Source organism: Geotrypetes seraphini, chromosome 4 (genome assembly GCF_902459505.1).
Source record: "Geotrypetes seraphini chromosome 4, aGeoSer1.1, whole genome shotgun sequence".
NCBI lineage: Eukaryota > Metazoa > Chordata > Amphibia > Gymnophiona > Dermophiidae > Geotrypetes > Geotrypetes seraphini.
This window is the reverse complement of record NC_047087.1, coordinates 133303420-133591777: the sequence shown is the minus strand read 5'-3', so window position 1 is coordinate 133591777 and position 288358 is coordinate 133303420. Positions and strand designations below refer to the sequence as shown.

The window sequence follows — 288358 nt, the reverse complement described above, 5'->3', positions numbered from 1 at the left end:
GGTCAAAGTCTCTACTCTCATTGCTAAGAATAATTTTCTTCGCTCCTGCGTTGTTCTCGTGACATCTGGAAAAATCCATACTTTCTTTCCTAGAAACATTTGTTGAGGATTTCGGAAATATAAACGCATAATTGCATTCATATCTTGTTTGAAAACAAAAGATATGAACATTGTGGCTCTCTCTGTGGATTCGGAAAGAGTAGTTTCTAATAGTTCAGTAACATTTAAAGCGTCTATTGTCAAACGTTCCTCTGCACCTGGGTCGGTTTTCTTTTTCGGCAAATAATAAATTCTATTAAGTGGAGGTATATGTTCAGGGGAAAACTTTAATACTTCAATTAAATACCTTTTCCACATATCAATAGGTGTAACCCCCAAGGCCTTAGGAAAGTTCAAGAGACGCAGATTCAATCTTCGGTTGTAATTTTCTATTTGTTCAATTTTTTTTACTCAAAATTGTTCTTTCCTTTATCAAATTATTAGTTATAGCTTGAATATTTACCACATTGTCCTTAACCTCTTATCTCCGTTGAAAATTCACCTTTAGTTTTCTCCAAGGATTTCCCCAAAGCGTCCACAGTACTTACAAGGATTGTCAAATCACGTGAAAATCTGGCTACCTGGTTGTTTAGCCTCTCGATAGAGTCCCAAATCTTCTCGAGGGTAATCGCCTCCGACTTAGCTGGTTCAGAGCCAGTAACAATACTGGCTCTCACTTCCCCCTGCTCTCCTCCTGTTCTTGAGAATCCGAGCCCCTGATACGGGGCCTCCCCAGCGTTCACTTCCGCAGAGGAAGCCTCCATTCGGGCCGCGAGTTGAGCAGGGTGCGGGGGCGGAGCAGGCTCCGGAGGGGAGAGAGAAACCTCCTGCCCGAAATCTCTAGCCGCTCTTCCGGCCGGAGAAAGCCCGAGTCTGCCTCCTGGAGTTTCGGGGCCAAAAGAAGCTGCAGCAAAATCCAGGATAGAACGTTGAACTGGGGTAGGCGTCCAGGCCACAGATGGCTCAGCTCAGACGCTACCCTTCCGTTTTGAATGGGGCATCACGAGGTAGGAGAAAGAAAATTTCATGGACCGCTGGTGTAATCGCAGACTTCACACTGCCGCCATCTTAACTCCTCCCCCCTTAAATGGTCAGAGCAATTATTTTTATAGGCCTGAGCTGATGCAGGGATCATATTAATTTAGATGCTGGTGCCAGAGTTTAAATTAATACATATATTCAGCCCTGCTATATGTATAAGCAGCAGTGCAAAATATACTTAGAATGCAGTAACAACACTAGTTGGTACCCATTTAGTTTAGGCCTGGAATGAAAATCAGCTTTCTAAAATAGCCTTTTTCATTGGCCATTTACACATGTAAAGTCATGCAAATCTTCTAAAATGACCTCTTACATATATAGGCCCTCTTTTACTAAGCCATGGTAGAAACCTCTACCTTGGCTTAGTAAAAGTTGAGGGGGGGGGGATAGTTAATAACTATAATTAGAAAATGTCTTTGGTATACTGTGCATTAGGTGAAAAGTATACGTGGAGGGGCATAATCGAAAGGGACATCTAAGTCCGTTTACATCCATATCGCAAGTCGTCCAAAGTTAAAAAGAATCTAAGACATATTTTCGAAAGGTACGCCCAATTTTTTTTTACTTTCGAAAATCATTTAATTATACATCCTGCCGATCTGATCGTCCAAGCAACTAAATCGTCTATCTTTATACCACATTTCCATCCAACATTCTGTCCAAGTCCAAAATGCCTAGAACAAGCCCTGTTGGACGTGGGAGGAGTCTGCAAAGTGATGGACTGCACACCCAGACATGCTACCTAAATAGTGGGGTACCTTACAGAGCACCGCTGTGAACTTCACAAAAAGGGTGCCATGGTTTCTCCTCACTACAGCTCCCTTATAGGTGACGGTGAGCCCCCAAACCACCTCCAGAATCTCCTAGACCCACTTATCTACCACCCCAATAGCCTGTATGGCTGCAGGAGCCACTTATATGCCAGTAAAAAAGGGTTTTGGGGGTGTATAGGGCAGTACACATGTTTCAGTATCAATGCAGTGATTACAGGGGCTTATGGCATGGGTCCTCCTCTCCATGGGTCCCTAACCCACCCCCAAGATGACTTAAGCTGCCTCTGGGCTGGATGACTAGGCTTTCCAGGTGGCCAGGTGATGATGGTCTGGAGGCTGAAATTTAAAGTTGTGAATAAAATTTTTATGGGGGTTGGTGATCACTGGGGTAGTGTGAGAGGGTCTGTGTTATGCGTTTGCAGTGCTTATCTGGTGAGTTTAAGTGGGTTTTTGTGACTTAGACCATGTTTTACATGGTCTAAGTCACAACGTCCAAGTTCCGTCTAGGCTCTGTTGTTAAACTTTCAGTTATACATGCTGTATGACTAAGTCTAAGCCGGCCCACATCCTGCCCAACTCCCGCCCTCAACACGCCTCCTGAAATGCCCTGTTTAGCTTTGGACATTGAGTGGCACTATGAAGGCCTAGGTCATTTTTAAATACCCGGTTTTATTATCCAAAACCCGGTTTTATTATCGGCACTTGGACGTTTTTGAGAAATGTTCGTCCAAGTGCTGACTTAGGCCAGTTTTTGGACATTTTTCTCTTTTGATTATGAGCCCCATAATGATTAAATATGTCCACCTTATTTATTTAAAAATTTTCTATTCTGCTTAAAACCTAAGTAGATTATAATAAAACTTACATAACTTATCACATCAATAAAACATTAGTACATCACAAACATTAAAACTACATGTCTATAAGATGCTCCCCTTTATCTGTAGGAGATTACAGATTTGAGAAAATCACCTAGACACCCTGGTATATGATTGATTCAGATAGCATGTTGTGATCTTATTTTATAATATCTTAACTAATATGGACCATTAGATATAACGTATAAAGGAAGTAGAACAAGCCAAAATCTCTACACCTGCTTCTGGACACAAGATGGTCGCAACCATCAGTCATGAAATGGAAACTGGCTTTTTTTGTGAGACCAGGTTACTAGGTCTCAGCAGCTGCAAGGTTCTTAGCAATCACAGTTGATCAGATGGTATTGTGTGCACAGTTGACCAAGCCCTTCTTACAGTAGCTGTTCTGTAAGGCATAAACTTGAAATGTATTTCAGGAACCCTATTAAAATATTACTAGCGTGTTCTCTATGTTCATGCAAAGCATTGCTAAAATGTGTTGTTTCTTCTTTTTAAATATTGCTAAAATCTAGCTCTTTCTTTCTGAGCTTGCTACCAAAATGTTCATCCACTGTCTCATCTCTTTCCACTTAAGACCCATTTATGATTATGTATCAGCTTGACTATATATTTAAGTATACATTATTATAGGTTTGTAATTGTTAAATATTGCTTTGTTTATATTTTTTGTACTTTTGTTATTAACTTTTTAAATACAATAAAATTTATTGAAGAAAAAAAAAAAAGACTACTGCAACTCAGTCCTTGCAGATCTCTTGCAAAACTCATTCTCCACTACAATCTATTCAAAATGCAACTGCATAAATTTTCTTCTTTCAAAGTGTTTATAAGAATAATCATACTGGGTCAGGCCAATGGCCTTTTAGCCCAGTATCCTGTTTTCACAGTGGCTAATCCAGGTCACAAGTATCTAGCAAAAACCCAAAGAGTAGCAACATTCCATTCTACTGATCCCAGGGCAAGCAGTGACTTCCCCAATGTCTGTCTTAAAAGCAGACTATAAACTTTTCCTCAAGGAAATTGTCCAAACCTATTTTAAAACCAGCTACATTAACCGCTGTTACCACATCCTCTGGCAATGCGTTCCAGAACTTAACTATTATCTGAGTGAAAAAAATATTTCCTCCTATTTGTTTTACAAGTATTTCCTTCTAACTTCATCAAATGTCCCCTGGTCTTTTAATTTTTGATGGAGTAAAAAAGTGATTTACTTGTACCTATTCTATATCACTCAGGACTTTGTAGACTTCAATCATATCTCCCCTCAGCCATCTTACATTACATTACATAAATTCTTATATACCGCAGCTACCTTGTGATTCAGTGCGGTTAACAGCCAAGAGATACTAACTATATGTAGTATGATCATAATAAATAAATCAAAATATTTTCCAAACAAGTGGGTTTTCAACAATTTTCTAAAAACTGGGTAAGAGGTTGAGACAAAAGTACTAATTTTTTTGTCCCACATAGCTGCCAAATACGCCAAAGTTTTACTAAGAAATTGTTTGCAAACACATCTCTTTACAGATGGAAAATCAAAAAGTCATCTCTTTTCCAAGATGAAGAGCCCTAAGTTCTTTAGTCTTTCCTCATATGAGAAAAGTTCCATCCCCTTTATCATCTTGGTCACTCTTTGAACCTTTTCTAATTCCGCTATATCTTTTTTGAGATACAGTGACCAGAACTTAATGTAAAACTCAAGGCGAGGTCACACCATGGAGCAATACAGAGGCATTATATTCTTAGTCTTGTTTAACATTCCTTTTCTAATAATTCCTAGCATCTTGTTTGGCGCTTGGATGCTGCCGCACATTTGGCGGAATGTTTCAGCATATCGTCTATGATGACATCTAAATCTTTTTCTTGGGCACTGACCTCTAAAGTAGACCCTAAAATCTGGTAATTATGATTTGGGTTGTTATTCCCAAGGTGCATCCCATTGCATTTGTCCACTTTAAATTTCATCTGCCATGTAAGCCCTCTTCTCAAGACTCCTCATTCACTTCTACATACAGTTCAACTTTCTGTTGCTGACCAGCAAGTGCCTTCATTCTGAAGCTTCTCCTTTCTTATATTTTCTCATTTCTCCCTACATCCTTTCTTGCCATAGGTGCTAGTGCTATGGGTGCTGTGGGAGCCTGAACATCTCCAATATTTGTTCCTATAAATCTGGGGCAGAAAGCTCCATGTTGTACAGTTATAGTGAAACTCAGGAAGGAAATGCTTCTGTACCCTAGTTACTGCTACCCCTCCCTCTGCAGTGGAAGGGGGGAGTTGCTAAAGCAACTGCCAATGAAGAAAAGGGCAGGAGACAAACACTGAGAAAAAGAAGAGACAGATTCAGATAACTTTATTGGCATGACAATTTTGCATATGTTGCCAAAGTAGAACCTATAGTTAAGGTTACATAAAAAGACAAATATTGGGCGAGAAATAAAAGAGGCAGGGAAGGAGTGAAAGGGATTTAAAGGGTTTATTGGCTGGGTAAGAGAATACTGCTTTGAAATGCTGAAGGAGGCAGGTGGGAGGTGTATGGATGTATGGGATAGTAAAACAGGCTAGGAGGGACAGGTGAGAGGAACAGAGGGGATATAGGCTTTGTGGGGGAAGGTTGATAACAGAAGGAGACAAAGAGATACCAAGTTAACCAGTTCCAAGCTGGAGCCTGCAATAGTCCTGGTGTTGAGCTTACATCCCAAAGCAGCATGGGATTTGTAATGCCTGATCCTGTCCATTGAAAACAATGCTGGAGGTTCCATAATTAGGGTTACCATATTTTTCTCTGGGAAACCCTGGTCAAATGACCCCACAGCGTTCTGCCTTCCTAAATAAGTGATCCATGGAAGACATATTGCATAAAATGCTGCACTCACTTGGTATCCAGTCTATTGAGCTATGAGCATATAGCACAGTTACTTACCGTAACAGGTGTTATCTGGGGACAGCAGGCAGATATTCTCACATGTGGGTGACATCATCCACAGAGCCCAATACAGACAGTGCTAAAGTATACTGGCACTTTAAGCTTTGCAAAGCTTTGAGACTGCCCGCACCATGCATGTGCAAGTGTCTTCCTGCCCGACGTTGGCTCACGGTTCCTCAGTTCTATAAGCAAACTAAGAAGCCAACTAGGGGAGGTGGGAGGGATGTGAGAATATCTACCTGCTGTCCCTTGATAACACCTGTTACAGTAAGTAACTGTGCTTTATCCTAGGACAAGCAGGCAGCATAGTCTCACATGTGGGACTCTGTAGCTTACTGCAATGGGATGGAGGGAGAGTTGGTCATTAAGATGAAAATTAATTCTGTAACACTGCTTGGCCGAAACATATTTGCATAGGGGTTATCTGTGTTCTACATGTGTGACCAAGGCCAGGTGTTCTGGTAGGAATGAATGCTGAGAAGCATAGTGTGCTTTGGGTAGTTTAATTTTGTGGTTAACCATTATGTGTTGTTAATAAGATTATATTGTGTATATATATGAAAAATGAATGGAACTACTACAGCAGATAATAGCGGAACTACTACAGCAGATTTGTAATCTATCCCTGAAAACAGGCGTGATCCCGGAGGATTGGAGGATAGCTAATGTTACGCCCATCTTTAAGAAAAGATTGAGAGGTGACCTGGGGAACTACAGACCGGTAAGTTTGACTTCGATTCCGGGGACGATGGCGGAAGTACTGATAAAAGACAGTATCGATGAGCATCTAGAAAGGAATAAACTGATGAAAACAAGCCAACATGGCTTCTGCAAGGGAAGATCGTGCCTAACGAACTTACTGCACTTCTTTGAAGGAATAAACAAACGGATGGACAAAGGGGACCCCATAGACATTGTATACTTAGATTTTCACAAAGCCTTTGACAAGGTACCCCATGAACGCCTACTACGAAAACTGAAGAACCATGGGGTGGAAGAAGTACACAGATGGATCAAAATTTGTTTGGCGGGTAGAAAGCAAAGGGTAGGAGTGAAGGGCCACTACTCGGACTGGAGGAGGGTCAAGAGTGGTGTTCCGCAGGGGTCGATACTTGGACCGCTGCTGTTCAATATATTTATAAATGATCTAGAAATAGGGACGAAGTACGAAGTAATAAAATTCGTAGATGACACCAAACTATTTAGTGGAGTTGGGACTAAAGAGGACTGTGAGGATTTACGAAGGGACCTGAACAAATTAGAAGAGTGGGCGACGAGATGGCAGATAAGGTTTAATGTAGAGAAATGTAAAGTCTTGCATGTAGGAAACAGTAACCTAAAGTACAGCTACACGATGGGAGGGCTGGTAATGGGTGAAAGTACCCTAGAAAAGGACTTGGGGGGTAATAGTGGACAAGACAATGAAGCCGTCGGCACAGTGCGCAGTGGCTTCTAAAAAGGCAAATAGAATGCTAGATATTATCAAGAAAGGTATTACAACCAGAACGAAAGAAGTTATCCTGCCATTGTATCGGGCGATGGTGCGCCTGCATCTGGAGTACTGCGTCCAATATTGGTCGCCGTACCTTAAGAAGGATATGGCGATACTCGAGAGGGTCCAGAAAAGAGCGACACGATTGATAAAAGGTATGGAAAACCTTTCATATGCTGAAAGATTGGAGAAATTGGGGCTCTTTTCCCTGGAGAAGCGGAGACTTAGAGGGGATAAGATAGAGACTTACAAGATCATGAATGGCATAGAGAAAGTGGAGAGGGACAGATTCTTCAAACTTTCGAAAACTATAAGAACGAGAGGGCATTCGGAAAAATTAAGAGGGGACAGATTTAGAACCAATGCTAGGAAGTTCTTCTTCCCCCAAAGGGTGGTGGACACCTGGAATGTGCTTCCAGGGGGTGTGATAGGACAGACTATGGTATTGGGGTTCAAGAAGAGATTAGATGATTTCCTGAAGGAAAAGGGGATTGAAGGGTATAGATAGATGATTACTATACAGGTCCTGGACTTGATGGACCGCTGCGTGAGCAGATTGCTGGGCATGATGGACCTCTGGTCTGACCCAGCAGAGGCACTGCTTATGTTCTTATAGTATTACAATTAGTACTATTATGGGAGTGGGGTCTGTGGAGGAGCTTTCAGGCCTCCCCAAACAAAAGAGCGTTTTGTTGCTTATGCCTAGAATGACTATTTGAAAAAAGTTGGTATTAAGGCCTAGATTATTTTAAAAACGTGTTTAAAAAAAATGGGTTACTATCCGTTCTGGTAGCAAATTTAAAAAAGCGAGTCATTCTCCAAAAAAACGCTCATGTAAATGAGGTCGGTGGAGAGTAAGACTTGCTAAATTTCCATGTGCTCAACGCTGGGGACAGCGATGGGCACATGCACAGAAAAAATGCAAAAAGAACCCCTTCCCCCCCTGCAGCGGGAGAGATGCTCACTCTTTCCCGCTGCTACACCCAGCTTGGAATTATCAACTACAAAATCATCACACTGATATCAGTAGGTACTGTAGCTATTGCAGTCCATGCAGACTGTATGCTGTATTTTTTTCTTCTCTCAGACTTTTCTCTTTTTATGGTTGGTTAAAGGAATCTGTGCATCTTCATAATGTCTCTTTGCATGCCCATTCACATACCTTCCACAGTGTACACTTAAACATGTCAGACAGACCCAGGGACTTTTGTTTGATTGATACACACTGCAGCACCATGAGGACAGCGAGCCGCTGGGGAACCCGGCTCGCCGTTCTTGTGGTGCTGCAGTGTGTGTTTGCAATTGCGACGCTAGAAGAATGGGCTAAGAAATGGCAAATGAACTTTAACGTAGGGGTTTAAGGATTGGACAAATTCCTGCTGGAAAAGGGGATAGAGGAGTATAGATAAAAATTTACTGCACAGGTCCTGGACCTGTTGGGCCGCTGCGTGAGCGGACTGCTGGGCGCGATGGACCTCAGGTCTGACCCAGCGGAGGCATTTCTTATGTTCTTATGTTCATGCATGTAGGGAAAAAGAACCCGATGTTCAGCTACAAAATGGGGGGATCACTGCTAGGGGTAAGTAACCTTGAAAGAGACCTGGGAGTGATGGTAGACACATCTTTGAAGGCGTCGGCACAGTGCGCCACAGCCTCAAGAAAAGCAAACAAAATGTTGGGTATCATTAAGAAGGGTATCACGACCAGGACAAAGGAGGTCATCCTGTGCGACCGCATCTGGAGTACTGTGTCCAGTACTGGTCGCCGTACCTCAAGAAGGACATGGCGGTACTTGAGGGAGTCCAGAGAAGAGCAACTAAACTGATAAGGGGTATGGAAAACCTCTCATATACTGACAGACTGAAAAAGCTGGGGCTGTTCTCCCTGGAAAAGCGGAGACTTAGAGGAGACATGATAGAAACCTTCAAAATCCTGAAGGGTATAGAAAAGGTAGACAGGGACAGATTTTTCAGATTACGGGGAACCACAAGTACAAGGGGACACTCAGAGAAATTAAAAGGGGACAGATTTAGAACAAATGCCAGAAAGTTCTTTTTCACCCAGAGGGTGGTGGATACATGGAACGCGCTTCCGGAGGCTGTGATAGGCCGGAGCACGTTACAAGGCTTCAAAGAAGGTTTGGATAGGTTCCTAGAGGATAAAGGAATTGAGGGGTACAGATAGGAGTAGCGGTAGGTTATAGGGATAGTCTGGGACCATTGCTCAGGCAATGGGCCTGATGGGCCACCGTGGGAGCGGACCGCTGGGCGAGATGGACCTCTGGTCTGCCTCAGCGGAGGCAACTTCTTATGCTCTTATGTATAATTGTGTAATTGTTTAATATTTTATTAATTAATATGCCAGCTTTTTCACCCTGTATATATATTTCTGATTTATTAGTAGTGTAAGGTGTGTTGGGATATATTGCTTGGATTTACAGTAAGACCTTGCATAAATTGATATTATTATAACTTAAATATTGCAGCTATCTAAATATATGATCAGCTTTCCAGCACAATCCCAACTGTTTGCTGTATTCCAGTAATTTCATACTGCCTACCAAGGACCCCTTAGCATCCCCACTCCAAATGTGCTATAAATGTCCACAATGTCTCTGACCCTTGGGTAATTAGTGCATTCCTGTAAACAATCTACATCTACAGAGCAGCTGTTGTCACTGGGATGGAACAAAAAGGAAAAAAAGCCTTTCCCATGGAAGCACCGATAGTAGTTCAATTGAATATATGCTAGATTAAGGCATGGCTGTATTGAAAAAATTGAGACTGTGAAGATTGGTTCAAATAGAAACAAATTCAAAGTTTTGTGGTTTCTAAAAATTAGTACAAAACACCAGCAATCCAAAAAAGCTACTCAAGTGTTTATGTGGAGTTTAAATTGATAAGGGGAAAAAAGCCTCGGAACCTCGTCTGTAGCCATATTTTATTTACTCCCAGACTGGATAGGGTAAATCACTTCATCGGCATAAAAATACCCCCTGTTGCTTAAATTAAAAAAAACCCAAAACTTCATAAGTGAGTTATTGATGTCAAGAAACTATCTTAATGTTAAACTCATCCATTGATCATTAACAGTGCTGTACTAATGGCCCCAAAGCCCATAGAGATTTAAAGGGCTTCGGGGCTGTTGCCGCGCAGCAGCCGCTAGCACGGCTTTGTAAAAGAGGCCATAAATTCATGTAAAAAATACACTGATCTGTGAGGTCCCATTACAATGGCCAGCTAGTGTTTCATTTGATGCTGCATCATGGACAGGACCTTCTCAACCTCTAAACAAAAAACACTGGTAATAGGCAAATTCTTGTGAATGTTATCCAATATAGGGCCGCACATTGATTAAAAATTTTAAATCACATGATTAATTGCATAAAGTGCCCCCTCTCATTTCCTCTTGTACAGTGCAAAATATAGAAAGCAAAAGTAAATTATCAGAACTAACATGTTTCAATTACTACACTGAAAATAAAATAATTTCTCTTATCTTTGTTGTCTTTTGTTTTATTTTTCTAATCATTTGTTCCCTGTTTCTGGTGCTGCTTCCCTCTCTCTGTGCTTTGAACTCTTAGGCCCTGATTCTGCAAAGTGTGTCCCGATTTTAGGCAGCTGTAGGCGTTCTAGAGCTGTCTAATCAGCCAATCTGGATGCACGTTTAAAAAAAAAAATGCTCCCCAGGCAGGTCGCCTATATTGAAGGCGCCTCTGGGAGCCTAGGGAGGCCCACAAGACGCCTAAGCTCGCCTAAGGGCCTTAGGCGAACCTAGGCGGCCCTACGCGTCTCCCTAGGAGAAGAAGAGATGCTTACAATCTAGGCCAGCAAAATGCTGGCCTACATTGTAAGAAGACGCGGTCCATCCCATTAACCCTAAGGCCTGATTGGCCCAAGCTTCTAGAGTCTGGGCCAATCAGACCTTAGACTTAGCGGGGATGGGCAGGCCCACTATGCCTAAGGCCTGATTGGGCCGGGCCCGCCTCATTTCGACAAGGCGGGCCTGCCGGCTAGACGGCAGCAAGACCTGTCAGGCCGGCCAACACTTTAGAGGTTAGTTGGGGGGGGAGGTTAGTTCAGGGGAGGGGAGGGGGTCATCGGGGGGTAGCGCAGAGGGGTCGTTAGTGTGGGGGGTCCGGAGGGGGTGCGGCTTTCCGGCAGGAAGGGTTGGGCACCCTCCTATCGGCGATCAAGAGTTTCGGGGGAGGGGGCATTCTGGCAGGAGGGGTTCGGCACCCTCCTGCCGGCAATTGGAAGTGTCGGGGGGGCATTCTGGCAGGAGGGGATGGGCACTCTCCTGCCAGTGATCGAGAGTTTCGAGGGGGGGCGTTCCGGCAGGAGGGGTTCGGCACCCTCCTGCCGGCGATCAGCAGTATGGGGTGGCAGCCTTCCGGCAGCAACTAAGAATATACCTTATCACCCCGAGTAACTTCACATCTCCTTATCCTGAACCACAATAGAATTCTTTTATCTAACCCCAGCTGATAGACAAATTCCTTATTCTCACCATCCAATTAGGCCAGGTGAAAGGGAAGACGTCTTCTACTCAGCACTGAAGATAAGAATTCTTTTGGTACAGGACCAAGAGTCTATTAGTCACTGGAACAGCTGTAAATTAGGTTGGCAGCAAAGGTTTCCTTTATGTGATGAAATCCAGATCTGTTTAAAAGTTCGGTTCTCTCTCTCAGGCAGAGAGTCACAAGAGGGAACTTTCCAGGTCTTAATTATTATAGAAGATGTGCAGAAAACACCTATGATAAGATGCGAGCTCCCTCACATCCTAATACAGCCTAAATTAATAATTAGCACATTTCACTTGGATCTCGTCAGATGACCTCTCCGGACCAACCAGAAACATAACTTAGATAAATAGCCTTTCTGTATAGAGTCTCGCTCAGGCCGTGAAACAGAGGCACCTTCATTAGATAAGAAGCACAGGAGCAATTCCTCCCCCAAGATTCACACAGGCTGAGCATGTAGGCATAGCTGGATGTCCTTGACTAGAATACAGTTCTGGTACATACCCAAAATGCATCAGGCAGAAACAGTAAAGATGTATTCTTCTTTCTCTTCTTGCAAGGTTTAGGCTGGAATGATTTCTTGCAAACAATGGTTCAGGCTTGATGATGTCAGAGAGGTCTAACCTTCAGGTGCAAATAAGGAAACACCCCTACATATCATCCCTTTCTCTCTTCCCCAATCATGCAACATTACTCGTCTCTCTCCATTCAGCATCACACTTCTGTCTGTCTCTCCCTCCACCATCCAGTATCACTCATCTCTTTACACAGTATCACCAGCATTGTCCTATCTTTCTGTCCTGCCTCCTAACTATCTAGCTTGACTCTCTCTCATCCTCTCCCCATTACCATAAAAACAAAACCATCATCCCTCATTGCCCCATCTCACTCCCCCACCCCAACCATCTAGTATTGCATTGTCTCCCCTTATACACTGCTTTGTCTTCACCAGATCCCACCCATATTCTGCATTGACCCATCTTTCTCCCCTCACATGGTCTGCTCTGCTCCATCTCTGCACCCTGAATGGAGTAGAACAGGTAGAAGTGGATCAATTTTTCGCTCCGTCAAAAATTACAAAGACTAGGGGACACTCGATGAAGTTACACAGAAATACTTTTAAAACCAATAGGAGGAAATATTTTTTCACTCAGAGAATAGTTAAGCTCTGGAATGCGTTGCCAAAGGATGTGGTAAGAGTGGATAGCATAGCTGGTTTTAAGCAAGGTTTGGACAAGTTCCTGGAGGAAAAGTCCATAGTCTGTTATTGAGAAAGACAAGGGGGAAGCCACTGCTTGCCCTGTATCGGTAGCATGGAATATTGCTACTCCTTGGGTTTTGGCCAGGTACTAGTGACCTGGATTGGCCACCGTGCGAACGGGCTACTGGACTTGATGGACCATTGGTCTGACCCAGTAGTCTAGTACTTATCCCTCATTTGACCATCTTTTCTTCTTCCCATAGTATGCACTGCTCTGTCTCTCCCCACCCCCATGTCCTGCATTGCTCCATTTCTTCCCACCTCCCCCATATTCTAAATTGTGCCTTTTTGTCTCCTGTCTTCTCCCCCTCCCACAGGCTCACCCATTTTCTGTGATTTCAAGCTCCTGATGATCTGCTGCTTGTTTTAACCACATTTATTTTATTTATTTATTCAATTTTCTATACCGTTCTCCCAGGGGAGCTCAGAACGGTTTACATTAATTTATTCAGGTACTCAAGCATTTTCCCTGTTTGTCCTGGTGGGCTCACAATCTTATCTAATGTACCTGGGGCAATGGGGGGATTAAGTGACTTACCCAGTGTCACAAGAACAGCTTGGGTTTGAACCCACAACCCCAGGGTGCTGAGGCTGTAGCTTTAACCACTGCGTCACACACTCCCCAGCAGATGCAAGAACAGTCCCCTCTGCATCCTTCCACTGGCTCTGTTGGGTCCAAACATAGGTAGTTACAGCCCTGATTTAATTTCATGTTTTGGGGGTCTGGCAAAGCCAGCAGCAGCATGCAGTGGGGAACATTTTCTATGATACCACTCGGAAACTAATATTCTCTGTTACCGCCCCTACCCTTTGAACTCATTTTTACTATATTTACAGGATAAAACAAATCTTGACAAATTTAAAGCAAACTTAAAAACCTTCTTATTTAAGGATGCTTACAACCTTTGACATCCTTACTCCTCCCGATTCCATCAAAGGAAGGGCATAGCTACCCCTTCCTAATGTACCATCCATTTTGGTTCTTCTGTCCTATCTCAATAGTAGAACAGCCCTCCCCTCCATTTGTTCCAGTGTGTCATGTTAAGTCTTATGTCCTTGTTTTGATCCTTAAAAATTTTAAACTTTTTATATTGTAACTTTGTACACTGCTTAGACAGCTATTATAAGTGGTATGTCAAATTTTAATAAACTTGGAAACTTGCCAATTCAGCCGCAATGAAAACAAGCTTAGACTGGCAGGAGCTTGAAATTAAGAAAATGGGTAAGCCAGTGGAAGGGGGAAAGGACAGGAGCAAAATGGCACAATTTAGAATGTGGAGGAGGGGAAGAGAGCAATGCTGGATGGATATGGGTGGGGGAGAGACAATGAAGCCATTATTTGTGTTAAATTTTTATTTAATGCTGTTAAGCATTTAACCTGTTAAGTATACAGCCCTACTTATTAAAGAATTACAACAGGTGGAATATATTTTATAACAGCAGATCTTTGGAGCGGCATACCAAGAGCAGTGCAGTTTTCTTTGCATGACTGTTCATCACATAAACAAGGAGACATTGTCATGCCATTCCCATGTTTTAGCTGTTCAAAAGTTTAAATATTCCTACACTGGGGAGAAGATTTTGAAATGATGGCTGAAGTCCATATAACAACTAAGATTATCTACTGTGTTACCACCAATGCAGCAAATATTACAGTAGAATCTCGGTTAACCGGCACTTGTGCCAACCGACAAAAAAATTGCCGGTGCAAAAAAAATTTAAAAATTACCCGAAGCACCAGCGGCAGCGGCATTGAGCCAAAACCCCCTGCCTTCAAGCCCCGAAGCAGCTGAAACACAAGCCCACCTCCCTTCCACCCCGAAGCACCAGCAGGGCAGCGTTCCTGAGCTGCAAAGCCCTCCTCCCACCCTCAAGCCCTGAAGTGGTAGAAGAGGGGGCAGTCCTGAGCCACATAACCCCTTGCTCCCTCCCTTCCTTACCTGAAGTACAGCTGATCATCATGAGGCAGCCTCAAAACAAGCTGTTCACAGGCAGCCCCGGCAAGGCCTTTCATCTGTTACGATTAAAGGAAAGAAAATTAGCAGGTAAGAACATAATTTTTCCTTTAAGTATCTGGTGCCCAGCACTGTTAACTGGTCCAAATGCTTATTCACACCTCCAAAAAAATTAGCAGATTGGTTAAATCCATGTTGACTTAGCCTATTAATAATAATAATAATAATAATAATTTTATATACCGCCTGACCAGGAATGGTTCTAGGTGGTTTACAACTAGTAAAACTGAACATACAGCGAAGAATACAATTTAAAAATGGAAATACATCAGATAGTAAAACATAAGAAATGCATAAAATTTTAAAAGACAACAGAATGCATTATGATACAAATTTATCAAATAATTAGGTCTTCAATAATTTTCTAAAATCAAGATAGGAGGAAGCTCCTAGCATAATTTTCCCAAACCAAACATTCAATTTAGCAGCCTGAAAAGAGAGAGTTCTCTCAAGAAACCTTTTATAACAACATAATTTAACAGAAGGGAATGTAAACAAATAAACTCTACGTGTAAATTTATGTGAGTGGTTCAAAGAAAAATGGGAAACAAGGTAGCTAGGTGACAAGCCAAAGATTGATGTATAACAAATACAAGCAAACTTAAACAAAACTCTGGCCTCAATCGGCAACCAATGAAGTTTCTGATAATATGGAGTAATATGCTCCCATTTTTTTAGACCAAAAATCAGTTGAACTGTGTGTCTCAATATACAGTGAAACACTGCTTGTATGAACATAAGAACATAAGAACTGCCATCTCCGGATCAGACCCATGGTCCATCGAGTCCGGCAATCCGCACACGCGGAGGCCCAGTCAGGTATACACCTGATGTAGTTTTAGTCACCCATATCCCTCTATGCCTCTCATAAGGAGATGTGCATCTAATTTGCCTTTGAATCCCAGCACAGTGGATTCCTTAATAACCTCCTTTGGGAGAGCATTCCAGGCGTCTACCACTCGCTGCGTAAAACAGAACTTCCTGACATTTGTCCTGGACTTGTCCCCCCTTAGCTTCAAACCATGTCCTCTTGTCCGTGTCGCGTTGGACAATGTAAATAATTTATTTTCCTGCTCTATTTTATCGATGCCTTTCAGCATTTTGAACGTCTCGATCATGTCCCCTCGCAGCCTCCTCTTCTCAAGGGAGAACAGTCCCAGTTTCTTGAGTCGTTCCTCATATTCCAAGTTCTCCATACCTCTTATTAACTTCATTGCTCGTCTCTGCACCCTCTCCAACAGTTTTATATCCTTCTTTAGGTTGGGAGACCAATGTTGGACACAGTATTCCAAGTGTGGTCTGACCATTGCTCTATAAAGCGGTATTATGACTTTCTCCGATCTACTCGTGATTCCTTTCTTTATCATGCCTAACATTCTGTTTGCTTTCTTTGCCGCTGCCGCGCATTGTGCCGACGGCTTCAGGGTCCTATCTATCAGTACACCCAGGTCCTTTTCTTGTTCGCTCTTACCCAGAGTTGCGCCTGACATTCTATACTCGTATTCCTTATTCTTACTACCTAAATGCATTACTTTGCATTTCTCCACGTTGAACTTCATCTGCCATTGATCTGCCCATTTCTCTAACTGATACAAGTCGCTCTGGAGTTCCTCGCTATCCTCCTGCGATCTGATTGCCCGGCATAGCTTTGTGTCGTCTGCAAACTTAATGATGCACACTGATATTATGAGGGTCTGGATTATATGTGACAGCAACAAGCCTCCCAACGACTCTGGGTTGGTATACAGCAGTGGTGTCCAATCTGTGGCCCGAGGGCCGCATGCGGCCCCGTGAAGTATTTTGTGCGGCCCCGGTTGAGGGCGATGCAGTGTTTTCCTTTGCTACCCCTGGGTGTTTATTGTCTTGCCGGCTCCCTCCTCTGTCTTGCTGCAGCATTTGCCCGTTTGTACAGCCTCAGAAAAATTTTTTCAGCCAATGCGGCCCAGGGGATCCAAAAGATTGGACACCCCTAGTATACAGGATTCCTTGATGCCAAATTTTTATTTTTTTAAAATCAGTGTCCTCCTCCCTGCCTCTGGAGTTGTCTTACAAAGCTGCCAAAAATGCACACTTACAACCAATGGGAGAATGCACATGTCCATGCCCTCCAAAGCAGAACAGGAAATCCCATACAATAATTACCTTTCTGTGAAGTCCCTCTTAGTTAGGGTTACCAGACGTCCGAATTTCTCTGGACAAGTCCTCCTTTTTGAGGACATGTCCAGGCGTCCGGACGGCTTTTCAAAATCCTGGCACTTTGTATGGGTTTTGAAAACTTCTAATAATGAGCGACATTAGGATGGCATCTGCGCATGCAATATGGTGACGTCACGTTCATGCGCATGACATCAGTGCGTCACACCAGCGCAAGCGCAGATGCTGTCCCAATGAGCAAACAGGTCAAAGGGGTGGAGCTGGGGGTGGAAGAGGACATGCCTGGGGGCGGGGACATGGGTCCAGATTTTTGTTCCTGAAAATATGGTAACCCTACTCTAGTTGTACTCCTTGCTGTTCCTGCTCATGAGACAGACCGTTTGTGCCACTTACAGGACTACAAGATTTAGCAAACCTTCAGCTATACAACAGCTAAAGTGAAAAAAAGTCATCAAATTCTACTTTGTTAAAAATTTAAATACTGAAATATAAACTCCAAACCAATGCTGTTTACAATTAAAACATTCAAAATAATATGAGGGTCATTTCATAAATAATGCACACTATTTTTTTTTTTTTTTAAATTTACGTTTTATTTTTTTTTTCCAAGTATTTCTTTACAGTCCTTCAATATAGTCTCCCTGCTTTGCAATGACGAGTCCCAACGTCCGGGAAGTTTCATTATTCCATCCAATTCACCATTTTGTTTAGTTGACGAATGGCTCGGGTACCAGCGGAAGAAAGTTTGTCCAGAGATACAAAACAATGTCCACGCATAGGTTGTTTCAACTTTGAATAAAGGTCAAAGTCTGGTGGACTCATGTCTGGACTGTAGGGAGCATGAGGTAACAACTCCCAGCCGTATTTGCGTAGTTTTTCAATGACAAGTAGAGAGTTCCATCTTCCCACGACCAAAAAAATTTTGATGAGCTCAATCAAAAGTAAAAAAAATGATGATTTTTGCTTATGATCATGAAGGCATCATCATCACAGACAAAGTTCCATGTGGAAGAAGTGTCACAGCAGTGTATTATTGTGATTTTTTGCAGAAAAATGCACAAAACACAACCTCTGTTGCTCATGGCTGGGCCACTCATTCTTCATGACAACGCTCGCCTGCACAAAGGGAATGTCATTGAAAAACTACATGTACATTAAAAAAATAGTGTGCATTATTTATGAAATGATCCTCGTACTTTAAACCAGACAATAAAAACAATAAATCACTTATCTATTTCTTTGATTAATGTAGATGAAAAACTTCTGGCTGTTATTGGCTTTACGCTTAGCCAAGGGTTTCCCTTATATTATCAGTATGCACCAAATGGGCTTCGTTGCTCAAAGACATTCATCAAACAACACTAGATTGGCTTTTCATATGTTAAATTTAACGAAAGCCATGGAAAATCCGGCCTTCTCTGTGTCCTTGGATGCAAAGAAGGCCTTTGATCGTGTAGAATGGACCTTTATGTATCAAGCAATGGATTGGTTTGGTATTGGTTCTGGATTTATACAAATGATTCAAACCTTGTATGGTTCCCTTTCTGCCAGATTATATATCAACTAGTGTTTAAGCCCGTTAAATTAACGGGTGCTAGAATAGATGTGGAATCTTAATATTTTATAAAATTTGCAGAAAACTTAACATGATAGCTTTAAAATGTTCTACCCTCCCCAAGCAACAATGCATACAAACATGTAGAGCAAAGTTTAAACTATGTAAAAACTCAGTCAACTGAATATAACAGACATACTTCCCAGGCAACATAATAAACCCTGAGAAATTAAAGAATGTAAAGGAATGTTTGGTGCTTAGATGTTTATATTTTTGGTGGTAATAGTATATTGTACATGTGCAGGAATGGATGTTAAAAGTGTGCATGTGTATGTAAGGGTTTTATTGGTATTGTTATTATTAAGAGAATTTTAAGATTTTTTTTTTTGTAAATTGTGTATATCTATAAAATGTCCTTATAAACAATATTTCTTGTGAAAATTCTGTTTGAGTTAGGTAATAGTTTTCCTTGGTTAGGGCCATCTACTATTGTCATCATAATGTCTGAAAAACTTCTAACTCTAGAAAAAGCTACATATAAATGGCCATGGCTGAATACTGGTTCTTGTAAGTAAATGCCCACTTTTTCTAAAGTTTGGCCTTGAGATTTATTGATTGTCATGGCGAAGGCTAATGTGACTGGAAATTGTCGTCTTCGTAATGTAAAGGGCAAATCAGTGGATGTTGGAGCCAAATCAATACGTGGAATAAAAACTAATTCTCCTTCTGCTGAACCGGTTATTACTTGAGCAATGATGAGGTTGTTTTTTAAGTCATTAATGATGAGGCGGGTACCATTGCACAATCCTCTTTTAGTATTTAGATTTCTCAGCAACATAATGATTGCTCCTTTTTTAAGGTTGAGTTTATGTTTTGGCATACCTGTTGGAGTTAGTTCATTAAGGAACTCTATGGGATAATTTTGCATGTCTTCCTGAGTGGAGTCATCAATTGAGGTGGAGCTGAGATATGTTACAGTTTGTCCTTCCAAAATGTTAAGTACCTCTTCATTTATGGAGTTTACATCAGAGTTTTTTGCACAAAGTATAGATTTCTTAGTTAATTTTGGAATATCTGTAATAGTAATTTTTTCTCCAAAAAAGTCTTTGATCATATTTTCCGTGGTTAAAATTTTGGAAGGAATTTCAATAATGTCATCAGGCAAGCCTTCAATGTGTGGTGTGTCACCATTACCAACTTTGATAAGCCAAATGCTGAAATCTGTGTCTATTGATCGAATATTGTTTTTAAGGCTTAGGACTCTGAATTTTGGCCAGAGGTTGTTATTCTTTATACATGCTTCTAAAATTTTTGTCCGGTCTCCATGAGGCACCACAGGAAGTGTTTGACGGAAATCTCCACCAAGTAAGAGAACTTTTCCTCCAAAGGGTTTATTGTTATCCATTATTTCTTGTAGTAGTTTGTCAACCACTGTAAGAGCTATAGAGGGGGCCATAGTACATTCGTCCCAAATGATTAGTTTAGCAGATCTTAAATTGTCAGCATCATTTGAATTTATACGCATATTTGATATTGAGTTTTCAAGTATAGGTACGGGTAATTTGAACTGGGAGTGATATGTTCTCCCACCCTTAAGAAGATTTGCTGCTATACCTGTTGAAGCTACAGGAAGTGCAATGTTACCTTGAGCACGAAATGTACAGAGAAGTGTTGTGTAAAGGTAGGTTTTACCACTACCTCCTGGGCCATCTAGGAAGAAACAACGGTGGGAGAGTTTGTTATTTTTGGTTGCTGACAATATTTCTTGTAAAGCTGTTTTTTGTTCTAAGTTTAAGGTTGTAATCATTTGTTCAGCTGTTTGTTTTTCAAAGTTTTGGTCGTAGTTATTTGTTAGTATGTTAGTATTTTGTAGTGTGTATGGTAATTCAAAATCTTCACATTTTTTTCCATGGAGTATTAAAACGTTGGATATGTGTTTGAGTGCTATGTTACGACATAGAGTGCATTCATTATTGTGAGTGATATGTGTTTGTACTAAATCTTCAATAAGGTATTGTTCATATTTTAGGAAAAGCTCATTCATATTTTGTAGGGAAGCAAATATGCAGATGTATGCAAATAATTCCCTTAGTTGTTTAGGCATGCTGTATTGCACTGCATCTTCCAGAGTGCTGTCCCACACTTTATCATCGTTAATCAGGCCTCTATGTTTTGCAGCCTCTTGGAAAGTGGGGTAGATATTTCCATTTACTGTTCTCAGATGTTCAAAGGATTGTGCACCTGAAACATTGAGCAATAGTAGTCGCAGAGAGTAGCGTTCTGGATCAGATAGTAAGTTCACAGAATACACGCGTCCAATAACTTTTTCAGCACCCCGTTGACGTAATTTCCAAGTGCAATGGTCAGAGTCAAAGACATAGTGTGAAGGAATGTCTGGGTATAATATAGTCCTTGCTTCTTCATGGTCTTGATTTAGTTTGAACCAAGCTGTCAACTGAGTATTGCGTTGTGAAGCTATCTGTGCTGCGGCAGAAATATTATTTGGGTTGAAAAATATACTTTGTTCGTCTGGAAGATGTACTGCTAATCTGTGTATGGTATGTGATTGATAATGCATTTCAAATCCATTCAAACGCCATGCTGCTTCTGGAGCACTCACATATCTTGAATTAATAAAAGTTTTAATTTCATCATGATTTAAACTACCGTGTTCTTGAATGACAACATTTGCACAATCATGACCTTTGTATACATATTTAAAGAGGTATTTGATGCTTTTCACAGAAGCACAGACTTCAACATTAATGTGGCAATTGTACTTTAGGGCTAGATATGGATTATATGGTACAACCCAACTATTATCAATTGTCTTGCCATTAAAATTTGAAATTTGGCCTGTGTTTTGTCTTCTGTATTTGGGATAACCATTAATATTTGCAATAGTTTGATGTTGAAATGGTTTTGGGTAATCCTTAGTGCATTTGCCATTTGTCATACATGGAGAATTAAGATTGTGTACGCCACATGGTCCATGAATCATATGTTTTGTTACAATTGCATATAAGTGAGGATTGTTGGTTATATTTGGAATTTCTGCAGATACAATTTTGTCTGTTTTAGGTTTATTATCATCTTTAAGAATGAGTAGTATATGTGCATGTGGTAATCCCCTTTTTTGAAATTCAATCACATATACAAAGGCTTTTGTTGTGCCAAAAATTTTTTTTTTAAAGATATCATTGATCAGTGCTTTTAGTTTTATGTGAAATACTCTTGAAACTAAATCTGGGCGTGCATCAGCAGTTTGACCATAGTGTAAGTTTTTAACAATTTCTTCCCATTTTGGGTTGCACGTCATTGTAATGAAAAGATCAGGCTTGCCATATTTTCTGACAATTGCCATTGCATCTTGATAATTTTGTAGCATGTTTCTGGGGCTACCTGTAAATGAGGAAGGTAAAATGTAAGTTTTTCCAGGAATTAGGCCTGCATCGTTGGCTTCATTAATTAAATAGTCCATTAATCCTGAGTATTTTTCTACTCTTAATTTTAGTTGATTTTGGCGTGCGTAATTTAGTCTGTTAGCTTCAGTTTTGACATATGCATCTACAATATATTGTTGTGTAAGTCGGCCAGCATGTAAGAAGGGATTAAATTCATCTCTGATGGAAAGACGGTACCCATAATATTGCATTTGTGTTACCCTAACTCTAGGATTTCGAGATTGATTTGTTAAGCCTACTAAGGCTTGTGGTCTGTGCTGCAAAGGTATGTCAATGCCCCAGCTTTGATCCCCATATGGGAAGAGTAATGGGTAAACCATGGGTTCCAGATTAGGATCAAGGACACTAATTTTTTGTGTTATCCTTTGTGTTGGGTTGTCGGCATTTGGTTTGCAGTGTATAAGGAGATCTCGTTCAAGTGGTGGTTCTCCGTCATTATTTTGAAAAATAAATGCAACTTCATTATGTGTTGGTGCGTTATAGCGTCTTTGATCATTTTTACGATCTTGTACTATTGTCATAGTGACCTCCTTAGTAACATTGCCTGTTGTGATGGTATCATCTTCATATTCTTTTTCAACCTGTTGCAACATTTTACAGGCCTCTGCAAATGGATTGTATTGTGACATAAGTGTGCTTAGTGTGTGCATAAGTTCTGGGTTTATTCCTGAGTTTGGTGAAATGTGCATTCTCTGTTGTGCAGCTTCTGAGGGATCTAAAATATATAATTGTGCATATTGTCTGTTTTGTCCCTCTTGTGGATGCAGTGTGCCTATTCTGTGACAAATGGAACCATGTATGCGGAAACAGTATGGGCCATGGCCAGGAGGTGGAGTAATGTTTGCTCCCATGGAGGCAAATGCTAGGGCACTATTTATAGAGCGTATATTTTCAAAAAAATTTTTACTATAATGATGTTGCCTGGTCATGAGTTGCTGGATGAAAGGATTGGTAGTAATTTGAGGAAGATATACTTTTCCCTTTGAGCAACACTGTGAAAATTTTAAATCTGAAGGTCTTTCTGCTTCAAAATGTTTAGCATTACAAAAGTTGCAGATGTGATCTAAATATCCACATGTGTGTGTTTGAATGTTTTTTTCATAAATATTTTGCATGTCGTTTATAAGTGCAATTGGTTGTATTACGGTCATTGTATGTTGTATATGGGTTTTTTTTTTATGTGAGATATGTTTTATAATGGGTTTGTATAGGTTGTTGTGTTGCTGACTTTGTGATTGTTGTTCTTCTGAAGTCAGTGTTGCTGTAGTAGATATTTGGGGTTTTTTTTTTTGTTGTGCAATAATTATATTTTTTCGCCTTTTTTTTTCTGTTTTGGCATGTTTATGACGCAGTAATTGATGTTCTTCTGGAGTTAGAGTTGATATTTTAGTTCTTTTTCTTTCTGTGTCTTTTAGACGTTGTTTTTTTTTTTTCTATAGATATAATTGCTCGTTTTTGTTTTTCTCTTTTGGCATGTTTTATACGCAGTGATTGCTGTTGTTTCGGAGACAGACTGGCTATTTTATTTCTTTTTTGTTCTGTGTTTTTCTGACGTTCTTTTTTTTTTCTTCAATAGATATACGTGATCGTCTTTGATGTTGTGTTTTTGCAAGTTTCTGACGCAGTGATAGTTTTTCTTCTGGAGTTAGAGTTGCTCTTTTTTTTTTTTTTTTGTGCTGCATTTTTTTTTCGTTCATCTTCCTGTTGTTGCACAGTTTTATTTTTTCGTCTTTGTTTTTCTCTTTCTGCCTTTCTCCTCTTTAATTCTACCTGTTGAATTGAGTGTTCTTCCTGTAGATGTCTTTTTTTAAGCATGTTGTATTAATTTTTGAGAATGTTATTTTAATTATGTTTGTTTAATGCGATGATTGTAGTAATGGAATGTTGTTGCTATTGGTTTTTTTTGATCCACTAATTGGTTTTTTGTTGCACACTGAGTGCTCACAATGGTTGTATAGGCTAACTGTGGCAGTGGTTGGTTTTGGTACACTGATTGTTGGCAATGATTGTGTAGGTTTTTTGAATTTTTGAACTATTTTTTTAGGCCCCTTCCAACAACACCTTTCCCCTGAAACCAAAGCAAGATCACTACCTATCCCAACCAAGCACACCCCGTTCCTTACCAAACACACCCCTCCCCTAAAAGCAAAGCAAGATTGTTGCCTATTCCCCTTCTCAGCACACTCTGTTTACTAATTGCTTCCCAGAAACAAAAGGTTTTGGCTTATCTGAGAATTATCCGTTTTTGTGAATCAGCTCTGACAGGGTCCAATGCAGGCTCTTTGTAGCGATATAAAAAATGCCACACGCACACCGCCGTAGGCTTCTTAGTGAGATGTAGGAAACAGCCACACACAAATATCAGCAGGTGCTAGAAGAGATGTGTAGACTTAGACATTGATAAATTTATTTATTTGTGTAAGTCTGTCTTTCTTTCTCTGCTTCCTTTCTTTGTGTATGTGTGTCTCCCTGTTTGTGTGGGGTTTTTTTTCCCTGGGTGTCTCCTTGGCCACTGTCTATCTCTCTCCTTGGCCGCTGTATGTTTTTTTGGTTTTTTTTTTGTCTGTCTGTCTCCTTGGCCTCTGTCTGTTTGTGTCCTTGGTTACTGTCTATTTTGATTTATTTATTTTGTTATTTGTTTGTCTCATTGGCTTCTGTATGTTGATATATGTATTTCTCATTGTCCACTTTTTGTCTCCTTGCCTGTTATTTGATTGTCTATATTTTTTTAGCTGTCTGTCTTGCTGCCCACTGTCTATCTGTCTATCTCCTTGATTGCTGTTTATACGCCTTTGTTTAATTTGGTCTGTTTTTTTTTTTTGCTGCCTGTATGTATTTTTTTGCTGTGTGTCTCATTGATCGCTGTATGTGTCTTGTGGTTATTTTCTTTATTTTGCCTTGTCCACTGTATGGTTTTTTTTGTATTTTTTGCTCTATGTCTCCTTGCACACTGTCTGTCTGTGTATGTCCTTGGTCGCTGTTGTTTGATTGTCAGTATTTTATTGTTCTCTGTGTCCTTGCCCACTGTCTTTTTTTTTTTTTTTGCTGACTATCTCCTTAACCGTTGTCTATCTGTCTATCTCACTTGGTTGCTGTTTGGTTACTTTTTTCCCTGTGTATGTACTTGTTCGCTGTCTGTCTGTGTGTTTGGTTGCTGTATGTCTGTATATATATTTTTTTACAGTCTAACTCCTTGGTCACTGTATGTGGGGGGGGGGGGGGGTTCCTGTATTTGTCCTTGGGCACTGTATGTTTTGTAATTTTTTTTCAGTCTTTCACTGCCAACTGTTTGTCTTTCTATGTGCTTGGTCGCTGTCTGTGTGTGTTTCTTATTTTGGTCTGTGTCATTGGTCGCTGTATGTTTATATTTTTTTGCTTTCTGTCTCTTTAGCCTTTGTTTGTGTGTATTTTGATCGCTGTATGATTGTTTTTTGTTTTGCTGACTATCTGTCTTATTGGCTGCTGTATGTATTTCTCTAACCCCCTGTCCTTATGTGTGTGTGTGTGGAGATCTCAGAGGGATGTTAGGGTAATGTAATGTGTGGAGAAGTCAGGGGGCTTTGGTGAGAATATGGGGCTTCTCCCACCTACCTTTTTTTTCTTTATCAGGAAAGTTGAAGAGAGTAACTTCAAAGTTGCACAGAGAAAGTACTAAAAAGTAAATTCTCACAGAGTAAATGTTTAAAACTCGTAAATTGGCACAGAGTGAATTGTGTAGGTTAAACCGGCACTGAACACTCGTTGTTATGCGAACGTACGCATGCGGAAAATTGCTTTGACAACCTTGGAACACGCATGCTATTAGCTCGCGGGAAATAGCTTTGACAACCGAACGCGCATGCTATTACCCCGACGGGAGTTTTATCTGCAAACTTGCATGGGCTTTGTTCAGGTGAAAGGAAGAACTACATACCTGTTTAGCTCGTGGTTTTAAAGTTAGACGGCCAGGCCAGGTCTTCAAAGCAGCTGCAACCGCGGGTTTAAAGTTAGCCGGTCAGGTATTCAGAGCGGCAGGGGGAGGCAACCTTTTATTCAATGTCTGCCGGGTAAAGCGCCGTGCCGAGTAGAGGAAGCAAACGCCGTGGCAGGAGAGCAGGGAGTGAGTTTTTCCTTTGCGGTTGTTGGGGGGGGGGGGGTTGTGAACAGGAAGTAGAGCAGAGGCGTGAGTGAGCTGTTCAGCTTCCCCTATCTGGGCAAACCGCTCTGGCGAAAATGGAGTGAAGTGCCGTGTGGGGCCGTAGAAAGAGCGGGGCATGCTGCAGTCTTGGCGGCCACGGACATACGGCAGGGGGAGGCAACCTTTTATTCAATGTCTGCCGGGTAAAGCGCCGTGCCGAGTAGAGGAAGCATTGATTGAGTTTTTCCCTATGTGGAGAAACCGCCGTGGCAGGAGAGCAGGGAGTGAGTTTTTCCTATGCGGTTGTTTGGGGGGGGGGGGGGGTTGTGAACAGGAAGTCGAGCAGAGGCGGGAGTGAGCTGTTCAGCTTCCCCTATCTTGGCAAACCGCTCTGGCGAAAATGGAGTGAAGTGCCGCGTGGGGCCTTAGAAAGAGCGGGGCATGCTGCAGTCTTGGCGGCCACGGACATACGGATCATGGAAGCACGCTGATAAGACTGCGCATGCGCCGCCTACGGTTTTATATAGATAATACTTTTTTAGAATGTTTCCGTCTGGAGAGGGGAGTTAGACAAGGATGTCCATTATCCCCTTTGCTTTTTGATATTGTTTTGGAACCCTTGCTATTCAACAGGCAAAGGAGATTCAGGGTATTCCTTATGCAGGTCGGGAATATAAGGTCTTTGCTTACACAGATGATATTTTGTTTCATTTGAGGAATCCAGAAACAACCATTCCACATTTATTAGATTTGATTGACATATTTGGGAAATTTTCTGGATATAAAATAAATTGGAGTAAATCGGAGGTTCTTACGCTAAATATACATTGTCGAAAAAGATTATTTGACACGTTCCCTTTTCTTCGGAAAGAGGGTATAAAATATTTAGGTATTTGGATTCAAAAAACATTGGAAGACACGATGAAAGTAAATGAGAAATCTTTATTTCTAAAGGTCTCAGAAAAGTGTGAGCAATGGAAACCCCTACATCTGTCTTGGTGGGGGATTTTACCTGTAGTTTGCTACCAAATGGGTATGCTGCCAATTTATTTTCAGGGGTCCTTGTATAAGAAATTAAATAGTATTCTTACTAAATTTATTTGGCTGGGTAAAACTACTCGAATTGCTTTAGTATCTTTACAATAACCAATTGAGATGGGTGGTGTAAATTTTCCCAATTTTTATAGGTACCATCAGGCTTATAAACTGCATCAGGGTATGTATTGGATCCTTCCTGAGCTCATGGAACATCTCTCTGATTTGCTTTATTTAGAATGGCAACTCATGTCTCCAATGTGATTGTGTCATGTTTTAAGTATCAAGTTACCCAAATATGTTAAGGACAATAGTATTTTATTTGATACCTGGAAAACTTTGAAATTTATTAACAACTTAACAGATGTTCCAGTAGAGAAGTCTACATGTCAATCCTTATGGCTAAACTCCAAGATTCAAATTGGTGAGTCTAAGATCTGGAAGCATTGGATGCAGGCTTGTATACGTACACTAGATGATGTTTTATCAGATGGGAAAATGCTTGATTTTTCACGACTGCAACAATCATTTGGCATAGCAAAGTCTCCTGATTGGCGAAATCTAAAAAAATCAGTATAGCTTGCCAGTCCTATGCTTCCAGACAGATTTCCTAGGGCATCAGGCTGCCCAGTGGTATAAATTAATATCTGGTTATATAAATAAGAAACCAAAAATGAGCCTTCGGATATTTGAAGCATTGAGATTATGCAACAGATTTCTGCTACTCAATGGCCACGAATTCGGTCTTGGAGGATGAGATGTACAGCGTCAGCATCAATGAGACAAACTTGGTTTTTCTTGTTACATAGAAGCTTTTGGACCCCTGTTCGTTTACAGAAATTAGATAGTTCAAAATCCAATAGATGTTGGCACTGTCATCTGGACATAGGGACACTGGATCACCTACTATTCTATTGTCCTTACCTTCTGGAAATCTATTTGGGGACATATTAACTTGATTTTAGAGACTGTGATTCCGTTATCTTATGAAACGATAATCTATGGGTCATTATTATCCCTTAAGCCACCAATAGATAAACATAAAATCAGACTGTTGGGTAATATGACTGGGGTAGCCATCCAAATGGTCACAAAAAATTGGAAAAATTTTGATTGTTTGAATTTTACTTTTTGGTGGCACTCATTATGTTTAGTTATGGATATGAAAAAATGATATTTATGCAAGGAGGTAATAAATGGGGGTCCATTGACTAACTTTATTGATACTACTTGAATGATGTTTCCCTTTATTCCTGATTAGAATTTACACAACCAGGGAAGGGGGTGGAAGGGAGTGAGTGAGATATTATATTGGGATTGTTTTTTTGATTATATTGAAAATATTTATATTTATGAAAATATTTATATATTTTATTGAAAGTTGTAAGTGCCATTTTTTAATATATTCTGTAATGTGTTCATGTATGCACTATTTTAAGTTTCAAAATGAATATAGAATTATAAAAAATAAAAAAATAAATCACTTTTTCTTTTCAGTCAGCCAAAATGAATACTTGGTTTGCTAAAATTGCTTTAGACGCATCCTCCTATCTAGACTTTAGAAAACAGATAAAAACCTATCTATTTAACAAGCTAGGATCCTAAAATTGTTTCTTAATTCATTACTATCCTTAAATCTTTCTTATTTCTCAACATAGTTCAACTTTTATCATGTAGGTCCTTCAGAACTTCAAATCTGATGTTTGCATTTGTACTGTTTATATTGCATTGTATGTATTTGCATTTGATTGTTGTAAACCGCCTAGAACTTTCAGGTATGGCGTATACAAAAATAAAAATTATTATTAGTATGCATCTCCTTCTATCCTGGCTATATCTATTAAAGTGTACATACTGCCAAACTAGCCTTCATTATTCACAGTAGTTTACAAATAAGAACATAAGCAATGCCTCTGCTGGGTCAGACCTGAGGTCCATCGCGCCCCGCAGTCCTCTCACGCGGCAGCCCAACAGGTCCAGGACCTGTGCAGTAATCCTCTATCTATACCTCTCTATCCCCTTTTCCAGCAGGAAATTGTCCAACCCCAGTACCGTACTCTGCCCTATTACGTCCTCTGGAAGTGCATTTCAGGTGTCCACCACACGTTGGGTAAAGAAGAACTTCCTAGCATTCATTTTGAATCTGTCATACCAGTTAATATTAACAGCGGGATTTGTACTGGCCCGATTGTCCCCCGAACCAGACAACACTCTTCTTGGTATAAATAGGCGCAACTCTGTTTATTAATAACCAGTTAAAATTAACACACATAAAACTGTTTTCCAAGCTACATGTAAATCATAACCAATAGTATTTGGCCCCTGACCCTGCCATGCAAGCAAAGGCCTGGGGGTGGCATGTCCCTACATGCCCTTTAACCTGAGACACCAGAACCCTGGGCATGGCTCCCTGCTAGCCCCCACTCATCTTCCGATGAGCCCCAGCAGCCAGTAGCTCTGGATAACTGGAATCTCGAGCCACACCTCAGCAACCTACCCAACTAGTGGGCGGGAAAAAGCCACCTCAGAGGACCCAGGAAAACGCCAAGTCCTCTGAGGTCCCGGCTTTATAAGCTCTGCCCGGCCGTTAACCCTGCACCCCTCTACCCATCGGGAAGCTGCTCAGCCTATTTGTGTTAATTTATTTACAAGATTGTTTATTTTTCTAATAGGAAACAAATTATGAACCATATGATTTTCTTGGCCCCCTATTGAATTTTTCATTACTTTATACAGTAGATGGTTCACATTAGAGAAAACATAATGACTTACTTTTGTTATTCTTTGAAGACAGAATCATAATAGCCACACTGTTCCCTTACAGTTTAGCCTTTTTAAAGGCAAGTCTTCCATATTCTGCTCAATTTGAATCCCTCTTCCCTTATACAAATACTCAGTCCATTGCAGATTTTTTTTCTTCTAAATTCCCCTTTAAGTTAGGCACTGCACTGCCCTCTTGTGACTGAGGGAGCAAAATAACTTTCTTTTTACAGCACTTCATACTCTCGCCCTTTTACCTGAGGCAGTGATATGCAGTTCAAGGATATTCCACTTACATGAAATAGTTGAAGTAGGATACAGGCGTGCAGTATATAGATTGTTTTCAAAAATTTAAGACATATCTATCTCAAGGCACACAAAGCAGCTCCTCCTTGGGCCCAATTTTGTAGCATACTGTACTGTATTGTCCAGTGAAAGCTTGAGAAAAAAGAAAAACTCAACTGTCTTGAAAACTTGCAGCTCTATTCAAATTTTATTGTTTGTTCTTTAATTTTACTTATAATCAATAAGAAGTGTTATGCTAAGTTAAGCTATACATCCATCAAACCCAGCATCCTGTCTTCCACAGTGACTAATCTTGACTAGGAAACACCCAGCAGATTCCAAAAGTAAATCTATTCCTTATTGTACACTGTCGAGAATAAGTGGTGGCTTTCCTCAAGTCTTCCTGGTAAAGAATCTTTTAATGAACCTCCAAACACCTGCCCACACTTCTTTTAAACCCTGCTCTAACTTGATTACATCTCTTGGTGACCAACTTGTGTGCTGTGTAAAAAAAAAAATATATATATATATAATATAATACTTTCCCCAATTTGTGTTAAATCTGCTATCAGTTAATTAGTGGATATGTGCCCTAATCCTAATATTTGAAAGATAAAGGTTCCCTTTTTACCTGTATATCCTATTCATTATTTTATAAACCTCTTACAGCCCTTCTGTTTTCCCTTTTCCAAACAGCTAGAAACATAGAAACAGAAAAAAATAAAGGCAGATAAAGACCATATGGCCTATCCTTAACGTGACCATTTATTTTTTTTCCCTCAAAACAGAACAGGACACTCCCCCGGACCCCTAGATCCTCCTCTCCTCCCCTTCCCTGGACCCCCCCAGATCCTGTTAAATATAGTGCAAAATATAGATAGAAGATATAAATTATCAAAACTGATACATTTTGATCACTAAATTGAAAATAAAATCATTTTTCCTACCTTTGTTATCTGGTAATTTCATGAGCCTCTGGTTGCACTTCCTTCTGACTGTGCATCCTTTTCTTTCTTTCTCTCTCCCTGCCCCCCCCCTTTTTTTTTCTTTACTGACACTCCTCACATGCACCCTACACTGTCCACCTCACTCGTTCACTACAGAGATGATTATCTTTCTGGCCATCATGTTTTCTCTGTTCCATAAAGCTGCAGTATGAAGCTGAACAGAAAACCATTATTGTAATCACCCTTGTTGCGCAGCTCTAGAGACCAAATCTCCTGTGGATCCTTTCTGTCTCCCTGCCCCCCTATAAATGGAACATTTTGGCATCCCGAAGTTATGCATGGGGACAATGGGATAGGTGACTTAAAAACAGGATGTATGGTCACATTACCTATCCTGTGCATTTATACCACAGAGGTATTTAAAAGTCTCTATCATATTTCCAACCTTTCTTCCAAAGTACATATAATAATAATAATAATAATTTATTTCTTATATACCGCTATACCGTGAAGTTCGAAGCGGTTTACAATAAAGATACATTTGACAGTACATGGGATAGAAACGGTTTACGATAAAGATACATTTAGTCAATACATGGGATGCAAGTGGTTTACATTAAAGATTCATTTTGTCAGTACATGGGATACAAGTTACAGTAAAGATATATTTTGTCAGTACATGAGATGCAAGTGGGTTACAATACAAGTGGTTTACTATCAAGGTGCATTTTGTCACTGTATATTGAGATCTTAAGTCTGTCCCCATTGCTTTATGGCAACCACTATGGACCATTTTAGTAGATGCCCTCTGGGTCAACTCCATCCTGGTTATATCTTTTTGAAAGTGCATTTTCCAAAATTGTACTAGACCCCTCTCTCCTTCTTTACACATAAGGAAAAGGTACCAGTAACTGCATCAGTGCAAGGCCCTGTATGTAGAGGTCTGCACTAGAGGAATTCAATATCATGCCTCCTCCTTCAGGGGGAACTCCTTTTTGCAGGACGATCCACGATACAGCAATACTTCAGAGAGGGTCTCTTTTTATAGGGACCGCATACTGCTAATGGTTCTTTTATTTTGTGGAAACTGAAAAGGAGGTAGGGGGTAAACCTTGACACCAGACTCTCTACTGAACAGAAATGTGGATATGCTGGATGTAAAATAGGGATAAGGAAGGGGAGCCGACATGCTGGCCACTTCAGAGATTGGGGCAGGCGAGAGGAAGGAGAGATGGCAAACTTTAAATGGGGATAGCCTACATGGTCTAACTTTTACCTAGGGCATCCAGCCTTTGGAATACTTAGATGACTTCTGTCACTACTGTAGATTCAAGCTGCACTTTATGGTTACAATGATTACCAGTACAGTTGGCTTTTTTAAATTTTTTATTGTATGCTTGATGCAGTTTGGATCAGCTGGAAGTCTGCTCAGCCAATCAATAAAGCTACATCAATCAAAAAGTTTGTTTACATTTTGCTTTGATGCAGTTTGATTGGTCGAACAGGCAGCCTGCTCAACCAATCAATCAAACTGCATCAAGCAAAAGGTTAAAAAAAAAAAAAAAATTACCAAGACATGGATACTCATTTTCAGGTCCACCCACTTCCACCTGAGGCCCACCCAGAAGCAGTGCCCCCCAGCCATCAGCACCTCTTGGTCTTTTTCTTTCACCACTCCACTGTGGTGCTTCCTGTTATAGGCACCAAGCCCACCAGCAATGATGCACACAGACCTGCTCCAGGGCCTTCCATGTGTCTTCATGATTGTGGAGATGAGGGAAGGAAAAGGCCCAAGAAGTGCTGGATCTGCACAGGAGAGGAGATGCGCTACATTTACTGGGGACATGAAGGAAAAAGGGAAAGACACAGCATTTACCAGGGTTTTTAGAGGCCGAAGGGAAGGGAGAAAGATGTTGGATCTGCAGGGGGGCTTGTGGAAGGAAAAGAGGTTCTGGACTAACAAGGGCCTGGAAGCTGGAGACAAGAGAGATATTGGGCCTGCAAAAGGGGTGGGTGGGGTGGGGGAGGCTAGATGAAAAGGAGATGCTGGGACATGCTTGCGGGGACTGGACACTGGAGGGATAGGAGATGCTGGACCTACCGGGGGGGGGGGGGGGGCAGAGGCAAGGACTGCAAGTGTGGGGGGCCAGAGAGAAGTATTAGTCACTCTGTTGTGCTCACACATGCCCATAATGGGGAAGAACTTTAATGCCTCACTTCTTCCTCACACTGGGTTATGCTGCCCTGCTGCTGCCACAGGAGTCTTAGTCCTGTATCATGACCTGGATGGCTAGGCATGGGGAGGAAAGCATCCTCCATACATTATTGCCCCGGGACTGATCATCTGCCCTGCAGCCTCATATTTCTGCTTCTTGTCACCCTCTGCAGCCACCCAGGTACCAGTCTACGCCCTTCCACTCGGAAATGTAAGCAGGACTGTGGGCTGAGTGCATGCAGCTTCTGATGGGACTTTGGCAGGATGAGTAACCATTTTTCACTTGCAACTTGGGTTTTTGATGCCTCCCCGCTGCTCTGATTATGGGAATAGCGCTAGGGTGTTGCAGAACCTAAGGGTCTTTTTTTATTTCTCTAATCGGAGCCCCAGGGTGGTATGTATATATGTGTTCACAGCTGTAATTTCTTTTTTCCCCGTTGCAGTGATGTTCCCAGCCTGTTTTTGTTTTTCCATCTCCTGATTTGCCAAAGGTGGGATGCTTGTTCCACACTTAGTTTTCTTCTATCAAAAGGGAGCTCTAAAGTCTGCCAGATTGGAGGTTTGGGGGGGAAATACTGGCTAATATTAGCTGAAACGAAAGAAATGTAGTTATTGTCTAGAAGCAGAATGTGAGAACTTGGTGGTGGAAATAATCTTCAAAATAAGCTAATAGAGAGAAATGTCCAGAACAAAACTAATGACTGAATCAATCCAAGTTTTCTTACAAATTTCCTAAAAATGTTTATTTCGGTGGAGGTAGGGGACAGCATGAAGCATTTCTCATGTCCATAAAATTAATATGAGAACTTGACCCTGATAGCTTATGCATGCAATTAGATAGGGGGATTAGTTTACTATCTGCCATTCCTCTGATAATTCAATATCTGCCCTCAGATATTTTATAAGATTGACTCATATGGATACAGAGGGGATTTTATTAGCTTTTGTCCTAAAGATGGTAACATATAATAAATATATTTAATATCCTTCCTAGTTCAAATATCCATTAAGATATTTAACCTCTATTATTACTATTGCTGTTATTTTACAAATGCCAAAAATGAAGACCAAAATGCAGAAAACGCGGGGTTAAATAGATGCATGCAGATTTGAGGCCTTTAAATAAATTTAATTTCAGTGTTGAAAACTTCTGGATGCTGGAATGGAACTGATCTTTCATTTAGTTAAAGTGGGGTATGGGTAAGATCTAGATTCCATTAGCAGGCATCTAGTCAGCCAATAAGTAGAAGAGTTATGAGTATGCATACAGATTAAGACCTAATAATTTTATTTTCCTAACGAAGTGACCACCTCTTCAGTTTTCAGCACCTGTGTGAAAAGTCCCACTGTTGAGATGGAGCATAAGTTGTGTATATTGTAAGAGCATGGCTTATAGCCTTTTGCAGATGGACAATCATATATTATAACTGTGCCTGTAGCCTTAGCTCAGCACTCATATGTCTTCATTTGTTCTTTAATATTTCCACCTAACATGCTGAATACTTTCAGCTTGTCAGATCATATGAAAGAAACAAGGCAGAGGTCAACAGAACACTGAGTTGTGTAGAATTGGTAAAAATTAATCTTTTTTTATTTTTTTTTACTACTATTACTATTTATTATTTCTAAAGTGCTGAAAGGTGTATGCAGCGCTGTACATGTTAACATACAATAGACAGTCTCTGCTCAGAAGAGCTTACAATCTAATTTATACAGGACATTTCGGGGTTGGGGAGATTATGGTAGAGGAAATGATACAAGTAGGTATAGGTATCTGACAGCAGTGACTGGGAGTTAGGAGTTGAAAACAGATTTTAAAAAGGTAGGGAGAACAAGAGGCACTGTCTAAAGTTGAAAGGGGATAGATTCCGTACATAAGGAAGTTCTTCACCCAGAGAGTGGTAGAAAACTGGAATGCTCTTCCGGGGTCTGTTATAGGGGAAAACACCCTCCAGGGATTCAAAACAAAGTTGGACAAGTTCCTGCTAAACTGGAATGTACGCAGGTGAGGCTGGACTCATTTAGAGCACTGGTCTTTGACCTGGGGGCCGCCGCGTGAGCAGACTGCTGGGCATGATGGACCACTGGTCTGACCCAGCAGCGACAATTCTTATGTTCTTATCTGTCCCAGTGCGCTCACAATCTCATGTACCTGGGGCAATGGAGGATTGAGTGACTTGCCCAGGGTTATAAGGAGCAGTGCGGGGCTTGAACCCACAACCTCAGCTGTCGCTCTAACCACTAGGAGGTAGAGATACAGGGCTGGAGAGAGATGAGGGAGGGAGAAATGTTGGCTGTAGTGGTGGAGAGGGAAGGTTGGGACAGATTTTCATAAGAATAGAAAGGGAGACATATTAGACGTGGTGGAGGGAAGAGAAGGAAAGAGGCGGTATGGGGCAAGAGAGAGGAAATAGGAGAAATATTGGGCATGGGACTGGTGGGGAAAGGCAAGAGATGCTGCATTGTGTGTGTGTGTGGGGGGGGGTAGGAATGAGAAAGGGAGAAATGAGGAATGTTAGACATAGGGGTATAGAGAGAGGAAAAATGCTGTACAGGAAGGGGGAGGGGAGAAAGGGAAATGTTGGATCCATGGGCAGAAGGGAGTGAGGATGCTGTACAAGGGGAAAGGAGGAAGATAGAGCAGGAGAAATGCTGAATAATGGTGGGAGGGACATAGGGAAGCTGATGAGGGATGGAGTGGAAAGAACAGGGAGATTTTAGGCTTTGAGGGTGGGGAGGGAAGAAAGAGGGAGCAGATGCTGGACAGGAAAGGTAAAGGGAGGGAAAAAGCTAGGGATGATGGCAACGTGTGTGTGTGTGTGTTGGGGGGAGTTGGCAGGGAGATGAATGAGCAGAGGATAGTGATCACAGTGGATAAAAATATGGTAATAGGGAGTAGACTAAAGATAGAAGGGAATGGAAGAGGTAGCTGAAAAGTAAAGAGAAGAAAGGAGAAAAAGGGTGAAATTTGAGTGGACTGAGGTAGAAACAAGGGAGGAAAAAGTTAAATGGAAAGGGTAATATATCAGAGGCAGTGGTAGTAAGGGAATGGGACAATAGAGGAGAAAAGAAATGGCCAGCAGCTGCTTGAATGAGAATTTGCAGAAGACTGGAAAGCCAAAAAGAAAAACTGGAGCCAAGTTGATGGAAAAATAAATGTCCAGACAACAAAGGTAAAAATAGCATTTTAGTTTGAATTTATTGATTGAAATTTATTGTTGTAGCTGGTGGGGATCCTCAAGCAATACTAGCTCAGGGCCTCCTCCAAAGGGTGGTTAGAACTCCCTTCTACCAAGCACAGCAGCATCCTTGTGCCACTGAGGTGCCAACATCTATGCTGCCTACCAAACCTACCTCCGATTTTACAAAACCGTGCAAGAGGTTTTGAGCACCAGTCAGCGTGCTGAATGCTCTGCACTACTCTGATGGTCATAGAGTTCCTATGAGTGTCGGAATAGTGCAGAGCATTCCATTCGCCAGTTAGCATTAAAAACCTCTACTGCGTTTTGTAAAAAGGTGTGTGTGTGTGTGGGAGGGGGGGGGAGTTAGTAAAAGGGAGTTTTGGACAACTTCAGCAGTCTTGGAAGTCTTCAGCAGACAAAGCTTGAGGATCCTCATCAACTAGACTATTTATATTTTACATTAACATTCGAGGCTCTGGCAGCGACCTATTTACAAAGATGTATTCTTCCCATTAATATTTCCAAATTAATGAAGTGCCTTTGCTTATTTGGAAATGTTAATTAGGAAGAATACATACTTCGTAAATGAGTCTCTACCAGAGCCTCTAACATATTTTAGTAGCATAATTAAATGAAATAACTACCTCTGGTGCTACTTTTATAGATTGCCATCTTTCTCTCTCCCACACACAGCATGAGAGCATGCTAATGTACACAGTACAATAAAAATTTTTTAAAAATATTCAGCTATCGAGCCTCTAATTTCTGATGCTGAGCAAATGCAGCTTCCAAGAGCAGAGCTAGTAGCAGACAGTGGCTTGAGTTTAGTGAGAAGGTGGGGGGTTTGAGGCAATGAGAGAAAAGTTGTTGATAATGGGGGGGAGGGGGATACAGAGATGAGAAAATTTTACTTTTTATGGGATAATAGAGAGAAGGGAGGAACAAAAAGAGGTGCCGAGTGAGGATCTGCTTAGGAGGAAAAAACTCCATTGGAATATCTTACCTGCTGGCAAACTTGGGAAAAGGTAAAACTTGGGTTTCAGTGAGTTGTTTCATTGTCCTTCTCTTACTTTTTTTAGATCAGTATTCTGCTTTTTCAGCAAAGTTGGTTTAGGCAATAGTGTAGACTTTAGAGTCTCTGTTAGAGTTTATATATATATAAGAACATAAGAATAGCCCTATTGGGTCAGACCAATGGTCCATCAAGCCCAGTAGCCCAATCTCACTGTATTTTTCGCACTATAAGACACACCTGATCATGACGCACCTAGGTTTAGAAGAGGAAAATAAGAAAAAAAAAACATTCTGAACCAAATTGTGTACTAATATATTTAATAAAATATGCCAGACTGTGCACCCTGTCCCTCCTCCCTGCTAGGCTCAGAGAGCGCACCAAAAAGGTATGACAGAAGGCAAGGGACATACATGGCAAGGAGAGAAGTGGGGAATGAGCAAGTGAGTGAGCAGGGGGATGGGGTCATCTTGTTAGTTTAGTCATCTTTGGAGCCCTTAGACCTGTTTTACATTCATCTAAGTTCCGCTTGGATATCCTGGGAAAGCTTTGATTATTGCTTCAGGATGTCCAGGTTTATGCCCGTCCGATGCCTGCCCATAACACACTTCCCAACATGCCCAACTGAGCTCTGGAAGCAGAGCAGTTTAGACATGCTGCTGAACATCCAGAAAGTTTGCTTTGATTATCGGCACTTGAACGTCTCTGCTATTAGGACGTCAAGTGGCAACTTAGGCAGGTTTTTGGACTTTTAAAGTTTTGATTTTGAACCCTCAAAGTGTTTTAGTCTAGATTAGTATTTTAGGTTGCATTTCAGAGCATAAGATCAGATCAGATTAGGGCACAGATAGCGAGATTGCTATATAGGCTACAGTACAACAGGTTTCCGTAAATACAGAGCAGGCTGATTGTAAAGATTATAAATGATCCATGCCAACTGCTATGAAAATTATAAATAGATATGACCCGTTTGAAATGTCTGTATGAAAATGCCAGAAGTCTAACAACATAACATTTTTTTATCTTTAATTATTTATTTTCAACAATTTACAAGAAAATTAACTTCTTCTTAGAGAAATACAACATACATATATATTATACATTCAAAAAGGAAAATAAAACCTAGTGGCATATCTGATTATCCTTCCTTAGACCACAAGCAAAGGAGGAGTTGGCTCAGAATTAAAAGAGGCTTAATAAATAAGAAGAAAAACAGTTTATAAAGAAAGGCTATAACGCAATTAACTTGCCTCCCTAATTACACTGGGTCAAAACTTCAAGTCATCTTTTTCAACTCCAGAAAGGACTTTAGCTAGTCAGGAAGAAAAAATACATATTTAGCTTGTGGATACTTTACGACACATTTACTGGGGTATGCCAACAGGAAAGAGGCTCCTAATGCAATTGTTTCCTGCCTTAATGATAGAAACTGTTTGTCTTTCCTGTGTTATTTTTGAAACATCCATGTAAGCCCATATTTTTTTCACATAAAATAAAGATTTTGAAGATCTAAAGTATTGTTTCATAAATGAGTCCAAGTCCTGTTGAAAAACAAAGAAAATCAATAATGTAGCTCTCTCCGCCACTTCAGAAATAGATTCTTCTAAAAAAGCGGATATATTTTCCATATCAATTTGCGGAGCCTGTTTAATTTCACCCTTTCCTTCCTTCGGCTCCTGTAGATTTTTTGTGAATGGTGGAATAAATTTTATTCAATGGGGATATATGTTCAGAAGAATATTTCAAAATTTCTACCACGTATTTTTTAAACATTTCATATGAAGAAATTCCAGGAGTTTTCGGGAAGTTTAAAATCCTTACATTTAACCGGCGATTAAAGTTCTCTATATTTTCTATTTTCCGTTGTAACATAGCACTGTCTTTTATCGCAACGGTTCTATAAACTTGTAAGATTGGACTTCATTTTGTAATTTAGTTATGGAGTTCTTGGTTTCAAAGTTTGTCTGTTCAAAAACCTTTGTAAAATTATCCATTTTCTTCGCCAAAATCTTTACCTCATCTGAAGTCTTCCTGGTCGCAACTTCTACTCTCTGGAGTGCTTCCAAGATGACTCATAAAATGTCCTCTCTGTCAGGAGCCAAGTTCCCAGAGCTGGTTAACACCAGCAGGGGCTCCTCTGTCATGGGTCCTTCTTCCATAGAAGCATCGGAGGCATCTCCAACCACCGTGCTCTCGTCCTCCAGTACAGCTGCCTCTGCCGGACAGGAGGTGGGACATCCGGTGCAGGCAAGAGATCTCATGCCCCGGCAGGATTGAGCGCCTCTGACTCTCCCTCGGTGCAGGGCTTAACTTGCCCGATCTCGAGGCAAGTATTGCTAGGCATTGCTCTATCGTCAGTTGATTTGAGGGTGCCGAGGAGGAAAACACCCTCACGGTATCCTTTCGTTTTGTGTGCGGCATACTTGAACTTGTGGAAAAAACTCCTCCAAACGAGAGCAAGTCTGAAGACTCCTAGCACAGCACTGCCATCTTGGTCAACTCCCCCCAAGATGCCCATAATAACTGATTTCTATACCGCTTAACCCTTAGTTCAATGCGGTTTACAAAAGATTACGTTATGAGTAGAATAGAGATAATATAATACGCAAAGAATTAGCTAGCCAAAAATTTAGAAAAAAGGAAAGTTTTCTATGTTTATAGGATGCTGATCTGATCAATAATGGGCAAAATTCTTTGTTGAATTGAGCTGCTTGATAGGAAAGACAATGCCCATGATGTTTCTTACTTTTACAGCCCTTAGCAGAAGGGAACGTAAATAGGGCATGAGATTTTCTACTGTTCCCATGAGTCATAATAACAAATCTACCAACAAGATAGAGAGGGGCAACACCAAAGGCGACTATATAATATAAACATCCCAACTTAAAAATCACCCGGGCACTAAATGATAGATATAATAGGTATCTCTGAGATCTGGTGAACACTGTCATACCAGAGTACAAACTATATTGCAGTGATAGGGTGGATCGAATTGGTAGAGGCATGGCATTATATGTTAATGAGGGCCTTGAATCAGACTGAAAATTTACAGGAGCAGAAACACACTTTTGAATCCCTATAGGTAGAAATTCCATGTGTAAAGGGGAAAAGAATAGTGAAAGGACTGTACTACCATCCACCTGACCAGGATGAACGGACAGATGCTGAAATGTTATCAGAAATTAGGGAGGCTAACAAACTGGTAACACAATAATAATGGGTGATTTCAACTACCAAAATCTTAAGTTGGGCAGAATACACACTTTATCTATTCTCTTCTATTGGGGAGCAGGTACCAAACCCCCCTCCCCCAAAAAAACAACTCCACAATCTAGTACTGGAGAAAAAATACCTCACAATTTATCAAGGAGCTTAACATAACAATAAGTGAGTAAGCTCATTCTTCATCATAGGTCAAAGAAAAAAAACTTAAAACTAGAATAGCAGAAACTGTATATGCTCCTCCTCTACCAATAGGAAAAAGACACACAGCAATATATCATACAAGTTCATGTCAGGTATGTCGCCTATATATGCGGTTCAAAGGAGCACAGTTCCAAAACTCTTAAAGTACTTAGCTCGAATCCAGCAGCACTTCACTGTAGCATACTCTGTCCTCCCAATTGAGAAAATGTTCCATGTGGCTTAGTCCGCTGTAAGAAATAAGCCAAAGCTCGTTTACAGTCCAAAACATGAAGAGCTGTTTCTCCAGGGTGAGAATGAGGCTTGGGAAAGAACATTGGAAGCACAATTGATTGATTAAAATGAAATTCTGTGACTTATGGTAGGAATTTAGGATGGGTGTGGAGAACTACTTTATCATGGTGGAAAACTGTAAAGGGTGGGCCCGCCACCAATGTTTGAAGCTCGCTCACTCAATGAGCAGAAGTGATGGAGATTAGAAATATCACTTTCCAAGTGAGATATTTAAGATGAGCCAAAGACATTGGTTCAAATGGAGGCTTCATCAGTCTAGTGAGATCTCAAACTACTGGAGGCAGTTTGAGAAGTGGTTTTATATTGAAAAGTCTTTTCATGAATCTGAAACAAGGGGATGAGCAGTCAGATTTATCGTTGACTGGCCCATGAAAAGCACTAATAGCACTAAGATGAACTCTGACTGAAGTGATTTTAAGACCCAAGTTGGATAAGTGGAGAAGGTAATCCAATATTGAAGATATAGAAGAGGATGAAGCATCCTGATGATGATTACACCATGTTGAAAACCATGTCCACTTCTGCTGGTAACACTGCTGTGTAGACTGTTTTCTGGATGCATGTAAGACGAGTTTGACAGGATCAGAAAGATCAGTGTCAGGTGCAACGACTGAAGGTTGGGATGTAAGAGAGCCCCTTGATTCTGCGTGAGAAGAGATGGAAAAATCTGCAGAGGAAATGGTTGTCTGGGCCACTGAGAAGCTATGAGGATCATGGTGGCTGACTGCTGCTTGAGTTTGACCAATGTATTGAGTATAAGAAGAATCAGTGGAAACGCATACTGGAACTTGTGCGTCCAATCTAGGAGAAAGGCATCTGCCTCTAGGCAATGAGGAGAGTATTGTCTGGAACAGAATTGAGGCAGTTTGTGATTGAGAGGGGACACAAACAGGTCTTAGGAGTCCCCCAAAAAGAGAATATTTGATGCAGTATTGAGGAGTGAAGCGACCACTCGTGTGGTTGACGAAACCTGCTGAGTTTGTCGGCCAGAGTATTCTTCTCTCCTTGGACACAGACTGCTTTGAGGAATATGTTGTGAGCAATAGCCCAGTTCCAAATATTCTCAGCCTCTTGACAAAGAATGAACCTGTTCCTCCTTGTTTGTTGATGTAATACATTGCAACTTGATTGTCTGTATTAGTAGGATTTGATTGAATATAATGTGTTGAAAAGGCTTGAGATCATTGCGAATTGCCCTGAGTTCCAAGAGATTGATGTGACATTGTTGCTCTTGGGCGGACCAGTGACCCTGTGTGCGAAGACCATCCAGATGAGCTCCCCAAGCATATTTGGACAAGTCTGTGGTCAGAACCTTTTGATGTGGAGGGATCTGAAACAAGAGCCCTTTGGAAAGATTGGAGGAATTCATCCACCACTGCAGAGACTGACAAAGTGATGATGTGACTAATCTCTTGTGAATGTGGGTCAAGCTTGAGACCATTGAGGTGTCCTGAGATGGAGCCTCACAAAGGGAGTAACATGGACTGTTGGCACCTTGTGACCTAATAAGATCATCATTTGTCTGGCTGAGATGGACAGATGATAAACTTGATTGCAAAGTTGAATCAAATTCTCATCTTTGCTTAGGTAGAAACACCCTGAATTGAATCGTGCCTAGCAGGGCTCCTATGAACTGAAGAGTCTGAGAGGGTTGAAGTTGAGATTTGGGAAAGTTGACTTTGAACTCCAACTGCTGAAGAAACAGAATCGTTGACTGTCGTTGCTTAGAACAACCCTTGAGGAGAGGCATTCTTTAGGAGCCAATCATTGAGATAAGGAAAAACTTCGAGTCTTTGAGCACTTAAAGCTGCTGCCACTATTACTAGGCACTTGGTGAATATTCTGGGTGAGGATGCCAAACTGAAGGGCAGAACTTTGTACTGAAAGTGTTGATGGGCTACCTGAAACCTTAGAAATTTTCTGTGGGCAGGAAGAATTGGTATGTGGGTATAAACTTCTTTAGATCCAGAGAGTATAGCTAATCGTTTTGATCTAAGAGGGGATATCAAGTCATTAAGGACATGCAAAACTTTTTTTTTATTATTAAGAATTTGTTCAGATCTCTGAGGTATAGAATTGGATGAATACCTCCCATCTTCTTTGGGATGAGAAAATACCAGGAGTAGAAGCCCTGATTCTTTTGAGCAGGGGGTACTATCTTTATGGCATTCCTAAAGAAGCTACTGAAGGTTGAAAGAGGACTCTCTTGGAGGAATAATGACATAATGAAGAGAGTAACCCCGTTGAATGACTTTGAGAACCCACACATTGGTTATCAGCATCCAACATTGATGATATAATTGGAGCTGACTTCCGATTGGCTGAGGCTGAGAGGAACAGCGGCTATGCTCTCCGTTAGCACATCAAAAAGACTAAGCAAGTTTTTGAGGAGCTGCTGGTTGAGATTATTGAGGCCGCTGTTGCTTTTGTTTCTTCTGCTGAGGTGGACTATTCCTTATACACCAACTTGGATCATTCCATCAGTATATAAAACAAAATGGGAATCAACACACAATAAAACATTTTTCTATCTAACTCCTACTTCCAAAAGACATTCGCACTGAAATGAATCATAAGACGTTTAAAAAATTACTGAAAACATATTTTTTCAAGAGGCATTTGGTGGCTTGGTTAGAAAACTTTCAACAAAACAAGCAGTTTTAAAGTCAGTAGGCTTTGCAAGCTATCCCAACCTCCATAGCTTCTGCTGCTGGAATTACCTCCTCACAAAATTCCATCTGCTCCTCCTGGGGTAGAGCTTCAACTTCCAGGCTTGGAACTATTTCATCCACTTCCGTAAATTCCAAATTATTAGCTTATCCTGAGCTGGCTGGCTGAGCAGTAGAGAACCATCCCCACTCCCTGTCCTCTCTGGCTGTGGAACACTGCTGACTTTTCATGATGAGAGCCATGTCCTACCCTGTGCCTTCTGTGACTCTCCTGGGCTCCCCCTGTGGATGTCTGGGAAAGTGCAAGGCTTTATAACAGAGGCATTTTGCCTGAACTTTAAAATGTTGATAGGTTTGGAGACAAACCTTCTAGTGTTAGGTAGAGCCTTCATTTCTTCTACCTCTGAGCTATCAGAGTGGAACTCATTTTCCTCAGTGTACTTGGGAAACCTAGGCTGCTGTACTTTTCTGGGCTTGGGAATAACATTTCTGGCCTCAGTTCTGCCTTTCCTAGGGTTTTTAAATGGGACCATGTCAGGTACAGCGTCCAACTGGTCACAATCTAGATGTTTTTTTTTAGAATTTCTCCAATGAATACGCATGAGATTATTTGTATCCACTGTCTCCATTGAATGCAAATAGATCTCATGCATATTCACTGTAGACATTCTGAAAACCTGACTTGGAAAAGGCTGAGGTTGGTCACCTCTGATTTAGCTTATCTACTGTATCTCCTGCTATAAATGTCACTGCACACCACTTGATTACTGATATTCTACTGTAAGAAACCATCCAGGATTTGCAGTATGAATACATGCACACACACAGTGGCATCAATATAGCACTTTATGCAGCAGTCTTACACCATATTCCTGTCATATTTCCTAAGCACTGTACCCACTTAACTTACAGGGACGTTGCTGCTAATGGTGGAAAGGGTCAATACCTCCAATGTACTTCATTGATACAAAGCACTACCATTATTGATGGTGTTTTGAACAGCATCCTAAGAAGGCACATGGTCCCTGAGTACAATACCACTGTGCACTCAAGTCTCAGCATCCTGGCAATTGCACCTATCTTCTGCTCTGAAATAGTCATTGGGCCAAGTCTTAGCGAAAGACTCCACAAAAGCTAGTTGCATAGCAGCTGGACCATATGCAGCCATCATTCCACGTCCCCATGAAAGATCTTTCCAACCATAAATGTAGAGTCTACAAGGGTTATCTGAAAGTGAATGGGCTTAGGTCAGCGGTCTCAAACTTGCAGCCCATGGGCAGCATGTGGCTCCCCCCAGTGCTATTTTGCGGCCTGCAGTCTTGTACGTGATCTCACACTCTGGGCAGGAAGAGAGGCTCCGGCGCCAGATGACTTGCAACTTACAGCTGCCATTGCGTATGCTGGGACTCTTGCCTTCGCGTATCCAGCAGATATGCGAAGGCAGGAGTTCCGGCATAAGCGACAGTAGCAGGAACAAGTCAGCTGACGCTGGCTGATCTCGCACACTGGGCAGGAAGAGAGGCTCCGGCGTCAACTGACTTGCAATTTCCTGCTGCTATTGCATGTGCCATGACTGCTGCCGTCGCGTATCTGCTGGATACATGAAGGCAGGAGTCCTGGCATACGTGACGGCAGCAGGAAGTTGCAAGTCAGCTGATGCCAATGCCTCTCTTCCTGCTCAGTTTGTGAGGTTGTGTACAGACCGCGGCAGCAAAATACAGGTATTGCTGGACAGGGGAGAAGGGGAGGAAGGAAGGGAGAAGGGGTACTGCTGGACAAGGGGAGCAGGGAAGGGAGAAGGGCTACTGCCGGACAAGGGGAACAGGGAAGGGAGAAGGGGTACTGCTGTACGGGGGGAAAAGGGATACTGCTGGACAAGGGGAGGGGTAAAAGTAAGGGAGAAGAGGTGCTGCTGGACCTGGCAGAAAAGGAGGGAAAGGAAAGGTGCTACACACTGGGAGGGTGAGATAGTGCATGGGGAGAGAGCATGTTGGGTTGGGGGGTGGGAAGGAGGGATGTCACTGAGGTAAGAGGCAAGGACAGAGAAAGAAAGCGTGCAGGAGGCAGAAAGTGTTGGATTCATGAGAGGGAGAGATGGATGGGGAGGACTGAAAGGAGGGAAGGAGAAATGTTACACTTTGGGGAAGAGGGAGAGGGCAGAGAGTGAAAAGTTGGATTTATGGAGGGAGAGATATTTGGTTGAGGGAAGGACCAGAGCAGCATGCAGGAGGAAGAGAAAAAATGTTGGACTGGTGAAAAGGAGGGAGAAATCTTGGACTGGGAGGGGGGCCAGAAAGGAGGAAGGGAAGGGAGATGGACTGCAGGGGCAGAAAGGAAGAAGGGAAAGAGAAATGTTATACTGGGGGGAAGGAGATATAGGAAGGGAAGACATGGAAAAGTAGATTTTGAGAAGCAGAAAAATTGAATGTTAAATTAATGCCAAAGATGGATGCAAGGCAGAAAGTGAATATGGAGAGAAAACCAGTCAGTGGACAATAAGGCCCTGGAAACATAGTTAAAAGCACAGAAAAATAAAGTCTCCAGACAACAAAGGTAGGGAAAATATTTTATTCTCAATATAGTGATTAAAATGTGCCAGTTCCGAGAAAGGAAAGATGCTAAACTTTAACTGTGAGGGCCGCAGAAAAAATAGTACTTACAAATCCAAAATGTGGCCCTGTAAAGGGTTTGAAGTAGAGAATGACACGGTGACAAAATTCATCACCGTCCCCGTCCCCGCGGGAAACCATCTTCATGTTTTTGTTTCTGGTTGTTCGTGTGGGGTTGTGTAGGATGAAGTGAGTTTGCAGGTATGAAGGTGCTAGTCCCCAGACTTGTTTGAAACAGGTGCAAGCAAATTTGAATAGTATTCACGCTTCTATTGGTAGCCAATGCAGTTTTTTATAGTAGGGGCTAATGTAGTCATTTTTTCTTAGTCCAAGATTAGGCGAACGACGGTGTTTTGTACTAATCTCAGTTTTTTAAACTGTTTTTTGTGGGATACCCAGGTAGATGATGTTGCAGTAGTCAAGAATGGATAGGATCAGCGCCTGCACCAGCAACCTGAAGGATGTTGGGTCGAAGTATTTTTTAATGGTCCATAGCGTGAAGAAACATTTTTTCACTAGTGAGTTTGTGTGGTCAGTCATGGTTAGGTGTGTATCTAGAGTGATACCGAGTATTTTTATGTTTTTGGATATTGGGTATTCGTGATTGTTTATTTTTATCGATGTTCTCGTAATTTTGTCATTAGGGCTTGCCAAAAAGACTTTTGTTTTCTCTGCGTTTAGTTTCATTTTTAAATTGGTGGTCCATTTTTCGATTTCTGTTATTATGTTTGAGAGGTTGTCTACAATTTCATTTGTGATGTCGTTTAAGGGGATTAGAATGGATATGTCGTCTGCGTATATGTAGTGCTTTAAGTTTAGTTTTTGTAGGAGGTGACCTAAGGAAGCGATATAGATATTGAAAAGGGTGGGCGATAGGGGGGAGCCATGAGGCACGCCTGACGGGTTTTTCCATGGGTTGGAGTAATTTCCATTGCTGATTACTCGGTAATTAGGAATTCTTGGAACCATTTCTTTACCTTTCCAGAGATTCCCATTACATCAAGGCACAGTAGCATGATTTCATGGTCTACCAGGTCGAACGCGCTGCTGAGGTCTAGTTGTAGGATCAGTGCGCTTTTGCCTTTGCTAAAGAGAACATAAAGGTGGTTCAGTAAGGAGGCTAAGACAGTTTCTGTGTTGTATCCTTTCCTGAATCCTGATTGGTGTTCACTAAGGATGTTAAATTTGTCTAGGTAGTTTTCTAGTTGAAGATTGACCAATCCTTCCTGTATCTTTGTGAAAAGGGGAATGCTTGCTATGGGTCTGAAATTGGATGTCAGTGCTGTAGAGGTTTTCTGATCTTTAGGATGGGAGTGATTAGTATGTGTCCCATTTTTTTGTTTAGTGTTCCGCTTGTAAGGGCAGTTGTTAGCCATGCGAATAGTTCCTTTTTAAATTCTGGTGGGGCAACTGTCATGATTTTGGGGGGACATACGTCAAGTAGATAGTTAGATTTGGTGTAATTGTTGAATAAATTTAGGAACTGATGCCAGTTTGGGTATTCGAAGTGGTCCCATATCATGTCTACTTTGGAGTCTTGGTCATGGGGTTCGAGGTAGTGAAGTGCATTTGTTGTGGTTATGGGTAGAGAGTTGCTCTTAGATCAGCGATTTTATTTTTAAAAAAGTTGGCTAGGGTTTGTGCCGATGGAGTGCGCTCATTGTCCTTTTTCAGGATTTGTGTTGTATCGGTTAGTGTTTTTACCAGTTTGAACAATTCTTTGCTGTTTATTTTTGAAGTACCAATTTTTTTTTGCAAAGTGCTTAGTGCGTTTTTCTTTGATCAGATTTTTGTATATTTTCATTTTTTGTTTCCAGCTTGTCTTGTCTGACTCATTGTTTGTTTATTGCCAGATTCTCTCCAATTTTCTTAGTTCCTGTTTGGTGGTTAGTAGTTCACAATCAAACCATTCATTTGGTGGTCTATTTTTCTTTTTGTATGTTTGATATGGGGCTATTTGGTCTAGAAGTTCTTTGCTGTAATTTTCCCATCTTGTAGGGAAGTCCTGAATTTCTTTGGTTATGGGACGTAGCTCATGGTGAGTCCAGAATTCGGTTGGGTTTATAATGCTATGGCTGGTTATTGTTTTCGTGTTGTCGCTTTTGTGTTTTTGTTGTGTACTCTGTTTTAGCCAGTGTAGATTGAATTTGCCAATGTAGTGATCTGACCAAATGCATTTATCCCAGGACCCTGGATAATATTGTATTTTGGGGTCTATTGTTTCTTTGTGGGAGAAGGTGATTATGTCTAGTTTGTGTCCTTTTTCATGGGTTATTTCTGCATCTGGATTTGGAAAGTCAAGTGACATTAGGAAGTTGGCGATTTCAGATACTTCTGGTTTTGTTTTTTGTTCTAGGTGAGTGTTTGTCTCCCAGAAGTAGGTTATATGGTCCTTTTAGGGTAATTACGGTAAGGAATTCAAAGAATTCTTCTTTTGCGTTTGACCATTTTTTGGGTGGGATATAGAATAGAGTTGTAATTAGTGATTCTTCTAACTGTGCGTTAGTGATTTTGCAAGTTAGTATTTCAAGGTTTTCTGAAGTTTTGGAGTCGGTCTTGATGTAGTCAAAGTGTTCTTTTAAGATAATCGCTAGGCCTCCTCCTTTTTTCCTGCTTCTTGATAGAGGGATAATTTTGTATCCCTGAGGTAGGATTTCTTTCATGATAGTGTCTGTGTCAGAGATCATCCATGTTTCTGTCAGAAACAGGAGATCAGGTTTAGTATCCAGTCATTTATTATGTGTGCTTTGTTTCTCACGGAGCGGGTATTTAGGTAGTATCCCTTAATCTTTTCGTAGCTGTTTGGTGTAGGGATTTCAGAATATGTTAGCTTTTTTATGTTTCTGTTGAACACTGTGATTTGATGAAGGTCTTGTTTTGGCTGGTTTTGTAGGAGTTGGAGAGGGTTGGTGGATTTAGTTAGTTCGACTGGTCTGTGCCAGGAGGGGTAGGTGTGCAAAGGTTGGGGGGGGGGGTTGTCTTCATTGCTCCAGCATTTGGAGCATATTAGGTATAGTATCCCTAATAGTAATTGCTGTTTGTTACTGATTGCCATGTTGTGTGATGAGATGTGAGATTCGAGTTGTGAGAAGTAGGGACTGTTGCCTGGCTGGGCGTGGCAGATAGAGACAGTCAGCGATCAATAGAAATAGGTAAAGGTAGTGTGAAACTGGTTGATTTAAGGACTATGTGTAGTCAGTATAAGTTGTACGTGCGGTAATGAGTTATAATTGAGGAAGCATAGGGAGAACTTACAGTGTAAAAGTAGAGACAGATTATATCTGGGGTAGAAGGATCATCATACAGTACATAATGGTAACAGGTTAAGTATATGGAAAAGACAGCTTGTGGCTAGTTATGCAAGCAGTAACAGGTCATGCAGTGACAGGCAGTAATTGGTCATGCAGTAACAGGCTTTTCATGCAATAGCAGGTTATACATGCGGCTACATGTTATACATGCGGTATCAGGCTGTACATGCTGACTATACATACTGGACAGGCAATATACGTTTTTTATTCATGTGGTAATAGGCTATATGAACTGGCTATGTGTGCAGTCTATACATGCAGATTCTAATTGTACATTAAACAGTTAAGGAGTACTTATCGTTTGTTCTGGGTTTGGACGTTTCGCACAGATGCTTCGCAAAGGTGCGCGCCATTCTCTCAGGGCAAGATATTTGGTTTTGCTGAAGGGGGGGCAGAGCTGGCTCACATGCCTGGGTTGGAGGGGGGCAGTTTCACTGGAGGCTCCATGGAGGAGCCGGCCCCAAGCTGAATTTGCTGCCGATTGCAGCTGTAGGTGCCTGCCGAGGTTCTGAGGAGGAACCGGCCCGAAAGCTGAAAACTCTGCCGGCTGCAGGTTCAGAACTGAGAGTGGGTCTTGTGACCCGGTCGTTGGAGGTCGCTGTATTCGTGGAGATGAAGGTCTCCTTCTCTCCAACCTCATTCTCTGGGATGTCTGGCAAAGATGTAGTTTCAGTTCCCTGGAGGTTTCAGCCTGTCTTTTTTCTTCTCTTTCCAGGACTTCTTACCCATCTCCTATCTTTAAGGTTTAGCTTTAGATTGGGCTTGGAAAAAGGCCTCAGCAGCCTCCAAGGCACCTTCTGGTGTCAATTTAGAATAGTGCCTCACCCACTGTTTCATGGACAGAGCTAGCCCTTTCAAAGAATTGTTCAAGGACGGTGGCTCTTGCTAACTCCAGAGCTGTCTTCACCTCCACTTGGAGCAATCTCCAGGCTACTTCTTTGAGCCTGTAAAAGAAACTTGGGGGATTCTCTTTTGCTTTTAGACAACACCCCCTTTGAAATCACTGCTAAGAGGCTTCTGGTGTACAGCCTGCCCTTTCTAGAATGGCAGCCTTCACTTCTGCATACATGGTCATCTCACTAGAAATTATGTGCTGAAAGGCAGTCTGGCTACAGGCAATTAGAAGGTTCCCTACATTTGCTCTCCATGCTGTTTCTGGCCAACCAGATAGGTGAGCAGTTCTTTCAAGTTCATCAGAAAGTAGTTTGGATCATCTAGTACCATTTCTTTCAGTACTGAAACGGAGATAGCGGCTTGCACCCTGGAGGCCTGTAGTATTTGGGTCACTTGTACCAGGAAGTTGCACTGTAACTCAGGTGAATCTTGCAGTTGTCCCCTGTTGTTCTCATTGCCTCTGTACAAAGTCCTGCAACTCAGGTGAATCTTGCAGTTGTCCCCTGTTGTTCTCATTGCCTCTGTACAAAGTCCTGCAGCAGCTGCAGTTATTGTTGCCCCTCCACCAAGCCCTGGAATAGCTTTTCCATATTTTTTGAACACCGCAGCGGGTGCATGCCAAAAAACCAACCAATCAACCCTGTTTTCTGGCACCAACTACACTGCTTCTGGGTCTATCTGAAGGTGAAGCTAACAGCCTCAAATTCTGTGCAGATATCAGTTACAGACCCAAAGCCCTGGAGACTTTGGGGTCTGGCTTCTTCAGGCAGGATGAATGTGAATCTCACCACTCCCACGATATGTGATACCATGAATGAGGGCAGGTTTGGAGTCTGAACAAAAAGACACCACATAGCAGGTTAAGGGGTCTTGTTTGATTCACAGGTGAAGGAGAAATCAAATACAAAACCATATCTTAAATATAGGAATGTCTTCAGTGGCCTGCTTTAGCAGGGCCTCTAAAGGCACTGTAGTCTCTCAATAAAGTAATACCTTCATGAGTCTGGTCTAGCAGAAGAGACATCAGTAAATTTCTAAGCGCATCAGCCAGCCAGCCTGCCTTACGCTAGGTCTAATAACTCAAACTACAAGGTTCCAGTTAAACTGGGCCTACCCTCTGGCTAAGGGGGGGGGGGGGCGAGATGTGACAGAAGAAAGGCTTCAGGGTTAGCGGAATGATAGGTCACCTGTTTTAACTATTAGGCTACTTCATTTGCTACATAGCTGTAGCTTATAGGCATTTGTACTGATGCCTTAGGAGGACAGCATGTATATCTCTGAGTGAAAAAGTGCATATATCTCTGAAGAAAGATGACTGTTGGCTGCAGAAACAAATGAGGCTCTCTAAATCTGAGAGACCAACCAACTTGTGTTACAGTTCAAAACCCATCCTTCTATAGCCAAAGACCATTTTGCTCACTCCTAATATTCAACTTTAAACACTTTTTCCTCAAAGCAGTCACCTGTAGCCAAGATCTATGCAACCACCACAATAGCCTCTTCCCAAGGTCTGGTCGCCAGTCCCAAAACACTAGTACAAGGTTGGGTTTGTGGGTCACCTGTAAATGAGGTGGGAATTGAATCCTGCTCACCTGACTACCAGTCCCAAGATGTTACCACTAGACTACTGGTCTGCACACAGCTCTTTAATGTTCCAATGAGGGACCAATAACACTGAATAAGCCAGATATCCAAAACCTTTGGCCAAGCACAAAGCACCCTGGTATGGGATGAGATTTACAATACAGGCTCTAGCATGTCTATACTGTGGCACAATAATCCTGATTTAGAGAAGCACCCTATACAAGTGTTTCCCAAGTCAGTTCTGGAGTACTCCCTTGCCAGTCAGGTTTTCAGGATATCCTCAATGAATATGCATGAGAGAGATTTGCATACAATAGAGGCAGTGTATGCAAATGAATCTCATGCATATTCATTGTAAATATGCTGAAAACCTGACAGGCAAGGGTGAACTCCAGGACTAACTTGAGAAATACTGCCCTAGACCAGTGGTGTAATAAGGGGAGTGGACCACCTCGGGCACCATCTTGATGGGTGTGCTAGCACCTTTCCTCCTCTCTGCCCCCCCTTCCTACTCCTCCTCTGCCATGCATGCATGCCTTCCCCACACTCCCATACTTCTAGCTCTCCGCCGGCATGAGCAATAGCTCCAACCTGCTACTTGTGCCAGTGGCCTCGGCTCTCCGATGTCATTCCTGGTTGCAGGACCAGGAAGTGATATCAGAGGGAGAGCTACACCTGTACGTGAAGTAGGAGATTCTGCTCATGCTGGGAAAGTTAATAGGTACGGGGGAAGGGAATGGAAGGGGCATACATGTGTATCAGGGAAGGCAGGCCAAAGTGGAAAAGAGGGCTGGGGGCACCACCACCCCAGGCACCTCCCACCCTGGCTATGCCACCGCCCTAGCCCATGGGTAGGTAATTCCAGTGCTCGAGAGCCACAGGCAGGTCAGGTTTTCAGGATATCTACAATAAACATGCACGAGATAGATTTGCATCTCAAGGAGGCATGCAAATCCATTGCATACCTATTCATTGTGGATATCCTGAAAACCTGACCTGCCTGTGGTTCTTGAGGACCGGAATTGCCTACCCCTGCACTAGACCATCCAAGCACACTTAATAGAAGCATCCATTCTAACCATTGCAGTCCACACTGCATCTAAAGTCACAGCTCTTACCACTCTGGGAACCCCAACAGCATCATGGATATCTTGAACTCCAGCAGTAGCACCGGCGTAATGATCTTTAGGAGATCCACTAGTCACTCCCACACTTTTTAATACTGTTCCGATGATATTCCTCTCAGGTTTTGACATCTGCGTAGGCGAGGAAAACCCTTCACCCACTCTGAACAGCAACAAACTGATCTCATTGGCACTCAATTGTATGCCCTGCGTCAAGACTGACCTGGAACTCAGTGGAGGTGGAGTTCTTTGGGCTATTGGGCTTAACAAAGCTTCGAGCAGCTGCTGAGCCAAAGCCTCCTCATTCAAAGGCTCAGTAAACGCTGCTTGCCCCAATGCTGTGGAAGAGATGAATGCTGTAATCAGCAATTGTTGTTTGACCTCTGGTATGACTGGAGGCTTGGAGGGATAACTCCTAATTAAAGAATGACACAGGGACAAATTTTTCCCCGTCCCTGCAGGAACTCAATTTCCCCATCTCGTCCCTGTGAGTTTTGTTGCTGTCCCTGTCTCTGCCCATTTCCTGTAAGCTCTGCCTTAACCGCACAAGCCTCAAACACTTATGTTTGAGGCTTGTGCAGATGAGGACAGAGCTTGCAGGAATGGAGTAGGGACAGGCAAAGAACTCGCCGGGACGGGAAAATGAGTTTCTGCGGGGATGGAGAAAAATTTGTCCCCTTGTCATTTACTACTCCTAATCTTACCCTTACGCTTTGGAGTCATAATTAAGAGCAAAGAATAGTTACCAAGGTAAACTATTTCAAGAAATAACAATGGCTCAGAGCGCTGCTGAAAACATTAATTCAGGTAGATGCCATCTTGGATTCCTTTGCCAACTTTTAGTTTACCAGACATGTTGGATCTGAGATGTAATTAGAAATGGGAGAAGTGAGTGGAAAGGTGATTCAGAGAACCCTGTAAAGACGTTATCCTACAAGATCATCTGTGGACCTTTGAAGTCCTTTTTTTGTTGTGACAGATGGAAGGATTTGTCCTTCCAATTTTAAATTTATGAACTTGTTTAGTCGCATGAGGTGTTCCCAGATGATTTAAAGGTAGCTACTTTATGCTCTGTATTTTGTATTTCTTAAACTGGTTGGGCTTTGGCATCCCTGCCAGCAAAGGTATATCTAATCTTGTACCTCCCCAGTAGACTGCTGGCCAAGCTCCTGCCTTTAATTGCATGATTAACAGTTTAAGTGTTTTAAATAGGACCGCATTTCAATTCAAAGGATGAAAACATTTAATTTAATGTGGTGTCTTATATACTTGCTAAATCTCCCAAAAGATTTAAAGCGGTTTACAAAACAATTGACTTAAATAATGGCCAAAAATCTAATCAGGTATTCTGAATTTCCCTCTGTCCCAACGGGCTCACAATCTAACTATAGTGCCTATGATAGAAATAATTGCTTACACTTACCTATATAAAGAGAAGGAAGAGGGAAAAGTTAATACAATACATTCAATACTATAGGTGCGTGAAAGGCACAAGAGAAGGGAAAAATTCAATATAAAAGAACCCCCAAAGAAAAATCCTAAAAATAAAAGCAGGAAAAAAAATAGCAAAATTAAACAAAAATAAAATAAAAATAAACCCCCGTCATTCTTACTACCTTCAGTGAAGTTGAGCTTCTAATTCCATGTCCCAATCGAGCCAGGCCAGCCCGGGCCGGTATCACAAAAGCAACTGCTCCACTTTAATTTCCCTGCACCTCAAAGCCTGGAACAAAACACTGCAGCTCTGCCAGCCCGCTCTGAGATAGCAGAATGAAGAGAGGTGGACCATCCACCCATGGGATTCCAGAAGAAGTCATGGACTGCAAGGGGTAAAGACCACACCTAACAGCAATACAAGACAGATAATTCATACTGAAGGAACCTGCTGTCATCTTTCAGTCATGGGGATAAGTGCTCCTTTTTCTTGTTTGTTTTATAAACTTTTTCTGCTTATAATAGAGGAATATGGTATTTTCAGTATAGCCTGGGATGTAAGAGCAATACAATACTTGTTTAATATAGATAAAGGCTCGCTCTCACTTTAGTGAGACAAATAAATTGCAATCGTATATAAGAGAACATGCTAAACTAAAATCCTTAGGGCCCATGTAACATAGTAAATGACGGCAGATAAACCAATCCGTGGCCCCTGAAGTCCTCCATTGCAGCTCTCAGTTAGCTGAAATGCTCGTCAAATCCTGTAAATGCATTAATTTCAATCTTGCACATTTGATATAGTAACTGCAAACAATCTTTTAAGTGTGTTAGGTATCTCATTTAAGGAATTTGCTACTGTTGACAACCCAAACTACCCAAGGATGGAGGAGTAGCTTAATGGTTGCAGCAGTAGCCCGAGAATTAGGGAAACTGGGTTTGATTCCCACTACAGCTTCTTACGACTCTGGGCAAGTCACTTAACTCTCCACTGCCCCAGGTAAATAAGTACCTGTATACAATATGTAAACCATATTGATTGTAACCACATTAAGGCAGTATATTAAATCTCATTTTCATCCAAAGTGAGTTTTTGAAATATATCATTGTGTTGTAGAATTAATATTAGTATTAATTTTTAATGCTTAATATCTAGGCTGAACAAGCAGGTCAAGGAGGTTTACAAAATTAGTAGTATATATGTGTAAAACTGAAAGCTTTCAGTGGCCCTCAGAGCTTTCTCATATTAAACTAAACTAAAACTTAACCTTATATACCGAGTCTTCAACCAAAGGAAGCTCGACATGGCTAACAATAATTTTTAAAAAAAAGTAAACTGAAATACAATTTAGTTTTCAAAGTGTTTAGCGAATAAAAAAGTTTTTAGAAGTTTACGGAACAGTTGGAAGGAACTGGGACACCTCAAAATTAGGGGAAGTTCATTCCATAGTTGGGGAAATTTAAACGCCAGAGAGCTGCTAAAATTCTTAACTCCTTGAATTCCTTTCCTAGAAGGAAGAGAAAGTTTAAATCGATGAATGCCTCTCGCATATGAAAATCTATAAACATTCCAAAGCAGAGGAAGAAGAGGAGCAAAGATACCATGTAAAATCTTAAAAACAATACATAAACACAAACTGAATTCTAAAATAAACTGGGAGCCAATGGAGAGAGAAAAGCAAAGGAGTCACATGGTCGAATTTGCTCTTTCCATGGATCAACTTCGTGGCGGTATTCTGAATCAATTGTAGTCTTAGTGATGCCAAGATAAATGGTGCTTCAATAATCTAACTGGGATAATATAATAGATTGGACCAAAACAGAAAAATGATGTTGATGGAAAAGAGATCTGACCTTCTTCAACATTCGTAAGCTGAAAAAACTTTTCTTAACCAGAGAGTTTATTTGATCCTTAAAAGTAAGAGAAGAATCAAAAAATATTCCCAAAATCTTAGAGGAGAATTCAATTTGTAGGGAGGCTCCAGAATCCAAAAGCACAGTGGAAGGAAGATGATCCAATTTTGGGCTTAACCACAGAAGTTTAGTTTTAGCTGCATTTAGCTTCATCTGGACAGTCATAGCCCAAGTTTGAAGTTTAGATATACAGTGATTTATTTTAAAAGTTAAATTGGTAATATTTGGGTCAATCTCAATCAGTATTTACATATTTACATTGCAGCCCTTTACATGAAAGGGCTGGAGACTGCTGGTCTCAAGTCAAAATAAATCTAAGGTTTTTTTTTTTCAATAGACTCATTTCATGCTGCACTCATTCAACTGTTTGCAATATATATCAGTAAATATGACAAAACAAAGGATACAGCCATCATCTATCTGAAACATGAAAATCTAGAAATCCAGAGTTAGTGCACAATAGGAGAAAAAAGGTTACTTAATCCCTAGACAACATTTAAATAAAGTAGCATCACATTGGTTGTTCTACGAGGTAGCTGTTCTGCTTATCACTTAAATATTGTTATAGAAATCAGGCAACACAGATTCATAACTAAGTGCAAAATATAATAGAGATCATCTAACCCTCAAAAATTTAGGCACAGAGGGTCTGATTCTATAAACGGTGCCTAGCTTGTAGATACCAATCAATATGGTTGTCAACCACCTTTATAGAATCACGCCTAGAAGCACCTACCAGCGCTTAACTACAATGCCTAGTAACACCTAAGTCAACTATACCTATTCTTTGCCCCTAACCACATCTACTTAAATCGTTCAATTAGGTTGAGCGCATACCTAAGTTAGATGTCTCTAAGCGTCCGTGATTAGGGTGCCTAACCCAAGCACTGTTTATAGAATCAGGCCTTATATGTGCATATTAGTTATATATTTACAAAGGACTTTCCTCTATTCACTTATCACAGGACAAAGACAAAATAACTTTTTTAAATGTTGGGTTTTTTTTTTTTGCAAAGCAATTTTTGTAGAAATCTGGCAAAAAGGAAAAATCTGTTCTGGCAAAAGGTTTCGCAGCAAAATCAGGAGTGAACATGTTCTTAACTCTCTCTCTGGTTCTTGAAAAGATCCATGCGTAGAGATTTGCAGACTTTAAGAGAAAACACACAGAGACCTTTCCAAACGTTGGTCAATGGAATGTAAATAACTCACTATTACATAAAGCAGATTTGAGAACACTGAATGTAAACTGCATTTCCCATAGACTATTTCTGTTTAATACATGACAGTGGAAGCACAGTTATTTAAAGCATGTAAAAATGTATTTAACTTAATTTATAATAACTTTATAGGGAGTTCTGCATCTTTTCTCTTTACCTTCCATTACTCAGAAACATAGCTTGAGTAAAGGACATAAAACCCTTATTTTTCTTGAGATAGCAAGCGTAATATAAACCTTGGTCCCATTGTTTGCCCTATAACTATCAGGAAAGGGGATCTAATGTCTGTCTGTCTATCTATCTATCTCACTCTCTCTCCATATAGCCAACATACTTAGAGACAGTGAATTAGAATTCATATACTTTAAATTATCTCAGATATACACAACAGCTTTACTTTGGTGAGCTTTTTCTTTGCAAACTGAACTGCAAAAAGATGAACTCTACTAAGGGTACATATGTAAATAACCGTGAGAACATTTGGAAAAGTTCTTGAAGCTTTTAATCTAGTAAGCAAATGCTGAGAGGATAGTCGATACCTTAAGAGTTTTTATCAGAGTGATCCCTCCTACTTATTATAAGCAAATATCCAATCCAATCCTTAGTCTTATATACCAGGTCATTCCCCTGAGGGACTCGAACCGGTTAACAAAAGTTAACTGAAGGAAACATTAAAAAATAGTAATTGTGAAGACTACAAGAGCACAGTTTAACCAGATTAGAAAGGAAGAGTTTACAAATTTCTTTATATCTAAGGTTTTGTGTTCAAGAGAACAGGAGAGAACTGGCTAACAGTTTATATAATCAGGTACAGACTCTCTGTTACAATGGTACTCTGGAGATAAAACTTTGTTGGTATATAGCTTGACTGCTGGCGGTAAGCAGGGATTTTTTTTATAGACAAAGGATCTATGGAAACAGCTATTGTAGAACTCACTACTGGGGTTCAAGGGATTTAAGTATTCACCAGCAGTACTCTGTTCTTTTTCTTCCAGCCAGATTCTCTCACCTGGTATCCAACTCCTTTGGACCATTTCACAGCCCAAAACTAAAATCACTGTTTCTCCAAGTGATTTTTTTTTTCTCTTGTCCTGTTTTTCCCTAAAAATCAAAATGTACTAAATGGAGCCAACAGTATCATCTGTTTTGGAGGAGTTTTATCAGTCCAGATCTCTCTTTTTCATTTCCTGGTTTAGGGTTCATCCTCACAAATGGTCCTTTTCTATGATCAGGAAGAGAAAACTTTGTATTCTGGTAAGCCAGCAACACATGGAGTAACATAATCAAAAAAAGTCTAAGTCCCCTTTTGGCCTAAGCCAGTAGACGCTAAAATTGGCAGATTAGGCATCTCTCCTGCCGCGATCATTGCAGTGGGCAGGGATGCTGAGCTGATTGCAGCAGCCGCGATCAGCTCAGCTGCCCCTATTCAGAACTTATACCTCTTTTGACTTGGTCTACGTCAAAACGTATAAGTTCCGACTGGGCAATCTCCCTAGACTTTGGTTATACTTGCAGTACGACTAAGTCTAGGTTGGCCCACCTCCTGCCCTTTTTCCTCCTCTAAAAATGCCTCTTTTCGCTCTAGGCCAGTGGTTCCCAACCCTGTCCTGGAGGACCCCCAGGCCAGTTGGGTTTTCAGGATAGCCCTAATAAATATGCACGGAGCAGATTTGCATGCCTGGCACCTCCATTATATGCAGATCTCTCTCATGAATATTCAGTAGGGCTATCCTGAAAATCTGACTGGCCTGGGGGTCCTCCAGGTCAGGGATGGGAACCACTTCTTTAGGTATTCAGAGGCAGGGTAAAGGCCTAAGCTGGCTTTGAATATCGGTACTTGGACAATCTATCTTTTTGATCATCCAAGTACCAACTTAGGCCACTTTTGAATGGTTGTTTTTTTTTTATTATTATGAGCCCCATATTGTTTAAATACTTAAAAGGAAGAAAAATGATGAATACCCTCTGTTAGTAAGACTCAGAGTGTCATTTCCATATAACATATCCAAGTGGGCTATTGTTAAGACATGTTATTTTACAACTAACTCATATTATTTTAGCACAAGTCCCATTTTAAGCAGTGAGACCTTAGCATTAACAGAAAAATAACATCTTAATGGTAGCTTACTTTGATAATTATGCCATTAATTAACAAGTAGATTCACATAATGAATACATAATTACATTACTTACAAAACTCATAGCAGCTGAAATTTAGATGTTGTATATTACTGTATTTATATGATTAATTTTTGATATGGAAAAACAATTTAACTGTATGTATTAATTATGGTTTACTGAGATTTGATTGCTTGTTTTTATTAAAAATGTTATTAGAATTATTATTATGTAGATGTTGATTGCTTAGTATTTTAGGAAAAAAACTTTTTTTAACTTTTGCTTTTACTCTTTTCTATCCTATTTTTAAATGGAGTTCCTTTCTTGATGAATGTGTATTATATATTATACACTTCTTGAATCCTTTTTAAGGCTGTTCTGCATAAATAAAGAATTATTGCCCTCTAGAGATGAAATTTTCAAACCAGTCCTCAGGCACCCGCCTGGCCAACTGAGTTTTCAGGTTATCCACAATGAATATATATGGAAAAATTGTGTCTTACCTGAGAATTTTTTTTTTCCTTTAGGCGCAGCAAATGACTAGTGGGTTGTACCCACTTTGGCTTATTGGATGTCATGCCTCCTGGTCAATTCGTAATACTCGTAACAAAGCATGCAAAACTGATGCTGCTATAACTCCTTTCACATAATGAACAAAGAAAAAAACCAACACAAAAACTAATTAAAACGCAACATACGAGCCCCAAAACCTGAACTGATACTAACAGTAGGATGGGACCCTGGATTCATCTGCTGCGCCTAAAGGAAAGAAAATTATCAGTTAAGACATAGCTTTTCCTTTCTTAGCATCAGCAGATGAATTCAGAGACTAGTGGGATGTAGTAACACATTCCTTATGTTGGGAGGTATCCAGAAAGTACCCTTGACAGGACTGACTTCAAAAATAGCATTTGCTCGCACCGCCACATCCAACCAATGTTTAGAGAATGTGTGTCGAGAACACCAAATTGTTGCCTGACAAATCTCCAGCAAAGAAAAACACTGCACCTCCACCCAAGAGGTTGCCACATTATCTCATAGAATGCACTTTAAATGCTGCCAGAGGCGCCTGATCTGTCAAGATGTATGCTGAAACAAATGTCTAAATGTATATTTATTTTATTCTGTTGTAACTCGCTTAGCAAATTTGAATAAGCGATTCATCAAATCTAAATAAACTTGAAACTTGAATCCACCTTGTCACCATTGCTTTAGAAGCCGTGGTTCCTTTCTTAGGGCAACATAATGGAACAAAAGGGTGATCAGACTTCCAGAAATCATTGGTGACCTGCAAGTACCAAATAAGCACCCGCCGAACATCCAGGAACCTTAAATCCTGGAATTGCTGTCCATAATCCTCCTCCTTGAAGGAGAGCAAAAACAAAGATTGATGTGAAAATTCAAAAGGACCTTTGGGAGGAAACAAGAACTGTGCAAACTGTAACTCCTGCATCTGAAAATTGTAAAAACTGATCTCTACAAGACAATACTTGCAACTTAGAAACCTTTTGGGCTGAAGCAATTGCTATGAGAGGTAATGAGGATAAGGATGAGAGTCATAGCAGTGCACTCAGAAAGGAAGGGTCTGATTTTAGCGATATTGTAAAGAAAGAATGACAAGTTCTGTAAGTCTGTCGGATATGTGAAGAGGAGAGAAATGAGGTCAAAGATTACCCCGAGGTTGCAAGCCAACAAGACAGGGTGGATAAGGGTGTTGTTCACAGAAACAGAGAATGGGGGAAGAGGAGAGACAGGTCTAGGTGGAAAGATAATGAGCTCAGTCTTGGCTATGTTTAATTTTAGATGGCAGCGAGACATCCAGGTAGCAATGTCAGACTAGCAGGTTGAAACCCAGGATTGAATGTTTGTCGATATTTCAAGTGTATAGAGATAAGATCTGTGAGTTGTCAGAATAGAGGTGATAATGAAAGCCATGGGAGGAAATCAGAACACCAAGGGCAGAAGTGTAGATGAAAAAAAAGCAGTCGCTCCAGGACAGAACCCTGAGGTACACCGACTGACAGTGGGATGGCAGTAGAGGAGGATCCACCACAGTATACACTAAAGGTGAGATGGGAAAGGCAGGAAGAAAACCATGAGATAACAGAGCCCTGAAATCCAAGCGAGGACAGTGTATCAATGAGTAGGTGGTGATTTATCATGTCAAAAAGCTGTGGATGAAGACAGAGTAGAGGCCATTGGATTTGGCTAGGAGCAGGTCACTGGAGATTTTTGTAAGGCAGTTTCTGTAGAATGAAGAGGGTGAAAGTCCAATTGAGGAGGGTCAAGGATAGCTTGAGATGAAAGAAAGTCAAGATAATGGTGATGAACAGCATATTCAAGTATCTTGGATAAGAAGAGGAGAAGGGAGACATGATGATAGTTGGAAGGGCAGGTAGGGTCCAGTGAGGATTTTTTGAGGAGTCGTGTAACAATGGCATGTTTGAAGGTGTCGGGCACAGTTGCAGAGGATTGTGATAGGTTGCGGATATAGCAGATAGAGGGGATGACAACAGGAGAGATAGTGGTAAGTAGATGAATGGGGATGGGATCAGAGGAACAGGTGGTGAGTTTGGAGGAAAGAAAATGTGCAGTTTCCTCCTCAATAATTTCAGGAAAGGAAGAAAAGGTGGCAATGGTCAAGGGTGGGGGTGTTGGTTGGTAAAGCAGGCTGGGGGAGGTGGCTCAGTTGAGAATTCTAGGTTAATTTTGTGAACTTTGTCTTAGAAGAACTCGGCCATAGCCTGGGGGAGAGTGACAGAGGGGTTGCAGATGGTGGAATCTTGAATAAGGAGTTCAGTGTGGCTAGGGTTGGAGCCAAGAGTTAGGCGGGTGTATTAATCTTGTTTGGCAAGTGAGAGCGAATTGGAAGGTCAGGAGTAATTTGAAATGAATGAAATTGGCATGAGAATGGGATTTGAGCCAGAGCTGTTCAGCAGACCTAGCACAAGAGCGTAAGTAGCGAATTTTAGAGTTTAGCCTGGGGTTGGGGTGCTTTATAGAGTATAGGGTGGGGGAAGCGTGGGTATTTAGAACAGAGGAGAGAGTGGTGTTATAGGAGGAGACATAGAAACATAGAAAGATGACGGCAGAAAAGGGCTACAGCCCATCAAGTCTGAGTGCTAATGACCCAGATCCTTAGCTCGACCCCCATAGGGATCCCACTGGATGTCCCATTTATTCTTAAAGTCGAGCACGCTGGTGGCCTTGACCACCTGCACCGGAAGTTTGTTCCAGTGATCTACAACCCTTTCTGTGAAGAAATACTTCCTGGTGTCACCATTAAATTTCCCTCCTCTGAGTTTGAGCGGGTGCCCCCTTGTGACCGAGGGTCCCCTGGGGAAGAATATATCGCTTTCCGCCTCGACACGACCTGTGATGTACTTAAATGTCTCAATCATGTCTCCCCTTTCTCTACGCTCCTCAAGAGTGTATAGCTGTAGTTTGCCCAGTCTTTCTTCGTATGAGAGACTCTTGAGTCCGGAGACCATTCTAGTGGCCATTCGCTGGACAGATTCAGCTCGAAGCACATCTTTTTGGTAGTGTGGTCTCCAAAATTGCACACAGTATTCCAGGTGAGGTCTCACCATGGTTCTGTAAAGCGGCATTATGACTTCAGGTTTGCGGCTGATGAAGCCTCTATTCATACATCCCAACATTTGCCTTGCCTTGGATGAGGCCTGCTCCACTTGTTTGGCAGCCTTCATATCTGCACTGACGATTACTCCCAAGTCCCGTTCTTCTGAAGTCCTAGCTAGTGTTTCCCCGTTTAAGGTGTAAGTTTTGCATGGATTTCCGCAGCCGAGATGCATGACCTTACATTTCTTAGCGTTGAAGCCCAGCTGCCATGTCGAGGACCAGTTTTCCAACGTGATCAGATCCTGCGTCATACTATCCTTGAGATTGCTTTCACTTACTATATTACACAGTTTGGTGTCGTCGGCGAACAGTGTTACTTTACCCTGAAGCCCTCGGGTCAAGTCCCTTATGAATATGTTGAAAAGGGATGGTCCCAGGATTGAGCCCTGTGGTACTCCGCTAGTCACCTCCGATGTCTCAGAGAGGGTGCCGTTGACCACCACCCTCTGAAGTCTTCCACTCAGCCAATCACTGACCCATGCAGTTAGCTTCTCGCCTAAACCCATCGATTTCATCTTGTTTAGTAGTCTACGGTGTGGGACACTGTCAAACGCTTTGCTGAAATCCAAGTATACTATGTCCAGAGACTCTCCCGAGTCCAGCTTTCCTGTCACCCAATCAAAGAAGCTTATAAGATTGGATTGGCATGACCTGCCTCTGGTGAATCCATGTTGACAGGGATCCCTTAGATTCCCTTCATCCATTATCGTGTCTAATTTACCTTTAAGTAGAGTTTCCATGAGTTTACATACTATTGATGCGAGACTCACTGGTCGGTAATTCGCAGTCTCTGCTCTGCATCCCTTTTTGTGCAGAGGAACGATGTTAGCTGTTTTCCAGTCCAGGGGGACTCTCCCCGTACTTAGGGAGAGATTGAAGAGCATGGCCAGCGGTTTCGCTAGAACATCGCATAGCTCTCTGAGCACTCGTGGGTGCAAATTGTCCGGTCCCATGGCTTTGTTCACCTTGAGTCTTGACAGTTCTCTGTACACATCAGCATTTGTGAACTCAAAATTCTGAAATGGATCTTCCATGCTTTGCTTTGTTTCCAGCCTTGGCCCGTGCCCTGGTGCCTCGCAGGTAAAGACCGAGACAGCCTCATTTAAAAACGTGTTGCATAGAGGAAGAAAGTATTGTTGAAACACGGACCGTGTTGGGTCCACATCTCCCAGAGAATTGGGTCTTTGTTGTTTTTATGTGGATTACAAAGTTGTATTTTTAATAAAAGTTTTCATCTTGGACATCAATTCTCTACAGAGTTTTTGGTTTCTTCTGGATTTTTTCTTCTGTGGAATCATCAGGGTCAGTTCTTTGTTTCTTCTATAGGATTATCACTCACAAGCATCTTGTGAAGCTGGTCCACTCTATGCCCAAAAGGTGTTGGCTTGTCCACAAATATTGAAAGCAGTAGACGGACAAAACAGCTCTCTTCAGGGCTAACTGTAGAAATAAAAGTAAAACTAATAGTAATATAACAGAATCTGTTACTACAATATAATATCATACAGCCATACGAGCATAATACATTATCATTGCCAATGTTCAACATTTCTCTGGACTGAAAATGTATTTACATTTATTTAAAGGCACATCTTTATCAAATATACATGTACAGTAGCTGAACATATGATAGAATGGAAAATTAAATAAGATAATACATAAATGGTTACATAGCTTAAAATGCATCAAACAAGTCAAGAGATGCAGGACATTTGCATACCACTATAGCTTAGTGGGGTTTAAAAAAGGCTTGGATAATTTCCTAAAAGAGAAGTCCATAGGCCATTATTGAGATGGCTTGGGGAAATTCATTAATTATTCCTAGGATAAGTAGCATAAAATCTGTTTTACTACTTGGGATCTAGCTAGGTACTTGGGACTTTGGTTGGTCACTGTTGGAAACAGGATACTGGTATTTATGGACCTTTGGTCTGTGTCCCAGTATGTCAATTCTTATGTTCTTATGATGTACTCTGGCCCGGAAGCATGAAAAACTAGCTACTTGTGCTTAGAGATCCAATTGTCAAGCCCTTCTCCAATCCTTCCTGTAGGAACGAGAGGACCTCAGGAATGGAAGCCTAGAAAGTATCCAACAGCTTATCTTTACACTAATGCTGAAAAATTTTCAAATCTTTAGCATAGGCCATCATTGTCACTGGCTTTCTAGAACTGAGGAGAGTCGATATCGCCATCTCCGAATATCCTTTTTGTGCTAAGGTTGCATGCTCTAAAGCCAAGCCGTAAGACCATAGCATTCTGGATTGTTTCATACTTTGGGCCCCTGTGACAGAATACTGTGATGCAGCGGTATTCTTGAGTCTTGAGGCAGCTGTCCTCCTGCAAGTGGACCAGATCTGCTTAGCAAGGGGGATGTGGCCAATCTAGGGCGATGAGGACTACCAATCTCTGATGGGTCACTATTCTGAAAATGACTTGGCCCATCATCGGCCATGGTGGGAATATGTACAGCAGTTCTCTTGCTGGTCAAGTTGCACAAGAGCGTCCATTCCGACACTTCCTAACTCGAATCTTTGCCAAAAAAACTTAGGGGCTTTCTTGTTGTCTGCCAACGCCATGAGATCAAATATTGGGTGCCCCCAGAGTTTCGCAATGCAGTTGATTGCTCTTTGAGACGTTGTCTAACCCTGCTATTGCCTGTAGGTGGACTTCCGGCCACTGAAACAAGTGGGCTTCCAGCTTCAGAGAAGAACTCTTGGTTCTCCCTTGCCTACTGACATATGCCACTCTGTAGCATTGTCTGAAAATACTCTGACTTTTTTGCCTGTCAGTCATGTTTGGAAAAAGTGGAAAGTCAACCGAATAGCTCTCAACTCGTTTGTTGATGGACCATGTTTTCTGCAATGGCAGCTATTGGCCTTGCACTGGGTGACCCTTGCAATGACTGCCCCAGCCGTAGAGACTGGCATCCATTGTTAGTATTACCCATGACTATATGGAGATGAAGGCCTCTAGATAATGATTCTGACTGGAGCCACCATTGTAAGCCCTGTCACACCTCTGTTGTCTAGGCTAACTCCTTCTGGAGCAAGTCCAACTGAGGAGATCAACGTGCTTGCAGCGAGTTCTGTAGGGGGTGCTGGTGTGCTCTTATCCATGGAATCACTTCTATGGTTGCCACCATGGACCCCAGAACCTGCAGGTAATGTCAAGTCATAGGAACCGGCTTCACCAAATTGTCTAGGATCTGGCATCTGTGCTTCAGTTTGCATGGCTCTGGAAGAAACACTCGGCCCTCTGCCATGTTGAACAGGATTCCCGGATATTCCACACCGAGGTGGTTCTAGGTGGCTCTTTCTGAAATTGATAATCCACCTGAGATCCTGTAAGAGCTGGAATATAAGAGCAACTGCCTGGTGGCAGTCCAGCAAGGACAGTGCTCTGATCAGTCAATCGCCCAAGTAAGGATGAACCTGGATTCCTGCCTTATGCAGGTGGGCTGCTGCTATCACCATTACTTTGGTGAAGGTGCGTGACGCAGTGGCAAACCTAAAAGGCAGCACTATAAACTGAAAGTGCTTCTTTAGCACATGAAACCTGAGAACTTTTCTGTGATCTGGGAATATGCAAGTAAGTCTTTGTCTGATCCAGAGAGGCCAAAAATTTGCCAGGAGCCACTGAAGCAATGATTGATCTCACAGTTTCCATCTGGAATCTAGAAACTTTCAATGCAGCACTGACCACCTTAAGATCTAGGATTGGCCTCCAATCATTTGTGTCTTTCTTGGGCACAATGAAGTATATAGAGTATCTTCCTGGAACTTGCTCTATGATTCCTATTTGTAACGCCCTTTGCCTCATCGCTCTGATTTTGGCAGCCTTCTCCAGTCTTCTTGCCAGAGAGTCCAAAAGGTCCTGGAGTGCGTGATAAAATTAGAGCTTGTAGCCCTCTTGAATTATGTCCAGCACCCATTGGTTTGAAGAAATCAGCTCTCAAGTGTCCCAGAACTCTGAAAACCGTCCTCCAATGCGGTGGAGCTTGGAGGCCAACCTAGCGCCACTGGGTCTTCTTAGAATTGGCTGCTGAGCAGCAGCTGGATGTCTGGGCTCTCCTGAAGCTACCAAACCTTTGTCTAGATCCTTGATAGGACCTTTCTGATGAGGATCCTGTAGACCCATAACACTGTCTTCTGTAGCCATGAAATGAACCACCTAATTGTGGTTTACTGTCTGGCAAGGATTTAGGATGACAATCTTTTGCCAAAGAGCATTTGCCACTTAAAGGGGAGTCTGCTCAAAGTAGCTTTACACGCCAAATCTTTTGCACACTGTCTTATTCAGAGCAATATGCGGGTGGAGATTGTCTAAGCTGAGACTTTTCTCATAACTCTAAGCATATTGTAGATAGCGCCGGCCACATAATCCACCCCTGCCAGGACGACAGGGAGGCATACTGCCTCCTCCATGTCTGGATTCTGGCATAGCATTTTGTGACAGGCTCACACCACAAAGGATGCTGCGACTGTTGCCTTAAGGCTTAATGCCAGCACCTCAAATTGTCTTTTAAGGACCAAATCCACTCTGTGATCCTGTGTATCCTTCATGATCACACCCTCTTCACAAGGCAGCGAAGACCGTTTAGTAACCTATGCTATCAGAGAATCCACCTTAGGTGGTGTAAACAATTGTTGAAATTCTGAAGCCATGGGTGCAGTTTTGTCATTGCCCTTGTTAAGGGACCTTCTGGCGTGTTCCAATGCTCCGTTATCATCCTGATAATCTCTGGGTGAGAAGGGAAGCACGTGGACTGTGACTTGGTACTACATAACAGTGAAAGCTAAGTAGTTGAGACCTGCGGGGACTCTACATACAACTCCTTCAAAGAAACTATAATAACTTCAGCTAAATCTGAGAGTTTGAAAAGTCTTCACACCGTTGGATCCTCTTCCCTGGTCTAGGGCTGCCACTGATTCCTGGTTGTCTACCCCAAACTGTGAAAAAAATCCTCCAAAGAGGATGTTTTCTTGGAAAGCAATAGCATAGTGTCTGACCCCAAATCAGACTAGTCCTATATTCCACACAGCAGCGCTTTGCTGCAGATGCATAGTCGCTGTTTAGGGGCTCTAACAGGGTTTTGAGACCCAGTCCTTGCATTTTCTGTAGCTCATGACCCGCAGAAGGAATAGAGGGGCTAATCCAATGGCTCCTGTCCCCTACGCGGTACATGGCACATGAACACTAATCAGGTGCCCATCTACCACAAACTTGTTATAATATGGGGTAAAACCACCTGAGGAGTCCATTACAATCGATTTAAACTAAAATTTAGGTTTTGGAGGCTTTTAAAATAAAATTGAGAAATCCAAGAAGGCCACAGCGGCAGTGTTTTGGTGCTAAAAAAACGGCCCACAGGGCAAAACCAAAAGTTCAAAAATGCTTAGGATATGGGAGACCCTTGGAATAACTCCAGAAAATCTTAGTTTTCTTAATTTCTGACTCACCCTGATTTGCCCAAAGACAGTAACGAGCTGTACTCACAGAACTGCCATGTGCTTTGCCTGCATCAGCTTCTCATTGAAGCTGGAAATGGAGAAGGAATTTCTGCCTCAGACAAGCAAGGGTAGCTCCAACGGCTTGTTTCTTTGGGCTGCCTTTTATTCAGATTCCAAAACCTGAAATCCTCACTCTCCCACGCAATTCTTGAGGGGGAGGGGGGAATGCAGCTGACCAGTCACGGGGCCAAATCAGCCTGCGCTCAAGCGCCTGACTCTGCAGGGGCGAGCACCACTCTAAGGGAACCTATTCCCGAGCTCTTTTAAAAGTGTGGTCCTCCTGGCTTCAGACCCGAACATCTGACCTTTCTCCCAGGCAGAGCTGTCCCAGGACTACTGGGAGCCTCTTAGCACATGGAAGCCTCGAAATTGGATTAACACTTAGAAATAACAAATCTAGTTCAAAGCAGAGGAAAAGACACCTTCTTAACATGCTTGTAGAAGTTAAGACTGAAGAGAGAAGGCACTGCCCAGGGAGACAAGGAGGCAGAGCTGAAAAAAATGATTGAGGCCTTTTACAATCCAACTTGCAAGCTGGAGTACACAACCCATCCATAAGAAATCGTATCTTGTTTGCACAGGACTAGGGAATTTATGCATTCATTAGCCCCCAGAAAACAACTTCCTTTAAATATTGCCTTATATATTTTGGGGGGAGGGTGGGTATGGGTAGGATAGTGTTTTCTCAAATTCAGCACTGCATCCTACCTTCTTTGTCCTATGCACCTGTCCTAGCTCCCATGCCAACTGGATTATTCTAGCAAGGGAGCTGACCTGCAATTCAGGAACAAAATCTCACCTCAACCTTATAAGAAACAATATATTTTATTTATCCAACACCACAGACCTTGCAAGTGGTTTTGTACCAAATTTAATGGAGGATACACGATGCAAAAGGGAAGGGGACATAAAAGTAACCATCACAAAATATAGGGAAAACTCCATTCCCACATTAAAAGTCATTTGGGATTCCTATTAAAAATAACATAAAAAAACAAAAGCAAACTATAAACCATTATAGAAATATTACTGCATATATGAGATAACAGGGCCCAATCTTAACTTCTTCTCTAAAGCAAGGGGACCATTTCCCAACAAAGGTAAACTGCTTTGTGTTTTTCATTTCCCCATTATATACAAACATATAGCAGCTACCAGTAAAGGAGAGAAAAAAGGAAGAAAATGAGAGAAAAATAGATAATATTCATCTGCTCCTCAAACTGAAAAAAAAATTCTCTTTTTCTTTTAAACAAATAATTCCCTTAATTGGACTCAATAGTTCATTTTTGTGCTTTTCAATAATACTCTGTCTGAGGTCAGAATTTGGCTTACTATACATTGGAGTTTAAAGGAAAATCGTAGCAAGTTCTGAAGATTACCCACATGAAGAAAAAAACATCACTGAATCACAAACTTCTTTTACCCCAAAGACTAAAGTCCCTGCTAAATTCCCTTTTACAATATACTACAGTACATAAAAACAAAAACAAAAATAGTGTCCTGGGAGAAGTCAGTTAAAAAATGTAAACATAGAAAACGGTGCAACTCATGACAAATGGCAATTCTCAAAATACAGCTACAAGGATTTCTAAAGAGGTGCCATTGTAGGATACTCAAGCCACAAAAATAATTTTTTAAAAATAAATGTTAATGTTAAAAAACACACATCTTGAGTAAATACAAGTAAATCTTGGATAATTTCATACATTCTCGCATTTTTTTTTCTAATACATTTGGGTCTTTTATATTCTACCTCTTGCATGGCCAGCCAGTACTTCTCAGATCCCAGAAGATTCTGTGGGCACACAAATCCCACTTATCCAGGTGTCAGTTATGTTGAGTCTTAGCAGCTTTAAAACATGTTTCCTGGATTCCCAGGTCCTTGACTAAAACCACCCATTCCCACATCAACAGCCATACCTCTGGGTCTCATCTGTGGGAGAATCATAAGGTTCTGTTGTGGTCCCATCATCCCTTGCATTGACATCAGCATATTAGGAGAGCCCATAGGGCCTGGGTGGTTGTACAGCCCTGCAGGTATCCTTTCTTTGCCTGCCATCATACTCACTGTTGCAGGGTTACCCATCATAGCTGGCTGGCTGGGTATTCCTGCTTGTGCTGTTGACATCATCCGATGGTGAGGACCGATTAATCCTTGTTGCATAAAAGTAGGCAGCCTCATGGGATTATGACCTGGCATGGAAGGAGCAGCTATGGGCATATCTGATGTAACTACTGGCCCAGGGCCACCCATGCCAGGTATTGGAAGTCCTATTCTTGTATTCTGCTCTGTCATCATTCCTGGCACGTGTGAAAATCCAGGCCCAGGGCCTGGTGGTTGCTTTCTACCTTGAACTTCCCCACGAGGGAAATACTGCAGTGTTTGGCTGGGTTTCTCAGAGGGAATAATCCTGGACAGATCAAACTCAGGGATCCCAGAAGCCCCTGGTCGGATGACTTCCTGTAAATCTGGGTCAGTGAAGACTGAAGGCATGCTATTTCCCATGATATAGGAGTCTGGCCCCACTGGGCCTCCTGGCTTACAAAGTACAGGATCTGTGGAGCTTTGGGGAAGATTGTTTGGATGGCTCAAAGGTCCATCAGGGAAGCCAATTCCAGTTGGAAAGTGTCCATGCCCTCCACTGGGACCACTGTGTGGAAAGGGGATCTGCTGTGGAGGAGATGACACTGGAGGAAAACCCTGGGAGAAGGCCATGCGTCCTTGAGGTACCACTGAAGAAGGTTCTTGAGAGCCATGAATCATCATGGGATTATGTGGCAGCATCCCAGATCCTATTGGAGCCCCATGAGATGGTAAACTTGGTCCTATGGTATTTGGAGACGGCATCTGGTTAGTGTGAGAAAGAGTCTGGGTCATCCCCATTGGACTAAGTGTTGGCATTGGAGCTACAGGATGTGGGCCTGGCAACCTGGGAGGATTTTGGGAGTTCATGGCCATTCCTATAGAAGAGGAGAAAGGAAGATATTAAAGAAATGTAAGAGACAAAGATTAGCCTGGTATAAAGAAACATTTATACTTTTTTTTTTTCTCAGGCTAGGACAGACCACCAAATAATCAGATGAAACTACCACACTGTCAAACTGCTGTGAAGCTAATGAGATCACAAATTTGCATTTGCTGTGGCATATCCATGCAGAGAATGACACAGGGACAAATTTTTCCCTGTCCCCGCGAGTTTTGTCGCTGTCCCATTCCGGCAAGCTTTGCCTTAACCGCACAAGCCTCGAACACATGATTTTAAAGTGTTTGAGACTTGTGCAGATGAGGACAGAGCTTGCAGGAATGAGGCAGGGATAGGAAAAGAACTCGCGGGGACGGAAGGGATAAAAATTTGTCCCCGTGTCATTCTCTAGTTCCATCTCAAGAGTAACCCTTTGCACAATATGAATCAAATTCTATGGCAAATTTCAATCATGAAACTTTTATCTTAGACATAACATTTGCAGTAAACATATATCAATACTAAACCCACAGGAGACTGCCATGACCCAAGGTAGTGAAAGAAATGTTCCTCAGGGCTCAGGTCTCACATCCCTCCTTTTTTTTTTTTTAATTCTTTATTCATTTTTCCATCTTACAACAAGTGCACAACATTACATCATTTAAAACTTTTACACATCACTTGAATTTTTTTCTGTTATCGTAAATACGTAAATTTATTCCCTTCCCACCCACCCTTCCCTCAATTATTTCAATCAAAAATATCATATAAATATTGTATTCTTATTTATTAATTAACCTTTAAATAAAATTTCATACCATCCCCCCTCCCCTTATGTATAAATATACTGTCAGTGGAAAATGATGTCTACTCATTACAATAATTTGCCAATGACCCCCAGATCTTTTTAAAATTATTATAATTCCCTTTCTGCAAAGCAATTATTCTTTCCATCTTGTAAATGTGACACAATGAATTCCACCAGAATGTATAACTAAGATTATTGTAATTTTTCCAATTACTGGTAATATGTTGCATGGCGACTCCTGTCTTAATCAATAGAAGTTTGTTATTGCTTGATGAAATTTGACTTTTTGTTCTCATTGACATACCGAACAGAATAGTATCATATGATAACGCTACATGGTTTTCTAATAAACAATTTATTTGAGACCAAATTGATTTCCAAAAGGCCATGATACAGGGACAATAAAATATTAAATGATCTAGGGTCCCTGCTTCCAGATTGCAATGCCAGCATCTATTAGACTTAGAGCTATCTAACTTTTGTAATTGAACTGGGGTCCAAAATGCTCTATGTAACAAAAAGAACCAAGTTTGTCTCATAGATGCGGACACTGTACATCTCATTCTCCAAGACCAAATTTGTGGCCATTGAGATGCAGAAATTTGATACTTAATCTCAATGCTCCAAATGTCTCTAAGACCAGTCTTTGGTTTTTTATTCATATATCCAGATATCAATTTATACCACTGTGTGGCCTGGTGTCCCAGGAAATCCGCCTGAAAGCATAAGAACTCCAGACTATACTGATTATTAAGATTTTTCCATTCAGGGAACCCCTCCTGAATAGCCTGCTTCAGTTACAACCATTTAAAACTTTGTGATTTATTAAGACCATATTTATGTTGCAACTGTGAAAAATCAAGCAGTTTACCATTTGAAATATCATCTAAAGTCCGTATACCTGCAATAATCCAATGCTTCCATACGATTTGACATCTGCCAATTTGAATCTTGGAGTTTATCCATAAAGATTGATTTGTTGATTTATTTATTGGAATAGGTGTTAAATTACAAACATATCGCAATGTTTTCCATATATCGATCAATATTCTGCTCTCTTTATATTTTCTAGGCATCTTGATACTGAGAACATGAGATAAATTTAGAAGAAATAAGAGACGCCATTCCAAATACAACCAATCCGGGGTATTTTCCTTGAGTTCAGGGAGGACCCAATACATACCCTGGTGTAAAATATAGGCTTGATGATATCTATAAAAGTTTGGAAAATTTATCCCACCCTCCTCAATTGGCTTTTGTAAAGATACTAAAGAAATTCTAGGCATTTTACCCAGCCAAACAAATTTTGTAAGAATACCATTTAGCTTTTTATAAAAGGACCCTTGAAAAAAAACTGGTATCATACTCATTTGATAACAAACCACAGGCAATATCATCATTTTAATAGTTTGGACTCTCCCCCACCAAGAAAGATGTAAAGGATTCCATTGCTCACACATTTCTGTTACTTTTTTTAATACAAATTTTTAATTCTCTTTCATTGTGTCTTCCAGTGTATTTTTTTATCCTAATACCTAAATATTTTAATCCATCTTCTTTCCATACGAATGAGAAAGAATCAAATAATCCTTTAGTACAATGCACATTAAGTGGAAGAATTTCTGACTTACTCCAAGTTATTTTATAATCTGAAAATTTTCCAAATGTATCTATCAACTCTAACAAGCATGGAATGGTAGTTTCTGGATTTCTCAAATAAAGCAGTATATCATCTGCATACGCTGAAACTTTATATTCCCAATCTGTATAGGGAATACCCTGTATCCCCTTTGCTTGTTGAATGGCTAATAACAAGGGTTCTAATACAATATTAAAAAGCAAAGGAGATAATGGACAGCCTTGTCTAACCCCCCTCTGCAAATTAAAATGCTCTGATAAATTATTATTAATATGCAATCTTGCAGCAGGGGAGCTATACAACCTCTGAATCATTTGTATAAATCCTGAACCTATACCAAACCAATCTAATGCTTGATACATAAAAGTCCACTCAACCCGATCAAAGGCTTTTTCCACGTCTAAAGATACAGAGAAAGCCGGATCTTTCATGTCTTTTGTTAAATTTAACATATGAAAGGCCAATCTGGTATTATTAGAGGAATGTCTCTTAGCAACAAATCCTGTTTGGTGCATATCAATAATAAAAGGGAGAGCCTTAGCTAAGCGTAAAGCCAATATCTTAGCCAAAAGTTTTCCTTCAACATTTATTAACGAAATAGGCCTGTAGTTTGAAACCAAAGTGGGATCTTTGTTTGGCTTTGGCAAAACGATTGTTAATGATTCAGCCATAGTACCTGTAATGCAACCATTAGTTAGTTGGGACTGATATAAATTTAGTAAATGAGGTAATAGGGTAATTTGAAATGATTTATCAAATTCTACTGTGAAACTATCACCACCTGGAGCGGATCCAACTCGAAGAGATTTCAACGCTGTTTCTAATTCTTTTAGTGATATAGGCTCATCCAAACTTCTTTTTATATGTTCAGGTACCTTCGGTCCAATAATTAGATTTAAAAATTTCAAACCATCTTTTTCCCTATCTTCATAAGGCTCAGAAGAATATAGATCTTTATAAAAATTTAGAAATTGACTTAAAATATTTTCAATTTGATTATGTGTAACTCCTTTCTCATCCTTTATTGCAATAATTTTTGTCCTTCTTTTCTTTAAGATAATTTGGCAATAATCTTCCTGCCTTATTTGAGTTTCCATAATACAGAGTTTGTTGGGAGAACAAATCTTTCCTTACCAATTTTGAAGATAATTCATTATATTTACCTTTTGCTTTTAATAGAGCCTGTAGAGTGCCATGCTCCCATTTATCAATCAATTTAGATTCTAAATATTTAATTTCTTTTTCCAAATTAGAATATTGCTTTTTAATTTGTTTTCTAATATAAGCAGAGTATGAAATAATATTACCTCTCATGGTAGCCTTAAAGGCATCCCATAAATTCTCCATGGAGATTTCATCTGATAAATTAAATTGAAAAAATTCATTAATTTTAATTGAAATTCTTCAAGGAATTTTGTATCCACAAGCAATGTATTATCAAATCTCCAAACAGATCTGCTATACTCTTGTTCATCTAATTGAAGTTCAATCCATACACCCGCATGATCAGATAAAATAATTGGATCTATGGATGCTTTAATCACCCGCTGAACTATTTGAGTTGAGACAAAAATATAATCGATTCTTGAAAAGGACTTATGAACATGTGAACAAAAGGAAAATTCCTGATCATTAAAATGAAGTATTCACCAAATATCTTTCAAATCACATGAATGTACCAAATTGTCTAACCCTAATGATTTTATACATTTACTCGGTTTTTTATCCATTAATGGATCCATAACAGTGTTAAAATCTCCAGCTACAACAATTTTAGAAGCAGCCAGTTGGAGTAGCAATTGTTGTAATGTTTTAAAAAATTCATTTTGATTCGAATTAGGGGCATACACATTGAACAATGCTAGGGTATTATTTCCCATACTCATATCCACATGTATCCATCTACCCAGGGGATCTGAATCTATTAATTGAAAATTAGCTGTACATTTCTTATTTATAAGAATAGCTACCCCTGTTTTTTTCCCTATAGCTGGGGCAAAAAAACATTGTTTCACCCATCCCCCTTCCAGTTTTTCTGACTCTTCCACAGACAGATGAGTCTCTTGTATAAAGTAGATATCAGCATTCTGTTGTTTTTTTCCCTTTTGATCTGATGATTGAGGCTATTAACATTCAGTGAAAAAATTTTAAATGCCATCATAAGCTTTATAATCAAAACAACTAATCAAAATCAAGTAACTAAAATCATTCTGAATCTCATGAACAGACACCATATTTTCCTTAATTTAAATTTTTGAGCCTGAAATTTGCCCCTTTTTAACCCACCCAATCCCCCCCCTTCCATCCATCCTATCCCCCCATATTAATGGTAAAAGTGAAAACTTGAAAACACACATATTAGATCAGGTAAAGAGAATATCCCCAATAGACAAATTATTAACTTTTGTTCCCCAATAATAAGTTACATTAATAATATATTTATAAATAAATTAATCTATTTCAAATATACCCCCAATAGACAAATCATTCCCCCTATAAATAATTATAATTAATTGTGCCTCTGAATTATATTTAACATCAAATATTTTCATCATTGTATTATATTATACTGATATGAGCACTCATATTAAATGAATAATAAATAAATAATGAATGAGTGAAGAAATTAATATCTTGCTCAAATTTTTACCTTGTAAATCAATAATAAATTGATCAATGACATTTCAATTAACAAACTTCTAAACTAAATACATTCCAAAATTAATTAGTAAATCACGTTTTATATAATGTTATACCAACATACATAGTAATAACTACCCATAAATCTAATCTAATCTAAACCTTAAGTTTATATACCGCATCATCTCCATAAATCACATCTATTACCAGATACTTTAGCAATAATGCCTTGTAATACATTTATTTCCACATTCATATTAATATTATAAAATAATCAATCATGTGATTTCTTTCATAACAACTTTCCTCTGCTTCCGTTTTTAAAATCCGTTGTCACGGTAACGTTTCGTACACCCACAGATTTCAACATTCTAGTTTCAACGTTTCTTTCATGAGCCGTTAAACTTTTAGATTAAACTTTTATAAGTTTCATATCAAATTTATACTATTAACACCTTAAATAAGTTATATGGGCTAACTCATTTTCCTAGGTAACATATATCATAATGAAAGTATTTATAAATTCATAGGTTCTTCCCATTTTAAAAATTCTTGCAGATCTCCAGGTTCTTTGAAATTAGATATTTTATTTCTATACGTCACCCTCATAATCATCGGGTAAATCAAGCCGTATTTTGCTCCGATGTTTCTCACTTGCGGCCTTAAATCCAGAAAACTCTTCCTCTTAGCTGCAGTTGCTGGCGTAAAAGTCCTGAAATTGTAAATTTTTGTTCTCTTTAGCGAGGCGACATAATTCCAATGCTTGTTGGTGCCTTAAGAGCTTAAAGATTACTGGACGCGGCCCCTTTTGGTTGTCAATCCTTTTTGAAGGTATCCTATGGGCTCTTTCTATTTCTAAAGGATACTTCGTTTTAATTGGGAGGAGGTTCTCTAAGAAGGAAGTCATATTGTTTTTCTCTGCCCCTTCCGGAAGCCCTAATAATCTCAAGTTGCTCCTTCTCTCCCTATTACAGCAATCTTCCAGCATCTGTGTAAGTATCTCAATCTTCTTATGATCAGGCTTCATTTGAATTACTTCTGTTTCAACTGTCTCCATTCCATTCTCCAGGTTCTCCATTTTGTTTTCATCTATCTCCATTTTTTTGTTAAGAATAGAGATCTCTTCCTTCACCTCTTGGATTTTCTTTGAGTTATCCGATACAATTTCTCTAATTGCATGCAGCTTAAGAAGGATCTCATTATTATCCAAGTTGTCTTTCGATGTTAGATTTTTCGAGGTGGTCGCTGGCTTGGGTTTCATTCTTTTAGCACTTTCCGTTGCAATAAAAGCTGAATCAGCTTTAATTTGCTTACTGGACACCATAGGTTAACAAATCCTCCTTTTTGAGTCGGATAAAAACAAATTTTTGTAACCTATTAATCTTTAAAAAGATTTATCGGGACGTTGCTCACCGTTTACCCGAACGTGCTCATGCGCTTCCAAGCCATGCCCCCGGCCTTACATCCCTCCTGTTTAATATCTTTCTTAATCCAATCAAAACTTTGGGTCAATAGCTTTTATTTTGCTGAAGATATTCCACAAGGTTCATTATTTTCATAGCTCCACTTTTGACCCTGTTGCAATCAATTGGACTCACGTGCTATACCTACACAAACGACATTCAGATTCTTGCCCCCATTGACCCCTCAAACCCTAGTGAAATCCACACAATCAATGTCAATCTATCCAAAAGTGACTACCTGGTTAAATAAACATAAATTAAATTTAAACCCATCCAAATCTTCTATTCTCTTGTATGGCTGACTTGGCCTTGGCGATACCCTTACTTCTCTGTAACACACCTGGATTTGTGATCGACTCACTGAAAATTTTAAGTATTCACCTTGATCATGCCCTTACTTTGTCCCTCAAATCTTTATATTATGTCAACAAGCTCTTTACAGAACTGCGACAAATATGCTTAATCTGATCCATACTGCACCTCCCTGTTCTTCAAATATTAACACTATTTAGTTCTTTCTCTTTACAAGGGCCTCAGACAAGAGGATCTACATCTCATTCTGCAGAATATCACTATTAGATTAATAACATACTTTATTTAATGCCTGTACACTTGATGAAAGTTTGAAAATGAATAAAGATTAAAAAACAAAACAAAAAACAAACAAACAACAACATACTTCCAGAGATTTGACCATATTATCCTTTAATTGAAGCATTTTCATTGGCTGTCAGTTACCCACAAAATAAAATACATACAACTGGCTTTCCACTCTTTCTGGCCCAACATTTGACTCCTTATCAGCCCTTCTGCACTATCCCCTATGCCCAACATCTGTTAACAGTTCTTAGGCCACCTCATCATCGATCCCCTGCATATTGGAGCTCCAACCCAAGTTATCAAGGTCATCGTAGCTTACCGAGATGCTCCTTGACGTGCTCCAGGCACTCATCTCGGCGCTCCTTCCGATGTTCTCATTCCCAATCATCACAAAAAGACTATGATCATCTGTCTCATCTGTTCCTTGCTTAGATTTGTGGATAAGTGGGTTATAATTTTTTTTTTAAATAAATGCTCCAGCGGGGACATTTCACAATTTTCTACCAATGAATCATACGACATACCTTCAGACCCATCTCCAATAATGCCTCAGTCTCCTCCAGATCCTAATTTTTTTTAGCATTAAATTTCTGCCTAGATAAATTAAAGCTCAATGCCCTTAAATCACAAGGTATGTCATCACTAGAAAAACCTTCATACCTAGCATAGACCTAATCTTTTAGAGACATAATTTCACTTCAACAGTGCTATGATGGGTATTGGACATTATTCTGGAGCAGTACAAGCTAGAGTTCTTTCGTCCCCTTCCAGACCTCTTTGTGGATTCTTCAGCAGGAAAACAAGAGAAAGAGGTCAGAGTCTGAGCTACAGTACAGAAGCTAATAGATCTAGCAGCCATAGAACCTATACCAGTGAAGAGTCAGGCTTAGACAGATACTCCATATACTTTATTATGCCCCAAAAAAGACTCGGAAGACTGAAGACCAATTCTAGATCAGAAACCGGTCAGTGCAACCTTCAAGATATCATGTATGAAAATGGGGAGGTCAGGGAATTTCTTCAGCTTGTACTCACTGTGCCTTGATGTGCTGGGAGCTGCATAGGCTGGAACTGCAACCAGGGAGAAAGGAAGGACTTCTGCCTTAGTGAAGCCTGGAAATTGGATAGCTTGTTTTTTTGGACTGCACCACAGGACCAGACTGGGACCTCTATCCCCACTGGAACCAGCATGCAGGCAAACGGGGAGGAGGAAAAGCAATCAGCCCCGATCCCAGCTAAAACCCTCTACGGAGCTATTCAGCCTGTGCTCATGCTCTCTGCAGACAAAACCTGGGGTGAGCCTTGTTCCCAAGGTAACGGTCCCAGCAAAACAGGGTGCCCCTTGGCTGCAGAGTACTATCCTTAGATTATGTATCCTTCCGCAGCCAGAGATGTCCCTGAACTGGGCACCTCTGTAGCACCAAAATGCCTCGCAACCAGATAATAAAACCCAAAATGAAAGAAAAATAAATATGATCAGGAGAGGCTCCTACCATCTTGCACATAGAGAAACTGAGGAATTGAACGACAGACCAGAGTGAAGAGAGGCGGAGTGGAAAAATGTAAATGAGGCACTCTACACAGGATCTTGCGACCACGGATTGACAACCCAAGTGTTCAAGAATGATGTGCCTATTACACTAGAAGCTTGATAAAATACTATCCGAGCACATTCTATGAATGCCAGAGAGTACTATGGCAAGCATTAGCAAAAAAATTTGAGAAATTGCCATCATATTCCACATACATGCAGCTTGGGAATGGGGTTATTACTGCTACAGTATGTGCAAGACAAATCCATTTGGATACACTGCACCCTGAAAAAACAAACAAACATTAAATAATACTTTCTAAAGGAGACAAATGCAGTAGCTAAGCAGTCAAAAAGCATTCATGGCTCTCAGCAGAAGAGAAATTGCACTTGCTGTAGGTTCCTAGAGGGATCTTTGGTTTCTTCCTGGAAAACTTTCAAAACATGTGCTGTGCTTGTGCTACTAAATTACATTACCCATGGGCGGCAGAATGGGGGTAGCTAAAGGGGCCATGCCCCCCCTCAAAAAAATAATAAATTGGCAGTCGGTCAGAAGAGATAGCTCTCCTACCTAACCCCTGGCCACTCTTATTTTAAACCTTCAAGCAATGGCAACGAGTGAGCCTGCTGCAGTCAACCTGCCTTGAAAATCTTCATTCTGCAGCATGCCATTGCAAGTGCAACACTACTACTAATTATTTCTGTAGCACTACCAGACACACGCAGTGTTGCACAGAGTCAAAAAGAGTAAGAAAACAGTCCCTGCTCAAAAGAGCTTACAATCTAAATAGGTAAGACAGACAAATAGGATTTCATGGATACAGTTAAAGGGAACGGTTAATCAGTGGGCTGGGTTGGAGGGCAGAGGTGTAGTTGCTGCAGAATGAAGACTTCTGGGGCAGGCTGACAGCAGCAGGCTCACTTGTTGCCACTGCCTGAAGATTTAAAATGAGGTGAGCCGGGAGTCTGAGAGAGGTCCAGGGCAGAGCTTTGCCCCCCCCCCCCCTCAACAAAAAGAATTCTGCTGCCTATGAGTCACCCTGTGTCAAATGATAAGAACTTGCCAAGACACTTTTTGTTTCCTACAGTCTCTCAAACTCCAGATACATTCTGTCAAAGCAGCATGCAGAATATGAAGGTATTGTTATATATTGAGGATATGAACAAAACCAAAATATAACATACACCAAATCCACGGGGCCAGCTTAGAAGTCTCTATATACACATCAAACTCTCTTAATTACCAAAATGCCTTATGCCATTTTGCATTAACTTGCATTAACAGAAACTTCTCAAGCAAATTTTCAAGGGTGCAGCCTCATTTTGAACTTTGTGCTATGGTACACTTTTAGAAACCCACTTTTGAAGGAATTTGATCCTATCCTGGAAGTTCAAGTCATATTGTACCTCAAGACACCCACTGTTTCCTTTTCCCTAATCCAATTGCAAGAAGATGCTTTATATTTCCAAAACAAGAGGGAAGTGTAAAGGATAGTAATTGCCAACTTCAAAGGGTTAACAATTATTAGAGTAACAATGAAGTGGCACCCTATTCACTCTTGATAAGTAGCCAAAGAAGTTCAATTGCGTTCAGAACAGTGCTCAAAGGATTCTTATATATCAGATCAAAACAGCGGGACGAACCCAAGTGTTTAAAAGGCTGTGGCAAAACTCTCAAGCACTGCACATGTTCCATATCAAAACTGATCTCCAACTTTAAAGTACAGTAAAAACTTGGATTGCAAGTGTTTTGCAAGACAAGCAAAACATTTTATTAAATTTTAACTTGATATACAAGCAGTGTCTTGCAATACAAGTACACATACAATATACACATACCCATATCATTACAACTGAGCCGATGGTTCTTCTCTCTCCGACACTGCGGGAGTGTAGTGACTGTTCTAAATGAGTAAGGTCTTGCAATACAAGTACGTATAGTATTTTGTATTAAAGGTTTTGGGTTGTGGAACGAATCGTCTGAGCTTCCATTATTTCCCATGGGGAAATTCGCTTTGATATACCAGTGCTTTGGATTACAAGCATGCTTCTGGAACGAATTATGCTCGCAGACCAAGGTTTTACTGTATTTTAAAGCACTTATCTGATAATTGTAGATGTAAAAATGTTTCTTGCTGCTTTAGGGTCCCTATGTGTTTTTGCGGATGCTGCCTCAGAAAACCCGTAAATAGATAGTTCCAATCCAACTTCAAACGAAATATGGTCTGCCCATCGTACTCCCACTCTTCAAACTCGCAGTGGATAGACCATATTTCATTTGAAGTTGGATTGAAACTATCTATTTATGGGTTTTCTGAGGCAGCATCCGCAAAACGCGTCAGGACCCTAAAGCAGCAAGAAATATTTTTATATCTACAATTATCAGATAAGTGCTTTAAAATGCTTTAAAGTTGGAGATCAGTTTTGATATGGAACACGTGCAACGATTTGAGAGTTTTGCCACAGCCTTTAAAACACTTGGGTTTGTCCCGCTGTTTTGGTCTAATATATAAGAATAACTCTGAGCACTGTTCTGAACGCAATTGAACTTCTTTGGTAACTTATCGTGAGTGAATAGGGGGTACCACTTCACTGTTACTCTAATAATTGTTTGCTCTTTATATAGTAGCTTACCTGGCATATTGTTCATGGATGATAAATTTGGAGAGCGGGCAGGTGGGGAATCATCATCAGAGCTCGCTACAGTCTTGATGGCATCATGATAGAGAGGTGTGGAGCTCGGCATAGCAAACTTGGACATCCTGGACATCATAATGGAGAGAGGATTTTGTGAGAGGGTGGGTTCAGCAGGCACTGTGTAGTTGTTGCTGGAGGGAAGACTTCCTTGGAGATTGATGGAAGTTGGCTGACTGGAAGTTGGGGTAAGTGGGCCTCCTAAAGGAGTACAGTTAAGTAGTAATCAGGATACAGAAAATTCTGCTATTATCTATCACATTTTATATGACATCTTAGTGAAACAATTTCATTCAAAATAGTTTACAATTGATTAAACACCCAAACCTTAAAAGTCTCTGACTATTCACTGTAAAAAATAGATGGACTTAGCATGAAAGTATTCCTCCTTCTAATAATCAATATGATACTATTTTTATATATCTATTAGTTTGGAGAGGGGTACCTCAAGTGCCTGTGGCTGTTTTAGACGTTGGAACTTGTCCTGTCTATATAGCCTTAACGCAAGCTATCATTGGTCTCTTGAACTCTAGTTGCTTGTTAATTCAAACTATTGTTTTACTTATAAATATTGAAATTCATTATAATAACGTTAGTAAACAGTGTTAAAACATGCACGCAGTTGGTTTAACTTTTGTACTTAGCTTTTGCTTTTTCAGCCTCAAATATGGGGCAGTTGATGAAAAGTTGTTATGTATAGGTTAAACCAGAGCCTCGCAGTGCTCAAGTGTTGACCTGAAAGTGCTCAAGTGCTCTTTAATGTGCTCAAATGCTCTACGGAGCGTCTCCGTTTCACTCTATATGGAACTTCTTCAGGAGAATTATGGCTGTAAACTTGAATGCTAATACTATAACAAGACAACAAAAAAGAAGAAGAAAGGAATGCCAGTCCTTCCTCCCATCTTCTTCCTGACTTCCCGAATCAATCTGATCTACTCTTTACCCTCTCTGGAAATGACCAGAGATCTTCCTTTGTAACCCACCTTCTATACCTCTTTTGTAATCCGCCTTGAACCGCAAGGTAATGGCGGAATAGAAATCTCTAATGTAATGTAATGTAAAACAGCCGCAGGCACTTGAGGTATCCCGTCTCCAAACTAATAGATATATAAAAATAGTATCATATTGATTATTAGGAGGAATACTTTCATGCCAAGTCCATCATCAGAGGCATTAACCTTGGAACACAGGGCGAGGAGTCCAAAATAGTGAAATGTCTTCCAGGATCCTCAGCTACCAGGAGTTCCAGGCAAATACTGACTATAATTAAGGAAGAAACTAAGGATTTTAACACTGATGTTGTTATCCATCTGGGAACAAATGACCTGGCCAACAACTCCACACTTGCAGCACAGAAAGCTTTTCGGGAGCTTGGTGAGGGCGTGAAACCTTTTGTAAAGACTTTAGCTTTTTCTGAAATACTGCCTGCATATGGAAAGGGAGAGCAAAGAATGAAAAACACAGAGGACTTTAATAGATGGCTCAGAGCCTGGTGTCATCAAGAAGGCTTCAGGTACATAGGAGGATGGGGAAATACATGGAAGGACAAGAAGCTATATTGCACTGATGGGCTACATATTACTACAGCAGGAAAAAGAAACCTTGCAGAGAAATTTAGACAATATTTTTCTAGGCATTTAAACTAGAAGGTGGGGGTGGTGTATGTATGAAGGACAATTATAGAGACCACCCCCGGCAAAAGAAAAGATGTGATAGTAGTAAAGGCTGCAACATAAGCAATATCAGCAACTCATTTCTTAGTATTGCAACGGAAAGTGAAACGACACAAAAATCCATACGAAAAAGGAGATTATCGCTGAAAAATAGCTGGAAAGCGATGACCACAAATGCTCGCAGTCTAAGCAACAAAGTTCATGATCTGCAAGCCCTGATATTAGAGGCAGATCTAGATATTGTTGCTATCACAGAGATATGGTTCAGTGAATCACATGGATGGGATGCAAACATACCGGGATATAATCTTTTTAGGAAGGACAGAGATGGTCATAAAGGTGGAGGAGTAGCTCTCTATGTAAAGATCAATATCCAAGCGACCGAAATGCAAGGGACCTGGGGAGAGGAAGAAGCGATATGGATTGCTCTGAAAAGAGAAGATGGAACTTCTATCTACGTGGGTGTAGTCTACAGACCTCCGACTCAATCGCAGCAAATTGATAAGGATCTGATTGTGGATATCCAAAAGTTTGGAAGGAAAGAGGAGGTTCTGCTGTTGGGAGATTTCAACCTGCCGGATGCGGACTGGAATGTTCCGTCTGCGGAATCGGAAAGAAGTAGGGAGATTGTGGATGCCTTTCAAGAGGCTCTGCTCAGACAAATGGTGACGGAACCCACAAGGGAAAAAGCGATATTGGATCTGGTCCTCACAAATGGAGAGAGTATCTCTAATGTTCGAGTGGGTGCTCACCTGGGTAGTAGCGATCATCAAACGGTTTGGTTTGATATAACGGCTAAAGTGGAGAGCGGCCGCACGATACTTAAAGTCCTAGATTTCAAACGTACGGACTTTAATGCAATGGGAAAGTACCTGAAGAAAGAGCTGTTAGGATGGGAGGACATAAGAGAAGTGGAAAGACAGTGGTCTAAGCTGAAAGGAGCGATAAAAATGGCTACGGACCTTTATGTGAATAAAATCAATAAAAACAAGAGAAAAAGGAAGCCGATATGGCTCTCCAACCTAGTGGCTGAGAAAATAAAGGCGAAAGAGTTGGCGTTCATGAAATATAAAAAAACCCAAGAAGAGGAGAGCAGAAAGGACTACAGGGTGAAATTGAAAGAAGCCAAGAGAGAAATACGTTTGGCGAAGGCACAGGCGGAAGAACAAATGGCTAAAAATGTAAAAAAGGGAGATAAAAATTTTTTCAGATATATTAGTGAAAGGAGGAAGATAAAAAATGGAATTGCTAGGCTAAAAGATGCTGGGAACAAATATGTGGAGAGTGATGAGGAGAAAGCAAATGTGCTAAACAAATACTTCTGTTCTGTGTTCACAGAAGAAAATCCTGGAGAAGGACCGAGATTGTCCGGCAAAGTTACACGAGAAAATGGAGTAGATTCTGCGCCGTTCACGGAGGAGGGTGTTTATGAGCAACTTGAAAAACTGAAGGTGGACAAAGCGATGGGACCAGACGGGATCCATCCCAGGATACTAAGGGAACTCAGAGAGGTTCTGGCGAGTCCTATTAAAGACTTGTTCAACAAATCTCTGGAGACGGGAGTGATTCCTGGGGATTGGAGGAGAGCGGATGTGGTCCCTATTCATATAAGTGGTCACAAGGATGAAGCAGGAAACTACAGGCCGGTGAGCCTCACTTCAGTTGTTGGAAAAATAATGGAAGTGTTGCTGAAAGAAAGGATAGTATATTTTCTTGAATCTAATGGGTTACAGGATCCGAGGCAACATGGCTTTACAAAAGGTAAATCGTGCCAAACGAACCTGATTGAATTTTTTGATTGGGTGACCAGAGAGCTGGATCGAGGACATATGCTAGATGTAATTTACTTGGATTTCAGCAAAGCCTTTGATACAGTTCCTCATAGGAGGCTGTTGAACAAACTTGAAGGGCTGAAGTTAGGACCCAAAGTGGTGAACTGGGTCAGAAACTGGCTGTCGGACAGACGCCAGAGGGTGGTGGTTAATGGAAGTCGCTCGAAGGAAGGAAAGGTGACTAGTGGAGTCCCTCAGGGTTCGGTGCTGGGGCCAATCCTGTTCAATATGTATGTAAGTGACATTGCTGAAGGGTTAGAAGGAAAAGTGTGCCTTTTTGCAGATGATACCAAGATTTGTAACAGAGTAGACACCGTAGAGGGAGTGGAAAATATGAAAAAGGATCTGCAAAAGTTAGAGGAATGGTCTAATGCCTGGCAACTAAAATTCAATGCAAAGAAATGCAGAGTAATGCATTTGGGGATTAATAATAGGAAGGAACCGTATATGCTGGGAGGAGAGAAGCTGATATGCACGGACGGGGAGAGGGACCTTGGGGTGATAGTGTCCGAAGATCTGAAGGCGAAAAAACAGTGTGACAAGGCAGTGGCTGCTGCCAGAAGGATTCTGGGCTGTATAGAGAGAGGCGTAGTCAGTAGAAGGAAGAAGGTGTTGATGCCCCTGTACAGGTCTTTGGTGAGGCCCCACTTGGAGTATTGTGTTCAGTTTTGGAGACCGTATCTGGCGAAAGACGTAAGAAGACTTGAGGCGGTTCAGAGGAGGGCGACGAAAATGATAGGAGGCTTGCGCCAGAAGACGTATGAGGAGAGACTGGAAGCCCTGAATATGTATACCCTAGAGGAAAGGAGAGACAGGGGAGATATGATTCAGACGTTCAAATACTTAAAGGGTATTAACGTAGAACAAAATCTTTTCCAGAGAAAGGAAAATGGTAAAACCAGAGGACATAATTTGAGGTTGAGGGGTGGTAGATTCAGGGGCAATGTTAGGAAATTCTACTTTACGGAGAGGGTGGTGGATGCCTGGAATGCGCTCCCGAGAGAGGTGGTGGAGAGTAAAACTGTGACTGAGTTCAAAGAAGCGTGGGATGAACACAGAAAATTTAGAATCAGAAAATAATATTAAAGATTGAACTAGGCCAGTTACTGGGCAGACTTGTACGGTCTGTGTCTGTGCATGGCCGTTTGGAGGAGGATGGGCAGGGGAGGGCTTCAATGGCTGGGAGGGTGTAGATGGGCTGGAGTAAGTCTTAACAGAGATTTCGGCAGTTGGAACCCAAGCACAGTACCGGGAAAAGCTTTGGATTCTCGCCCAGAAATAGCTAAGAAGAAAAAAAAAAAAATTTAAATTGAATCAGGTTGGGCAGACTGGATGGACCATTCGGGTCTTTATCTGCCGTCATCTACTATGTTACTATGTTACTATGTATCTACTTTTTGGAGTGATTACAATTGATTAAACCATTAATAAAAGTAAAAGGTAGAAACCCATAACAAGATTGAAACCAGTTTATTCATCTTTTCCATTAACCCTACTACTAAGTACCATACCTTCTATTCAAACAGAGCAAACCTCATTATTCTCTTCAATTAGAACCCCCCAAAAAAACATTTCCAACATTTATTTTTGCAAAGACAAAATATTTCCTGTTATTAAATCAAAGGGCAGTTTGTTCCAATATTCTGGGCTAGGGTTTCTCAACCCAGTCCTCAGGACACACTTAACCAATCAGGTTTTCAGGATATCCACAAGGAATATGCATGAGACAAATTCAGAATTCGGTTTGATATATTACTAAGTAAAATAATACTGTTAATATATTACTTATAAGTCTAGGTAGGTTACTGTGAAAAATAATGTATTACTTGTATAAGTAAAATAATACTGGTAATATATTACTTATACAAGTAATACATTATTTTTCACAGTAACCTACCTAGACATATAAGTAATATATTCTTGTTTCCTAATGAAACTAGTGACTGTTTTATATTACTTTTGGAAAGTAACTTACTCAACACTGGTTACTCATTACTTTAACAATAATATATTACCTGTATATACCATATATGTTGCCAATAATATATTACCTGTATATGTATATATTACCAATAAACTTTTCTTACCCTTTCCTTCAATTTATTTCCTTTCTTTTCACAATTAGCATTCTTTTGTCTCAGATTTAGATTTATTGTCTACTGTTCACTGCTTTATCATCTCCTCAGGAAAGATGGTATATTAAATTATAATAAACAATAAACCATAAGCTATTACTTAGTAATATATTACTTGCCCAACACTGGACAAATTTGTATGCACTGCCTCCACTGTATGCAAAACTCTCATATGCATATTCATTGTGGATTTCTTGAAAATCAGATTTACATATTGAGAACCCTGCTCTCGGCCAACACTGAACACTTGATAACAATTTCCAAAAATCTGCCCAATGCAGGATCTCAAAAGAGATCCCCTGTGACTATCTTAAATGGTTCCTCAATACATACTTTTCAATCTTTCTAGTACAGTACAACAATTTCTGAGTATTCAATATTTTAAAAATTAATACAAGTAATTTGCAGAGACATCATTTTTAATTGGGAACCAAAGTAATTTTCGGAACAAAAAGACAACTACTTTCTTCATGTCTCCACCTCTTCCCCCCCACAACCACCTTGCTGTTACATTCTGCATAATCTGCAGCCTTATATATTTTGCCAACAAACCCACAAATAACACTATAGTAATTTAAAGCACTTAACATTAAACAATGAACTCCCATGACCTATGCTTTTTAATCTAAGTTCAGATTCAGCTGAAAAAGTTTTCAGTTTTTAAACTGTTTTTTATTGAAGAAAAAATGACAATACACAAGAAAAAAACTAAATAATAAAATGAGCAACCACCAAATACAACAAGTAGAGCTTGAACTCTTATTTCCACTCCATTGAAATAGCCAGTCAATTATCATTCCTTCAGTCTTTATATAACATAATATAAACCAGTCCCTCCCTACCAACCCCCCCAACCGTAACCTCCTCAAATTCCCCCAATGGAAGATGACCTTTGACAATAAGAGAGAAAACAAGTGAAAAGGATAACTCAACACATCAATGTAAATCATTGAGAATCAAACTGCGATCTCTAGGAGGGATAGACTGAAAATATAGGTCCCAGGTCTACAGAAAAAGGCGTATATGTTTAGGAGTCCTATGAGCTTCCCAAACCACACAGAGCAGCAAGTGATGGAGTTGATTCCTCCAATGCCAAAAACTCAGAGGAGCATCCTGCACCCAATGCTGCACGATGATACATTTATGGCCCACCATAAAGGCTATTTGAAATAACAAGCTTTTTCCCATTCCTAAAATCCCACAAGAAGCCACCCTACCAAATAAAGTACCCACCGGGAAGCCTACCACTGGAATGCCCCACAATGTGCCCAAATATTGAAAAATGTGGTTCCAAAAAGATTTGATTGTGGGCCATTACCATAGAGCATGCGAGAACGTGTTAGGTCCATGAGCGCATTTAGTACAGGAAGGAGACGTAACCAAGCCTGCATGAAAAGCCTGCACTTGCGTGAAGTATGCCTTATGTAAAATTCTATACGTGTACTCCCGCCACACAGCTCCCATGATAATGTAAGTATCTTGTATAGGGATCCCTAGATGTGCACTCCATTTCTGTATCAACCCAGTATAGGAACGGAATGGGAGGAGATTCCACCACAATTTGCGTAAAGAAGAAATTGAAAGAGGAAGTCCCTCTTCCTGTTCAAAGAAAATGTTCAGCCATTCGCGGACTCCTAAAGAGAGATCCACCTGAGGTAAAAGAGTCACATAGTGTACCAGCTGTAGATAACCACAGAAGTCTCCAGTCAACATATTAGATAGCATGGGGAACCCTTGAACAACCCCAACCCCATCCAATACTTGCACAATGAATCAAATACCCTGTGCACCCCAGTTGCAAAAAAATCTGGCATGTCAAACCAATTTCGAAGTCTCCGTTACCCTGGATGGGCAATAAATCCATGACATTGGGGTTATAGGTCAGAAGTTTCATCAAGCGGCCCCAGACTAACTGTAATGGGTCCAGTATAGAGTTATGGCGAAACAGGATGGATAGGCGATGGCGGGGTGTATGGAGCAAATAAAGCAGATGGTACAGTTGAAACAACGCTTGTTCATAAGGCAAGGGGATAAATATAGAGATCAGAAGTCCCATGCCTTCACTGTTCTCCAGGCCCAGCAAATTATCAAAATGCAATTTTGGCTTCTTCCTTGTCCAACAAAATTGAATAAGTTCTTTCTTTAAGCTGTGCCAATATCTGTTAGTTAACCATAAGGGAAGCAGCTGAAAGATAAAGAGCCACTTAGGAATTAGCACCATATTGAAAAGAGCAATGTGGCCACCCAAAGATAAAGGTAAAGCCTGCCATTTAGTCAATTGATGTTTGGTGTAACTAAGCAAGGCAAAAAAAATTAGTAAAAAAAAATCTAGGATTCGAAGGCAAACTAATTCTCAGGTCTCTGAAATCTCTATCCACCCGATGTAAGGGGAAATCCGGACACCACTATCAGGGCAGCTCAATGTCTGTGGCTAAAGCCTTCGATTTATCCATATTAAGTTTAAATCCTGAAAAGTCCCCATATTCCGTTAAGGCTCTCCTACAGAGTGGGTAGGGACAATTGTGGCCTAGTCAAATGGACCAATAAGTCATCCGTAAAAGCAGCAATTTTAAAAGAATGGGCCCTGATATCCACCCCCAATATTTCCAGGTTAGAATGTTTCTAATTAGCAGATCCAAAATGAGAATAAAGAGTAATGGTGACAGTGGGCAACCCTGCCTAGTACCCAGGCAAATAGGAAAATAATCAGACTGGGTCCTATTGACACTCACTCTTGCCCACAGGCCCGAGTATAAGGTTTGAATAGCATCTCGAAAGAAGCCGTCAATACCATATTTATCTAAAACTCCAAATAAGAATTCCTACCGAACTCTGCATCAAAACTAATCAGTAGAAAAGGTTGTTTCTTAAGATAAACCCATTCCAAAGATGACAATATCAAACAAATATTTTTAACAGCCATTCTACCCCGCACAAAACCCACTTGGGAACTCGCTATCAAGTCGGGCAACAGCTTGGTCAATCTATTAGCCAATATTTTAGCTAGCAGTTTGGCCTTGCAACAAAGAAGGGAGATAGGTTGGTAGGATTCCACCTTAGTGGGATCTCAGTCAGGTTTCGGAAAGACCACAATTTGGGCTTGTCTTCTCCTGTATCTGGTGATTAAACAGACATCAAAGGATTCAAGACCTCCCATCACCAGAATTTTGTAGAATTTGGCCCTAAATCCATCCAAACCAAGAACCTTACACAGCAGACTTTGCTGTATTGCCAGTAACAGTTCATCTTGCATAATGGGAATATTTAAGAGATGGCTATTTTCTGGACTTAAACTAGGTAAATCAAGACTAGACAAATAAGAATCGCTAGACAGGCCAGTATCGCTGTCCTTAGAGTATAGCTTAGTATAATAGTCCTGAAACAACCGACAAACATCCCTATCCTGCCTATGAAACTGTCCCTCTGGAAATAGAACCTGGAAAGACTTGCTTCTGCCCCTTGCTAGACGAGCCAACAGTGTGCCCACCTTGTTACCCTGCTTGTAAAGTTGATATTGATAGTATTTCATAGACTTAAGCTCTGGTAAAGAAGCTCGTTCAACTGAAGCTGTATAGCTAGTAATTGGGTTTTATTGTTGGCACTAGGCTGGCGGCCATGTCGCCGCCAAATTTCAATGAGTTGTTTTTTTCTAAATGTAAAATGGCTCTATCGGGCTCTCTTTTTATGGCTAGAGTAGGCTATGATATCCCCACGTAAAACTGCTTTTGCAGTTTCCCAAAAAAGGGTGGGGGGTCTCTCTATGTTGGGCATTTGTGAGCTGATAAGTTTGCCAACATCCCTGAATATAGTTTTCAATTTTAAGAAAGCACTTCTGGTCACATGGGAAGATTAGTTTTTACCTCAATAATCTTTTTTTCTAGTAGAAAGGCATACGAGTCTTGTGTTAGTCTCCTTTACTCGCAAGTTTGTAGAAGGCACATCTACTTTTTCTCTCAGCTCCGCCTCCTGCATCTCTGGGTTATGCCCCATCTTCTCAGTTCATATCAAAGCAGTTGACAATTCCTTTAAGAGGAGAGATAAGGAGGTGGGAAATGGGGTAATCCCTGACCAGCCAATTCTGTCCTGATCTGCAACAATCAATGCCAATAGAATTATAACAGAAAACAAGGTGGAAATGAACAAGTCACCTACCTGAGTGCAACCAGCACTAACACTTATGTAGCTCTCAAGCTTCTTGCTTTTCTCATTGGAACAGAGAGATCAGATCTGTCTGGCAACAACATCTAGAAATACATACATGTCTGAGACAGCAAGCAGGCTAAATGAAATCTGACAGGGCAGGCCTTCAAGACTTTTATAAACCTTTCTACTAGAAAGAAGATTATTGAGGTAAGAACCTAATCTTCCCTTCTAGTGCAAAAGGCAAATGAGTCTTGAACCAGTGGGACATACTAAAGCAGTCCCCTGAGTCTAGGGTGGGGTAGATAAGCCTGCTATGAGCACCGCAGACCCCAAAGTGGCATCCTTTCATGCCACATAAAATTTCTTGAAAGTATGAAAGGTGGACCATGTAGCTACTCCTACAGATTTCCTTGGGTGACACTGCCTGGGACTCTGCCCCTGAAGAAGCCACACCTGTCATAGAGTGTGGTCTCCCAATATAACCTGAAGCAATAGCTGCGTGAACCCACCTGGAAATAGAAGCCTTAGAGGCTGACTTACCCAGGCAACTAGGACTCGTTAATATAAAAAGATAATATGAGAGATGAAATTCATTTGTTCCTCAAGATAACATAGAAAAACTCTTCTAACATCCCACAACCCCAAAATTTTGTCTTTTTTTTTTTTTAAACCCATGAATGAAATGCAGGTATTCGAACTTCTTGATCTACGTGGAAGGCTGAGACCACTTTTGGTAGAAAATGAAGGGACCGTGTGGAGGGAGGCCCCTGCCTCTATAAACCTGAGGAAAAGCTCTCTCTCTGTACGACAGAACTTGCAGCTCCAAAACCCTTCTTGCTGAAGCAATTGCTATTAGAAAAACCATCTTAATGGTTAAGATCCATCAGGGACTCCTTTTTCAAAGGCTCATAAGGAGTCTTACTGAGGGCCTGCAAACAGAGGATGCAGCCGAAATGCTCCTTTCCAAAAACTGGAAACATCTGAGAGGACAAAGAAACATTTTCTACCAGCCAAACATTTTCTACCAGCCAAACCCTTCTCGAGACCATCCTGAAGAAAATGCTAAGACCACATTCTCCTTAGTACACCAACGCTGAAACACCTTCCAGGCCTTAGCTTAGGCCTCAACAGTTGCAGGTTTCTTAGATCTTAGAAGGGTAGCTATAACCACTTCCGAATAGTCCTTTCATGATAAGACTGCACACTCAAGAGCCATGCCTTATGCCCAAAGCGTTCCGGATCCTCCAGGGCAACTGGACTCTGAGAGAACAGAATCAGATGCAGGGGATGGTTCAGATACGAGGGCTGTTCAAAAAGTATCAGACCTTTATTCATAAAAAATACTCGCATTCAGACACAACAATCTTATACTAATCTCCTTCAAAGTAGTCCCCTTGAGCACACTTCTTCCAACGGTTCTGCCACTGTCGGAAGCAGTGCTGGAATGCCTCTTTTGAGATTGCTCGCAAATGGTCCGTCTGATACTTTTTGAACAGCCCTCATATTCTCTAGATGAACCAGATCCACGTACTGCAGCCAATCTGGGGCAACCATAATTACCAACCATTGATGGTTCACTATTCTTCAAATTCCCCGGCCCTCAATGGGCCACAGAGGAAAAATGTACAAAAGCCCTTTGAAATGAAGAGAAAGCTGCTGATTCTCTAAACCAGCAGCTCTAGATTTTGTATATAGAGTTGACCTTCTTATTAATAGGACAATATGAGGATATTTTAACCAAAAAAAAAAATCCACCATCCGGAATCTGTCAGAAGTCATGGTCAACATGGACCAACAACAAGAACAGAAAAAACATTCACTGAATAACTGAGAGTAAAAATCACTAAGGTACCAGCCTGAAAAAAAAAGGTTTAAAAAAATCCAATATAGTTTAAAGGAGCTAGCTGCAACAACAAATAAATGATGATATGGTGAAAAAACATCTAACACTACACTAAATAAAGAATTGAGGCATGCTGTATAGGACTGAAGTAGTATTAAATGAATATGCCAGCTCAAAACAATCTCCAGAAATTTCCTAGAAAGTTACAGAAAATGTATCCATGGTGCCCCGTTGGTCATCTGTTTGTTTGATACTACAGTGAACCACTTGCCTTTAGCCAACAATTTTTTTCAGTTAACTACGAAAATAAGAACATTAATGACAAGTAAGTTCTGGGTGTAGCTTAAATACTACCCAAGCTAATACAGGCAATCCCTGGGTTAAGAACAAGTTCCATTTTTTAAATTGTTCTTAAGTTGAATTTGTATGTAACCCGGATCCTGAACAGTACACAGTCTATAAAAACATTAAAGAAACAGTCCTCAAAATAAAGTACTGTAGTTTAAATAGAAAGAGAAGATCTGTCCCACTATTCCCTCTCCACTACCAAATCCAACATTTCTCCCTCTCATCCCCATGCATCTGTATCTCACACCTCTCCCACCATCATGTCCAATATTTCTCTTTCCCTCCCTATGCCCAACAATTCATCCCTTTTTTCATTTCACCATGTGCACCATCTCTTTCCCTCTCACTCAGACATCCATACCCAACAATTTTCCCTTTCTATTCCCTCCCCATCTCAGCATCTCTCTCCCTCACTCCCTCTATTCTTCCATCCAATGCCCCTCTATTCTTCCATCCAATGCCCCAAGTTCATGCTCCTTTCCCTTCCATCCATTCTGGGTCCCAAGTTCATGCTCTCTCCCTACTTCCTTTGTCTGAAGTTTGTGCTCACTCCCTTCCTTCTGTGTCACAATGTGATCCTCCTCCTCCCTTCCCTCCCTCTGTTCTGCTTCCCAAATTCATGTCTCCCTCTTGCAGATGTTTACCTCCGCTAGCTGGCTGCTTCCACCCAGCCCCACTTCTCTTCACAAAGCCATGGCCGCAGTTCCTACACACGGCTGACCTGGAAGCCTTCCCTCTGCCATCAGCTTTGCCAAGAGAAGTGCAGCTGGGAGGAGGTAGCCGGCCATTGGAGGTAAACAACCGCGAGAGGGAGGCACAAATTTGGGATGTAGAATGGAAGGAAGGAAGTTGAGGAGTGCATAGGGACATGGAAGGGAAGAGGAGGGTCGTGTTTGGACAGGAAGGGAGGAAGAAGCAGCGCGTTGGCAAAGGAAGGGAGAGGTAGGACCCCGGTTCATATGAGCATGAGTCCGACGAAAGTCAGATGTTCTTAGCCCGGGGACTGTCTGTACTTATATCTCAAAGGACAGACACATTTGTAGCTGCTAGATAGAAAGAAGCCTCTATAAAGAGGTTGGTGATTTGAACCTAAAAAAGATTCCTTAAAGCAGAGGTGTCCAACCTTTTGGCTTCCCTGGGCCGCATTGGCCAAAAAAAATGTTTCTGGGGCCGCACAAATGTGCAAATGCTGCAGCAAGACAGAGGAGGGAGCCGGCAAGATGGTAAACACCCGGAGACAGCAGAGGAAAACACTGCATCACCCTTGACTAAGGCCGCACAAAATATTTCATGGGGCCGCAGGTTGGACACCCTGCCTTAAAGTCTGTTATCTTGGTTTTTATTGTTTTCCTAGAATATGCTTTGCTCCATAACTCCTAAATTTACCCTATCTCAGTAATAAAACAGAAGACATAGCAACTGACCTGGGTCAGCATTCCCCATCATGGCTGGTGAGGTCATGCCAAGAGAAGGTTTGAGGGAGCTTGGAGGGATCCCTGGACTTTGCATGGGAGGCTTTGGGGATGATGTCCATCCTGGAGAAGGTACAGGGAGAGATGGAGACTTAAGATGGACAGGGGAAGCAGCAGCAGATCCCAAAACTGGAGGAGACTTTATGGAAGAAGCAGCAGTTGGAGCAGTCAGAATCCCTGCCAGCTGGGATGGAGTCTGGGGAGATTTAAGGTTGCCTGATGGAGACCCCAGCATGGGTGACTGAACTTGACGCATAGTTGGAGACTTCAGTGGATTGACACTTGGAGAGTTTACCTGACTGGTTGCAGCAGAAACATTATCCAAGGGTTTGCGACCCAAGCTGCGCTGAACTGGAGGCATAGCACTAAGGTTGTTTGGATTACTGGCAGAGTTAAGAGGTAGTGGTGGCATGTGGCTGAGACGGGTATTAGTCCTTTGGTCAGGCCCAATCTGTTCTCGGGAATGTCTTAGGGCTCCACCTGGACTTTGAGACATGGGAATACAAGGCCTTGAACTCATGCCATACTCCTGCTGAGGGTGTTCAGCAAAATAAGACGAAAGAATCATCTTCTGCTGGGGGGTCAACATTTCAGAAGTTCCAGACCTTATTTTCATTATCTCTTCTGGCCCCACACCAGCCTCTCTCAACTTTTGAGACATCAATTGAGAGCTGGAGTTCATGCTGATATTCAAGTTCATATCCACTTTCATATTCATGTTTCTGGGACTCAGTCCAAACTCCACCTCCCTGCTTGGGACCAATTGGGGTGGCATTCCTTTATGGAACTCTGCCCTTGAGGGACTCAAGGGCCCATCCCCTGGCATCCGAGGAAAAATGACACCACCTGGTTCCATGTGTCTCTGTGGCATTGCTGGCCTATTTATTTCCACACCAGTTCGATTACCCTCCATGCCCATCCCAAGTTGCTTTTCAGACATCTGTTGAAATATCTCCTCTGGTAAACCTCGAGAATTGGAGAAACGTTCACCTCGCCCAGGGCCGCTGAAGATTCCTTGTCCTGAAGGGAAGCTTCGACCATCTGGAATTTTTGGTATTTCCTCTGGCCAGCTAACTCCTGAAAGTCCGGATCTGCACACAGTGCTGGGGATACTATGAACTTCCATATCAGGATTCATCATCCCTACAAATGTAGGGAGGCGTGATACCTGACTGCCAGTTACATTGGGATGTGGTGCCATGCCCTTGGAAGGCAGAGAATGTGGTATATTCATTCCATCGGAAAATGAAGCTGGTCCTCCAGGACCCCAACCTTCTCCAGAGTTCATCTGGTAAGGAGGTGGAGGACCTCTGCCCATTCCTCTAGGCCCGTGCTGGTGCATCATCATATCCTGTAGGGAACGCTGCTGTACCACTGTCTGCACTGTCTGTTCTTGCTTTCTCCTCTTTTCCTCATAAAATTCCTGCTGAAGCTTCAGCCACGCAACCTGTTCTGGTGTCATATGATCCAAATGGTCTTGTCCATTTGGTCCAGGCTGGGGATTCATGGGTGGAGGTACCATATCCTCTGGAGAAAAAGGCATCTCTCTCTGTCCTGGGGGACCAAATGAAACTCCTCCCTCTGTCTGAGGTCCAGGCCCTTTGCTTACACTTTGGGACTGAGCCATCATAGCCTGTACTGGCCCTTCAGATTTCTTTTGAGGACCATCCAGTAGAACAGAGTTCTGTTGAGACCCTTCATTTTGGCTTGTATTTTCTTTCAGGGCAAACTCCTTCTCATCTGGGAACAGCATACGCTGGATATCCCGAAGAGTCTGCAGGGAGCGTTCTCTATGCTCTAGCTGCTCTTGTGATAGACCACCAACACTGTCTCCTAAACTCAAAGCATCCCTACTAGATGTCTGTTGAGAGGTACTGCTACCTTTCAGTTCCACTTTTGGGTCTCCTGGGAGGGTGCTGTCCTGGGGAAGGGGGCTGGCTGCTTGATTATTCGGGGATACACTTTGAAGCGATGCTTCCATTGTCAGTGGGGTGCTGCTGGCAGGGCTATATGCGGTTCCTACTTTACTTTCCACCTCAGCACTGTCCTGGCTGATTGGACAACAGGAGGCAATGGCTTTGGATGTGGCAGCAGGATTTGACTGCACTGTGGTTGTCTGTGAGTGGATCTGCTCTTGAGGGATAGATGACTGAGGTTTGGGTTCATTTCGTATTGCAGAGAGCTGGACATTCTGAAAATAAAGAGAAAAAAAAATCATAAGACACAGTTTCAGTTTAAAGACTTACATTACCAGTGTTAATTTTTTCTTTCAACAAATTCATATTAACATTACATATGCAAAAGTATTTTGGCTGTATGCACATGACCTCCTGAGCAGAGCTGGCCAGTTCTGGCTGCCACAAATTAAGCACCAAAATCCCACCCATTAGTACCTCAGGCACTTCATCTTGACAATAATGCTGAAAACTCAAAGCCAATTGCAGAAATTACGTATTTTAACTTAGAGAAGAAATGCTGAATAATGCTTCTTTGCTCTAGTATCACCACCAGTGCAGTACGGCCGATCTGGTCCCAAGATAGAGCCCTGCTCACCTTATGTCAGTGCTTCTGGGACCAAAACAGTTGAAAATGCCTCCTTTAAGGCAGCATTGTGTGCCACCAAAGGGACAGAGCATAAGGAGCATACTCCTAAGCAAGCACCTTTATAAAATCCTCGGTGAAACTATTGAAAGAAGTAGAAAGAAAATAAATAGAAGTTATTTTTGTGTATGTGACTGTTGCGCTATTGCAGAGTTCTTCAGTGCAAGGTCCAGGGGCCAATAGTGGTCATTAAAGACCTCTAGGAAGGCCCTCATTCTTCTGGCTTTTGTTTCTATTTTTGTCTGGTTCAGAAAAAGGTGGTCTAGAAAGTTTGATTAAACATTTTCTATTTATACTCTGCCTCTCTACCCAAGTTCATGACAAAAAGGAGGAAGTGGATGAGTGGAAGAGCTGCATGCATGAAGGACAAAGCAATTCTTAACAGATGAAGAGCATGCATTTGGAAATGCTCACGTAATGTATTTGAGGATGCACCCAATACAAAGTTTAAAGGTGGCTAATAGGGTAGATGTCATATTGTGGTCTCACATGAAAGATTTGTTGGCTATCCTTCAGCTTATTTGCATCCTAAGTGGTCCAAGCTTATTTATTGAAAGGGTCTGCTTTTCTGAGTTTTTTACAGCATGTTAGTACTGAATGTTGGCTAAGAAAAATTGGGTTGAAGCTATTTATTTAGTTTTTAGATAGGACATGTAATAGATGCTAGAGAGGTAAGGTGTGGCCCACCTATTGCCATTGAATATTGTGAGAATATATGTTGTCTAGGGACACTTATTCCATCATGTGAACTGGGGCAGCTTACAGCATATTCCTAAGCTTCCTAATGAGTTGCATTTGCAGTAGACTTTTACTTGACCTAGATCAGTGGTCTCAAACTCAAACCCTTTGCAGGGCCACATTTTGGATTTGTAGGTACTTGGAGGGCCTCAGAAGAAATAGTTAATGTCAATTACATTTTCTGACAGTAAAGCCTATTACTGTTGAATATAATGCTTGTAGGAGTAGGATGAATATGTCACAGTAGCAGTGTTCTCCCTAGGGCCTTTTAGCTGGGCGGTCCGCCCGGATAATTTAGATGACCGCCCGGCTATCATCCGCTGTGAATTCTGCTGCTGCCGCCGGTGCTGCTCAACACCAAAAAAAAAACCCAAAAAACGGCTTGGAAATTTCATGCCTTAGCCCATAGAGAACTTATGCTCTAGGGCTCTAATGTGTGTATGCCAGCTTCCCTTCTCTTCCCTCGGAAACCGGAAGTTATGTCCGGGGAAGGGGGGGGGAAGGAAGAGAAGAGAAGGGAAGCCAGCACACACACGTTAGAGCCCCGAAGCATGCATTCGCTACGGGCTAAGGCGGGAGACAAGTCAGTGAAACTTACAATTTGCTCTTCTTGTCTTTGAGCTACTATCGGCTTATGTTTTCAAGATACACTGTATTATCAGCTGTTCATTTCCCATACGTTTACTTTTGCCCTGTTTAGGTCTATATAGTCTAGGCATACTGTTTGTAACCAGCCATCATTTTAAGTATGTATATGCCCTATTTTGGGGGGGAGGGATAAGTTCTTTTAGCATGTTATTTCATTAATTCTGAGTTCGGTGTTACAATATATTGTTCTTGGTTTTTAGTTTTCACATTATTTATTCTTTTCTATGACATGTTCGCATCGCAATTTTATTCAAAAGTATAAATAGGTATCCATATTTCCATTCAAGTTTTATCACGGTGCTCTGGTTTTGGCTCCAGTATTTGTCACTTCCATACACGAGGTCTGGCTATCCATTACCATCTCATATTTTAAAGACTCACTCGTTATAATTAGCGGTGATCCACACATCTCTTCATAATGGACATGTCCGATTTTAGCATTTGGATCTTAGTACTATGGGTTTGGTCTTTTCTGGTTTCCTTTCTACAGTCTGCTTTTCGTCTGGAGTCTTTTGAGTTTAGAATTACATTTTATGACATATTTTTGGGGTTATAATTGTATGACATGTCTAAATCAGTCAATTTATCCATTCTTTTTATTATTTTTTGTCCCCTCATACAGTGGCAGACCGCCCCAGGTGCCAGCCCTAGGGGGGTACAGAGCCGGCTGGATCCAGAACTTTCCGAGCTGCTCTAAATGGCACCTGTACCTCAGCGCGGCTGCCGTACTTATTCTGAAGCAGAGTCGGCAGCCGCACTGAAGTGCAGGAAGGTCCCGCGATGACTGCATATGCCACCTCTGCCTCCGGAAGATGTAAGTGACGTCGGAAGGGGTGGACCGGCAGCTGCAGTCATTGCGGAACCTTGCCGCAACTCCCTGCATCTGCTGGCCCACACCCTCCAACGTCACTTACATCTTCCAGAGGCAGAGGCAACAGAAGCAGTCATCATGGGACCTTGCCGGTTTGGAGAGAGAGAGGAGCATAGAAGGGTGGTGGAGGGAGAAAAAGGGGGTCAGGGTGGTATGGAAGGGTGGTGGAGAGAGAGAAAGGGGGCAGATGCTGATGGAATTGGTGTGCAGGGAAAGGAGAGGGAGACATAAGGGGGAAGGATACTGGAAGGAATTGGGTTGGAGGGAAAGAAAGGGGCAGATGCTGATGGAAGTGGGGGGAAGGGAGAGGAGAGAGTGAAATGCCAGACCATGGTGGTGTGGGAGAGGGAAGGGAAGAAGAGGAGAGAGATGCCAGACCATTGGAGGAGGGAAGGGAAGAAAATGGATGCCAGAATAATAGGGGTGAAGGGAGAGATGAAAGTGGAATACAAGGAAAGAAGATGCCATATAGAAGGGGCAGAGAGAGGGTAGACAGTGGATGAAAGGAAGAGAGTGACAAGACTATGAGGAAAGCAGAAACCAGAGAAGACAATGTAGGAAAAAATTATATTTATTTATTTTTTTTGCTTTAGGGGGGAGATGCATCGCTGTTTCTGTGGTGTTGCATTGTATGCAGAGTCCAGCTTCTTGGTGGTTCAATTTAACTTTTGTCTACGTTTTTCTATTTTATCCTCCCTTTTACAAAACTGTAGAGCGTTTTTTAGCACCAGCCATGGTGGTAATTGCTCAGAATTCTATGAGAGCCTGAGCTGTTACCACCATGGCTAAAAATCACATTGCAGTTTTGTAAAAGGGAGAGGGGTTAGTTTGTGATTACATATTCCATACTAGGCGAAGGTGTTTTCTGTGTTCTGTGTGTTCGAAAGACATGGTTTTCAGTTAGGATTCACTGTGTAGGATTGATCTGTACTAGTCTGGCTTCTTTAGTTTTACAATGGGTGTATTGATGTACTGCTCACTGCAGTATGTAAGATGCTGCCTTTTCCACATCCTCTTGTGTGATGTGTGGATTGTTACTAAAAATCATGTTTTTCATACAGATGGGGGGGGGTGTCAAAAAATGATGGGCCTCGGGTGTCACATATGCTAGGTACCCCACTGCCTTCATAGTTTATATCTAATCCACAAGCCTGCTTTTAGGACCTACAAGGTATGTATCCGTCTGATTCATGACAATTTCACTTCTCATGTTATCTTATCCATTCTTTTTATTATACAACTGCCCAGATAAGCATCATTCTTTGACATGATTGAACCTTGAAAACTAACGGCAACAGTGTTCTCCCCAGAAATTTTTTCTAGCCATGAAAAACATTTGCTCCGTTTAGTGTGCCAGAGTTAAAAAAGTTTGAGAGACGCTGCTCTATACCATTTGAAAGAGGGCAAATCTCTAATTATTCACTTCTAGAACTGGATACTTATTAAATTTAATAAAAAATTATGGAACAAGTGTCAAACCTTAAGAAAGGCAGTCATATTGAGCATTGGAAAATAACTAATATTAATTAACTAATACAAATAGTACACATTTAGGGCTCCTTTTACTAAGCTGCGATAGCAGTTTTACCGCACGCTTAGCTCGCGCAGAATTGCCGCACGTGCTAGATGCTAACGCCAGCATTGAGCTGGCGTTAGTTCTAGCCATGTAGCGCGGCAATTCTGCACGCGCTAAAAACGCTATTGCAGCTTAGCAAAAGGAGCCTTTAATTTTCCCCACCACAAAATTTCCCCGTCCTGCCCCACCCGGCTACTTTTTCATGCCACCTGGCTGGAAAAAATTTCTGAGGAGAACACTGCAGTAAGATAAGATTACTACTCTACCATTCTTTGGATGAGATTGTGGAACCATTCTTTGGATGAGATGATGGAAAGCTGGAATAAAATAAGTACATCATTTGATGTCTTGGGGCCAGGATCTATGCATAAAATACAAATTGAAGGAAGCACTGGTTGCCATATATGAAGAAGGACACGGTACTACTCGAAAGGGTCCAGAGAAGAGCGACTAAAATGGTTAAGGAGCTGGAGGAGTTGCCGTACAGTGAAAGATTGGAGAAACTGGGCCTCTTCTCCCTTGAAAAGAGGAGACTGAGAGGAGACATGATCGAAACATTCAAAATACTGAAGGGAATAGACTTAGCAGATAAAGACAGATTATTCATCCTCTCCAAGGTAGGGAGAACGAGAGGGCACTCTCTAAAGTTGAAAGGGGATAGATTCCATACAAACGTAAGGAAATTCTTCTTCACTCAGAGAGTGGTAGAAAACTGGAACGCTCTTCCGGATTCTGTTATAGGGGAAAATACCCTCCAGGGATTCAAGACAAAGTTGGACAAGTTCCTGCTAAACTGGAACGTACGCAGGTGAGGCTGGACTCATTTAGAGCACTGGTCTTTGACCTGGATGCCGCTGCGTGAGTGGACTGCTGGGCACAATGGACCATTGGTCTGACCCAGCAGCGGCAATTCTTATGTTCTTATGAAGGGCTCTTAATATCATTCAGGGCTGCAGGTCTTAAAAAGGCAACTGAGAAATGCAAATAGAAGAAAAGTAAGGTAATAGTAGGGGTGTAGATGAACACCCAATTTTGGGTGGGCCTGGACCCAAGTTGAATGGGGCAGGTCTCTCCCGGCACTCCAGTGTCTTAGCCACCTCTCTCCCACCCAGGTGAGCTGCTCCTCCAGCATTCTGTTGTCTCAAGCCTGCTGCTGCTGCTGCATATCTTTTAGAGAGCCAATCTTCGCCAGCAGCAAGCAGTGTGACCGATACATGCTGCCTTCCTTCTGACGTACTCTGCCTATACAGAACAGGAAACTGCGTCAGAAGGGAGGCTGTGGGGCGGGCATGAGCAGCATATGTTTGGTGAAAATCAGCTCAATAAAAGATGCATGGCAGGAAAGATTTAGGGAGTTTTAGCTGGTGGGGCTTGGAGATCCTTACCAGTTATATGTAGATGTGTTGCTACTGGCTGGGCCTGAAGCCCACCTTTGGCTATGCCACTGGGTAACAGAAGGCCTTATGAAAACAGCAGCAAATGGATTATTATACTTCTGTTTTGAAGAGGTCATTAAATAGGCCCAGGGAATTTTATGGATTGGTTTGTGAACTCACTAATGTAAACATAAGGCATTATAATAGTTGGTAGTGAAGTTCGAACTGTGGATGAATTAAGATTACTTTGTGCAGATAGTTGGATAGAGTAGCTTAGATATGTGCAAGAATGATAAAATAGATACTTGGTGCAGCTTAGGTTAATTTCTGTTTTCAAGCTTGATTATACCGTATAATGTTTAAATCCTATTATTCCTTGGTTTGATAAAATCCCTTCAATTTGGATAAGGAAAATTGAAGAGATATTGCTTTCTGTGCTCTGAGTTAGTAAATACTTCTCAGTGGGTATTTCCAGGTTTTTAAAAACATGCCTTAAGATCATATTGGAAGACATAGGCAGCGGAACACTTTTTTGGTTTTTTTTTTGGGGGGAGGGGGCCAAAAGCTCCACCCTAGACGGCACCTAACCCTGCCCAAACTCCACCCCAGACCCCACCCCATAATAGTACTAATTGTAATGCCATTTCTTCCATTTATTCTTCATATACACACAATATAATCCTATTATCAATACATAATGGTAACCACATAATTAAACTACATAAAGCACACTGTATGCAGAGAAATTTTAATTAACTATCATTTATATTCTGCTTTCTTTCAGAGAGGTCAAGGCATATGCACTATCACCTTACTAACTGCTAAAGAAAACTCCCCTTTAATGTCAAAGAAGTACATCAAGAAGTGATACAAAACCCTGCAAAGACCATAAGAACAGCAATACTGGGTCAGACCAATGGTTCATCTAGCACAGTATCCTGTTTCTTTTTTTTGTAACTATTTAATTTTCATAAACAACAAACTGTGAAGTGTTGCGAGTTCTTCAATGACCACTCTCAACACAAATCACTGCAAAAATACAGTAAGCGGTAGGACAGTGGTCTTTACTAATTTTAAGTTGGGGCTGTTTTGAGTCCAAAAAAAGCTGAAGCAGAGCCAACAAATATCTTCTTACTTAGGACCACGACACCAACCAATGTTTCTGGACTTCCATCCCCACCAGAATACCTGGTCTAAGTCACACATGCAGAAAGCAGAAAACCCCTTTTCAAATATACTCTGAACGGTGAGACCTTAACTAGAACTGTTACAGAACGGGACCTGGGAGTAATCATTAGTGAAGATATGAAGACAGCCAATCAAATGGAGAAAGCTTCATCCAAGGCTAGACAAATGCTGGGTTGCATCTAGAAAAGTTTCATCAGCCGAAAGCCCGAAGTGGTAATGCCGCTGTACAGGTCCATGGTGAGAACACATCTGGAATATTGTGTTCAATTTTGGAGGCCACACTAGGATGTACTGGATGTACTGGATGTGTGGATGTACTGGATGTAAAGGATGTACTGGATGTGCTGAGAATGGAATCGGTTCAGCGAATGGCCACTAGGATGGTCTCAGGACTCAAGGATCTCCCATATGAAGAACGCCTAGGTATGTTGCAGCTATACACTCTCGAGGAACGCAGAGAGAGGGGAGACATGATAGAGACGTTCAAATATGTTACTGGCCGTATTGAGGTAGAAGAAGACATCTTTTTCCTCACAGGACCTATGGCGACAAGAGGGCATCCGCTAAAAATCAGGGGTGGGAGATTTCATGGTGACACTAGGAAGTATTTCTTCACCGAAAGGGTGGTTGATCGATGGAATGATCTTCCACTTCATGTAGTAGAGGCCAACAACGTGCTCAATTTTAAGAATAAATGGGATAAACATGTGGGTTCACTTCAAGGAAGTGCTTAGGGGGGTGGGTTATTCGAGTGGGCAGACTTGTTGGGCCGATGTCCCTTTTCTGCCGTCATACTCTATGTTTCTATGTTTCTAACCCACAAACTAAAAGTACTATTGTACACAAACGAAACCCTAATATGACAGATTCTGCATATAGTACACTACAAAAGAAATGAAAAGGACTGCATTTCTTCCTGAACAGTTCAAAATATAAAAAACAGATGTAAATTTTCAAAACTGACATATTTAAATCACTAAGGGCTCCTTTTACTAAGCTGCAATAGTGGTTTTAGTGCGTGCTAAATTGCCGTGCGCACTAGACGCTAACGCCAGCATTGAAACCTGGCTTATTTCTAACATGATCCTGTTATCAATGATTTACTTCCTACTCATTACAAAATTGTTCCTCTCTGCTGTAAGGAAAAAGAGGTGGCGGAATAGCTATTATACTACATGACAGGTTTAATTTTAAAATGCAAGATTCACTGATAATAAACAATTTGGAAATTTTATGTTGTACACTTAACAGAATGGATCTTTTAGATTCTTTAAATTTCATTCTTTTTTATATGCCTCCCAACTCTTGGGCTGGGGCCAAAAAATATTTTTATGAATTTATTCTTACTAATTCCCTTGTGACCTCACAATGTCTACTGTTAGGTGACATTATTCTTCACTTAGAAGCAAAACCTGACAAGGATGTAGCTGATCTAATCTCCTTTCTATCTTCCCTAGAATATTTTCTTCCACAACCATCTCAAACGGATACAGGGGGGTCATCATCTTGACCTGGTTACATTAACTACTAAATCGGAACTTACCCCCCAAATCTTGCTAAGGAATGATAGATACCTTGGTAAGAATCATTTCATTTATTATTTTTCATTGAGATGGATTAAGCAATAGAGCCTAGGCTGCGAAGTTTGCACAACTGCCGCCACTGCTCTTTCTACCTCTTCTCGAGAGTGGACTCTGATGATCCAGTCATCTAGATAAGAACTAGTTAGCCCTGTAGCGATGAGCTGCTACCATCACCTTGGGGAATGCCCAGGGTGCCATTGCCAGCCCATATAGTAGTGCTGAGAATTGATAATGATTCTCCAACACATGAAATATCAGGAACTTTCTTTGTGCCGGGAAAATTAGAATATGGAGATAAGCCGCCATCAAATCCAGGGCAGCCAGAAATTCTCCCAGCTGGACCACTGCAATAACAGATCTCACTATCTCCATCCGGACCCTCAGGACTGTGCTGACATGTTTGAGATCCAGAATGGGCCCCCAGTTGTCAGAATCTTTCTTGGACATGACAAAGAAAATCGTGTATTTGCCTGAGCCCAAGTGTTCTTCCAGAACTGGTTTAAGGCTTGAATATCCAAGCAATCTCTTTAACACGGGCAAATGATACCGGAGATTCGGAAGAGTATACGGAAGTTATGGCCGCTTTTGCACTTTCATCCTCGATTAGTGGAAATGCCTAGGTTCGCTTATACTAGGAGTAGGAACTTGAAAGAGTTGTTTTCTAATTCAGTTATTTCGTTGAGCGAGCCTATGGTTGCATTGGGGTATTTTAAATGTGCAGGGTGTATACTATCAGTTTGCTATGGTAACTGACAGAGTTAGGGTTCCTGGGAGTAATTGAGAATTTGTACTGAGATCGCATACAGACTGTGAATCTAAGCAGGCCATTTATGGTATCGTTTGCCTGTGTGGCAAATGGTACCTCGGGCAAACGTGACAGAAGATAAAACTTAGAGTGGCCCAACATCTTTAAGATTGGGTAAGGAGGATACCCCGTTGGTAGCACACTGGCAAATTAACGCACATACGGTTGAGCAAATGCGATTTGTAGTTTAGATTCAAATTTCTGTGTCAAATGGCGGCAATGTTTCAGAGATACTACTGAGGAGCGATTGATTTATGAGTGGAATACTGTTGAACCTTATGGACTTAACAAAGACGTGGAATGGAATTCGCTTTAATTGAAAATCTGGAGTTAGTTTAAAGGGGATATAAAGGGTGAGTAGAGGAAGTGAGATCATGCAGCCTCATTGCTCTGGTGAACGACGTGCTTCCTGTTTGAGTTACGTTAATTTTACTAGTAGGTGAAAAGTTTGTTAATGTTTATGGAGGGTTTTTAAGTGTGAATGGAAGTATATGTATGTGAATATTTGTATTACAGGTAAGGTCATGTGGTTGGTGAACCTTGCAAGTACAGCTCCTGAAGACGCCGAGAGGCGAAAAACAGTCTTGTGTTGGGCTGAATGCTTTTCTAATTGGAGAACGGGAAAATCATGAAGACAGAGGGGATATCCGGATGCGAATGAAGATTAAAAACTGATGATTAACTGTTATTGAACTGTAATGCATCTTCCGGATTGAAACTCCTCTGACTTGATATACATGGTATAATGAATTAAGATTCAGTTTTGAATATAAGTGATCACATTGATTGTAGCATGTGTGTGAATGGTGAGAGGTGTGTATGTAAGTTATTGATGTATGGTATATGGATTTGGTTCACTAACTAAAAGATTTTGAATATTTATATATAAATTATTTGTAACCTGTGAAAAGTATGTATTATGAAGTCTTAAAGACAAAATATGTGGTAGACATATTAAAATAGCTGATTAAAATAATATTTGTTGGTATTAATGACCTAAATAGCTGATTTTATAATTTGAGTTATTTAATTGGAAGCTATTTAATTAAACATTGAACTCCAAGCTTTGGCTTTATACATATTTCTAAGGGATATCCTGAAAACGCGACTGGCTGGTGGTCCCCAGGACAGGGTTGGGAACTACTGATATAGAGCTAGAGCATGACACGGGGAAAATTTTTATCCCTGTCCTTGGTTGCATCAGAGGAAAAGCTTCCGCCCGCTGCTGAATGCGACTTCAGGCAGGCTTCGACGGCTTGAACAAATTACCCTGTAAAGTAAAACGCGTCACGAAGGTAAGAGGGAGAGAGGGAGATAAATGCAGCCGGTAGGTAGGAAAGAGGGAGGTGACCGCGCGTGTTCCCTCCCTTAACTGCGATGACAAGGCCATTCACCGCTCCACGGGGTGGTGGATGGCCTTGTCCCCGTACCCGCAGTGAGCACTTCCCCCCCACCCCCAATTTTGATGGGTTACTCGCGGCTACCGGCAGCTAGCAATGGGTAACAGCCACTGTGTCATTCTTTATATAGAGCATCTGCCACATAATCCATCCCCTCCAGCACCAGCTAGGTGCAGATGTCCTCCCCCACAGGACTCCACCTTAACTTGGTATGGCAGGCATGTGTCACAAACAAAGCTTCCGCTGCAGCTTTAATCCCCAAAGCTAGCAAATTGCCTCTTAAGAACCACATCCACCTTGCGATCTTGTACATCCTTTAACAACATTCCTCCCTCATGTTTAGTTACTTGAACCATAATAGAATCCATCTTCGGCTGACTAAACAGCTGTTGAAATTCCGGAGCCATAGGGTAAAGTTTGGTGATAATATTTGCCACCTTTAGGGAACCTTCTAGAGTCTCACACTACTCTGTGACCCGCATGGTGATGTCTGGATGTGCAGGAAAAAAAAGTGGTCTAAGCATTTGTGCCACTCATGACCGTGTACTGCGATGAGGATGGCTGTTGAGGCTCCAACTTCAACTCCCTAAGTGCATCCATAACAACATGTGGGATGCTATCTGACTTAAAAGGCACCACATCAATGGTCATGGGTCTCCCTGGTCGAGTGCAACTATCGTCTCTTGACTCCTGGTCTCTGACAGGGAGCTAGAATCCTCAGGAAAGCAGCTGAGCCCTGGAACAATAAAGGAATGGAGTCTGACCTCTAATCCTCCCAATCCTGTTCCGCTTGGTCACTTAGGCTGGGAGCTGGATTTTTCACCAGCGGAGAGACATCCAAAAGAGGTAACTCTCCCTGGTCCAATATTGGTGTGCCTCCAGGCAGCACAGTGCAATTCAGACCCATTCAATAAGATTTCCACAGGAGATTTACAAACTCTGGGGTAAAGCCTTGAACAGATGGCCCCATAGACCCCTGCAGGACCTCAGACTGGCTTCTCTTGTGCTCCGCAGCATCCATGCACTTGTGTTTTGTGCCTTTACTGTTTGTGGCCTCTGGAAGGGATTTTCTCTCTACCATTCAGAGCCCCTGCGGTTCACCAGTCCTAGAGGACTCAGAGAGGGCTGAGCCTGAAGCTCCCACCTCGCTCACGTGCCCCACAACATGTGGTACACAGACTCTCCTCAGACGACCATCCAGCGCAAAACTTGTATGATATAGGGGAAGAACAGCCTGAAGAGTCCATCCCAGTTGATTTTGAGCCAAATCAAGGGGTTTTGAGGTCGTCACCAGCGAATTAATGCTAAAAACAGTCTGTGGGGACTTCCCTGAAATTCAAAATATTCAAGGAAAGGAGTTTTGGAGAAGGAGGGGAGTGCCCTAGCTCTGGCCCCAGAAATCCTTAAAAATAACTTTTTCTGACACACACACTCCCCTCGATTTTCCCCTAGGGAATAATGGGCTGTACTCACTGTGCTTTGCTGGTGCCTGCCTGTGTCAGCTTTGTTGCAGCCTGACTGGAGAAGACTTTTTGCCTCAAATCCTTGTTGGAAACAATCCACAACTGGAGATCTTTGGGCTGTCAGTAGGTCAGAGACAGACTGAGGACACATCCCCACAGATCCTCGTGGTACAACAGCGGTAGATTAAAATGCAGCTGGCTCCCTGAAACCCAAAGGGATTCACACAGGGGCTCCACAGTCTGCACTCAAGCCTCTGATAAATCAGAAGGTGTGATGGCTCCCGGGGGAATGGCCCCTGAGCCTTAAAGGAGCACAACAGGTAAACCTGGGGGTTGCTCTGTGAAGTACAGCCTACCCTTGTGGAATCTTCTTCCTCTCCCATGCAGATTAGCACCCAAAATGGGGTCCTCCTAGCACCGAAGCCTCCTGAAATGGATAAAAAATACCCCCAAATAATAAAAACCAAGCAGAGCAAATCAGAACACAACTTCTCAGTTCACTATCAGAAAGAAAAACTGAAGAGGACACTGTACTCTACTGGTGAAGGAGGAGCTGAAAGATGTGATTGACACCCTTTTGCAACAGTTCATGAGCATGGATTGATCACCTAACGTACAGACTCCTATGTTTATGTAACAGCATATTAGCTTAGCATCAAAACTAACTAGAGTGTTCAATACTTTTTTCACCTATTTAACTTCCTTTGTCTTATGTACCACATTTTAATTATCTAAGCTCAAGTTTAAGTTTCTTAAAAATTTGATGAAACACTAATCATAAATTCTAAGCATTTTACAATAAAAATGGGGGGACACGCAATGTACTTAAAATGACTGAAAACATGACAGCTCCCAGATGATTAGTATTTTCCCAGCCATTTTGACCAGTTTTGTTAAGTTTTAGGTGCAATGTTTCCATTTAGTATTACAGCATGTTCATTGGTCAAAAGTATTGCCCATCATTTTATAAGTGTAACAGTGTATTCCAGTCAGTGCAATTGTAAAGAAAGTCACACATTCAAAGCATTAACACCTATCCATGGCATGTAAATATATTCTTATTGCACATGATGCCTCTTCTTCATGTATTTACCCTGAAAACAAACAGTTTCCATCCTCACAATCCAAGCTTGAAAATTCAGATCTACCATACCACTACTATATATCTTGTATTAATTTCCATAATATCAGTTTCTGAATACACAGTTTTTCTAGGTTCCTCTGAAAGCTGGTGATAATGTGGCTATCTGGCACGCAGAGTTTCTGAAGATGAATAAACGATTTGCCTTTGTTGCTATTACCGCATTTGATCTATAACTTAATCGTGGTTTATACCTAGTTACTTGATTGTCCCCTGAAGAAGGCATTCCAGATTGCTGAAACTGGGATCCTAGTCGGGATCTATCTCCAAGTAAACATACTGGGACTTTATGTTTCATATTTTAATTTGGTTTTTATGAAAATAAATGTAACTGTTGATATAGACATCTCTTTTGCCTTTTTGTGCTGTATATTAAATGCATTCCCATACCACTACTATATATATCCCTTATTAATTTCCATAAAGCACAGTTACTTACCGTAACAGGTGTTATCCAGGGACAGCAGGCAGATATTCTTAACGTATGGGTGACGTCACCGACGGAGCCCCGGTACGGACCTTTTTAACTAGAAAGTTCTAGTTGGCCGCACCGCGCATGCGCGGGTGCCTTCCCGCCCGACGGAGGAGTGCGTGGTCTCCAGTTAAGATAAGCCAGCTAAGAAGCCAACCCGGGGAGGTGGGTGGGTCGTAAGAATATCTGCCTGCTGTCCCTGGATAACACCTGTTACGGTAAGTAACTGTGCTTTATCCCAGGACAAGCAGGCAGCATATTCTTAACGTATGGGTGACCTCCAAGCTAACAGAGAGGGAGGGGGGATGGTTGGCCATTAGGAAAATAAATTTTGTAACACAGATTGGCCGAAGTGTCCATCCCGTCTGGAGAAGGTATCCAGACAGTAGTGAGTAGTGAACGTGTGAACTGAAGACCAAGTGGCCGCCTTGCAGATTTCCTCAATAGGCGTGGAACGGAGGAAAGCCACAGAAGCAGCCATAGCTCTGACCCTGTGGGCCGTGACAGCTCCTTCCAGTGACAGGCCGGCCCGAGCATAACAGAACGCAATACAGGCAGCAAGCCAATTGGACAGCGTTCGTTTAGAGACAGGACGACCCAGACGGTTGGGATCGAAGGTCAGAAAAAGTTGAGGAGAGGATCGGTGAGCCCTGGTACGGTCAAGGTAGTATGCAAGGGCACGTTTACAATCCAGTGTGTGTAACGCCTGTTCCCCAGGATGAGAATGGGGTTTCGGGAAGAAGACAGGCAATACAATAGATTGGTTGAGGTGAAAAGCCGAAACCACCTTGGGAAGGAATTTAGGATGGGTACGCAGAACCACCTTGTCATGGTGAAAAACAGTGAACGGTGGATCGGCGACCAGTGCATGCAGCTCACTGACCCTCCTGGCAGAGGTGATGGCAATGAGGAAAAGCACCTTCCATGTGAGAAGTTTGAGCGAAGTAGTAGCAAGAGGCTCAAAAGGAGGTTTCATGAGGGCTGACAAAACCACATTTAGGTCCCAGACGACAGGAGGAGGCTGTAGAGGTGGTTTGATGTTGAAGAGGCCTCTCATGAAGCGGGAAACCAGAGGGTGAGCCGTGAGAGGTTTTCCGAGGATAGGCTCATGAAACGCAGTGATGGCACTGAGGTGGACTCTGATTGAGGTAGACTTGAGACCAGCCTCGGACAGAGAGAGCAGATAGTCCAGAATGGTCTCTACCGCCAATGAGGTGGGATTGTGATGATGCAGGAGGCACCAAGAGGAAAACCGGGTCCACTTCTGATGGTAACATTGGAGCGTGGAGGGTTTCCTGGAGGCATCCAGAATGCGACGGACAGGCTGAGACAGGGTATCTGGAGAGGTCAGCCCGAGAGAAACCAAGCAGTCAGGTGGAGGGAAGACAGATTGGGGTGCAGTAGAGACTGATGCTGCTGTGTAAGCAGAGTAGGAAACACAGGAAGAGGAATGGGCTCCCTGGAGCTGAGCTGGAGCAGGAGGGAGAACCAGTGCTGTCGGGGCCACCGGGGGGCGATGAGAATCATGGTGGCCCTGTCCTTGCGGAGCTTGAACAAGGTCCGCGACATCAGAGGGAGTGGAGGAAAGGCATAGAGGAACCGATCCGTCCAGTCGAGTAGGAATGCATCTGGGGTCAGACGATGCGGAGAGAAGAGTCTGGAACAGAACTGGGGCAGCTGATGGTTGTGAGGAGCTGCAAATAGGTCCACTTGCGGGGTGCCCCAGCGAGCAAAAATGGAGTGGAGAGTAGGAGGGTCCAGGGTCCACTCGTGAGGTTGCAGGATGCGGCTGAGCTGGTCGGCCAGGGAGTTCTGTTCGCCCTGGATATAGACAGCCCTGAGGGACAGATTGTGGGCTATGGCCCAGGTCCAGATTCGGAGGGCCTCCTGACAAAGGGGACGAGATCCGGTGCCGCCTTGCTTGTTGATGTAGTACATGGCGACTTGGTTGTCCGTGCACAGGAGAAGAACCTGAGGGTAGAGGAGATGCTGGAAAGCCTTGAGAGCATAAAACATGGCTCTGAGCTCCAGGAAGTTGATGTGATGTTGACGCTCCTGAGGGGTCCAAAGTCCCTGGGTGCGGAGATCGCCCAAGTGGGCCCCCCATGCATAGGGGGAAGCATCCGTGGTTATGACCATGGAATGAGGAGGCGGATGGAAGAGAAGTCCCCTGGAGAGATTTGAGGAGTTCAACCACCATTGAAGAGATTGCTGAAGAGACGATGTCACAGAGATGGAATGAGAAAGAAGATTCGTGGTCTGTGACCATTGGTTGGCAAGGGTCCATTGAGGTATCCTGAGGTGGAGTCGTGCCAGAGGAGTCACATGGACTGTTGAGGCCATGTGGCCTAGAAGGACCATCATCTGGCGAGCAGGGATGGATGGATGAAGGAGCACCTGCCGGCAAAGGTGAAGTAGCGTCCGGTGCCGGTCGGCAGGAAGGAACGCCCTCATCTGATTGGTATCGAGAACTGCTCCGATGAACTGCAGGCGCTGCGTAGGAAGCAGATGTGACTTGGGATAATTGATCTCGAACCCCAAGAGATGGAGGAAAGAGATGGTTTGATGAGTGGCTTGCAGCACAAGCGGAGATGTAGGTGCTTTCACCAACCAATCGTCCAAGTATGGGAACACTTGTAGGTTGTGGGACCTGAGAAAAGCCGCTACCACAATCAGGCACTTGGTGAACACCCTGGGTGATGATGCGAGACCAAAGGGCAGCACCTTGTACTGATAGTGGTGATTTTGTATCTGGAATCGGAGGTAGCGACGCGAAGCCTGATGGATTGGGATGTGAGTGTAGGCCTCCTTGAGGTCCAGGGAACATAGCCAGTCGTGTTGAGATAGAAGAGGATAAAGCGTGGCCAGGGAGAGCATTCTGAACTTTTCTTTGACCAAACACTTGTTGAGGTTCCTGAGGTCTAAGATGGGACGAAGATCTCCCGTTTTCTTGGGTACCAGGAAGTAGCGGGAGTAAAATCCCTGACCCCTTTGGTCTGGAGGAACTTCTTCGATGGCATTGAGGAGGAGGAGGGATTGGACCTCCCTGAGGAGGAGAGGAGTTTGGGAGGAGTGAGAAGCAGACTCTACGGGAGGATGATCTATGGGAAGAGTCTGGAACCTTAGTGAGTATCCGTGGCGGATGATGTTGAGAACCCACAGGTCTGATGTGATGGCCTCCCAGCGTTGGAGAAAGATGGTGAGGCGGCCTCCGATAGGTTGAGGAAGAGGCATCGAAGGGTGGAGACTGGCTATGCCCTGGAGAAAGGAGTCAAAAGGGCTGAGGAGGTTTAGTCTGAGGGAGAGGCTTGGTCGCCTGGTGAGACTGAGAGCGAGCCTGAGTGTGCTGTTGTTGGCGAGGACGGCGAGATTGCTGCTGAGGAGGATTCAGCGGCCTGGCAGAGAATCGACGTTGATAAGAGGACTGAGGCCTGTATGGTCGTGCCGGTGGAGTTTTCTTTTTGGGTTTAATGAGGGTGTCCCATCTGGTCTCATGAGCCGAAAGTTTTTGTGTTGTGGTATCAAGAGACTCCCCAAAAAGTTCGTCACCAAGACAGGGCGCGTTGGCGAGACGGTCCTGGTGGTTTACATCAAGGTCAGACACCCTCAGCCAGGCTAGGCGTCGCATGGCCACAGCCAGTGCGGAGGCTCGTGAAGTAAGCTCGAAGGAGTCGTAAATCGAGCGCACCATAAACTTTCTGAGCTGAAGGAGGTTGGAAATCTGCTGTTGGAAGAGTGGGACCTTACGCTCAGGTATATATTTTTCTAGAGCAGAAAGTTGTTGGACCAGGTGTTTCATATAAAATGAAAAATGAAAGGTGTAATTGTTGGCTCTGTTAGCCAGCATGGCATTCTGGTACAGGCGCTTTCCAAATTTGTCCATTGTCTTTCCCTCTCTGCCAGGAGGGGTGGAGGCATAAACGCTGGAGCCTTGAGATTTTTTGAGAGTGGACTCTACAAGGAGGCTCTCATGGGGCAATTGGGGTTTGTCAAATCCCGGAATAGGGATGACCCGGTATAAGCTGTCCAGTTTTTTAGGGGCACCTGGAACAGTCAATGGAGTCTCCAAATTTTTATAAAATGTTTCCCGGAGGATATCATGTACAGGAAGTTTAAGAAACTCCTTGGGAGGTTGGTCGAAGTCCAAAGCTTCTAAAAAGGCCTGGGACTTCTTAGAGTCGGACTCAAGGGGGATGGAGAGAGCCGCTGACATCTCCCGAAGGAACTTCGTGAAGGAGGATTGCTCAGGCTTAGAAGTGGTTTCAGCCATGGAGGGTTCCTCATCTGTAGAAGAGGCATCCTCCTCGGTACCGAGTGGGGATTGTTCCCATAGGTCTGGGTCCCTGATAGCCGGTTCAGTATGGCGGGTTTTAGAAAGGGACTTGCCAGATCGCATGGATACGGTGCCGGGGGATGAAGACCGGCGTCGATCTCTGTCCCTGGAGGAATGGTGCCGATCCCGGTCCCGAGATGACCGGCGTCGATCTGGGGCCTGGGAAGGGTCCTCTGCCGAGCAAGTCTGAAGTGCAGGCTGAGCAGATAAGACCGGCATGGATGTGTTCAACGGTACCGAGGGGGTGGATACCGGTGGAGCGGTGCGAAGCTCGGGCTGGACCGGTACCGGAAGGAGCGGTGCCAGTAAAGTTGGAAGGAGCAGTTGGAGTTGCTTCTGTAGCTGCTCCTGAAGCTTGTCCTGGAGGATGGCCGAGATTCGGTCCTCCAATGGGGGCACCGGTACCGCTTTATATTTCTTCGGTACCATAGGTGCTGCTCGACGCTCCGGCGATGAGGAGGCCGATGACGAGGCACTCACCGTGATCGGAGCGGAGCGTTTACGGGAGCGGCGGGACGTCGGAAGAACCGGGGTCACCGCTGTAGCTGGAGGTCGCTCAAGGGAAGTGGAAGGCTTCTTAGCCGGCTTACCTGGCGCTATCGACCCCGAAGGAGGATCAGGCGGTGTCGATGTGGTCGGTGCCGATTTAGGCGGTGCCGTCGACGTCGGGGCCTGATCCATGGTAGAACCGGTACCGAAAATAATATTTTGCTGTATTTGCCGGTTCTTAAGAGTGCGTTTCTTGAGAGTAGCACAGCGGGTGCAGGTGTCAGCCCGATGCTCTGGACCCAAACACTGAAGGCACCAGTTGTGTGGGTCAGTTAAAGAGATCGGGCGTGCACACCGCTGGCACTTCTTGAAGCCCGGTTGAGGGGGCATGAAGGGAAACACGGCCTCCGCGAAATCAAACCCGGAGGCTTGGATGATTACAACAGGCCCCGCCGGGGCCGGCTGCAAAAATAAGGAAAAAGACACGAAAATAATTTTTTTTTTTTTTTTTTTTAGAAGAATGAAGTCGAAAGACAAAAATAGAACCAAAATTGGATCAAAAATCGCGAGCGGGAAGGCAAATTGAGAGTTTTCAACGGCCGTTGAAAAGCACATGCGTCTTCTTCGCTCCGCGGAAACGAAGAAACTGGAGACCACGCACTCCTCCGTCGGGCGGGAAGGCACCCGCGCATGCGCGGTGCGGCCAACTAGAACTTTCTAGTTAAAAAGGTCCGTACCGGGGCTCCGTCGGTGACGTCACCCATACGTTAAGAATATGCTGCCTGCTTGTCCTGGGATAATACCAGTTTCTGAACACACAATTTTTCTAGATTCCTCTAAAAGCTGGTGACAATGTGGCTATCTGCATAAAAAAGGGGGAAATATGTTTTTCATCAATTAGACACTGATCCCATAGTTTTCCACAAGAGAAAAGCCTTGCTTAACATTCACATAATTAAGTCTGTATTTGCTAGGAGATGCCTGGCATAAAACTAATGAAAGTAAGTACCTAACGGGAAAACCAATCCTTATTCCTACTGGTATCCATCTGCCCCTCTTCCCTGCCTTTTCAGCTTACCATGGAGTGAGAGAACCCATGTACCTACCACAGGTGGAGATGTGGCCTCAGCTTTGCTGTTTGAGGTGCTTTGAATGTGGAACAAAACAATGGATTCAGCCTGTCCCTTTATCACAGCTTCCGCAGCTCTGCACAGAGAAAGAAATTATATCAGATACACACACTGAGGTTTCATATTTCTATCCAGTCTTCCAACTTTGACTCCATACCACCCACTGGAGTGAAGAGTACAGATAATAATCATTCAGAATAAGAAGTTATTTGGCCTTCCCTTTATTGGTAGTTAACTGTGGCAGTTACTCACCTGTAGCAGATGCTTGCTGAGGACAGCAGAACATATATTCTCACTTGTAGGTAACTATCTACAGAACCCCAATGCAGACACTGCCCAACATAGTGATGATTCCAGACACCTTTGGCGGGCCTGACTATGCATGTGCCTCTGCCTGCCCACTTGACTCATTTGACACCCGCAGTTGGATAAAAAGCATAAAAATTCAACTCCTAGGGGAGATGGGCGAGTATGTGACAATGCAAGTCATGCTGTCCTTGAACATCTGCTACAGGACACAGTTTTCTCATGAGAGAAACCCTAGCTACCAGAGGCTCACCAAAAACAACGGTCCACATGTACTTGCAATGGATAGGCCAACCAGAATGAACAACACTAACAACAAAAACAGACCTGTTGTGCAGCCTGGAACAGAAAAGAATGAGCCTAGGAGGGTGTAGTTAGATTCTAGACTCTAAACAAATTCTACAGAACACTCTGACCAAACTGGCTGTCATGTTGGGATATTCTGCTCAAAGCAGTGGTTTGCTTAGACTGGCTTTTAGACAGCTCTCAGTTCACTGATGTAGCTTTGGAGAAGGATTACTTCTTTCCCTGGAATTTGGTGTATCTTTTACATTGGAAGGGTACGGTTCTGTTTGGCCCAGGGACAGGTAGTTGTTTGGTCTGGCTGCTTCAGCATGCTTGGAGATGTTTGTTGTCTCTCTGGGGCCATTCTCCTTATAGTACAGCCGTTTTGCCTTTGGTAGGTAAAGCCGGACTTTGGGCTGGGACAGGACAGAGTAGCATTTAAATCCTTGGCTAGGGAGGAATTTTGTTGCTTGGACCAGTTTGTTACTGTAGAGCAGTGGTCTTAAACTCAAACCCTTTGCAGGGCCACATTTTGAAGTTGTAGGTACTTGGAGGGCCTTAGAAAAAATAGTTAATGTCTTATTAAAGAAATGACAATTTTGCATGAGGTAAAACTCTTTATAGTTTATAAATCTTTCCTTTTGGCTAAGTCTTAATAATAATATTGTAATTTATAGCTAAAGAGATAAATGATCAAGAAACTGTTTTATTTTACTTTTGTGATAATGATAAACATACCGAGGGCCTTAAAATAGTATCTGGCGGGCTGCATGTGGCCCCAGGGCTGCATGTTTGAGACTACTGTATCTACTCTTTTCTGGCTCTCCAGGCGTCCTGGTCCTTGAGTATGGCCAATCACTTTTGGTTCATTACCTGTGGGGTCTGTTGCCATGGAATTTCTGAGTAAATTACAGGGTTTCTTCATGCCAACTGGGAATGGCTTTTAGGCGTGATTCTTGACACCAACCTAAATTTTCATAATCACATTAACCAAATTGTTAAATCCTGCTTCTATAAACTCCGTCTCATACGATCCATTTCCTCATTTTTAGAGCCAAAATCTATTAACATACTTATTCATTCTATGATAATTTCAAAACTAGATTACTGCAACTCTTTGCTGTTCAATGTACCGCAAAAAGAAAAGAAGAGACTTCAAATAATTCAAAACACCGCAATAAAACTAGTCCATAAAGCAAAAAAATACGACCATGTAACTCCTCTACTGATCAAATCCCATTGGTTGCCTATTAATCACCGAATCACTTTTAAAATAGCATTCTTAGTCTTTAAAGCTCTGTTATTTAATGAACCACAATTCATTTCCAGAATGATTATTCCTCATCATTCTCCCCGATCTCTTCGGTCACTATCTCAAGATCTATTGTCAGTCCCTTCTTTGAAAATAGTGGGTACAAGAAGAAATGAGATGTTTTCCGTTTTAGCTCCTCAAACTTGGAACGCTCTGCCACTCTATATTAGAAAAGAAAAGGACCTCATCTCGTTTAAAAAACTTTTAAAATCCTTTTTATTCAATGATGCTTTTATTAACTAATGATCTAATTACTTGTTGTTTTTTGCCCCTTCCTTAAGTGTTTTTTTACCCTTTTTGTCTCTTCTTTCTTAGACTAAGAAAATTGTAACTTTGCCCTCTCTTTCCTAGTGTATCTAGTTAGTCATGAAACCTTTTAAGTTTTAATAATGTTTGTTATATATATTATTGTTTTTAAAATTTGTTAAAATTTGTTTTAGGACTGTTTGTTCACTCATTAGATGTTTTTTTTGTTTGTATCTCTATATCACCAAAGGTTAGTGCCCTTGCAATCCCGGCGGGACTTGGGCAGGGCCCTCACTTGGCCACTTTGACCCCATTGGTTCTAGCAATTCTTAGAGTGGTACAGAGTGCAGAACTACAGGAGTGTCAATTTAGTCATTCATAGGGAATATGTTTCCCAGAAGCAGGCCTTTCATTTTGGGTGTGCCCCTAAGCCTAAATGCCTCAAATGTAACAGGCATTTAACTCCCTAGTATATGGCCTATGGTCCTGCCCGAAGATCTGTGCCTTTTGGCTAGAAGAAAGTTTATATCTTCAGTCACTCATAGGTTATGCCCTCCCTTCTCTCTCTTTTTTTAAAAATTCTTTATTCATTTTCAAAATTACAATTGTGCACAAGAGATGATGCATTTACATAAAATATTAACATTCCAGCACAATAAACTTCTCATTTTGAGGGCATTATCTTTCTTGCTAAGGGTTATTTGGGAGGACATTCTGCTGGGGATAATTTAATCCTTAGTAAAAGCTATGTCCCTGGGGAAGAAATGTATTCTAAGCCAGTGTTCTTCAACCACCGGTCCATGGACCAATGCTGATCCATAGAAATTTCCTGCCAGTCCACAGGGCCGGCATGAGCATCAGGCCCAAAACAGTGTCCCTCAACCGCTGTTTTGCGGTGCGACTGATGCGGCGTTATCTTCGGGCCAGCTCCCTCTTCCTCACTGACTCAGTGCACAAAGTCACGGGCAGTGGCTCCTACGCACATCCTGCGCCTGAACTGGAAGCTAGAGAATGACACGGTGGTTGTTACCCGCGGGTAACCCACCGAAATGGGGAAAGAAAAATAGTAGTCGCTGCGGGAACGGGGACAACGCCATTCACCACCCCGTGGAGCGGTGAATGGTCTTGTCTCCGCAGTGAGGTATCAAGGATCGTGCGGTCCAGCAGCCCCCACCCGTCCGATTGCAGAGTTTAGCCAGCTCCCTCCCTCCACCTCACCTTATATGCTGTTTGCCGGCTTTCTTTTTCCCGAGCCGCATGCGTTCAAAAAGCCGCGCATGCGCGGCTGCGCAAGTTGATCAATCTTCTCCTCCGACACAACCGGAAACAGGAAGTTGCAGGAGAGGAGAAGATTGATCAACTCGCGCAGCTGCGCATGCGCAGTTTTTTGAACGTGTGCGGCTCGGGAAAAAGAAAGCCGGCAAACAGCATATAAGGTGAGGTGGAGGGAGGGAGCTGGCTAAACGCTGCGATCAGGCAGGTGGGGGCTGCTGGACAAGGAAGGAGGGAGTGAAAGGGAAAAAGATTCTGGGCCAAGGGGATGAAGAGGGAAAGAAAGAAACCCACAGCAGGAAAGAAAGGGGAGGACAGGCAGGTGAGCCAGATGCTGTAAGCAGGGGGGGAAGAAAGAGGGAGAGAAGCTAGATGGGGTTGAAAAGAAGAGACACACTGGTATGGAAGAGGAAGATAGGGGAAATCTGGACACAGGAAGATAACAGAAAGAGGGGAAATTATGTGCATGGGGCATAGGGACAGGGACATAAAGGGGACATGCCATGGGGATGGTATATGGAGACAGGGGGGGGCAATGGCAGATACATAGGGGAGATATTAGAAATGGGGAAAATAGGAACACAGAAGCGAGATGGTTTGTGGGGATGGGAAAGGGACCAAGCTCGCAGGTTCCAGCGGCTTGCACAAATTATATTGTAAAGTGCCACGAAAATAAGAGGGAGGGAGGTAGATAGATAAGCCACGTGAGAGGAGCTGAAGGGTGGGTGGTAGAAAGGAATAGAACAGACATTGAAAGAGGGTAGAGAGGAACAGACCCTGAAGGGAAATGTGGAAGACAGAGTGGGAAGAAGACAGATGCCAGACTAAGGGGGAGCGGAGGGAAGAAGATGGGTGCTAGACCAATTGGAGGAGGTGAAGGGAGAGGCACAGTAATAGCAAATGGAAGACGCAGAGAGAAGACACACAGTGGATGGAAGGAATTGAATGAGAAGCTATGGAAAGCAGAAACCAAACAACAATGGTAGAAAAAAAAAATTCTATTTATTTATTTATTTTTTGCTTTAGGATAAAGTAGCATATTAGTTGTGTTGATAAAAATTTATAAACAAAGCCCTGCCAGCTGAACATCTTTCTCTAGTTCAGCAGCCAGAACTTTGATTTATAAGAAAGGAATAAGCTAAATACTGCAGTACTAAGGCTTATATGGATGCTGCGGGGAAGGTGACGGGGCGGTGAATGGGATGGCAGTGACGGTGACGGGGATGGGGCAGTGAAGGGAATGGCGGTGACGGGGCGGTGAAGGGGACATTGGGCTGGGGATGGGGCGGTGACGGAGACAGATTTTTTTCCTTGTGTCATTTTCTACTGGAAGCCTTCTCTCTGATGTCACAACATCAGAAGGAAGGCTTCCAGATGGCCCACAACTTAGCTCAATGTTCTTCAACCGCCAGTCCGCAGACCAATGCCGGTCCACCAAATAATTATTTTATTTCTGCCGGTCCATAGGTGTAAAAAGGTTGAAGAACACTGTTCTAAACCATTGGTAAAAACCAAAGGAAAATCCATTGAAGACTGCAGTGCAGGAACAGCAAACACAAAACAAGAAAAAACTGCAGACAATCTGTACAAGTGAAGGCTATGTTTATTATATCAAATATTAAATGAAGTCAAAGATACCACCTTTTGACATCATTATCTTTCTCAGCACGCTACTTGTCAGCATAATCTGTTGGATTAGTGGTGGTGTTCACATTTCTCATTTCATTGTTCCGGCAAAGGTTTAATTCACTATTTATTTTATTTTCATATATATTTCTTAATGTTGGTTCCCCTCTTCTTTCATATTATTGGTTTTTGTTAAAGTGTTCATTATTTCTAGAGTCATCCTACTCTTCATTTTTTTCTCTCCATGGTATTCCCTTTCCGATATGTAGCTTCTTTGTCACTGAACTTGGGACATGCCCCTTGACCTACCATAGCTTTAATCATTTTTCTTTTTCTTTTTCATTGTTTTTTTCCAATTTTACTTTTTCAGAAGTGTCCACTATTTAATATCAGTTAGTATTACTTTGTTTCTTCTTTTTTGTCTACGGTCTTTCCTCTTATTCATGATACACTTATCAACCTATCACAAGCCATTATAGAAGTGTAGCCTTTTCGTCACTTATTTTGGAACATGCCCCTAGGCCAATCAGAGCTCTCCACGCTTTAGACGGTCCCTTTTTTATCATCTGAATCCCGCGGCGTTCTTGTTTTTCTTCGATATCCATTTTGTGCTGGAACTGTCAGCTCACATTTATTTATCTGATTACTGCATAGGCTTTTGGTAAGTCCCTAATTTTCATTTATTTATTTGGTAGTTTGCACTGTTAGATTTATTATTTTTATCTTTAGGTTTCTCTGACTCTTATAGTCTTAGTCGGCCTTTTTATGCTTTAGACAATGAATTGTCACTTGATTTCTGGCCTGTTTTTGCTCTCTAGATATTATAACATTGCAATGTGAAGAGTGCTTTTCAGCCTCGGTCCGTTATACACTTATTTATCTATATATTTTCATCATGAATTTTATATATTCCTTTGGAATTCACTTGTTATGGTCTTAAATTAATTTTATTACTTTTTCTCCACATATATCTATCCCATCTATTAGCTTTCTGGTTTCTCAAGGCATTTTTATCCTATTCTTTTTCTCTTCATTATATAAAGTCTTATGGCGCAATCTATGTGATCTATTAACTGTTTAATAAAGAAATTATTTTGATTTTAATATATGTCTATGAATGTTTTATTTTAGTTCATTATCAATTTAAATTGCGGTTTGATTCAAAACCTTATCAACCATAGTAGGTCCCCCCCCCCAGTATCATCTCATTAATTTCTTTATTTTTTGTGTTCTGTCCTACGTATAGCACTCTGAACCTTTTATGTACACCAAATTGTACCTTGGCACATTAGCACTTTCATTGGCTTTTATGTTTTCATACTTTATACATATCTGTTTTTAATCACACTTTTATCCTATGCACTTCACGCTGTTTTCATGCATTCACACCTTTTATGCATTATTTCTTCAGACTATGATTTTTCACCACATTATACAGATTATTACTTTATCACTTTAGCACACCACATGTCTAATAATTGTATATCAATTGCATATTCTTGGGTTTTTTATTATTTATATCTACATTTGTTAGGACCCCTGAGGAAGGCGTGTTTACCGAAACACAGAACGTGTCGGGTTCCTTGGTTTATAAAAAGGTGGTATCTTTGACCGCATTTAATATTTGATATAATAAACATAGCCTGCATCTTTTACAGTTTGTCTGCAGTTTTTTTCTTGTTTTGTGTTTTCTAAACCATTGGTTACAGGACTCTCCAGTCACTATCTGGTACTGGAGAAATAAGTTTCACCTCTTAACGGTTTAGGAATCTATGTTAGCTCATTTCTCTAGAAGCCATAGTAAGTCATTTTTATCTGTCTGGTCCTCTTATCTGGACACTTTATGGAAACTTCATACCATTAAACACTATTTTGACTTCTTCTCTTTTCGACTGCTGGTTCAATCTTTGATCTTAAGTATCTTAGACTACTGCAATATTATATACTTGGGATTTTTAAAGAAAGCCATCAAACGACTGAGAATCGTTCAGAACGCTGCAGTCCGTCTCATCTACGGTCTCAAGAAATCGGATCATGTAAGCCCATATTACAAAAAACTACAATGGCTACCCATGGAAGCTAGGGTTATTTTTAAGTTTGCTTGCCTTTGCTTCAAAACCATAACAGGTTCATCCACAATCTATCTATCTCATCATTTCGATTTTCCAGACACAATTTGTACACGTAGACCCAGATTCTGCAAAGTGCGTCTCGATTTTAGGCAGCTGTAGGTGTCCTACAACTGTCTAATCAGCCAATTGGGATGCACGTTTTTAAAGAAAAATGCTCCCCAGGCAGGCCGCCTATATTGAAGGCGCCTCCGGGAGCCTAAGGAGGTCCGCAAGACCGCCTAAGCTCGTCTAAAGCTAGGCGGTAACCTTAGGCGAACCTAGGCGGCCCTACATATCTCCCTAGTAGAGCGGGAGATGCTTACAATTGTAAGTAGACGGCCGCAATACTTATTGCAGCAAGGGATCTCCCTGCCGCAATAAGTATAGCGGCCGCAGCCACCTGTCCCCCACCTGACGATCGCTGGCAGGAGGGTGCCCAACCCCACCTGCTGGATGATGTCCCCCAATGCCCCCGGTCACCGGCAGGAGGGTGCCCAACCCCTCCTGCTGGAGAATGCCCCCCTAACCTACCCCCCCTAACCTTTAATCGTTGGCTGGATGGACGGGTCTTGCTACCGTCCGTCTGGCAGGCCCGCCTCGTCGAAATGAGGAGGACCCGCCCCTTTCCAGCCCATTCCCGCTAAGCCTGGGCCAATCAGGCCTTAGGCTTAGCGAGGATGGGCCAGAAAGGGGCAGGCCCACCTCATTTCGACAAGGCGGGCCTGCCGGCCGGTAGAAAGACCTGTCCGTCCATCCAACAAAAGAACATAAGAATTGCCACTGTTGGGTCAGAGCAGTGGTCCATAGTGCCCAGCAGTCCGCTCCCGCGGTGGCCCTTTGGTCAAAGACCAGTGCCCTAACTGAGTCTAGCCTTACCTGCGTATGTTCTGGTTCAGCAGGAACTTGTCTAACTTTGTCTTGAATCCCTGGAGGGTGTTGTCCCCTATAACAGCCTCCGGAAGAGCGTTCCAGATTTCTACCACTCTCTAGGTGAAGAAAAACTTCCTTATGTTTGTACGGAATCTATTCCCTTTTAACTTTAGAAAGTGCCCTCTCGTTCTCTCTACCTTGGAGAGGGTGAACAACCTGTCTTTATCTACTAAGTCTATTCCCTTCATTATCTTGAATGTTTCGATTATATCCTTTCTCTGTCTCCTCTTTTCAAGGGAGAAGAGGCCCAGTTTCTCTAAGGTTAGTGGGGGGAAGGGAGTTTGGGAGGATTACGGAGGGGGGGGGGAGGGATTGTGCGAGTGGACGGCCTTCCAACAGAAGGGGTTGGGCTGGTGATTGGGGGAACCTTGAAGGGCTGTATCTACAAGAGATTCCTCGACAGAACATTATCATTCTAAGCAGGCAAATGGAATAAATGTTTAACCAACTTTATCTCAAACGCTCTTTCTGACTCCATTTCTACCATGATGTACTTCTAAAACACTTCCAGGAAAAATTTGATTAATCTTACCATGCTAATGTAATTTTGAAAGTTTTTTGTAATATCGCTGTCTGTATACAGTGTCTTCCTCTGTACTGTTTGTGGTATTGCGGTATATAAAAATAAAGTTATTATTATTATCACCCACTGTAAAGAATAAAATTATAAACAGACTGCAGAAACCAGTGGTTCCATTGTTGCCTTCTGTTACTCATTGAGAGGGTGGGTCTCGGGGGTGGATAGGCTGTGGGGTAATTCTGTTCGCTGAATCTGGGTTGAAAGAACCAATACCTGGACTCATACTGTTTTGCCTGTATTGTATCATTTGGGATTTAGTTCAATGTTAATGTAAAAATTTTGTATCAGTGTATATGTGCTTGACTTGTTCATTTGAATAAATTATTTTAAAAAAATTTAGAGGCAGAACTGCGCATTAAAAGGGCGCATCAGCTGGGGCCTAAGAAAGATGATTCCCAGAGACCATGTGTGGTGATTCTGCATATTCTGAATTTTGCACATTATTCAGCAGGGATTCCATAATCACCCACAGCTGGAATATGAAAATAGTAGGTTTTTATGCTTTCAAGATTATTCACTAGCTGTATAAACACGCAGAAGGGCTTTTTCTCCCATATGTACAGCACTGTACGAGCAGACGATTAAATTCTCTCTGCTATACCCTGCTAAACTGAAAGTTCAACATGGAGGATCTATGAACTTTTATGAAGATGTTTTGGACGTAAAAGTCTTTCTGGAGAAGCTTAAAGAGAACCATACGACCCGAGAATCTTGAGAACTATAAGATCCAATTGAGAGAATGTAAATCAACAGGTGTGGTATTGCCATGATGGAATATTTACTGCTTCATAAATTATGGCAGGTTTGAGGTGGGTGGATGCGTGGAACCTCACACCCTGTTGTTGTCTTATAGATGGGTAGCAGCAGAGTGATAGCCATTTTTATGCAATTACCCTTGTAAGTGGTGTGGAGGACCTCTCATGGTATCATTTTCTAACATGGTTCCCGTGAAGTCCTGGGAGGGTGGACCAACCCTCATTATTGAATTATTTTTGTTTGTTATATTACTTTGACTGTTTCAGATGAGGGTTACATATGTAGGGTAACTATATGGAGGGAAACATTGAATTGATAAATGGGATTGTGAAAATGGGTGTTGTGTGGAAGGACTGTGGATCCATGTGATGAATATGTGGGGCTGGGTGGTGTGGGGTAGGGTATATGAAGAGAGCTCGGGCAAACAGGTTGGATGGGGGTGTTTCTGTGGAGAGGGATGTGGTTGGGATAGGGATTGTGCAATTTATATGGCATACAAGGTTTTGGTGTTTGGTGATCATCCACAGTTTGTAGGGAGTGTTAAAATCTTTAGGAGGAGGGGGTTGGAGGCTGGGATAAGCCCCCCCCCATACATTTAAATTTGCAACTATGCTAGTGCCTATACTGTACAGAGATAATGGTTAAAATATTGACCTGGAATGTGGGTGGGGTCACTTCTCCCATTAAATGTAGGAAATTGCTTCATGCTATGCATAAGCAACAAATTGACATTGCCTTTCTACAGGAAACCCATTTACCTTCAAAGGAACGCCAGAAATTTCACACATGGTGGGTGGGGGACATGGTAGAAGCCCCAGCGGTGGGGAAGAAAGCACGGGTGCTTGTTCATTTTAACAAATGCCTTACGGTAGAGGAACACCAGATAGTTGTCGACCTCATGGGTAGGTATGTAATAGCAAAGGTCACAGTGGACAGAATATCTTACTTATTATGTAACTTATATGCACCTAACACGTATGATATGTCCTCCTTTTGATCCGTCATCAATAAGATCCATGATATGGTTAGTTATAGGGGGGGACTTTAACTGTGTGGCAGACCCAGAGTTAGATAGATCAGGCCAATCATCCTCCCTTTCTGGAACATATGCTCGAGGGGTCTCTTTAGTGTGCGAAGCTCTGGAAGTGATAGATGTGTGGAGAGTACTACACCCTTTGGTACATGATTATACCCACCTCTCTAGAGCACATGGGACCCAATCCAGATTAGATTATTTGCTAATAGATCATGACACTTTTAGCAGAATGGTGGAGGTTGTTATAGGCCCTACGATCATCCTCCCATTTGGCTTGACCTCCGTGATTCTCAGAGGGGTAGTAGTGGCTTGTGGCAGTTTCCTATGGAGCTTTACTGGGACTTAAACTTTCATAAATTTCTTCAACAAAAATGGCTGGATTTCCAGCTATTTAATGCAGACCACAGGTCCCAACCTACTCTTTATAGAGACACTTCCAAAGCGGTATTGAGGGGAAAAATCCTAGCATACTCTAGTGCAAATTGCAAGTTGAGAGATAGTGATTTAAAGACTAGAACAGCGGCTGATTTGCTTGCGCAGAGCATATGGGCAAGCACCTAAAAGGGAGCTTAAACAAAATTTGCTTACTACACAGGCAGAACTAAATGAACTCTTGCATCAAAAAGCTAATAAGTCCTCGTTGTATTACCAGTACCAATTACACAGGTATGGCAGTAAACGTCTTTCGCACATCAAGCAGCATTATAGGGTAAAGACCTTGAACAATTGCTTGTGCCTACTACCTATGGGGAATTCAGGAAACGCCTAAAAACACATCTGTTCCTGAAATACTTAGGAAACCAACTTATACAATCTTAGTCTTCAACTATCAATCACTTAGTCTGTACTTTGTTTATTCCATTCAATCTGTAACATTTCTAATCATTGTAAACCGCATAGAACTTCACGGTCCTGCAGTATATAAACTATTATTGTTGTTGTTATTATTAAACCCGGAAGAATACTAGCTAGTATTATCTGACGGGGGGTGGGGGGGGGGAAGAGGTCTGCGAAGGGCCTTGACCCTACGGGATGAGAACAGTCAGCTGTTGCATGATGATTCTCAAGTTTCCAGAGAATTTTGTTGCTTTTTTGAATTGCTTTATGCAAAGGAAGAGAATGCACTAGCACCAGAGCTATATTTGGATAGCTTGACTTACCAGTGATAGCACCACAAACCTCGAAAGCCTTGAATACCCCTATTAGTCCTAAGGAAGTTGCATGGGTAGTGCAGAGAAGTACATTGGGGGAAAACCGCAGGACATGATGGGCTAAGAGCAGAATCCTATATAATAAAAGGTTAGTGGCGCATGCGCTTTTAAAAAAGCGTGATTACTGCGGCCGTGGTGTGTGATCTGTGGCCGTGTTCCATTTTAGAACCCGGCCAATGATCACTCTGGTCACTCCCCTCCTCCCGCCCTCACCAACCCGAAGCAAGCTCAATAGACCTCCTGCCCTCACCTCACCAACCTGAAGCAAGCTGGACCATATCTCCCGCCCTCGCTCACCGCTGCTGTCGCTGCCGCTGATCCTCCTCTTTGGGGCAGCCTGCGATCGTGGCCGGCTTTGGCGGGCCTCGCGGGCTGCTTTCCGGCCTAGGTGGCACATTCCCTCTGACGAATGGGATCGCGTCGGGGGGAGCGTGCTTTCGGGTTGGGGAGCAGCCTGCGAAGTTCGCTGGGGCCGGCCACCATAATCGCGGCCTGCTTTGAAGAGGAGCAGGCCAGAAGACGCCGGAATGGAGGGAGGGTAAGCAGGGGGATTAATTCAGGGGGCCAGAGGGAGAGGGAAAGGGGCCATGGAGAGATAGGGAGAGGGAAAGGGGGCTGCTTTGGGGGGGGAGGTGTGCTGGGGACAGACAGTTTTACTCTGGGGGGAAGACAGAAGGGGCCATGGAGAGACAGGGAGAAAGAAAGGGGACTGCTTTGGGGGAGGGGTGTGCTGGGGGGAGACAGAAGGGGCCATGGAGAAATAGGGAGAGGGAAAAGGGGCTGCTTTGGGTGGGAGGTGTGTGCTGGGGGCAGACAGCTTTGCTCGGGGGGGGGGGGGGGGAGACAGAAGGACACAGACAGCGGCCAAGGAGAGAGAGATAAAGAAACACAGACAGACAGACACTCTATTCTAGCACCCGTTAATGTAACGGGCTTAAAGACTAGTTTTATAGAATATTAGGGGATAGTATACTACCTGTTCTCATGGAGATGTTTAATGACTTGTCTTTAACCTAAGGGCCGCTGCGTGAACGGACTGCTAGGCACGATGGACCACTGGTCTGACCCAGCAGCGGCAATTCTTATGTTATTATGACATCATTGACAACCAAGAGATACAAGACTCTTTGCGAGTGGCTCATATGACAGTCCTACCAAAACCGGGGAAAAACTTGACTGTTCCAGGATCCTATAGAGCCATTTCGTTAATGAATCTAAGCTGTTGGCCACGATATTGCCATAAAGGCTAACTAAGGTATTGCCAGACTTGCTGAATTCCCCTCAGGTTGGGTTTGTTCGGGGCTGTGGAGTGGTTAAAAATATTAGAACCATTCTGGCATCTCTGGTGCTGGTGCAGGTGCGCAGCTCAGCCACTCCTTCATTCTTAATTAATTTTTACGCTGAGGGACAGGACATTTATGCATGCAGTACATTTGTGCTGGACATTTTTGCATGCAGTACTGGAAAAATATGGTATTAAAAGGGAGAATAAGTGAAGCTATTAGGGCGCTTTATGATAGACCTCGGGTACGACAGAGTGAATGGTATTATCATGGACGCTTTCGAGATAACTCGAGGAACCAGGCAGGGCTGCTCCTTGACACCCTTACTATTTGCCTTGACGTTGGATGGAATCTGGAGATCAAAGGAGTAGGAAGTGGGGGAGGTTTCGGTGAGTGGCCGATTTGCACTCTTTAATATGGCACTCTTCCCTTGTTGGCTATATGTCTTGCAACATCTCCCTATATGGATTTCAAGAAAGGACCTTCATAAATTAGAGTCTGCTTTGCAGAACTTTTTCTGGAAAGGGAAAAACCCCAAGTTGAGCTTTAGAATCTTGACTGGTTCTTGGAAACAATAAGGGATGGGAGTGCCTAATTTGATCCTTTACAACTTGGCCTGTGGCCTTTGACATCTAAGGGACTGGATAATGGGCACAGACTATACACCAGGGGGCCTTAGAAAGTTATTTGTTTCACCCCCTTCATGAGCACTATCTTTTACAAGTTGAAGGCGGAGATTACCTTCATATTTGAAAAGCCACCCTACTCTTGCTTATATGCGCGTGGTGTGGCATGTTCTGTTGAGACTGTGGAACCTTGAACACTCATCCACCGATGTTCTCCCCATTGTGGGTAACTTAGATTTCCCCCCAGGCTTACATAACAGAGTAATTAATAGATGGGATGAATCGAACTTGGCACATGTGTTCTCATTTGTGGACGAGGAAAGGTGCATAGTATCGTTTGAAGCTCTCCTGGCAAATCCTGTAGTACAGTGCAGTGACCATTATGCATACCTGCAGTTGACGCATTATCTTAGCTATTTAAAAAGAGAAGGCCTAATAGTGGCTATGGGTTGCAAACTAGGGAACATATTTGCACCTACTGAGGATTGGGTGCCCTCAATCTCATATTACTATAAAATCTTGTGGATAAGTTATCAAAGGCAGAGTTATGCACATATTGCTGCCAAATGGGAAAAGGACTTTTGCTTTCCTATTGGGTCTGAAAAGATTGAGAGGGTGTTTAATTTCATAGTCACCAACACTTCTAGTGCATATTATCGAGAAAGTGCCTTTAGGGTAGTCTCCCGAGTATATGTCTCACAAGCTCAAGCCTCTCACCATGGGCTCAATATTACTGATATTTGTATTAAATGTAAGCAGGGGCGAAATACCTTAGGGCACACGTTTTGGTTGTGCCCCCTCATCCAGGTTTATTGACAGTTTTTTTTCTGCTACATACAATTATACCTCCTCCCTACCAAGCTGTATTATTTCTTCAATGGGGGGGGGGGGTAGTTATAAGAGAGGGAGTAGGGGGGCTGATTTGTAAGGCGATTATTGTGGGTCAAAAATGTATTTTGCAAACTTGGCTTGCTGACTCTCCTCCCTCATTATGGCATTGGGAGGGCAGCCTTTCATGCACTTATGCTTTTAGAAGTCAGAGCTACATCCCATACAAATAAACAAACATGTATATTTTGGCAAATTTGGGAGCCATATAATCATAAATTGTCCCCTTAGGCCCGAACTTCAGTTCTAAACTCTTTATATCTTTAAGAAAGGAGTTAAGGGAATTTCAAAGGGTTTGAGGTTTCTGAAAAGAAATTGGGGGCAATATTATGGATTCCACCTATAATCCCTTGTATATCCCCCATTAATGTGATCTCCCTGTATTACCATTGACTCTAGGTAGATGGAATTAGAGATTGGGGGTGGGTGGGTAGGAGGAGGGTCAGGAACCTATGGGGTTTATCCTTTCACTATTGTACAAGATCTTACAGTTGTTTAAGGGACTGGATAGTCGATAAGGAAGTATAATTGTGTTTCATAGGTCTGCATGTATTGATACATTCCTAGGTCAGCAAGTATTGTTATTAGATTTGTACTCTATAAGTGTGCTATATTAATGATGCCTTTGTCAGATTCTTAGGAAGGGAGAGTGAATGGTTCAGATTGGGTAGGATACTGGATCACCTCAAATAGGTTCAGTCACCATAAGAGTACAGGTGTCTCAGGTTTACTAATGTAGTCGATTGAGTTAGGTAGGGGGAAGGGAAGTGGGAAGTAGGGACTCCAGGCAAATTGTTGTTTAGTGGATGATGTATCGTATGAGAGATTCTGTAGAATGTTTATTGTTTGTATTACTGAAATATCAATAAAAAGATTTTGACTAATAACACATGATATAATTCTGTCATATTTAGAAATCAAAAAGATTACCCTAACTGCAGTATTCTGTACTGTCTGTAGTCTCTTCAACAACCTCTTTGCATATCCCAGGTATACTGTCTATCAAAGAAAGTATAAGTGATTGAACTATAATTGCAAACACTGCTGTATCAAAATATTTACGTACCGCCCGCAATTTCCAAAGGCCAAAATCTTTCCTACTAACCAATTTAATCTGATGTTCCATAGTCAATAAATTATCCAATTGAACTCCCAAAACTCTAGTTTGCATATCAAAGAAAATTATGCTGACCTATAATTGATGGCCAATCTATATGGCTAGATTCTGAGAACCTAGCCAGAGAAACTTAGGGCTCCTTTTTACTAAGGTGTGCTAGTGTTTTTAGCACGCACTAAAGATTAGCATGCGCTAACCACACGCTAAACAAAAAATACTAACGCAAGCTCTGTGGAGGTGTTAGCATTTAGCGCGCAGGGCATTGTAGCGCGCGCCAAAACTGCTAGCGCACCTTAGTAAAAAAGAAGCCCTAAGTTTTTTCTATATTTATTTTCAATTTAATGTTAAGCACTATGTTAAGTGACTAACTAGGTATGTCCTGACAACTGGGTAGAGAATCCCTGCTTTACATGTATCAGAGTGACTCCTGGGGAAGATCTTCATTTGTCTGTGCCAGACTGAAAGCCCACGTTTTTGAAGCTGCGTTTAGGACCTAACCCAACCAGCTTGTAAAACACACATTTTTGCTGGTCATTCCCTCCATAGTCCACCTCCCTATCCGCCTCATCATTTCCCTTCTTATTCTCTACCTACAACATATATAGATTCACCCTTCTGTCCTGTGTCTGTCATAATTAGATTGTACGTTCTATTGGGCAGGGTCTGTCTTTTGCATGTTTAATGTACAGCGCTGCTTGCGTCTGGTAGCACTATAGAAATAATAAATTGTTGTTGTTGAATACCTAATTTCACCAGCAAATTAATGATTATCTTAGCACTCTGAACTTATCATCAGCAGTGAGGTTCATAACATAGCAACCCATCATCTCCTGGGTGAAACCAGAACAAGTCTACCAGGATTCAAGGAAAGACATTAGCAAGCAAGATCATATTTCATCAGACTTATTTTCCTGCTACAACAGTCAAGACAAATGAGATGTACATAAGTTTCACTAACACAAGTAGGAAGACTACATTGCTCCCTTCAAAACTGCCCTGTCAAAAGCACAGCCTATCTGAACTCCGACATCCAATCTGTAATGCTTAATGAAGGTACTGTATATACCGGTACTATCAGTGTAGCTTTTCTTATGTAAACCACTCTGGACCTTTGAAGGATACAGCAGTCTATGAGAACAGGATAAAATTAGATTAGTCTACTTTAGTTCTGTCTATGAAGCCACTTTCAATCTGATAGAACAGGCCTACAAGGCTAAAAGGCAGAGAAAGCACCACCCTGTAAGCATATTAAGTGTTGCAGAGGGTGCTGAACTCTGGAAAGCCCCAAGCTGTACTACCCATTGTGCTAGGCTACCCTCCCCCTTTCTCTTCCTCATCGCCCGCTGCAGTTCGGCATCACATCTCACATTCTCCCTCTGACCTCTCTGCATCACCCACACAGTCCAGCATCTCTCTCTCTCTCTTCCCTTCTCCACCTAAGACAGTCCTCTAAACCTGTCCAGGGCCGGTCTCTAAGAACATACACCGAATCTTACTTGTGCTGGAAAAGGCTTGTGAGGCTCGGAAAAGAAACTCCAGAGAGGGGGGAGTGGTCAAGATAGCGGCACATACCTGGTGAGCCGTAATTTTTTTGCAACAGTTTGCCGTGATTAAGTTATGTCGCATACTAAGAGAAAAGAGATGGTGCAGGGTACTCCCTCGCTAGACCGTACCTCCTCTCCGGTTCAACAGAGAATGGAGAGATACCGGGAACACAGCGGCACAAACCAGAGGTGAGAGTCCTGCTTCTGTGCGGCCTGAAGGAGAGGCTGCATTATTGGGGCTTGATGTTACCTTTTCTCCCCCGGAGCCCATCCAACCACTGTGTCTGGCATGGGTTCATTGCCAGAGCAGTATGTGTCAGCTGAAATGTGGCGGTTTGAGGCTCTGAGTGAGGGTGATTCTCCGCAGGAAAAGATGCCAAGATCAACTAAGTGACTCGAGAGTTACTACGGTGGTCACACTTCAGTTTCTATGGAAAGCAATTACCAATCTGATGACAGTAGTGGAAAAATCTTCAGCTGAGGTAACAACTTTAATTTTTTTTTTTTAGTCAAATTTTTTTTATTGATTTTTAGAAATTCAGAGGTCACATAAGTATTAATACTTTCAGTAAGCAGTAGGGCAGGTGAGTTAGTGTGTAAATTGGGTATATGTCAATGGGAGACCAAAGTGCCTTCTGGATGGATAGAAAGAGGACATCTCTTTTCTGCAGCATAGAGTTCATATCATATATACCTACAGATTGACGTCCACCAGAAGGTGTAATCAAGGAATTTTGCAAATTTCCAGTGTTTTAATACTTGTTTGAATGCCCAGTGAAAGTAATATGTCTATGAGTTTAGGCTTACATGGGGCACGATCAAAGCATATATGTAATGATCGGAGAATTATTATATCAAAACTAATATCAACAGAGCAGTTAGTAATGATCTTAATGGTAGACCAAATTTCTTTCCAAAAAGGAAGTATTTTAGGCCATTCATACAGAATATGTGGTAAAGTACCAGGCGATGAGTAACAATGCCAATATTTATCATTGGCCAGTAAAGTAACTTTCATTATGCCCTGTGGAGTCCAGGTGGCTTTCCACATAATAAAGAATAAGGATTGGGATAAATCAACGGAGAGTAACGGTGCGGACCGCTGAGCAGGATGGACCTATGGTCTGCCTCAGCGGAGGCAACTTCTTATGTTCTTATGTTCTAGATCATTCAAGGAACTAGCAAGTAACGGAGACCATTTAGAGCAAATTACTTACGTGAATACATAAAGATGGTCTCTCTAGAAGCTAGAAACAACTTTACCTTGTAAAAGAGCTAAGTCACACTGTTTCTTAACAGACGTAGCATCATCCAGAATTGAGTCAAATCAGTGGTAAAGATGGAGTGAGGTTAGAATTTTGGGATTCTTTAGATTTCAGGGAAGGATATTCTCTAGCAAATAATGGAAATGGAAAGGGAATTAAGTGGTTATTGTGACAGAGTTGACTTACAGACCATATGTCTGTGCCTCTCTGAAGAGCCAACTGAGGGGCCGCCACATGGGGAGCAATGAGTTTGGGGTGGTGGGGTTGGTATTAGGATGGGGATAGAAATGGAACTGTTTATTTGTATTTTGTGTTTATGAGCGAAGGGAAAGGAGAGGGTGGTAAGGTGACTGATATTGTTTCTTTGGCTCTCCTTAATTGTTCGATGTGTTCTATCTCTGTACTGTTGAAGTGTACAGTATTGTTGACTTATATAATTACAAAATTCTAACAAAAATTTATTGAGAAAAAAAGACCATATGTCTGTGTCCACTGTGTTGATCTCTCACTTTTCTTTTTTTGGCAATGTATACTACCTCAGAGAAACTGTTCCCTAGCAAACGTTATATAATTGGAAAGAAATGTATTTTAAATCACTGGTTGTCGCTGGAACCTCCATCCTTTTGGTACTAGAGGAACAAGCTACATGAACTGATGCGGTGGGAAGCGAGAACAGCTTATTGCTTCAACTGAAGACATAAGGACTTCCTGAAAACTTGGTCTTCCTACTTGTCTATTTTGTCCCCGACGGCTCGGAGCCAAGTTTTAAACAGATTATAGTCTCGGCAAAACCGACCTGTTGTTGCACAATAATGTTCTCAAATGGTTGTAGGGGGGATAAGCAGGAAGGGGGTAACTGATGGGAGGGCTTTGGGTTTTAGGAAACAGAGGAAGGGTGAAGGTTGAGGATCTATTGGTGGTTAGAGTTATTACATTGTTTGAATATCTGGTTCTTCTTCATGGTATTCCACTGTTAATTACAGCATGAGGGTAAATAAAAGTCCCGACCTTCATATGGTGGAGAGGTTAGCTGCATTGTATTATTCTAGATGGCAGTGCTTGTATGTTTATCTGTTTTTATATAATAAAGAGAGGTTTAAAAAAAAACACCCAAAAACCTCCTCTGGGTTGCCAGCAGCATCAGCAATGCAAGCAGATTTTCGAGGGCCTCCCACACTCATTGAAATAAAAGCTATATCAGAGGAGGAAGGCTGTGGTTCGAGGAAGGCCCTCAGAATGAAAGATTAGGTTCTTATCAGGATAATGTTCTTTCTATTGATATAAACAGGAGTCTGTACATTAGGTGATCAATTCGTGCTCGTAAACTGTTGCAGAAGGATGTCAATCACATCTTTCAGCTCCTTCTCTTTCACCAGTGGAGTATAGTGCCCTCTTCAGTATATACCAAAGCAATGAATATCCACTGTAATAGAAGAAAAGGGGGCATAGGGAACTTCCCTGGAGATATTATATATTTTTGTTCTGCTCTGTAACTCATGAAAAAAACCCCAATAATTAGTATGAACTTGCAACACAGATGTATCAATGATTTTCAGAAGGCGTTTGACAAGGTTCCGCATGAACGACTACTTCGGAAAATTGAGAGTCATGGAATAGAGGATGAAATACTCATGTGGATTAAAAACTGGCTAGCGGATAGGAAACAAAGAGTGGGGGTAAATGGACAATACTCAGACTGGAAGAACGTCACCAGTGGGGTGCCGCAGGGCTCGGTGCTTGGACCCGTGCTCTTCAATAGTTAAAGGAAAGATTTATAAACTATAAAGAGTTTTTACCTCATGCAAAATTGTCATTTCTTTAATAAGACATTAACTATTTTTTTCTGCAGCCCTCCAAGTACCTACAAATCCAAAATGTGGCCCTGCAAAGAGTTTGAGTTTGAAACCACTAATGTAGCCGCTCTACAAATCTCCTTGGGCGGAATCTCCTCTGGCCCGCGGTGTAATAAAATTTGGCCCGCCAGACAAAAAAAAATCACTTAAGCTGGCCCACCGGCAGACAGAGTGCAATTCAGGAAGTCCTGCAGTGCTTAAGCACTTTTTGTAGCGTTCTCCGGCTTCCCCCCGGCCTCCTGCTCTTACCTTCAGCTAATTTCAACAGCCTGAAGAGAGGATCGCCGGTGCTGTAGTGGTCCTTGCAGGTTGCCATCATCATCTGCAGCACGTTCCCAGCATGTTCCCTCTGCCACGATCCTGCCTCTGACATCAGAGGAAGGGCGGGACTTCGGCAGAGGGTATGTGCTGTAGAGGCTGATGGCAGCCTGTTAGGATTGCTACAGCACTGGTGATCCTCTCTGCTGGTTTGCCGTAATTAGCTGAAACTAAAACTGGGAGGCCAGGGGTGAAGTCGGAGGACGCTGCAAAGAAGGGGGAGAACATGCAGGCCTTCGGGGGGGGGGGGGACGGGACGACTTGTGTAAAAGTACACGGAGGGAGGGAGGATGGGAAGGGGGGTCCAAAGACACATGCATATGTGGGGGGGGGGGGGAAATAATGGATCTAAAAACAGAGGAGAGGGAGAGAGATGGTGGACAATGGGATTTAGGAACGGAAAGAACAGAAAGGGAGAGAAGTTGGACACAAGGGATGTTGTACATGTGTGTGTGGGGGGGGAATAGAGATACTGGATAGGAGGGTAGTTGGGAAGAGAAAAGGAGAGATGGTGGACCCTGGGGTGGTAGGGAAGGAGGGAGAGATGCTGGATGAAAGGGTAGTTGAGAAAAGGAGAGATGGTGGATCTGGGGATGGTGGGGGTCCATCGCTTCAGCTGCGGGGATGGAGACGAAAAAAAGGAAAGATGCTAGACCTCCGGGGGAGGGAAAGGAAACGGAAGGGAAGAAGAAAGAAGGAGACCCTGGCAAGTGAGTTATCAGAAGACAATCAGAGCCTGGGACCACAATATGATTTGAATAATGACCAGACAACAAAAGGTAGAAAAAATAATTTTGAAGGTTATGGTCTGGGGCTCAAAGGATGCCAGTGGTGTCAGAGGTCTGCATATCATCGATGGAATGGTCAAAGGAACCAAGTACACCACAATACTGCAAAAGTGCCATCTCAGCAGCTGTTTCCAGGCTAGTTCCTGTTCCAAGATGACAGTGCACTGGAAGTGTCAGAACAACACTGAGTTAATTGACTGGCCTGCCCAATCTCTGGATCTGAATCCAATCAAGAACTTGTGGCACAAGGTGGCCTGGAAGATATCCAAGAGACATCCAACATCAAAACGTGATCTGCGTAATGCATTGTAACCTGGAACTGTGTTGCACCCATGATCACCTCGTCAAACCGGTTCATTCAGTGCCAACAAGGTGCAGACGAGTGATAAAGAACAGAGGATGGTCCACCAAATACTGAGCCATCACTGACGTGCAAAATGTCCTTTGGCAAGGCCACCTACATGAATATGAAGGATAGAAGATGCTCATATGTACTTTTTTTTGGCCAGCGAAGTACATTACTCGATTTTCACAGAAAAATGATTAACATGGCAACTTTAACAAACAAACTCAGAAATTTAAGGCCAAGCTATAATAAAAAGTTGATTCTAATAGCCAAATGTATCCCTTGTAATGTGGTACACAGAAAAATCTATTGGGTCAACAAAAAATTCTAATAAAAGGTCAGAAAGCTAAAAGAATGCAAAACCGTGGCACTTTTGCTACATTGATGGATTTCAGTTCCAGGATTGGAATCCAATCATCTGAGTCTTTCTTGGGTATTATGAAGCATATAAAGTATGAGCCTAAGCCCGATTCTTCAGGAGGCACTGGCTTTATGGCTCAAATGTCTAAGAGCCTTGTCACTGTTACCTGGAAATTGACTGCTTTCTCTGGCCTCCCAGCTGTGGATTTTACAAATAGATCCAGGAGAAGGTGACAGAATTCAAGCTTGTAACCTTCTAGAATGATGCCCAGCACCCACCAGACCAAGCAACTCAGCTCCCAAGCTTCTCCATAAGCCAACAAACTCCCACCTATCTGCAGAGGCAGGGCAACTGACCTGGCATCATTGGGATTTCTTGGAGGCTGCTGTGGTGCAAGAACCAGAGGACTGAGGTCACCTAACACTTCCGTAGTTCTGTCTAGATCCTCAATATGATCTCTGGGTAGAGGATCTTCCTGAATGACGACAAAATTGCCGAAAGCCACAAAAATAAGCTTGACCTGACCCTCTAGGAGCTCGTGGTCTGCTGTCAGGAAAGCTTTAGGGTGACGATCTGCCACAGAAGCCATAAGGTCATCTAATCCCTTACCAAACAGCATTTGCCCCTTAAAAGGGAGCCTATTAGCACTGCTTTAGAAGCCGAATCTCCCGCCCACTGCCTGATCCAGAGCATTCTACAAGCGGAGATGGCATAAGCAGAAACCTTGCTCATGACTCTAATTTTATCATAGAGTATCTTCTACATAGTCAACCTCCACTATTACCTGCTGGGGTAAACATCATCATCTGATGAGGGAGTCTGGCACATTCTGGTATGGCAAGCACATGCCACGAACGAGACCATCATAGCTGTCATGATTCCAAAGGCCAAGGCCTCGAACTGTCATTTGAGGACAACATCTATCCTGCGATCCTGTGCATCCTTTAAAATGACACCGCCCTCACTAGGACGGGAAGTACACTTGGTAACCAGTGCTACCAAGGAATCTACTTAAGGCTGAATAAACAGCTGCTGAAATTTAAGAGCCATGGGATACAGGTTTGACATCATCCTAGCAACCTGAAAGGAGCCCTCTGGGGTCTCTCAATGCTCTGTGACTAACAAAGAAATGTCAGGATGCAATGGAAAAATGCAGACTGAGTCTTAGAGCCGCTTATAACAGAGCACTGTGTAGCTGATGTCTGAGGAGCTTCCAGATATAATTTCTGCAGGGAATCCATAATAACTTCCAGCAATGTGTCGATTTGAAGAGGCGATGCACTGACAGATCCTCCCCTTGATCAAGGACCACCATCGTCTCCTGACAAGTGACCTTTGCTCAAGACCCTGAATCTCCTAAATGCAAAGATTAACTCTGAGCCAGTAAAGGCATGGACTCTAACCCTCAGTTTCCCCAGTGTTCTGACTGGTCTTCTGGTTCCAAATTGGAAACCTTTTCTGCAGGAAGCGTGCTATGAGACACCAGCCCCTCTTGTGCAGTCATAGGTGTGCCTTCAGTGGGCACAGACAGACCCCCAACAATTTAAATAAGCTGTCCACATAAGACTCACAAAATCAGGGGTAAAGTCTTGAGTAGGAAGCCCAGAGGACCCCCTTCAGGGACTCACCATGTCGTCTCTTGGGCTCTCCAGTGTCCAACAGTTTGCGTTTTGCTAAATCACTCTCCAAGAGCTCAGAAAAAGATTTCTTCCCTAGCAAATGAGCCCCCTGCAACTCCCCTGCACTAGAGGTACCAGAAGGGGCTAATCCTAGGGCTCCCACCCGGCATGTGGCACATGGATGTTCCTCAGCCGACCATCCAACATAAACATGGAACAATACAGGGGTAGAAAGGTCTGAGGAATCCATAATAATCGATTTTAAGCAAAATTGAAGTGTTTTGAGGCAGATGGTAAAATTATGGTCATACCTGTTAATTTTCTTTCCTTTAGAAGCAGCAGATGAATCCAGACTAGTGGGTATAGCTCACATCGACCAGCAGGTGGAGATAGAGAACTGATTAACAGTTGGCCTTAAAGCCTGGTGTTCTTTCTGTTGATTCAGTTATGCACTTTGCCCAAGCATCCCGAAGGAGAATGAGCAGCCACAAACTCCATTCCAGTAACAAACGTGCCCTTCTCATTTGAATCCCATTGATATTTTCTCGTTTTCCGTATCTTGCGTTTTTTTTTTTTTTTTTTTTTTCAGTCATGAAATCATACACTTACCAACCATAGCCCCGGCTAACCTAATGACCTAAATACCCTACACACAGTCCGTGCCCATGGGGAGGGGCTCTGGATTCATCTGCTGCTTCTAAAGGAAAGAAAATTAACAGGTATGACCATAATTTTACCTTCCATAGCAAAGCAGCAGATGAATCCAGACTAGTGGGATGTAGCAAAGCAAACTCAAACTGGGTGGGACGCCAATGCCGCCTCTGCCAGCACTGCCGCCTCTGAACGGGCTGCTACATCTAACCGATAATGCTTTGAAAAAGTATTCCCTGACGACCAAGTGGCCGCCCGGCAAATCTCCTCTAATGACATCCCCCCGGACTCCGCCCAAGATGTAGCTAAAGCCCGAGTGGAATGAGCCTGCAGGTGCTCCGGAACCTTCTTCCCTGATAACACATAAGCCGAAGCAATAGCTTCCTTGACCCAACGCGCAATGGACGCTTTAGACGCCGCCATCCCTTTGTTTTTACCCGCGAACGCGACAAAGAGATGGTCCGACCGGCGAAAAGCATTCGTCACCTCCAAATAATGGAGAAGCATACGGCGGACATCCAGAAGCCGTACCGACAAAAAACGCTTCCCCCAATCCTCCTTCCTGAAGGATGGCAGAAACAGACTCTGGTTCACATGAAAGGACGAAACAACCTTAGGCAGGAAGGACGGCACCGTACGCACCGTCACCCCAGTCTCCGAGAAACGCAAAAAGGGTTCCCTGCACGAAAGCGCTTGCAACTCCGAGACTCTCCTTGCTGAAGCCATGGCCACCAAAAAAACTGTTTTCAGTGTGACATCTTTCAACGTGGCCGCTGATAGGGGCTCAAAAGGTGCCCCCTGCAACTTCCCAAGGACGAGTTTCAGATCCCACGCTGGACAAATACGCTTTACCGGCGGGCGGATATGGTTCACCCCCTTGAGGAAACGGACCACGTCCGGCTGCGACGCGAGAGCCGAGCGATCCACCCGGCCCCTGTAACAGGCAATGGCCGCCACCTGAACCTTTAAAGAGTTGTAGGCTAACCCTTTCTCCACGCCTTCCTGCAGGAAAGCAAGAATAGCCGGCAGAGAAGCCTTAAAGGGCGCCACTCCCTGGTGACCGCACCATGCCTCAAAAATCTTCCAGACTCTCGCATAGGAGGCTGACGTTGAAAGTTTCTTGGCTTTAAGCAGAGTGGCGATCACCCTCTCTGAATAGCCCTTCTTTTTTAGCCTCGACCGCTCAATAGCCAGGCCGTAAGACCAAAGCGGGCCGGATCTTCTATCCATATGGGCCCCTGAGACAGTAAGTCCGGCGTTACCTGGAACGTCACCCGCTCGCCTACCGCAAGCTGAATCAGATCTGCGTACCACGGCCGACGTGGCCAATCCGGAGCCACCAGGATGACTCTGCCGCGAAAGCGAGAGATGCGCTGTAACACTCGCCCTATCATGGGCCACGGCGGGAATACATACAGAAGGGAATTCGGAGGCCATGGGAGAGCTAACGCGTCTACCCCTTCCGAACCCTCTGTCTTGCGTCTGCTGAAGAACCGAGGCACCTTCGCATTGCGGGACGAGGCCATCAGATCCATCTCCGGCAAGCCCCACCGACGGACTAGCTGGCTGAACGCTCGAGGAGACAACTCCCACTCTCCCGGATCCAGAAGATTTCTGCTGAGAAAGTCCGCTTGCACGTTTTCGTGACCTGCAATGAAAGCCGCCGACAGAAGCGGCACATGCCTCTCCGCCCATCGAAACAACTTTCTTGCCTCTTCTGCTAACTGCGGACTCCGGGTGCCCCCTTGGCGATTGACATAGGCGACCGCCGTGACATTGTCCGAAAAGACTCTGGTCGGCTTGTCCTGAAGTAGTGACTGAAAAGCTAGCAGCGCCAGCCTGACCGCCTTTAACTCCAACAAATTGATGGGCCACTGGGCCTCCTGGACGGACCACCTCCCCTGCACTGACGCCTGCAGGCATTGGGCCCCCCAACCCTGCAGACTGGCATCCGTGGTGACCACCATCCAGTCCGGCGTGGCCAATGGCATGCCCTTCCACAGATGCAACTCGTGGAGCCACCACTGCATGCTGTGAGCTGCTCGACGACTCCATGGGAGACGCACATTGTAGTTCAGAGAAGCTGGAGACCAGCGGGAGAGCAGAGACTGTTGCAAGGGCCTCATGTGGTGCCGCGCCCAGGGGACTACCTCCAGAGTCGCCACCATGGAACCCAGCACCTGTACATAATCCCACGCTCGCGGTCTGGCCGTCCCGAGAAGAAGGCGAATTTGAGCCTGTAATTTCTCCCCCCGGTCTCGGGGTAGAAACACCTTCCCCAGAGCCGTGTCGAACTGCACCCCCAGATGCACCAACGACTGCGAAGGGGACAGAAAACTTTTGGGAAAGTTGACAATCCACCCCAACGACTGTAGGAGAGAAATCACTCGCTGAGTAACCGCCGCACTCTCCTGTCTGGACGAGGCGCGGATTAACCAGTCGTCTAGGTAAGGGTGTACCCGAATCCCTTCCCTGCGGAGGAAGGCGGCTACCACCACCATGACCTTGGAAAAGGTGCGGGGTGCCGTTGCCAATCCAAAGGGCATTGCGCGAAACTGATAATGCTGGCCCAGAATCGCAAACCGCAGATACCGCTGATGCGGAGGCCAGATTGGAATGTGGAGGTATGCCTCCTTGAGGTCGAGGGACGTGAGGAACTCTCCCGGTCGCACAGCCGCAATAACCGAGCGCACTGTCTCCATCCGGAAATGGCGAATACTGAGAAATCTGTTGACTCTTTTGAGATCCAGCACCGGCCTGAAGGACCCCCCCTTCTTTGGCACAATGAAGTAAAGGGAATATATACCGGTGCCCACCTCTTCCGGGGGCACCGGCACCACTGCCCCTAGCTCGAGCAGCCCCTGCAGAGTCAACCGGACCGCGGCTCCCTTGGCCGCCCCATTGCACGGGGACACCAAGAAAGAATCTACGACGGGCGAGGCGAACTCTAACTTGTACCCTTCTTGGACAATGTCCAACACCCACTGATCTGACGTGATCGTGGCCCACTCCGCCCGGAACTCCGAAAGCCGGCCCCCTAAGGGAAAGGCGGAGGGAGCCACGCCCCCGTCATTGTGGAGTGCGAGAGGCTGGGGTACGTGTGGACTGCCCCGACGAGGGTCTCGTCGTACGAAAGGACCCCCTCTGCTGAAACCGTGGTTTCGAAGCAGAGGACGCAGCAGCAGCCGATCTGAAGAAAGGCTTACCAGACCTGGATCTCCGCACATCCCTGAAGCGCGGTCTCGCTGCTGAGGGTCTAACCGGGGGCCTAGCCCTATCCTCCGGTAAACGCTGAGTTTTGGTATCCCCAAAATCTTTCACCAGTTTATCCAACTCATCTCCAAACAAGAAACCTCCTTTAAACGGGAGCCGTACCAGCCGAAGCTTGGAAGCAGCATCGGCCGCCCAATGCCGTAGCCATAGGGATCTGCGCGATACCACTGAAAGAGACATCTGCTTCGCCGACGCCCTAACAATATCATATAAGGAGTCTGCCAAATAAGCCAAGCCGGACTCCAAATCTGCCAGCTCCGCATGGACAGGACCACCAGACTCCGTTAAATTATCTGACACCACTTGCGACCACTGCAGACAAGCTCGTGCCGCATAAGAACTGCATATGGCGGCCTGTAAAGTCAGTGCCGCGACCTCAAAGGACATCTTTAAGGAAGATTCAATCTTCCTATCCTGCGCATCCTTCAACGTCACTCCCCCCTCCACCGGTAAGGTAGTCCGTTTGGTTACCGCGGCCACCAAAGCATCCACCCGGGGCAATCTAAACTTATCCAGTTCAGCCGGGTCAACCGGATACAAAAGCCGCATGGCCTTTGCCACCCTTAAACTGGCTTCCGGCGTATCCCATTGCGCCGAGATCAGCTCCTGCATGGCTTCATGCACCGGAAAAGACTTCGGAGGTCTCCGTGTGCCCGCCATCAGGGGATTACCTGCTACGACCGTATCAGCCTGAGAAATATTCAGCCCCTGTAAAGCCTTTGATATCAAGGAAGACAATTCTTCCTTATGAAATAACCTAAGCGCGGCCGGGTCATCCCCTTCTTGACCCGGGGGATCCCCTGCATCCCAATCCAGGACCTCCCCCTCCTCCAACGAGTCTGGAAGAGACAAAGGGGATCTAGGCAGAGTATCCTCTGCCTCCACGGCCACGAGCCTGCGCTTCTTTGCGCTCAGCGCCCTTGCTGGCGACCCCACCGTGCCCTCAGCAGGTTTGCCTGTCTCCTCAGGCACCACCGCCGACGTTGAGGGCACCGGAAGGGATACCGTGATCACTGGCACCGGCGGGGCGGACTGCGCCCCCTGTAACAAAAATGCCCTGTGCATCAACATTACAAATTCCGGCGAAAAAGAACCCCACTGAAGGGCCGCCGAAACGCCCTGCTCCGGGCCGGGGAGCGGGGCCGCGACTTCCGCCATTGCTCCCGCCTCCCCCACCGCCGCTGAACTTCCCCCTGCTCCGGAAGAGCCTCGCCGCTCTGACTCACCTTTGCGAGCCGGGGAAGTGTCCCGTGCCTCTGCGACCCGGGAAATCGCTATTTCACACGCCTGCAACAAAGCCCCTTCAGCCAGAGCCAGCTCACACTCGGCCGAGCAAAGGCCCGACGGTGTCCTGCGCGCTCCACAGCGCGAACACCTCTGACCGGCCTCCGTTGCCATGCCGCGTTTTCAGCGCGGCTGTTTTTTTTTTTTTTTTTTTTTTTTTTTACACGCGGCAAACGCCGCCGACTCCCGACTCCGCCCCCAACCACCCCTACAGTCGGGAACGCACTACTCAAGCCCCGAGGCAGGGAAAACACTCACCACTTTGGTCCCGCGCTCTCAGACGCCAGGATACAGCTGGTAAGTGTACTGAAGGCAAAATACAACGTCTGTAAAGCCCAGCACTAGACAGGAAGTCGACTGCTTTTTTTTTTTTTTTTTTTTTTTTACTGGAATGGAGACAGCAGACCCCTGCAGGACCAAGAACCCCTCAATCACACGGAGGGGAGGGTGGAGCAGGGACCTGGGAGGGCCCAGGTGTAACTCCTAAAGCCGGCACCAATCAGCCAGGCACCCCTGTCCTACTGAAGAGACTGAGTCTCAACAGAGGCAGTCCAACCGAACACCAAAATCTCCGGTAGCAGCTAGAATCCAAGAGCTAGTGGGCTAGCTCAGTCCCTGCTGGGAGATAGAGCAAAACTGAATCAACAGAAAGAACACCAGGCTTTAAGGCCAACTGTTAATCAGTTCTCTATCTCCACCTGCTGGTCGATGTGAGCTATACCCACTAGTCTGGATTCATCTGCTGCTTTGCTATGGAAAGGCTTTTTAATTAGAATAAGGAAATCCAAGATGGCCGCAGCAGCATTTTAGTGCCATAAAACAGTCCAGGAAAGCTACAGCAAGTTACAAAAAATTCAAGGAAGGGGATTTTGGAGGTGGGGGACCCTATATCTAGCTCCAAAAATCACTACAACTTGCTTTTAGAGACACCCCCCCCACACACACACCTGATTTTCCTATAGGCTGTGTTGTGCTGCTTCAGCTCTCACTGCAGCTGGATAGTGGAGAACACCCTTGCCTCAAACAAGTAAATCCTCAGTCCAGGGCCCTTCAGTCTTTGGGCTGCCAGTCAGGCTAACACTGGAATGAGGCCTCAGTCCTCACATGAGCCCAAGTGCTGCAATGGGGGGTGGAAAACGCAGCCGGCGCCCATCAAAGCCCTCCTATACCACCACGGGGCCAAACAGCCCGCAATTAAGCACCTGATAAATCAGGGGCGAGTCTTGCTCACAGGAAACAATCCCCAAACTCCGCAACTGTTAGTGCAGGCTGGCTAGACAGGTTCCTTTACAGTTGCCCTGCCAGCAACAGACAGCTCATCAGAGGGTCTGTCTCTTCTCTCAGGCAGAGCTGCCCCAGCGCCACTGGGTACCTCTTGAGCAACACAAGCCTGTAAATTAGATTTAAAATCCTGAAAATAATAAAAATTTCTCAGAGCAGATCAGAAAAACACCTTCCAGCTCGCTTACAGAAGGAAAAAACTGGAGATTTTTTGCTATTATCTTCTATTTATCATTTGTAAATCATTCCCTATTTATTTAATTGCTGTAAACTGAGTCGAGCCTTCTCAGAATGATGACTCGGTATACAAAGTTAAGCTTTAGTTAATTTAGTTTACAGCCCGATGAGGAAGGATGCGGAGCTGAAGAAAAAGTATTGATTTCTTCTGCAACAGTTCATGATTTGGGGTACTTAACACACTTCTCAGAACGCGCATGCTTTGTGTAACAGAAGTATTCCATTGTGGCCCTAAAACAGTTGGCTGAAATGCTTTTCAAGTTCCGCAAATGCATCATGTTCAATTTTGCCTACCTGGATAGCTTACTAAATGTTTGAAAAAATGATTGCCATAGGCCAGGCACAGGGCAAGAGTAGGACCTACTACTCCTGCACTGTACATACAGGTGTAGGATCGGTCAAAGGTCAGGACTCATATTTAGATACACGTGTACTGCAGCAGTATGACAAAGCTAGAGTAATATTTAACTAATATAGACTTATACAGTATATGTAAGCTTGAAATATCTTGGTGGCCATCAGATCTTTCTCACATTCACATTGGGGCCCTTTATATGAAAAAGGTTGGGGATCACTGAGCTACGTAGTGTGACCTGGATGGGCCAGCTTTCCCAGCTTTCCCATGTAGTGGCACAGAATCATTGTAAAGCTATCATGTTTCTTGCTTTCAGTGTGTCTGACCTGTTGCCTTTTCTACAAGTGAAGCTGTGTAGTTAAGTGACACATTACAAGTAAAGGAAAAGATAGGTTTAGACAATAACTTACTTATTGGCCATTTCAGTAGAAAAAACATAAACTACTTTGGATGTAGCCTTTTGTGCTGCTGCTGTGTCAGGCATCAGCGTTGACCCATGGGAAGGCGTGGAAGACCGGGTTACAGAGGCATTGGATGGTGTCACAGAGGAATCCTGTGAAAGAACTGTCTCTGTAGAAGTGCAGTCTACATCAGAAAGAAAGAATAGGAACTCAATTTATTAGTCTATCTGAATCCTTTCTAAGTCAAATACTCAGCTACACAGAGATACGCAAAGGCTGTCCTCTGAGCTCCATAAGATATAACCTGAAGGCCTCTCTCGCAACATGCACTTGTAATAGGAAACTCATATTCCTAGGCTACAGAATAAGTAGACAAAAGTGACAGGAAAGTAGCTATTATTGAAGGTGTGCTGGCTCCGATAGGGTGCAAGGCAACACAAAGCAATTTTATAACAAATGCTCATATTTGGATGACATACCATCTCCACAAGCCCTTCATACCTTTGATTTCAGAGTCCGTGCTGGGTGTTCCCACATCTCTTTGATCAAAGGAGTCCACAGAAATGCTACGCTCCCTTTTGCTCTTGCCTTTAGTCACATTCCCAGCACCATTTTTCAATCCCATACTGCCAGCAGTGCTTGGCAGTGTTTTAGGGGTATGATTGCTGCTCTTAGGCTCACAGGGTGAAAGTTGTGATTGGTTGGTCGTGCTTCCCTGCTTCCCTTGACTGGAGAATTTGGAGTCCAACTGGGGATTACTGGATGGAGACATCACGGTGGGAGGCCGGACCATTACCTCCTGCTTAGATTTTGGGCTGCTGCAAAATAGAAAAGACATATACTATAAGCAACCTGTGCCTAAAGCAATTCAAAATTGTCTCAGCTGAAATACCCTCTGACAAATGTCAAGAAAATTCTCAATGACACTGGCCCAATAGCAAGTGCTACATGCTGCCATTATGAAATCTATGTTTGAGTCCAAAAAAGGCCAGTTTTATGCTCTTGGACTAGCAAAGGCTGATAATACTGCACTGGAGCGTTCATGGTACCAGAGGGAAGAAAGACTCAAGCCATTGCTCAAAAGTTGACTGTCACCCTCAGAATCCAAATTAGCTGTGATTCAAGATAGGGGGGAACCCTATTTGTGGCTCCTAAGAGCTGAAATAGAATGGAGTATTTAATTTAAAAAAAAGCAGGAGGAAAACTCAAGTATGCAGTGGTGAAACAAGGTGTTTTAGATCCAAACTCTGGTTGTTTTTTTTTAACTGAGCTGAAGTATATTTCTGTAGTTTTTGTGACAACTGAAGGCAATTTACAAAATGACTTCAGTAGGTAAAAATGCCCCTCCTCTCCCCGCAATGTGGCCAAAGGTCTGCATGCTATTCAACATATGTACTTCTAAGTGCACTGAGATTGGGAGGTAACAGGGAGAAGAAAAAAAAGAAGGTGCTTAATGTAGAGAAGCTAGCCAATATTCAGCCGGCGACTGTCACCAACTAGATTAGCCCCCAGTATTCAGTGCTGGGCTATGTCTGGGCAAGGGTCCTAGTTGACAGAGCTTATGTGGGTCCCAGCCAATACTCAGCTGGGGCCTGAATAAGATAGTTATGTGGGACCCAGCTGAGTACGCCAGGACCCATATAACTTTTTCTTTTTTTTGTGTGTTTTGATTCCCTTCCTAGCCCCCACAGAATCTCCCCCACCTGTGCCATTTATAAGCACCCCTACAACCTCCTGGCAGTCTAGGCAGGCCCCTGGACATGCTTCTGTTCCCTGGTAGTCCAGTATGTTGTTGGGGGCAAGAGCACCCTCACTTCTGCCCCTTATTGCTTGACTGAGTAAATGGCTGCAATGATCTCTCGCAGCAGCTTATGACACTTGCTGTGGGTTGAGGGGGAGGGAGACTGTGGCACTAAAACCAAAAAAAAGTTACAAGGGTGCGGGCCAACATTCAGTGCCAGCACCCACACAGCTAAATGGGTCAAATAGGACAGCTTTTGAGCTCTCCTAAATTCTCCATCAACTCTCCAGGCTCTCCTTACGATTGCTCTCTACATAGTTCCTGACCTGCCCACTTTTTCTGGGACTGGTCAGAGGTAATTTTCTGCCTTCTTCAATGTCACTGAAAATCAGGGGAAGTGTTAGGCAGCAACAGGCAATTTAAGAAGGCAGAAATCTTTTTACCTGCTTAAATCACTTTGAATATCAGCCAGAAGGTGTTTGAAGAGTGAATTTGGAAAGAAGCTTATCAGTCAGGCACAAACTCATACTAAAATCTTTTTCACATTCATTTGAAACAAGAAGCCTGTGGGGGAGTCAACTATACCAGTGGTTACCAACCCTGTCCTGGAGGACCACCATGCCAGTTGGGTTTTTAGGATAGCCCTAATGAATATGCATGGAGTAGGTTTGCATGCCTGGCACCTCCATTATATGCAGATATCTCTCATACATATTCATTAGGGCTATCCTGAAAACCCGACTGGCCTGGTGGTCCTCCAGGACAGGGTTGGGAACCACTGAACTATACCATTAGATGATCAAGGGATTTAAAAAGACACAAGGGGCACTCAGGGAGCATAAGGTCATAGCAGAAACGAAATGAATTCTTTGCTTCAGTATTTACTGAGGAAGATATGTCATGAAAGGGGAAGAGGACTTATAAACCGCTTTTTTGTTTTTGCACATTCAAAGTGGTTTACATATATACAGATACTTACTTTGTACCTGGGGTGTAGGGCAATGGAGGATTAAGTGATTTGTCCAGGGTCACAAGGAGCAGCACTGGAATTTGATCCCATAACCTCAGGGTGCCGAGGCAGCGGCTCTACCACTAGGCCACTCCTCACCTTACTTAGGAACTGAACCAGAATCTTTATGAACCAGATTTAAAAACCAAATTGACAAAGTAAAGTATATTAAATCATCCGGTTTGTTCGGATGGAGAGTCTGGTTTCTTCTCTCCGTCGACGTTATGGCCGTACCCGGGCACTTTCGGATCGTGCTCGACTGTTGCAGGCCCAGTGTTCGCTTAATTCTCTGTTACATCAACAAACTCACCGGTCTATGGAGCATTATCGGTTTCATCTTTATCGTTTTGCGAATAAGAGTAGCAAACTTCTTGCAAAGTTGGTTCGGCAGCAGCGGGGTAGCACCCGTATTACTTCTCTTCAGACGCGGAACTCGGAGGTCGTGCATACTGATAGGGACATTAATAGGGTTTTGCGAGACTTTCTTGAGCACTTATATTCTGCTCCCTCTGACCCTCCGCTTGATGGGGCGGTATATTTATCTGGTCAGGATCTCCCGACTCTTTCGGCTTCCTCTCAGGTGCAGTTGGAGGCTGCGTTTACGGCCGAGGAGATTGAGCGGGCGATCCAGTCTAGTGCACTGGGTAAGTCTCCTGGACCGGATGGTCTGCGTAGTGAGTTTTATAAGATTTTGTGAGCTGAGGTTGCACCTTTGTTGGCTTTGGTGTTTAATGAGGCGGTTGGGTTGGGGGCGCTTCCTCGCCACTTGAATGTAGCTCAGCTCATAGTTCTGTTGAAACCTGGGAAGGATCCGACTAGACCCGAGTCGTACAGACCGATTTCTTTGTTGAACTTTGAGGCTAAGCTTTTCGCTAAAGTTTTGGCTACCGGTCTCGCCTTGGTACTCCCGAGTCTTATTTCGGATCAGCAGGTTGGCTTTGTGAAGGGCCGCGCGATTGCTAAAAATGTGCGCCGTATTTTGGCGGCTCTGGAACGGACTGCACAGGATCAGATACCCTCTTTGATAATCAGCTTTGATGCCGAGAAGGCCTTTGACCAGGTGGATTGGGGCTTTATGTTTGAGGTCTTGCGAGTGTATGGTCTTGGCCCTTGGTTTATTCAGGCGGTGTGGACTCTTTATGCGGACCCTGTGGCCTGTGTGTGGGCCAATGATACTCTTTCCGATCCCTTCCCGATTTGCAGGGGTACTCGCCAGGGTTGCCCCCTTTCGCCTTTGCTATTTATCTTGACTTTGGATCCTCTTATTCGGGATGTTCAGGGTAACCCGGACGTCATGGGAATGGTAGTGGGGGCTCATCATTTTAAACTGGCGGCCTTTGCCGATGACCTTTTGGTCTATTTGACGGATCCTCGGGCCTCCCTCCCTGCCCTCTTGGAGAGTTTTCGCGAGTATGGGGATTTTTCTGGTTTCCGTTTGAATCAGCAGAAGTCGGAGGCTTTGGCATTCCAGGACTCTTTGCAGGTAGACTGGGGACCGGATTTTTCTTTGCGATGGGCGGAACACTCTTTTCGGTACCTTGGTATTTTGTTGTCCATGGATGTCTCCGCATTGTACCGTTTGAATGTTGATTGTTTGTTGCAGGAGACCAAGGGGCTCTTGCGTCGCTGGTTGAATCTTCCTCTTTCGTTAATGGGCCGTGTTCATCTCTTTCGGATGATTATCTTCCCTAAATGGTTATATGTCTTGCAAACGCTTCCTTTGTTTCTTTTGAAAAAGGATCTCCTGAGTCTCCAGAGATTGGTGTTGTCCTTTTGCTGGGGGGGCAAGAAAGGTAAAATGCATCATTCTTTTCTTCAAGGGTCCTGGGCAATGGGTGGTTTGGGACTTCCTTCGGTTCATTTGTATAATTTGGCCTGCCTGCTTCGGCATGTACTGGATTGGCTTTTTGCCAGCTCTCAGTATTCTGATTGTGAGTTGGAAGCTGATTATTTTTTTCCGTGGGCTCTGCCTTATCTTTTACATTGGGATGGGAAGGTGCGGTTGGGCCCTGGGGCCCGTACTTGTTTGGTGGAGCCGCTTCATCGGGCTTGGTGGTGTGTTTTTCAGCTTTGGGGCCACTCGTCTTTTAGTTCTGTTTTGCTGCCCATAGTGGGCAACGCGAACTTTAGTCCTGGACAGGATAATGTTGTTTTTAAACGTTGGGCGCGGAAAGGGCTCCGAATTTTGGGGCAGTTTCTTCAGATGGATGGCAGTGCTGTTTCTTTCTCGGCTCTCCAGGCATCCTGGTCCTTGTGTGCGACGGATCATTTTGCTTATAGGCAGCTTTCTCATTATGTAGCCTCTTTGCCCAGGGAATCTTTGATTCAGTCTTTTGCTGTTACTTTGCAAGAATTTTTCTTTGATGCTCAGTGAGACTGGCTTTCTGTTTCTCAATATCATCGTAAATTGGTGGCTTTGCAGCCTGAGAGGGATTACCAGCAGCTCTTGACTTTATGGGCCCGGGACCTGGGGTGTCGCCCGCGGGTGGCATCCTTGGCCCCTTTGGTGCGACAGATACCTAGGGTGGTGCAGAGCGCTGAGCTCCAGGAATGTCAATTTCAGGTTCTCCTTCGGGGTTATGTCTCCCAGAAACAGGCCTTTTATTTTGGGTGTGCCCCTACCTCTATTTGCCTGAAATGTCACCAGGTTGCCAACTCTCTGGCGCACGGGGTGTGGTCGTGTGCCCCTATCTCTGCCTTTTGGTTGGAGGTCAAGTATTATTTGGAATCTTTGGTGGGTTATCCACTCCCCTCGACGGTGGAAGGGATTATTTTTTTGGCTGCCGGTCATCTGGGTGGACTTTCTGCAGGCGACAGTTTGCTTATTCGTAAGGGTTATATTGTGGGGAAGAAATGCATTCTTAATCATTGGCTTCAGGACTCCCCACCCTCCATCTGATATTGGTGCAATAAATTTCATCTTTTAATGGTCTGGGAGTCCATGTCCGTTCCGAGAATGTGAGGACGCTAAAGAAAGAGTGCTTACTGTGAACCCTTGAGAAAGCCCAAGGTGGGCGAAATGGGTCCCGTCGGGGCATGATAGTTACTCTGCACTTTTAAAGAGAAAGAAAAATAAACCAATGGATTACCAGAAGCCACTGGTTTGTCTTACTTCTGAAAATATTAGAGGATGATTGAATACAGTGAACTTTAAAAAACTTACAACATATTAGAGGTGGACACTGTAGCTTATCCCTTCTTGGAGATTGAGCTACATTTTTCTATTTCCTCGTCTTATAGAGTGAGGTGTAGTTTTAGATTTATGATGGTAAGAAGTCTAACATAATACATTGAGATAATCACTAATGTTTCTTACCTCTGTGTATTTGCTGATGGTGAGTTTCTTACTTTGGGGTTGCTTGAATGCATTGATGGTGTTGCAGAGTTGCTATTCAGAGATGCAGAAGGGCTGGGCTGGGATTTTGGGGGGCTTGGTGACTTTGGCTGTGGTCCAAGGACTTTGTATGTTGGAATTTTGTTAATGCTTTCAATTTCTTTCTTGCTCCGCTCTCTCTTGCTGAACTGCGTTCTTCCCTCCTGCAGCTCCAGCATTCTCCAGATGGGTGCCACCCGCTTGTGAGGAACCTTCACACATCTCCAGGGCACACTGAACAGGACCCCAGTAAGACACCAGAAGAGGAAATAGATTAAAAGCTTTTCAAAGTCACATTCAACCCACAGCTATACTATACATAAACACCATTTAGAACAGGGGTACACAAGGTGAAGTTGGCCAGACACCCACTACACTTAACTACCTGTATATAATATGTAAACTACCTTGGTCATACTACAAAATAATGATATATCAAATTCCTTATCCTTATTCAGGAAAACAACGTTAAATTAATAATAATACTGTAACAGCTTTATTTATATCCTATCATGCCTTTCAGTTCAAGATGGTTTACAAGATACACTGCATGAATGCAGTTAAGTTACATTATGAGCATGAAGTAGGAGGAAACAGACAGGCGTGTAACATAGTTATATACAGCAGGAGCATGCCGGAAGATGTAGAGGAAAAACGATTAAGGAAGTTAAACAAAATTATCAAATAAATGGCTTTTCAATGATCTTCTGTATGATTAGTATGACAAATGGTTAAGGAAGGAAAATGTCTTGTCGAGGAATCTTGAATCTGCATCCTTTGGGAGTCGGAAAGGCGAATAGTAATGTTCTGCATGAGAAGCGGAGTTTGTTTTGGAGAACAAAGTGATTCCAAAGGTAGGTGGGTGCCGTGTCGAATAGTGTTTTGAAACATAGGCAACCGAATTTGAAAATTATTCTGGCCTCAACTGGTAGCCAGTACAGTTTTTTGAAATAAGGGGTGATGTGGTCGTATTTTTTTCAGGTTAAAAAAAATCAGTCGAATGGCTGTGTTTTGGATTGTTCTCAATCTTTTGGTAGTTTTTTTGTAGGAACCTAGATAAATAATGTTGCAGTAGTCTAGCGAGCTTAGGGTTATTGATTGTACTAATAGTCCAAATCAGTGGTCTCAAACTCAAACCCTTGGTGGGGCCACATTTTGGATTTGTAGGTACTTGGAGGGCCGCAGAAAAAATAGTTAATGCCTTATTAAAGAAATGACAACTTTGCATGAGGTAAAACTCTTTATAGTTTATAAATCTTTCCTTTAACAGTTAAAGGAAAGATTTATAAACTATAAAGAGTTTTACCTTAAGCAAAATTGTCATTAACTATTTTTTCTGCGGCCCTCCAAGTACCCTATTTTTTCTGCAGCCCTCACATTTAAAGTTTAATATCTTTCCTTTCTCAAAGCTGACACATTTCAATCACTATATTGAAAATAAAATCATTTTCCCTACCTTTGTTGGCTGGTGACTTTATTTTTCTGTGCTTTTAACTATGTTTCCAGGGCCTTCTTGTCCTTTGACTGTTTTTCTCTCCGTCTTCACTTTCTGCCTTGCATCCATCTTTGGCATTAACTTAATATTCAATTTTTCTGTTTTCTTTTCAAAATCTACGTTTCCATGTCCTACCTTCCCTTCCATCTCTCTCTTCTTCCGTCACTATTTCCATGGTCTGACATCTCTTTTTAGTTCTCCCTACTTATCTTCCCCAGCACGGGGCTGACCAATTCTTGCCACCCGACGTCAATTCTAACATCGGAGAGGAAGTTCCGGGCCAGCTAGGCAGTGATTGGCTGGCCCAGAACTTCCTCTCCGACGTTAGAATTGACGTCAGATGGTGAGAATTGGTCAGCTCCGCGCTGGGGAAGATAAGCAGGGAGAGCTAAGAACTCGGTGCCAGCCTGTTCCCCGATTGCGGCGGTGTTAGCCTATTCCCCGATGGTGGCGGTGGTAGCCTATTCACCGGCTGTGGTGGTGGCCTGTTCCCCAATGGCGGTGACTTGGGGGAGGGCAGTGAGAAGGAAAGCATGTTGGGGATCCCTGCTTTAGGCGAGCTGCGAGCCACACTCAAGTGGCTAAAGAGCCGCAGTTTGCCGACCACTGACATAGGCCAATGTGAAGAAACACCACCACAGGAGAAATCATAGGGGGTTAAAAAAAAATAATAATAATTTCTGTGGGACAGATAATTGCAATTTCCAAAGAAACACATTTTTCATATACTTGCCAAAGGCCTACAGCCCTACACTGCAACCACCACCACAGCCTGGGATGCCTCGTTGCTTGGTTCCGGTGCTTGTGGGCGAGCTGCAGGGCAGAGTGAGCCGTGCGCTCTGGATCCGGGCTGAGAGGAAGTGGAGGGAGGCTGAGATCGCAAGATGCACAGCGCAACCCGGCAGCAGCTAATGCTGCCTAGAGACGCAAGCCAAAGCGGGTGGAGGGAGGCTGAGACTGGGAGAAGCACAGCGCCACCAGGAGGCCGTTTGCCGACATTCCCTCCGACGAAAGTCAATTACAGCACTCGCGGTCTGTACGCGATTGTCCTCTCCACAATCGGAAAACTTGTGAAGTGGAGAGGACAGATCGCGGACCACAAAATAGTCCATGGGGGGCCGCATGTGGCCCGTGGGCCACGTGTTTGAGACCGCTGGTCTAAATGATGCGAAGTTGAAATATGGTTTTATCGTACGTAGTTTCCATAGTAGAACATAAGAATTGCCACTGCTGGGTCAGACCAATGGTCCATCCTGCCCAGCAGTCCGCTCACGCGGCGGTCCCAAGGTCAAAACCAGTGCTCCAAATGAGTCCAGTCTCACCAGTTTAGCATGAATTGTCCAACTTTGTCTTAAAACCCTGGAGGGTGTTTTCCCCTATAACAAACTCCGGAAGAGCGTTCCAGTTTTCTACCACTCTCTGGGTGAAGAAGAATTTCCTTACGTTTGTACGGAATCTATCCCCTTTCAACTTTAGAGAATGTCCTCTCGTTCTCCCTACCTTGGAGAGGGTGAACAGTCTGTCTTTCTCTACTAAGTCTATTCCCTTCAGTATTTTGAATGTTTCGATCATGTCCCCTCGCAGTCTCCTCTTTTCAGAAACATTTTTTTACTAAGATGTCAGTGTGGGTCTCATGTCAGTTTCTGACCTAAGGTCACTCAAAGGATTTTTATAGTGGGATTGATAGGAAAGTTTCTCCCTTGAAAGCTGATTGATGGTTCTTTATATTTGTTCGTTGGGGTGGCCATAAATATTTTAGTTTTTTCAGGGTTTAGTTTTAGTTTGAACTTTTTTGTTCATTGTTCTACCTTATCGATGACGAATGAAATGAAGTGTCTGGATTTGGTTGATAGTGTAGAGAAGGGGATGATGATTGTGATGTCATCAGCGTATATGTACGATTGGAGATTTAGTTTGGATAGTTCATGGCCTAGTGAAGACATGTATAGATTGAACAAGGTAGGTAATAGTGGGGAGCCTTGTTGGACACCACAGGAGTTTGTCCATGATTGGGAGTAGATATTCTCTGTGGACAGCAAGAAAGAAGTCTTCACAAAAAAAGGGCGACTTCTAACAAGTCCATGCAGAAAAGCTCTCCCCTACCTTTTCAAATCTAACTGCTTTGACTGCCTCATGTGAGGTTGTGTCAGTTCTTTTTACAGCTTAACAAGTGCAGAGCATAGCAAATAGAATTCTTTTAATCCCTGCATGTGTGTGTGCATTTGCTGAGCATGCGAGTGTATGTGTTTTATCTGTATGTCCGTGTTTGTTATGTATAGCCTAGGCACTTAATAAGGTGGGTAACTGGGACCAATATTTGCCCAACTCAGTATCAGCCCTGACCACTCAAAATCTGCAAACAATTGCCCCCTAAGGACTAAATGTAAATTGCATAGTGATACAGTATAAACAGTGATGGATCTGAAAACAACTGCCTCTCAAGAACTGAATGTATTAGTGGTCATCATTTTAAAAGATTGAATTTATATTTTTTGTTTGAGCAAGACAACAGTGGTTGGTTGGTTGATCAATGATAGCAGTAGGGAGGCATGATCGTGACTTTATATAAACAACTGATGTGGTGAAAGCATTTGGGTCAACTATTCTTAGAAATTTAAATGCCTTTTATAGTCATAAGAACATGTCTTTGAATGAGCTGAAAAATTAATGTTAGGTTTATTTTGAAGTACTGATTGGAGAAGCAGTAAAGGACTGGACTTGTTTTGAAGAATATTTTATCAGTGAACAATGCGGAAGTAATGCAATAAACTAATTGGCCTCATTTGTTGTTTTGGGTTTTGTTTTTTTTAACATGGCTGTCATCTGATTAATCTATATATGAAAATTTTTTATGCCAATGATGTGGAGGAGGTAGGGTCTTTTCACTCATCAATACCTGCAGAGTAATTGCAAGAGAAGCCACCAGTCCATGTTTGCTTGGGCTTCCAGAGTCCACGGCAGACAGGTCTGCAAAGCATCCCAGTGTGGCGCCCAGCAAGAGAGAAAAGCATGCTGAAGAGGATGCATGTGCACCTTTGTCCAAGAAACTACATCTAGTGTGGCCAGCATGGATCCTACAACCTGAAGATAATCCCATGCCGAAGGAGCCAGCTGCTCCAAAAGGGAAGAAATCTGGGCATGCAGCTTCTGCCTGCGGGCTTCTGGTAGACAGACGTGACCCACTGCCATGTCGAAGAGGACTCCCAGGTATTCCAGCGACTGCATGGGCATCATATTGCTCTTCCTGAAGTTGACAATCCAGCCCAGGTCCTCCAACACTTGGAGCACCTGCTCCACTGTGTGCCGTCCCTCAGCCAACAAAGGAGCTCTAATCAGCCAGTCGTCCAAGTAAGAGTGCACCTGGAGACACATCTTTTGCAGGTAAGCTGCCACTACCACCATCACCTTGATGAAGGTCCAGGGCGCTGTCGCCAGCCCAACAAAGGGCAGGGCCGAGAACTGATAATCCTGTTCCAGTACATGAAACCACAAAAATTTGTGGTGAGCTGGAAAAATGGGCATGTGCAAGTATGCCTCTGAGATCCAGAGGCATGAAACTCTCCTGGGGCCACTGCTGCAATGGCCAAACGCACAATCTCCATTCAGAAGCGGGGAATCTTGAGAGCTGTATTCAAGTGCTGAAGATCCAAAATAGGCCCCCCAATCTTCTGAGCCTTTTTTTGGCATGATAAAGTATATAGAGTATCTACCTGAGCCTGAGAGGGTGGGCAGGACTGGCTCTATAGCTTGAATATCCAGTAAGTGCTAAACCATGGCCTGAACCTTGAGCGCTTTGTCTGGGCGACCTGAAGGAGAGTCCACGAACCAACTGTCAGAGGCTGAGCAAATTCCAGTTTGACCAACTGAATAATGTCCAAAACCACTGGTTGGACATAATGCGCATCCAGGCAGGAAGAAACGCTGAGAGCTGGACCCCTATCCACAAAGAGGCATCCCTTGGCCTGCCTTTCTGTCAGAGGAAGCAGAATGGGAGGTGGAAAGCTGAGAACACATATAGCCAGCATATCGTCATTGGGAGCCCTGTGAAAATCTCAGCGACGTGGCATTTGTATACGGTCTAGAGCGCCATGAGCCATGAAAATTAGAACAACCAGAATCCCTGGAGGGTCTGGGTCTACTATAACGCAGTGTCTTAGGGAAATAGTCCATTACAGAATCTGTGAGGTCATCCAGAACTTTGTCAAAAAATAACTGCCCCTTAAAACACAACCTAGCCAAAGTAGCCTTGGAAGTGAGATCACCAACTCAATGTCTGACCCAAAGCATTCAGCAGGCAGAGATGGAGTACACCAACACTCTCATGAGATCATACAAGGCATCAGCCATATAATCTGTCCCAGCCATCAGAAGCAGAGGAGGGGGATCCACCGCCTCACTCTCCAGAGTGCGCAGTCAAGAAAGGCAGGCACTGAAGCCTAAAGAAGCTGCATCAAAAGGTACTTGATACCTAAAGTAGCTGCATCAAAAGGTTTTCTGAGGGCCACATTCACACAACACCCTCACTGGGGAGAGAAGTGTGCTTAGTCACTTGTGCCACCAAAGAATCTACCCTGGGCTGACCTAAAAGCTGCTGACACTTCTGTGCCAGACGGGACATAGCTCTAGCAATCTTCAGAGTTCCCTCCAGAGAGTCAAAATGCTCCAAGACCAGAACACTCATATCAGGGTGCTAGGGAAAGGTAGCAGACTGCGAACGCACACCACAAAGCCGGAGGAAGAAGTGGACAGAGCCTACTGAGTGATTAAGAACATAAGAGTTGCCGCTGCTGGGTCAGACCTGTGGTCCATCTTGCCCAGCAGTCCGCTCACGCGGCGGCCCCCAGGTCAAAGACCAGTGCTCTAAATGAGTCCAGCCTCACCTGCGTACGTCCCAGTTTAGCAGGAACTTGTCCAGCTTAGTCTTGAAACCCTGGAGGGTGTTTTCCCCTATAACAGACTTCAGAAGAGCGTTCCAGTTTTCTACCTCTCTATGGGTGAAGAAGAATTTCCTTTTACGTTTGTACGGAATCTATCCCCTTTCAACTTTAGACAGTGCCCTCTCGTTCTCCCTACCTTGGAGAGTGTGAACAGTCTGTCTTTATCTACTAAGTCTATTCCCTTCAGTATTTTGAATGTTTTGATCATGTCATAAGAACATAAGAAGTGCCATCTCCAGAACAGACCCTAGGTCTATCAAGTCCGGTGATCCGCACATGCGGAGGCCCCACCAGGTGTACCCTGGCATAGTTTTAGTCCCCATATCACTCTAAGCTTCTCATAAGGAGATGTGCATCTAACTTACCCTTAAATCCTAGAATGATGGATTTCGCAATTACCTCTTTTGGGAGAGCATTCCAGGTGTTCACCACTCATTGCTTCAGTCCATGTCCTCTTGTCCGTGTCACATTGGACATTGTAAATAATTTTTTTTCCTGCTCTATTTTGTCGATTCCTTCCAGTATTTTGAAAGTCTCGATCATATTCCCTCGCAGTCTCCTCTTCTCAAGGGAGAACAATCCCAGTCTTGTAAGTCGTTCCTCGTATTCCAAGTTCTCCATGCCCTTTATTAGCTTTGTTGCTCGTCTCTGCACCCTCTCGAGCATTTTTATATCCTTCTTTAGGTATGGAGACCAATGTTGGACGCAGTATTCCAAGTGTGGTCTGACCATCGCTCTATAAAGCAGCATTATTACTCTCTCCGATCTACTCGTGATTCTCTTCTTTATCATGCCTGGCATTCTATTCGTGTTTTTCGCTGCCGCCACATATTGTGCCAATGGCTTCAGGGTCCTATCAATTAATACGCACAGATCCCTTTCCTGTTCAGTTTTTCCCAGAGTTGCATCTGACATACTATACTTTGTTCCTTATTTTTTCTGCCTAAGTGCATCACTTTGCATTTTTCCACATTAAACTTCATCTGCCATTTATCTGCCCAATTCTCCAATTGGCTCAAGTCGCTCTGGAGTTTCTCACTGTCCTTCTGCGATTTGATTGCCCGGCATAGCTTTGTGTCATCTGCAAACTTGATGATCTCACTGGATGTTCCATCCTTCAGATCATTGATGAAGATATTAAATAAGATGGGCCCAAGTATCGAGCCCTGGGGCACACCGCTAGTCACATTCTCCCAGTCTGAGAATTTCCCATTTATGCCCACTCTCTGCCTTCTGTTCTCCAGCCATTTGCCTATCCATCTTACTATATCTCCTTCTATTCCATGGCCTTGCAGTTTCCTGAGGAGTCTTGCTGGAACCTTGTTGAACGCTTTCTGAAACTCCAAGTATATAATATCCACTGGTTCGCCATTATCAATTTGTCTGTTCACTGTCTCAAAAAATTGAAGTAGGTTTGTCAAACATGACTTCCCTTTCCTGAATCCATGTTGGCTGGCTCTCATCAGGTCATGTGTGTCTAAGTGTCGGGTTATGCTATCCTTGATCAGCGCCTCAACCATTTTCCCAGGAACCGACGTGAGACTCACAGGTCTATAGTTGCCCGGTACTCCTCTTGATCCTTTTTTAAATATCGGCATGACGTTCGCTATCTTCCAATCGGCCAGGATCTGTCCTGTTTTGATTGACAAGTTGGCAAGTTTTTGCAATAGTTCTCCGATTTCCACTTTTAGCTCTTTCAAGACTCTCGGATGAATTCCGATTTGTCACTTTTGAGTTTGTCGATCTGGTGGTAAATCTGGTTCAAGTCCACTTCTACTGTGGTAAGGCTGTCCTCTGTTACTCCTTTGAATACTTTCACTGCTTCTGGAATTGTTGCTGTCTTCCTTTGTAAAGACAGACGCAAAGAAGGAATTTAGTCCGTCTGCGATTTATTTATCTTCCTTGATGTACCCTTTCCTTCCCTGGTCGTCCAGCGGTCCCACTGCCTCTTTTGCGGGTTTTCTCCCTTTCACATACCTGAAGAAGGGCTTGAAGTTTTTGGCCTCCTGCGCTATTTTCTCCTCATAGTACTTTTTGGCATCCCTCACCGCCCTGTGACACTTCTTCTGATCATCCTTGTGTTTGTTCCAAGTTTCGGTTGTTTTCGTGCATTTCGATGCTTTAAAGGAGTCCTTTTCTTTTATGGCTTCCTTAACCTCTTTAGTAAGCCACGCCGGCTCTCTTTTGCCTTTGGTTTTCTTTGCTTTGGACATCCGCGGAATGTAGAGGCTTTGTGCTTCCATGATAGTATTTTTCAGAAGGGACCATGCCTGTTCTACCATTTTGAATCTGCCCATTTTCTTCTTGATCCGTTGTTTTACCACAGTTCTCATGCTATCGTATCTTCCCCTTTTAAAGTTTAAAGTCGTGGTTGAGGTTTTAGTACCTTTCACCTTCCCGACATTCAGTTTGAAGTTGATCCTGTTGTGATCGCTCGTCCCCAGCGGGACTGTGACTTCTACTTCCTTAGCCGGCCCCGTAATGCTGTTTAGGACCAAGCCCAAGGTGACTTTTCTCTTGTCGGCTCTCCCACCAATTGTTCCAGGAAGCAGTCCCCTAGCACTTCCAGGAACATTGCCTCCTTGCCACAATTTGAGGTTCCCAGGTCCTAGTCTATCCCCGGAAAATTGAAATCCCCCAAGATTACAACATTACCTGTCTCCTCGCAGTCTTCTCTTTTCAAGGGAGAAGAGGCCCAGTTTCTCCAATCTCCCACTGTACGGCAACTCCTCCAGCCCCTTAACCACTCTTCTCTGGACCCTTTCGAGTAATACCGTGTCCTTCTTCATGACCAGTGCTGGACGCAGTACTCCAGGTGAGGGCGCACCATGGCCCAGTACAGCGGCATGATAACCTTCTCCGATCTGTTCGTGATCCCCTTCTTTATCATTCCTAGCATTCTGTTCACCCTTTTTGCTGCCGCCGCGCAGACAGCTTCATCGCCGCGCTAGCTGAGCATTTGGTCACCTGCTTCAGCAGGAGAGAAGCTGAGCTGACAATGCAGCCCCCCCAGCTGTACCAAGCAGCATGTGGCACAAGGACACTCTAAAAGCGCTAAATTTGCACAATCCTGGCAAGAATCCACATGAGGAGAGCCCAAGGACTCCATCCCAGCAGGTTTCCAGTCACAATTTGCAGTTTTGATGCAGCAGGGAGCTTTAGAAAAAAAGATTGCTAAAAATTCAAGATGGTCACCATCAACAAATTCACTTCAAAATCGTGATATTTTTCACACTTCCCAAACTCTAAAAATGGTGATTTTAGGATTTTTCAGGAGGGGGAAACACAGGGCAACATCCAAAAACACTTAAACCCCCACTTTTCCAACCTCCCCCAATGTCTCTCACAGGCTGTCAGCCTGTGTACTTACAGTGACCTGACAGGATCTGTGCTGCAACCTGCTTTCAGCTCTCTCACTGTAGCTGGATGAGAAAATTCACTGCCACAATGCTGAGAATGCTTCTGCAAATGTGATCTTTGGGCTGCAAGTCCAACTACATCTCCATCCCTGTAGCCGGCACCCTGCGAGACACCACTGAGCATTCTAAGGGCGCTTAACAGCCTGCACTTCACTCTTGCTGAACAGTAGTTGAGACCATGTCAGGGACGGCCCTGAGCTCCAGAGAAAACTATGCAGGCTGGCTAACAGGTACCCAGTGGGATCGGCCTGTCAGCTACAGACCAAAATCTGTGAATGTTCAAGCAGAGCTTCAAAATTGCTCCAAGCACCAAATTACCCAAAAGAGATGAAATTACATCAAACAGAAAACACTGACCACAGTGGGCTGAATATTACCTCTTAATGTTTATAATTTTCTAGTCAAAATGGGGAAGATTCTGTAAACGGACGTCACAATTGTAGGCAGTCAATTAGGACCCACATTAAAAAAACAACCCCAGAGACAAGCCACCTACACTGTAGGTATTTGTTGTGAATGAGGGAGTCGCGGCAGGACATTTAAGCTCACCCAAGGCTGTGCGCGGGCTCGGCCAGAAATGGCCTTGGGTGAGCTTAAGTAGCCCTAGGCAACTCCCTAGAGCTGCCATAAACACTTGAAATGTAGGCCAGCAAAATGTAGCCACTGAGCTGATCGCGGCAAGGGATCCCCCTGCCACAATCAGCTGAATGCCTGCAGCAGGGAACCCCCACATGAAGTCAGCCAGCAGGAGGGATGCCCACTCACTCTTGTCCCCGAACCCCCAAAACTTCCCACCCCACCACCAACAGGTAACACTTCCCTCCAGATCCCCACACACATCTGTAGACCCCCTAACACCCCCAAACCTGTAGACACACTTCCCCCAGCACCTCTAAGCCCACCTTTGCAGAAGAAAGTCCAGCCAGAGGGTTGCTTACACCCTCTGGCCGGCAGGCCTGCCACTCCAAAGTGGTAGGCCTTCCCCTTCCTGTTGCATTCTGGGATACACTGGGGAGCGGCCTAAGGCCCTGATTAGCTCAGATGCCTTAGGCCCCTCGATCAATTGGAGTCCCAGGCCTCCTTTCCAATGAATCTTATGGGAGGGGCCTTAGGCCCCTCCCTGGTGCATCCCAGAATGCACTGGGAATGGGAAGGCCCGCCATTTTGGAGTGGCAGGTCTGCTGGCCGAAGGGTGCAAGCATCCCTCTGACTGGATTTTCTTCTGGAAAGACACAGGGGGTGTCAACATGTGTGTATGTGTGTGATTGTGGGGGGGTGTCAGTTGATGGGTGGGGGGTTAGGAAGTTCCGGGGGTTCAAGTGGGCATCCCTTCTGACCAGCTCTTCAGGAGGTGTTCGGGGGCAGGAAGGAGTAGACATCCCTCCTGTCCGGCTCTTCGGGTGGGGTTCAAGGGCAAGAAGGAGTAGGCATCCCTCCTGCCTGGCTCTTCAGGAGGGGTTCGGGGGCAGGAAGAAGTAGGCATTCCTCTTGCTGGGAAACTTTGGGAAGTTCTGCGGGGGTTCCTGCAGGAGGGAGTCGTCATCCCTCCTATCAGCTGACTTCACGGGGGGCGGGAAGCCCTGCTATAGCTGCTCAACTGATTGTGGGAAGGGGATTCCCTTGCTGTGATCATCTGATGGCAAGGGAACCCTCAGGAGTGATTCTCTAACTGTCGCCTGTGACAGGGGCGCTGGTTAGAGAATCTGGGCGGTTAGGCAGGGTTAAGCGTCTGCCTATTAGATTAGAAGCAATTCTGTATAGGATGCCAGTCTGCGATTCTCAGCCGCTTCTTAGGTGGCGGCTGGGACCAGTGTCCTATGTAGAATTTTCTCCAATCTGCTTCAATATTTTGCATTCTGCAGCTTTTCCTCTTCAAAATCTGCCAAGTCTCTACCAGATCTGGAGTAGGAACAAACTGTCATTTACAAAATTCTAAAATGCTTTCATTAGAATTGCATGTCTGAAGGTGCACAGTACTAGCATGAAGCACTATATCCTTATTTCTCCACAAAGCTTTCCCAGGATTATCTGTCTAGCTCCACTTGCATTGTGTGTGTGTCCATGTGTCTATGTCATCATGTATTACTGATGCTTTCCTGTCTTGAGTTCTGGCATTCCTTTCTCTATGATGGAATTTTATTACCTTCTTGTAAATTGCTTTGCTTTACTATGAAAGACAATAAATAAAGTCTTAAATAAACTATTTTTTTCAATTATTCAAGAAGAGGGGCAAGTGTGTACCTTGCTTTTTACTTCTTCTGCACTAAATTGTTTTGATACATCTGCAAATTGTAGTACCGTACATTAAGTTTGCAATAAACAAACACTGCATGGAAGATTAAAGAAGAAACTTACTCCAAACATGAATGCACTTTAAAAACACTTGTTTCTTCCCTGGCAGCCATGTTCTATTATATTTCACTGCTATATATCCAGAGTCTTTTGCACTTGTAAACTTCACGGTACTGCGGTATATAAACTGTTGTTATTATTATTATTATTGTTAGCTAACATGCTGCTTGGGAAATAGATAGTATTTTAACTCGTACAAACATATGCAGAATATAAAACAGGATTCTGTTCTTAACATTCTGCTATATTTCTGCATATTTTGCCATAGTTTTCTCACACACAATTGGAAGATTACATAAATTTCTGTTGGCTTCGAAGATCTGAAGTTCAACTTTCATACTTCAGTGTTGGTTCACAATCCCAAATTACAATACTACATTACTCAATAGCACTAGAAAGCAAGGAGCAAAAATGTCAGTATTTCCAGTATGTCAGAGGCCAGGGTGGACTTTAAAATTACCACTCTTGAGTCTAGGACCTTGGTATGGTTTTCTTTAGCTTCTAGGCATATGGGTGTTTGTGGGAATGGGAGGGAAAGAGACAGAGATATACGTACTTTGTATAAATTATGGTTGATGGTTGTTTCACTATGCTGGTATGGTTGTTTTATGTATTGCTGCCTTGCAAAATGTTTTGTTGTACTTGATGGCTGTTATTTTGCTACCATCAATAAAAATTGTTTGAAACTAAAATTAAACAACAAAAGGAAAGAATCCAACACAATCTGCAGTGAGTAGAACACAAACAAAACAAAGAAAACTGCAGATAGGTGTACAATGATGCAGGCTAAATTTATTAAACCAAAATCATGAATGCGGTTAAATGTTACCACCTTGAACCAAACCAAAGGACCCGACACGGTCCGTGTTTCGATGAATACGCCTTCATCAGGGGTCCCAGGTGGATAAGGTACCAAATCAAACCGCAAACAAAAAAACTTAGCCTACCAAAGAAATACAAGCAGCAGTGGAACAGTCTCTTGGAATACTCCACCATAGCAAAAACTAAAATTACCACTCTTATGCTGCAATTTTTCACCATTTCCAAAATAAATAGTGTGATAGTCATACAAAAATACCTGGCACCAATGATTACTTTCCAGCACTTGAAAGTTCCTGGAAACGCGGGAAACATTGCACCGGCAAAAACAAGGGGGATTCATGGCAAAACATAGTCCTATGTCGGAAGTTTAAACCTCTAAGCTGCATTTTTTTGCACTTAAGATGAGTATCTAAACTTTATAAAATAGGATTATTTCTAACAATATGATTGCACTGTTGAGCACTTTAAAATATAAATAAGACCAATAGTGACGTTGGTGTTTATAGTCTGTGTGTCTTGAAACTTATTACATGCAGCAACACCGCTGAGGTTTGAAAAAGAATTAAAACTGGCTATCAATGTACTGTTAAATGGGAAGTCTTTATACTTTGGGACACTTTAGCCACTAGCAACACAAACGACAAACTCAAGATAATTGACTTTCCCAAATTACTAATTGCTATAAGCATTCTCATAGCTATCAAGCTTAGGTATCAGGTCATTCACTTTTATAAAGATTTTCATTTAGTATCCTTAGTAGTATGATACTCACCAGTTTCCCTGGTGTCACAAAAAAATCATATTTACTCTGCAGGTGATGTATCAAGGATCCTCTCCTCAGTACCACCAGCACTTTCTATAAAAGAAAGAAAAGAAAATAGAGAACTCCAAAGAAAGCAGAAACAGATGGGTGCAAAGAAGAGGAAGATTCAAAAGGTACAAAACATAAGAAAAGTCATGCTACTTCATGCTAAAGTCTATCAAGCTCAGCATCCTATCTCTACAGCAGCCGGATGGGTCACGAGACTCGGCAGAGCCCAAAAAACAGACGTTTCTTATAGTTTATTTCCGGGAATGAACAATGGCTATCTCAAGTCTACCTGGCTGATAATTCATGGACTTTTCCTCCAAAATCTTGTCCAAATCTCTCAATATTCACTACAGTAGTCCAGGGGCATAGCCAAACACTCAATTTTGGATAGGTCTAAGCCCAAAAGTAGGAGGGTACCACAATCCTGCTTCCTACCTGGTATCCCCTCCCCTTCCCTGGTGATTGGAGGTCTCTTAACTAGAGGTCTGCACGGGAATGGGGATTGCGGGAATCCCGTGGGGTACCCCCTCTGGCCCTTGGGACTCCCATGGGGACCCCCTCTGGCCCATGGGATGGAAGGCTTTGGAAGCAGGGTTCGATTTACTGAGAACTACCTAAATTCCGACGCAGCTGAGATACCAGTCCAGCGCCATGGTGGAAACAGCCATGCTGAGCAGTGAGCTCAGCATGCATACGGCTGAAAGCCTTGCTGATTGGTCCGGTGGCGCAGCGGGGCGGGAACAGCAAGCAAGGCTCTCAGCTGTTTACGTGCTGAGCTCACTGCTCAGCATGTACACAGCTGAGAGCCTTGCTTGCTGATTGGTCGGCAAGGCTACAGCGGGAAGACACTTATTTAGTGATCCGCCCAGCACCCCCCGAAGACCCTGATACTAGCGAGACTCATCTCGAAATAGAAGAGAGTGACCCGAGGAGGCAGGAGACAAGGAACCAAGCAATTTTTTGTTCAGACCAGAGCTGAGGACAGAGCAGCAGTGAGCACAGTAGGCATGAGGAGATGCATCAGAGAAGCAGGAGGATTTGGCAGCCGGCAGTCAGGTAATTAACTTAAACATAAAAGAAACTGTGGAATTGATGATCCTGATGAAATCTTTTACTGTATTTTATATTTTCATATTGTGTTTCATTTTTTAATTTATCTGCACATTTTTCAAATAAAGATTTCATCAGGATCATCAATTCCACAGTTTCTTTTGTGTTTGCACTGTTGTTTTCCTACTGGAATCTCTGGTGGAACCCTTATTTTGGTTTCTGTTCAGTAATTAACTTATAAACCTCCTCTTTTACTAAGGCTGACGGTGTCCATTATATTCTATGGACACATTAGCATTTAGGGCACGCTAAATCGGCTAGCATGCCTTAGTAAAAGAGGGGGTTTATAAGTTAATTACCTAAACAGAAAACAAAAAAAGGGTTCCACCAAAGAAATTCCACAAGAAAACAGCAGTGCAAACATAAAAGAAACTGTGGAATTGATGATCCTGTCAGAAATAATTGCTGCTTTTTATGGGGACAGGTGGGGATGGAGGGGATTCCTCGCGGGGACGGAAAGGATCCTGGTGGGAACGGAGGGGATTCCGGCGGGGACGGGTGGGATTTCTGTCCCTGCGCAACTCTCTACTCTCAACTGCACTTCTCCAAGCAACCAGTACCTTTTGAATCCGCCTCTTCTTTGCCAGTAGTGACTCACACCCGATGTTCATGCCACGGGGCTGGCACAAACAGTTAGAATGAATCCCTGCTTACTGCCGGTGAAGAGGAGAAGGATTCAAAAGATTGCAGGAGCTTGGTGGAGTGCAGTTAAGAGACCCCCTCCCCCAATTGCTGGAGGAGAGAAGACAGAGATGCCAGGGGTATCCAGCTGGCAGGACTTAGGGTTCCCTGCTAGACACATCACAGCTGGGTGGAACTGAATCCAAAGTGAGTGTGCCTGTGCCCACCCAGGCCCATCAATGGTTACACTACTGCATTAGTTACCTTGCCCACATTCTCAACAATCCAAAATTTAACTATACACTGTGTAAAATTTGTTTTCAAATCTGCTAGTAATTATTTTTATTTAAAAATTTACAAACTACTAATATCATCATGACTACTTGTTCACATCAGTTTACATATAAATAAGAAATACATACAAACTTACAATATGCATTTCAGCACAAGCATAAAAATTCCACAGCATCCACAGCAAACTCCTCAGTCTCTCCTCTTCTTGATACCTTCCCAACTTGGAAGTAGTCAGGTTTTTCAAAAGCTTCCTAAAGCACTTGATATCTTCCTTCATTTGAATGTCCCTCAAGGGGGATGCAGAAAGATACTGTGGGCATTATTGGTCACACAATATACGTACAGTAGAAAGGGGTTCAATGTGGCAGTTAATTTGTGTGGTACAGAGCACAACTTAATAAAATACATGGTAGTGAAGCTATTAGCTATTCCACGAGTGCTAACAAGTGAGCATTGGGATGAAGGCAAGAGCCATCGTTCTATGTGAGTAGGATTGAAACAGTTGTAATTTGTAGGGCTCCTGAGCTGAGAGAGGTAGAAAATGAGGGAACCATGGATGAAGAGGCCAGCGAGGTGCAATGAGGATCCTGGATCCCCAATCCTGGCAAAGTTTGAGTAACGTTTTTCTGATGAGAGGTACTGGAGAAAAAGCATATAGGAAATCTGTTCTCCTAGTCGATGAGGAAGGCATTCAATTCCAGGCAATTGGGGACAAAGAATCTGGAGCAGAATAGAAGAAGTTTGCTGTTGTGGGGGGATGCAAAAAGATCTATGTCTGGAGTCCCCCATTTGAAGAAAATCTGACACAGGATGGACATGCTGAGACACCACTCGTGGGGCTGAAGGAATCTGAGAATATATTCTGCTTCCCTGCCAGATAAACTACTCTGAGAATGATGTCATGAGTAATTGCCCAAGTCCAAATCTGGATTTTTTCCAAGTAAAGAGGGTGAAACCTCAGGCCCCCTTGTTTGTTCAGACAGAACATGGCAGCCTTATTGTTGGTCCAGATGAGAACTATTTGGTGGAGGAGAAGGTCTTAGAATGTTCTGAGAGCATTGTGTGTCGCTCAGAGTTCGACAAGGTTGATATGGAGAGTTTTCTCGTGAGAAAACCAGACTCGAGTGTAGAGATCATCAAGATGAGCCCCCCCCCCCCCCCCAATCTAACATCAAGGCATCTGTGGTGAGGAGTTTCTAATGAGGTGGAGGCTGGAAGGGGATACCTTGGGAGAGATTGAACCAAAGCATCCACCACTGGAGGGAGTGACAGAGGTCTGAGGTGACTTGTATTGGAGCAGACAGATCCTTTGGCCTGAGACCATTGTGTTGATAGAGTCCATTGTGGGATTTTGAGGGGGAGACATGCAAATGGAGTGATATGGATCGTGGAGACCATGTGGCTGAGAAGTCATAGAATTTGACGTGCATAGTAATGAGGAAATTTTCTGGCACAGCTGAAGGAGACTGTTGACTCTGCTGAGGTAGAAATGAGTGGTGTCCATTAGAGATCCTATGAACTCCAATATCTGATTCAGTTACAGATGTGATTTTTGATAGATCACTACAAATCCTAGGAGTTCCAGTAGATGAACTGTTGATGGCATGCTGAGCTAGTAGTGAAGATGAAGCTTTGATCAACCAGTCATCCACATAGGGAAATACATGAAAGCCTCATGAGTGAAAGGCTGTCACCACTACCACAAGGCATTTCGTGAAAACCCTTGCAGTTGATGCTACACCAAAGGTTAGGACTTTATACTGGAAGTGATGAGATCCAACTCAAAAGTGAAAGATATCTCCTGTGAGCAGGTAGAATGGATATATAAAAGTGCAAGCTCCCTTGAGATCCAGAGAGCAAAGTCAATCATCCTTTTCCAAAAAGGGCAGAAAGATTCCCATTCAGACCACATGGGTATAGAGAGAGCTCATTCAAAAATTAAGGTTCTAGACTTTAAAACACCAAACTTTGTTTGGATGGGGAAATATGTCAAGGAATTGTCTGGATGGGAACATCTGGAAGGGTAAAACTAAAAGGAATTATTGTAAGGGCGACAGACCTTTTTGTGAGGCAAGTAAGTAAAAGTAAGAGGAAAAGAAGGCCGCTTTGATTCTCAAAAGTAGTAGCTGAGAAAGCACAGTTACTTACCGAAACAGATGTAATCCAGGGACAGCAGGCAGATATTCTCATATGTGGGCGACGTCATCCACGGGAGCCCCGGTACAGACAGCTTTAAAAGTGCATCGTTACCTTAAGAACTTAAAGTTTGCAAACTGCCCGCACCGAACATGCACGAGTGCCTTCCCGCCCGACGCAGGCTCATGGCTCCTCAGTTCTGAAAGCAAGCTAAAAAAGTCAACTAGGGGAGGTGGGTGGGTTGTAAGAATATCTGCCTGCTGTCCCTGAATAAGCAGGCAGCATATTCTCACATGTGGGACTCCCTAGCTTACTAGAATGGAATGGAGGGAGTGTTGGCCATTAAGAAAATAAATTTTACTTGACTGCTTGGCCGAAGTGACCCTCCCATTTGGAATTCAATTTCAGACAGTAGTGAGATGTGAATGTATGAACTGAAGACCAAGTGGCAGCTGTAAATGTGGAGATGGCGCGGTATATAAACCCAAGATTTAGTTTAGTTTAGTTTACAGAGTTCATCAAAAGGAGTTGAGTATAGGAAAGCAAGTGAAGCTGCCATAGCTCAGACTTTGTGGGCTGTGACGCAACGCCCAGTTGCAGCCCAGCCTGAGCATAAGAGAAAGTGATACAAACTGCTAACCATGATATAGTTTCTTGGATACAGGACGTCCCAACTTATTAGGATCAAAGGAGACAAAAAGTTGAAGAGATGCTCTATGTGGCTGAGTTCTCTGTAAGTAGGAAGCCAAGGCTCGTTTGAGTCACGAGTATGAAGAGCCATTTCTCCAGAATGAGAATGAGGCTTAGGAAGAACACTGGAAGTACGGTTGATCGATTTAGATGACATTCCGTGACTAGTTTTGGAAGGAACTTCGGATGGGTGCGAAACACATCTTTGTCATGATGAAACACTGTGAATGTTGGATCCGCCAGCGCTTGAAGCTCACTTATTCTTCGAAAAGTGGTAAGGAGGATGAGAAAAAAACCACTTTCCAAGTGAGGTATTTCAGATAAGCTGAAGACATTGGTTCAAAAGTAGAATTTCATAAGTCTAGAGAGAACAACATTGAGAGCCCAAACTACTGGAGGTGGTTTGACTTTGAAAAGGTCTGTTAATGAATCTGGACACAACAGGATGAGCAGTTAGAGGTTTACCATCAACTGGGATGTGAAAAGCATTGATAGCACTGAGATGAACTTGAATCGAAGTGGTCTTGAGGCCTAAAATGGATAAATGTAGAAGAAATCCAATACTGCAGATATAGAAGTGGATAAAACATCTTGACGATGAAAAGTACACCAAGTGAAAAACCGCATCTATTTCTGCTGGTGATACTGCTGCATAGACGGTTTTCATGACTCTTCTAAGATAAGTCTGACAGGATAGAACATAGAAACATGATGGCAGATAAAGGCCAAATGGCCTATCTAGTCTGCCCTTCCACAGAACCTCATTCCATGTCAACCAGAGAGGTACCAAGCTGTCAGGTGTAAATCCTGTCGATTGAGATGCAGCAAGCTGCCAGGTGTAAATCCTGTTGATTGAGATGCAGAAGATATCCATGACTCTGCGTTAGAAGAGATGGAAAAGTCTGAAGAGGCATTGGTTCCTTGATACTAAGCTGAGGCAGAAGGGAGAACCAGGAATGCCTGGCCCACCGAGGGGCCATCAGAATCATAGTGGCCGATTCCTGCTTGAGCTTGACAAACATCTCGAAGATAAGAGAGATTGGAGGAAACGCATAAAGAAACATGTGTGTCCAATTCAGAAGAAACGCATCTGATTCCAGGTGTTAGAGAAAATACTGCCTGGAGCAAAATTGAGGCACCTTGTGATTGTGGGGGGACGCAAACAGGTCTATCTGAGGAGTCCTCCAAAGAGATAATATGTGATGCAGAACTGCAGAGTTGAGCGTCAACTCATGTGCTGAAGAAACCTGCTGAATCCATCTGCGAGAGAATTCTGCTTCTCTTGAATGCATACTGCTTTCAAAAATATATTGTGAGCAATCACCCAGTTCCAAATCTTCTGGGCCTCTTGACATAGGAGAGAACTCATGCTTCCTTGTTTGTTTATGTAATACATTGCAATATGAATCCATAGGGATTAATTAGGAGGACATAGTTAGTCACAATGTGCTGAAATGTTTCGAGAGCATCATAGATCTCTCCGAGTTCCAAAAGATTTAGATAGAAAAAAAAACTGGTTCTAGTAGACCAGTAACTTTGAGTGCAAAGACCATCTAGATCAGGGATCTCAAAGTCCCTCCTTGATGGCCGCAATCCAGTCGGGTTTTCAGGATTTCCCCAATTATGCATTGAAAGCAGTGCATACACATAGATCTCATGCATATTCATTGGGGAAATCCTGAAAACCTGGCTGGATTGCAGCCCTCAAGGAGGGACTTTGAGACCCCTGGTCTAGATAAACCCCACAAGCATAGGAGGGCGAGTGCAGTCAGAACCTTCTGATGTGGAGATGTGTGGAACAAAAAACCCCTGGAAAGCAAGGAAGAGCTCATTCACCACTGCAGAGATTATCAAAGTGTAATGTGTTGAGAGCTTGAGGCCACTGACATGCAAGAGTCTATTGAGGAATCTTGAAATGAAGTCTCGTAAACGGAGTAACATGGACCGTGGAAGCTATGTGACCCAGAGTACCATCAGATGTCTGGCTAACTGATGGAAGAAGATAAGTCTGATTGCAAAGCTGAATCAAATTTTGTTGTCTTTGCTGAAGAAGAAAGGCTCTGAGATGAAGGTGGACAAAGCGATGGGACCAGACGGGATCCATCCCAGGATACTAAGGGAGCTCAGAGAGGTTCTGGCGAGTCCTATTAAAGACTTGTTCAACAAATCTCTGGAGACGGGAGTGATTCCTGGGGATTGGAGGAGAGCGGATGTGGTCCCTATTCATAAAAGTGGTCACAGGGATGAAGCAGGAAACTACAGGCCGGTGAGCCTCACTTCAGTTGTTGGAAAAATAATGGAAGTGTTGCTGAAAGAAAGGATAGTGTATTTCCTTGAATCTAATGGGTTACAGGATCCGAGGCAACATGGCTTTACAAAAGGTAAATCGTGCCAAACGAACCTGATTGAATTTTTTGATTGGGTGACCAGAGAGCTGGATCGAGGACATATGCTAGATGTAATTTACTTGGATTTCAGCAAAGCCTTTGATACAGTTCCTCATAAGAGGCTGTTGAACAAACTTGAAGGGCTGAAGTTAGGACCCAAAGTGGTGAACTGGGTCAGAAACTGGCTGTCGGACAGACGCCAGAGGGTGGTGGTTAATGGAAGTCGCTCGAAGGAAGGAAAGGTGACTAGTGGAGTCCCTCAGGGTTCGGTGCTGGGGCCAATCCTGTTCAATATGTATGTAAGTGACATTGCTGAAGGGTTAGAAGGAAAAGTGTGCCTTTTTGCAGATGATACCAAGATTTGTAACAGAGTAGACACCGAAGAGGGAGTGGAAAATATGAAAAAGGATCTGCAAAAGTTAGAGGAATGGTCTAATGCCTGGCAACTAAAATTCAATGCAAAGAAATGCAGAGTAATGCATTTGGGGATTAATAATAGGAAGGAACTGTATATGCTGGGAGGAGAGAAGCTGATATGCACGGACGGGGAGAGGGACCTTGGGGTGATAGTGTCCGAAGATCTAAAGGCGAAAAAACAGTGTGACAAGGCAGTGGCTGCTGCCAGAAGGATTCTGGGCTGTATAAAGAGAGGCGTAGTCAGTAGAAGGAAGAAGGTGTTGATGCCCCTGTACAGGTCATTGGTGAGGCCCCACTTGGAGTATTGTGTTCAGTTTTGGAGACCGTATCTGGCGAAAGACGTAAGAAGACTTGAGGCGGTCCAGAGGAGGGCGACGAAAATGATAGGAGGCTTGCGCCAGAAGACGTATGAGGAGAGACTGGAAGCCCTGAATATGTATACCCTAGAGGAAAGGAGAGACAGGGGAGATATGATTCAGACGTTCAAATACTTAAAGGGTATTAACGTAGAACAAAATCTTTTCCAGAGAAAGGAAAATGGTAAAACCAGAGGACATAATTTGAGGTTGAGGGGTGGTAGATTCAGGGGCAATGTTAGGAAATTCTACTTTACGGAGAGGGTGGTGGATGCCTGGAATGCGCTCCCAAGAGAGGTGGTGGAGAGTAAAACTGTGACTGAGTTCAAAGAAGCGTGGGATGAACACAGAAGATTTAGAATCAGAAAATAATATTAAAGATTGAACTAGGCCAGTTACTGGGCAGACTTGCACGGTCTGTGTCTGTGCATGGCCGTTTGGAGGAGGATGGGCAGGGGAGGACTTCAATGGCTGGGAGGGTGTAGATGGGCTGGAGTAAGTCTTAACAGAGATTTCGGCAGTTGGAACCCAAGCACAGTACCGGGTAAAGCTTTGGATTCTCGCCCAGAAATAGCTAAGAAGAAAAAAAAAAAAAAATAATAAAAAATAAAAATAAAAAATAAAAATTATAATTTAAATTGAATCAGGTTGGGCAGACTGGATGGACCATTCGGGTCTTTATCTGCCGTCATCTACTATGTTACTATGTTACTATAGCAGAGCTCCGATAAATCACAGATTTTGAGATGGTTGAAGCTGGGATTTGGCAAAAATGATTACGAATCCCAACTGCTGAAAGAAGAGAATTGTGAACTGAGTCACTGCGAGAAGCCATTTCGAGGTTGGATCATTGATGAGCCAATTGTCCAGACAGGGAAAACCTGGAGACCCTGTGTCTGTAACACTGCTGCCACTGCAACCAGGCACTTGATGAATACTCTGGAAGAGGATGCAAGGCCAAAAGGCAGGACTCTATATTGATAATGGCGCTGCAGTATCTGAAATCGGAGTAATTTCCAGAAGGTCGGATGCACTTGAATATGAGAAGAAACTTCTTTTCAGATCTAGAGAGTTTAGCCAATCGTTGTGATCTAAGAGATAACATAAAATTATCAGAGGCAACATTTGAAACTTTTCTCCCCAATGGAAATCTGTTCAGGCCCCTGAGGTCTAAAATTGTCTGTAGACCTCCCTTCCCTTTTGGGATGAGGAAATACCGGAAGTAAAAACCCCGGTTCCTCTGCAGAGGTGAAACTTTTCTTTGAGGAGAAGAAGAGATACCATCTCCTGAAGAAGAGACGTCTTGAAAAGAGACTCTCTTGAAGGATGATCTGGATGCATAGTGATTAAATGAAGAGAAAGTCGTTCTCAAAATTCTTTTTTTTTTTAAGAGGCAGTGGCCTCCTCCTCCCCTACAGCCACTCCCAAACCTCCAGGCTTTTGGAATAAAAGAAGATGGAGTAAAAGTGGTGTGGTGAATGTACATTAAGGAACAGATGTAGGGTAAAAGACTTAAAGTAAATGGATGTCTTCTAAAAGGTACTGTATAAACATTGATGGAACCGTGGAAGACATGTTTCAAGAAAAAAACCTGGTTGATCCTGTTTCGAGGATAAAACAGTGGAAGGTTTTAAGATGGTGGGAATCTAACTTACAGGCTCCATATCCCTGTTAGATCCCGCCATTTCATGTTATAATTGTATTGAAACAACAGGAAAGAGCCATCTTACAGGCTCTATGCCCCTGAAGCAGTTGCAACTCGTTTGACTCATGTCAAGTTTCTTGCTGAATACCATGTGGAGGAATCCAACTCTACAGACTCTACACCCATGTTAGATTCCTCCTTAGACTATGGATAAGCAGATCCAGCCCAATACATTCTAGGTAGCGGAAAGGATCAATAGATATGGTGAAATTACTGCAGATGTTGAGATGGAAGGCATCTATCAAAAGAAGACAATTTCCAAACAAGATGCTTCACGTAGCAGAATCAATAGAAATTGTAATTTGGTACTCTGTTCACCAACATGGAGTTTTGGTAGAAAGGACCTTCAAATGTGCCCATAGCATATGGAGTTGATTTTTTCAAAGTCTACCACAAGTGACTGGTATTTATTTATGATAGATTAGATAGATCAGATAGATAGATAGATAAGACAAAAAGAACAGATTTGGTTTAAGTGCTGTCTTAAAATTCATAATAGACAGTTCCACTCTTAACCGAAAAGATAAATGTTCCAATATAATAGTGCAGAAAAGAAAAAGGCACATTGCTTTATGGATTCTAAACTGGAAACATTGGGAAAGGAGGGGAAACAATTGGTAGTCATCAAGTGACCTTTGCAGGAAGGGACACAGGGAATAACTACTGATGTTAGGTAGCTGTGAGACCCTACACAAAATCATGAAATGCCAGTTAACCTTGCAAGTCTATCAAACTGCTCACAAAACAGGCGCAGAAGCCAATGAAGACAAACAATAATAGGTTACACCATCAAATCTATGTGCACACCATAGAAAACAAGCTGTTGTGTATTGAAAGTCTGATGTCATTTTAACTGTAGCAAAGACAGACCAGTATACACTATAGTATATTAGTCTAACTTAAAAAAACAAAACATTTTTTGTCTATTATTTCAAAGGAAGGGGGGAGGAGAAAAGATATGTCTATGCCCGCCTCATCTCACCTGGTGGTAGGCTTGTTTGACAGCAACTTACAAAGTATGATAATAGTTGTTACAATAAACAGGTTCAGATCCAGGACAAGTTTTATTAACATATACATTATACTTTTCTTGATATGCTCTGCATAACAAAACCAACAATAACATAAAACATGGAAACAGGTGTTCAATTTTACAAGTAAAATAACAGTAACTTGTTTTTATTTATATTTGTTTGATAAATAACTGAGAAGCCACCCCAGATCACTTGTATAAGAAAATGCTTTAACAACCTGCTTTTTCACAGGAGATGAAAAGATAAAGCATTCACAGGTATGGCTGTTTGGGGATTTTATCAGCAGCGTATTAAACTGAAAGCAGAAAGAGGGAAGAGGAGACTTACCATATATACTCAAATATAAGTCAAGTTCTCTCTCAAAAAAGGGATGAAAACTTAACTCAAATATAAGCTGCAGTGGTTTATATTCAAATCTACTGTAATTCTTCCTCCCCCATGGTGTCCTGCATTTTTTCCTTTCTCCTTGCCCCTTGGTGTCCTGCATTTTTTCCTTTCTCCTTGCCCCTTGGTGTGCAGCATTTTTTGCCCTCTTTCCCCACCTGCTGTGCCTGAACTCATTTCCCCTTCCCCGTGATGACTGGCAATTCACCCAGGTTCATCCAGTAGAAGTGCACTTCTGGTCTCAAACTCAAACCCAATGCAGGGCCACATTTTGGATTTGTAGGTACTTGGAGGGCCTCATAAAAAATAGTTAATGTCGTATTAAAGAAATGACAATTTTGCATGAGGTAAAACTCTGTATAGTTTATAAATCTTTCCTTTTGGCTAAGTCTTAATAATAATATTGGAATTTATAGCTAAAGAGACATATGATCAAGAAACTGTTTTATTTTACTTTTGTGATTATGATAAACATACCGAGGGCCTCAAAATAGTACCTGGCGGGCCGCGAATTTGAGACCACTGCTCTATAGTGACTAGCACTTCACTCTTCTTCCCATTCCATCCCCATCGCTCCCCACAGTGACTGGCATTTCACTCTCCTTCACTTCTCATCCCCGGTGACCACTCAACATGTACCTTTAATGTTCTGATCTTCACCAGCAACAAGCAGCATGACTGATGCATTACTCATGTTGGCCTCACAGCCTTTCCTGCTGGCACAACTTCCTGATTCCATATAGGCGGAGTACATCAGCAGGAAGGGCTGCGATGCCAGCATCAGCAGTGTTTCAGTCACACTGCTTGCTGCTGGTGAAGATCAGAATATTAAAGATACAACGCGGGTGGTCAATGGGGAAATGGGAAGGAGAAGAAAGGAGAGCTGAGTGAAATGCTAGTCACCATGGGGGAACGGGAAGTGCTAGGCACCAGAAAGGGAGGCCACAGAAATTGTTCTAACTCATCTATAAGCCAAGACCCCTATTTTTGGGGCCCAAAATTCTCAGCTTACAGTCAAGTATATACAGTATATCTTGGAGACCTCTGGAGAAACAAGGAAAGACTGTTGGGGGTAGCTTAAATTTTTTACAGCAAGGTTTAACCACAAAGGAAATGGGAGCCAAAACTTACCATGGACAGTGAGAGGGCTATAAAAGGTAGGTGGCACTGGGGAGATGGAAGAACAGACATACTATGAAGGGTACCCATGGAGGAACAAACAAAAAAGAACAGGAGAATCATCAGGGATAGTTCAGCATTTAAGAGTAGGGGACGGATTAAAAAAGGAAATGAGACCCACAACTTACCAGAAAAAAAGGAGGGGAGCACAGGGATATATGGATCTGGTTAGGGAGTGGGAGAGAAGTAGTAGCTATATTATGGAAGGTATCTGTGGCGTAAAAAAAGGAATATGTTACATCAAAAGACAGACTGAAAAAAGAAAACGAGAGTCACAACTTACCAGGAACAAGAGCAGCATGAGGCTTGATGAGATTGGAGAGGGTAGGTGGCTACATAGTGGTGGAAGTCTGTGGAGAGAAGACAAAAATAGGCCATCAGACATCAAAAGGACAGGAAATATCAGTCTAACATGAACATAATCACCATAAGATATTCATCCACAAACCATAGAAAACCCATTCAGGAATGACCAGAGGTGTGACAGGTTGATAGCTTGTAATTGAATATTTGCTATCCTTTCCCTATGTCTCCTCATCTCCAGGCAGAAGAGCTACATCTCCTAACATATATTCTACAACATCCCTAGCATAGCAGCATTCCACCTCTTCTGTTAATCACATATTTGTGTAAGCTCTTGCTGAAAGGGTGTTAGAGGCAAGTACTTGGGTTTTCCATAGGCCCATGTGTGGGCGGTACCAATGGTGCTTCACTGCCATCAGGCCTATCAGGGTTCACCTCAGTGAATGTGAGAATCACAGGTTGGCCTCATCAGTCCCTAGACCTGCCAAATCAGATCAGCAGCAAGCCAGCTCTCTACTGCTGCCCTGGTTGTAATCCCCCGAGAGGATAAAATAAACAAAACAACTAAATATAGTAAAACCTTGGGTTGCAAGTAACTTGGTTTGCAAGTGTTTTGCAAGACAAGCAAAACATTTTATTAAATTTTAACTTGATTGATATACAAGCAAGATCTTGAATACAAGTACATACAGTATACACACATCACAACTGAGCCGATGGTTCTTTCTCTGACACTGCAAGAGTGTAGTGACTGTGCTAAACAAGCAAAGTCTTGCAATACGAGTACATACAGTATACATGTGTCACATCATCACAACTGAGCTGATGGTTCTTCTCTCTCTGATGCTGCAGGAGTGTAGTGACTGTTCTAAATGAGCAAGACGTATAGTATTTTGTATTACAGTTTTTGGATTGTGGAACGAATCATCTGAGTTTCCATTATTTCCTATGGGGAAATTCGCTTTGATATACGAGTGCTTTGGACTACAAGCATGCTTCTGGAACGAATTATGCTCGCAAACCAAGGTTTTACTGTATTACCATCCTCTCCATGAACCCTTCAAAATCACTATCACCTTGCTAGTGTGCAAGATCAACTCACTCATTTCCATAGCTTAGGTACCATCAGATGTATCTGTATCCTATAACAGAATGCTAATGCCTGGTCCCCTGGAGTGTTAGCTGCAGTGACCATGCAGGCCAACCCCCCCGAGATGGCATGTGTGCTATATTTTCACAGAATTTTTTTTTGGTTAAAATTGCCATACATATCTCACACCAAGGTTAACTAATTTGGTTGGCAGTATAATGTACTAACCTCTGAAGCAATTTCCTCCCGTATTCTTTTCTTTGTCAAACAGATGTCCATGCTCCAAATCTGTTGTATTCTACACAGACCAAAACTCTCTTTTCCTCCATGAAAATGTGCTGCACAAATACACTTTCGCTGTATGGAGGATCCCACCCAATCATTATTCATAGGCACTCTTGAGTTGTGCAATGGTTTTCTGGCTTGAGCTATGCCTTCTCCTTTTGCTCCACCCCCTGCAACCCTGGGACATACCTCCCTGCATTCCACTATCACCCATATCAGTTCTGTTCTCATTTTCCATTGTTATCAGATACAACAAAAGTTTAAAAGCTAATGGTAGAACAGACAAAATATACAGCGCACACACAGGACTAATGGCAAAACAAAACTTAACACAGGGTGAAATAAGTTAAACACAAAACACACAAGACCAACATTCTCTAAGAATGCCCATGTGCATAGCAAGTCACCACAAAGACTACCTGGCCTTATACAAACCCTACATAGCATTTCATATTTTTTCAGCGCTTCCTTGCTTTTGAGCATCCATTTGTACCAACACTCTTTAGATCGTCCCTTTTTTATTCATGTATTTATTATTATTTCTACCGTAGTTACAAGCATTTCTGGAGGTTTCTTTAAAATTTTAAATCTTTTTTATTAGTTTAAACATAACAGCCATAATATAGGGATTACAAATGATAGTAAATGGTATTTTGAGATTTCTATTCTCTTATGTACCAAACATGATCATAGTTCATTTCCTGTTTCTGGTTTAAAAAAAAAAAAAGACAAAGATTTGCAACCTGCTCTTTATTAGCACACATCAGCATGCACACTGAGGGCTCCTTTTACAAAGCTGAGTTAGGATTTTTAGCGCACGCATATTTTTAGTGCGTGCTAACCCCTGTGCTAGCCAAAAAACTACCGGCTGCTCAAGAGGAGGCGGTAGCGGCTAGCGCGGCAGGCAAATTAGCGCGCGCTATTACGCGCATTAAACCGCCAACGCGGCTTCGTAAAAGGAGCCTTAAATGGCATCCCAATGTTATGTGTGAACACAAACGTAAAATTGTGCAGATAAAAATAAAACTGTGCATATGGCTCCATATGTGTAGGCACATGGGTCATTCCATACCAAGAGATCTAAAAAAAACTCCCCACAATTACTTCTCAGATTTCATTCAAATTTGTAGCAATTCAGTATGAATACCTGCATCAAATCATTCCTTCAGATTTTGCACCGACACAAGGGCAAAAATTTGTCAATTTTCAGGGTCAATTCTACTCCTGAGTAGAGTAGAATGGGTATAAGTGGATCAATTTTTCACTCCATCAAAAATTACAAAGACTAAGGGACACTCGATGAAGTTACAGGGAAATACTTTTAAAACCAATAATTATTGTTTCAATCAGAGAATAGTTAAGCTCTGGATCGCATTTCCAGAGGATGTGGTAAGAGTAGATAGCGCAGCTGATTTTAAGAAAGGTTTGGACAATTTCTTGGAGGAAAAGTCCATAGTCTGTTATTGAGAAGAGACATAGGGGAAGACACTGCTTGGTAGCATGAAATATTCCTACTTCTTGGGTTTTGGCCAGGTACTGTTGACCTGGATTGGAATCTATTATGATTGAATAGGGTCATCAGTTTTTTTTCTTTTTCCTACAGTTTGACTCTGTTTATTACTGCTATCAGGTTGTAAAAGCAGAACTATAACCAGTGGGACTGGCCTTTTCCAAAATTTCGTATTGACAATTGGAGTACTGTCTTCTCAGTTATCTATTTTCTGCTGTGAAGTCTCTTGTCTGGACATTGCTTCTTCTACTACGGTGGGAAATCTAATATGGATGTAGAGTCTGTAAAGTTAGATTCCTCTACCTATTTTTACCAAACTACCTTATCTAGCAGATGTCTTGACTACCTCTGCTTTTCAAAGGTCTACGCTGGGTAATTAACATGGGTGTAGAGTCTGTAAGTTAGATTCCCCCATATCTTTTTCACTACAGATTTTCAGCACACAGCTGACACAGTCCACACTTTGGTCTGTGGGTACGGGGCTAAGGACTTCCTCCGCCCCGTGGAGCGGTGAATGGCCTTGTCCCTGCAGTTAAGGGAGGGAACACGCGTGGCCCCCTCCCTCCTTACTACCTACCCAAATCTATCTATCTATCTATCTCTCTCCCTCCCCCTTACCTTCGCGGCGCATTTTGAGTAACTTCTTCACAAAGCCGTCGGAGCCTGCAATCAGCGTGTGTGTGTGGGCGGAAGCTTCTCCTCTGATGCAACTCAAAGTTAGGAATGCTTAGCAGTGTGACATGCAATATTTGCATTTTACATTTGTTTGATAATTTGAATACCACTATATTTCTAACTTTTTTATGCTTGTCAAAGATTTCTAAAGGTTCTACAGTATTGTTATAATATTTGGAACACGTAGACAAGCTTGATTTAATGAGACAGAATCAGCATGGTTTCAGCCGAGGGAGATCTTTCCTCACCAATTTGCTTGACTTCTTTGAAGGAGTGAATAAACGTGGATAAAGGTGAGTCGGTTAATATAGTGTATCTAGATTTTCAGAAAGCTTTTGATAAAGTTCCTCATGAGAGGTTCCTGCAAAAATTAAAGTGTCATGGGATAGGTGACAAAGTTCAGTTGTGGATTAGGAATTGGTTATCGTATAGAAAACAGAGGGTAGGGTTAAATTGTAATTTTTTTTCAATGGAGGAGAGTAAACAGTGGAGTGCTGCAGGGGTCTGTACTGGGACCGGTGCTATTTAACTTATTTATAAATGACTTGGAAATTGGAACGATGAATGAGGTGATTAAATTTGCAGATGACACTAAACTGTTCAAAGTTGTTAAAGCACATGCGGATTGTGAAAAATTGCAGGCGGACCTTAAGAAATTGGAAGACTGGGCATCCAAATGGCAGATGAAATTTAATGTGGACAAATGCAAAGTGATGCACATTGGGAAGAATAACCTGAATCAGAGTTACCGGATGCTAGGGTCCACCTTGGGGATTAGCACCCAAGAAAAGGATTTGGGTATCGTCGTAGACAATATGATGAAACTTTCCACCCAATGTGTGGTGGCAGCCAAAAAGCAAACAGGATGCTAGGAAATATTAAAAAAGGGATGGTTAACAAGACTAAGAATGTTATAATGCCCCTGTATAGCTCCATGGTGTGACCTCAGCTGGAGTGCTGCGTTCAATTCTGGTCTTCTTATCTCAAGAAAGATATAGTGGCACTAGAAAAGGTTCAAAGAAGAGCGACCAAGATGGCAAAAGGGGATGGAACTCCTCTCATATGAGGAAAGACTAAAATGGTTACGGCTCTTCAGCTTGGAAAAGAGACGGCTGAGGGGAGATATGATTGAAGTCTACAAAATCCTGAGTGGAGTAGAATGGGTACAAGTGGATCGATTTTTTTACTCTGTCAAAAATTACAAAGACTAGGGGATGCTCAATGAAGTTACAGGGAAATACTTTTAAAACCAATAGGAGGGAATTTTTTTTTTCACTCAGAGAAAGTTCTGGAACACGTTGCCAGAGGATGTGGTAAGAGTGGATAGCGTAGCTGGTTTTAAGAAAGGTTTGGACAAGTTCCTGGAGGAAAAGTCCATAGTCTTGTTATTGAGAAAGACATGGGGGAAGCCAATGCTTGCCCTGTATCGGTAGCATGGAATATTGCTACTCCTTGGGGTTTTGCCAGGTACTAGTGACCTGGATTGGCCACCATGAGAACGGGCTACTGGGCTTGATGGACCATTGGTCTGACCCAATAAGGCTATTCTTATGTGTTTTTCTGGTGGTGAGTGAGCTTAGTGATTGCTTCATTCTCCAGTGAAGGCAGTGCTGGATTAATCAGTTGGTTGCTATGTATAACTTTTGTGTACCATTCGTATTTTCCAGGTATTAAAATAGTTTTTACACTCAGAATTGATAGGCTTAAGTAGGCCTTGTTGAACCCATTATTATCAATCTTTTTTTTTTTTAAATAACATTTTTATTGAAGAAATCAGTAAATATACAATAAAATAGTCATTAAATTAAAATTCATCATATTAATTTCTATCAAATATCTTTCATTTCTTCAAAATATATTTCCAAAATACCCATTACATCTCTCAATACCCTCCCCCTAATTCCTACCCCCCTTCCCTTTTCCCTATTGACCTCTCCCCCCCCATCCTCCCCCCAAATTTAGTTTACCAATTATTTTAACCGTTTGTTTATTGCTTTGGCTCCATTCACATGCTTTAGTCAGGTATTTTTAAAATTTTTGAACTTGTGCCAAGATGTTTGATTTTTAGGTTATAGATGTCAGTCTTTGAAGAGGATATAACTTTGCCTCCCTGTTCAATTGGGCAAGGTACTGATGCATCAAAGTGCCATGTAATTTTCCATGCAAACAGGCTTGGGAACCTGTGGAAAAGAAACCCACCTGTGGCTAATGTTGCATGGCTATTGGGCATGGCTCCTATGTTGATGGGGATACTAGTTTGCTTATTTGGAAACTAATAGTGGCAAAGCCACCATGGAGCAACGCAACAGTTATTTCGTATACATTTTCTAGCCTTGTGATATGTGTATATCGTGGGCAATCCACACAAAATATCCCACGCTCTTAAGCGAATTTATATTTCAATTAAGGGTTGCATTGCAAAACAAATATAAATCTTGTAGAGTAATATTTCCTCTTTCAAATGGTACTAGTTAGAAAAAGATTCGAGCAGACTCCTGAGGTTGTGGGCTCAAACCCTTCATTGCTCCTTATGACCCTGGGCAAGTCACTTAGGGGGGTCTTTACGCTAACGCACCCTTTATATTTTATTGACGCATTAGCATTTAGCGCACGCTAAATCAGCTAGCACATCTTAGTAAAAGATCCCCTTAATCCCCTTGAGCCCACCAGGACAGAAGGGAAATATGATAAAGTAGCTGAATATAAAGATAAAGAAATAAAATATAATAGTGGTGCTTCTGTAAAATTGGGCTGCCTTCTGCATGCCATTTTACTGCATACAATTTTAATGTAAAAAAACAGCATAAAATTGCATTTTAATGGTCATAAAGCTAAAACGCAATAACATTATAGACATTGTGAATATGCCTATGCGACGCTTAAAAGGTGATTCTATAAAGCACACCTAACTATGTAGACGCACTTACATTCACTGAGCGCCGCTGAGCGCGATTCTCTATTGTGCGTCTATGCTTAATAGAATCGCGTCAAGATTTCTGCTAATGGACGTCTAAACATCACCTAATTTTTAGACGTCCTTTACAGAATTTGCCCCAAGTGCATAATATAAAATGTAATAACAGTTACGTTATATATGTAATAATTCAATTATATATTATGCACTTTGATTATATGCTTGAATCCCCCCTCCCCCGTAATAATTCAATTATATATTATGCACTTTGATTATGCACTCGAATCCCTCCCCATCCCCCGGCCCGGAAAAATTGTCTTGCATGAAACTGGTCCATGGTGCAAAAAAGGTTAGGGACCGCTGTTGTAGGGGTCCATATAAATCATCAAGGAATTTCATCTCTTCTTTTCTAATTTCAGACATAAGACAACAAGCAATTTTCTCTCAACCATAGATATAATACTATAGATGTAACATCATGTAAAAAAACCCCCAAAAAACAGTTATGTCACTGGCATAGCTAAAAGATTAAAAAGCTAGCTAGCATTGTTATCTAAGAGCCCATAGATGCAATAATGTCAAAGATGTCAGTAAAACAAAAAGCATACTGTTCCTGGCCTCAGATACAGAGCTTCTAGCCTATCCCATTTACATAGACTCCAGATGGACACAAAGGCAAAAATACTTGGAGTCATCTTGGATCAAAACCTTACCTTTCACGAACAAATCAGCTTGGTAGTCAGTAAATGCGTCTATAAATTGAAACTCATCCGTTCTATTGCATCGTTACTTGATCCCCCCTTATTAAATATTCTTATCCACTCCTTAGTCATTTCCAACATTGATTACTGCAATTCACTCTATCAGAGGATCAATCAAAAAGAGATTCACAGACTACAAATTTTACAACACACAGCTGTTAAACATATCATGCAAAAAAATTTGACCATGTCACCCCTCCTCTATGCGATGCTCACACTATTTTCCAATCCCTCACCACATCACATTTAAAATTCTACTCCTTACTTATAAAACCAAGCAATCCAATAGCCCACCCTTTATAGACAAACATGTAATCCCCTACACTGAAACCTATACTTTATGCTCAAATTACCAAGACTTATTAGTAGTCCCTTCCACTCGAGAAATTTTTTTACGATACCCCCAGAAAGTCTATTTTCTCCGTTATGGCACCCTCGCTCGGGAATGTTCTTCCCCTCCACATAAAACAAGAGACCTCCTTAAAATTATTTGGGTCAAAAATCAAACCTTTTCTATTCAAGGAGGTATATAATGCTTAGGGCTCCTTTTACTAAGCTGCGCTAGAGTTTTTAGCGCACACAGGAAATTACCGTGCGCTACGCTTCTAGAACTAACACCAGCTCAATGCTGGCATTAAGGTCTAGCATGCACTATTCCGTGCGTTAAAGCCCTAGCGCACCTTAGTAAAAGAAGCCCTTAGTATCGGAGCCATCTTCTCTCCCTCCGGAAAAGTCTGTGTTCAACTCTTTATACCAAACGCTTCTCTTGAAACGAAATATCCCCTTTTGTTTTATCCTCCCCCTTTCCAATATTAAAAACTTTTTTTATCTTGATGTATTTTTTATCACCTCTTGTTAACCCCTTCCAGTCATGTTAGTCCTTGTATGGTCCTGTAAACCCACCACCACCACCATAGATTCTTAATTGTTATATGTGGATATTGTTTTTCTATTTTTCTTTTTAAATGTTTTTTTTCTGATTGTAAACTTTCTAGATAAATTTTGATAGACGGTATATCAAAGAAATAATAAACTGGGAAACCTGGACATTAAACAATCTACTGTACCTTATCCAGCAACAAATGCTATTTTTTATTTCACTTTTTCTTCTCCGTTTTTTAAAACTTAGGGGTCCTTTATCAAGCCGCGCTAACCCTCGCGGCCGGCTAAAAAGCTAACGCCGAGTGATGGACACCTGGAATGCGCTTCCAGAGGGCGTAATAGGGCAGAGTACAGTACTGGGGTTTAAGAAAGGATTGGACAATTTCCTGCTGGAAAAGGGGATAGAAGGGTATAAATAAAGGATTACTGCACAGGTCCTGGACCTGTTGGGCCGCCGCGTGAGCAAACTGCTGGGCATGATGGACCTCAGGTCTGACCCAGCAGAGGCATTGCTTATGTTCTTAATGCAGGCGTTAGCGACTAGCACAGCAGGCGGTCTAACGCACGTTAAACCCCTACCGCAGCTTGATAAAAGGACCCCTTAGTAGTGGTGTTTCTCCTAAAGAAAAGAAAAAAAGAACAATATCTATGGCTATTATGTGTGTTTTGTCTTAGCCTACAACTTGCCTTCTGATCAATACTCTTATTTTTGTTATAAAGATTTGCTACTAGTGTGAAACCCCAGCATAGGTAGTAGCACATATGTGGCCCAATCACTTGCTGACCCGACTACTACTTATTCTAATTTGTTGATTCTGGGAGAATTTAATCGCCATGTTGATATTCCATCTCATCCTAAAGTTGCCCCTTTTCTGTCTTTTCTTGCTGAATTAAACCTCCTCCGATGGGTTTCCTTTCCCACACATCAGGCAAGGTACACTTTAGATTTCATACCATTACCTGTGGCATCTTCTCTTTTAGGGTATTTTTCTGCAACCCCATTCTCTTGGATTGATTACTGTTTGATAAAATTTTCTATCGCTATGTTTTTCTGATATTTCTTCTTCTTACCACAAAGAATATTGACCCATAATCTCTCCCTTCATTCGAGTCAAATCTCCCTTTAACTTTGCCACTACTACCTTTGTCTGAACATACAGATTGTTGGAAATCTTCTCTAGGGCATTTACTAATGTTAACCCCTTAACTACTATCTCAAGCTCTGCAGCAATCATACAAAGAGCCATGGTTCTCTGAGAAACTCTGCAATCCTGAAAGAAATCCAGGTCCACTCAATCCCTAGACTTATGTCATCGTGACTCTAATTTCTACCTTAGATAGACATGATGCTCATACTACTTCTCTCTTTTAAAATGCATGAACATTTCACAGAATTTGTTTTCTATGTTTCTTTATTTAGGATTTGATTAATCGCTTACTCAAATTTCAAAGCGATGTACATAGTTAAAAATCCATACAACTTTCAGGGGGACAAAGCGTACAACGTATAACTAACAGACAAAAATTACACAGCTTGGGGGAGAAGGGAAAGAAACACAATATTCAAAAGAAAATGAGACAAAAAGGGAAGATGACACTGAAAGGAGGAAGTGCATATGTCAGATCCTAAGAAACAATTCCAGTCTTAAGTGCTAGCAGTTAAAGGCATCTTTAAAAAGAAAGCTTTTCAACTTACTGACGAAACCCTAGTATACAACTTCTCATGGATTTATGCCATCAGCTGATTGCTTTGATAGTCACTTTAACAACAAAATTACTCAGTTTCGCTCCTCATATCCAGTGTTTTGTCCGACACTGGAAATGTAAGCAACTGCTACCGGAGTATAGTCATTACAGGAAGCAGTCAAATAAAACTGAGAATAAAATCCAAGTTAAAAGCCCATTTCTTCGAGACTGCTTCCAACTCCTAACTCATCTCACCTTGGGTTCTACATCCTCAACCCTATATGTCATGTCTGTCTGTCCAAGTCAGATTGTAAGCTCCTCTGATCAGAGACTGTCTATTAAATTTCAAAATGTGCAGCGCTTCATATGCCAAGTGAGAAATAGTAGTAGTCGTTGTTGTTGTTGTAGTATCAGGTCCTGCCCATACCACTGCTTTTGCTCTTCAATCATTTACAAATTGCTCAGGTATTTTTATCCAATCATCCTTTCACTTGCAAACCTTAGTTAGCTTCATTAGACAAAGTTTCATCCACTGTAAGATCAACTAACTGTAGCTTAAATCCACTTCCTTAATCTTGGATCATTATCCAATCTTAATTTATTAACAGCTCTGCTAATTTCAGTAAATGATAGTCTTACATTAGGATTGGTGCTTTCTCAATGGAAGACAGCCTTGGTTAAAACCAATTTTGAAAAAAGCCTTCTTTGAACTATTTCAGTGCATTGCCACTGTGTGTCAATCTTTAATTTTGTTTAAAAAGTTGTGCTTCTTCAAACTTCTGCACTTCTCTGAACAAATTCTAGCTTTTCACCCTTGCCAATCTGGTTTTAGACTGCAACGTAGCACTGAAACCATTATTACTGCTGCACTTAGTGAGGTTCATTCGTATTTGGACAGAGGGCAAGTTACTCTCACTTAGGGTGACCAGGTTACCCATTCCAGAAGGGAGACATTTTTGGCCTGTCTTGGATTTCTGCCAACCTCATGGACTACAAATACTACACTACTTTGGATGTAATTTTAAAACGTGGACTAGCCCAAAAAAAGTCTCCCTTCTGGAACGGGTAAACTGGACACCCTATTCTTGCCATATCCTTAGATCTCTCTGCAGCATTTGATCTCATCGATCATTTCCTTTTCCTATCTCATTTTTCCTCTCTCAGTCTATCTGAACATTGCTAGCTCGGTTCATTTTTCTCAGATTGCACTTTTACAGTTTAAACCCATTCTGGAAATTCAGAAATTAAATCAGTATCCTGCGGAGTCCTTCAAGGATCTATTTTGTCACCTACTCAATCTTTTTCCAAGTCCTTTGGGTACACTCACTGAGGAGGCTTGAATTTATTCTCATATTTATGCTGATATTCTCTTATTCCATACAAACCCCATCAAGCCAAATACTGTGACACTGCAAATGTGTTCTTTCATTGGTTGATAGGTGGTTATCTGATCATCTGGTTTTGGATTGTAATAAAACTGTAGCTTTCAAACCACCTTCACTGTCCCGATAGTAATTTGTCTTTGTTCAATCAATACTCTTATAACCTTTGCATTCACTTTCTAGTACTTTGATGTCCGATTCCAATGTAACTTTTACCCCTCAAATCTCAGCAGTTTGTAAACCTTTTTTTGTCTTGCCACAATTATGATCAGTGTGAACTTACGTTGAACACAATGGGCCCAATTCTATTTAGCATGCCTAAAAAAAATCAGCGTCAAGTAGTGCGGCACTAAGCGCACTGTATAGAATAGTGTGTCTCAAACTGTGTGCCAAGGCACACTAGTGTGCCTCCTGAGATTTCAGGTGTGTTGCGGTATTGGTTCTTGGGGGGGTAGAGCAGCGCCGCTGGCCTCAGGGGTGGGTGGGAACATATCAAGCGAGTTTCCCTTAGTTCCTATGGGGAAACTCGCTTTGAAATACGAGCATGCTTCTGGAACAAATTATGCTCGTAAACCAAGGTACCACTGTAGATATCATGCATATTCATTGGGGAAATCCTGAAAATCCGACTGGATTGCGGCCTTCGAGGAGGGACTTTGACACCTTTGGTCTAGATGCTTACTTTTTATAGAATTGTGTTTTTTTGAGTTAGGAGCCTTTCAATTAAGTCCAATGAACAAGTGTCGATTATTGGTGCCAATTAAGCCTATCAATCAATCAAGTTAGGTGCCTACATCAGCTAGGCACACCGATATAGGCGCCTAACTTTGGCCCAGATTCTATAAAGTCTGCCTAATGTGTTTCACTCGCTCATTCTCTCTCTCTTCACAACCAGATTAGACTATTCTAACATCATTTATCTTGGGGCTTCTAAACTTGCCCTTAAACTTCAAATGCTCCAAAATGCTGCTGTGTCAGATATCAGCGTTGTTTTAAAACAGCACAATTGACTGCCTGTTGAATTCCACATTGCATTCAAGCTTCTGTTGCTAACTTTTGAAGCATACCATTTAGGTACTCCTTTTTAATTTGTCATTTCTTACAAATTCCCTATTCACCCTCTCTCGTACTAAGATCTCCAACAAGCACCAGGTCCCCATTCAGCTCAACTAGAAAATACTCAACATAGTGCTTTTTTCTTTCCGTCTCCTGCTGTTTGGAATTCACTCCCATTTACTATTAGGGAAGAGCTATCCCTGAAAGAATTTAAAAAGAGCTCTTAAGTCCTAAATTTTCTGTCAGGCTTAAGGTGACTGATGCTAGTCAGAGTACTTGAAGGTGGAAGACACTCCCTTCAAACTGTTTTAGTCTGGTGTGTTTGAGTTTTGGAGTGTGCGGATATTGTGTTCCTATTATATTAATGCAAGTTTTTGTTTCCTCTTTGTATTTGGCTTTGATCTACACTGTTAAGTAACGCAGAACAGCAAGACCAGATAAACAAATAATAAATAAATCACATTGTATTTTTAAGTCATTGATTTTTCCACTAGTTTCCTTATGTGTTCGACAATGTATTTTTGAAATAAGTTTTCTGTTTTCACTTAAGCTACTCTACCAGGATTGTTGCCCCACTCCCAACCCCAATTTCTGCTTCTACAAATCTAGACTGAACCAATAGCAAATCATAAGATTCCTTTTAAACAGCATCAGTAGGGTAGGAAACCCACTCACCCAGTTTAGAATGTACAAGGACAAATCAAAAGTTAAAGGCAATTGATAAATTACATGATAACTGGAATAGAGTTAGCGAAATGCAACATATATAATCGTACGTTGCCTGTTGGATAGTTTATCCACGTACAGTGCAGCGCTCAGCCTTTAGTTGTATGGCAGCCATGAGGTTAGAAAAATGGACGCTCCATTGCAAGATTGCATCATCAAAAACCAATGTGCAACAACCTGTGGACATTCACTGTCTGATATTGACTCAGTATGGACATAGCATTGCAATTCAACAAAAGGTTTATGAGTGGGTGAAAAATTTTAAAGCGGGAAGAACAGGTATAACTGACAAAGGTCATTCTGGTCACCTATCAACATCGTGCACACAAAAGCACATTGACAGGACAGATGACTTGATTAGAGAAGACCAACAAATAATGGTGTCTCAATTGGCTGCAAATTTGGATATCAGCTATGGATCTGCACAATGGGTTCCCAAACAGCTTACTGATCTGAACAAGCCACAGCGTGTGGAGGTTGCGACCCAGTTCCTGAGATGGTATGAAGAAGATATGAGTATTCTGGAGAGAACTGTCACCAGCGACGAGACATAGGTGCATCACTGCGACAGAGAGCAAAAGACAAAACACGATGAAGTAAAGGAAGTGGTGCTCACCTGGCTACAGGAGCAGCCAAAAAACTTCTTCTCTGCAGGAATGCATAAGCTAGTTGAACGACACAACAAATGTGTTGTCTTTCATGGGGACTATGTGGAAAAGTGATATGAGAAGAGACTGGAAGACCTAAATAAGTATACTCTAGAGGAGAGGAGGGACAGGGGAGATATGGTATTAATATAGAACCAAATCTTTTCCAGAGAAGAAAAAAATGGTAAAACTAGAAGTCATAATTTGAGGTTATAGGGAGGAAGACTTAGGAGCAATGTTAGAAAATTCTTCTTCACGGAGAGGGTGGTAGATGCCTGGAATGCTCTCCCAAGGGAAGTGGTGGAGAGGAAAATGGTGATGGAATTCAAAAAAGTGTGAGATAAAAATAGAGGATCTCTAATTAGAAAACAAAGTATGTTAATTATAGAACTAAGGCTGGTATTGGACAGACCTGCATGGTCTGTGTACCATATATGGTGATTCAGTGTAGGATGGGCTGGAGTGGGCATCAATGGGACCTCCACTAAATTGGAACATGAAGATATTAATGGCCAGACTTTACGGTAAATATCCTGCAAACAACGGGATGGTTGGATAGGCTGGAGTGAGCTTAGACAGCAACTTCAGCATTTGGAATATAGGACAATACCAAACTTTACAGTCTATGGCCCACAAATATCAAAGAGATGACAAGTTAATTTAATCATGTATTTTTTAATGGGTATAACTTATGGGCAGACTGGATGGAATGTTCAGGTCTTTATCTGCCGTCATTTACTATGTTACTATATTCAAATGCTCACAGTTACTTCAATTAAAGCTGTTAAATGTATTTTGCCTTTACTTTTTTCATTTACCCTCGTAGTTCTGGTCAGGGTGTTTAAGACAGACAATCTATGGACAACTTTGTAATTACTGTATTAGTTACCCAAAATGCAAAGTAATCACATTTTGGAACATTTATGAGTGGATATCTAGTATAGTGACTCTTGTTTAGCCACACAAATTTTTCCAGTACAGTGAATCAATATTAGAATTATTAGAAAGGGCAGAGAGAGAAAAAAGCCTTTATTGCTCTATGGTGCAACTGCAACTTGCAGTACTATTCATAATTCTGGTCCAAAAAGATATGATAGAATTAGAAGAGGGCAACCAAAATAAAGGAAAAGCTAGGGAGGCTGGGGCTCTTCAGTCTGGAAGGACAGACAACAGATATGATTTGAGATATATAAAATCCTGAGCAGAATGAACAAATACAAATCAATTGTTTATTTTTCAAAAACTGTCTAGGAAACGTCATTAAATTACTCCATAAGCAGTAGATGACAAGTTGTGATGAAAGCTACCATAGTTGGGTTTAAGAGAGGATTTGGATAAATTCCTGGAGATGAACTCCATAAACCATTAAAGTAGACATAGGGAGAGCCATTGCTTATCCCTGGGAATAAGTAGCATGGAATCTTTGCTACTTTTTACAAACCTGCCACATATTTGTGACCTGAATTTGCAACTGTTACAAACAGATGTTAGATCAATATAGCAATTCTTGTTATTAAACTTATTTGGAGATAACACAGAAAGATTGGCAGAGAACTATCTGGTCCCGATGCTTAAAGTCTGCCATGCAAGTAAGACTGGTTGTAACTCTTCTTACTTGCAAAACAGCTCAGCTTCCAGTGCACAAAAGGCTTCTTGGGGGCTTTTACCAATCACAGTAGCAGCCACTGAGAACCATATGGCAAATTCATTATAAGTTCATTAGTACTAAAACAAGCACCCCTTATGATATATAGAAGGTAACACCCATTTGTTACCGAGGAAAATTTTTTCCAGCAGATCCAGAGTAGCCGTAGTGGATTTGTGCGTCTGTTATGCAAGTGTATGTCTCAAGTGGGATATACACTCACATAACAGACACACAACAGCTGCATTCAAATCAGTAAAACTTACTCAAGATCAAACCCACAACCTCAGGCTGCTGAGGCAGATGCTCTAACCACTAAGCCACTTCTCCACATTGTCTAGGACTCAGCTTGAGCTCTGGTAAGCAGCAACAAACAAAAAAGCTTTCAGCCTCAGACTTTTTTGCTGCTGCATATAAGAGCTCAGAATAACCCTGCAGAGTATGGAGGAATGGCTCAGTGATTCGAGCTACTGCCTCAGCAGCCTGGTTATTTGGATTCGACACTGGGTAAGTCACAAATAAAAGCCTGCTAACAGTTGTACTAGGACTGAACAGAAGAGCTGTGCCTCCTAATTTGCTTTTCTATGCAGGTGCCCTTTTACCGGGCTGCTCAGCACAAATAGTGTGCATATAATTTGCACACTATTTGTGCTGAGCATAGCCTGGCAAATCAAAATCGGTCCCAACAAGGAATTTTTTTTAGCAGGTTGCCAGAGCTTTGTGTATCTGGCCCTCTGTTCCTTCCAAACATATTATGCCTTTGCTTGAGCCATTTCTTATTGCTTACCGACAAGCAACATAGTAAGTACTAAAGCAGGGGTCTCAAAGTCCCTCCTTGAGGGCCACAATCCAGTCGGATTTTCAGGATTTCCCCAATGAATATGCATGAGATCTATGTGCATGCACTGCTTTCAATGCATATTCATTGGGGAAATCCTGAAAAGCCAACTGGATTGCGGCCCTCAAGGAGGGACTTTGAGATCCCTGTACTAAAGGTTCTAGCATAGAATGACCCCAAGAAATTTCTCCATCTTTGCAAGTTTTGTTGCTGTCCCTGCCCCATTCCTGTAAGCTCAGCCTTAACTGTACAAGCCTTGAACACATGATTTTAAAGTGTTTGAGGCTTGTGCAGATGAGGATGGAGCTTGCAGGAATGGGGCAGGGACAGGAAAAGAACTCACAGGGACGGGGGAAATGAGTTCCTGTGGGGATGAGGAAAAATTTGTCCCCGTGTCATTCTTTATTCTGGTTCCTATTTTTATTCATTTTGGTGTGGTCTGTAACTGCATCTTCATCTCTGTGAGGGACAGGGGACAAGTTATGCCACATCAGCTGCAACTACAATGGTTTCACTACTGGCCACATCAGCACCTCATATTCAACTTAATGGTAACTCCAAAAGAAACACTAGGCCTTGGCTGAAGCAGTAACTGTCACTTCTGCTTATTTTGCAGAAACTTGATGAATCTATCTTAGCTTTCATGAAGTGGGAGTCTAACCGGCAAGAACTGAGCCACAGACATAGTCGCAGCAATAAGTTACTTGTATGTGGTGTCTGAATACAATACTTCACATCACTTTATTTTGTTTTGTCACGATGAAAAGAGAGCAAGTCAGAGTTCATTAGAAATGTATTGTCACTGTTATTAAAGTAAAACAATACCCCACATTGCTTTGTTGTTAACTTGGATGTACACAAAACCTTTCAAATAGTGAACAGAGCACAGAAGAGGAAATAATTAAGAATCATTCACGAATAGAGTACATGTGCAAAAATTACCTTCCTTCAAATCCAGAATTGGGCACATGTACCACAACCCTCCCCACTCCGGTCACACATACATACTCTCTTCCTCCAGAGCCACATCTCTCGTACTCGGGATCAGAACCCCCTCACCCCAACTTCTCTCTTCTACATTCAGGGTGGCAACTTACTCGGCATTTCAGTACAAAAATCACGAATCGAAGCTTTCCTTATGGAATGCGGAGTCTCGCTCCCCATTCTTAATCCCTCTCAGTCCCCAGATATCCCTACCCCTCTGTTTCTTTTCGCACGTCTCTCCCTTTTTTCCTCCCACAAGAATTTTCCTGCCTATTTCCGCGCTTCCCCTTCCTAACTCCGCTCTGGAAAGTTTTCCCTGGGCAGGCCAGACACCGTTCCCTTCAGCGGGGATGGAAAGCTGGCCGCCAATCTACCCAGCGCTCACCGCAGGGTACAGGCCCATACTCACTCCAGCGTCGACTCACACCCGGTAGCGTGCGACCGCAACTCCCAGCAGCGGCTCCAACCCCTCACAATCACACACAAGCCCCATTGTCTTCTCACTCCTCCCCCTTTCCGGCTCGCCCAGCAATACTTCCCCCCTCCCAACACACAAACCACCCTCTCGCTCGGACCTGCCTCTTAAAGAGACAATGATGCCTGACGTCAGGCGCCGCGTCCTCTCCTTCTAGAAGCCACGCCCCTCTGTCACAGCGGTACCGCCCTCCCTGTGTAGAGTCTTTATCTGGGCGATGCTAGTTGGTTAAAGGAGCCTAATCGTCAGTGCGGTTCTCGCTCATCTTTAACCCAACTCAGGCATCAGTTGTCATCATCCTTAAAACGTCAAAGCTCCATGTATTTTATTTATGTTCTTTACGTATGATTATGACTCAACCTTTTCTAGGCTAAGAGAAGTCGAACACAAACCGTAATCTTTTGCACTTCCAGCTCAATGGGAACCTAGGGCTGGGATCTGGCAACATAAGTTACCAGCAATTACAAGTACAGTACTTGGGAATTTTTTTGGGCTGACCGGTCGGCACGCCCGCTCCCTTGCAAAACTCTATCTGGATAACGCAGAAAATATACTACAGTATAATATCTCTTGGCCTATTATTATCTTTTAGAGACTGAAGCTCGATCAAACAATTCTCCTCCTCTATGTTGTTTACCGAAAATCGAAACACGAGATTTTTTTTCGATAGTTTCCACACAGGCCAGATTTGAGGTGGATATGAACTCTTGGAGACAGATATTGCTATTCCTGGAGCTATTCGGTCTAATTTCTAGGAGGACTTTCTCCAGATCTGAGAGATGCTGCTTACCCACCGTCTTCTTCCAGCTCCCTCAACTGTATATTTCTGTCAAATCGGATAACAGTTCCTAGGGGCAAGACTGAATTTCCTCTTCATCCTTCCCTCCTCTGGAGTTCCTTTCTACCCTTAACCATGTCGAGCTTTGCGAATGTAGAGATGATGCGGTATACAAACCTAAGGTTTAGTTTAGTTCTTTTATTTCACTTGACTAGAGCAATGTTTCTCAACATGCTGTACAAGTATCCTTAGGGGTACGCGGCACTAGCCGCCGCTGAGGATATTACCTGCCTTCCGCCCGCCCGCCCCCCCCCCCCCTCCACCATCGGGGATCCCTCCTTCCTGCCTGACCCCCCTCCACCGAAGAAGAAGGCTTCCCTCTGATGTCAGAGCCGACATCGGAGGAAAGCTTTCTGGGCCTTCAGCTCCACTTGTTAGAAGGACGCGTCAGCGGCTCTTTCACGCTGCACGTAGCTGACATCAGAGGGAAGGCTTATAGGTCAGCCACGTGCAGCATGTGAACCACTACCTGTGTGTCCTTGTAACAAGAGCTGCTGCCGACAGAAGGAGCAGCGCAGCTGGACGGCCCTGAAGGAAGCGAGTATGGCTTGAGTAAGTAAGGGAGCGAGGGGACATGATCTGGGACAAAGGAAGGAGTGGGGGGTAGGAGCACGTTGGGAGGGGCATGATTTTGTGACAAAGGCTGGGAGGGAGGGAGGGGGCAAGACCTTGGAAAATAGGAGGGAGGGAATAGAATTGATGGGCATGAATGTGTGAGTGAGAGGGAAAGAGATGGTGCACGTGGGGAAAGGAAGAAAGAGGAAAATTGGGCATAGAGATAGAGGAGTGAGGTAAAGATGCATGGGGAATAGGATGAGAGGAAGAAATGTTGGATATGGTGGTGGAGAGGGAACATAGGAACACAGATTAAAGGGAATGCAAGGGGGAGGAATGTTGGGCATAGTGATGGAGGGAGAGATATGACATGGTTCTAGAGAGGGGTGATAGTGCTGGAGATGGGTGATAGAAGGAAAAATTGGCATGGGGCTGGTGCAAAGTGGTGAAAAATACTGCAGATGATCCAAGGGATAAGAGAGAAATGTTGGATGGGGCAGTAGAGGGAGTGGGAGAGATGAACCATGGCTCTCTCTCCCCATTCCCTTTGCAGAAAGAGAGGGAATGAGAGAAGGACAGTAAGAGAGAGAAAGGGAAATATGTTGCCAATGGGGGTGGAGGTGAGAGGAAGAAAAGTTGGATTCATGGAGAGGGGTGATAAGAAGGAGAAAAGAATTTAGACAAATTTAGACAAATTCAAGACCAAACTTAAAAGTTTCCTTTTTAATGATGCTTTTAGTGAATAAATAATTCTTTTATCTCTCTTTATCTTACATTTCTTTTCTTTTTCATGTTTGTCTTCCCTCCTAATGTTTTTACCTTAATATATTAAATTTAATATTGATTGTAACCACTAAATAATTTCCCTGTTGTTTTGATATTGTATTTACAAACTATTTAATTTAAATGATTTAATCTCTGTATAAGAATGTCCATATCTTTTTTTTTTTTAATTCAATATGATATACTGTATGTCTATGTAATATGTTACCCATATTTTAGATATTTTTAACAATTTGTACATCGCCTAGAATGTAGAATAGGCGATTAATCAAACTATATAATAAACTTGGAAACTTGGAGAAATAGGCATGGGGCTGGTGCAAAGTGGTGAAAAATGCTACAGATGATCGGGAGGATAAGAAAGAGATAGAAATGTTGGATGTGGCAATAGAGGGAGTAGGAGAGATGCATCATGGATCTCTCTCTTTCCCCATTCCCTTTGCAGCAAGGGAGGGAATGAGAGAAGGACAGTGAGAGAGAGAGAGAGAAGGGAAACATGCTGCCAATGGGAGTGGAGGAGAGAGGAAGAAAAGTTGGACTCATGGAGGGTCAGAGAGAGATGTTGGTTGGGTGAAGGGAATGAGGTCCAGAGGAGAGGAAGTGTGCAGGGGGCAGAAGGAAGTGCAACCAGAGACTCATGAAATCACCAGACAACAAAGATAGGAAAAATGATTTTATTTTCAATTTAGTTATCGAAATGTGTCAGTTTTGAGAATTTATATCTGCTCTCTATATTTTGCATTATATTTGTCTATTTTTCTATGTTACTGAGGTGACATTGCATATTTTAAAGTCATCTGCCTTGACCTATTTGAAAAAACCTATTTGAAAAAAAACCCAAATAAATATAAATGATAATTAACATTTTCTCTGCGTAGTTTGCTTTGCGTTTTTTTAATTTTGTGGTTATCATTATGTATTAATAAGATTATATTGTGTATATGAAAAATGGATGGAAGAAATTGCATTACAATTAATACTACCGTACTATGTTTCCCCCAAAAACAACACCTACCCCGAAAATAAGCCCTAGCATGATTTTCGGGGTAGGTCTTAATATAAGCCCTTCCGCTGAAAATAAGCCCTAGTTGCCGGCGGTGGCAGCAGCCTTTCCCCCCCTCCCATGACAATGCTGCTGCTGGTCGCGCTGCTTCCGTTGCTCCCGGCGCTGTTTGTGAGCGACTGGACTGAACTTCCGGAGGCGTCAGAGCTGCCAGACCTTGACCCACCTGTCGGCAGTGGCTTGAAGAGATGGTGAACGGCAGCGTGAAGCTGAGCCAGTGTCTGGTGTGCTTCGCTCTGCCGCTCTGTCTCTGCCAGGGCTGTTGGACCCAGTTCCAGGAGCTGAACTGCCTGCTCAACAACATCTTGTTGGCGCTGCAAGTGATAGAGCTAAGTTGTACTGGGTGGCGCTGGCTGGCTCCCCCTAGCTCCCATTACCTCTCCCCCCCAAAATAGCAGCAATCCTTCCCTCTCCCACTCTTCATCTGATAGCGCTGTTCCCCCTCGGTTCCCACACTCCTCAAAGTGCTGCTCCCCTTCCTCTCACCTCCTCCACCCCTCATCTGGCAACATTGCTCCCCACCCCGCCTCCCTGCTCCCTTTCCTCCCAGCTCCCCCACTCCTCAACTGGCAACACTGCTCCCAACCCCTCCCCTTGATCCCACCACCCCTCATCTGGCAATTGCTGTGTTCCTGCCCTCCCGTCTCCCACAATATTCAAAGTGCTGCTCCCTTTTCTCCCAGCTCCCCAACCCTCATCCTGCAACAATCCTCCCCCACCTCTCATCTGGCAGCGGGAGGGATAAAAAGATGCTGCACAAGAGATGGGAAGGAGGGATAGATAGAAGCTGCAAGGGTTCTGATGCACAAGGTGGGGGGAGGGGGGATAGAAGCTGCAAAGATTCTGCTGTACAGGGGGAAGGGAGGGAGGGATAGAAAGATACTGCACAAGGAGATGGGTGAGAGGGGAGGAAACATGCTACACATGTGGGGGAGAGAAAAGAAATAGGAAGAACTGGGGTGGAGGAGAGGAAGGGAGAGATTATCATTGTACATGAAAAAAAAATAAGACCTCTTCGAAAATAAGACCTAGTGCCTTTTTTGGGCCCAAAATTAATATAAGACAGTGTCTTATTTTCAGGGAAACAAGGTATTATTATGGGGGTAGAGTGGAGCTTGGGCATTTGTACTTGGTTGATATTTGTTAGACTTAGGTGGTATTTGGCTTGAAGAGGTTGAGAAACTCTGGACTAGACCATTGATAGGGTTCCAAAGAGCCAAGTAGTTGGTAGAGTACCGTAACTGTTCAGAGCTGTGGGCTAAAAATCAGAGCAGCCCAGCTCAAATCACACTGGGGCTTCTGGTCATCTTAAGCAAGTCACTTCAAGAATATATCTAATTTACTTACAACTGAAAAAGGTGTGAGCCAATCCAAATATACTTATTCCTTCCTCTTCTCAATCATACCTATTCAGGCAGGGTCAGCTAAAAAGATGGTGGCACCTTGAGACAACTATTGTTTTGTAACCCGCCACATCAGTGCCCTCCCTCTCTCATCACCTGTTTCCTAGCCAGGTACTCTCCCCTCATCAGTTCCTATCCAGCCAGCCAGCTTCCTGCCTGCTCAACCACAGCAGCTCCCTTTCAGCCAGCTCCTTCCTCCAAAGCTTCCTCTATTTTATTCCTCCCCCAACACACACATACACACAACTAATAGTGCTGCCTTCTCTGGAGAGAGAGAGAAGAGAGAAAGAAGAAAGGAGGCAGGGAGAAAGAAAGGGGGGGCCGGGAGAGAGGAAGAAAAAGTTGGGGGAGCTAATGGAGTGTGTCGGGTGGCAGGGGGCAGGCAGGGAGAGAGGAAGAAAAAGTTGGACTCATGGAGGGACAAAGAGAGATGTTGGTTGGGGAATGGAATGAGGTCTGGAGGAAAGGAAGCATGCAGGAGGAAGAAAGAAAGAAAGATTGGATGCGCAGTGAGAAAGAAGAAAGCGCAACCAGAGACTCATGAAATCACCAGACTACAAAGGTAGGAAAATTGATTTTCTTTTCTTTTAATTATTTATTTATCAAATTTCAAATTATATAATTCAAGTATCCACTTGTACAGAAAGTTGAAGAAAGCAAACGACTAAAACACATCTAGCGCACCTGAAACACCTGGCACACTGTTGTTTCAAATACAAATTTATATAAGGAAAATAGAAGACTTAGCTTCAACTCAAGTCCTCAAATTAGATCCAAGATTAAATTTGCGAGTATGAACAAAGTAATACAAAACATCATAAAGAAAAATAAGATCCCTCGACTGAGAGAGGATGTCCCTTAATATTTAAAACTGCACTTAAACTTCCCCTTCATCCATTTGAGCTCCAGCCAAGAAGGCTGTCAGCTGAAGAGGTTCAAAGAAAACATATTTTTTCATACGATAATGTATTATGCATTTACATGGATGACGAAGAAATAATGTCCCTCCAAGAGAGATAACCCCTAGCTTTAACATAAGAAATTCATGTCTCCTCTTCTGTGTGTCCCGTGCCAAATCTGGAAACATTAATATTTTATGGCCAAGAAAATCTTTCTGTTTGTTCTTAAAGAAGAGGAGAAGCAACTAGTTTTTATCTGGTGCAAGGGCTACTGTAATAAGTAATGTAGCCACCACTGTGGCCTCTCAATCAGAAAGTTCCAGCATTGCTGATACATTGAGCGGTTGATTATCATCCTGTGGTTGCTGTTGCTTAATTTTTGATGGCAAATAATACACATGGGTAATGGTGGAATCATATCTTCAGAGATTTCCAAAAACTCTGTCATATAACGTTTTAACATATCCCTAGGAGACACAGCTGCTATCCTAGGGAAATTAATCAATCGCAAGTTATTAGTATGCGAAAAGTTTTCTAAGGATTCCAATAATTTTTTACGTAGATTTATATTATCTTTTACTGGTGTTTCACTAAGTTGTTTCAAAACTTTTAATTCTTATTGGATATTCACTATAGAGTTCTTTGAATCCCCCATTTCAACCCTCAAATTCTTAATATCAGTTTCTTGATTTTTCAATTTACTTTCCAGCAATGTCAACTGAGGTTTTATGGATGTAGCCAGATCAGCCACGAGGTCCCAGATAAAATCTAGAGTTACCTCCCTGGGCTTGTCAATAATGTAAGTAGCTTTAACAACTTGAATATTCTCACCAGCTGAGAGCAATTCTCGGCTGTCCCTCTCCTGGACTCGGTTTCCCACCGGAGTTGTTAGGTCCTCAGTCTCTCCTGGGCTCTCCTGGAAATGCAGGGAGTCCATCTCTCTGCTCCCCTCTGCGCTCTTCCTGGCCTCCAAGGGGAGGGGGGGGGGTGCGAACCATCCACCAGCAGCTCCTCCACTTGCGGGGAGCTAGTAATCCGAGGAGGTAGGGGAGGTGCCCTTGCGTCAGGGCTTAGTGATGTCTCCAATCCCAGAGAAGTCGCCTCAGTCTCGCCCCTCTGCGGTGCCTCCAATGGGGATACTGATGCTGCCGTTGCCGGGACAACCTCTACCGAAGAAGCTCTTCGGTATTGCCGAAAGAAGAACATATAAGAACATAAGAAATGCCTTCTCTGGATCAGACCTAGGTCCATCTAGTCCGGTGATCCGCACATGCGGAGGCCCATTTAAGTACTCCTTTATAGAGACCCGGTTTTCCCGTAACCCTCAATTTGATTAGCAAGAAGGTATGCATCCAACTTGCGTTTGAAACCCAGAACAGTAGTCTCCATCACAACCTCTTCCGGGAGAGCATTCCAAGTGCCCACCACTCGTTGTACGAAACAGAACTTTCCGATGTTAGTCCTAAACCTGCTGCCGCTCAGTTTCAGACTATGACCTCTTGTCCGTGTCACATCTGAAAATGTTAGTAATGAGGGTTCCTGATCTATTTTGTCAAATCCTTTTAATATTTTAAAAGTCTCTATCATATCTCCTCGCAGTCTTCTCTTCTCGAGGGTGAACAATCCCAGTTTCTTGAGGCGTTCTCTGTAGCTCAATTTTTCCATACCTTTGACTAGTTTCGTGGCTCGCCTCTGCACCCTCTCCAGCAGAGTTATATCCTTCTTAAGGTATGGAGACCAGTGCTGGACACAGTATTCTAAGTGTGGTCTAACCATAGCTCTATAAAGTGGCATTATAACTTCCTCCGATCTACTCGTGATTCCCTTCTTAATCATACCCAACATCCTGTTTGCTTTTTTCGCCGCCACCGCACATTGAACCAAAGGTTTAAGGGTTCTATCAATCACTACCCCCAGATCCTTTTCTTGTTCGCATTTGGTTAAAGTCACCCCCCACATCCTATAGTCATAGTCACCTTGCATTTGTCTAAGTTAAAATTCATCTGCCACTTTTTCGCCCACGTCTCCAGCTGGTTGAGATCCTTCTGCAGATTCTCGCAGTCTCTTAGAGTGCCAACCGCCCGACATAATTTTGTATCATCTGCAAACTTGATTATATTGCATGTTGTTTCCTCTTCCAGGTCATTTATAAAAATATTGAACAAGATAGGCCCAAGAACCGAGCCCTGAGGCACGCCGCTAGTTACTTTCTCCCAGTCCGAAAATTTCCCATTTATGCACACCCTCTGTATTTTGTTTTCTAACCATTTGCTGATCCATCTGTGCACTTCTCCTCCTATTCCAGCAGTGCTACAGCCTCTTCTCTTCGGCATAATAAAGTTGAAGAAAAGAACTCCCCGAAAGGGTTCACAGCGATTTTATTTTCAATTTAGTGATCAAAATGTGTCTGTTTTGAGAATTTATATCTGCTGTCTATATTTTGCACTATGGCCCCCTTTTACTAAACCGTAATAGTGGTTTTTAGCGCAGGGAGCCTATGAGCGTCAGGAGCAGCGCGGGGCATTCAGCACAACTCTCTGCCCATAAGGTACCCACAAGGGAAAAAGCAATATTGGATCTGGTCATCATAAATGGGGAGAGTATCTCTAAGATGCTCACCTGGGAAGTAACGATCATCAAACAGTTTGGTTTGATATAACAGCTAAAGTGAAGAGCAGCCACACAATACTTAAAGTCCTAGATTTCAAAAGTACAGACTTTAATAAAATGGAAGAGTACCTGAAGAAAGAGCTGTTAGGATGGGAGGACATAAGAGAAGTAGCAAAACAGTGGTCTAAGCTTAAAGGAGCGATAAAAATGGCTATAGACCTTTATGTGAAGCAAATAAATAAAAACAAGAGAAAAAGGAAACTGATATGGTTCTCCAAACTAGTGGCGAAGAAAATAAAGGCAAAATAGTTGGTATTCCTGAAATATAAAAAACCCCAAGAAGAGTACAGAAAGGACTACCAGGTGAAACTGAAAGAAGCCAAGAGAGAGATATATCTGGCGAAAGTGAAGGCGGAAGAGCAAATGACTACAAAAAATGTAATAAAGGGAGACAAAAATGTTTTAAGATATTAGTGAAAGGAGAAAGATGAAAAATGGAATTGCTAAACTAAAAGATGCTAGGAACCAATATGTAGAGAGTGATGAGGAAAAAGCAAACGTGCTAAACAAATCTGCTCTGTGTTCATGGAAGAAAATCCTGGAGAAGGACCAAGGTTGCCTGGCAAAGTTAAACAAAAAAATGGAGAAGATTCTGAACCGTTCACGGAGGAGTTTATGAATAACTTGCAAAATGAAGGTGGACAAAGTGATGGGACCAGACGAGATCCATCCCAGGAGATTGAGGGAGCTCAAAGAGGTTCTGGCGGGTCCTATCAAAGACTTGTTCAACAAATCTCTGGAGATGGGAGTGGCTCCTGTGGATTGGAGAAGAGCAGATGTGGTCCCTATTCACAAAAGTGGTCACAGGGATGAAGCGGGAAACTACAGGCTGGTAAGCCTCACTTCGTTTGTTGGAAAAATAATGGAAGTATTGATGAGAGAAAGGATAGTGAACTTCCTAGAATTTAATGGGTTACAGGATCCAAGGCAACATAGCTTTACTAAAGGTATAGTAAATCGTGCCAAACAAACCCGAATGAATTTTTTGATTGGGTGACCAAAGAAATGGATCAAGGACATATGCTAGATATAATTTACTTAGATTTAAGCCAAACCTTTGACATGGTTCCTCATAGAAGGTTCTTGAACAAACTTGAAAGGCTGAAGTTAGGACCCAAAGTGGTGAACTGGATTAGAAACTGGTTGTCGGACAGACATCAGAGGGTGGTGGTTAATGGAAGTCGCTCGGAGGAAGGAAAGATGAGCAGTGGAGTGCCTCAGGGTTCGGTGCTGGGGCTGATCCTGTTCAGTATGTTTGTGAGTGACATTGCTGAAGGGTTAGAAAGAAAGGTTTGCCTTTTTGCAGATGATACCAAGATTTGTAACAGAGTAGACACTGAGGAGGGAGTAGAAAACATGAAAAAGGATCTGCAAAAGTTAGAGGAATGGGCTAATATCCGGCAACTAAAATTCAATGCAAAGAAATGCAGAATAATGCATTTGGGGATTAATAATCGGAAATGCTGAGAGGTGAGAGATTGATATGCATGGATGGGGAGAGGAACCTTGGGGTGATATTGTCTGAAGATCTAAAGGTGAAAAAACAGTGCAGCAAGGCGGTGGCTGCTGCAAGAAGGATGCTTGGCTGTATAAAGAGAGGTGTAACCAGTAGAAGAAAGGTGTTGATGACCCTGTACAGATCCTTGGCTGTATCCGTAGAAGTTTGTCAGCCGTAAGCCTGAGGCCATAATGCCGTTGTACAGATCAATGGTGAGACCCCATCTGGAATACTGTGTACAATTCTGGAGGCCGCATTATCAAAAAGTTGTGCGGAGAGTTGAGTCGGTTCAACGAATGGCCACCAGGATGGTCTCAAGATCAAGGATCTCCCGTATGAGGAACAACTGGGTAAGTTGCAGCTGTACTCACTCGAGGAACGCAGAGAGATGGGAGACATGATCGAGATGTTCAAATATGTCACAGGCCGTATCGAGGTGGAAGAGGATCTCTTTTTCCTTAAAGGACCCACAGCAACAAGAGGGCATCCGTTGAAAATCAGGGGTGGGAAATTTCATGGCGACACCAGAAAATATTTCTTCACCGAAAGGGTGGTTGATCGCTGGAATAATCTTCCACAACAGGTAATTGAGGCAAGCAGCATGCCAGAAAAGATGGGATTGGCATGTGGGATCTCTTCATGGAGGTAGTTAGGGGGTGGGCCATTAGTGTGGGCAGACTAGATGGGCCGTGGCCCTTTTCTGCCATCATGTTCTATGTTTCTATGGTGAGGCCCCACTTTAGTACTGTGTTCAGTTTTGGAGACTGTATCTAGCGAAGGACATAAGAAGACTTGAAGCAGTCCAGAGGAGGGTGACGAAAATAATAGGAGGTTTGTGCCAAAAGACGTATAAGGAGAGACTGGAAGCCCTAAATATGCATACCCTAGAGCAAGGGTGTCAAATATCGGTCCTTGAGGGTTGCAATCCGTCGGGTTTTCAGGATTTCCCCAATGAATATGCATTAGATCTATTAGCATACAATGAAAACAGTGCATGCAAATAGATCTCATGCAAATTCATTGGGGAAAAACAGAAAACCCAACTGGATTGCGGCTCTCAAAGACCAACATTTGACACCCTTGCCCTAGAGGAAAGGAGGGACAGGGGAGATATGATTCAGATGTTCAAAGTTCAAATACTTGAAAGGTATTAACGTAGAACAAAATCTTTTCCAGAGAAAGGAAAATGGTAAACCAGGGGACATCATTTGAGGTTGAGGGGTGGTAGACTCAAGAGCAACATAAGGAAATTCTTCTTTATGGAAAGTGTGGTGGATGCCTGGAATGTGCTCCCGAAAGAGGTGGTGGAGAGGAAAACAGCAACAGAGTTCAAAAAAGCATGGGTTGAACACAGAGGATCTAGAATCAGAAAATAGTAAATAGTGAAGAACTAAGGCCAGTACTGGGTAAATTTGCACGGTCTGAGTCTGTATATGGCCGTTTGGTTGAGGATGGGCTGGGGAGGGCATCAATGACTGGGATGGTGTAGATGGGCTGGAGTGAGCTTTGATGGAGACTTCAGTAGTTGGAACCTAAGCACAGTACCGGGCAGAGCAAGCTAATAGCTAAGAAGAAGAAAAAATATATTTTTTAGATTGAATCAGGTTAGGCAGACTGGATGGGCAATTTGGGTCTTTATCTGCCATCATCTACTATGTTACTGTGAAGTGGCTTAACCTTTTTAGTCTTTCCTTATATGAGAGGAGTTCCATCCCCTTTTCATCTTGGTTGCTCTTCTTTGAGCCTTTTCTAGCGCCACTATATCTTTCTTGAGATAAGGAGAGCAGAAATGAATGCAATACTCTGGGTGAGGTTGCACCTTAGAGCAATACAGAGATATTATAACATTCTTTGTCTTGTTAAGCATCCCTTTTTTAATAATTTGCTTTCCTGGCCGCCAGTTTTCACCGAATTGTCTACAATGTTTCTTTTCTTGGGTGCTAAACCCAAGGTGGACCCTAGCATCCGGTAACTCTGGTTCAGGTTATTCTTCCCAATGTGCATCACTTTGCATTTGTCCACATTAAATTTCATCTGCCACTTAGAGGTCCAGTCTTCCAATTTCCTAAGGTCTGCCTGCAATTTTTCACAATCCACATGCGTTTTAACAACTTTGAACAGTTTAGTGTCATATGCAAATTTAATCACCTCACTTTTCATTCCAATTTCCAGATAACTTTATAAATAAGTTAAATAGTACCGGCCCCAGTATAGACCCATAGGCACTCCACTGTTTACTCTCCTCCATTGAGAAAAATGACCATTTAACCCTAATCTAATCTAATCTAATCTAAACCTTAAGTTTATATACCGCATCATCTCCATGAATATGGAGCTCGACACGGTTTACAAGAACTTAAATAATAGGTAGAGAAGGGTAAAGGTTTACATGAAACTTATGTGTAGAAGGGAGGAGGAAAAGGGGGGAGGATAGAGTTACAATTTGGTAAAAAGCCAAGTTTTCAGTTATTTGCGGAATAATTGGAGGGAACCCAGGTTCCGCAACGGGATGGTGTTGGTTGAGCAATTGTTTGGACCCTCTCTGGAAGGAAAAGTGGTGCGAGTGTTCTCAGACGTCATGGCGGTGGCGTATATCCTCTGTTTTCTATATGATAACCAATTCCTAATCCATAACTGAACTTTGCCACCTATCCCATGACACTTTAATTTTCTAAGGAGCCTTTCATGAGGAACTTTATCAAAAGTTTTCTGAAGCTCTAGATACATTACATCAACTGGCTCACCTTTATCCACATATTTATTCACACCTTCAAAGAAGTCAAGCAAATTGCTGAGGCAAGATCTCCCTCAGCTGAACCCATGCTGACCCTGTCTCATTAAATCATGTTTGTCTACGTGTTCCACAATTTTATTTTTTATAATCGTTTCCACCATTTTTCCCAGCACTGAAGTCAGGCTTACCGGTCTGTATTTTCCCAGATCTCCCCTGGAGCCCTTTTTAAAAATCAGCATCCAATTTTAAGGTTCTACAGATGATTTTAATAACAGGTTACAGATCACTAACAGCAGGTCAGCAATTTCATGTCCGAGTTCTTTTAGTAACTTGGGATGTATACCATCTGGTCCAAAGAGGCTAGGAATTCCCCTTGTGCCACTGAGGCTATGTCCGAACATACTCCATTTAGAATTTGGACACATTGGTCTGAATTGACAGACTTCAGATCCAAGATGGGCCTCCAATTATTTGAGTCTTTTTTGGGCATGATATTTGAGTATCATCTGCCCAAGCCTGATTCTCGACTTAGTGCTTACAAATGGGGGAAAGTGTTTCTGAAGTTACAGTTGGTGGTCATCTGGCATTCAGTGAGTACCACATGGTGTGGTTTAATATTAAGACAGGTGTAGAGAAAGCTCATTCAAAAGTAAAGGTTCTAGACTTTAAAAAAAAACTAACTTTGTATGAATGGGGGATTACGTCAAGGAATTGTCTGGATGGAAACATCTGGAAAAGCGGAAAAGCAGGAAAGCAGTGGGCAAAACTGAAAGGAACTATGAGAAGGGCAACAAACTATTTTGTAAGTATAGTAAGTAAAAGTAAGAGAAAAAGAAGGCCACACTGGTTCGCAAAAGTACTAGCTGAGAAGGTAAAGAAAAAGAGGTTAGCTTTCATAAAATACAAAAGATAATAGAAAGAGGAAGACAAGCAAAAATATCTGGAAAAATTAAAAAAGGCTGGTCAAGTAGTCAGGAAATCAAAGATGCAAATGGAAGAAAAAAAAAAAATAGCTGACACAGTAAAACAGGGGGGGGGGAGGGACAAGGCATTTTTTAGATATACTGTATTACAGATAGGGGCAGCTCAGGGCAATCTGCTGCCTGAGGTGAGGGATGAGCTGGTCCCCCCTCCCCTGAGCATCCAAAATAGAGATGGGGCAAGGACTGCCCCAACTATTAGGCAAGATTGTCCAGCTGCCTATGGCAACAGATTCTTAGAAGGTAGTAACTTCAGTAACACAGTAAATGACAGCAGAGCCTCATGAACCACTCCTTTTAAGCCCAAGTCACCCATGTTTAAAGCAAAACAATAGATCCTGCCAGACAAACTCAAAGAACCATGTTTCTTGCCACACATACTTTAACCTGCTTTTCTGCAAAAACACAAATGCTTTTCAAACAAAAAGCAAAATGAGAAAGCAAAAGAAAAGCTCAGTTTAACACTCCACAATAAAATTAGTTGTATGGGAGCTGATAATTCTACCACCCCAAAACATGCAGATCAGAACTAGAACATTTCTCCATGGAAGTCACCATACAAAAATAAATCCTGATTTTCATGTTATGTCAGCAATAGCAACACAAAGCTCTCCACTACCAGGCACATTTTGAAATACAAAATCTAAAAAGGGACTCCATATTTTGTACTGAATACAGTACAAAGACATCTGCAGTTAATATTTCCCAAAGCTAACATATTTCAATTACCGTAATACATTCCAAATAAAACACTTTATTCTACCTTTATTTTCTGGATGGTTTCATGTTCTATTATGCTGATTCCAGTAACTTGTCTGCTTTCCTGTCTTTCTTCTGTTTCCAGTGGCTCTCTTTTTCAATTCTCGCGGGTCTTGTGAGAACTCACGGCAGCCATTCAGGGAGTGGCTGTGTCAGGCAGGAGTGCGGAAAGCTCGCTCATGCCCGGTACACCGCTGGGCCACAAGAACTTGAGGCGGCTATTCAGGGTGGGGCTCAGCACAGGGCAGGAGAGTGGAAAGCTCACTCCTGCCTGGTATACCACTAGACCACCGGGGTTTCAAAAAGGTATGCGGGGAGAGGTGGGAGGGAGGTAAAAAAAATTGTCAGAGTTGGTTGGGGCAGGAGACGGGAAGGATCTCTCTTGTCCAGCCCAACGGTGGAGGCCTGCAGGACATCAGGAGAGAGGGGGGACAGGATGGAGAGCCTGGCAGGGAAGGGAGTGAGGGAGCATAAACTCTGGCAGGACACATATTAACCCCCCCAGTTTATATTTGAGTCAACATTTTTCCCTCCTTTTGGGGGGGGGAAGGGTACCTCGTCTTATACTCGGACTAACTTATATTTGAGTATATACGGTATTTCCAATTACCACATGTCTATTTTCTGTATAGTGCTGCCTGATTCAGGTAAACATTTTTCGATTCAATTCACCCTGTTGAATCAATTTTTCAATTCGATTTGCTTTCAATGACAGCTTTTTAAGTTTAAACATTTTATTTAACCAAGGTAATATCATATCAAAGATAGGAACATCCAATCTATAGCATAGTGTCTATGCAGCTTACATATTGGTCTGACCCAGTATGATGTTCTTATCTTTCTCTTTTCTGACTCTATCCACTCAAAAGTAACTCTTGCTTTAATCCTTTTCACTTTAAATCTAATCAACTTTCTATCCCTTTCTTTTATCCCTTAGCTTTCAAAAATTCCCATCTTCCTATTTTGTTTTATCCGCTCCCCATTATAACATTTCTACCCCCTGTTCTCATTATTCTCCTCTCACTCATCTCCTTCACAACTCTCCCACATGGATCCACCTTCCTTGTCCTTTACTCCACCTTTGTAACCCAGCATTTTCTTCCTCTCTTTCTTTCTTTCTCTCCTATCTGCCCTTATACCCCCTCCTCAGAAGTCTGACATTTCTCCCTCCCTTCCTCTTCTGACCCCAAGTCCATATCCTTCCGCCTTTCCCCATCTCTCCCCCAGCTATCTCTGAATTTTTCATCTCTCCCTATCGCCATTTTGCCCTCCTCCACCAAATCCATCGTTTCCAATTTTTCCCCTTCACAAAGTCCATCTTTCTCCCCCTTTCAAACCCATCCCTCCCTGACTCCCTTTCACCATCTCTCCCTCTCCCTGAAGTCCCTCTTCCTATCCCCCTTCTACCCCCTCTGACTTTCTCCCTGTCCCCATTCTAGCCCCTCTGTCCTCCATCTCCCAAATCTGACATCTCTCTCTCCCCTATCTTTCCCTCCTTTCCTCATTTGAGTCCATCTCTCCCTTCTCCCACTCCCTCCTGCAATTCCAATATCTATCTTCAGGCGGCATGGTTTATGGCCCTCTCTGCTTCTTCCCTTCTCGGCATCTCATGCACCTTTCATCCTGCTCCCCCCAATCAGATTGAGCGCTATCATATATACCAGGGCTGCCCAAGTCCGGTCCTCGAGATCTACTAACAGGCCAGGTTTTCATGATATCCACAATGAATATGCATGAGAGAGATTTGCATACCAAGAAGGCAGCGCAGGCAAATCTTTCTCATGCATATTCATTGTGGATATCCTGAAAACCTGGCCTGCTAGTAGATCTCAAGGACCGGACTTGGGCAGCCCCGATATATACAATGGTCTGCTCACTGGTACTTCAGTATTCTCTATCTCCGCAGGCAGATGGATGGTCTTTCTCCTGTTCCTGGTTTCATTTGCTGTTTAGGATGGCCACCAAGGCTCCAGGAACAGCTCAGCTCCTATTTTAGCTATGCTAACTCAGTTGAGCAAGGGGAGTAGGCTTTCTGGGTGCCTATTTTGGGTGTAGCTGGTGGTGCCAGTTCCATACCCCTCCCCTGTACATCTTTCCCTGCACTTCTACTCCCTTCTCACTTAAAAAAGTGGAGAGAACTACCTAAACCCAGAGGGTACATAGTGGTCTGGGGGCACCTTCTAGGTAAGAGCAGTCAAATGTGTGTGTGCTGTGTTTCGCAGTGTTGCCCCGGTACTCTTCCTTATGATAAGACTTCTGCAGCTGGCTCCCTTTCTTTGAGCTGGGGGGGGGGGGGGGGGGGGGCTAGCGCGTCTCCCTCTTCAGATGTGGCCCCGCCGCTTTGGATGCCTGCTTAGTATGTCTCCCTCTTCGGATGTGGCCCTGCCACTTTGAATGTCTGCTTAGTGCGTCTTCCTCTTCGGATGTGGCCCAGTCGCTTTAGATGTCTGCTTAGTGCATCTCCCTCTTCGGATGTGGCCCCGCCGCTTTGGATGCCTACTTAGTACGTCTCCCTCTTCAGATGTATAATGCCACTGAGGGTGCCTATTCAGCGTGCCTCCATCTTTAGACGCGGACTGCCACGCTGGATGCCCTCTTATTATATCTTCTGCTAGGGATGCAGACCATTGCATCTCCTACTTTCTAGGCAGGCCACAATTATGGAATCTGTCCAGCCATGTCTCCATCTCTAGAGGAAGAGCTGCTTTTTCACACACTCATCACTCCATAGAGTCCGGAAGCTCCTCTAGGATGGAGCATAGCTCCGTTTGAGCTGCTGACTACAACACAGGATCTAACGGATGTGCACTGCACCCCTCCAGTGTGGAACGCTCCCTCCTGGTTTATAAAACTTGTCTATACTATTATTTACAAAACTTTAATACAAATACCAATCCCATCAAATCATTGTGTGCAGTGTTGAATTAATATTTTCCTCCACCTGATTCAACTGGATAATTGGATTTAAAGATGACTTACTTGGTACCATTAATTAAGAACATAAGAATAGCCTTATTGGGTCAGACCAATGATCCATCAAGCCCAGTAGCCCGTTTTCATGGTGGCCAATCCAGGTCACTAGTACCTGGCCAAAACCCAAGGTGCAGCAATATTCCATGCTACCATTACAGGGCAAGCAGTGGCTTCCCCATGTCTTTCTCAATAACAGACTATGGACTTTTCCTCCAGGAATTTGTCCAAACCTTTCTTAAAACCAGCTATGCTATCCGCTCTTACCACATCCTCTGGCAATGTGTTCCAGAGCTTAACTATTCTCTAGTGAAAAACAATTTCCTCCTATTGGTTTTAAGAGTATTTCCCTGTAACTTCATCGAGTGTCCCCTAGTCTTTGTAATTTTTTTTTGCCAAAGATTATTCACTTTATTTATTAAAAAAAATTTTTTCCTGAATGAACCACATAATGAGAAGTAAAAAATTTTAAAAATAAATACAGTAAAACCTTGGTTTACGAGCAGAATTCGTTCCGGAAACATGCTTGTAATCCAAAGCACTCGTATATCAAAGCGAAGTTCCCCACAAGAAATAATGAACTCAAGACGATTTGTTCCACAACCCAAAAACTTTAATACAAAATACTATGCTGTTATGCGTGCTTGTGTCGCGCTTATATTGTGCTCAGTTGTGATGCTTGTGCTGCGTTCAGCTATGCTCAGCGATGCGAATGTTGTGCATGCTTGTGTCGCGCATATGTTGTTCTGTGCTATGTGATGTGACGCTTGTATGTTGAGCGTCCTTGTGTTGCACTTATACTGTGCTCAGTTGTGATGCGTGTTTGTGTCGTGCTTATATTGTGCTCAGTTGTGATGCTTGTGCTGCGTTCAGCAAAGCGACGCACATATGTTGTGCGTGTTTGTGTCGCACTTATATTGTGCTCAGTTGTGCTGCGTTTCAACTGTGCTCAGCGAAGCGATGTGCATATGTTGTGCATACTTGTAATTTTATTTTAAATTTACAATATGTTTTACTTTTAACATTAAATTTTTATAGACCGATTCCATTGTAAACTGCTTGGGTACCTGTTTGATAAACGTTATATCAAAGAATTAAAAAACTTGGAAACCTCATGGCATGTGGAGACGTGCTCCTATTGCAAGACAACGCTGGTTGATCAAGTTAAAATTTTATAAAACGTTTTGCTCGTCTTGCAAAACACTCGCACACCAAATTACTAGCAATCCAAGGTTTTACTGCATCTGAAATTTCTTAAAGGTTTTTTAGGATCAATGAAAGATATCACAATCCATTGATAACCAATAGACAGTCAACTAGTCTATGCTTTGGATTTCTGAGATCCCTTTTCCTTAATTTTTTTAATGTTTAAATATTTTTATTCATTTTCAAAAATCAGACAAACCACCGAAAAACAGATCATGAATAGCATAGTAATAAACAATTCTATATCACCCACCCCAACCTTCCCCAAATTTAGTCTTTGTAATTTTTGACGGAGTGAAAAATCAATCCATTTGTACCTGTTCTACTCCACTCAGGATTTTGTAGACTTCAATCATATCTCCCCTCAGCCGTCTCATTTCCAAGCTGAAGAGCCCTAACCGTTTTAGTCTTTCTTCATACGAGAGGAGTTCCATCCCCTTTACCATCTTGGTCGCTCTTCTTTGAACCTTTTCTAGCGCCACTATATCTTTCTTGGGATAAGGAGACCAGAACTGAATGCAATACTCCAGATGAGGTTGCACCATGGAATGATACAGGGACATTATAGCATTCTTAGTCTTGTTAATCATCCCTTTTTTAATAATTCCAAGCATCCTGCTTGCTTTTTTGGCTGCCACCGCACATTGAGTGGAAGGTTTCATCGTATTGTCTACAATGATACCCAGATCCTTTTCTTGGGCGCTAACCCCCAAGGTGGACCCTAGCATCCAGTAACTGTGATTCAGGTTATTCTTCCCAATGTCCATCACTTTGCATTTGTCCACATTAAATTTCATCTGCCACTTGGATTCCCAGTCTTCCAATTTCCTAAGGTACGCCTGCAATTTTTTACAATCTGCATGCGTTTTAACAACTTTGAACAGTTTAGTGTCATCTGCAAATTTAATCACCTCACTCATCGTTCCAATTTCCAGATCATTTATAAATAAGTTAAATAGTACCGGTCCCAGTACAGACTCCTGCGGCACTCCACTGTTTACTCTCCTCCATTGAGAAAAATGACCATTTAACCCTATCTTGTGTTTTCTATTCGATATCAAATTCCTAATCCACAACTGAACTTCGCCACCTATCCAATGACTCTTTAATTTTCTCAGGACCCTCTTGTGATGAACTTTATCAAAAGCTTTCTGAAAATCTAGATACACTATATCAACCGGCTCACCTTTATCCACACCTTCAAAAAAGTCATGCAAATTGGTGAGGCAAGATCTCCCTCGGCTGAACCCATGCTGACTCAGTCTCATTAAATCATGTTTGTCTACGTGTTCCACAATTTTATTTTTTATAATCATTTCTACCATTTTGCCTGGCACTGAAGTGAGGCTTACAGGTCTGTAATTTTCCAGATCTTCCCTGAAGCCCTTTTTAAAAATTGGCCACCCTCCAATCTTCAGGTGCTACAGACGATTTTAGCGACAGGTTACAGATCACTAACAGCAGGTCAGCAATTTCATTTTGAGTTCTTTTATTACCCTGGGATGTATAACATCTGGTCCTGGTGATTTATTACTTTTTAACTTGTTGATTTGGTTCAGTACATCTTCCAGATTCAATGAGATTTCTTTCAGTTCCTCCGCATCATCACCCTTGAAATCCATTTTCGGTTCAGGTAGACCTCTTACATCTTCTTCCGTAAAGACCGAAGCAAAGAATTCATTCATTCTTTCCGCCATGGCCTTATCCTCCCTGAGCACCCTGTTGCTCCTTGGTAATCCAACAGTCCCACAGATTCCCTCACAGGTTTTCTACTTCTGATGTACCTAAAAAAATTGCTATGAGTTTTTGCCTCTTTTGCAAGTTTATCTTCATATTCTTTCTTAGCTGTCTTTATCAATGCTTTGCATCTAACTTGCCAGTGCTTGTGTTTCTTCTTATTTTCTTCATTCGGATCCTTTTCCATTCTTTAAAGGATTTTTTTTTGTCTCTAACAGCCTCTTTCACTTCACCTTTTAACCACGCCGGCTCTCATTTCCTCTTCTTTCCACCTTGCTGATACGGGGAATACATCTGGTCTGGGCTTCCACGATGGTATTTTTAAATACCATCCACGCCTGGTTTACAGTCCTAACCTCTGCAACTGATCCTTTTAGCTTCTTTTTAACCATTTTCCTCATTTCATCATAGTCGCCCTTTCAAAAATTAAAATTAGATTTCTTTTGCAACATTATTCCCGCTATCAGCTCAAATTCGATCATGTTATGATCACTGTTTCCCAACAGATCTAACACAGTTAACTCCTGTACTATGTCTTGCATTCCAATAAGGACCAAAACTAAAATAGCACACCTTCTTGTTGGTTTCCAGATCAGTTGCTCCAAGAAGCACTCATTTATGACATCTAGGAATTATACCTCCCTATCACTCCCCGATGTAACATTTAACCAGTCAATGTTGGGGTAATTGAAATCAGCAAGTAACAAAGCTCATACTTTAAACAAATATATCTATAGAACCCCCTACAATTCCATTCAGTACTGCCAAATAATCACTCACAGATAGAGAAATACACCACCACAATCATACACCACACACTAAATTCAAAGCAGAAACAGAGGGACAAGGAACACCTCCACCCCCATCCAGCCAATAGGAGACTAAGTAGGAAGTCCAAAGACCAGCCCCCAATAAGCTTCAAGAAAACTTCAAAGGAAACCATGTGGGGGCGGAGGTGTTGCTTTTCTTCCTCCTCTCAGCTTATTTGTTTAGACCTTTTGGGGGCGGAGCCTTCTCAGCATTTTTCACCAGCTGCTGTTGACTTTCTTTATCCCCGGAGCCATTGTGCACTGATTGCACTAGCAGTGATATCTTTGAATGTTGCTTTTGCAAGACTCCTGAAGCAGCCTCGGCAAAACAAAGAAGTTCCCTGTCAGGTTCTGCTGTCCTGATGTTCATTTGGGGGATCATGGTACGAGAGGCATGAGATGACCGGCAGCTAAGTATCTCTTTTTTGCCATCTCATGCGCTGAGTTTAATATGCGCCTGTTAGTGATTTTTGAACTTTCCAAGACTTTTGGATGTTTCAATCTCCAACTGGAAAGTGGCTACAGCTGATACTTGATTCAGTGAACATTTTGATTCAGAAAAACGGAGCCCATATGAGAGAAAGTGGAGTTTTTTGAGCCCATGAAGCTGAACTGAGGCTTTTTCTCCACTTTCTTTTTCTCTTTTGGTTCTCTTGTTATCCTTTTCTGCTTTGAATTTAGTGTGTGGTGTATGATTGCGATGGTGTATTTCCTCTATCTGTGAGTGATTATTTGGCAGTACTGAATGGAATTGTAGAGGGTTCTATAGATATATTTGTTTATAGAGTATGAGCTTTGTTACTTGCTGATTTTACATACTCTTCCCTATTAATCTGGTAATTGAAATCACCCATTATTATAGTGTTGCCCATTTCTCCAGCTTTCCTAATCTCTGAAAACATTTCTTCATCTGTCTGCTAATTTTGTCCCAGGGGACGGTAGTATAAACCAACCTTTATATTCCTTCCCTTCACACATGGAATTTCTATCCATAAGGATTCCACACTGCTTTCTATGTCAAGCAGAATGTTTATTTGATTAGATTCAATTCTCTCTTTAACATATAGCACAAATCCCCCTCCAATTTGATCCACTCTATCCTTTCTATATAATTTGTACCCAGGTAACACAGTGTCCCATTGATTGTCCTCCTCCAACAGGAATTCAACTGAGAAATTCTATTATAAAAAGGCCCCATTAATTCTGGATCTTATCTTCCCTCAGAAAGTGTTATGGCTCAGCTTTAACATCTCCATACAACTTCTACTAACTTGACAATACTTTCTCTCCCTTTTGCTTCAGTAATCTCTTATCTCACAGTTATTTCCTCATATGTTGATTTAAATAAAGCTTATCTAAAGACTTGCTGTGCCCCACTCCATTCTATGGATGTAGGTTATACTTATCATTATTTTAGATCTAGAGCAAAAAATCTAAAGACTAATATTAGCAGGAGTCAGACTTGAAGGATTGGTGTGCAGTAGACCCCTGCGAATTTGCGGTTCGCGGACTCAGTCATTCGCGGTATTTTCTGACTGCTCCCTTCTGGTCAGAAAATATAGGGAATGACTGAGTCTGCTAATCAACCTTCTGCACAGCCGTCGATTCCAATCAGCCTTCTGCACAGCCAATTCCTCCTCCCTCCCTCCCCCCCCCCCCCCGTCAGCCAATCAGTCTTCTGCACAGCCGATTCCTCCTCCTCTCTCCCTCCTCCCACCTCAGCCTTCTGCACAGCCAAACCGCCTGTCAGGTTAAATATTGTTTTTTAGCACCTGCCGCAGCCCCTGCAGCTCTCTCCCGCCTCCAATCCACTCCTAAACCGCATTCACGTTTTTTTTAAATTCGCAGCTGCTCCTGGAATGGAACCCCAGCAAATTTTGGGGGAGTACTGTATTGGCTCCATAGCCATGATAGTGTTACATTGTACAGTAAGTCCTATATTATATATGTTAAAACCTGAAATCCATTCTGAACTTGTTGAGGAGGATGGGCTAGAAAATGAATTAAATAAATGTAGTTTGTCGGCTTTGGTGTGGGTCTCCTTAACTAGTGTATGGGTGCATCTCTATAAAACACCTCCTTCTCAAGAGAGGTGGGGGGTGGGGGTAGCCGCACCTTCTCCAGCATGGCTGCTCCAGAATGGCCACATTGCTCCATCGTGCCTCTCCTTTCTGACTCTAGGGGCTTAGCGCCCTTGGTTTGTTGGATCCTTGGTTTGTTGGATCCCTTGGTTTGGTGTGCTCCCTTACCTGGTCTGGAAGATAGCGCATCTTAAGGTTGCAAAACAAGTTGAAAAAGCAATGGCAAAACCTAGAAGGATGCAAGGGTGCATAGGTAGAGGTATGGTCTGTAAGAACAAGGTATTAATGCCACTGTATAAGACTGCAGGGCACAGAAGGCAAAGGCTGCTGCTGACAGAGCACCGAGCGACACATGTGGGGGGGGGGGGAGAGAGAGATTGTTGGAGAGTACAGGGAGGAAGGGATAGAGGCAAGGCCAGCCCGAACTGCTGCTGTCGCTGGAAAATGAAGGGACAGGTCAGAGCACGCTGCGGGTACCCACTTGGCCGGACCCCCTCAGTGAGGGCTGCCAAGCTACCGGCTGTCCACGCGAGGCCACTGGAAGCTGCTGCCAAGCCTTTACAATATGCGGAGACACCAGCACCACCTCCAACATCGCCAAAGTCTGAGAACGCCAGGGCTGTCGCGTGGATGCCTGTCCTCCTGCCAGCTGCGCACGTGCCTATTCAGCCACTTCCACCCAACTGCAGGGTACTGGCAACCAAAAGAGAACTCAGGGCTGCTGCCATTTCACCATAAACAGGGCAATCCTGTGCTTTCCCGAACTCAGCCGGGCGTTGGGTTGCTAAAAAGGCGACTGCTGACAATAAAGGACCCCGCTAGAGGACTTTTGGTGATTAGAGGTGGAGACACTAGCAGCCAGCTTGTGGGCGATGCTTCATGGAGGACTACTAATTTCTGGACTGCAGGTGACAGTGGTGCTGGTACTCCACCATGCCGCACACAGTGAAGCTCCCGACACTGGAGAAGCTGGAAGTGAGTCGGACAATGAGGAAGGTACAGTAGTCTGTCTTGTTTGTTCTGGCTCCTTTTGGCTAAGGAATTGGGTTTAATTTCCTCTGCAGCTCCTTGTGACTCTGGGCAAAGTCAATTAACCCTCCCCTCTTCTGCGTCTACTTACTATCCGTCCCAGATTTTGGGATGTGGAACAATCATCCAAGTTTCCATTATTTTCTATGGGGACATGTACTTTGATATATGAGTGCTTTGGATTACAAGCATGCTTCTGGAACAAATTATACTCACTAACCAAGATACCACTGTACAGTCAAACTTAGGTTTGCGAGTAACGCGGTTTGCAAGTGCTTTGCAAGACGAGCAAAACACTTGAGCAAATCTTGCCTCGCAACCCTAGCACTGACTCCCCTCTGCAAACCAGCATCCCCCCTCCCCCTGCCCAAACCCTTACCGCGATGGGGAACCGACACGCAGCACCAACCCATAGGACGTGCCAGTGCCCAAAGAGCCTGCTGCTGCTGGACCTTGAGCATTTGCACATGCTCAAGGCCTTCTGGCTCCGAGATTCTCGGAGAGAGTGGGAGCCAGGCCTTGAGTATGTGCAGATGCTCAAGACTCAGCAGCGGCAGGCTCTTTGGGCACCAGCACTTCTTGTGGGTTGGTGCTGCGTGCTGGTGCCCCATCGCAGTAAGGGTTTGGACCGAGGGGGACACACACGATGTGATTGACGGTGGGGGCCTGGAAGCGCGCCAGTGGCCTTGGGGGAGGGGGGGGGTCTTTTGGGGATGTGGAATGAATCAAGTGAGTTTCCCTTACTTTGTATGGGGAAATTCGCTCTGATATATGAGCACACTTCTGGAACGAATTATGCTCGCAAACCAAAGTATCACTGTATGCTAATTGCCCATTCTGCTGATCTAAAAGGAGTCTTATGAGAATATGAAGAATTTACTAGAAGCAATCAGTTATAAAACACACCAGTGGAATATCTGTGGTGATCTGAAGGTCATTGGCATGCTAATGGGAATGCAAGGAGGATTCACTAAATACTGCTGTTTCCTGTACTTGTGGGATAGCAGATCTACAGCTGAACATTATGTCAAGCGTGTCTGGCAGCTGAATGATACCTATAACCCAGAGACAAGCAGTGTGAAATTTATGCCATTGGTGGATCCTCATAAAATATTTCTTCCACCTCTTCATATCAAGCTGGGGTTGATGAACCTGGTAAAAGCCATGGGTAAAGCAAACTCGCCAGGTTTTCAACATCTTGTTAAAAAATTTCCAAAAATCAGCACTGCAAAACTGAAGGAAGGGATATTTATAGGCCCACAGATCAAGTCCGTTATGCAGGATGAAGATTTTAAGCAATCACTCTCAGCAGCTGAGCTTGAAGCTTGGGAGGCATTCAATGGAAAACTTTCTGGGCAACCATAAGTCTCCTTCATACAAGGAAGGAGTTCAGAATCTCTTTGACTCATATCAGAAACTTGGCTGTTGCATGTCATTAAAATACACTTTTTGCATTCACATCTTGACTTTTTTCTGGAAAATCTTGGTATGATGAACGACGAGCAAGGAGAACGTTTTCACCAGGACATTCAGTTAACGGAGCATCACTACCAAGGTTTCTGGAATGAGAGTATGATGGCCGACTACTACTGAATGTTGTGCTATGACAATCCAGACACAACTCACAAAAAGAAATCATATTCTAAGCATTTTTGAAGAAATATTAGTTGCGAAATAACACAGTCCAGTATAATTATGCTATGTTGTGTGCTTATTTGACTTTGGACCAAAGATACCGTAACCTTTCTTTAAATTGATGCTGCAATTCTTAAAGCCCTATATGCTAAAACACTATAAACTAACCTTAGTCATAACTTTAAAAGTTTATATGACTGAAAAAAAAACTAATAACAGGTCTGAAATCAGTGTGAAAAACTGATTTAGAAAAAATGTTCAGTATTGTCAGATGACAGGTTTGATTTCTGTTCCCACATAACTCTCTATTATATCTCTGATCGCGAGATCTGATGTTGAGAGCCTCATTTACATTTTTCTGCTATCCTCCATTTCCTCAGTTCGTATCGAAGCAGATGGTCAGTCCTAGAGAAGATTTATTCTTTATGGGAAAAGTAGATTAAAATCTGTTATATCAACTACATAAATTTTAATGCAGAAAACATTTTTATAATCCAGCAATATCTTCAACATTCTCTAATAACATAAACTTAACCTTTTCCTATCGTGTGTCCCGGATGACGGGACATTCCAAAAATGTCGTTGCCATCGTGGAAAAACAGTCAGTATGGACTAATAAAGAGCCAGGAACACAAAATATTTGAATTTACAGACTTATGGCTTATTTACATTATGTTTACAATAGCCGTAAATGATAACGGTGAATAATAAAAAAACTTTGCTAAAATAATTACGATTGGAACCAGCGTAACGTAAAATTTATTACGATAGGAAATGGTTAATATGTGGTGTGCTCAGTGCTCCTGCAACCAACTCATGTGAACAACAGACTAATTGCGAGAGGAACTATCATAGTGCCAACGTGTTCCTCAATATCACCACTAGGCCTTCAAATCCACAACTCATCAATCAGTGAAAGAAAATAGTAAAAGTGTCACTTATCTTTATGAACTGAAGAGCTCTTTGGTAGTGAGGTGCCTCTCAGTTGTTGTATATATCATCTTGAATATGAACCAAAGTCCATTGACACATGAGGTCACCGCTCAATCCCCCAGTGATTGTGATGTTCAAATCAAAGTGGCCAAACACATCCCAAATTCAAACAAAAGTCCAAACAAAGGATAAAACAAAAACTAGATAATCTATATAGTCAAAACTTGAGAAATCCATTTAATCCAAAGCATTTATCTCCCCAACTTTGGCCAGGTTTTCAAATCACTTCTTCAGGAGAATAATATACAAGTTCTTGAAAAAAGAATCTCAACACTGCACAAAAAACAAAAATGCATAAATAACAGTGCAAACAAACCAATAGAAAAAATGTTAATTTATTTATTATCAAGTGGAGACCAACCAGAGAGAATTCCAAGTTCTGCTGCAGATGAATCATGGCGTCCTAGCCTAGGTCATTCTCATTTATTCAAAATGTCCAATGTGGAGCAAGACTACTTAAATCAACCTAAATTGATTAAACTGGTTTCACTTATGCTGGATACGCACTGACGCCAACCCTCTTCACTATACCAAGGGCCACTCCACTTCATGAATTAATCCATAAGGCTTAACTGTGCAACACTCAAAAATCAATCTCAGTTCTTTTAACAAAGAATATGTAATACACTTCTCCCTCCATATTCGCTGTAATAGGGGATTAACAGACCCGTGAATACAGAAAAACCGCGAATAATTTTTTCATATGTTATTCGCTGTTTTCTATTAAAAGCCATCGTGAATATGGTGAAACCGCGAATAACATGGTGGGAGACCTGGCTTGTTCCTGAAGGAGAGGCAAAACACGGTGAAGAAAGCGCTGGGAATCAGCGATTTTCTCTGTAAACGCTTGGAATCATCAATTTCTCTATGCAAGCTGACATAATTTGGGGGGGAGGAACCAGCAAGCTAAAAATCACGAATAATCGAAACCGCAAATGCTGAAATTGCAAATACGGAGGGAGATGTGTACTACCAATTGAATGTTGCAACTTAATCAATACAGTGTATCTCAGTTGGTCCACAGACTAACTAACCATTGGTTACAGTGTAGTCAAAGGGGCTTCTATTTTACTCATGTGAATGGTGCTAAGATGCTCTGCAATTCTGAGTTTTAATCTGTCAGCTAGTTTGGCCAATATAATATAAGCCACAAATTTCCAAGTTTATCATTTGATATACCGTCATTTGATATACCATTTGATATAATTATCTAGATGGTTTACAATCATAACTGAATAAAAACATGTAATAAAGTAAAATAAAATCCATATACAGATAATTAAGTTTGCTATATTAGGGGTGTTACACGATACAGTATACCAACCCCCTGGAAGTGCAGTCAGTATGTCTCCGCATAAGCAACCATCTTGTGTCGTGAGGATGCTTTAATGCTGTCATTTGAATGGCATGTTTGCAAAATACACTGTTGCCCACATTGGAAATGAGAGTATCCTACCTAGGCTAGTATGTCATGATTCATCTGCAACTTGGAGTTCTTTCCAGTTGGTCTCCACTTGATAAGTAAATCCATTTTTTTCTATTGGTTTAAATTAGTATTGTTATTTATATATTTTTGTTTTTTGTGCTTGGTGCAGCGTTGAGATTGTCTTTTTTCAAGCACTTCTATATTATTCTCCTCCTGAAAAAACGAACGAGAAACTTGGCCAGAATTGGGGAGATGAATGCTTTGGATTAAATGGATTTCTCAAGTTTTGACTATATGGATTATTATCTAGTTTTTGTTTCATCCTTTGGACTTTTGTTGAATTTGGGATATGTGTTTGACAACTTTGATTTGAACATCACATAATCACTGGGGGATTGAGCGGCGACCTCATGTGCCAACAGACTCTGGTTCATATTCAAGATGATATATACAACAATTGAGAGGCATCTCGCCACCAAAGAACCCTTCAGTTCATAAAGATAAGTGACACTTTTACAATTTTCTTTCATTAATTGATGAGTTGTGGACTTGAAGATATAGTGGTGAAATTGAGGAAAACGGTGATGCTATGATAGTTCTTCTTGCAATTAGTCTGTTCACTGAGTTGGTTGCAGGAGCACCGAGCACACCACATATTAAGTTTATGTTATTAAAGAAAGTTGAAGATACTGCTGGGTAAAAAAATGTTTTCTGCCGTTCTAGAGAAGAAACATAAGAGAGAGGAGGGGACTTTCAATAAGAAACAAATCTGTTGTGCTCATATTACAATATATAACATGAAATAAACATGAATCTTGTATAACATAATGAGGTAAAACAAACAAGCCACCCACTTTGGTGTGACCTGCACTAACTGTATTGGAGTTCTAAAAGATACCTCCTGGTCTCTTCAAAATAGGAATGGACTCCTCAATCCTTGACTTTGCTGGACAAAGGACAGAAATCAGATATCCAGTAATACTGACATATCCGAGACAAAAAAGAAGGGTAAAGAACATCTGACAAGGTGGGCTTCAAGAATGATAGAAACATAGAAATACAGAAACAGAGTATGATGGCAGAAAAGGGCCGGTGGCCCAACAAGTCTGCCCACTCGAGAACCCTCCCTTAACAAATTTTGCCTCTCCCATGAGTCTGTTTTTTTAAGCATGACTCTGTAGCAAGCCCACTTGTTTGTCCCAACGTCTCTTGAAGTCGAGCAAGTTACTGGCCTCGACCACTTGGCGTGGAAGACCATTCCATCGATCAATCACCCTTACGGTGAAGAAGTATTTCCTTGTGTCCCCATGAAATCTTCCCCCTTTAAGTTTTAGCGGATGCCATCTTGTCGCCGTGGGACCTTTAAGAAAAACATTTCCTCCTCCACTTCAATGCGGCCCGTGATGTATTTAAATGTTTCTATCATGTCCCCCCTTTCTCTGCGCTCCTCTGTCTGGTCAGACAAAGAAGATTATTAATAATTAAGTACCTAATCTTTACTTCTAGTACAATAGGCTCATCATTCTTGAGTATGTGAGATGTACCAAAACAGTCCCCAGCATCTAGGGTGGGACAAATGAGCCTGCTGAAAAGTACTGAACATTTGAATCTGGTATCCAGCTTGGCCGCTATATCCATCCTATAAAACTTTGTGAATGTAAGAAGGAAGGACCATGTGGCCGCTCTAAAAATTTCTTCAGGTGAAACTGCTCTCGACTCTGCCCAGGAGGAAGCTACGCTCCTGGTGGAATGTGCCTTTAAGGATACCGGAGGTCGCTTTCCGCTTCCGATATACGCTGAAGAAACGGCCATACAAATCCATCTAGAAATGGTTGCTTTTGATGCCAGCCGGCCCTGGTGGCTAGTACCCACCAGCACAAAGATATGATCCGGCAGTCAAATCTCATTAGTGACTTCCAGATAATGAAGCAACACTGCGAACGTCCAGTAATTTCAGACTTTATCATTCTTCTTCGACTAGAGGGAAAGCCGACAACTGTACTTCCTGGTTGACGTGAAAATGGAGACTACTTTCATCAAGAATATCCCAGTGTCTGCAGAATAAAGCCTGCAATTCAGACACCCGCCATGCTTAGATGAGTGCCACTAAAAACGATGTTTTAACTATCAAGTCCCAACACTGATGCCTTCTCCAAAGGCTTTATAGGGAGCTCTAGAGAGGGATCACGGAATGAGGATAAGATTCCAGGTTGGAAAGGCTGATATACTGGAGGATGCAGATGTAAAGCTCCCTTTAAAAATTTGGACACATCTGGACAAGATGCCAATAGCCTTCCATTAGTCTAGGGCTTGAAACACGACAGACCCACTATCTGTACTTTGAGGGAGCTAACTGTCAGGCCTTTTTCAAGACCATCTTGAAGGAATGCTAGAACCAAAGAAATCTGAGCCATGACAGGGCTCTCACACTTAAGCACTTCCAGGCCTTCGCATAGGCAGCCAAAGTTGTCTGGTTCTTGAACCTTAATATAGTAGCAATAACCACTTCTGAAAAGCCTTTCCATTCTACAGTTGCAAGCTCAAGAGCCATACCATAAGACCAAAGCACTCTGGATCCGCCAGGGTGATTTGGCCCTGTGAGAGTAAACCTGGATAACATGGTAGCCAGAGACAGGAGCATCTACAATGCATCTCTGTTTGTAGGGACCAACGGGACAAGAGTGTATCCTGGAAAGTGCATAAAATGTGCCCTCACCATGGGGCATGTATAGTTGCTACCATGGATCCCAGGATTTGCACGTAATGTCAAGCTGGCAGTGCTGGCCTGTTCTGAAACTCCCTGATCTGATGCACAAGTTTCTCTCTGTGGGCTTTCGGGAGAAAACCTGTCGTCCTTTGTGTTGAAACAGATTCCCAGATACTCCAGGAATTGTGTCAGCTCCAGGATGCTCATTCGGAAGTTCACCACCCAGCCTAGGCTCTGCAGAAACTGGATCGCATGCTCCACTGCTGTCTTTCCTTCACATCTGGATAGAGCTCATAGTAGCCAATCATCCAGTTATGGATGCCTCTGTATCCGCTCCTTAGACAAGTGCACTGTAACTATGACCATCACCTTGGTGAAAGTGTGTGGCACCATGGCCAGCCCTAACAGCATGGCTGAGAACTGGAAGCATTGCTCAAGAACATGGAACCTTAAGAACTTCCTGTGAACTAGAAAAATGGGGATATGCAGAAAGGCGAAAAATCCCCCCAGCGCCATTGAGGCAATGACACACCTTATTGAAGCACAGTATCTTGAGGGCAGCATTAACAGACTTCAGATCCCGAATTAGCCTTCAGTCTTCTCCGAGTCTCTTTTGGGCATGATAAGTATACGGAGTATCCGCCTACACCCAATTCTTCATTCAGGACAGCTTTTAAGGCTGCTAGATCTAGTAGCCTCTTTACTGTCACACGAACTCTAAGTGCTTTTTCTGGCTTCCCTACTGGAGAATCCACAAATAGGTCCAGGATGGCTGGAGAATCCACAAATAGGTCCAGGATGGGACAAAAACTCTAGCTTGTACCCCTCTTGAATGATTTCTACCTCCAAGCGGTCTGAAGTAATCCTCACCCATGCTTCCCAATAGGTCGACAACCTCCCTCCTATCCTTGGAGATACAGTTCCTGACCTGGCATCATAGCTTCTTCTTGGGGGCTGCTGTGGGTCAGGATACTGATGACTGGGGCTGCTTGCCCTCCCCCCCCCCCCCTCCAAATCTGCCTCAAACCTTGAAATGATCTCTGGACCAAAGGTCTTCCTAAGTACTGGTGAGAGCGCCTAAAGCTGTGAAAATTATTTCAGCCTGACTTCATAAGGGCCCTGAGCCTGAAATCTAGTAAAGACTTTGGTTTATGATCCTGTACGCTGGCCAACAGATCATCAAGACCCTTACCAAAGAGCACTTGACCTTTAAAAGGCAATTTGCTCAGAGTAGCCTTAGAGGAAGAATCTCCTGTCTACTATCTGATCCACACCATCCTATAGGTGAAAATAGCATGAGACCTTGCTCAAGACCCTAAATAGATCCTAAAGAGCATTTGTCACAGAATTCACTTCTGACATAAGAAACTGATCTGTCTCCAGAGCATGATGTAACCTTGAATGGCAAGCGTATGCAATATATGAAGCCACTGTTGCCGCGGCTTCAAACTGTCTCTTAAAGACAAAATCCAGCCTACAGTCTTGTGAATCTTTCAACACATAAGAACATAAGCAATGCCTCCGCTGGGTCAGACCTGAGGTCCATCGTGCCCAGCAATCCGCTCACGCAGCGGCCCAACAGGTCCAGGACCTGTGCAGTAATCCTCTATCTATACCCTTCTATCCCCTTTTCCAGCAGGAAATTGTCCAATCCTTTCTTAAACCCCAGTACCGTTCTCTGTCCTATTACGTCCTCTGAAAGTGCATTCCAGGTGTCCACCACACGTTGGGTAAAGAAGAACTTCCTGGCATTTGTTTTGAATCTGTCCCCTTTCAACTTTTCCAAATACCCTCTTGTTCTCTTATTTTTCGAAAGTTCGAAGAATCTGTCCCTCTCTACTCTCTCTAAGCTCCTTCATGATCTTGAAAGTCTCTATCATATCCCCTCTAAGTCTCCTCTTCTCCAGGGAAAAGAGACCCAGTTTCTCCAATCTCTCAGCGTATGAAAGGTTTTCCATACCTTTTATCAGACGTGTTGCTCTCCTCTGAACCCTCTTGAGTAATGCCATATCCTTCTTAAGGTACGGCGACCAATATTGGACACAGTACTCCAGATGCGGACGCACCATTGCCCGATACAACGGCAGTATAACTTCTTTCGTTCTGGTTGTGATACCTTTCTTGATTATACCTAGCATTCTATTCGCTCTCTTAGCTGCCGCTGCGCACTGTGCCTTCGGCTTCATTGTCATGTCCACCATTACCCCCAAGTCCCTTTCTTGGGTACTCTCATTCAATAACATCCCTCCCATCATATAGTTGTATCTCGGGTTTCTGTTTCCCACATGTTATACTTTACATTTCTCAAAGTTGAACTTCATCTGCCATCTCGTCATCCATTCCCCTAGTTTGTTCAAGTCCCTTTGCAATTCTTTGCAGTCCTCTTTAGTCCGAGCTCCACTAAATAATTTGGTGTCGTCCGCAAATTTTATTATCTCACACTTCGTCCCTGTTTCTAGATCATTTATGAATATATTAAATAGCAGCAGCCCGAGCACCGAGCCCTGCAGAACACCACTCGTGATCCTCCTCCAGTCTGAGTAGTGGCCCTGCACCCCTACCCTCTGTTTCCTACCCACCGACCAGTTTCTGATCCATCTATGTACGTCTCCTTCCACCCCATGGTTCTTCAGTTTCCGGTGTAGACGTTCATGAGGCACCTTATCAAAGGCTTTTTTGAAATCTAGGTATATGATGTCTATGGGGTCTCTCTGTCCATCCGTTTGTTAGTTCTTTCAAAAAAGTGCAATAAGTTAGTTAGGCACGATCTCCCCTTGCAGAATCCATGTTGGCTGGTTATCAGAAGTTCGTTTCTTTCAAAATGTTCATCGATGCTTTCTTTCATCAGTGCTTCCGCCATTTTCCCCGGAATTGAGGTCAGACTCACCAGTCTGTAGTTTCCCGGGTCACCTCTTGATTCCCTCTTTCACTGAGGAGGGAGGTATGCTTGGTCACTTGTGCCACTAGAGAACCCACCTTCGGAGAAATAAACAGCTGATGAAATTCAAAAGTTTTTTCATGGCTTTAGCCACCTGAAAAGGCCCCCTCCGGGACTTCCCAATCGTCTGCAGCATCTTAATAATGTCCAGATGGGAGGGAAAGCATGTGGCCCGATTATTAGTGCTGCTCATCAGCAAGCACTGAGCAGCAGAGGTCTGAGGAGGCTCCATCTTTAATTCCTGGAGAGATACAGTAATTATCTCCAGAAGCGCTGCGGGCTTAAACAACCTGAGCATCATCATATCCTCTCTGAGGTCCAGGGCTACCACGTGGTCCTCCCCTGCACAATACAGAATCTCCTGCTACTGAGGATCCAGACTGGTAAAGTAAAGGCACAGATACAGAATTCTCTTCATCCCAGTCTTCTGGTTGAAACCCCGTTAACTTGTACATGGCTCTGCTGTGGGAAAACTGCACTCTTAGTGGGAGGACCCCTGGTACTACCAGTGTTGCAACCCTTGCGGAATCACCGTGACCACTGTAGTTCAAGTATGCTTTGTACACCATACTAATAAATTCCAGAGCAAAAGCCCGACCAGGCCATCCAGGGGGACTTTGCAGGTGCTCCTGTGCTCCACCCTGAGGTTTAACAGCAGATCTGTGGCTGCACTTCGCTGGGAACACACTCATTTCCAAGCTCCAGAAAGGATCTTTGACCTGAAACTTGAGCCATCTGGGATCCTATACCCCTAGAGAGACAAGAGGGGGCTGGGGCTTAGGCAATGGCTCTCGTTCCCCCCCCCCCCCTTCTGCCACATGGATGGTCCTCAGGTGGCCATCCAACACAAATCTGACATGAATCCTGAGTATCCTGGCCTGAGGAATCCATCTAGACCAATTTTGAGTCAAAGTGAGGTGTTTTGAAGGGGACAGAGGCTTTTATTTTAAAATCGGGAAATCCAAGATAGCCACCACAGCAGCAATTTTAATGCCAAAAACGGCCTTTGGGAGCTAAATGGTCAAATAACTCAGGGAATAGGATTTTTTGAAGTGGGGTCCCTGTTCCTAGTCCTAGAAACCCTTAAAATCACTTTTGCAGACCACTCGATTTTTCTCATAGGCTCTAACTGACTGTTCTCCCTGTGCTATGCTGGTGATGGGAGCTGCTTGGACTGAAAATGCAGTCAGAAAACCTCTGTCTCAGACAAGCCTGGAAACTGGAATAGCTTGTTTCTTCAGACTGCGCCTCAGTCCAACTGGCCAGACTGAGACCTCAACCCCCCCCCTCCCCCAATCAGAACCCATATGCATACAGGGGATGGAACTCCTCTCATATGAGGAAAGACTAAAAAGGTTAGAGCTCTTCAGCTTTGAAAAGAGAAGGCTGAGGGGAGATATGATTGAAGACTAGAACGGGTACAAGTGGATTGATATTTTGCTCCGTTAAAAATTACAAAGACTAGGGGACACTCGATGAAATTGCAGGGAAATATTTTTTCACTCAGAGAATAGTTAAGCTCTGGAACGCATTGCCAGAGGTTGTGGTAAAAGCGGATAGCATAGCTGGTTTTAAGAAAGGTTTGGACAAATTCCTGGAGGAAAAGTCCATAGTTTTTATTAAGATATGGGGGAAGTGCTTGCCCTGGATCGGTATGGAATGTTGCTACTCTTTGGTTTTGGCCATGTACTAGTTACCTGAATTGGCCACCATGAGAACGGGCTACTGGGCTTAATGGACCATTGGTCTGACACAGTAAGGCTATTCTTATGTTCTTATGATGCAGTCAGTGCCCGATCCTAGTGAAAAATTGCCATGGGAGTCACTCAACCTGCGCTCAAGCTCTCTGCAAACAAAACCCGGAGCAAGCCTTGCTCTTAAGGGAACGGCCCCTGAGCTCTTGAATTGTTAGTGCAGGCTGGCTAAGCAGGCTGCCTCTTGGCTACAGACTTCAGTCCTCAGAATCTGTGTTCTCTAGTAGCCAGAGATGTCCCAAGACCGGAAGCCTCTGCAGTACTGAAAAGCCTCATGACCGGAGAACAAAATTGAAATTAAAGAAAAATAAACATGAGCAGAACAGACAGGTTCCTACCACTTCGCAAGTAGAGTGTAAAACTGAGGAATTGGAGGACAGCCGAGAGTGATGAGAGGCAGAGCAGAACAATATAAATGAGGCTTTCTATACTAGAGAATTGCACGGGGAAAGAAATCCCACCCATCCCCGCCAGGATCCTCTCCACCCCCACCCGTCCCCGTCAGGATCCTCTCTGTCCCCACCCATCCCCGCAAGGAATTACCTCCATCCCCGCCCGTCCCCATAAAAAGCAGCAATTACTTCTGACAGGATCATCAATTCCACAGTTTCTTTTGTGTTTGCGCTGCTGTTTTCCTTGTGGAATCTCTTTGGTGGAACCCTATTTTGTTTTCTGTTCAGGTAATTAACTTATAAACCCCCTCTTTTACTAAGGCTGATGTGTCCATTATATTATATGGACAAACCCTGCTTCCAAAGCCTTCCATCCCCATGGGAGTCCCGTTGGCTAGAGGGGGGTCCCCGTGGGACCCGTGGGATTCCCGCAATCCCCATTCCCATGCAGACCTCTACTCTAAACCAGATGTCAAGTTCAGAGATACACAACCCACGTGTTCAAGAATGATTTACTTATTGCACTAAAAATTAAGATTAATAAAGTAATAAAACAGAAGAGAGAAAAATAAACAAGGGCAGCTTTACCTCACTGCTGCATATATTCAGTATGTTTTCCTAATGCTTCTTATAAAAAGTTTATAAAAGGATGAGGGTAAATTCTGCTCTGATAGAACATGTGAAAAGTCATGCTGAAACAAACCAAGGTCCACTGAACCCAGCAAAAGCAACAGAATAGGGGGGCAACAGACTACAGGGACCATGGCCCTACCAAAAATTTGCCCCTTAGATCAGCAGCAACCAGCATCAAGGAGCTTGGTTATTTTATTTTGGCTATGCAAAAAGATGTGCCCCACCCCTGGAGACTAGCATTTCCATCAGTGGCTAGTCCAGGTCACAAGCATACTGCAAATCCCCAAAATATATCTTTCTTACACCCAAGCAGAATTGGAACTCACTTTAATACTATTGTCACCCCAACCCACTATCAAGAAAACCCCCACAAATCTCAAATTTCTGTTGCTAAACATGAGCTTTTAATGAAAACCAGATGTTGTAACATAAGTTTGGATCAGTTTGTAATCTAGTTCTGGCTACTTAGAGCAAGACGCACAAAGTTGATAGTTTATCGCTTATATTCTGCCTTTATTCAAAGCAGATTACAACAATAAGGTTAGTGTAATTTATTTTTTTTTACTTAATTCGTTTCTTGTATGTCTTATTTTTTTGGGATGTTTTATTGTATTCCATGTAGAATTGCAGGATATGCAGAATATAAAATTTTTAAAAATAAATAAAAACAATACAGCCTCATCACTCTTTCATATTCCTGAAACCTGCTAAAAAAAATACCAGGTTGGGAGTGATAGTTTCCATGGCATGCTCAGGATAAATAGCATGCAAATCATATATACACTATTTATGCTAAGTATCCAGAAGAATGGGGGAGGAACTGTGCCTGATGCATGCACAGTAGAGCTAATTAGCTCTTCTACGCAGGTCCAGTACAGCTCCTGATCCCTGGGCTGTCAGCAAGAAATTTGTTTCTCCAGAACCTCATTCAAAGCCCTGCTACCGCCACTTCTCTTGAGCTCCCAACACTTTTGGGTCTGTACAGCTTGTGGCAAGGCCAGGCTCCAGTATACAACAGATCCCGTGACCGCTGGACTGTGTTTTACACAGTCGATATGGATGCAGCTGTTGTGCGTCTGTTATACGAGTGTGTGTCCCATGCTTCTGCATTCTGAAGAAACCTATATCCAACAACACAGGCGCACAACAGCTACCGACAGCTCCAGACCTGCAGGAAAATGTTGCCCAGTAGGAGGTGGAAGTTCCCTTTTGTGCATTACAAGGAGTGCTCCTTGCAATATATTTGCACGGGGTTCTCTGTGGTGGTTACTACTGGAATTGGTAGAAACCCCCAAGAATACTTTTGAGTGTGGGAGACTGAGCTGCCTTGCAATTAAGACTGGCTACAACCAGTCTTACTTGCATGGCAGGCTTTTGAACACTGGGCCTTAAACCCCACTTTTATGAATGCTAGTTGGGCTTGATCTAACACCATGTCACCTTGAAAGTCTGACTAGTCTACCTGAAAATAGATTCCCAAATACTTATCTGGAATTGCAGAAGTCTATTATCATTATGGTCTTGGAGAAAACTGGATTATCTGTGAGCGTAATGTAAAAATTATCCAGAGTAAAAAAGTAGAAAAACATGAGATAGTCAATGAAAGATGTGTAGTTTGGAAAATTGCATCTCTATTTAACAGTCAGTATTTTCCCCTCATGAAAGTATCACAAGCAGCAATAAAGCCATTTATTTCAAACCTTTCCAAATATAAACCAAAATCCAAGACTGAAATGATTAAAACTCATTTTAATCCCGCAGGGCCTCTAATTGTTACAAGCAGCAATAAACCGAGTTTACACATCATGCTGTATGTATGTACTCAAACGTGATTTAATTTCCTATGCCAACCACAAAGTATTGTGTATGTGTAACTAAACTCTAATTGCACCACCACAACTAACAACATAATCTTTTGAATCCGGATCTCTCGGCTAATTCCCAGTAAATAAGAGCTCATGGAACAATTTTTTTCAAGCAAACCTGCTCTCCCAGTGCTCTTCTCAACCATAAGAAAAAAAAGATACCCCACCCCCTAAAAAGTCACAAAATCCAACAGGTGGAAGTATAATTCCTTTAAATTTAGAACACATATTCAATGAAGCCACACTTTTATTACTATAAGAAAATCCCTTTTTACAAGCATAAAAAAACATATACAGCAGGTCAATTCCAAGGCTTCGGAAGTTTCTTGCTTTGCTGGAATCTGCGCCTGGTTAGGAAAATGAGGAGCAGCCTTAGTTTTTATCTCCACCACACACCGGCCTTTACTGCAATCACTGCATATCCTCAACTGGCTCCTGAGTCCTGAGCAATCGCCTAGCTCTCCTCCCACAAGCCCAAGAGCAGACTAGAACATTACATGGAATCCTCGAGAGACACTCGTGGAGTCCCCGTGTCGGGTAATTGAAACATCCACTGCCGCCGTCACCCCCCCACCCTTTCCAAATCTCAGATTGCAAGGCCTCTCACCTCTCTTTATGCAGGTTTCCTGCCGATTTCTTTCTTTGAAGGTTGGGAAACTGAAGAAAGCAACTGAACAGGTAAGAAACAGGAGAAAGTCTCCTTACTTGTAATCCGTGGCCGCAAAACACCTTTGGGGGCGAAGATTTCAGGGGTCTATTGTTTGTTCTACTCGGCTAAGCGCAGCTCCTGACTCCCCCTCTTGCTTCGGGAGACTTGGTACAGCCTAGCCAGTCATTACCAACCAGCTTTCACATACGGAAGCTTGTCTCGTGCAATAGCTGACAAGCTAAACTAGAATTCACTCACGCTTCTCCCTCCGCCCTTTTTCTCTGTCTCTTGAGTACAGCATGCTGGTGAGGAAGGCTTTATGTTAAGCTAGCATATGCTGGTAGTTCCGATGGTGTAGAAAAGGAGTTGTTTTATCACCAACTAAACCACAGAAAAGTGTTGTGGGTAGTCCAGACCCCCCAAAAAAGCGCTAGTGGCCGAGTCAGAACTGATTTTTTTTTTTTTTTTTTTTAGAGGGGAACAGAAGGAAGATGGAAGACATCGGTAGGCAGTGGGCACAACATGGGCGTAAGGATTTCGACTGTTCTAAACCTTCCTCACCTGCTAGCTGACCGTGACGCTATGCGGTGGAGCTTCGTTGAGCTCGGGAGGGGGAGGGGAGGCCGAGGCTGAAGCTTGCGCTCACAAGCTCCAGGAAGTCCAGTAGTTTTTAACTGATGCAGCAGCAAGTGGCGGGCGAGGATGATGATGATGGCGCAGGGGCACATATGGTTTGCTGGTGGTGGGGAAGAGATCCATGTTGAACTCGAGGGTGCAAAGTGGAGTGGCAATTCCACTGGTGGCTGTCAACCATCCACCTGGGGGGAGCCACACCATATTTTAAACATATGGGTTTACTGTTCTCAGAACCTGAAATCCAGAGTCTGGAGACAGGAGTAATGCCCAGTTGTGGCACTTGATCAGATATCCTGATCAGGTAAGAAGGGCAGTACACAGTATTAAGAACACCTGTAAGGTTAATACTACCCAACACTAATGTTTATACATTCCTCATAAGGGAGAGATGCACAGACAAATGCCACATAACAGAGGTGGTAGTACAGGTCTTTTGAGATAGACATATACAAGTGTCCCCGTTGAGGCAGGACAGGCTGTAGTCAAACAAGGAAAGTTTTATGTCCGAGTGCTGTGAGAACTTGTGAACCTAGGAAAGGAGATTTTAGATACAATAAGAACCTGATATTGTCCAGTTACTGCTGTTTCTGTTCTTACCCACAAGATACAGCACCTGCAAACAGTGAAACCACTCTTACAAGCGTGCTGACTTCAGCTATCTGATAGCACCTGGGCTGACACTGATGACAACTTGAAACAGATATGTCAGCTACCTCATGCTGAACTTACTATTGACCATGCAATGAGACAGAAGTTTCCACGTGTGACAAGAATGGTGAGAGCAGCTCTCTACACAAGACTATCATGAACTGTTACATTCCACAGAAGTATTATTGCCAACAATGGCAAAAGAAGATCTGAATAATACTCATATAGTATTAGTGCTATTGTGCACATGCCTAACATAATTGTTGGTAATTTTGATTTGTCTTATTCCTGTAAGTAACTATAAGAATGAATTGTATATTAGAAATACAGTACTTTCATTGTTTTCTTAGAAGGCCCATTATACATCCAACAGGCATTTTGCAATAAATAATCTTAGTCCTGACGATCCTACGTATGATACACCTGTGTGACCCCAGTTTTTAAGAGGTGGAATGAGGCAGAATGGAACAAACCTGCTTTTGTCAGTGAAACTTGGGCCCACATCGTCTGTGAGCCTTCTCCCTAGGTATCCAAGGCCTTACCTTGAGCCTCACATCTGTTTTTCCTATCTTAACATGCCCATGTTTGCACTGCTTTGACTCTGCATCCCCCTGCTACAGCCATAGACCTTCATACCCCTCCCCCCCCCCCCCCCCCCACACACACACACGCTCTCTCTCTTTATCAGCAACTGATAGAAAACATTCATTTTCTGTATATATACATATGTTACCCTGGCCAGGTGCCAACTGATCAGCCTGGTCAGGTTCTGTGTCACCTAATCTGGGCAGAGCAAGAGTATAATTGTACTATGCACTGGTAATTTTTAAGGGAATTTCAAAATAGCTTTTTTTTTTTCTTTGGCTTTTTATTCTGATCTTCCATCTCCGTGCACTGTGGAAATATAACTACAAATCTCTGCAGGCCAGACCCTTCATACCCCCTTCCCCAGTTAGAGATCATCATGATTACTGTTCATCTATAACTAAAAGCTAAGTGAACTGATTATTTTGCTAGGATCATATTAAAGGTATCTGTTGTACCCTATTTACTGGGTGAATGTGTAAGTTTGTACTCTATGTACATTGTCATCTGAAAATTGCAAAAGAATTCACAAGGTACCAACAGGAGGCACTTCTGTTCTAGATCAACAACTCTGCAAAATTTGATCCTGGTACTCCCATTACAAATTTCTCCTCCTCCTCACAAGATGCTGATGATGGATTTGTCACTCACTCAGGAATTTCAGCTTCACATCAGTCTCCTAGAGCTAAGGGCCCTGTAGAATGCTCTAACAGCTTTCAGAGATTAGTTGATATACAAAATTATCCTCATTCAATTGGAAAATCAGTTTGCAGTGTACTGTGTCAACAAGCAGGGAGGCACATGATCATACTTCTTGTATCAGGAGACAGTGTGAATGGCATGGCATGGTACTTAGAGCTATGTCCCTGGTGGACAGCATGAGCAATCTGGCGAACAGCATGAACAGGGTGATGCAACCAAAAGAGTGGTCTCTTAACATGGTCATTGTCCGGGAGATCTTCCAAGATTGAGGCACCACATCAATGGATCTCTTTGCCACTTAGTTAAACAACACGGTCCCTAAGTTCTGCTCCAGGCTAAGATCACACAACAAACTAGTTTTGGAGGCCTTCTTCCTCATTTAGGGGGAAGGCATGCTGTACTTGTATCCTCCCATACTTCTCTTGGGGAAGACCTTGCTAACACTTAAGCATGACCAGGGAACCATTATCCTTATTGCACCCTACTGGCCAAAGCAGTGTCAGGTCAAAAGCGTGCCGGGACAAAGGCGCGAGCAATCAATTGAGCACAGCGCGGAGGTGTGCGCTGAAGAAAATTACTGTTTTTAGGGCTCCGACGGGGGGGCGTGGGGGGGAACCCCCCCACTTTACTTAATACAAATCACGCCGTGTTGTGGGGGGTTTGGGGGGTTGTAACCCCACACATTTTACTGAAAACTTCACTTTTTCCCTGTTTTTAGGGAAAAAGTTAAGTTTACAGTAAAATCAAACCCCCCACAATGCCAGCGCGATTTCTATTAAGTAAACTGGGGGTGCTCCCCAACAAAAACCCCCGTCGGAGCCCCTAAAAACAGTAATTTTCTTCGGCGCGCGCCTTTGTCTTCCGCGTTGTTGTCTATGAACCATGACCCTCCCTGATGAACCATCTCGGAAACAGAATAGAGGCAAGAGAGATGCCCACTCCTTCCTGTCACTGTGGAAACTCCCCTTCACCAGGCAAAATAAGCAGGAGGGATGCCACAACCTACCACCATGGAAACCCCCATGTCAGCCAAAATTGGCAGGAGGGATGCCCACTCCTTCCTACCCACCGCAGTACCCCCCTGCAGTGACTCCCACACACACACACGAGGCCCCCCTCTGAACTGACCCCCTCTCTGCTCCCCTTCCTAAAAAAAATTAGCAGGAGGGATGTCCACTTCCTTTGGCACTGGATGCCCCCCATTCACACCACTCCGAACCTCCCCATACCTGGAAATTAGTTGACAGCAGGAGGGATGCCCAATCCCTCTTGCTCCTCAGGCCCGTGGCTGCAACAGAGTAGGCCTTCCCCTTCCCTGGGCATCCTGGGATGCATGGGGAGGGGCCTTGATTGACTCAGACACCTAAGGCCCCTCTTAAGCTCTTTTGGGCTTTCTCCATTTTTTGAAGCCCTTGTTCTCCAATAGTAGGGTTACTGGATGGTTCCACATAAAGGAGGGCGGACTGAGACATCTGAGTTTTACTTCCATTGAAAGTAACGGAATAAGGAGGACAGACAGAGACATCTGGGTTTTATTTCCATTGAAAGCAATGGAAGTAAAACCCGGATGTCTCAATCCATTCTCTTTTTTTCTGGAGCCATATGGTAACCTTAAAACCAAATACTAAAATATTCTTTAAGCCAGGGGTGTCAAAGTCCCTTCTTGAGGGCTGCAATCCAGTCGAGTTTTCAGGATTTCCCCAATGAATATGCATGAGATCTATTTGCATGCACTGCTTTCATTGTATGCTAATAGATCTCATGCATGTTCATTGGGGAAATCCTGAAAACCCAACTGGATTGTGGCCCTTGAGGAGAGACTTTGACACCTCTGCTTTAAGCTCCCTCTTTTCCTCATTCTGGGGCCCAGTCTGTCTAGAGCAGGAGTAGGCAATTCCGGTCCCTGAGAGCCAAAGCCAGGTCAGGTTTTCAGGATATCCACAATAAATATGCATGAGATAGATTTGCATCTCAAGGAGACAGTGCATGCAAATCCATCTCATACATATTCATTGTGAATATCCTGAAAACCTGACCTGGCTCCGGCTCTTGAGGACTGGAATTACCGATCCCTGGTCTAGAGCAGAAATGGGCAATTCCGGTCCTCGAGGGCCAGAATCCAATCGGGTTTTCAGGATTGCGTCTGAATATGCATGAGATCTATTTGCATGCACTGCTTTCAATGCATATTCATTGGGAAAATCCTGAAAACCCAATTGGATTCAGGCCCTCGAGGACTGGAATTACCCATGTCTGGTCTAGCGGAAGGGATTTCCCCCTCAGTGGGAATAATACAGAAGGAATCCTGCTTTCCCAATGTAACTCTGTAACCCACTTAAGGAATGTGTAGTAGTGCCTCTCATGTGGTGGGCAGCTACTGGGTTATCCACCAAAACCTCCATTAGCAGATAGCCCCAAACAAGCAATTTAATCAGTCTGCTTCCGTTTCTGGCCATTTAAATCATTTTTAATATTGACCAAATGTATATTTTTTCTCATACACACTTAACTTCACTTTTATCATGTTAAATGCTGTCAGAATCAGTCAACTTAAACTGTTAACTCCTCACTGAACAGATTTTTAAACACACATTATTTTCCTACTCTAATATAACTCAAATTCAGATATCAAATGGGGCAATTCTGTAAAGGGATACCTAAATGACAGCATGACAAAGAAGTGCACTTATCATTAATTCCATAAGAGCATTAAGGCACGCCTAACTCGTTACAGAATAGTAGCGTAAAGTTGCATCGGTGTATCAAAACTTCTCTTGAAAATATCTCTTGCAAGCCAAAAAAGATTATTTCTCTGCCAAAATAGTGAGGTGCATTCTCTAGTATCTTACGTTCTGAGGACAAGCAGGCATAATATTCTAACTCACAGAGCCTGGTAGGACACTGCCAAGTGCACTGTCACTTTAAATCTTCAGGCAATGCTCATACTGTGTGTGTACAGGTGCCTTCCCGCCTTGGGTCAGCATGCGGAACTAACAGTAGCCGAGAAGCTGTGTCTTTGGTCTCTCCTCAATATGTCAAATTTTGAAGTGGTTTTTGTGCCTTCATGTTATTATTTTCTTCAAAATTTTTTCATTTGTATAGTTTTTTTTGTACTTTGAATTTGGCTAATTTCAGACAATTTTAACATTTTTGGCCTATGGGCCACTTCGAGGCTATTTTTCACCCTAGGTTTTTTTTGTAAATAATTTTTATTGGAATTGCAGCTAATACAAAAGGAAAACACAGAAACACAAGGTGAACAACAGTAGTAATCAGAAACAATGCTAGTGGCTCCGGGGTCGAGCAGAGTAAATACAGCGTTAGGACTTGAACAGGCACCAAATCAGATAACCAACTCAATGTGTCCCACACCCAACAGTAAGAAAAATCCCCCCCAATGTCCTTGAGAGAGAGAACATGATGACACTCTTCTTCCTGCCCCCACCCCCCCTGGGATTATACAAGAAACTGCAATAACATTTTTAGGAAGCTTAATTTAATCCCCTACATACACACACACTCTCCAATATACTACACCAAAAGGATTCAAAAGCACTCTAAACACACCATGCATTCCCCCATACAACCATCACACATACTACTAGTGAACCAGCTTAAGAGTATCTAATCAATCATTCAGACTGGCTTAAGGTTGAAGCGTCCACCCCTGCAGTCTGGTGTGCCCTCCACAAGGAGACATAAGTCAGTTTTTCTCGACACTTGGCTGAGCAAAAGGCAGCAATTTCCCACATGTTTTCAACCATTGGGTGAAGGAGGCCGGAGTCTCTGCGACCCAGTGTTGTAACAATAACCTTTTCACCAATAATAATGCTAAGTAGATGAAAGTCCTAAAGGGCAGAGAAAGCCCCAATCGAACAAGTTCTCTTTGATCCCTGAGAAGCAGCAAGCCATAGTCCCTTGGGATAGGATGCGGGAGTAGGCAATCCAGAAAAGGGAGAACCCGAAGCCACAAGGCTGTATGGGGATTTATTTATTTATTTTGATTTCTATCCCGTTCTCCCAGAAGCTCAGAACGTGTTACAAGTTTCAAAAACATGCCCAAAGTGCCAGTGGCCCTCTTGCAATGAGAACACAATGCATCCTGCCACAATCCCATAACCTGGCCCCTTTCCTATTTTGAATTGTATTTCTCTGAGATTTGTGGAGCTAACCAGAAGAAAGAGATTAGTAAAAAGATCCAGCAACTGTGGCCTGGTATACTCAATGTCTAAATCCCGAGTCCATAAGGTGAGTATTCTGTCCAAATATGGTGCAGTTCTGGCAGTCTTAAGAATCTGGTACCAAGTAGCTAATTTGTTCATCGTGTGCATTACTGGAGAGGGTTCAGAGGAGAGTGACACGTCTGATAAAGGGATGGAAAACCTTTCATACGCGGAGAGATTGGAGAAACTGGGTCTCTATTCCTGGAGAAGAGGAGACTTAGAGGGGATATAATAGAGACTTACAAGATCATGAAGGGCATAGAGAAAGTAGAGAGGGACAGGTTCTTCAAACTTTTGAAAACTACAAGAACGAGAGGGCATTCGGAAAAGTTGAAAGGGGACAGATTCAAAATCAATGCTAGGAAGTTTTTCTTCACCCAAAGGGTGGTGGACACCTGGAATGTGCTTCCAGAGGGCGTGACAGGGTTCCAGAAGGGATTGGACAATTTTCTGAAGGAAAAGGGGATAGAGTGGTACAGATAAAGGACTACTACACAGGTCCTGGATCTGATGGGCCGCCGCGCAAGTGGACTGCTGGGCACGATGGACCTCTGGTCTGACCCAGCAGAGGCATTTCTTATGTTCCACAACTATACATCCAGAGTGCTAAAGGACCATTTCTCCACCCACTGTTGATGTAGAGAAAAATAATAATATCTAGCCTGTAAATAGGCCCAGAAATGGGAAGCAGGTAAGGCCCACTGAGACTGTAGATGGGAGAATATGGGGAAGGTCCCCTCTCCCCCTCGAGAAGATGATGCAGACTGACACAGCCCCTGGCTGCCCACAACTGAAACCAAGAAGTCCCCTTCCCCGGCGGGAAGGCCACATTATCACCAGTTGCAGAAGTGGAGAGGCCTTAGGTGTTCACTGCTGTTTCCAGCACCACCATTTCCATGCTAATCTCAGAGGCGCCAAGAATTGGAATTTATAACTTACCCCCGGTAGTGCCTTAGGTGCGATATGCAATAAAGTTAAAAAGGAATTGGGAGCACACCACATGGTCATCCAACCCTTTTGGGAGAATTTGTAGTGGCCTGTGATACTCTCATGTACAAATCGCAGCAAAGCAGCTACATTATACAGACGAATATCCAGTAGGTATAACCCGCCCAACCGTTTGTCTAGGGCGAATGTGGGAAAAATGATCCGAGTTGATTTGTTACGCCAAATAAAGGAGGTAAGAATGGATTTAAAGGCCCGCTCATCTTTGTTGGTAATCCAAAGGGGGACAGTCTGCATGGGGTATAATATTTTGGGTAGTAACACCATTTTAAAAAGAGCTACCCTGCCCCACAAAGAGAGTGGCAAGTCTTTCCATTTAGCACATAGTTTTCTAATGTTATCGAGATGATGTAAGACATTATATTGGTACATAACTTTAGCATTGACACTCAAGTACACCCCCAAATAGCGCAGAGGCTTCCAGACAGGGGGTATACGTAAAGCGTCATGCCAGCTCTTGTGCCTAGTAGAGGCCAGAGGTAATAATTCAGATTTGGCACAATTAACCTGTAAACCCGATATGGCCCTGAATTCCCAAACCATGGATAAAGCTAGAGGTAAATGTATATGTGATTGCTCCAAATATAAAAGAATATCTTCCGCAAAAGGTTAATTCTACTTTCTCGATGTCCTGTACGGATTCTCATGATAGTAGGGTCTGCCCTGATCTTGACAGCAAGCAGCTCGATGGCTAAGAGAAAGAGGAGTGGAGATAGGGGACACCCCTGATGTGTTCCCTGTTCCAAAGGAAAAGATTGGGTGAGGTGCCCATTTACTAGAAGGCGAGCCTGGGGAGAAAAATACAAGCTGCGCACCCACTCCATAAAGGTGTCCCCAATCCCATAGGCGCCCATGACCCAGAACAAATACAACCAAGAGATACTGTCAAAGGCCTTCTCCATGTCTAGGCCTACGATGGCAGCCCTATGTTCCCCCCTTCCCCCCAGAATAAATCACCATCAAGGCTCTGGCCAAATTCCTGAAAGCATACCTCTCTGGTACAAAACCTACCTGGTCTTCATGAATGAGGAGGGGGCAGAAAAGCATTCAGACGTTTAGCCAGTAAGGCTGCCAGTAACTTTGCATCCTGGCTAAGGAGCGATTATATGTCTGTAGGAACCCACCTGTGCTGGGTCATTGCCAAGTTTAGGGAGCAATATTATATGTGCCATGTTCTACCGGTCCAGGCTTTTATGAGTGTGCATAGCATTATATGGTGAGATAAGATCAGACAGTATCTTAAAGTATTCGGTTCATATCTGTCCAGTCTGGGAGATTTAGTGAGCTTAAGCGCCTTAATGCCCGTCTCTACCTTTAGGCGAGTGATAGGAGAGTTTAACACAGAAAGTTGTTCCGGGGACAATTTGGAAAGCAATACAACCCAATAAACGTTTCCCGTGCAGACTATGTATAAGATTTATGATCATATAGACCCTTATAATAATTCACAAACTGTTGTTGTATGTGAGTCTCCCGTGTATATATCTGTCCTTGGGTGTTCTTAATAGAGGTTATCACCTGACGTTTCCAAGATGGTCGGACTAACCGGGCCAGCAAACTACCTGCCTTTCCTCCCCAACGATAAAGTCTGTATCAGTGAAAATAAAGATCCCGCTCTGCCTGTTGAGTTAGGATAGTGTCAATCTGTGTGCAGAGAGAATGCACCCTTTGTTTATCGGGTAAAGATAGGCTGCCCTGGTGTTGCCTGCAGAGCTGGTGGAGTTCTCTAGAGAGACCCAATAATTCCCTCGCTTAAGATCATTAATACTAGACGGCAGTTCAGGGCCGCCATCAGAAATTTCTGGGCCCCTTACTGAGCAATCCTATTGGGCCCCCCACGCACCCCTTCCCCCCCCGACCCCCCTTTCTTCCATGGGCCGAATACACACATACTTTTCTCTGTCGCCGCACTCTTTGACCAAAAGATTTGTAAGCCTGCAACCACGTCAAGGTAGACTCTTTCAGCAGGGCCCTAACCTAACCTAAACTAAACTAATCTATACCTATCTATTCTAAACTAACATATGTCTAATACTGAACTAATAACAAACTAACAAACATCTGCATAATAAATAACTAATAAATAATAGTGCTAGTAGCTATAATTCACTTTTGAATGTAAAATCTCAGTTAAGGATTTCTTTTGACCTTTGTAGGCCAGAAGTAGATCACAAATGCACAATATTTTTTGTAACAAGTATTAAATGTGTTTTTATAAATACTGTAAGCTTAATAAATATATCAGAAAAAACTACACATCTGAGCGCATATCTGAACATACATATCTGTATGATCCCATCCTCCTCAGCTTGCCTATAGCTGCATCATGCATGTTAAAAATGTATGATATGTTGATATGTGCACCTTCCTTCCTTCCCATCCATCCTCCTCAGCCTGTCCTTACACATCCACAGCTGCATGTTAATGATGATGTATATGTTATGATGATAAATAAGTGCATATGAGCACATCATTAACATGCAGCTATGGATGAATATAAAAAAGAAACAATATTCTGTACAATTGTCAATTTATAAATCAGCGTCTTCTCCCCACTCTCTCTTCCCCATTTCCCTTCAGCGTCCTCAGCCCACTCTCTCTCCACTTTCCTTCAGCGCATGCACATAAAAACAAGCAAGTAATTTATATCATTTTCATTCTATTCATTCATAGAAATTAAAGTCTAAATAATGCCAGTCACATAACAAAACATGATTTTACAAAAATAATTCCCTGCACAGTCAAGCCTGCAAGGATTACTAGATGTCTTTCAGCAGCTCCCCTCCCTCCCCCTTACCTTTGTGGCCAAGTCAAAATGATCTACCAACAATAAAATTTTAAAAACACAAAGCATGCTGTACGCAGAGAAAATGTTAATTATCATTTATATTCCACGGGTTTTCAAAGAGGTCAAGGCAGATGACTTTATGCAATATCACCTCAGTAACAACTATACAAAAATAGACAAATTTTCCCCCTCCGTTTTTACTAAAACGCGATAGCAGTTTTTAGCGCAGGGAGCTGCGCTGAATGCCCCACGCTGCTCTCAACGCTCATAGGCTCCCTGCGCTAAAAAATGCTATTGCAGTTTAGTAAAAGGGGGCCATAGTGCAAAATATAGACAGCATATATAAATTCTCAAAGCAGACACATTTTCATCACTAAATTTAAAATAAAATCATTTTTCCTACCTTTGGTAATTTCATCAGTCTCTGGTTGCACTTTATTCTTCTGATTGTGCATCCAATATTTCTTCCCTTCTTTCAGCCTCCTGTATGCTTCCTCTCCTCCAGACCTCATTCCCTCCCCAAACTTTTTCTTTGTTTCACCCTGCCCCTTCTTTCTTTTTCTCTCTCTCCATACCCCCTTTCTTTCTGTATGTCTGTTTTTCTCTCTCCCTCACCCTGTCCCCTTCTTTCTTTCTCTCTCCACACCCTCTTTCGTTCTGTATGTCTGTCTTTCTCTCTCTCTCTCCGTGCCCCATTTTTCTTTGTTTCACCCTGCCCCCTTTCTTTCTTTCTGGCTTCCTGTCCTCCCCCCCTTTCTTTCTTTCTCCCTGCCCTCCCCTATGCCACCACCATTGGGAAAATGCTGCCACCGCCACTGGGGAATAGACTGCCACTGCCGCCATCGGGAACAGGCCGGCGCCGAGTTTGCCCTGCTTCTCTTCCCCGCGGGGCCAACCAACTCTCGCCACTCGACGTCAATTCTAACATCGGAGAGGACGTTCTAGGCCATCCAGGCAGCGATTGGCTGGCCCAGAACGTCCTCTCCGATGTCAGAATTGACGCGAGTGGCGAGAGTTGGTCGGCCCCACAGGGAAAAGCAGGGAGAACTCGGCGCCGGCCTGTTCCCAATGGCGGCGGTGGCACTCAAGTGGCTAAAGAGCCGCGGTTTGCCGGCCTAGGGAGAACACTGGAGGGTGGCCAGCTGTGCACCCCCTTGGGACATAAACCCAGGGTGGGGTGGACCGCCCCCCCACCCTCCCCCACCTTGGTATGCCACTATCTGTACCTCATTCCCTCCCTAAGACCAAAAATTCTCCTTTCTTCTATTCCCCGTGTACACAACCATCTCTTTCCCTCCCTTCCTCTCTCCCAAGTCGATGCCTTCTGTGCCAAAAACCCATTCCCTCCTCCACCTCAGCATCTCTTTCCCTCCCTTCCTCTCTCCCAAGTCCATGCCTTCTGTGTCCAGAAACCCATTCCCTCCCCCACCTCAGCATCTCTTTCCCTCCCTTCCTCTCTCCCAAGTCCATGCCTTCTGTGTCCAGAAACCCATTCCCTCCCCCACCTCAGCATCTCTTTCCCTCCCTTCCTCTCTCCCAAGTACATGCCTTCTGTGTCCAAAAACACATTCCCTCCCCCACCTCAGCATCTCTTTCCCTCCCTTCCTCTCTCCCAAGTTCATGCCTTGTGTCCAAAACGCACTCCCTCTCCCCTTTTGTGTTCCGCGTTTGCCTCCCAGCCCATCTTTGCAATTTTCTCAGCAAAACGGAGCTCGAGCCGCGAGGCTTGTCTTCTGTTTCCTGCCTGCCCTACTGCGCACAAATAGCCGACCGGAAGTATTCTCCGACGTCAGCTCTGACGTCGGAGGGCAGGCTTTGCTTAAGCCCTCCCTCCAACGTCAGCGCTGACATCAGGGAACACTTCCGATCGGCTATATGTGAGCGGCAGGGCAGGTACGAACAGAAGACGAGCCTCGCGGCTCGAGATGTATTGAACTCCGCGGGTTCACCGTCCAGCTCTCTCCTGTGCACCTGGGGCGGCCCTCCCCCTCCCGACTGTGGCCTAGGACCCTGGGGGAGCCCGGGCCCCCTGTCAGCTCCGGGCCCCTGAATGCAGGACTGGTACTACTGCCCTGATGGCGGCCCTGCGGCAGTTTATCTTTTCAGTGACTGCCCCACAGACTTGGAATTCCCTCCCAATTTATTTGCGAAATGAGCAGGATCTAGGAAAATTTAAAAGTAACTTAAAAACATTTATTTTCAAAGATGCTTTTAATAACCTCTAGGCCATAGTTTATACTTTATTAAATTATGTTTTAACTTGTCTTCCTATTGTATTTTTCCTTTATATTGCTTTACTATTTCTGATTGTATTTCACAATCCCTTCCTTCCCTATGTTTCCTAAATGATGTCTTAGTTTTTAACCCAATGTTATTATTTAAAGTATGTATTGTATTGTTCATTCTGTATTTTTTATTGAATGTATTTTAAACTGTTCATCGCTTTGAAATTTGACTAAGCGATCAATCAAGAGAACTATTAAACTTGAAACTTGTTTTTTCTTACCTGATACATACGCCAGAATGTATCCCCGTAAGACCGCCTTAGAAGCTTTCCAAAAGAGCCCAGGATCAATGTATGGCACATAGTTAGTGCTATAATAATCCAACCAGTGGCGTACCTAGGGTATGTGGCACCCGGGGCCCATCATTTTTTGACACCCCCCCATGTAAAAAAATATTTTTTTGTAATGACCATGAAACGGAATAAATGGTCAGAATAGAAACAGGCAGTGAAAATTTTCTTATATTCCAAACATAACATAACATAAATTATGTCTGAATTGTCATGACATCAGAAGTACATATGGAGTAGTTGCAGGTGATGCTTGGGACAGTTCTGATTGTGTTAGTTCGGTTTTATGTGTTTTTTGAATAGAAGGGTTTTTATTTCTTTTTGAAGGTTTTGCAGTCTGTGGTCGATGTCAATTGGTTGTAGAGTTGGGGGTCGAGTGTTGCAGCTCGAATGGCTAGGAGGTTGTCGAACAGTTTTTTTCTTTTGACGTTTTTGGTTGGAGGGTGTGTGAATGGTGCGTGAGTTCTCCTATGTCTGGTTGAGGTGGATTGAATTATTTAGCTGAAGAAATTAGTTACCCCCTCATCCCACACACATTAATTCTCTTCCATTTTTGTTCCCATTATAAAAAACACTGATAAGTTCCCAGAAAAAAAATACATTAAAATAAGAAGTGAAAACAAAGGCCCCTACAGATGAGAACATAACATAAGAATAGCCTAACTGGGTCAGACCAATGGTCCATCATGCCCAGTAGCCCATTCTCATGGTAGACAATCCAGGACACTAATACCTGGTCAAAACCCAAAGAGTAGCAACATTCCATGCTACCGATCCAGGGCAAGCAGACACTTCCCCCATGTCTTAATAACAGATTACGGACTTTTCCTCCAGGAATTTGTCCAAAACTTTCTTAAAACCAGCTACACTATCTGCTTTTACCATAACTTCTGGCCACTTCATTTTTAAGTTTAGATCTTTCCTTTCAAACAGAGACCTTGCTAGATGTCAAATACAGCACAAGGTAACTTCACATGGACTTAGCTGTGCAGGAAATGTGAATCTCCTCATACACCCACCATATAGTGCAAAAATGTGCAAAGGTCTGTTTTTTTCTTTCGATCACTACATAGCCTAATGCCACACAAGCAGCGCTGTTACAAACATATTCTGTAGGTCAATGCTAAGGATAACAAAGTTTCCTTCCTTGGACCAGAAGGAGATACTGATAAACCACTGGAAGAGATCCCAAAACAACACCCAAAGACCCACTCAGTGTGTGAACCAGTTGAGTGGAGTGGACTAACTGGGGGGTGGAAATGGGCCCGGAGTTTGCTCAGCAGAATTTCCCAGACCACCTCTTCCTATCAACACATTGACACGCTGCCACCACCACCACTAGGAACACCTCACTGGGTAGGCCAGCTATGCTATAAACTTTATAAAACACATTATTATATTTTCTTATAAAGCACATATTTTAACTGAACTCTCTGACATCCTCAGCCTTTCCATTCACAAAAATAGAAGGAAGAAAAGTTCTCATTTCCTGCTGTCTCATGTCCCCGGCCTATACAATATTTTTTTTCTGCAGACCCTTCAAAAGTCTGACCAAATCCTCGTTTCACTTGCATTATAAAGTACTGAGGATGCCATCTCTCCCCAATCCCAGGTCCTAAAGTCTAAGACAGTAGCGCAAACTAATGCTGCCAGATTCAGGAAAAAAAATTTCGATTCGATTCAGCCTATTGAATTGGTTTTTCAATTCGATTTTCCTGCCTAGTTGAGTGATTTTTTTCAAAACTCCTGGTGGGTTTTATAGCTTTTTCACCCCCTTTGGCTTCTCCTAATCACACTGGCGCTGTGGTGTAAATAAAATAAAGAAACAAAAATGACTTTTCCTCTCTCTGTTAAATCCTAGCTCACGTTTGCAATCCAACACCAGCTCTGGCAGGATACACATTTCAAATCTGACAATCACAAAACAGAAAATAAAATTAATTTTTCTACCTTTTGTTGTCTGGTTATATTTCAAATCTTGTTGGTCCAAGGCTCTGGTTTTCTTCTGATAACTTGGGTTCTCCTCCTTTCTGCATGCTAACCATCCATCTGCCAACTCTGTCCCCCCTTTCCATTTCCCTTCCCTCCCCAGGAAGTCTGGTATCTTTCCTTTTTTTCATCTCCCTCCACAGATCCACCTTTTCTTAACTACCCTTTCATCCAGCATCTCGCCCTCCTTCCCCACCACCCGAGTCCACCATCTCTCCCTTTCTTTTCCCAATTACCCTCCTATCCAGTATCTCTATCCCTCCTCCACACCATCCCTTGTGTCCAATTTCTCTCCCTTTCTGTTCCTTCCCTCCCTAAATCCCATGGTCCATCATCTCTCTTCCTCTCCTCTATTTTCAGACCCATTATTTCTTCCTCCCCCCCAAAGTTTGGCATGGTCTCTTTGAACACCCCTTCCCTCCGTGTACTTCTAAACCAGGGTCCCCCCCAAAGGCCTGTCCCCCCTTAAAGGTCTGCCTGTCCCCCCTTGAAGGCCTGCACCCCCCTTGAAGGCCTGTTCCCCCCTTGAAGGCCTGCCTGCCTGTCCCCCCCTTGAAGGCCTGTCCCCCCCTTGAAGGTCTGCACCCACCCGAAGGCCTGCACCCCCCCCCGAAGGCCTGCACCCCTCTAAGGCCTGCACCCCCCCTAAGGCCTGCACCCCCCCCCTTGTAGGCCTGTCCCCCCTTTGTAGGCCTGCCTTCCTGTCCCCCCCCTTGAAGGCCTGTCCCCCCCCCTTGAAGGTCTGCAACCCCCCCGAAGGCCTGCACCCCCCCGAAGGCCTTTCCTCCCCCCCTTGTAGGCCTGTCCCCCCTTTGTAGGCCTGCCTTCCTGTCCCCCCTTGAAGGCCTGTCCCCCCCCCTTGAAGGTCTGCAACCCCCCCGAAGGCCTGCACCCCCCCGAAGGCCTGCACCCCCCTGAAGGCCTGTCCCCCCTTGAAGGCCTGCACCCCCTTGAAGGTCTGCACCCCCCCGAAGGCCTGAACCCCCCGAAGGCCTGCACCCCCCTTGAAGGCCTGTCCCACCCCCTTGTAGGCCTGTCCCCCCCCTTCTAGGCCTGTCCCCCCTTGAAGGCCTGTCCCCCCCTTGAAGGCCTGCACCCCCCCAAGGCCTGTTCCCCCCTTGAAGGCCTGTCCCACCCCCTTGTAGGCTTGTCCCACCCGCTTGTAGACCTGTCCCCCCTTGAAGGCCTGTCTGCCCCCCCTTGAAGGCCTGTCCCTCCCCCTTGAAGGTCTGCACACCCCCCCAAAGGCCTGTCCCCCCCCTTGAAGGCCTGCCTGTCCCCCCCCTTGAAGGCCTGTCCCCCCTTGAAGGCCTTCCTGCCTGTCTGTCACCCCCCTCCTCCTTGAAAGCCTGCCCGCCCGCCCCACCCCGAAGGACCGCTCGCCCCTGGCCTCCCCGCACCACTATGAAGCAGCACTACCTATGCTCCCGGCCTTGCCGTTCAGTCCCCCCCCACCACCCCCGAAGGACCGCTCGCCCCACTGACCTTCCTGCACCACCTATGAAGCAGCCGCAGCAGGATCCCGACGTCAGCGATCTCTGCACTGCTTAGGCGCTGCTTCCTGCGCTGCGTTCCCGCCCCTCCTCTGATGTCAGAGGAGGGGCGGGACCGCGGCGTAGGAAGCAGCGCCCAAGCAGCTCAGGTATCGCTGAAGTCGCGATCCTGCTGCGAGCTGCTTCACAGGTTGGTGCAGGAAGATCAGTGGGGCGAGCGGTCCTTCGGGGGTGGTGGGGGGGAATGAACGGCAAGGCCGGGAACACCCCCTCATGGCTGGCACCCGGGGCGGACCGTCCCTCCCGCCCCCCCCTTAGTACGCCACTGAATCCAACCATTTGCCCATCAAATATCTTTGAAAAGCAAGATCTTTGTAAAGGTAACAAGGGAAACACCAAATACGGTCAGAAGTGATCTATGGCAACTAAAATTTGGTACTACAGCAACTAAAATTCAGTGCAAAGAAATGCAGAGTAATGCATTTGGGGATTAATAATCGGAAGGAACCGTATATCCTGAGAGGCGAGAGGCTGATATGCACAGAGGGGGAGAGGGACCTTGGGGTGATAGTGTCCGAAGATCTAAAGGTGAAAAAACAGTGCGACAAGGCAGTGGCTGCTGTCAGAAGGATGTTGGGCTGTATAAAGAGGCATAACCAGCAGAAGAAAGAAGGTGTTGATTCCCCTGTACAGGTTGTTAGTGAGGCCCCACTAGGGAGTATTGTGTTCGGTTTTGGAGACTGAATCTGGCGAAGGACATAAGAAGACTTGAAGCAGTCCAGAGGAGGGCGACAAAAATGATAGGTTTGTGCCAAAAGACGTATGAGGAGAGACTGGAAGCCCTGAATATGTATACCCTAGAGGAAAGGAGGGACAGAGGAGATATGATTCATACGTTTTAAGTACTTGAAAGGTATTAATGTAGAACAAAATCTTTTCCAGAGAAAGGAAAATGGTAAAACCAGAGGGCATAATTTAAGGCTGAGGGGTGGGAGACTCAAGAGCAATGTAAGGAAATTCTTCTTTACGGAGAGGGTAGTAGATGCCTGGAATGCGCTCACAAGAGAGGTGATGGAGAGGAAAACAGTGATAGAGTTCAAAAAAGCATGGGATGAATACAGAGGAATCTAGAATCATAAAATAATAGAATATATTGAAGAACTAAGGCCACTACTGGGCAGACTTGCATGGTCTGTGTCTGTATATGGCTGTTTGGTTGAGGATGGGCTAGTGAGGGCTTCAATGGCTGGGAGGGTGTAGATGGGCTGGAGTGAGCTTTGACAGAGACTTCAGTAGTTGGAACCTAAGCACAATACCGGGCAGAGCTTTGGATCCTTGCCCAGAAATAGCTAAGAAGAAGAAAAAAAATTAAATTGAATCAGGTTGGGCAGACTGGATGGACAGTTGGGTCTTTATCTGCCATCATCTACTATGTTACTATGGAAAATGATCCGATAGCAGGACATTCAAGATTCCCACATCAACCACCATGGAAGAGGATATTAAGAGATAATCTAAGCATGTGTAAGCATTGGGAGGGTTGGAAAAGAAAGTATAGGTTCTCTCTGTGGGTTGAAGAAGCCTCCAGATATCCAATAACCCCAGTTGGCTTGTAACGGTACCCCGGGTTCTGCACCAGTCTAGACAACACCCCAGAGAAAAAGCAATGATTGTATACATTGGGTGCATACACATTGCAAAAAAGCCACTTCTGTCCCCCAGAGCTTTTCCAGCACTACCACATATCCTGGATGACTTTATGCATCTGAAATGGAAGTTGTTTATGAACCAGGATAGCTACGCCTCTTTGGCAGTTAGCTCGCCAACCCATTCTCTTTTCAGTTTCTCATATTCTATAGTCATGAAGTGTGTTTCTTACAAGAATGCAATGTCTATGTTCTCCTTTCTAAAAGAGCACCTATCTGACCCATGGTCAAACCCATGTGGAGTACCACAAGGATCACCATTATCACCCATACTATTCAACCTCTTCATAGCATCCCTCGGCATAGCCCTAGACACCCTAAACACAGTATCATTCAGCTACGCGGATGATATAACTATCCTCCTCCCCTTTAATATTCAAGACCCCTTATCCACAAACCACCTGAAAATAATAATGGAAACGGTAGAAAAATGGATGTCAAGTCATAAACTGAAACTGAACTCGGAAAAAACTAAATTCCTACTACTAGAGAAGGAAAAAAAAACATCTTTCACAGAACTGGAATTAAACACAATCAAGTACCCAATGCAAAGCACACTTAAGATCCTGGGAATACAACTAGACAGAAACTGCACAATGCAGACTCAAATCCACAAAACCATCCAAAGAGCATTCTTCACAATGCGCAACCTAAGAAAAATAAGAAAATTCTTCAACAAAGATCAATACAAGATATTAGTACAATCCCTAGTACTAAGTATTGTAGATTACTGCAACAGCCTCTACCTATCATGCCCAAACTACATGATAAAACAACTACAGACTGTTCAGAACACGGCCCTCAGACTCATCTACTCTCTCGGCAAATATGACCACATCACCAATGCATACCTAGACTCACACTGGCTACCAATAAAAGCAAGATCCCAGTTCAAATTCTACTGTCTACTATACAAAGTAACACATGGAACAGCACCCAGCTACCTAAACAACAGACTATACCGTAATCTGTCACACAGATTAAGGAGAACTCAGAGCCTATTCATTTACCCCCCTCTCAATGGTACACGACGCAAGAAAATATACGACAGCCTTTTAGCGACACAGGCAGCAAAGATTGACACTACCATCTCCAATCTACTGATCAAATCAACAGACATTAAAGTATTCCGAAAAGAAATCAAAACTCATCTCTTCAAAAAAACACTTCCCATCATCTTAACCTCACTATAGCACTAGAAAATACTCTCATGAACACCACCACCACCACCACAGCAACACCTCAACATTGTACGACTCACTTCTGTATCCCGACTGTATTATTTCTATTCATCACAATAACCTATCATATATCTACTCTTTGCTTTCAATTTCTCCTGGAAATGTCCAGACTAACAATTGTAACTTGATACATTCTTGATTCTATGTACTGTAACGCTCCTGGAAATGTCCAGTCTTCTAACTTGTAATCCGCTTAGAACCGCAAGGCACAAGCGGAATAGAAATCACTAATGTAATGTAAACCAGGTCAATATTTTCTTCCTCTTAATCAGGGAGAAGATCCCATCCACATTTAAAGGTATAAAGTTTTAACTTAACCATAGTCTATCTGCCTACCAGGGAAGTTCAAACTTGGTAACAGCTGCAAATAAATGTATGGGAGAGCCCCCCGAGTTAAGCCCGCTCATCACCATCAGTAAGTGGGGCACCCACCTCTCGTCATTCACAAGTGGTTCATGCACTCTCAAGCCCTCATTCATCCTCTTCCATACACAGATCCCCTGACACACTCCCCCCTCCCAATCCCTACCTGATCTTCCACCCTAAAGCCAGCCATCTACCCAGCACCCAAACACCCCAAAACCTGAAACAGCAGAAATGTCCCCAAGACCTCCCACCCCCATCAAACAACCTGTACCATGCAGGATATCAGCAATGTTAGCAGAGGAAAAATGTCCATTTCCTGTAACAAAGGTGCCCAGAGTGGGAGGATGGTCAACCTACAATGCAGGCCACCTGCTAAAAAATACGATTTGGAGGGTTTTTGAAGGGAGATCAGCGGAGCTCAGACAGAAGACGTCCAGTCAGATCGCTACCATTATGTGACCCCTCCCCTTTTCACCCTAGTAAGCATTGACTTTTTCTGGTATATTCGCTTCATGTACACCAGACTTTGTGATGAGGCCAAGCTAGCCCTCCACCAATTCTGTCAGTTCCGAGTCCCATACCGACTCCAGCAGGCCTATGAGCCAGATATTATTTTGCCTTCCCCTGTTCTCGGCGTCCTCTACACGATCGTTCAGGATCCTGACCTGAGTCTCCAGAGAGCTGATGCGTTGTTCAGTCACCACCCCTCGGTTCTCTTTCTGTGAAATTCTCTCTTCCGCGCGCTGGATTCAAGCGGCATGCTCAGCTATGCTGTCCTTAATTTCTTCCCTTTTTTTTTTAAATTAATTAATTAATTTATCCTTAACTTCTTCCAACACAGTGTGTAGCTTTGATAATTTGTCATCTAGCAGTTGGGATAAGTGTCGTAGCAACACTTGCATACTGTCCTTGTGTAGCAGAGGGCTGTCTGGTGTGGGGCTGGGAGCCACCATTCTGGAAATCGGCACGGGCTTTTCCTTACCAGGCTTCACCGTTTTTATCAGCATACCTGCTGAAAAGCACTAGTTCGATCAAAATCGCACCTGCTAAAAAATACGATTTAAGGGTTTTTTGAAGGGAGATGAGTGGAGCTCAGGCAGGAGACGTCCAGTCAGATCACTACCATCACATGACCCCCTCCTCCCCTTTTCACCCTAGTAAGCATTGACTTTTTCCGGTATATTTTTCACATGAGCTTCCCGTGACATCAAGCCTTTTGACTTCACGTTGTCTGTTTTTCCCTCCACATCAAAGAGAGTGCCAAGAAATGTACTCATGGTGAACCTTCTAAAACTTACTGTACCCACCTGTACACTACAACAATAGCCTTTATGCCTGCATGTGTCATCTTAATGTAGGTACAGTAAGTTTTGGAGGGCTCACCATACAATAGAAGGAAGTTAAAGTGACATATGTACCTGGGGCTTTTAATGTAAAATTCACTGTAGTAACTCTTAAGAGTGCCCCTCTGCTCTCTGGTCTCAAATGTCTGTGTTAACATCTGAAGCTTGGATTGAGAACTTTTCAACACCCCCTGGTAATAAAGGCTAGAATGTACTGTTTCTTTTTTCTTTTAACATCTGGGGGGGGGGGGGGTCTATGACCACAGGAGGGGAGTACGGGGGGGGGGGGGTCATGCCTTAATCCCTCCAGTGGTCATCCGATCAGTTTGAGCAGCTTTTTAGCATTTAGACATTTTTAAAACAGGTCTAGCTCCAACCATCTAAAAAAAAAAAAAAAAGGCAAGGACCTTTTGTTAAAGGTTTGATTATGCCTGAGGAGTGTCGAAGTTCTAAGACCACCCAAAACACGCCTCTAACATGCCCCCTTAAGATTTGAACACACTGGAGACAAAACCAGAAAAAAGTCTAGAAAGTCTGATTTGAGAATGCCCACTTGGATGTTTTGACTAGTAAGACGTTCAAGTGTTGGTTTATGGTGTCTTTTGGATGTCTATCTTTTTTGAAAATGAGCCCCTTAGGCACTATTCTGTAACTTGGTGTCTATGTATGCTTACACATGTACCTGCCATTTCACCCCTGTTTTGATACATAAGTGCCATTGTAGCATGGAAGTTATGTGCCAAAAGTGTCACTCAGCCTTTGATGCACTATATAGAATGTAAATGTATGAATATGCAGTGAATTTTTTTTTTAAATCTTTTTATTTTTGTAAATTTTGTTTCATTTGTATTATTTCAGGTTACAAAAGACAAAATAAAACAAATTAGCTGTGTTTCTTTTTTGTTTTAATGACAGTATGCTCCTTATAATGACCACAAGACCCAATTAATTTAGTTCCTGCTACAAAGTTATAGACTTGTTAATCTGACTTTTCCTTCATTTCTGTTCAACTATGAGTTTTGTTTAATGCTAAAAATAAGGCTGATCAATAGTAAAAATAAGGCTGATCAAAAGTATCTTGTGGTTTACCATCAATGCATGCTTTGAATAAAAAACAGAAAATCAACCAAGTATCCTATGATAAGGGGCAGCCATCTAGGTGTTTATGCTTGTTGTATCACCATATTCAATTACCATTATCACTCTAATGAGAGCACGTAGGGGGTTTCATGTGCCTAGTCTCCATAGATACAATCACCTGATACCTGGTCCCAGTTTACATTACCTGAGCTGCTGCTATTATTTCTTAGAAGGACTGACTCAAGGACTTGCATATAGTCAAGTGGCTTTAGTAAAAAACAGACTCAAATCTGTTGACATCTGGCTTTCCATGAAAATTCTTATAATCAAGAGAAGAAAAGGTTAACTTGTTGACTATGGACTCTCAACAGAAGGTAAGTGAATTATATATAGAAACATATAAACATGAAGGCAGATAAAGATCAAATGGCTCATCCAGTCTGCCCATCAGCAGTAACCATTATCTTTTCCTCTCTCTATGTAGGAAGCCTATTCCAATTTAAAATTAGTCAAAATATTTTCTCTGTTTTTATTCATTGGTTCCCAGTACCTACTTGGGAGTCTGCTGTAGTAGCAAAGGGAGTCCTAGGTGGCAGCTGTCTCCCTCAACTGCTGCCCTGGTCAGCACTGTCATCCAAAACGTTGCATCTCTTGCTAGCAGAAGACTACCATTAAGGGGAGAGGGTGACTACAGTGGACCTCAGGGGCATAGCCAGACACCCAATTTTGGATGGGCCTGGAGCCAATTTGGGTGGCCAGAAGATCCCATATCTCTCCTACCCAGGTGAGGCGATCCAGTTCCTCCCCCCACTGCCTACCTTTTGAAGAGCCAATCTTCGCCAGCAGCAAGCAGTCTGATTAATACAGGCTGCTTGTGCTGACCCCACAGTCTTCCTTCTGATGGACTCTGCCTATGCAGAAACAGGTCTCTTCCTTCTGATGGACTCTGCCTATGCAGAAACAGGAAGTTGCATCAGATAGAAAGCATGTATCACGCAGGCTCCTCAATGCCTGCGAGTATCAGTCTTTTAAAGGTACACAGGAGGAGAGGTATGGGGAGTTTTTAGCTGGTGGGTCATGGGATCAAATATTCAACTCAAATCAGAACCCTACACGGAAATAGATACACCCTCTGCAACACTAAAAGGCCTTAATCACACCCATTCATTATCCACACAACACAACATAGAATAGCAGGAAAAAGAGAAAAAGAAAAAGAAGTGGAGAAAAAGCCTCAGTTCTGCTTCATCTGGCAAAAAACTCCACTTCTTCAAAAATAACACTCCTGCATATGAACAAAAAATATAGGAAAAAAGCACTGTAATAGCCTGCAGAGTGATATCAAACAGCACGCCAGGGCACACCGCCCCAAATGGTGATATTGTGGACAAGTGAGAACTGCAGCACTACAGTCCTGGATATAGCACAAGAGGCAGATAAAAAAGGAAAAACCACTTAGCTGCTACTGGCATCCGGGCACTTCTCAGTCCAAAACTTCTCCTCCTGGGCCTGGCAGCCAATAAACCCAACAGGGAACCCTCTGTTTCGCTTCATCTCGCTGCGTCAGGGGTATCGGTTCCACTGCTTTACATGCTTACTTTCCAGACCCACCATGATTCTCAGGCTCTCATTCCACTTCACAGATCACTACTGGCGCAAGGAACCGCCGCAGTAACACGCTGAAAAACACAGGCTCCACCCCCTGTTGCCATACACCAGTCTAGAAGTTCGCAGCGGGTTATCCGCCGGCATCTGAATATTTTACAGATACATCCGAGTCTACAACATCTTAAGATTCTATTTTCTTATGGGCGTAACCGGAATCGTAGTGATATTCTTAGCCCCAATGTATTGAGATCAGTTTTACCTGATTTAGACTCAGTGACATTACTTGGCCATCGCAGTTGTGATCATTGCTCTGTGTGTTCTCTAATGATTGAGTCAGATGACTTTGTACATCCTAAGACGGGTCATGTGTACAAGTTACGATGTTCCACTTCATGTTCAACAGAAGGGGTGATATATATCATTATGTGCCCCTGTTTAAAAATTTATGTGGGACATACATACCGTCAGTTTAAGACCAGATTGATTGAGCACAGATCCTGTCTGAATACCCGGCGTCTTGAGGAGCCTTTGGTGGTGCACTGTTTGGAGGCTCACCATGAATTTGGGGCATTGCAGTGTATTGTGATCGAGCATATAGCCTACCCTATCTGTCGGGGGGATTGTAGATGGCTTCTCTGGCAGAAGGAGAAAAGATGGATTTACCTGCTGCAATCTGTTCAACCTGATGGATTAAAGGTCCGGATTGAATGGGCGGCCTGTTTTGGCTCCTCCTTCACCTAAAAGCTCTTGTTTTGGGCGTTTGGGTGTTAGGCTTTTTTTTAGCTGGATTATATGGTGTTAGTGTAGATGTAGTGATGGTCTGGTGTTTAAACAGCTGAACGTAGAGGCAGGCCATTATAAAAAAAAAATTCCTTTTGGACATTTTTTTGATAATGGACATTTTCCCTGCTTCTACTTTCAACGTTTAAGGCCTTAGGCCAAAAGGGGACTTAGATTTTTTTTTTATTATGCCCCTCTAAATATATTGTCAATGTAGCGTTTGTACATTCTTATTTCCTCAGAGAACTCATATTCTGTTAAAAATCTGGTTTCAAAATCAGTGACATACAAGTTTGCTATATCTGGGGCCATGGAGGCCCCCATTGCGGTACCTTTTATTTGCAGGTAGAACTTGCCATCAAAGCAGAAGTAATTTTGGATTAGTGCTATAGTTGCCAATGTGATTATAAATCTGTTGGGGATGGGGATAAGTGTATCCCCCTTCTCTGTTATGTAATGTTTGTTCTATAATATGAATAGCATCAATCTGAGGTATGTTTGTGTATAGTGACTCAATGTCCATTGTTAGCAGGATGATATCTTCCAAATTGCCATCAAAATCATTGAGAAATGAAATCGTATGTGAGGAGTCACGTTCATATGATTGCATTTTTGGAACAAAGGAGTGTATAAAATAGTCTACAAAATCTAATAGGTGTTCCAGAATGGAACTATTGCCTGAGACTATTGGTCTACTGGGGGGATCAATTAAGGATTTGTGTATCTTTGGTAGAATGTAGATGGTAGGCAATACAGGATATGATGTAGTCAGGAACATTTTCTCTTTTAATGCAATGATACCTGCTGCATAACCATGCTCAGTCAGTTCTTGAATTTCTTGTTGCAGTCTATCGGTGGGATCTGTATTAAGCAGTGTATAGAATTCATCTTGAATTTGTCTGTGAATTTCATCAATATAACATAACATAAAATCGGGTTTCTATACCACGTAACCATAGAGTTCAATGCAGTTCACAAAAGATTAATTTAAAAAACAAATGGAGGAATCAGGAAGAGCTAGCTTCCCTTATCTGCCGGCTTTATGATAATATTTGAGTTTGCTTTCAATTCCCTGATGGCTTGATAGGCTTCAAATTTTGATTAAACCATTTGTTTTCTTACTATTTTCAATTTCAATATTCTACAACATACTCACTTTGGGGTCCTTTTACTAAGGCGCGCTAGCCAATTTAGCACGCGCTAAATGGTAACACATCCATTATAGTCTATGGACATGTTAGCGTTTAGCGCACACTGAATCGGCTAATGTGCCTTAGTAAAAGAGGGGGTTTATTATTACACACTTTTCACCCTCTGTATTGTTATGCTCACATTTCACAATATCACTATCATTCAACCCACTTCTATTCAATACTTACACTTTTATGTACTTCCATAGGACCCCAGAAGAAGGTTGATTATATTCGAAACACAGACCGTGTCGGGCCCATACCATAAAACTCTAACTGTGCATTATATGGATTTACCAACTGACCTACCTCACTTTTAATTGTGAAGACTTTTTAATAAACTTTTAGATCAAGACCATTGTCTCCACAGTTGTTTTTTTCTTCTTCGGATAGGCAAGTTCTACAGGACTCCAAGAGACATAACTGTCCTAGAGATTGAAAACTGAATATTGGTAGCAATTAGAGTAGTGGTCTCTCAAACTCAAACCCTTTGCAAGGCCACATTTTGGATTTGGATGGCCTCAGAAAAAAATAGTTAATGTCTTATTAAAGAAATGACAATTTTGCATGAGGTAAAACTCTTTATACGAGTTTATAAAACTTTCCTTTTGGCTAAGTCTTAATAATAATATTGTAACTTATAGCTAAAGAGACATAGGATCAAGAAACTGTTTTATTTTAATTTTGTGATTATGATAAAACATATCGAGGGCCTCAAAATAGTACTTGGTGGGCCGCATGTGGCCCCCAGGCTGCGAGTTTGAGACCACTGGATTAGAGGAAATACTGTAATGCATGGGAGTTCCTAGTGACTGATCTTTTTCCTCTTGGTATTAAATCCTCTAGCTTTCTTTTCTGCAGCATTCTCTTCCTGCCATAATAGGTATATACGGTATACCCCATCACATCACACTAGCTTAATATTACAAAAAAAAATTTGAAACATGCAATATTTATAATCTCTGCCTTAGTATGTGTCCTAATTTAATTCTGGATTTTCTATGATACTGCAGGCACCAGAAGAGAACCATAATACATCAAATTTAGAAATAGTGTCTGTAACAGAGGAAGACTTACCAGATGTAGAGGTTCCAGTCTCCTGCTTAAGATTCTTCTTATCACAGACCAAAGTTGAACAAGGAGAAGGTGGAAATGGTAAGGATTTTGTCCTTTATGTTATTATTGTCTCATCTTTCTTCTTTAATTATATCCTATACCCCCACCATCGCCTCATGTCATTAGATGCCAATTGCCTTACCCTCTTCCCCAATTAGCTGTATTCAGGGCTAGATTAAAGGGTAGGCCTAGTAGGCATGTGCCTAGGACCCGAAATGGTCAAGGCGGCCTGTCGGTGCGGTGCTTTAGGTCCCCCCCCCCTCTGCCTCCGGGCCACACACAGCATGTGCGGCAAGCGTGACCAGCAGTCTTTAAATGGAACATACCACGGTGCGTGGTGGAGGAGGGGGGCACCTCGCTTTCCCCTCCCCATGCATCCACGGCCGTCCATAGTTTTCCTCTTCCCTTTCCAGTATTAAGGACTCAAACGCGGTGCCCTTTTCCAGTTGTACTGTTTCCGTGTGCCTCAAGTAATCTGTTTTCATTCTCAATTCCCCTCCCCAACTTCCTCCCTCTCCTTTGCCACCCTGACAGTTTCCTAACCCGAATGTTGGTGGCTAACTAGCGGTCCCAGCACCCAGGGCTCATGTGCTTCCCCTCCCCTTTTCCCTCTCATTTTCAGTGAAGCCTCAGCCGGTTACTGTTCAGGCAACTTTTACTGGCAAGGCAGCGGTGCTGAAAGACCCCCGAGTTTCCAAGAAGCAGGAGCATTACTATGGATCTTGGGCAGCAGAAAGCAGCTTCCAGCCCTCCTGCAGGAAACAGCCTTCGAAGAAACTTGCTACGTGCATATGCTCTCTTATCCCCAGGCAAGCCTCCTGCATTTCTCCCTTTTTATTATCCCCCTACCCAGTCCATGCACTTGAAGCACCTTAACAAACCCCTTCCCTTAGCGTTCACCCCGCCTTCCTTGGACTCCTGCCTCTAGTATTCACCTACTAAACTTCCTACCCCTCCTGTTGCTCCAAGCATTCACCACCTCTTTTGAAACCATCATCTCTAGACTTCACTTCCTCCTTATCCCCAGCAAAATCCTGTGCTAGCATTCATCCCTTCTTTCTTAGCATGCCTAGCATCCATGGCCTCTGCTCCCTGCTGTAGTATTCACCCCATCTTTTTCACTCTCTCTAACCCCAGCATCCACTTCCTCCACCTGCACCCATGCACGCACCCCATCCTACCATTTACACCTTCTCCAGACCATTAGGAAGGGGCTTTGCAGGAAGGTGAAAAGAGGAGTAGCATCCTTTGGAATGGAAATGGAGGAGGGTTAGAAGTGAAATCGAAGTCCAGAAGCATGAAGGTCCAAAATGGTCAGGGGAGCCCGCCGGTGCGGTGCCTTCCTCTCTGCTGGGTCCTGCCTACTTCCTGTTTCTATGAAGGCAGGACCCAACAGAGAAGAAGACCTGAAGCTGGCAACAGCAGCGAATTGTGAATGCTGCTGCTGCTGCCTGAAGAAGTTCATAATGTCAGGCCTTGGACGCTTAGGGGCTGCTCTGGGATGGGGTGACAGAAGGAGGAAAGGGAGCAGAGGGAGAAGGAAGATGAGGGAGGGAAAGGAAGGAATGAAAGAAGATGCCAGGGCATGGAGGGAAGGATGGAGGAAGAGATGCCAGAGCATGGAGGGAAGGTATGCCAGACTAAGGGGAAAGGAAGGAGGGAAAAGGAAGGGGGGGGGGGAAGGAAGGAGGAGAGGTCAGAGCATGGATGTGGAGGGAGAGATGGAAGGAAAGGAGAGAGATGCCAGGTAATCAGAGAACGGAAGGAGACAGATGCCAGACTGTGGGGTGGAAAGGAAAGAAAGGAGAAGAGAGATGCCAGAGCATAGGGGAGGGGGTGATGACAGAGAGAGAAAATGGAGAGGTGGCAGAGCAGAAATGAATCATGTATAAAGGAGAAAGGGGCACAGGATAGTTTATGGAAGGAGCATAGAAAGAGGGAAGATGCCATATGAAACGGGGAGAGGGCGGACAGTGGAAGGGGCAGAGAGAGAGGGCAGACAGTGGATGGAAGGGGCTGATGCTGCATGGAAGAGAGAGAGAGAGAGGACAGATGCTGGCTAGAAAGAAGAGAGTGAATACAAAATAATTAAAGCAGAAAAGACAAAGGTAGACAAAGATTTTTTGTGGCTTTAGAATAAAATAGTATTGTAGTTGTATTGATAAAACTTTTATAAACAGAATATAAGGTAATCTTTTTATTGGACTAATTTTAATACATTTTGTACTAACTTTCAGAGACCAAAACCCCCTTTCTCAGGTCAGGACAGTATAATGTAATGTATAATGTATACTATATTGACCCGAGGAGGAGGCTATGGCCTCTGAAAGTTAATTGAAAAATGGATTAGTCCAATAAAATGGCATACTGCATAATCTTGTTATAATGGATTTCAAGGGACCTGGAAAAACCGTCTGTTATATCCAGAGTTGTATTTTTTTAAAACTTTATTTAGGTCAACTTGAAACACAGCAATGTTACTTACTGTAACAGTTGTTATCCAGGGACAGCAGGCAGCTATTCTCACTAGTGGCAGGTATTCTCACTACTGGGTGACGTCATCCGACAGAGCCCCGATGCGGACGTCTCACAAGCATACTTGCTTATAGAAACTTTAGAAGTTTCGAGTCGCCCGCACCATGCATGCGCGAGTGCCTTCCCGCTCAGTGCACCAGGCGCGTCTCCTCAGTTCATATAGCCAGCAGAGAACCCAACCCAGGGGAGGTGGGTGGGATGTGAGAATCCTGCTGTCCCTGGATAACAACTGTTACGGTAAGTAACATTGCTTTATCCCAGGACAAGCAGGCAGTTATTCTCACTAGTGGGTGACCTCCAAGCTAATCACAATGGGATGGTGGGAGTGTTGGCAATTTAGGAGAATAAATTTTGTAATACTGTTTGGCCAAACTGTCCATCCCTTCTGGAGAAAGTATCCAGACAATAATGAGAAGTGAAGGTATGAACCGAGGACCAAGTAGCAGCCTTACAAATCTCCTCAATTGGTGTCGATCTGAGGAAGGCTACAGAGGCTGCCATTGCTCTGACCTTATGGGCTGTGACTTTACTGCGAAGGGGTAATCCAGCCATGGCATAGCAGAAAGAGATACAAGCCGCCATCCAGTTGGAGATGGTACGCTTAGAGATAGGGCATCCCAACTTGTTTGGATCGAAGGAGATGAAAAGTTGAGGAGCAGTTCTGTGTGGTTTGGTGCATTCCAGGTAGAAAGCCAAAACACGTTTACAGTCCAGAGTATGAAGAGCTGATTCTCCAGGATGAGAATGAGGCTTTAGAAAAAATACAGGGAGAACAATGGATTGATTCAGATGAAATTTCGAGACCTCTTTGGGGAGGAATTTTGGATGAGTGCGAAGGACCACCTTGTCATGGTGGAACACTATAAAAGGTGGATCCGCAACCAATGCTTGAAGTTCACTAACTCGACGAGCAGAAGTGAGGCCAATGAGAAACACCACTTTCCAAGTGAGATACTTCAGAGGAGCCTTGTTAAGAGGCTCAAATGGAGGCTTCATAAGCTGAGAAAGAACAACATTGAGGTCCCAAACCACTGGAGGCGGTTTGAGGGGAGGATTGACATGGAAAAGTCCTTTCATGAATCGGGAAACCACGGGATGAGCAGAAAGAGGTTTCCCTTGAAGAGGCTGATGGAAAGCAGCAATTGCACTCAGAAGGACTCGGATCGATGTAGACTTGAAGCCAGAATGAGATAGGTGCAAAAGATAGTCCAAAACAGAGGATAAGGAGGCATGTTGAGGCTCCTTATGATGAGAAAAACACAAAGTAGAAAATCTAGTCCATTTTTGGGAATAGCATTGTCTAGTAGCAGGCTTCCATGAAGCTTCTAAAACATCCCACACAGCTTGTGAAAACTGAAGGGGAGTTACGTTGAGAGGAACCAAGCTGTCAGGTGTAGATACTGCAGGTTGGGATGAAGCAGAGATCCCTGATGCTGTGTAAGCAGAGATGGAAACACTGGTAGAAGGAAGGGCTCCCTACTGCTGAGTTGAAGAAGAAGGGTGTACCAAGGTTGTCTGGGCCACCGAGGAGCAATCAGAATCATGGTGGCCTGGTCGGACTTGAGCTTGACCAGTCTTTTGAAAGAGAGGAAACGGAGGAAACTCATACAGAGATTCCTCCAGTCCAGAAGAAAAGCATCTACCTCGAGGTGATGAGGAGTGTAGATCCTGGAGCAGAACTGAGGCAGTTTGAAGTTGTGGGGGGCTGCAAAGAGGTCTATCTGAGGCGTTCCCCACAGAGAGAAGAAGTGATGAAGGGGCGTGGAATGGAGAGTCCATTCGTGAGGCTGTAGAAGATGACTCAAGTTGTCCGCCCCCTGAATGTAGACAGCTTTGAGGAAGGTGTTGTGGCGAATTGCCCAATCCCAAACTTTCAGAGCTTCCTGAAAGAGGAAGGCCGATCCCGTGCCTCCTTGTTTGTTGACATAATACATGGTGACTTGGTTGTCCGTGCGAATAAGAACTACCATGTCATGAAGGAGATGCTGAAAAGCTTTGAGAGCATTGAAAATCGCCCTGAGTGCCAGGAGATTGATGTGACACAGGCGGTCCACACTGGTCCAATAGCCTTGAGTGCGCAGACCATCCAGATGAGCCTCCCAAGCATAGGTCGAGGAGTTGGTCGTGAGAACCTTCTGATGGGGAAACAGCAAACCTCTGGAGAGATTGGAAGAGAGCATCCACCAGCGAAGAAACTGTGTCAGAGCAGGAGTGACCTGGATGTGTCGAGTCAGAGGGTCAGATACCTGCGTCCATTGAGAGGCCAGGGTCCACTGAGGAATTCTGAGGTGAAGTCTGGCAAAAAGAGTCACGTGTACTGTAGAAGCCATGTGGCCCAAAAGAACCATCATGTGTCTCGCTGATATGGACGGGCGAGAGGACACTGAATGACAAAGACAAAAAAGAGCATCCAGGCGTTGCGGAGGAAGGAATGCCCTGAGTTGAATGGTATCCAGAACAGCTCCTATGAAGGGAAGAGTCTGGGAAGGTTGCAGATGGGATTTTGGAAAGTTGATCTCGAACCCCAGACTCTGCAGTAACCAGATCGTTCTCCGGGTCACCTGGATGACTCCCTGAGACGTGGAATCCTTGATGAGCTAGTCGTCCAGGTAGGGAAACACCTGAAGACCATGGTTCCTGAGTGCTGCGGCTACTACAACCAGGCACTTGGTGAAGACTCTGGGTGATGAAGCCAGGCCGAAATGAAGCACTCGGTATTGAAGATGAAGATGTCCCACCCGAAATCTGAGGTATTGTCGAGAGGCTGGATGGATGTGAATATGAGTGTAGGCCTCTTTGAGATCCAGAGAGCATAACCAGTCGTTCTGCTCGAGGAGGGGATACAGAGATGCCAGGGTCAGCATGCGAAACTTTTCTTTGACCAGATATTTATTGAGCACCCTGAGATCCAATATAGGACGCAGGTCGCCCGTCTTCGTCGGAACCAGGAAGTACCAGGAGTAAAAACCCTTGTTCCGTTGATCCAAAGGGACTGGCTCAACAGCCCGGAGCCAGAGCAAAGCCTGAGCTTCCTGAAGAAGAAGGGCGGTCTGGGTTAAGTTGGAAGGATACTCTCTTGGAGGATGTTCCGGAGGAACTCGATGGAACTGAAGAGAGTATCCCTCCCTTACGATGGAAAGAACCCAGAGATCGGTGGTAATAGCCATTCATCGATGATAAAAAATGATGGAGGCGACCTCAGATGGGGGGAAAACCAGGGAAGGGCAGAATGACGGAAGTTATGCTCTTCACGAGACAGTCAAAAAGGCTGAGGAGCCTTGGGGACAGTAGATGTTTGAGGTTTTTGGTGCTGCTTCTGCGGATGCTGCCTCTTAACAGGCTGATGAATAGTTTCGGAGGGTAACACCATTGGTAGATCAAAGGCGGGCGTGATGGACGAGGAGGAGCAGGCTTGGGCTTCGGATGGAGAATTGATTGGAAAGACTTCTTGTGGTCCGACAGCTTTTTGGTCGCCGCCTCGATGGACTCATCGAAGAGGTCGGCTCCAGCACACGGGACGTTAGCCAGCCTGTCCTGAAGATTGGGATCCATATCGATGGTCCTAAGCCACTGCCAGGCGTCGCATGGCCACCGAACAAGCAGCAGCCCTCGCAGAGAGTTCAAAACATCGTAGGACGACTGCATCATCTGCAACCGTAGTTGGGACAACGAAGCCAGAACCTCCTGGTACTTGAACCGTGCTTGAGAGTCCAAATAGGGCATGAACTTTTGCAGGACCGAGAGGAAAAACTCAAAGCAGGTTGCAAAATGAAAACTATAATTCAGGACTCGAGAGGCCATCATCGAGTTCTGGTAGATGCACCTGCCAAACCTGTCCATGGTCTTGCCCTCCCGGCCAGGTGGAACGGTGGCATAGACCTGGGAGGGATGAGACCACTTTAACAAGGACTCCACCAAAAGGGACTGATGGGAGAGCTGGGCACCATCGAATCCTTTTTGGTGAACCATGCGGTACCTGGCATCCAATTTCCTGGGAACAGCTGGAATGGAGTAAGGTGTTTCAAAACAGCGCATGAAGGTCTGGTCCAGCAGCTTATGCAGAGGAAGCCGGAGTGACTCAGCAGGCGGCTGAGGCAGATGCATCGTCTCCAGATACTCCTTAGAAAATTTGGACCCCAAGTCCAGGCTAATGTCCAAATCCACAGCCATCTGTCGAAGGAAAGCGGAGAAAGACAGCTGGTCAGCCAGAGAAGGGCCCCGAAAAGGACTCGAGGACGTCGAGGCCTCTGGATCCAACGAGGCCGGGATCAACAGGGAGAAAAAGATCCCTTGGTGTCCTCGAGTTCCGGCATAGATGGAGGCGAAATGGCCTGAGGCGAATATTCGAGGAAAGGCTGCTTCCGACGAGGCGAGGCATGCCTAGATGAATGCCTCGAAGAATGCCTCGAGCGATGACCAGAACTATGCCTGGAAGTAGGCCTCGACCGTCGAGGCGAGCGAGGCGTTGTTGAGGCTTCCAGCGAGTGGATGGGACTGGAGGCGGTGGATCGCAGAAGAGGTGGTTGGGAAGAAGCACCTCGAGGCACCCGCCAAGCCTCAAGGCTCGGCATCAAGGGCATCGGGTCCGATGGAGGCCCTCGCAAAGACTCTGCTCCTTGCATCGAGGGAATCGGTTCCAACGGAGGCACTCGCAAAGACTCTGCTCCTTGCATCGAGGGAATCGGTTCCAACGGAGGCACTCGCAAAGACTCTGCTCCTTGCATCGAGTGAATGGAGGCATGGGCAAAGACTCTGCTCCTTGCGATACATGCATTGATGCCAGACCAGACACTCGCAGAGACTCGGCTCCCTGCAGAGAGAGTGTGCGTCACTGAGGCACTGGAGATGGCTCCTTCTCGCGGGAGGCCTTCACATGCCCAGGCTGGATTTGGGAGAGAAGCTTCGGCCCCATAGTGGTAAAGAGCTCGATGAATTGCTTCTCCAGCAAGGTCTGGAACGAAGCCGGCAAGGAGGGATCCGCATCCGCAATGGGACCTCCTGCTCGGGCTTCGCGGTCCCTGGAGCTTAGGTGCTTGAGTTTAGAAGCCTTGGGCACCTTGAGCACCACGGGGGGAATGGGCTGCTGTGCTACCTGACCTGAAGAGACAGAGGAAAGCGTCGTAGTCGGAGCCGGCGCCGGCACAAACGAAGCAGGCTTGAGCAGACTCGGGACCGCAGAGGTGGAAGGCGGCAAAGTCAAGGAGGACGTCGAAGGTGTAGCGCTCTTCGAAGAAGACAGCTCCGTTGAAGCCTCCATGCTGAACAGCGACTCCCACAAGAAGCAGCGATGCTTGAACGCACGTGCTGTAAGCGTGGAGCAAGGTCGGCACGATTTCGGAAGGTGTTGAGGCCCGAGACACTGAAGACAGCGTCGATGAGGGTCCGTCAGCGAAATCGCGCGCTGGCACTTGACACACTTTTTAAAACCGGTGATAGGCCGGGACATAGGCCGATAAAACTCAGCTGCTAGATCGAAGCCGCGGGGCCACGGCCACGTGGCTTGCCCGGTCGAACGGATGGAATAAATTTTTTTTTTTTTAAAAACAAGAAAACACGACGAAAAACAACAATAATGAGTAAAAAGAACCCAAAACCGCAGACTTAGAAGGCACAAGTGAAGTTACTTCGTGCAGAGAGTCGAAGACGGACTTCTCGGCTCCGTGGAAAAGTAAGAACTGAGGAGACGCACCTGGTGCACTGGGCGGGAAGGCACTCGCGCATGCGCGGTGTGGGCGACTCGAAACTTCTAAAGTTTCTACAAGCAAGTATGCTTGTGAGACGTCCGCATCGGGGCTCTGTTGGATGACGTCACCCACTAGTGAGAATACTTGCCACTAGTGAGAATACCTGCCTGCTTGTCCTGGGATAACATTCAATCAATGAACAATAGTCACTGCACAACCATATCAGCAACATCAAGAACAAAACTCAACAAAACATTGGTATGGCACGAAATGATTGCAAAACCAGAACATTAAAAGATGTTCTAAAGCATTATGTCGTACTGTACTGGAAAATACTCATTGTATCACACAGCATGCCACACGCCTTGTAGATGGAGCCTGCATGTCCATTATAGCCGAAAAAAACTACAGCTAAAAGTGGCTCTGGGGACCAAATTGATTGTCCGTTATATCCAAAAGTTTGTTATACGTGAGTCTGCTATATGCAATGATTTTCTGTATGTTTATAATGGCGCACGGCCGGGACCAGTGGACCTCATCCACTAAGGCAAGGTTCCGTTATAAGCGAGTCCGTTATAACGAGATTATACTGTATTCTTATTTTCAATTTTTGATTGGTGATTGTGAGTTTCTTCAAATTTACATCTGCTATATTTATATTTTGCAGAGTATTAGGAGGCTATGTGTCATTGTTTCTGTGGTGTTTCACTGTATGCAGTTTGGCTACATATTTCTATTTTTAGTTTGTGATTACTTATTCCATACTCGGTGAGAGTGTATCTGTGTTCTGTGTGTATAAAAAGACATGGTTTTCTGTTAGCGTTGACTAGCCTTGTTTGGCGAAATGCATGGTTCTTGGGAGCACCTTGAATAAACCCGATTTGAATTTCATTATTTTCTGCCGATTTCCCTAGATTAGCAGTCATGACAAACTGTATATTAGGATCTAAAGTCTTAAGCCAATCTATACATTGGTGTAAAGCTTGTTCAGTATCATTCCATAAAAAGAAAACTTTATCCAAAAACTGTTCCTTTGCACCTTCCTGTTTCCACTTGGGCAGACTGTGGCAGAGGGACTGCGCCAAGGAGTCTATGGGCAGGCCAGTGAATTGCTGCTACATAGTAACAGCATTTTAAAAGGTGAGGGGGGAATTTGGACTGGGGTGGGAAGAAGGAAAGACATCCCAGCCTATGGAGGTCAGGGCAGCTGCCCTGTTTGTCCCCAGCTTAACATTGGCCCTGCTGAGTTGGGGACAAAAGTGCTGGGGCTGTGGGGCCCCTAGGAGCATGAAGCTTGTGTGACTGCCTCATCATATGAATATATGAAATTGTTTGATTTTGATGTAATTCCTGGATCTCTTGTTGTTCAGTACATTAAATTTGTAATCTGCATAGAGCTGAGAGGCTTAATGGCGGAATATAAGTACTCTAATTGTGTTGTATTATATCACCCCTGCCTAAGACTAGCCCTGCCGATATATCTTATGAGTCTGAGAATGTTTACATTAAATGTTGCTTCCTTTGTCAACATTCCCGCTTTCTGTGCTTAGTTTAATATTAATCAACATAGATATTTAAACATCTCTATTATGTCTCTCCTCTCCTGCCTTTCCTCCAAAATATATATTTGGTTTAAAAATATGTATTTGGTTTTAGGTATGTATTTGATTAAACTGACTCCAAACACTTCAAAAGTTGTTCCCAGTGGTACTCAAAAAGGATCCAGCTTCTTTATAATTATAACATATTCAAGTCTCTGGCGCCATCTAACAATTGAAAGAGGAATGCACATTTTCTACTCAAGCAATAGTAGACATTGCAGTATAAATGCTGCTACGTATATCTATCTAGCACTGTTTGTCTACAGTTGGTGATTTCATATTCAAAAGACAGATCTCAGGAATAAGCTGTATTGAAATAATGAGAGCAATGGAAATAAATAATTGAACTGCTTCCTAAAAGGATTTTACTAACGGACAACCACCACAAGTACACATAAGATCCTAATTCTTCATACCTTTTCCAACACTGTGGATCATAATTTGAGATATATTTAGACAATCCTTGCAGAGTTTTATACCATAGCATTAACGTCTTTAAGCTGATTTCTTTTAGCTGAGCTGAAAAAAGAGAATTTGTTAGCACTCTGAACAATTTCCTCCCACTGCTTATCCAAAAGATACAATTCCAAATCTTTTTTCCAGGTTAGCATATCTGTATTGCCCAACCATTTTATATAACTGAGATATCGGCACTTTAGATGAACTCTTTCTATTCCAAAGGGCCTCTAATAAATAAAGCTGATGATGAATCACATCGTTAAATGTTGAATTATTTAAACAACGTCAAAATTGCAAATATTTGTAGAAATCAGTAGAACTCAGATGAAATTCTTCCTATAAATTTTCAAATGATTTTAACCTGCCATCTGTAAACAACTGTCAAATAGACCATAGCCCACGCTGTGCCCAGGAAGAAACATTTTGGTCATAAATTAGATTATTATCTCCTACCACTAAAACTAAGGGTAAGCACTATGATTTACAGCCATGTCCCATCAACTGTCATATAACAATAATATATGTTTGGTAAAGGAATTTATTACTTTGGAGAATAATAATGATACCTATGAATTCCATGAGATCCCCACTAGTGGGATCTTTTGTAAGTAATTCTGTTCAACATCAGTACATAGTTTAGGATAACCAGTTCTCCAATCCCATGTGTCTCAACTGCACAGCAATATAATATATTTTTGCCTGGCACTCTCAGCCCTCTCAACTCTTAGGCTTATTGGTAAAAGAATGAGCTATCCTAGGCATTCATCTACCCCAAATAAACTGAGTGATCATATTTTGCCATTAAGCTAATATCTGGGGGGACCAATATAAGGAATACTTGCAGTGGTGTAGTGAAGGAGGTTGGTGCCCAGGGGGGTGGCACCCGGCAAAGTGCTCCCACTATTCTTTCCTGCCATACCATGTGCCCCTGCCCCCTAGATGCTTGCTCCAGTCAACTCCCTTCTCTGATGTTTTTTTATTCCTGTACCTTTCATTTTTTATAAAAGGAATCCTTACTCTTTTTCCCTTCGTTTCATTTTTAAGTTTATATTTTATTATATATCCTGATCTAAATTACTTGTAAATCGAATTGAGCTTCTTCGGGAGATGACCCGGTATATAAACCGAAGATTAGATTAGATTTTTTTTGTCTCAATAATTACTTTTAGTTTTGTTTGTCTATTCCCCCATTTTTTAATTAATGATTTTTAACACAGTAAAGTTGTAAACCGCTTTGGAAAGTAAAAGCAGTATATCAAGACTTAAACTTGAAACATACCTCTTGAAATATTTGCCACCACGAACGGCATCTTCCACCTGCTGCTCGCACCAGCCTCGGCTCCCTTCTGATGTCACGTCCTGGTCCTGCAACCATGAAGTGAGTATAGTAGATTTGGGGGGAATTTTGGAGGGCTCACCATACGTTATAAGGGGGTTATGGTGAGATGTACTTCTGGCATCTTTTATGTGCCTTCTAAGGTGCCCCACTGCTCTGTTGGTATGGTACATGGTAGAAACTATTAGTTTAAAAATATCAACTTTATATAAGGAAATATAAAGTTTAAATGGCACAATATAAAGATCAGTTTGAAGGATATTCAGATGAACAATTCCAGCTGATTCTATTGACCGAGTCTGCTGGATGATATTGGAGAAGGAGTATCGTCTAACACATGGACAGACCTAGAAATGACCTGGAAAAGACTCATTCGTACTTGAACTACATGAAAGTACTTTAGTTCAATATCTGCGTAGGTCTGTGATACCAAGGGGTTTTTGGATCATTAAAGAGCCTAAAACCTTTACTATGGACAAACAATTCATGGATAAGTGGACTGCAGTCCTGAATAGATGCAGTAGGGACCTCATGATCTTATTGGTCAAGACGACCTCAGGAATTGAAAACGATTTGAAGGAACAAATTAAAAATATAGAGGGGACGCTCCAGTAGGAGCAAGCAGCTGAGGATCTACATCGAAAGCGGAAAAATTTAGATGATATGTTGTCTAAATTTAAGGAGTATTTGAAAGTGACAAAAATAAAGAAATTTAAGTGTGATGAATGCGATTTCAACAAGATAAGGTATACACATGGATGAAGAAAACAGGAAATGTGAATAGAAATAAGAATGTGTCAAAGCCTATGAATAAGAAAGTGGCATTTGATGGATCTTCAGGAATTACTGATGGTAGTAGTGATGATGGGAGTAAAACCTTGATTGTACAGTTTAGCAGTGAGGGAGCTGCATCAAAACAGATGGATCAGTCAAAAGGACGAGGAAAACATTTTCAGAAGCCTCAAGATCAACAGGGACCGAATGTGCGAACACGAATGAATCAACGTCAGCAATAATAAATATTTCAACTATTATTCTATCAGAAGCGCAAGCCAATGTATTCAAGTTTGGTTTGGGATTTGTCCCCTCAACTATATATGATCCTTTTCGTATGCGGATAGCGTTTTTTCGCTTCTTTCGAAAACTTCAACTGCGAGTCTTCTTTGAAGAAAATCCACCAGTGATGTACGTCTCGATAATGAAATGAAGATCTAGATGGTGCCCGTCGGAAATTTTAAAACCTTTTTTAGCTACATATAGAGATTTGGTCCTTAGAAACCTATTTCAGCTTGAGAATCAGTAAGCGAGAGAATATAAGAAGTTTAACCTGACTAAACAAGAATCAGCAGCACTGAGAGAACTGCAGGATAATACTGATATTATAGTGCTACATGTAGATAAATTTGGAGCTATCACCATACAAGATCGAGAAAAACTATCACATTGAAGTTCTTTGCCAAATGAGCGATCAAGAGGCTTATTTGAGATTGGATGGATACCCAGTTGAACAATTAAAAATTTGGTAGAAGAGGGGATTAAGAGGAAAATTATTGCAAAAAAATGAAGCATTATTCTTGCAAGAACTATACTTGTCCACACCTAAGATCTATTTACTCCCAAAAATTCATAAGAACCTCAAATCCCCTCCGGGGTGCTCAATAGTCTCTACACAAAATTCAGTACTTGAACCCCTCTCTAAGTTTCTGGATTATTTTTTAAGATCTGAAGTGAAAAAGATTCCATCATATTTAAAAGACTTGTTAAGATTACTAGAAGATATGGGAATAATATCTGATGTATCTGTTTTAGTTACCCTGGATATTACATCCTTATATACCCAGATTCCACAAACTGAAGCATTAGAAATTATAGAAGAAATGTTGACAGCTAAAGATTTTGGACGCTTTAATATAGGATGGCTTATGGAATTAGCTAAACTAGTTATTAATCAGAACTACTTTGGTATCATGGGAAGTTCTATAAGCAAATTCAGGGGGTGGCCATGGGGGTGATTCTGGCACCTTCTGTGGCCAGCCTCTATGTTTTAAAGTTTGAGAAGGAGAAGGTATATCCTTTACCTTTGTTTCAGAAGGTGATAATATGGAAGAGGTATCTGGATGATATTCTGGGGGGGAATTTGGGGGGGGGATCTTAGGATGAACTAGAAATCTTTTTAAATTGGATTAACACTCTGAACACCCACCTAAAATTTACAATGTCTTATCATGCGACTAAGATTGCATTTTTAGATCGTTTGCCGATAAAGGAGGGAGATCAAAGGATAATTATAAGGTGCCTCATGAACGTCTATTCCGGAAACTGAAGAACCATGTAGTGGACGGAGATGTACATAGATGGATCAGAAACTGGTTGGCGGGTAGGACACAGAGGGTAGGGGTGAAGGGCCACTACTCGGACTGGAGGAGGGTCATGAGTGGTGTTCCGCAGGGCTCGGTGCTCGGGCTGCTGCTATTCAATATATTCATAAATGATCTAGAAACAGGGACGAAGTGCGAGATAATATAATTTGCGGATGACACCAAACTGTTTAGTGGAGCTCGGACTAAAGAGAATTGCGAAGAATTGCAAAGAGACTTGAACAAACTAGAGGAATGGGCGACGAGATGGCAGATGAAGTTCAACGTTGAGAAATGTAAAGTATTGCATGTGGGAAGCAGAAACCTGAGGTACAGCTATACGATGGGAGGGATATTATTGAATGAGAGTACCCAAGAAAGGGACTTGGGGGTAATGATGGACATGACAATGAAGCCAACGGCACAGTGCGCAGCGGCTGCTAAGAGAGCGAATAGAATGGTAGGTATAATCAAGAAGGGTATTACAACCAGAACGAAAGAAGTTATCCTGCCGTTGTATCGGGCGATGGTGCGTCCGCATCTGGAGTACTGCGTAGAGAATGACACGGTGACAAAATTCATCACCGTTCCCATCTCCACGGATAACCGCGGAAAATAAACCCATGTCATTTTCTAGTGTCTATTTCATTCTCTGTCCTTCTACACCAGCATTATTCAATGCAAACCTTGCGGATCAGTGGTTGTGGCCATTCATACTCTGATTCTTCCCTCTTTCCTTAAAGAATGACATGAAGATGGTTTCCCGCGGTTATCCACGGGAACGGTGATGAATTTTGTCACCGTGTCATTCTCTAGTACTGCGTCCAATATTGGTCACCGTACCTTAAGAAGGATATGGCAATACTCGAGAGGGTTCAGAGAAGAGTGACAGGTCTGATAAAAGGTATGGAAAACCTTTCATATGCTGAGAGATTTGAGAAACTGGGACTCTTTTCCCTGGAGAAGAGGAGACTTAGAGGGGATATGATAGAGATTTACAAGATCATGAAGGGCATAGAGAGAGTGGAGAGGGACAGATTCTTCAAACTTTTGAAAAATAAAAGAACAAGAGGGCATTCGGAAAAGTTGAAAGGGGACAGATTCAAAACAAATGCCAGGAAGTTCTTCTTTACCCAACGTGTGGTGGACACCTGGAATGCGCTTCCAGAGGGCGTAATAGGGCAGAGCACGGTACTGGGATTCAAGAAAGGATTAGACAATTTCCTGCTGGAAAAGGGGATAGAGAGGTATAGATAGAGGATTACTGCACAGGTCCTGGGCCTGTTGGGCCACCGCGTGAGCGGACTGCTGGGCATTGCTTATGTTCTTATATAGAAAATAAGTAGAACAGAATAATTTTTTACACTTTCAAAGTTTTCATCCATATTTCTTAAAATTTAACATACCTATCTATCATACGATATCTACGGCTACGTAGATTGTCTACCAATTTAGAAGAATGTGAAAGGCAGGCTAAGTTGCTTGCATTACGATTTAAAGAACGCGGGTATCCGCAGAAAGCAATTAGAAAAGCCTATCTATGGGCTAAATTTGCTGATTCAAAAAAGAAAGAATAAGGATATAGATAATGAAACCCTGATTTGTGTTCTTCCTTTTTCGGCTTTAAGTAATTATTTTTTCACTATTGTAAAGCGGCATTGGCCAATATTGCAACTTAGTCCAATGTTTAAAGATCTGCCCATTGTGTCCTACAAAAGAGCGAGAGGTATGGGAAAAATATTATCTTTTTAGAAGTTTGAGATAAAAACTAGGGAGCATGAAGAGGTTTTTCAACACAATACTTGTGAGCAATGTCAATGGTGTGCTCAAGCACTGATAGGTCTGTCCTGGACTGATCCAGATACTAAGAAAATATATCAAGCGACCTGTAATACATCTTGTACAAGCACCCATGTAGTCTATTTAATAAAATGTCCCTGTGATCTCCTGTATGTGGGATGGACAAGTAGAAAAATCTCAGTTAGACTACGGAGCATAAATCACGGATTAATACAGGCAATATGGTGGCACTGCTGGTTCAACACTAGCATGATAAGAAACATTCCATTATAGATTTGAAATGGAGAATTATTGACCATGTTATGGTAGGATGGGAGGGAGGTAATTACAGAAATGAATTTTTGATTTGACCTGTGTAAAAGGGCTTAACTCATGGAGTAGGCCATGTAGGGGGCACTGACACATCCACAGGGCTTTGGGGCTGGGCAGATGGCCCCTGATGCTACTCTATCTCCTCCTATTCACCTTCCAGTGGTGGCATGTCTTCTCAGAGGTTCTCCTGTGCCTCTGTGTCCTGGAATGGCACCTTCCATGACCCTCCTCCAGGCCCTTGATTTCCTGGCCTGCCTCCTAGTTCTCCTCAGCCTCTTGTGTGTGGCAAAGACATAGAATTTAGGGTGACCACATCATACATGGGTTGCTGAAGGTCAGGAGGCACGGAATGGCACAGGTATGTGGCTTTTTCAGGCACCAAGGAATCGGGTCTGAAGGGTGGCACCAATCGGATGTCATAACATAGAACCCTGATGGGTAGCCTGGCAGTGTTTGACAGAGGGTGGGATGGTCCAGTGTTGATGCACGAATGGGACCATTGTTTGTGGACAGGGTTGTGGAAGCAGGTATATTGAGAATTATATATATTCTGATGCTGCCTGACGCTCACCAGGGGAGCTTGTGGTACTGCCTGAGTGTTGCCCCCAACTGTGGAGACCTCCCCTTGAAGATATCACGGTTGTGGTTTGAGGGTAGGGAATGTGACCTTTGGGTACCAGTCTGTGTATGGAAGCCAGGCTAACTGTTGACCAGCTTTGGTGTTTGGGTTGGCAATGTAGGCCCTTACTGATAAAGAACCTTTGGGGATACATGGGAAGGGGGGGGGGAATATATATGGATATAGGTGGGGTTCTGTGGGGTAGGGGGAAGTTGAGTGAGAATGGTTTTTTTTTTCACAAATATATTTTATTAAATTTTCAGAAAAGAATTACAAACTCACAAAAAGCCACGGTGTACAACAATACAGTTTGAATACCAAGATCCATCATAACTTCACCATGTACCAAATATGTCACCCTCCCAACATCCCACCCTCCCATCCCCATTCCCTAACCAAACAAAATACACAGCACAATCCGATGCAGTTCCCAGAAATACATTAAACATTCAGTATATGACTATGTGTTCTAGGCGTCAATGTGTCACAAAAAGGTAACCAACATGTGCAAAATGACCGTCCCTGTGCAGAGTCCAATGAAGAGAAACCAAGTCGCTCCATAGAAGCTTGGTGAATCATGAGCGTGCGCCATCGAGAGAGGGTCGGAGAATCAGCAGTTATCCAACAAAGCAAGATCGCCTTTTTCACCAACAAGACCGCCTTGGACAGAAAACTTCGAAATCCCTTCAGTGCAGACAGAGGAATACTTTCCAATGTAAATAGCATAATCGGAGCTAGAGTAAAATTGTAAGTCCACATGAGTTGAACATATAAGTTTAGCTGATGCCAAAACGCTGAGATCCTAGCACAGGACCAAAATTGGTGACCCAAAGTGGATGGTGAGTGGAGACACTTAAGACATTGGTCTGACGTGCACATTTTAGCACGAAACTGGTAGGAAGTAGATCTGTAGAGCCGGTGAAGAAATTTGTAATTGAGTTCAAACAAAAGTACATTGTGGGTCACCCGGACCGCCCAAAGTGACCCCCTGCGGATCATAGAAGCAGTCACCTCACAAGGAAAGTCCTGAGTCCATCGTAATGCAATAGTGTCATAAGAAGGTTCCCCCAATTGTTCCTGAAGATGACGATGGTGGAATCGCAGTGGAATCGGTACCTGGGCCGAGAGACTCAACGCTTCAGAGATGGACTCCATACAACGATCAGTGAGGGAGGCTCGCAGTAAGGAATTCACGTATGAAGATAGCTGAAGGTAGGAAAGCCAGTCAGTAGACCTCCAGCCATGGTCGCGCCGGAGCTCCTCAAATGTTTTCAAGGAACCCGAAGAATGGACAACCTGAAACAGGTATTGGTTAGATCTTGAAGTCCACACCCCTGAGGACTCCAAGTCCAGGCCCGCTCTGAATGCTCCGTTGCCCCGCAAAGGTAAGTAAGGTGTCACCTGGAATGAGAGCCGAAGTTGATGGCAAAGTGTCCTCCATAGACATCTCAAAGGCATGAGAAAAAGGTCCCATGCTGATGATGTCCGCTTCGGTAATGTAGAGACATGAAGCAGATAACTAAAGTGATAAGGTGCACAAAGTAAAAGTTCAGGTTCAGGGACGGAGAAATGTCCAGTGCCTCGAAACCAATCATTCAGATGTCTCATCTGACACGCCCAAGACAGTAACTTAAGATTGCAGAGCCCAAATCCACCTCGATCCCGAGGGCGGGCCAGATGAGACAAGGATAATCGAGCCCTCCTCCCATTCCACAAAAACCTCTGTAAACTCTTCCCAATCAGTTTATCGTGACGAGCAGAAAGTAACACAGGGATCATTTGGAATACATAAAGCCATTGAGGCACCAACACCATGTTATACAATGTTATTTTACCCAGTAGAGATAGTGGATAGACCCGCCAATTCTCCAATTTTTGAACCGTTGTTAAAATCAATGGATCTATATTTAGGGAATACAATTGTGCAGGATCTGCAGAAATCAATATACCCAGATATATAATATGCCCTGTCGCCCATACCAAAGGAAAAGTACCCCGCCAGTGCGTCCGCACCTCCGGAGTCAAGGGCAATACCAAAGATTTAGATTTATTCAATTTCATACCTGAGTACATACTAAATTCGTCTATTATGTCTAAGGCCCTGGGAAGAGAGGCATCCGGAGATCCTAGAGTTAATAAGATATCATCAGCGTAAGCCAATACTCGTAGTTGGGAATCCCCCTCTGGCATGCCCTGCAAGACATCGTCCCGCTGGATGGTGCGCAGTAAGGGGTCTAAGTACAATAAGAAGAGCAAGGGGGAAAGCGGGCTGCCTTGACACATGCCACGCTCTATCTTGAATATGGGAGAACGGGTACCATTTACCAATACACTAGCTGTAGGGTCAGTATAAAGCAGATTTAGCATATCGAGGAACCACCTATCAAAACCCATATAAGTAAGCACTTGGAACAAGTATGTCCAGTTAACCTGGTCAAATGCCTTAGCAGCATCTAGTCCCACCAATATCCCCTGTGTGCCAGAGTCCTTAGTGCGCTGTAATGCAGCAAGTAACCTGCGAACGTTGGTGACCGAGTGACGATTTTGTACGAATCCCACTTGTTCTGGCACTATCATGTTCGGCAGTAAAGTGGATAATCTGTTAGCTAATATTTTATCTACAATTTTGATGTCGACATTAATTAGTGAGATAGGCCTGTATGATTCTAGGTCTGTCTCCGGTTTGCCCGGTTTAGGTATTAAAGTAATAAAGGCCTGATTAGCCCCTAAGGGAAGGGATCCACCCTCTAGTGCCATATTATAGTATGCCTCCAGAGGACCACAGAGGGAAGGATTAAGAAGTTTGTAGAACTCTGGGGAAAATCCATCTGGGCCAGGTGAGGTGCCCCCTTTAAGCTGTTTAATAGCTAACTGCATCTCCTTACCCTGAATGGGGCGATTCAAAAAGGTTCTATCTGGGGATGACAATCTAGGGACCCCTGCATCCATCAAATAGTCCTCCACCTCAGGTCCTCCCCGACCGTCCCTAGATGCGTAAAAGTCCCTAAAATGCTGTAAAAAGCTATCTGCAATCTCAGGGGTGGAAGTTAATTCCTTACCCGAACCCAGTAGGATCCGAGAAATGTAGCGGTTTGGGCGACGAGGTTTAGTCAAATTAGCCAACAAGCGCCCTGCTCTATTGCCATATCTGAAAAATTTATATTTACAGTAATGAAAGTAATGTTGAGTGCGTTCATGTAATAAGGTGTTCAATGCATCCTGCGCCGCCGTCAGGGCCTCCTGAGATTTCTGCGTAGGGTGCGCAATGTGGGCACGTTTATGACGTTGGTATTCACGCTCTAACTGTAAAATGCCCCGGGAGATCCGGTGTCTGTGCACTGACGTAAGATATGATGTCCCCCCGAAGTACGGATTTAGCCGCCTCCCAAAACAGTAATGGTCTGTCCTGATGCTGTGAGTTGAAGGTCACATAGTCATCCCATTTCTGTGTGAGATATTTCTTAAAGTTCAAATTGTTAAATAAGTAAGACGGAAACCTCCAGGTCCCACCAGACCCAAAGTCTGTGTCTCCCAAGACGTCAATCCATATTGGACAGTGGTCAGATACCGAAAGGGGTCCCACCGCTGAAGTCTGTATTTTAGGTAAGAATGCGGAAGAGGTCAGGATGTAATCTATTCGAGAAAACGTTTGGTGTGCCCGGGACTGATGTGTATAGTCACGTTCCATGGGATGCATCACTCGCCAAGGGTCAATTAAGTCTAATGTGTCACACAAGTAAGGTATTCCCTTAGTTGGACCACAGGACTGGGAAGGCCCCGGGCCCGTTCTATCCATAGTAGGATCCAGCACCTGGTTAAGGTCGCCCATCAGTATCAGGGGATTAGCAGGATCGCGCAGGCCGGCCCCCACCAGGGACTTAAAAAAGGAATGGTCATATTGGTTGGGAGCGTATATCATTAGTAAAGTAAATAATGATCCTGACATGGTGACCCTACAAAGTAATGTCCTCCCCAATGTGTCCCGGTAAAGTTGTTCCACCTTCCCCGGGAACCCCTTTCTGACTAGCAGCACCACTCCAGCTTTTTTGGTTGTAGATGATGTATAGAAAACCTGTCCCACCCAACTTCTTAAGAGCTTAGCGTGTTCAAGATCCAAAAGCCTGGTCTCCTGAAGACATGCCAGATCTGCTTTGTGATGTTGAAGACGCTGAAGAATTTTACTACACTTCACTGGGGAAGTAATACCACCCACATTCCAAGATAGGATACGAAAAGGCTGAGGAATCATGAATATACCCGAAAATGATACCATGTCCAGTGTCTCAGAATAGGTCCCCCCGGCTCCCAGCCATACCAGAGAGAACCCCACAACAAGCACACCAATATTTTCAGCAATGGAAATGTATGGGAAAAGCACCCAGGAACTGCACCAGAAAGAAGCTCACAGTAGTATACAATTCTCCCCAAATCCCAAAATCTAACTCCCCCCCCCTCCCTTTCAACCCTATCCTAGCTATCCCCCCCTTCCCCCCCTCCTCCCCCTCTCTCCAATCCCCTACCTATCTGGTTCTTGCACTAACCCAAACCCACCAGGCCTTAGGTTAGCAGATCATATCGCAGAGGCTATCAGAGCCCTGCCCTCTTAAAATATGCCTATCAAGATGCACAAACAGTAAGCAACATTCAATCAATTGTTATTAAACTCCCATCACTGGTTTTTTACATGGATAAAGTACATTGTAATCAGACAGTTCCAGGTGGAGTTTCAGGGTGATTAATAAACTCTCCCGCTAGATCCGCAGAGTCAAATACATGCCACTTTCCATTATGATAAATTTTCAAAACTGCAGGATAGAGAAACATAAAGCGTTTCTTTTGTTCCACAAGTTTAGAGCAGAGAGGATGAAAGACTTTACGCTTTTCAGTAAGCGCTGCAGAGTAATCCTGCCCTATGCGCACCGGCGAGGATTCATATTGCAAAGATTCTCTTTTAGCTCTAAAGGCACGCAGCAGCTCCACCTTATGTCTATAATTATGAAGTTTGCCAATGACTACTCTTGGTCTTTGGTCTGTTCCTGCTCGGGGGCCCACGCGGTGCACCCGCTCAAAGCGGGCCGGGCCTAAAGAGGATGGCATTAGGAGCTCGCTGGCCAGCCAGGATTCCACCACCGAAAGGAGTACAGTGTCTGATATAGTCTCCGGGAGGCCTATAAATCGCAGGTTCCCTCGACGAGACCTATTTTCTAGGTCCTCAAGTTTATCTTGGCAGGAACGGAGCTGTGTTGTCAGAGTTGTCACTGTAGCGTCCATT

At 43.2% G+C, this 288358-nt stretch overlaps 1 protein-coding gene and 1 long non-coding RNA gene across 6 annotated transcripts; one reads left to right on the top strand and one right to left on the bottom strand.

Moving 5' to 3' along the window:
- Window positions 1-70222: 70222 nt before the first annotated feature.
- On the bottom strand, window positions 70223-239710 carry BCL9 (BCL9 transcription coactivator). 5 transcript variants are annotated; one of them, XM_033941358.1, is made up of 10 exons: window positions 239268-239710; window positions 182728-182794; window positions 170093-170176; window positions 156239-156529; window positions 150674-150990; window positions 150182-150356; window positions 118988-119087; window positions 97150-99388; window positions 83692-83952; window positions 70223-72374 (listed from the first exon to the last, which is right to left on the bottom strand). In XM_033941358.1, the coding sequence occupies exons 4-10, from the start codon at window positions 156472-156474 to the stop codon at window positions 71266-71268; spliced, it is 4437 nt and encodes a 1478-aa protein (XP_033797249.1). In that variant the 5' UTR covers window positions 156475-156529; window positions 170093-170176; window positions 182728-182794; window positions 239268-239710; the 3' UTR covers window positions 70223-71265. The 5 variants fall into 5 exon arrangements, with proteins under 5 accessions (XP_033797249.1, XP_033797253.1, XP_033797250.1 ...); XM_033941362.1 differs by having other exon boundaries at window positions 239366-239710; XM_033941359.1 differs by lacking the exon at window positions 239268-239710 and adding an exon at window positions 200238-200374.
- LOC117359139 lies at window positions 238650-241617 on the top strand. The gene is made up of 3 exons (XR_004539165.1): window positions 238650-239338; window positions 239784-239813; window positions 240550-241617. It is a non-coding gene; the product is annotated as an uncharacterized LOC117359139 (long non-coding RNA).
- Window positions 241618-288358: the final 46741 nt, after the last annotated feature.

Excerpts from the sequence above, each read along its gene's own strand:
- BCL9 (XM_033941358.1), bottom strand. The coding sequence starts at position 156,474 with ATGCTGGAGCTGCAGGAGGGAAGAACGCAGTTCAGCAAGAGAGAGCGG. Across the intron at positions 99,389-118,987 it reads AGGCCACATCTCCACCTGTG|AATGTCCAGCTCTCTGCAAT; the intron begins GTAGGTACATGG and ends CTTTATTTTCAG. Across the intron at positions 83,953-97,149 it reads GATGGGGAATGCTGACCCAG|GAGGCCCACTTACCCCAACT; the intron begins GTCAGTTGCTAT and ends GTACTCCTTTAG.